Source organism: Panthera leo, chromosome B4 (assembly GCF_018350215.1).
Source record: "Panthera leo isolate Ple1 chromosome B4, P.leo_Ple1_pat1.1, whole genome shotgun sequence".
In the NCBI taxonomy this organism is placed as follows: Eukaryota; Metazoa; Chordata; class Mammalia; order Carnivora; family Felidae; genus Panthera; species Panthera leo.
Window position 1 is genome coordinate 129853931 of NC_056685.1, and position 244731 is coordinate 130098661.

A 244731-nucleotide genomic window follows, 5' to 3' on the forward strand; every position below is an offset into this window, starting at 1 on the left:
CACTGGAGAGGGAGTCCAGCGGCCATCTTTGTAAAGTCTGTATCTTTCTGAACTTCAGTCTCTTCCACATCCACACACCAGGATCACAGGCAGGGACGTGCCTGGTCTTCGCAGGCCACAAACTGTAACCAGTCGTATCCTTCCAGTGGGGGCAAAGCTCTGTCCTTTTTCCACCGCGTCCCAGCCCTCGGCACAGGGCCTGGTGCGTGTGAGGGGCCCAGTAAACGCCGGCTGGATTAACGAGTTGGCGAATGAATGAATGAATGAGAGTCTGGGTATGTCGTCTAGTTCAACCATTCAATCCAACGTGGTATCGCGAAGGGCCTACTATGTGCCAGGAGCTGGGCAGGCCACCGAGGAAACACAAATAGCAAGACGGGATTTCTTACCCTTCCGAGCTCATGGTGTAAGAGCAGAGCAACCTGTCGTCAGGGCCCGTGTGTGTATTCCTGAGTATCCTCTGTCTACTGAACTTGACTCTCAACCCTGGGCCGCTGCTCAGTGTCTGCGGCGGCTGAACTCTGAACTCTAGGGCAGCCCCACGATCCTTCCTCCTGGCGTTCACACCCTTGTGTGATCCCCTCCCCTGGAGTGCGGACAGGGCTACGATTTGCTTCTAACCAACCGACTGTGGCAAACGGGACGGGGTGTACATAGTCACGCGTATGTGACTCTGTTATATACCTCCTTCTCGTGAAGAGGCTCTGTCTCCCTTGCTGGCTTTGACGAGGCAGAGAGCCATGCTGGGGAAGGAACGGAGGGAGGCTCGCCCCCGACACCCAGCAGGGAAATGAGGCGCTTGGTCTGATCACAGCGAGGAACTGAATTCTGCCAGCAATTGTGGGAGCTTAGAAGTAGACTCTTCCCCGGTCAAGCCTCAGCTGAGACTACAGCTCCTGCCAACACTTTGTCACCTTGTGAGACCCGGGCTGGTATTTAAGCCGAGCCCATATTCCCGAGCCACAGAAACTGTAAGTTCATAAATACGTGTTTTTTTTTTTTAAGAATTGTTTTTCATTCTTTTTTTTTTAATGTTTATTTTAGAGAAAGAGACAGTGCGAGTGGGGGAGAGGCAGAGAGAGAGAGACAGACAGACAGACAGACAGAATCCAAAGCAGGTTCCAGGCTCCGAGCTGTCAGCACAGAGCCCGACATGGGGCTCGATCTCAGGAAGCGCGAGATCGTGACCTGAGCCGAGGTCGGCACTTAACCGACTGAGCCACCCAGGTGCCCCATAAATGTGCGTTGTCACTGTGCAGAAAAAAACCCACTTTGGAATGGAGCCAATGGGAGGAAAGCAGAGGTAGATGTGGACCGAGACAAAGCCTTCGTGATACTGCTCACTTGAGCACCTGGATCCAGCCATGCCTGAAACTGGTCATCTACCCCTGGACGTTCCACTCATGTGAGTCAATAAATTTTATCTTATTATTTCTCTAAGCCAATTGAGTCCCTTGCAAAAGAGAAAGTCTCGATTAATACACTCATCTTTACAGGTAAAATTCAGTAACTTCTCTCCTCAAGGAAGCCTTCCCTACCCACACCGGATGGCTTCTGCCTGCTACACCACTCTCCCAACTTACCCTTTGGTTTTATCCTCTTCCAGCGTTCTTTAGCATCTTGAGTGTGAGTTGTGATACTCGAGCACGATTTGACGCACTTTATTTATTTATAAAACGTTTAAGTTTATTTATTGAGAGAGAGAGAGAGAGAGAGAGGCAGAGACAGAAGGAGGGAGGGAGAATCCCAAGCCTGCTCTGCACTGTCAGTGACACGGGGCTCAAACTCACGAACCATGAGATCATGACCTGGGCCTGCGTGGGGCGCCCCAAGAGAAAGGTTTTTAAAAAGTGCTTCAGGGGTGCCTGGGTGGCTCAGTCGGTCAAGCATGAGTCTCTTGATTTCGGCTCAGGTCATGATATGGTGTGTGTGTTCGAGCCCCACATCGGGCTCTACGCTGCCAGTGCGGAGCCTGCTTGGAACTCTCTCTTCCTCTCTCTGCTCCTCATGCATTCTCTCTCTCTCTCTCTCTCTCTCTCTCTGTGTGTGTGTCTCAAAATAAGTAAATAAACTAAAAAATAAAAATAAAACAAAACACCTCTCTCTTGTTGGCACATAGTATACACTAAACAAAACTGATCCAAAAAAATGTTTTTGGATCAAAATGCAAGGTTGTCAAGACGCGGATAAAAGGAATGAGGTTCACGACCCTGTACTGGCCCCCACGGTACGCCAGGAACTTTCAAACAGGCTGTCCCAGTAATTCTCCAGAGCTTTACGGCTTCCGGGCACAGACACACAGAAAACCCAGAGAAAGTCTGCGAGGTCCAGGTATCCCAGGTGGCCTGTCTGGGCCTGGCCTGCCCGGTCTGTTTCCGTTTGTCTGGGCCTCTTTCTCGAACTCTCATACTTACTGTTCTGTCTCTGGGTGTCTGACTTGCTCTCCCTCTCCTGTTTCTCTGTCTCTTTTTCTCTTGCTTCTTTCTCTCTGCATCTGACCCTCTCGCTTCTGTTTCTTTCTGTCTCTGGCTCTCTCTCTCCTCTCCCTCTGCCTCGTCCTTCCTCCTCTCCCTGCCTCCCTCCTCCTTTCCCTGCCCTCTCTCCTCCGGGAGTTCAGGCAAGGACCCAGCTGGCCTCTAGGAGACACAAGACTCCCCGGGGGCCCAGCAGGAAGTGCAGTTTCCCCTCTGACCTGTCAGCTGGCCGCGGGGGACCCAGCTTCCCTCCCACTCTGTCCACTCACACAGCCTGTGCGGGGATAGAGTATCTCCCTTTTGAGGAGCTCTGAGGACAGCCTTTCCCGGGAGGGTAGAGGGTAGGGGGCTGGGCTGCGGCCTGGTGAGCAGGAAAGGAGAACCCCGTGTTCACTGTTCCTGGGTGTTAGCACTGCAAAGGTTGGGGGGCGATGGAGACAAGTGTCAAAGGCCACAGTCCAGTTCCCTTCCGGAAAGACAGAAGGACACAGGGCAAGGAGCTGGGGGATGGGGGTTGGCAAGAACTGAAGTTCGGGGGGGAAAGAGAGAGGTCTCTGCAGAGGCAGGGGCTTCTGGCCAGCCAGGGAGGATAAGAACCACCCCCGTGGATTTGCACAGCCATTAATATACTTTTACATCCCCTGGGCGACCCTTAGGAGAGGTCCTGTGGTGCGTCAGCATCCAGGGGCCAGAGTCAGAGGCCTGGTTTCTGATTCCATTTCCACCCTGCCGCACGCGTGACCTTGGACATGTCACGCGACCCCTCCCAGCCCGTCTCATCATGTATGAAATAGGGGTAAAAGGCCTGCTTATTGCAGGGGTGCAGAAAGGATGGGGGACTAAAGGCCCTGGAGACAGGAAAGGAGCCAGCACAGGACCAGGAGCCCGGCTTCAAACCGCACACGCGGATTATCTCACAGCCGCGGGGGCCAGAAGTCCAGCACTGACCTCACTGCACAACATCAAGGTGTCAGCAGGGCTCTGTTCCTTCCGGAGGCTCTGAGGGGGGGACGGCACTTTCCAGCTTCTGGAGGCTGCTCACACTCCTTGGTTCACGGCCCCTCCCTCCGCTTCTCCCTCTCCCCCTCCCTTAAGGGATTACACCGGGTAATCCAGGATAATCTCCCTGTTTTAAGGTCAACTAATGCGAAACCTTAACTACCTCTGCAACTTGAATGCCCCTTTGCAGGAAGCCTAACTATTTACAGGTTCCAGGGATTAGATCATCTGGATGACCATCTTTGGGGGGCCATTTTTCTGTTTACCATGGGCTTTAACATGCCCCATCTCATTTTAATCTCCCCAACAACCCAGGGCGGGGGGGGGGGGGAGTAGTGTTGTGAACCCATTTTACAGATAAAGAGATTGAGGTCAAGATCACACCAACATGAAGTTAGTGCTCTGGAGGGACATGCAGAGGGTTTAGATGTGAGCTCTACCTTCTTGGGGATTTTTAATCTAGGGGAGTGGAGGGGGCAGGGCGCACCGCACCCAAAAGCAGAGAAGGGAGTGCGGGAGAGACAGGGGAAGGGGTGGGAGGAATGGCTTCTTGGTGGCCGATTAGGATCTCGCCCCCCCTTGACCTGTCCTGCTCTCCCTCCCTCAACAATAAATTCATATGGAGAGCCTCCTCAGTGCCAGGCTGGGCTGGGCATCGGGCGGAGACTCACAGGAATTAGGCAGGGCCCTCCTCTGGGCAGCTCTGAAGACAGGAGCCCAGCCTCCAGGGCGGGAAGCCCCAGGAATTTGTTCTCCCACATTCCTGCCCCAGGGCCTAAGGACTGGGTCTCAGCTCACCAGCCCCCAGATGGCTCTGTGCGGACTTGAGTGGCTGTGGGACAGCACCTCAGCGGGCGCTGGCAGAAGGAGCTGGGAGCCCGGGAGGGGTGTCTGGGTTCAGACTTCATTTTGCTCCTCTGGGTCTGCCCCTGTGCTAAGGGAGAAGAATGGGCCCCGGCCTCTTGACTCAGGAATGCGGAGCATTTCTTAGCACCACTAAGAAGGAAGGGGTCAAGGCCTCCTACCCCAGGCTCTAGAAGGATCCAAATTGTTTGCTAAAACCACGGCCCAGGAGAGGTCTGAGGGGAAATGGAAGTCTGAACTGGGGGCAGATATCCTGGCTCTGATTACCCTATGGGGAGGAGGGGCCTGCTCTTAAAAAGGAAAGTTACCCAAGGGGGGTGGATGGAGGGAGGGAGGCAGGAACAGAACTCTCCCTCCCACGCCCCCCCCCCCCCCCCCCCCCCCGGCAGCGGCTCCCAAGGGGTGTGAACCAGGCGTGTGGGTGGGCTTCCCCCCTCCCGTTCTGTGTTCTCAGATGTTGTCAAATGCCTGTTGGCCAGGCCTGGTCTCCTCTGATTTGTTCAGTGACTATTAGGTGCCAGACAGCTCGCCAGCATCCCCAGGGAGGGACAGTGTGCCCCAGGAGGGGTGGGCCTCCTGCTGTGTCCCCAGGCCCGGGGTGTGATCTCACAGCCTGGCCTTTCTCTTCCAGCCCCTGTAGGCCTGCTTTCTCCCCATCCCCCGGGAAACCTCACCCTCCTCCCAGGCCTGTTCCAGGCCTTGTTCTTCCCCGCGGCCCCTCCCTAGCTCTGCCGCCCGCCCCCCAACTCCTGTGGGGACTGCACCCTATCTCCACCCATCCCTGGGGACCTGGGCCCGACAGACCCCAGCTGAGGGGCACCCGACCTTCTAGACGCTTCCTGAGCTGGCTCTCCTCTGCCCACCATGACCCCATTCTGAGTGGTCTCCCACATACAGACCCCAGAGGCCAATTTCCCTTGGGTCCTGTTGGCCTCGGGGCTCAACCAGAGGAAGGGAACCAGTAGGGCACATATATCCTGAACGATTGGTTGACTGTAAGGAACTTACGATTGATTAACTGACTGTAAGGCAAGGCAAGTCCGAAATCTGCAAGGCAGGCCTTCAGGAAGGGCAGGCGGAACTTCCCCCAGCTCCCCAGCCCGAACTCACCCACACCTGGAAAGTTCCTTTTGCCCATTTAAGGTAATGTATTCACAGGTGTCGGGGATTAGGATGTGGCCTTCACTGGGAGGCCAGTATTCTGCCCACAGCCCCTCCACACACACACACACACACACACACACACACACACACGGCCACCACCCTGCCCATTCCTTCATGAGCTGTTTTCTAGGTGGTCAACAGACTGGCCCGAGCCTGGGCTGGGGCCTGGGGGCCGCTGTCTAAGCTGAGGCAGTCACAGAAACAGATGGATGGGCTATAGTGACTTGATAGGGGTCAGATCTGAGAAGGGAGGAAGGGAAGGCGGTACTCAGGGATAAGAGTGTCCTGTGGGGGGCCATCCCCACAGGGATCGGTGGGGACACTGCTGGGCCATGGTTAGGAATGGCATGCTCTCTGCAGTCAGATTTACTGTGACCTTCATGGCAGGAAGAGAGGGAATCATGATTTTATACACATATATAAAATCCTCCCGGGGCGGGGGGGGGGGGGTGGAATCACGTTATATTAAAACAAACACAGATCTGCTAGGGAGTGGAATGCAAAATTCACAAGGTTTCTTAAGAAAACAATGGAGGCTTGAAGGAACCGTTGGGCGGGCCTCCGGTTCAGTGCTCGGAGCCGCCTTCCAGCTTCTCCCCGACCAGGCTGGCGCACACCTGAGCATGGGCGGAGCCAAGTGGAGGCCTAGGCCCCGCCTCCCCCCCTTCTCCCCCGCCCCCCCCTCCCCCAGCCTTCTCCAAGTGTCCCAGTCTCGGTCTCAAGGGAGAGCCAGGTGGCCTGGAAAAGCAGACCCTGGGGGCGAAGCCAGGCTCTGACCATTGAAGCTGAGTGGACCGGGGGCAACTCAGATTAGGGTAACTCTGTGCCCTGGTTCCTGGTCAAAGGGCATAGGCTTGGGGAAAATCCTGCCCTAAGTGACAAAGCCCCAGTTACTTAACCTCCTGCTGCAATTAACCACATCCGCAGCCCTTCGAGAAAGATCTCCAGGAAAGCAGCTACTGGGCCGGCCCATTCACCAGGGTCCCCAGTGTCGCCTACAGGGTCTAGCATACGGTGGGAACACCAGAAGTACCCCCTTTCTTCCTTCCTTCCAACGATGCATATTAATTAGTCTCCAGTGAGGTGGGCAGGCACCAGGCTGAGACTTAGACATGACTTCACTTTACAGCTGAGGAAAGGGAGACTCAGAGAGGTTAAGTGACTTGCCCAAGGTCACACAGCAGGTAACTACTTGTCCCTGGAGTCCCTAGTTCTTCCACCTGACTTTTTCCACTTGACCGCAGCGTCGAAGCGTGGAAGTTTGGAGGCAAGGAAGGGGAGGTGCCCAGAGGCAGGGGACAAGCCTGGAGAAACAGGCAGGGAAGACTCATGGCCATCATCAAAGGTCAAGGAAGGGACCAGTGAGAGTTTGGCCTTCATCCTGTGGACCACAGGGACCAGAAGTCTGTTCCCGCTTTGGGCCCTTGCAAAACCAAAGTGGGCTCAGGGAGAGGGCTTGTCACACGTACTCTGCTTTCTCACCTGAAAAAACTGGCACAAGTATATCGATAAGTGTTCATAATCCCGGTGCAAAGGATTTGAGCCTTAGCATCAGACACATCTGGGTTGGGGTGCCTGGGTGGCTCAGTCGGTTAAGCATCAGACTTCGACTCAGGTCATGATCTCACGGTTCGTGGGTTCAAGCCCCGCGTCGGGCTCTGTGCTGACAGCCCAGAGCCTGGAGCCTGTTTCAGATTCTGTGTCTCAGTCTCTCTCTGCCCCTCCCCCGCTCACACTCTGTCTCTTTCTCAAAAATAAATAAAACATTAAAAAAATTAAAAAACAAAAAACACAACAACAACAACAAAACATATCTGGGTTAAAACCCCAGCATTGTCACTTCACGGTTGGGGGATCTTGGCGAATGATGAAATTAGTTACCTTTTCCGGGCCTTAGTGTCCAGCTGTGGGGACAGGACTGCTCTGACTCATCATGCAGGACCACTATAGGACTCAAAAGGGACAAGTTGGTTGAACACCCAACACAGTGTAGGTACCCGACAGTGACAGCTATTATTATTATTATTATTATTGTTACCATTAGCCAGGTGTTGTGGGGATTGGACCCATACTGGAAACCCCCCTGCCAGGGAGTAGGGCTCCCCAGGGTTTTGTGGGCCCGCCTCTCCCCACAGAACTTGGAGCCCTTGGTTTCTGGCTTCCCAAGTGTCTGTGCACGTTCCAAAAGCTTAGGCTTACAACTCATGACCCCCGTGAGTATGTCACGCTAAGCAGCCTGAGAAAAAAACCGTCTGGAGACGGGAGACGGAAATGGCCTAGCCCCATTCTGCCCCGACTGGCTGTGTGATCTTGTGTGAGTCATTTCCCTCTCTGGGCCTCAGACAAGGGGAGGTGGATCAGATGACGCGGAGAGGCTTTCATTTCTCATCTTGGCAATGGGGGCCTGGAGATGGAAATCTAGTGCTGGACCTTCAAAGTCCAGGGGGTGGATGCCCACCAGGTCCCAGGTGTCTGATTCCTGAAGCTTCCAAAGACTTTAAAAAAAAAAATTTTTTTTTTTTTAACGTTTATTTGTTATTGAGAGACAGAGAGACACAGAGCGTGAGCAGTGGAGGGGCAGAGAGAAAGAGACACACAGAATTCAAAGCAGGCTCCAGGCTCTGAGCTGTCCGCACACAGCCCGACGCGGGGTTCGAACTCACGAACTGCGAGATCATGACCTGGGCCGGAGTCAGTCGCTTAACCAACTGAGCCACCCAGGTGCCCCCCAAAGACTTAGTTATAAGGAATCCCCATGAAATACTGCAAGATTGGACAAACGAAACCACGGGATGCCTGGTTAAATGTGAATTTCAGATTAGAAAACAAGTAGGGTTTTTGTTTTTGTTTTTTAGTGTAAGTATGTCCCAAATGTTGCATGAGACAAACTTCTACTGAAAAGTTAATTTTTCTTGATCGGAAGTTCAAATAATTCAAATTCAACCGAGAATCCTGTACTTTATCTGGCAACCCTAAACACAGACAAATTAAAAAAAAAAAAAAAAAAAAAAGAGGAAGCTCTTTAGGTGCCGATATGACATGCTGTCAAGGACACGTGAAGGGAAAAAGGAAAGTGAGGAAAAGTGTGGCTACTATGCGTCCCTGTATGAGAAAGAGAAGAAAAGAAAAGAATGCAGAAGCCCCTGGAAACACAGGCCTTCTGGGGAGAGGAACTGGATGGCAGGAAGGGGAAGAGGAAAGACTTTTCACTGTGTCCCCTTTGCACTTTTTGAATTTTGTGCCATGTGAATTTTTTATCCAGGAAAAAAAAAAAACCCACATAATAATAATAAATAAATAAGTAACATAAGCCGGCAGTTTTGCTCCGACCCTGCTCCCCGCACCCTTGACCTCCTGCATTCTAGAAATACTCCAGGGCTTGTGTTACCCTTATCAAAATTCCTTTAGGCCTTTGGACTCGTCTCAGCCTGTCGTCAGCATCCCCCAGCCTGCAGGGGTGGGGTGAGTCACAGCCACCCCCAGCCAGCTGTTTGCCATCTGCCTTCCTGAGGCAGAGCCCCTTCCAGATGTGTCTCCTCCCCCCCATCCCTGCAAAGACTGGCCTCTCTCTTCATCTCTCTCTCTCTCTTTCTTCTGTCTCTCCCCTTAGACCATAATCCCAGTGGATTCAACCCCGCCGTCCCCCACATTGGGTGTGCCAGTCACTGTTCTAAGAACGAATCTGAAAGGGAGGGATGGCTGGAGCCAGGGGAGAAGGGTGGGAGGACCAGTTGTAGGTGTGTTGCAAGGAGGTGGCGTCTGGGAAGGCTTCCTGGAGGAGATGGCACCTTGAAAGAAAAATACTCTCCTGGGGGCACCCGGGTGGCTCGGGTCGGTTAGGTGTCCGACTCTTGATTTCGGCTCAGGTCATCATCTCACGGCTCATGGGTTCGAGCCCCACGTGGGGTTCTGTGATGACAGTGCGGAGCCTGCTTGGGATTCTCTCTCTCCCTCTCTCCCTGCCCCTCCCCTGCTTGCTGTCTGTCTCTCTCTCTCGAAATAACCTGGGCAAAGCCAAGGTCGCTGGAAATGTATCAGCAGGTCTTTCTTGAGCACAACAGTACGTAGAGCTCAGTGCTTGGTGCAAGGCTGAAGGCAGGACGAGGAGGCACAAACACAGGGCCCTTCCCTCATGCAGGGGAGAACATGGCACATCTCATAGGCTGTGGGAACAAGTCAGCGGGATGCCTTCGCTGCCATATCCAGGAGGACAGGCAGGGCTGCCAAGGGATCCAGGGGAGGGTGACCAAGCTGGGGTGGGAAGGGCCTTTGCACATCTCACTCATCCTCCAGGCAAGGCCACAGGCCCAGAGAGGGACAGGGAATCGGGCAGGTCACACAGTAAGTCAGCTGCAAAGCCAGGACCAGACCCCGGGCCCCTGACTGCCAGTCCGGGGCTCTCTACACAACCAGAGCTCAGGGCTCAGGCTCGCATCAGAGAAGCCTTCCAGAAGCAGGGATGCTAGGCACTCTGACCCTGGCCATCCCCTCTGGCAGGTGGTCCCAGGAAGGGACCTGCCTACTTTGTAAGGTGGGGCGACTCTGCCCGGTTGGGCTCAGCTCACGGCAACCTGCCAGAACAATCTAGAGAGGAAAGGGCCACCTGCTCAAGGTTATCCCAGTGGAACCCTGTGCAGGCATCATCCCCGTTTCCAGGAAAGAAAATGATGGCTTAGGGAAATGAAATGATTTACCCGAGGTCGCTAGGCAGTGATGATCATGATCTAGCCGTAGCAGCGCCCCGTACTGTTTCCATACCATTCTGCCTGCATTTGGGAAGTCCGTAGCCCTCCCACCCAAACACGCACATGATGCCTCCAGACATGCCTGACCAGGTGAAATCCCACCGTGAACTCTCTTCCTTCCTGTTTACCACAGGCAGCCCCCGAAAAGGAGCACGTAACCCCCGACGGCGCTATCAGCCATTTCTACTCGAGTATAAGTTAGTTATCAGAGCCTCAGACTGGGGCTGAACGCAGGGCCCTGCCCAGAATGACACACGACAGGTGAAGAGAGAGAGGTCCCTGGGCTTGGGCTGTGCCCTGGGAGTGGCTGGGTAGAGCTTCCCCTGGAGCGCTTGGGCGCCGGGCCCCCGTGTCCAGGTGGCATTGTGGGGGCGGTGCCCAAGGGTGGAGGTGCACGGTGATGTAGAAAGAACACCAGCCCCGCTCAGGTTCCGACCTGCGCTCTACCTTCTCCTACCTGCACGGGCTGAGCCTCCCACTCACCTCCCTGAGCCTCACAACCACGCCCGTGCCTCAGGGCCCCCTTGTGTCCACCGGGCAGGTGAGGGTGCTTGAGATGCTCCATCCCAGGGTTCTCAAGCTTAAGGGGACATTGGCATCCTTTGCAGGGCCCCCGAAAACTCAGACTGCATGGCCCCACCCCAGACCTTCTGCTTTTGTTTGGGGGAAACTAACTACTAACTAACTAACTAACTAACTAACTACTAACTAACTACTAACTAACTAACTACTACTAACTAACTAACTACTAACCAACTAACTACTAACCACTAACTAACTACTTACTTACTAACTAACTACTAACTAGTAACTACTAACTAACTGCCCTGACAAGTTCCATGGTTCTGCTGCTGCTTGTGCTGGTACCGCTTCTCTATAAAAAGCAGGTGATCGTGGGGCGCCTGGGGGGCTCAGTTGGTTAAGCGGCCGACTTCGGCTCGGGTCACGATCTCGCGGTCCGTGAGTTCGAGCCCCGCGTCGGGCTCTGTGCTGACCGCTCGGAGCCTGGAGTCTGTTTCAGATTCTGTGTCTCCCTCTCTCTCTCTCTGACCCTCCCCTGTCCAGGCTCTGTCTCTCTCTGTCTCAAAAATAAATAAACGTTAAAAAAAAAAATTAAAAAAAAAAGCAGGTGATCGCTATGAAAGCCTAGAGGTGGGGGCTGGGGGCAGGGGGGCGGCGGTGATACAGAGCAGAGCCTCGGAAAGACAAGTACAAACTTGACATTTTGCAGGGATTTCACGCCCCCGTCGTCAGGGTTGGACAGAGGGTGCCCGGAAGGATGAGAAAAGGGGGGATATAGGGCCAAGGTCAGGGAGCGGGATGCTGGGCTCTCTCCAACGACTGCTTCTGGGAATGTCAAAGTCTTCCTCTAAGCGCCCGGGGGCAACTGCTGGGCACTGTGCCCAGCGCCTCTCACGAATTGTCTCACATAATAGGTCTCCCCACGGGTCTCTGAGGTGGGTTATCGATACCCCATGTTACGGGTACAGGAACCTGTGGCAGACAGAATAACGGCCCCCAGGGGTGTCCACATTCCAAGCCCCAGAAGCTATGACCATTCCCCAACATGGCAGGAGGGACTTTGTAGATGTGGTTTTGATATGGATCTCCAGGTGGGGACACTATCCTGGGTTACCCAAGTTAGCCTGGAGTAGTCACAAAGGCCCCAATAACAGAGAAGTAGAAGGTCAAGGTCGCCATCTAGTCAGGCTGTTAAAACCAAACCCCACACACTGCCTGGCTTGTAAACGACAGGAATTTTTTTTTTTTTTTTTTTTCCCTCACAGTTCTGAAGGCAGGAAGTCTAAGATCAAGGTGCTGGCACTTTCACTTTCTGCTACGGTTCCTCTTCCGGATCCACAGCTGACACTTTCTCCAGGTGTCCTCACCTGGTGGGAGGGACGGAGCCAGGGAGCTCTCCGGAGCCTCTTTTACAAGGGCTCTGATCCGGTTAGTGAGGGCTCTGCCTTCCTGACCCAAGCGCCTTGCAAAGGCCCCGCCTCCAGAAGCCCGTCATCTTTGGGGGTTGGCATTGCAACGTATGATTTTGAGGGGGACAGAAACTGCAGACCACAGCAGTCAGAGAGTCAGGAAGGAGGTGGGACAGAAGCAGAGATTTGGGGTGATGAGGGTGGGACTGCCAGCCAGGTGTGGGGATGGCCTCCAGGAGCCTGAAAAAGGCAAGGAAATTGATTCTCTCACTCGGAGCCTCCAGAGAGACTACAACTCCGCTGATGCTTTGATTTTCGCTTTTTTTTTCTTTAATGTTTATTTTTGAGAGCCAGAGAGAGAGAGGGAACGAGCAGGGGAGGGGCCGACAGACAGGGGACAGAGGATCCGAAGCGGGCTCTGGCTAACAGCCCACTGTTTGATGCGGGACTCGAACTCACGCACCATGAGATCATGACCTGAGCCGAAGTCAGACACAACGGGCCGAGCCACCCAGGTGCCCCCAACGCTTAGATGTTAGCTCCATCAGATTCATTGTGAATTTCTGACCTCCGTGAGTGCGAGATAACAAATTTGGCCTATTTTAGGCCACGAAATTTGTGGTCACTGGTTGTGGGAGTCATAGAAAATTCATCCCGAACCAGAGGCTCAGAAGGGTACAGTGATAAGATCCAAACGTAGTCTTTCTGTCTACAGGAACTGCGCTCAGACTCCTAACCACAAAGTTGACTCAACAGCCAACTGGGGTCGGGAACTGAGCACACCAATACCATTCTCTCCCCCTCCCACCCCACCCCCACCATGGCGAAGAAATGACCCTGGGAGTGAGCAGAGGGGAATTCTGCTGGTTTTAAATGTTGGAATTGTTATGGGAAAGGGGTGGGGTTGGGGCCGGGCACAGCAAAAGGTTTCCCTATCATGGGACTCCAGTTGATGAGAATTGGCTGCCCCGAGCTCTGTGCAGAGCATCCTGAGGCTGAGCCCAGGCTCCCGGGGAAAGTGTGCTGTGGTCGATTGGTAATGCCTGACTTGGCCTTGCCGTGGCTAATCAGCAGTGTATGCTGATCAGGATTAGATGGGTTCCCTAGGGCTGGCCCTGGGTCTGACTTATCTTTTAATTCCCAGGGCCTAGCAATGTGCCCGAAACAAAGCAAACACTCAATCAGTGTTTGAAGGAGGGAGGGAAAGCGGGAAGAAGCGGGGAGGGGAAGCAGGGGAAGAGGAATTTATTCTCAGGAGGCCAGGATGAGGGCCGGTGGGTAGAATCCAGGGTGGAGAGCTTCTGATTCCCCTCCTTGTTCTGTTCATAGCAATCCCTTCCTTTGGGGGGATCCACCCCTGCCTCGTTCCACCTGGTGATGGCAGAACGGCCAGTCACAAGGTCCTGCCCCTCCTCTCCAGGGGCAGGCCTGTGACTCAAACCAGGCAAGACAATCTGAACCCCAATGAGAAACACGGGGGCAGGGGCGCGGGGGAGAGAGCGTCTGATGGCCACATCCTGGAAAGGTGGTCCACGAACTCAACCCGTGGAGAGGAAGTGGGCCAGAACCCTGGTCTGAGACTCCCGGGGCTGAGCTCAGACGCTCCTAACCTTAAAGTCATCTCTTTCAGGACGGCCAGCCAGAAGGCCCAGAAGCCACCAGGCAAGAAGCACCCCCAGGAGATGCGGGCACCCAGCCTTTCCGGCTTTGCAGAGGCGTGGCCAACATGTCCCAATAACCACCTCCACCTCCATTTTTATTCTGCTGAGTTATGCAGAGTCAGTCTCTGTGGCTTGAAACTGAAGAATCCCAGCCTCCTCGTATGGTCTTTCTAGAAGGAGGAGCCGGCCAAGAACCATTGCTGTCCCGCTAGGGAAAGTCTCTTTAGTTGGAGACTTGAGAAAAGAGAGGTTGGTGTTCCCCCAGATTCCTGTGTTGAAGCCCGCATGGGATGGGATGGGATGGGACGGGATGGGAGGTGGGGCCTTCGGGAGGCGAGCCCCCATGATGGGATTAGTGTCCCCTGAACAAGAGGGGAAACGCTAATGATGATACGAGAAGACAGCCATGTGTAAACCAGGAAGAAGGCCTCAGCAAGGCCCCAACATTGCTGGCACCTTGATCTTGGACTTCCAGCCCTCCAGTCTGTGGAATTCTGTACAGCAGCCTGCCCTAAGGCACAGGGGCTGGGAGGCTGTCCGGTGGGGATGTTGTGGAGGCAGTTGGGGAATGAATGGGAGGGAGGGTCCAGAGACCTGTCACCTCAGTGAGCGTGAGTTAGATTCCTTCCCTTCTTGTGTGGTGCCTGACTGAGTCCCTTTGCTCCCTGAGCCTCAGGGAGGTCATGAATATTATTTATCTGATAGGGTCCCCATGGGGCACATAGAGATAATGCAGATGAAGCCCAAGGTTACCCAAGCAGGGCACTGGGGCTGGAACCCAGGCACTTTCCTTTGAGAACCCCAGATCTTACCCAGTACTCATGCTGCCTCCCCTAGGGAGAGAAGTCCAAATCCCTCCCACTGTAAACTCTCTTGATCGCAGATACAGGGTCTGAAATCCTGCCCTAAGAATCACGTGGGTCCAGTTAGGAGATGCCCACATGGAAAAGGAGAGTGAACTGAGAAGGCAAATCATGCGTATGCACGAGCCCAAGGAGCCAGCAAGCCCAGGGGGAGGAGGGCCCCTCTGCCTGGATTTCAGACCATATCCAATGTCTCCAGAAAGAAAGGACTAGAAGCCACTATCCTAATCCAGAGGCCCCCAGGGGGGAAACAGCAAGTTCCCGGAAGAAGACAGGTTCCCACAGGCTTTGTCCTCCCCTGTCACTGCTCCAGGCAACTCAGGCTTGGGGACAGGAGGGAGAGAGGGTGTTCTCTTATCTCATGCTGGGGGAGGGAGGGCCCTCCTCCAGCGCACGAGAGGAGAAGGCAGGCAGCTCAGGCTCAGAGCAGGAAGGGCTCTGAGACCTCCTGTGGTCCTGTCCCCTCCTTATAGGGCAGTGCCTCGGCCGGGGTCCACAGAAAGAGAGTGGCAGGATCACAGCAAGGACGCAGGTCCCCCGGGGGGGGGGGGGGGGGCTTGCAAGCACACAGCCCAGCTTCTCCCAGGCAGGACATTTCCCCCAAGCCCCTTCCCCAGCCCCCCTCCCCCTTCCACAGACTCTCCACCTGCAACAGTGAAAAGAAAGAGCCCTGGATTTGGAGCCGGGAGACCCGAATCTCAGTATTCACTCCGAGATGACTCCTGTGGAGGAAACTCAGCTGAGTCTCCTCCCCGCTCTGGGCCTCAGTTTCCAGAAAAATAAAACCAGAGGGTTGGACTCCATCTCGAAGGTCTCCTCTGGCTCCAGTGTCCTGAGGGCCAAGGATCTTGAGTTGGGGCCACGCCCCTGCCCCAGGGGAACTAGATGCCAAGTGGAGACTTCTTTTTTTTTAAAGTTTATTTTATTTATTTGGGGGGGGGGGGCATGAGTGGGGGAGGGGCAGCGAGAAGGGAGAGAGAGAATCCCAAGCAGGCTCCATGCTGTCAGCGCAGAGCCCCGATGCGGGGCTCGAACTCACACGCCGTGAGATCATGACCTGGGCTGAAACCACGAGTCGGACGCTTAACTGACTGAGTCACCCGGGGTGCCCTGCCAAGTGGAGACTTCTGAGGGTAGGGGTACGGGTCGGGGTTTGGGGGACCCACCCCACCCTCTTGGGCTGCTTTACAAGTGAAAAGAGCCATGTTGGGGCGCCTGGGTGGCTCCGTCGGTTAAGTGACTGACTTCAGCTCAGGTCATGATCTCGCGGTTCGTGAGTTCGAGCCCCGCATCGGGCCCTGTGCTGACGGCTCGGAACCTGGAGCCTGCTTCGCATTCTGTGTCTCCCTCTCTCTCTGCCCCTCCTCTGCTCTCACTCGCTCTCCAAAATAAATAAACATTTTTTTAAAAAAAAGGGAAGTAAGAACAAAGAAAGTGGCTGTGGAATGGACTCAGGATGCTGAGCGTTTAAATTCTTTGTGCATTAAAAAGGGCCTCCCAGCCACTACCAGACCCTTTGGAAGGACGCTTGGATCAATGGTTTTCAACGTGCAGGTCAAAGTGCAGGTAGCTCTTGAAATTAATTTGGTGAGTCAGACTCAGAATTTCATAATCAGGACGAGGATAAGAATGATGGGAAAAGAGCAGAGTGAGTCTCGGGTAGTAAACGGTCTCATGAAATGCTTGCTTGGATTTTGTGTTTTGTGCCAGGTCGTGATGTAATGTGTGCCTTCGTGCTGGTCGCAGTCAGAAAACCTTGAAAAGCCGCTGCCTCAGACGATGTACCCTTTGTTCACCAGCAGGGGCAAGACAGCTGGCACGGAAGGAGCTTCCTGTCTGCCTGGGCTCCCTGCTCACACACCCGGACCAAAGGCTCGGGCCACACCCAGCTGGGGGCCCCCACCCCGGCAACCGCACAGCGCCCGGCACACCTCTCCGTCCTCCAGGTTCCCTCTTCTCTCAGCCTCACACCCAACCCTGCCTTCACTCCGGGAGGCCCTGTCGAAATGACACTTCCTCTGGCCATCAACCCACAGGGGGCCAGGCAGGCTGTCCCCTTCCGCTGCTGGCCGTCCCACAGTCTGCTGGAGCGCAGCACTCTCACCCTGCAAGTCAAATGCTCCACCATCAGCGGCTTGGCACACTCTGATTTAGTGGGCCGGTGGAACTGTTCGCTTAAAATGAATGAACGAATGATCGATTGAAGGTTGACTTGCTCTGGGGCGGGGGTCCTGGTGCGGAGGCTCGCTGCTTGAATCGTCCGTCATCCAAGGATTGCTGTGTACCTACTAGGCACCACGCACGCAAGCGACCGGGGGACACTAGACCGACCAGAATAGGATGGCTTCCCTCGTGCAGCTCACAGTCCGGTGAAAGAGACAGGCGTGTGAATTACCACCCAGATAAAAGCCCCAGATGAAGACATTGGCCAGAGGACCCCACCTTGCTGGGAACACTGTATCACAACTCCCCCACTAGCCAGTGAACTCCAGGAGAGATGGCTGGACCCTGCCTGCATTGCACATCACCACTGTGGAGCTCTCTTTCTGGTGTCGCATACTAACGCATTCAATATTTACTTAATGAATATTCAGGAAGCTGCAAATGGTGCATGTTGACCTGAGAGGAAAGTGGGAGGAAAGTGCTAGGAAGAGGCGCTGAGCAGTCTGTGGGCCCCGGACCGTGGAAGGCTCGTCAGCCCTGCTAAGGTCTGGGTCTTTCTCCTGCAGGCACTGGGGAAGCCATGGAGGAGTTTCAGCGGTCTAGAAAATTCCTTTGGCTCTGGTGTGCCGGGTGGGTGCCTGTGGCCCAGGAGGGCAGCTGAGAAAGCAAATGCAGAAGTAACCCAGGCGAGGAGACTTGAGTCTAGAGGCAGCCGGCTGGGGTGCGCTGGCGTGAAGGCATTTGCGTGCTGTAGTTGCGTGCTACGACGCGAGGACGCTGGCCAGTCAGGCTCTGAGATCCCACCTCCTCCAGCCACACCGTCCCCTGCTGGGGCAGGGTCCAGTCTCCAGGAGGTTCCTGCCAAACGTCAGCCACTGCTAGCAAACTCAAGAGCTTTGCCTTGGCACTCTTTGTACCCTTATCTTATTCTTCTCATTAAAAATCAGCTCCCGTTTTGGGTGCCTGGGTGGCTCGGTTGGTTAGGCGACCGACTTCGGCTCAGGTCACGATCTCGCGGTTTGTGAGTTCGAGCCCCGCGTTGGGCTCTGTGCTGACAGCTCGGAGCCTGGAGCCTGTTTCAGATTCTGTGTCTCCCCCCCCCCCCCGCCCCCCCCCCCATCCTGCTGCTCACACTCTTATCTCTCAACGATAAATAAACGTTAAAAAAATTTATAAAAATTTTTTTTGAAAATCAGCTCCTGTTTTAACGCACTCATTTACGAACATTACATGAATCTATGAAGGATCTATGCCCTTGTGTGTATTTCTGCACATTTTCATACTAAAAAACATTAAAGTGAATATTATGTCACCACCATGTATGGAAAGCCAAGTGCCATAAACAGTAATTCTACACTCTCAATGGAAACTCTGAAGTCCCCAAAACAAAGCCATGTTATGAAACTTACCCAGCTCCTATCTCCTGCTCCTGTCTTCCAGTCTCAGGCCTGTCTCTCCTTTGCTAAGGGGTGTGAGAGACATTCTAACCAAAGGCATTCTCCTTGCCCCTAACCAGGATTCAGGAAATGTGAGAAATAAGAATCTCAGGGTTTGAGGTTTATCTATTCATTTTGGGACAGAGACAGCGTGTGTGAACAGAGGAGGGGAGAGAGAGAGACAGAGAGAGAGAGAAAGAGAAAGAGCCACGCAGGCTCAGTGCTGTCAGTGAAGAGCCCTACACAGGCCTGGATCCCACAAACCATGAGATCACGACCGGAGCTGAAATCAAGTCATAGGCGTGCCCAAATGACCCACCCAGACGCCCCAATACCTGCGTGTTTTTAAAAACTGCTCCTAAACCCCCTAACACTGGCGAAAGAAGACCAGGACCGAGGCTGAACTTCTGGCCGTTTGGGTCTCAACATCTGAGAAGCAGCCCTTTGGGGTGTTAGCAACTCCACCAAAACCTGCTGAAAACTGCTCACTTATATGAACACATTTGATGCTCAACCCCAACCCCGAGCAAGCAGCCATTATATATCCCCACTTTACAGATGAGAAAACCGAGGCACAGGAGAACCGCTGAACTTGCCCACAGCCCACCAAGGCCAGAATGCAACCTAGTAAATGGAATCTGAGTCGTGTGGTTGCTGAGTCTTGGCTCTTACTAAGCCACACCGCGCAGGTTGACTGGGCGGTTAACTTTGTCAGAGTTGAGTTCAAAGCCGGGTTTAGCAGGCACCCGGCGGGCTGGGGAGTCCCGAAGAGGGGCCGATTTTCCTCCCACCCCCACCCCGGCTTGCGCCCAGCCCAGCGCTACCTCCCCCCACCCCAACTTTCCGGGCCCCCCAACCCGCGGCGCCTCGCCGCGCGGGGACCCGGTTCCGGCACGGCTGGCTGGGAACCGCGCAGGTGCGCGGGCAGGGCGACGCTTCTGGGTACGAAGGCGCAGGCTGGCGCGGCCTTGGACTAGTGCCCCTGGCGGGCGGGCCTAGGCGCGGAGCGGGCGGACGCAGGTGACGACAAGCGGCCCAGACGAGAGCGCGGCGCCGCTCTCACCTTATAAGGCCAGGCTCCGCGCGGCGGGGCGGGGCCGGGCGCGGCAGGGGCGGGGCGTCCCATCCTGCCGGCCCCGCCCAGAGGCCCGACTACCTCGGGGTAGACTTTTCTTGCTCGGGCGAGGTCCCTCCAGGGGTGCCCCTAGGTCCCCCGAGGCCCTTTGGGGTTCCCCGCCGCGCACCTCTCGGCTGAGACCCGCCCTACAGGGGCTGAACTTGACCGCCTCGCTCTGTGGCTGTGGGCGGGTTTCCATCTTCCCTCCACTGGCGGCAGGTGTGCAGGAGGTAGGCAGCTGGGGGAGGAGGACCTTTAGCGACTGCGATTTGGAGCGCTCAGACCTTGCGCTCAGATGGTGAGCCCTCCTGGGCCCGGCCTGCGCTAATTGGGCGCCTTTTCCGACTGGCCCTAAACAGTCTCTGTAACCCCCGGCTCAGCCCAGGACCTGGCTAAACATTAGCCATTGATCATCGGCCGTGTATGGTTGACTGAACCCTTCCTGGAGGGACAAGACCTTAAAACTAATAGGAAGTGTCCAGGGGCGTCCGGGTGTCTCAGTGGGTCGAGCGTCCGACTCTTGATTTCGGCTCAGGTCATGATCTCACGGTTGGTTAGTGAGTTCGAGCGCCTGGTGGGGCTTTGTGCTGGCCGTGCAGAGTCTGCTTGAGAGTCTCTCTCCTTCTTTCTGCCCCTCCCAGCTCTCTCTCTCTCAAAATAAATAAATAAACTTTGAAAATTAAAAAAAAAAAAAGAAGTGTCCAGCATAAGTCAGCCCACTGGTCACCTGGCCTCCACTCTTGTCTCCATACAGACGTCCTCTCTACTCCACAGCCCCTGCAGGGTAAGTATGAACCCTTCACTCAATAAGCAGGCCTCGGTGAACTTGCAGGTACCTGGAGGCATCATGCTGGTCCCTGCTTCCCAACGTTTGCACCTGCTGCTCCCTCCCTCCTGGAAAGCTGTTTCCCTCCGCACACACACAGACATGAACCCTTCCTTCAAGAAGATTCCTCTTAATGTCCTCTCCCTGGCTTCTCTACTGATTATTTCACCTTCCCGAGCCTCAATTTCTTCACGTACAAAACGGGGATAGAATAATCTTCACCTCACCGGGTTATTGCGGGGGTCCAATGAGCTAATAATGTCCGCACAACGTTCAAGGCGATGCTTGGCACATAGTAGCTGCTCATGAAAAGTTGTTGCCGAACAAATTCCTCTTTCTGCGTTTCAATTAACGCCTGCATGCGCTCTGAGTTCCGTGAGGGCTGGGCTCTTCTTTTCCACCCTTGCACATCCAGGGCCTGGCACGTAGTAGGTGCTGATTAGCGTGGGGCAGGGAACGGGTGAATAATAGGCAGCGGGAGGTGGGGGGAGGGAGGAGGAGATCCCTCACCAGGGGGGGCCACCGCTAACAGTGAGAAAATAACTCCACATCTGCTGGGAGGTAACACATTCCACCTTTGCCTCCACAATCTTCTGGGAGCTTCATGAGAGGGATGTTGGTTGGCTATTGACCTCACTTTCCAGCTAAACTTCCGAGGCATGCAGAGGGGAAGTGACTTAGCCACGGTGACCCAATGAGTGGCAGAGTCGAGATGTGGCCCACTTTTAGCCCTCACAGCCCATGACTGCAGGCAACTCCCTTATGTGGCAGGCAAACCAGGATGGTTGGTCACTTCGGATCAAATTCCAAACCCAGGTCTCTGAGGACCACACCCCCCCCCCCCCCCTCTCGTGGGACATCCCATTGTCCCCAAGCTTTTTAGTGAATCTCCTGAGGAGACAACGCTCTCCAGCCAGAAGTTCCGGGCAGCTAAAAAAGAAAAAAAAAAAGAAATCAGTCTCTTTCTTACTTCCCAAAAGCCAGACTCCCAGCACAAGGGGGGTGGGGGACGAGAGCATCAGAAGGACACAGATCCAAGGCTAGGAGTTCAGTTCGCTTTGACACAGGCTCATGGCCACGCCTGTGCCCGGAGATGGAGAAGGCTGACCCCGCCCTCTAGGGCTCCTGCTCCTGGGGGATGACAGGATGCTCACACACAGCGACAGGCTGGTTGACGGACAGCTGGAGAAGGGAGGGATGACTCAGTGGGGGTTCTGAAGGACCTCCTCTTGATTCAGCCACTCCTCGCCGGCCCCTACCTCCTCCCCTTGCCGGGCCTGGCTTCCTCTCTAAACCCGGGGGTGGAAACTGGTCTCTGGGGGCTTCTAGCCCTGAGGTTCATGACATGGGGAGAGCAGAGTTCTGGGAAACGCGGCCTCCAGAGAGGAGGCAGCAGAGGCCAAGCCCGCCCGAGTGATGAGGGCGGGAGCCTGGGCCTCATGAAGCACAAATAGCTTCACCTTCCCAGGCTGCCCGGCCCTGCCGGCCTCATCCTCCTGGGCCGGTGTCCAGAGAAGCCAGTTCTCTGCCTGGTCCCCCGAGTCTGTGGGTGCTAAACCAGGAGAGGGGGTGCCCGGGCCTGCCCCCCACCCCCGGCGTCCCCCAGGCCTTTGCTGGGGAAGAGACTTGCTCTTGTGGCCTGAGCCCTGCAGCCCTGAATTTGGCCTGGCTGTGCCTCAGCGGTCAGGGCCAGCACTGAGCAAACACCGGGCCCTCTGGGCAGCCAGGCCCACCGCGGCCACTTGTTCTGTGTAGTTATTCCTGAGCTGGCCTTGGAAGGAAGGAGGGCCTTTCCTGGGTCCAGGGACTGAGCAGGGGGAAGGGACCCCTGGAGGACTATTTCCTGCCTTCATCACCTCTTTTAGAAATAGTTGACCCCCAGGCAAGGCCTCTGCCCTCTCTGGGCTTTCATTTTCCTCTCCTCATCCAGATGCGATGGCCCTTCCTCCCTTCTCTCAACACCACCGGGCCCCCATTAGATGGAAAAGCGAATATGGGAAAGAACACGGGAGTCATGAATATGCTTGCTTCATGGGGAGGGAGGGCACTGGTGGCTCAGAGACTCAGTGATGCCTCAGGTGACAGAGGTGCTGGGGCGCCGCCAGTCCTCCTTGGTGTGGAGAGGGGGACCCTGGCAATGGGGTCTGGGCCGTGGAATAAGGATGGGGACCAGACCAGGAACAGGGCCTGGCATAGAACAACTCCTTGGTAAGGTTATATACTTCATTCATTCATTCATTCATTCACGTTGCAGATTCCTGTGTTCCTCCTCTGTGCCTGGCCCCATGGGAAGGGGGACATGGAAGGGACATAGAAGGGACACGGAAGGGACATAGAAGGGACATGGAAGGGACATGGAAGGGACATGGAAGGCTGCTCAAGGAAGAGGTGCAGTAGAATGGGCTTGGAGAGGGCTCTGGTCACAGGAAGGACCTTCTCCTTTTTCTTTCTTTCTTCCTTCCTTTCTTTTTCTTTTATTTTTTTTAATGCTTCTTTTAGAGAGAGAGAGAGACAGAGTGTGAGCCAGGGAGGTGCAGAGAAAGAGAGACACACACACAGAATCCAGAAGCAGGCTCTAGGCTCTGAGCTGTCCACACGGAGCCCCACAAGGAGCTCGAACTCAGGGACCGTGACATCACGACCTGAGCCGAAGTCAGACACTTAACCGACTGAGCCAGCCAGGCGCCCAGCAAGGGCATTTTCTTAAAGTCCAGGATCGGCTGCATCCAAATCACTAGGGCTTTAAAAATGCACATCCCCAGGTCCCACCCCAGACCCAGGACCCGTCCTAGATGCATAACCACAACGTGATCCTCATATGAAGGGCTCAAGTTCTCAGGAACGCCAGAATTGGGGGTCTAGAAATTTCTGTATAATAATAATAATAATAATAATAAAATAATAATTATTATTATTTTACTTGGAGTATAACTGGTGGCAGAAACTTTCTAAGGCAGATGTGGCTGGACAAAAAGGGGGCTGGAGGTGGGGCAGGTCTGCTGACATTCCTGTGGCTCAGCCTCCCCTCCCCCAAAGTAAACCAGCAGTTAGGAGGTGCGGGTGCATGGAGGGAACCCGGCTCACGTTTCAGCCCTGGGGACACGCCTCCCAGGCCCTCAGCTACAGCAGGAGGCTCCCTCTGCCCTGGGGATCCCGCACCTATAAAATTGAAAACAAGAAAGAAGCTCTACGCTCAAACTCGTTCATTCCAGCCTCGTTAATAATGGACGGAAATTCTAGCCGGAAAATAGCTAAGTGTGGGACAGTGGGGGAAAGGCTAATGATGTGACCTTAGCTGAGGGACTTCCGGGGGTCTGGGTGGCAGGAATGCAGTGAGTTGCCGCTCTGAGGTCCTGGTAAGGATCTAGGGGACAGTGAAGAGTGGGGCGCCCAGACTGTGGGGTCTACATCCTGGCTCTGCACCCTCCTAGCTGTGTGACCTGGGATCGTAACTAAAGCCCTCTGTGCCTCAATTTCCCCACTCACAAACTGGAACCTACTCCCTAGGGTTATGTGAGCATTGAAGGAGTTAATAACTGTGTTTAGGACAGGGCCTGGAACCTCCATGCTGTCCATTATTATCAAACTATGTAATGGGCTTTTATGGGCTGAGTGTGTCCCCTCCAAACTTCACCTGTTGAAGCTCTAACCCCCAGGACCTTAGAATGTGACTATATTTGGAGATGGGTCTTTACAGAGGTGATAAACTTAAAATGAGGCCGTTAGGGCGGGCCGCAGCCCATTTGGACTGGTGTCCTTACAAGAAAGGGAAATTTGGACAAAGAGACCTGAGGAATCTATGGGCACAAAGACGATGTGAGGGCACAGCAGGAAGGTGGCCATCTGCAAGGCCCCACCCGGCCCCCTGCATCCCAGCCTCCCTCCTTGGACAGATCAGGTACCTTCCCACCTCCGTACCTTTGCACATGCTACCCACTCTGCTCCTCCCACTGCTTTCTCTTCAGGCTAACTTCTCTTCCATTCTTCCAGACAAAACCTGTCTGAATGTCCCCTCCTCCCCACGAGGATGTGCAGTCACTCCACACCTTGTCTTCCTGACATGCATGTTCTGGGGCATCCACACCAGGCCGAGCGAGGCGCTCACAGACACCAGCGGGCTGAGGTCGGAGCAGGGGAGGCTGCCCTGCTGGGACTGGAGAGACTATTCCGGCCTTAGGAGTAGATCCTGAGGAAAGGGAATCTTCTGCCTCTGGCCAGGGGTTGGTGGGGGGCGGGGGGGAGGAGGCAGATAAAAGAGAGAAGCTCAAAATCCCCACTCTTGGCATAAGACGAGGGATCCTTTGGTCCTCCTGGGGACAGCGGTGTGGCAGAGGGGGAGGATGGGGATTAGGCCAGGCCACCCCGGGGCCCATTTCCTAGGGTATGTCTCTGGGTCTCAGTTTCCTTCTATGTGAAATGGGAACAACAGTGGTGACCCCGGGTGGGCGTTGGGCAGGTTAGATTTGGGTGGCGCAAGGATCAATGCTGGACTGCCTCCTTGCTGGGAGGTTGAGGAAGGCTGCAGAGGAGAGAGAGCCAGCTCCTTGCCTGGGGCTACCCAGAAGGCAGGCGGCGGGGGACCAGCTCACCCCCAATTAGTAGTTGGCAGCCGCGTGCGGTGGGGGGTGGGGGTGGGGGGCCGGCTGGCTTAGAGGCAGGAGCCAGAGGGGAGGCCCGGAGCGCAGGGGACCAGACTCAGGGCGAATTCCAGTGGGCATTCTCCGAGGGTGAGGTCACCACCTCCAGCTCCTCGGGGCTGCCCGAGCCACAGGCACCGCTGAGCCAGCGCTGGAGCAGGAGGGGGGTGGCGGCAGGGTGGGGGCCAGGACAGGGAGCCAAATGCCCACAGCCTAAGGCGAGGACGGGCCCCACCCACGGTGAGGTGCTGGGTCCTTATCTCAGGAAACCTGGTGCTTCCTGTTTAAGATGGAACCGGGGGTGGGGAGTGGGGGGTGTGCGGCAGGGGTGGGGCAGGGGTGGGGCGGGGGGGAGTGGGAAGGCAAAGCCACGGACACTTTCTGGGCTCCAGCTAGGGACCGGAATGCTTCTACATGCCCCACCGTGACCTCATTCTGGAGTGGTGGTTACCGGCCCAGCTTGCAGATGGCGCCACTGAGGCTCAAAATGGTGCCGCACCTTGTCCCCAAGGGAAAGCAGTAGAGCCAATGGCTAAGGACCCAGAGACTTGGGGATCAGACACGCCCGAGTTCAGAGCCGAGCCCCGACACCTGTTGAGGCTCAAGTGCTCTGGGCCTCGCCTTCCTCGTCGGTAAAGTGGTGACAGAAGACCAGGCGTCCCGGGGTCGTGGAGAAGGCTCAGTGACGTGACGCACGCTAATGTGCCCTCAGAGAGAGCCAGCCACCGTCGCCTCACTGTACTGATGTCACAGCTGAGCATCAGAACAGGGGCGGCGATGCGCCCCAGGCCACGCGACTAGTAGGTGGGCAGGGTCAGGACTTGAACCCAGATCTGATTCTTCCTGCCCTCCTTACACCACTGCGGGGTGGCCGCTGCCAGCCCTCGGCTCCCAAGGTGGCTGGAGAGGTGAAGCTCCTTGGAACCACCCATGGTCCCAGCTTCCGGCAGAGCCACGGAAGCCAGCGCCGGCGCCCGGGGTTCAGGGTCAGGCCTGCGGCCGGTGTTCCAGGCCGCGGAGAGGAACCGGGGCAGCGTGCCTGGAGGTCCCGCTGGCCGCACAGCATCCTGCCGGCCACCAAGGCCCCAACATTGTTCTCTGGGCCCTCCCAGGTCAGGGCCCACACATCAGGGATTTCCGGCGGCCTGGCCAGAACTGCCTTCACCTTCCGGAGAAACTTTCCCCCGGGGGGTCTGGGGCAGGGGCTGAGCCCCTCGCCCTGGGCAGGGACTGCCGGGAAGGGCAGCGGCAGCACGGTCAACATCCCCTTGACCTGACTGGTCCCGGCTCCAGAGACTGGCCTCCTCAGAGCCACGGCGTGCTCCCCACCTCTCCCGAAGCCCAGGGAAGGAAAGGCTGTGACTCATTTTCATGTTAGGGCTGGCCGAGGTCAGGGCCCTTGGCCTCACGTCCCTATCGCAAATGGGCTGTGACCTGGGTAAGTCACCCTCCCGGTGCCCCTCCGAGGGAGACTTCCGGGGTGGCCCGCAGCCCCTTGCTCTGCGAGCTTCTGGAGGGCACGGTCGGTTTCCTTCCCCATCCAAATGCGCGCTCTGATGGCGCGCCCTCCTGCTGGCTCAGCCATTCCACGGCCATCACTCCGGCCTCAGTCTCCTCCTCTGAGAAATGGGGAGAACTCGGCCTGGCAGGGAGCGCAGGGGATTGTAGCGGAGAACACGCGGACAGCACGACAAACGAGCTTCCGTCCCTGACCTCAGGCATCGGGAGGATGCACGTATAGATGCCGCCCCTGGGACGTCTGGGGGGCCCCAAATGCACGTGGCCGTGCCCGCCTTCCCGGAGGGCGTGTGTGCTTCTGAGGGCGTGCTCCGGTCCCCCCTGCCCCGCAGCGGGACCACCGGGCCCTGTAGCTGCACCGCCAATCCCCGGAGCCCGGGAGCCCGATGAGGCACCCAGAAGGGCAAGAGCGGGGGCCATGATGCAGAGCCAGCAGCGTCCCGGTGAGGTCAGCGCTGTGGAATGAGTCAAATGGGATCACCCTGAGGGTTCTGTGCTCGCAGCCAGTGACTCATGGCCTGAACAGCCGCACCGGCACAGCCTGCCAGCCTGGGATGGCCGAGGCCACCGGCTCACCTCCCGCCGCGGCACACCTTTTAAGGAGAGGGAGCTCGGGGCAGTGCAGAGGCCTCGCCCCCCAGGCCCCGAGGCCTTCGCCAGCCTTTCACACCTGCTGGGGGTGGAGAGGCCGGACCCCCACCCGGGTTCACAAGTGGCATCATCACTTTTTTTTTTTTTTTTAACATTTTATTTATTTTTGAGACAGAGAGAGACAGAGCATGAACAGGGGAGGGGCAGAGAGAGAGGGAGACACAGAATCGGAAGCAGGCTCCAGGCTCTGAGCCATCAGCCCAGAGCCCGACGCGGGGCTCGAACTCACGGACCGCGAGATCATGACCTGAGCTGAAGTCGGACGCTTGACCGACCAAGCCACCCAGGTGCCCCAGCATAATCACTTTTTAGACATGACCTTGGGTAAGTCAATTTCTCCGAACTGGCTTTTGCACTTGTAATTTGGGAATAGTGCTTGCCTCACGAGAGAGGAATGGAGTGAGGTAATGAGTGTGGAAAGTGCTTGGCAGAGGGTGCCTTTTAAGGAGTGGCAGCGGGGCACGCGGGGAGGGGCCCGGGCGCGGGAGTCACGGCGCCCCGACCCTGAACTCCGAGCCCTGCCCGCCCCCACCTTACTCACCGGGCGTCTGTGCAAGTTATTCAATGTCTGCATCAGCGCCTCTTCTGTAAAGTGAGCCGCCGCCCGGCCCGTCTGCCCCGTGGGCTGTGGGACTCAGATCATACGCTACATTCTGGAGGATGACAGGAGAGGTACAGGTGCAGCCTGCCCCGCCTCGATCCCTGGCCCAGGGGCCCGTGGGCTTCGTGATCTTGGACAAGGGCCTCAACCTCTGAGTCGGTCCCACGTGTAAAAGGGAATGTTGACGAGGACGCTAACCCTGTGCAGCCACCGAGGGGTCAGGAGCCCAGAACGAGGCCCGGCGCCCCGTGAGCGCCCTCCGGGCACTGGCTGCTACTGCCCATTGCCCCGCGGCCCTTGGCCTCCTTCCGCTACTGCCAGGTGCTGGTTTATCTGGCCTCCGCACGCCTGTGACAGGTCCCGGTCTGTGGTTCTGGCCGCTCCCGGGGCGGCCCGGCTCTCCTGCCTCCACCACAGCGGCCTTCCCCAGGTGGTGCTCACACGGTTTCAATAGGCACACGAGAGCCATCGAGGACAAAGCACACAGGAGTGGTCACGGCACCCCACGGCCGAGGGCAAGGGTACCCCCGGTGTTGAGCGCCCACGGCTCCCAGGATGCCGGCGCCTTGGCTGGGCAACTGAGCCTAAGGGCTGTTTGGCCCCAGGAGGGAGATAGAGGGCGGGCGTTCTGGGCTGGCACCTTGCTCCGCGGGCCGAGGGGAGCCGGGAACAGGAAGGGGCGGAGAGGCTGGCCGAGGCGGAGGAGGTCCTGTGGCACACACAGGGAACAGCCAGTCCAGCTCCCTCAGGGGGCCAGGCTTGCCGCGGGAGTGGCCCTGTGCCTGTTGGCAGAGACGGAAGCGCTAGAAGCATCCAGGGGATCGGCTTTAAGAGCCCAGGCTCCAGGGGCAACCACGCCTGGGTACAAACCCGGGCTCTGCGCCCTATGAGCCCATGTCCTTATCTGCATAACGGGACAGGAAGCGCCCTCTTGCCTTGTGTGTGAAGGTGGCACCGGGACAGCGGCCACGACTGACAGCACTGTTAGTAACAGGAGAGGCTGGCCAAGGGCAAGAGGGTGGCGGAGAGTCAGAGGAAGCAGGGACAGCAGGCCAGCCTGGGAAGGGGACACAAGTGCTCCTGGAGCCCAGACAGAACAGAAGCTGTCGACAGAGCAAACCCTGGTTTTATTGGTCCCGTTTGTTCACAGTGAGGCTTCCAGAGGCAGGGGCCTGACTCCCCCCTCCCTCTGCCCAGTGCATGTTCTCCGCCCTCGTGCCTGGGAAGGAAGGAAGGTGGCTCTTTGGTGGGGGGTGGTGGCTACAGGGTAATTTAGTGTGGGGCCCAGGGTCTGTTCTTCACAGCAGGAGGTAGAAGGGATCACATAAAGTTCTTTATTACAGACCTACAAAAAATGAGAGAATTATATATTACTCTCACTTGTTTGGGTTTCTTCTTTCCTTCTTCTTTTTTACAAAACAGCAGCAGGGAAGAAAAACTGCAGGAGGCAGATGGGCCAGGCACCGGGGTGCAGATCGGAAGGGGCCAGGGACACGCGGCCGCCATTGGCCCGGCGCACCGCGGGCTGGCTGGCCTGGGGCTCTCTTCAGCATCCTGGGGGAACTGAGGCGAGCCCTGGTGGGAGCAGACAAGAGAGAGTGGGCGGGAAGACGGCTGTCCCCAGGTCAGTGGCAGTCAGCCGGCCCGGAAGCCCCGGAGGCTCCCAGGGTTTGGGGGCCTGGTCTCCAAAGCACGGGTCCACAGGGGCTGGACAGAAGGGAGGAGGCAGGAAGGGCCAGCACAGAAGGTCTGAGCTGTAGTGGGGATCCTCCTGGAACCCCGGGGCCCAGGTGGGCAAGGGCCACCAGGATTCTTCCCTGCGTGTCAGCCAATCAGCTTCTTCAGGAAGGCCTCCAGCTGGTCCTCGTCCTTGATGCCCACGAACTTGTCCACCACATCCCCGTTCTTGATGGCCAGCACGGTCGGCACGGCGGACACCTGGGTGCAGGAGACAAGGGGAGGTGAACTCTCGACCGCCACTCCCAAGCCTTTGTGGAGAAGGCCGGTGGCTCCCACGGGGCACTGACGGCCCAGGCGGCGGGCGCGGCCCCTCCTCTTGGTGCAGGGGTCCTGCGGGGCCCGGAGGTTCACCCGCCGGGGAGACTTTTCCACTGCAGGCTCCCCGCGGTCCCCTTCCTCCCCCAACCGCACGACTGACTCACTGGCCCAGTGGTTTGGCTGCAATGACAGGAGAGATGAAAATAACCCGTCCGTGCAGCTGCAGGCCGGGGCTGGGGGCGGGGCGTGGCTGAGGAGCCCGGAGAAGCTTCCCGAGGAGGGAAGACCCAGAGACTGGGGTCCGTGGCCTGGCTTGGCCCCTCGCGGGTAGGCCGCGCCACCTCCACGGCCCCGGTGCCCTCTTCTGTCAAACGGGGACCAAAGGATCTCCCTTGAAGGTTTAGGACAAACGATCCAGATGCAAAGCTGAGTGGTCAGGAGCTCAGGCTCTGGAAGCGGCCGCTCTGGGGGAGCCACTTCATCACTGTCTCCGTGTCCTCATCGGCAGAACGGAGCCACCGGCGGCACTCGTGCTGGGCTTGGGGGCTGCGTGGGATAATGCACATGGTGCCCTGCGCCTGGCAGGCACATCGAGTGTTAGGACCTGGCAGAGGGCCTGGTATGCAGTGGCGCTCAACAAATGGTGGCTGCAGAGAGCATGGCAGAAAAGTCTACCGCAGGAGCCACGTCGGCTCGCTGCCGTGGCCGGTTAGCAGGGTCCAGAAACTCACGGACTCCGACTGGACAGCGTGGGAGGAGGGGCTCGGCTACACACGATCCGATGTTTACTTATTAGGGGGGTCGGGGGCAACATTCTTGGCCTGTGAAGCATTTTCTCAAGTTCCCTCGGGGGACCTGTGCAGATTACACGGCATGTCAATGAGGCCCGCTGCACTCTGGCATCTAGCATTTTCTGCCGCCTGGGCTCCCTGCCTGACGTTTGTAGACATTTTTTTAAAAAATGGATACACAGAACAAGATAAACAGACTTTTCTTACACATGTTAACTACAAAGTAACAACAGCAATTTACACAAACACACCCCGTCTTCGGGATTCTGAGCGCATCCTGCCCGTGAGTCATCTCGGGAAACCAGACTTCGGGGTTAGAACGTTCACACCGTGCGCGGGTCACTTACAAGAGAACCGCAGGCCACAGCGGCCCGAGCTCATACCTCGGGCGGTGCTACCACTCGCTCCCGACTGTGTGGCAGACCCTGACCTCCGCTAACTGGCTCTGGGTGGACAAACGCGGCAGGTAATACGACAAAGTCCCTATTCCGGTTAGTCCCTCCCGGCCCTTTTGAGGGCTGTCCTGGGGCTGACGCGGTGGCAGCTGATATGCTCCTCAGACCCATCCGGCAGGGGGCTGACCACGCGTGCCACTGCCCGTGGCCCGACCACTGGCTCCCGTCCTTGTCGTTCACGACTGTGGCAGGGGAGGTGGCACGAAGTACAAAGGTCCGGAATGTGGCTCTTATGGTCTCCAGGCACAGGCAGGGCCCAGAGAAACTTGCTCCGGCCGGGCCGCACACCCAGTCGTTTGGGGTGCGCGTGTGCACGCGTGGAACACGTAGGCTCCATCCCCAGGCTGGAGCCCAACGCAGGGCCTCAAGTCACGACCCTGAGATCAACACCTGAGCGGAGATCAGGAGTCAGATGCTTAACCGACTGAGCCGCCCAGGTGCCCCAAACGATTTAATTTTAACTTAATTTAATTTAAAATATGTATTTCTAAACGTTTGCTTATTTTTGAGAGAGGGTGAGCAGGAGAGGGACAGACAGAGGGGGACAGAGGAGGATCTGAAGTGGGCTCCGTGCGGACAGCAGAGAGCCTGACGCGGGGCTCAAACTCACGAACTGCTGGATCGTGACCTGAGCTGAGGTCGGAGCCACCCAGGCGCCCCAAGGTTTTATCTTAAGTAATCTCTACACCCAACGCGGGGGCTTGAACTCACAACCCCAGAGATCAAAAGTTCCACACTTCGCTGACTGAGCCAGCCACGCACCCCCAGAGCTATGGTCTTATGCGCCCTCTAGTGGCCTGCGAGGGCAGCTAGGGCGCCTCAAATCCAGCCATTCAACGGAGGCACCAGGCTCAAGCCCTCACTAACTGCATCCCCTCCCCTCCCGTTTCTTCAACCAATATAAAAGCTGTGTGTCAGGGGCTAAGTGAGGCTCAGTGGGCTAAGCATCTGACTCCCAGTTTCGGCTTAGGTCATGATCTCTCTCGGTTTGAGCGTTCAAGCCCCGCATCGGGCTCTGTGCTGGCAGCTCAGAGCCTGCTTAGGATTCTGTCTCCTGCTCGCTGCCTCTCCCCTGCCCGCGTGTACTCTCTCACTCTCTAAATAAATAAATAAGCTGTGTGTCATCGTACGAGAAGTAGTCTGATTGCTTTCGCGTGTCCTCTCGGGACGACGCTCACTGTGGGGCCTGGAGGGGACTCAGTTTCCAAGAACTTCACGAGTCCCACCACGATCACACCTGTGTGTTCACATGCGTGCACGCACGCGCACAGCCACACTGCGGTCAGCTGTACCGCAGACACTCCGAGGCCTGGTCATTACTGACCAAGGGCATTCTTCCAAGCGTGAGTCCAAATCGCACAGGCGCACAGAGCAACGGGCTTGCGGGAAGCCGGTTTTTTCCGGGACACTGCTGTGGTACCTGGGGTGTGATGGGACTTCCCTCCCCTGAGGTGGCTTTGCGGATCCGGAGTTTGGCTCACAAATCAGGAGGGGCTGGTGCTTGTAAACCCGGCCTTAAATGGAAGTGCACAGGTCCTTGGCACACGCCTGCAGAATGTGATCCAAGTGCAAGAGGGGCCGTGGCGGACCAAGAATGCTGCTTCCCTCCCAACTCTGGCAGCTCTGAAGGGACCGAGGGGCCAGGAGAGAGATGAACAGATGTGCGAAGACGCACTGCTTCTCCTCCTGCTCTGTGACACCACCGGGAGCCTTCCAGGCTGGACCCGATGACCTGAGAATTCAGGGTAGGGTGGGGTGTGTGTGTGGTCCGTCCCCACCAAGCTGCAGCCCAGTGGCTCGCCCTGTGCGACTGAGCTCGGTGTCCCTGCTCAGTCTCCCCCTTCTCCCCCCCCAACCTCCTCCACCTGTGAGGACCTACTGAGGGACAGACACAGCGCTAGATGTCACAGGAGGCTGGCCACCTCCTCCTCAGCTAACTGCAGAACTGATGCAAAGGAAAAGACCACTGTCACCGAGGCTGCTACCTACTGGGGGCTCCTTTAAGGGTCAGGAATGACACCAACCGCTTGCGTAGGCTACCTCATAAATTCTTGCCTCGAGGTGGGGTCGCTCTGAAGAGAAGACAGAGGCACAAGCGCTGAATGAGGAAGGGCGGGAGCTGGGATCTGTCGCGGGATCCGTCTGACTTTGCTGTCTGTGATCAAGCTGAGCCATCCCTTGGCCTAAGAGCTACCGGGTCCCAGCAGGGCGAGGATGAACGGGCAGCTGGGCAGCCTCCAGCCTGGGAAGCTCCCGGTGGTGTCACACTCCACGTTTCAAATGAGAAGCCTTTGGACACGGGAGGGTTCTGGGACAAAGCTATTATTGAAAAACTCAAATCCAACTCTATGACGTTCTGGAAAAGGCAAAACTATGGGGACAGTAAAAAAGATCAGTGGTCGTCAGGGGCACCAGGGGAGGAGGCAAAAAAAGGAAAAGGTGGAACCCGGGGGGATTTGTAAGACGGTGACGCTATTCTGCACACAACTGTAATGGCGGATGCGTGTACATTGTCAAGACCCACGAGATGGACACCATCTGGTGGGACCCCTGCACGCCCCCAGAAGGTCAGCATAGGACTTTCCAACTTTTGCTTCTCGATGTTTGTTTCCACGCTGCTGGCAGTGCTCACCTAGAAGCTGGTCGGAAGAGCAGAATCTTGGGCTCTTCCTACACCTACTGAATCAGAATCTGCTTTTAAGCAACATCCCAGATCGTATTCATGTTTGCGAAGCACTGATTGAGAATACTTGCAGAGCGGGGAGATACGGTAACGATCGCTTCTAGCTACGTATTCATAATAATATGAAATAGTAATACTCAGTAAACTATGGGGTTATACGAAACATTAAAAGGAAAAATAATTCAAATGAAACCTTAAACGAGTTTAAAACACCACCCAAGATGGTGACAGTAGTTGTATCTGGGGCAGTAAGATGACAGCTGACTTTCCCCGATTAACTGCTTGGCTGTTTTCCTAATGCTTTTTAAAGGGCCTTCTCCATACGAGGAGAAAATAAAAGAGTAACAGCTCCAAGTGTGAAGCCAGAGGAAAGCATAAAGCTTCGAGGGTCCACATCTGGATCCACTCTCTGCCCCCAGTAGCTGGCAAGGTCTGTACGGAATGCCCAGCCAGGCAGCCGGGACGAGGAGACGGAGAGCAGAGAGCTTTTCGTCTGGCCAAGCCAGGGCAGTGCACGATCGGGTGGTGGGGGGGGGGGGGGTACCCTAAAACTACCGAAGCCCCGAGTCTTTCCCTTTCCTGTCCTTTGGGAGACCGTGGGGGTCCGGGGTGGTCAGCTGAGCGAAGCAGAAGTGTGGTGCCTGAGGGAGGAGACTTGCCCCGAGGGCATGTGCTGGGCACGAGGGGAGGTTCAGGAAAGCCTGGAGAGAGGGACCAAATTCCCTGAAAACAATTTTTTTTCCCTTTTTTTAAAGTAGGCTCCAAGCCCAACGTGGAACTTGAACTCAGGACCCTGAGATTAAGAGCCACATGCTCTGTGGACTGAGCAGCCAGGCGCCCCTCCCTGAACACCATTTAAAGTAGTTTCTACCACATGTTCATCCAACACTTGGAAAAGGAGGAAGCTGTCCCGGGAGGTACCCTGGATCTCTCAGCTGAAACGTCTTCGTCCTCTGGCTCTCCTCCAAAAGAACAGGTGTGAAGGAAGGAAGGAAAGGGGGTCAGGAAAGTCCCTGTTGGAGCTTCCTCAGCCCTGCAGTGACCTTGGCAAAACAGGGCTTGGCAAAACAAGGAGGCTGGGACCAGCTGATGTGACCCACGAGATCTGGACAGTGGACAGAGGGAGGAGCGAGAAGGTCCTACAAGAGGACCCAAGTCCACATACACTTTCCAGGCTTGACCACAGGACCTCAGTGCCCAGCCCTAACCACCAGGCTCCCTGGAATGCAGGTGGGGGTGGTCTTGGGAACCTCACCACCCGGGGGGCACCCTGTTGGCAGGAACCGGATTATTCTTCTTCACATCTGTACCGGTTAACCACGGTTCCTGGAACATGGCTGGCGCTGAGGGCATGTCTGCTAAAAAGTTCTACTGGCTGAGGCTGATTGGCATGGCGGCAGGAGTTAGCCGAAGACATCTTATGCCCGCCCCTCGCCCTGGGAATGTCCTGGGAGCTCCAGCCCTCAGCTCACCCCCACAGCTGCCGCGGGCCTTGGGGGAGGGACGGACAAGTAGGAGAAAGGTAGGGGCATCTGAATGGCCAGTAAGTACCCCCTTGACTGAACGCTCCGTGAGAGAGCTTTCAAACACAGCAACTTGGGATGCCTGGCTGGCTCGGTCAGTAGAGCATGCCACTCTTGATCTCAGGGTTGTGAGTTCGGGCCCCAAATAGGGACGTCGTTTACTTAAAAAAAAAAAAAAAAAAAAAAAAAAAAAAAGACAAAACAGAACATCAAAGTAGTAACTCATCCCTCTCCCCTGCGCCAGCCCTCGTAAGGCGCCCTCAGTCACTCAGCGCCACAGGCAGTCCTACACCCCCTCACTCATCTGCAGTGACCATCGGTGGCTTTGCCTGCCCGGCATCTATTTCCTTTCCCTCTGGTTGGGGCAGCCTGATTTCCTGGCGGGGGGATCACTGCCACCCCAGTGCAGCCGGCAGCCAGCCTATGCGCATCCCCGTCCCCTTGGGGACTGGCTGGAGGCGGCATCTCTACTTGAGCTGGGCTCGGGCGGGGGCGGGGGGGGGGCGCTGAGCCTGGACTTACAAACTCGATCAGCACCCCTTCCCGTCTGGCCACAGTCAACTCCCCCAGTGGCCTGTGCTCTCACTCTCTGCTCAGTTCCCCACGCTGGCCATCCAGCCGCAGTACATCTCTCCCCTTTCTCCAGCTGTTGTGGTCTCTGAGGCCCAGAAGATGCCCCCACACCCCACTCATTTCCTGCTCCCGGCACACAGGCACTGCTATTCTGTGAGCAAACTGTGCTCACCCTGACCCCAGGGCCTTTGCATTTGATGTCTGCTCTGCCTCAGATTACTCTTCCAAAGAGCTGCTTGCTTCATTTCCTTCCTCCCTCCAGGTCTTTGCTCGGATGTCAGCTTCTCAGAGACCTTCCCTAACCCACCCTTTTATTTTTTATTTACTTATTTCTATTTTTATTTATTTTTTAAAAAGTAAGCTCCACACCCGACATGGGGCTTGGACTCATGACCCTAGGATCAAGGGTCACATATTCTTTCGAGCCAGGTGCCCCCACACCCTTTCCAAAATGAAACCCTCCCATGGGGCGCCTGGGTGGCTCAGTCGGTTAAGCGTCCGACTTCAGCTCAGGTCATGATCTCACAGCTTGTGGGTTCGAGCCCCACGCTGGGCTCTGTGCTGATAGATGGCAGCCTGGAGCCTGCTTTGGATTTCGTGTCTCCCTCTCTCCCTGCCCCTCCCCCACTCACACTCTGTCTCAGATGAGTAAACATTAAAAAAAAGAGAAACCCTCCCCAGCCCCATGTTCAGCCCCACCTCATTTTCTTGATTTGTTTCCACAGCACTTATTACCTAAAGCAGGGATCCCATAGGCCAGACCCAGCCTGCTGCCTGTTTGTGTAAATAAAGTTTTACTGGCATACAAGTATGCCCATTTGTTTCTGCACTGTCCCTGGCTGCTTTCAATGGCAGTTGAGTTTTTGCAATAGAGACCAATGCCCTATAGAGCTTCGAGTATGTTCCACCTGGTCCTTTAGAGAAAAAGTGTGCTGATCCCCTTTTTTGGGGGCGGGGAGGGGGTTAGCTTTGTTCATTGTCATATCGACAACCAAGTAACAGCACCTGGCATTTAAGAGACTCTGAACACACATCTGTTAAATGCACACAGAGACCAACCAAATGCATTAGACTACCCTGTCTCCGTGTGTGCTGTGCTCTTGGCCTTTCTTCTCTGCGCATCCTTCATGGCCCCAGTCAGAGGTCCCCCAAAACGGAAGCATTCCCTCCCCCGACCCCAACAATCAGTCCCTTCTTCCTTTGTGCACCTCTGCTGTCAGCACCTCTCACCGTACGCTGAAATGACCTGTCTACCTGTTGTTCTCTTGCTAGGCTAGACTAGGGGTGCTGGACACAAGGTGTTCATCTTCTTTGTGCCAGAATCACGGATGCCTGGCTCACTGCGCGGCTCCCGAACGACGGCTGACGGAATATGTGCGTGGATGAAAACATGAACGAAGGAGTGCGTCAGTGCCCCAGGACTCAGACAATAACCTGGTGTTTTGGATCATACACTCCACTTCCTAAAGGTGGGTAGACAGACAAGCGGCTCAGAGGGTCAACAGAGTCACATCTGCAAAGGGCTCTGAATTCCTGAGAGCTCTAGGAAAAACCGAGACACTTCTTCCTGGCTGCCTGGTGGTCCCCAAGATGTGTCCCGCACCTGCTATCCTAGGGCCCAAACACCCCTCACACCAGCTGCACTGTGGCAATCCCCTGCCGATTCATACCTCATATTCTAGGGCGAGGTCTGTGTGGTCGTCAATGTCCACCTTGGCCATCACCACTTTTCCATGCTGCTTGGCCACCACCTTCTCTAACCTTGGCCCCAGGATCTTGCACGGGCCACACCACCTCAGAAGGGGAGAAAGGAAGCATCCAGTCACAAGAGTGCTCAGCAATCGATTTACTGCCTCCCCAGAAACTTCCCTTGACCCACATCTTTCTGAGGGGCCTTTTGCCCTTATTAGCTCCGTTTACAGTGTTTGAATATTAACTTGTAATGTCAACAGGTCAAATGATAAAGCCGGAACTCTGCAGCGGGGGAATTTCCAGGGGTCCCGGGCTTCTAAATCACAGTCTTCATCAGAAGACTCTTATAAGGGTTATTTCAATAGATATAAGAGAATTGCACTGTCACAGAAAAAAATATGAGATGTGAAGTTAAAAGGTTTGGGTTCCAACAAAGACTCCTCACCTATCAGCTCACTGTTCTGGGGCCTCAGTTTCCTCTTTTGAGAAAGAGAGACCATGTCTCTCCAAGCAGCGACGAGAAATCTACTAAGGCAACATGAATAAACATACTCTGTAAGCTGCAGGGTTACTCTAGATGCTTCATGGACCCACAACTACAGGGAGGACAGACCTGTGGCTAGGGAGCTTCTACGACATGCTAGTCACTGCGCCAGGGCCTTCTCAGCGTTTACCACCTAGAACCCTCAGCCCCACAAAGGAAAAGAACACGCCTTCCTAAGAAACTGAGGAGCACACAAGCTAAGGAACATGTGCGTGGTCCCAGATCTGGCGAGCGGCGCACGGGAATTGCAACCCGAGGTTGTGTTCCAAATGTCTTCCTCCAGCCCTGGTTATCCTGGGACCCCTCAGGCCCCGCGTCAAGTGCTAGCACGGTACCGATCACAGCTGTTCCCCTTCGGGTGGTGAGCTCTTTGGGAACAGGCTGTCATCTCCGGAGCACTAGGGACAGTGCCAGGCGCTGAATGAACAAGCTCACTGTCTTACTTCCTCGTCGAAGGAAATGAGGCATCATCCCATTTATCACTCATTTGGGAAGTCCTCTCTGGAGTGCTCACTATACAGGGGAGGTAGAAAGCTCCGCCTTCCACGAACCCCTGGCTGATGACCCCTATTTTATGCTCAGCCTTGAAAACGCTTTCCCTTCGGAGATTTCAATTAAGGAACTCACAACACCTAAAAACCCAGTCTGCAAGAGCTTATCTCCTATTGTGAGAAGAAAGGGAGGCACAAGGAGGTCACACGGCCTGACCAAGGCAATGTGGTGAGTCAGAGAGAGTGGGAAAGAAGGCAAAACAATCTGCCTGACGTTTGTCCGGAAGGCCTCCCAGCTTGTAACTCAGGCTATGTCAGGTCTGTCCAGTTCTTTGGTAGCCAGGTGGCTGCTTAGGACCCAAAGTCTGGAAATGAGAAGGCCAAGCTAACAATTAGAAGGCTAGAGGCATTTAAGTCTCCCTAAAACACACTTGTACAGCACTGGAAAGAAAACCCTGCCCGTCCCCTGCGTGCTGGGATATCACTGTGGGGACCCTGATAACTTTTTGCCAGCCCTTCCCAGTTTGGGCGGCAAGATGTTAAACATCAACCTATCCGCAGGGCCAGGAATTGATATACACCCCACAAACCAGATGATGGGATGGTCCCTATTTTTCCTGCTTTGGTCCAAGCTGAAGGGGACTCAGCCATTTGGGCAGCGAGATACAGAACGTGAGTGTTTCTCAGCACCAATGACAGGGAGCTTTGAGGACTGTTTACTAGTGTGTGTCTTACCAGACTGCACTCAATCTTTGATGGCAGGGACTGGGTCTTACCAGCCTTTGTAAGGAGACTACATCTGAGAAGCATCGAACATGGTACGAGACACAGCAGGTACTCAGTAAATACCTGACCGAGCAACACCCCAGTCTTCTGCTGACCCCTGGGACTCACTGTGCGTGAAAATCCACAACCACTGGTGTTTCACTGTTGACAACTCGGTCTTGAAAGTCAGGTCCATCCTGGATATTAAAGGTCGTTGTGCAGACTCTGGTGGTGTATATTGACCGGGCTTGGTTGGGTGTTACTGTGAGGTCACCAGGACTGCACCGCACGGCCCTGGAGGTGAGGGGTGCCCACCGACCCTGAGGCGGTTTCCTGGAGATGATGGAGGCCAGGAACCTCCTCAGGAGAAGTCGCTGAGCCATCTGTGAGGGAAAGAGGCAGGAACAGTTCGAGAAGTCAACACTGCAGGAAAAGAAAGGTATTTGGGGAGAACTGGGGGGCTCCACATTCAGGGCCGGAAGAATTCCAGGAAATGATATGTAAGATTTCTAGAGGAGGGGGCGCCTGGGTGGCTCAGTGTTTAAGTGACCAACTCTCTTGGTTGCCGCTCAGGTCATGATCTCACGGTTCATGGGTTCAAGTTCTGACAGGTTCGAGGCTGACAGTGCTGAGCCTGCTTGGGATTCTTTTTCTCTGCCCCTTCCCCGCTCGCGGGCGCATGCTCTCTCTCTCTCTGTCTCTCTCCTTCTCAAAATAAATAAACCTAAAAAAAAAAACGATTTCTAGAATAGAGGTAAGTGAAGAATGAAAATCAAAAAGCAGGAGTCATATAACACGACTCGGAAATTGGGCTGATGACAAAAGAGAAATCAGGATATTCAGAATTATAACAGAAGGGAGGGAGGAACATATATTCATGGAGAACCTGCCAAGGGCCAAGGGGGCCTTAGTTCTCCCAGATCACCCAGGAGGAAGTTTCTACAGTACTGCTCACACTACAGATAGGGAGTCCGAAGCTCAGGTAAATTGTGACACGCCCAAAGTAACCTATTAAATGAGAGTCAACACTGGAACCCAAGGCCGTCTGCAGATTCTTTATTACTCATTTTAATGAGTGTTCTAACGGGAAATTAAGGCACAAGGGAGTTATCAAAGGATCAGAAAAGAGGAATCGCAACAATTCAAGGTGGGGGGAACCAAGAGGTTCCGGACCCGGAGTGTGTGGGGGGGAATAAAAAAGAAGGGACATGCGTTGAGGGACTCTGGGGAATCGGACGCCGCCGGGGATCCCGGCCCTCCGGAGGACAGGTCCCCCCGCCCGGGGCCTTCGCCCGGTCGGCCGCCGGCCAGCGCAGGAACAGACCCGGAGCTTGCCTCCGCCGCGACACCACCTAGAGCCACCCCCACGAGCCTCCTACCTCCCTGCAGCGCGAGCGGAGGGATGCACAGCCCGGCCCTCCCCGTCAGTCAAGGGCACTCCTGCCGTCACTTCCTCGGGGGAGGGCCTTTCGAGCATCACTTCCGGGGACAGACAACCTGGAGGACGGCTCTCCGCAACTCGAGGGCGGCTTGGATTTTCCACCAATGGGGATGACGGACGACGGCACAGCGGAAGGGGTGGAGCCTCAGTTAGGGACCGGAAGAGAGGTGTTCTCGGGAAGTGACAACGGAAGAGGGGGCTGGTCCTTGGGAGGGAAAACCGGGGGAAGGGGCGGGCCCTCGGGGGGGGGGGGAGTGACCGGAAGAGGGGGCGGGTCCTTGAGGAAAGACCGGAAGAGGGGCGGCCCTCGGGGAGGGGCCGGAAAAAGGCAGGCGGGCCTTCGAGGAGGGTCCGGAAGAAGAGGAGGAGGAAGGAGGTGGGAGCTTGAGGGAGTTACCCGAGGGCGAAAGGGCGGGAGGGAGGCGTGGTTCCGGGTTTTGCAGACTCCTCCACCCGCCACCCCTTTGCCTCAGTGTCTTCCGAAAATTACAGGTGCGGGAGATTCTTTTCCTCCTTTTTACAGATGAGGCAGCTAAACTCTTTGAAGGCGGAAGTGCCGGTTAGGGGCAAAAGACCCCGACTGGGAGTAAAGAGGACGCTTTGTGGCCCTTGTCTTTCACACGCAACTGTACCCGCTTGTGGTTTTGGACAAGTCACCCTGGCCCGGGGGGCTTCGGTTTCCCAATACGTGACATGAAAGGCTGGCGTGGTTCAAGCCTGTCTCCGGAGTTGCTGGGGAACTGGGCTTGGACAAGATGTCAGGTGGTGGTGGTACTCGGCCTGCTTTTGAGGCCCCGGGTAAGGTGTGGGGACCCGTGAACTTGTTTGAGCCTGGGCCTTCCTTTCGCACCCACCGTCGCTGGCCTGGACAACAGGGGCTAAGTATCTGTGTGGCCCAGGCTGGAGTCACAGCCATCTCTTGTCTCTCCCCCTCGTACCCTGTACCTTACATTACAACCACTCGTGGCCTGGCGGGTCTATGAATACATCACTGCCTTTTCCCTCCTCCTTGCCTTATGCTTAATTTAAATGATCTTTTCTCTCTCCCCTTGGCGGAACACCTACTCATCACTTCTCCGAGCAGCAGTAATTGTTTCCTTCTCTGTAGTGCTTTGTTCGAAACTCTTATGTAACACATTGTGGGTGTCTGCCTCTCCCCCTAGACTTTATGCTTCCTGAGAGTAGGAATTTGTAGCTTTTGTTTGACTCCATCTGCCCACCAATCTGATACAGTGCCTGACTCCGAGGATGTTCGATAGATGTTTATTAAACACTGTCTTTGGATATCTCAGGGAGCGGTTTATAGAAAGGTTACGTGACTTGCTCAAGGTCACAAGGCAGGTAAATTGGCACAGCCCCTTCTTACACCTCCGTTTCAGTCTAGTCCAGCCACTGGGAATCCCATACAGCTCCAGAGTGTGCTTAAATGTCGCTCCCGTCCCTGGATTTTGTAGTTGCTCTATGACTGGAAGGCGCTGTCCTCTACTCTCCAAGGGAGAGACTAGGCATCATCTCTGGAGACCCTTTCCTGAGCTTTCTCTAGCGGGGGAGATGCCCTTCTTCGACCTTCCACAGCCCCTGTGCCTCTGTACATCAGCCACCACACTCAGCACTCTGTATTGTTACTGTCTGTTTTGTCTCCACTGCATTTATTACTAATACAGAAAGATGTTAAAAAGAAAAAAAAATTCGGGACACCCTGCTGGCTCAGCTGGAGGAGCAGGTGACTCTAGATCACAGGGTTGTGAGATAGAGATGGGTATAGAGATTACTTAAAAATAAAAAATCGAAAACAAAATTCATTCTTAGTCTTCCAATGGCTCTCAGCCTTCCCTCTTGCCCACACAACTCCTGACCCATTTCCTCAGGGCCAGTTCAAAGCCGAACGTGTTCACTCCCAGTTTCACAGAAAACAGCCAGTGCCCGGGATGTGGGGGGAGATGACAGGAGGGTGACAGTACCGTCCAGGTTCCACCCACAGGCAGGCCGGGTGGAGATTCACAGAATTCAGACGAAAGGGCTGGTGGCCTCACAGTGATGCAGTCTAACTAAAGTGGGCTGGAGAGGAGATGGGTAGACCGTCAGAGGCTTTGGAGGACATCTCGTGGGCTTGTGTCAAACCCAGAAAAACCAACACCAGAAGGATGGAGAGGCCAGGGAAGCAGTCTTGTGGAAAGTTTCACAATCCTCCCACGTTGGGAGGTGTGGAAAGTCTAGAAGGCACCAAGAACCTCTCATTTTGGCAGAAAAACTTACTCTGGGGTTGGGAAGTCCGCAAAGATACCACGGACACTGAGCAAAGCTACGAGGGGGATGCACAGTTCCCCAAAGTGCAGCGATCACAGACCAGAGCGGTGGGGATCGGGCTACTGGTGCGGAAACTACAAAATATTGTCTGTTCTTTGTTCCTCACTCCTCACTGTACTGTCAGCTCCCAAAGGGTCCATCTGTCTCTCCATGGCTTATCTCCGGGCCTGGTGCATGATAGCAGGTGCTCCGTGATTATTTGTCCCATGAACAGATAGCAGGAGTACAAATCACACCTTCTTACCCCAAATCCCATTGTCTCCACCATATCACGTGGCTCCATTATACCCTTCCCAAATCGCTGCCATGTTTTTTGTTGTTTGTTTGTTTCCCCTTCGTCTTGGCCATAGTACGCTGTTTGTTCTCTGTGCGGTTGACAGGTTCGCTCCCTCACTCCCCTGGCGTGCACGTCCTCTGGGGTGGGTGAGGGAATCTTTGGAAGAGACCCACAACCCCTGGCCATCACCAGCTGTGTCAGCCTTCCACTTTCAATAGATTGTCCACCACAGGCAGGGGGCCAGGTGAGAGCCACGGGCAGGTGTGGCCCTCCCTGCCCTGTCTGATCTCTCGCTTTTGCCTCTGCCCGTGCCCAGGGCTGGAGCCAACAGTGGTAATCCACGGTGGGAGCACCTGAGGTCAGCATCCCTTGGTCCAGCTGTGTTGCTAGTTCCAGATGCCGTCTGGCTGGGGAGCTTCCCCCTCGTCCGTTTTCACTTCTGTTGTTTCTGAAGCTCCAGCACTTTCTCTTCCAGTCGCCTCCTAATCCTATCCCTCCTTTGCACTGCATTTTCTGAAAGGCCAATGTCCCTGCTCAGTTCACATTTTGAATTCCGAAGGAGGACCAGTCCTGTTTATCCTCATCCCACAGTTACTTCACCTCTTGGCCTCAGGCTTCTCATCTGAGAAATGGGAAGAATTATGCCTTCCCCATAGGGGGCCGGGAGATTGCAGGAAAGACTGGAACAGTTGTTGGTGTTATGTCTAGGTCTGTGTGTCCTAGGTTGTGATATACAATGTGTTTCTTACTGTGGGTCGTGGTCAGAGGGTTTGAAAGCTGTTGATATACTGAAGAGTTACGCAACACCTGATGCTGTTCTAAGCACCTTACACGTATCCACTCAATCCTACAACCCTGTGAGTCCCCGTCTGTGCCCCCTAATGAGGCACATGGGGGCTAAGTGGTTTGTCCAGGGTCCCCCAAACAATAGGAGATAGATAGAAGCTTACAAGTGCTATATTGCCCCTAGCAAGGATCTGATCTGACTCAAGTCTGCTTCTTCTTCCCACCCACCAATCCCTACAGACCAGCCAGTTAGTCTAGGCCATCGAAATGCAACATGGGGCTCTAACCCAGCTGGTGGCCGAGCGGGGCAGCAACGGTTCTCAGCAGCCGTTGTCAGCAGAAGTGTCCACACGGTGGCAGTGTGGTTCACACGGTCTCCTCAGCGGACCAGGCAAGCTGGGCACGGCCCTGACGCACCAGCTCCCTCGGGTCCACTGGGCAGGGGACAGGTGTGGGAGACAGGTGCATCTCAGTGACCACATGTCCGAGGATTTCATAGCTGGAGGGAGGCACTTAAGAAAAAAGTCAACGAAGAGAGAGGTAGCGGGCCACGGTCTAAGCTCATAGAGTTTTCAAGAGGTGTTTCTCCTCGAGTACCTTTGTTTTCAGTTTCCATCTTGAGGATAATTTGTGTGTTTTTTATTCAAGAAATTTTTAAACGTTTATTCATTTTTGAGACACAGACAGAGCATGAGCGGGGGAGGGGCAGAGAGAGAGAGGGAGACACAGAATCCAAAGCAGGTTCCAGGCTCTGAGCTGTCAGCACAGAGCCTGACGTGGGGCTCGAACTCATGAACCATGAAATCATGAACTTAGCAGAAGCCGTATGCCTAACCGACTGAGCCACCCAGGTGCCCCCATTTTACAGGTATTCTAGAGTCCAGGGCCTGGTACAGTTGTTCTCAGCCACCACAAAAGTCCACTGATGTGTATGTAAAGCAGAGAGCCCACCGTTGTGGGCTGAACGTTTGTGTCCTCCCCGAATTCATATGTTGAAGCCTTAACCCCCAGTGCGATGGTGTTTGGAGGTGGGGCCTTTGAGGGATAATTAAATTTAGATCAGTCATGAGAGTCGGGTCCCCATGATGGCACCAGTGTCCTTACACTTACAAGAAGAGGAAGAGAGACCGGAGCTCGCTCTCTCTCTCTCTCTCTGCCATGTGAGAACATGAGAAGGTAGCAAGAAGGTGGCCATGTACAAGTCAGAAAGAGGGCTTCCCCCAGGAACTGAATCCACCAGCCCCTTGATCTTGGATTTCCAGCCTCCATAACTATGAGGCCTAAATGTCTGTTGTGCAAGCCACTCAGTCTGTGGTATTTTGTTAATGGCACCAGAGCTGACTGAGACACCCGCCAAGAGTAAGAAGATACATATTTTTTTCTTCTTTTGAGCCAGGATACGATGCTGTAAAAATAGCCTTTGGATTTAATAAAAATCCTAACTCTATGATACCTATATATATATTTTTTAAATTTTTAAACGTTTATTTTTTTTGAGAGAGACAAAGACAGTGAGTGGGGGAGGGGCAGAGAGAGGGAGACACAGAATCGGAAGCAGGCTCCAGGCTCTGAGCTGTCAGCACAGAGCCTGACATGGGGCTCAAACCCACGGACCACGAGATCATAATAACGTGAGCTGAAGTCGGGCGCTTAACCAACTGAGCCACCCAGGCGCCCCTAGACCTTGTTTCTTTAAATGTGTAGAATGAGTATAAAATTGAAATCTTATGCAATTGTAAGCATTAAAATGCCAACATTGTTGGGGCGCCTGGGTGGCTCAGTTGAGTGTCTAACTTCAGCTCAGGTCATGATCTTGCGGTTCGTGGGTTTCAGCCTGCGTGGGGCTCTATGCTGACAGCTTGGAGCCTGGAGGCTGCTTCAGATTCTGTGTCTCCCTCTCCTTCCACCCCTCACTCGCTTACACACTCTCTCTCTCTCTCTCTCTCTCTCAAAAATAAACAAACGTTAAAAAAACCCTGAACCATTGTTTTAAAAAAATGCCAATATTCTTGGCACATAGTAGGCCCACACTGTGTGCATAGTAGGCATGCACGCTAAAGGACATTTCAGAGAGGGTGCGTTTGGCTGTAAGAAACAGAATGCTTACCCAAAAGTGGCTTAAATGGTAGAGATTTATTACCCTATAAAATGAGAAGTCTGAACGTAGGTAGTTTCAGGTGATGAATTCAGGATTCAGTGATGTTAGGGCACCGGGTCAGCTTTTCTGCAACTTTCTTGGCCTTCTCCCACCTCCAGCGTGGCTCTCCTGGCTGCAAGCGTCCTACCCTTCCATCAAATCCTCCCAAAGCAAGTGGGTTTCTCATCCCCCGTGATGTGGCTTTTAAAAATCAGGCAGGACAATCTTTCCCTGAAACCCTCCTTACTTCTGCCTGACCAGTAGTGGATGACACGGCCTCTTCTAAACCAGTAACTGGCCAAGGGATATGGATTAGACCCATGGCAGGGTTCGCTCTCTGGAGCTGGGCCCACCTTCCCTGAGCCCCTCTAGCTGTATACACTCTGAACAAAATCAGGAAGCTGCTAGCCTGCAAGCAGTGAGGGAATGGCTACTGGGAAGGTAGCTGGTGTTATCAGAATTAGCTGAAGTTGCTGGAAACTTCTAGAAAGCAGTAAAATAAAGTACACCTAGTATCAGCAAATGAGTTCAGACCACTCAGTGGTTCAGGTGATGGGAAGGTCAGGAGAGAGGAAAGCCAGGGGCAGAACTTTATGCGTAGATGAATAAGCATGTCTGGGTCTCAATAAAACTTTATTTACACAAACAGGCAGTAGGCCAGATTTGGCCCATGGGTTACCACCAACCTCTGCTTTGCCAGCCTCTGCTTTAAAAGGATGGGGCATGGGGCCACCCGGCTGGCTCAGCCAGGGGAGTGTGTGACTCTTGATTTGGGGGTCGTGAGTTCGAGCTCCATGTTGGGTGTAGAGATTACTTAAAATAAATAAGTAATTAAAAAACAGTAAATAAAAGGATGGGGGCACGCCATCCCTTTCTCTCTAGTTGGAATGTGGGTGTGTCGGCTGGAGCTGGAGTAACTACTTTGGACCACGGTGTTCAGGTCCTTTGTTGAAAATGGTGGAGAAAAATGGTAGGAGTTTGAGTCCCTCACTCTGCGGAGCCACGTACCCGCTCTGCACTGCTCATCGTGACTGTTGCGTTTGGGGAGGACTAAGCGCATCTTCTGTCCATCACTCGTGGTTTGGGTCTTGCAATGGCCACCATGTTAATAGCTTAGCTCCCTTATTTCAGAGACCCTAAGGGGCCATCAGATACACATTGCGCAATCATTTCACGTGTCACTAAGAAACAAGACCACCGCTGTGCTTCTTATTAAGCTTTGTTTCTCCACTCCAGATCCACTCTGCCATATTGTGCTTTGTGATGACAGCACTGGAGACCTGTGAGCTACACCGTGCCTTTGCCTGCTGGCCAGCTTCCGCCACTCAGGGCCATTGGAGGGAAACAAGAAGGCGGGAGGAGGGAGAAGGGACTTGCTCCTTCCTCTTTGCTTCCCGTTCTCACTACTGTCCGGAGCACTGGCTCCTCTCCCAGGCGGCAGCCGTTGGTTCCAGCCTCCAGCTTTCCTCGGGACCTCAGAACTGGATTCATCATATGCCTCGAGAGGTACCGACACTAGGCAAGTCGTGCCTCCTTTTCAGAGGTCTGGGTTCCGGCCCGAGGTGGCAGGGATGCTGCTGGGTTTGCACATATTGTCCCTGAGTTATCTCTGTGTTCCCTTTGCCTTTTTGGTCCTCAATGCCTATATTATAAATTATCTCTCTCTCTCCATATATATATATATATATATATATATATATATATATACACACACATATATGTATATATATAAAGTTTTATTTATTTTTGAGAGAGAGAGCAAGCATGAGCAGGGGAGGGGCAGAGAGAGAGGGAGACACAGAATCCGAAAATCCGAAGCAGGCTCTAGGCTCTGAAGCTGTCAGCACAGAGCCCGACGCAGGGCTCGAACCCATGAACTGTGAGATCTTGACCTGAGCCAAAGCCGGATGCTTAACCAACTGAGCCACCCAGGTGCCCCCAACAAATTCTCTATATTAATTGTCCTCATCTGAAATGCGTTGTGTAGCTTGTGTTTCTGATTGACCCCGGAATAATGAAACCATTTTTCTCATCACTTACAGTTCTTATTTTATGCTTATTGAAAGAGTTCTTTTTGACTGATTGATTGATTTTTAAAGATCTTATTTATTTTTTTAAGTTTACTTATCGATTTCAAGAGAAAGAGAGAGAGTGCACAGAAGGGGCAGAGAGAGGGAGAGAAAGAGAATCTCAAGCAGGCTCCGTGCTGTCAACGCAGAGCCCGATGCGGGGACTCTAACCCACAAACTGTGGGATAATGCCCTGAGCCAAAGTTAGATGCTTAACTGACTGAGCCACCCAGGTGCCCCTTTAAAGATTTTATTTTTGGGGTGCCTGGGTGGCTTGGTCAGTTAAGCGTCCGACTTCGGCTCAGGTCATAGTCTCGCGGTCCGTGAGTTCGAGCCCCGCGTCGGGCTCTGGGCTGACAGCTCAGAGCCTGGAGCCTGTTTCGGATTCTGTGTCTCCCTCTCTCTGACCCTCCCCCGTTCATGCTCTGTCTCTCTCTGTCTCAAAAATAAATAAACGTTAAAAAAAAATTAAAAAAAAAAAGATTTTATTTTTAAGTAATCTCCACATGCAACATGGGACATGAACTTACTACCCCAAGATCAAGAGTCCCATGCTTTACCTACTGAGCCAGCCAGATGATGCCCCTCCTTTTGATTTATTTAAAGAAAATTTAATATATGTCTTGTGTACATATAAAAAAAATACTAGTGAGTATATTTGATAAGAAATTTCTTTTTAAAAAATGTTTGTTTGTTTTTTTATTTATGAGAGAGAGAGAGAGAGAGAGAGTGAGTGCATGAGAAGGGCAGGGAGAGGGAGACAAAGAGTCCCAAGCAGGCTCCACTCGCTGTCACGAACTGTGAGATCATGACCTGGGCCGAGATCAAGAGTCTGGCCGCTCAACTGACTGAGCCATCCAGGCGCCCCAATGGAACTTTCAGTACAAAGATATGATGGATGAAATCACTGGTTATTGGTGGTTGTACTCAATCTCCAGCCCCTCACTCCTTCCCCGGAGGTGAGAGGGTGGGGCTAAAAGTTCCAGTCCTCCGATCACCTGGATGGTTCCCCCAGCAACCAGCTCCCATCCTTAGGGGTTTTCCAAAAGTCCCCACATAAACAGAAACTCCAGGGTGGCTCATAGGGCCTTGGTTTGAATAGCAAAAGACACCTTTATTGCTCTTGTCACTTAGGAAATTCCAAGGGTTTTAGGAGCTCTGTGCCAGAAATGGAGATGAAAACCAAATATATTTTTCTTATTTTAAGTCACAGTATCACAGGTGGAAATGGAAGTAGATCAGGGCAAGGAGTTTATGTAATCCCTCAGCCCCGCTCTACTTTCTGTATCCTGAGGACTCTTACTGCTTAAGTGTATGGTCTGTTTTCTCTGTTGGACTATGAACTCCATGAGGAAAGGGATTCTGATTCTTTTATTCTCCATTTTAGCCCTAGATGCCCAGTAAAAGTTTTTTTTTTTAAAGATTTTATTACTTTATTGCTTAAAAAAAATATTTTATTTATAAGTAATCCCTACACCCAATATGGGGCTGGAACTCACAACCCTGAGATCAAGAGTTGCATGCTCTGCTTAGCCCTGAGCCTGAACATGGTTGGCATTCAGCAAATGTGTGTTAAAAGACAGAGAAAGAAGAATGGAGTGAGAGGTCCTTCAGTTTTGGTGTATGAATGGAAGTCCCTTAACCCTGTCTCCAAGAATGGCCCTCTTTGAGGCTTGGGTTAGTCAGGATTCTTCTGCGTTACAGTAGGCAGTTAGGTTCAAACAAGATACCTGGAGGCCAGCAAGGAGGAAGTTGTGGCCAGCTGTCAGGGCCCTGTCCTGGCAGCATGCCACAAGAAGCCAGATCAAACCAGACAGGCTCAAGATGGCAGGCGTGTGCCGTAACAGGAAACCTCTGACCATATTAGGAAGAAAAAGTGCGAAACCCTGTTTCTCTGCTGCAAGTAATGAATATTTTACCCCCTAGTTCCCAACTGCCGATAAAAGATAGGAACCCAAACCCCAGGGACACAGCTGTCTTTCTCTCTCTTGAGCTTGCTGGAGCTCACATCTCAATAGCGTACTTTTCCTTTTAATAAACCTTCCTGCTTGTGTTGCATGTCCGTTGTGCTGCATGTCTGTCTTTGAATTCTTCTTGTGACAAGACCAAGAACCTTTGGCGACTTTTGGGAGGGGCTCAGTGATCTCAGTGGAATACTGGGTTGTCTTGCTGATGCGCACAAATGTACGATAGTTAGCAGGCTACCTGTGGTTTTACTGAGGCAAAGACGGACATCAGACTCCTGAGTTTCCACCAGTTAGTTTCAGGCAAGCACATAACAAGGGCTGAGTCTCCATGGACTCGCTTCCTTTATTTAACTGGCTCGTGCTTCTCTTTCCTTCACTTTTATTTATTTTCTTACAATTATTTTTTAAAGTATTTATTTATTTATTTACTTATTTTTATTTATTTAATCTCTACACCCAACGTGGGGCTCGAACTCATGACCTTGTGATCAAGAGTTGCATGCTCTTCTGCCTGAGCCAGCCGGGCGCCCTCCACTTTTCTTTTTCATCGATCCCTCAGCATATGCATATTAAATGGTGCAATACCATAGCTATATTTTACCAAGAGTTTTTCGATGAGTGTGCTTTGTAATTATCTTTGTAATTACAAAAAGCTTATTAACACTTGCTATTACAGGGGCGCCTGGGTGGCTCAGTCGGTTGAGCGTCCGACTTCGGCTCAGGTCGTGATCTCACAGCTCGTGAGTTGGAGCCCTGCGTCGGGCTCTGTGCTGACGGCTCGGAGCCTGGAGCCCGCTTCAGATTCCGTGTCTCCCTCTCTCTCTGCCCCAAACCCACTCGCATTCTGTCTCTGTCTCTCTCAAAAATAAATAAACATAAACAAACCAAAGTTGCTATTACAAATATTGTATCTGCTCTTATAAGTGTACCTTCACTGGAGCCACCTCATAGCCACCCTGGGGTGACTATCCCTGTTATCTATTGCTGTGTAACAAACCACCCCAAAACTTAGTGGCGTAGCACAGGGATCATTTTCCTCCCAAGTATGACATTTGGGTGGGGCTCGGCAGGGATAGCTCATCTCCACTCCACATGGGGAGCCCAGCTGGGACTGGAGGATCTATTTCCAAGATGGCGCACCCATATGGCGCAAGTTGGTCCTGGCTATTAGCTGGAAGCTCGGCTAGATGCTTCAATTCGTCTTTACGTGGGCCTCTCTCAGTATGCTGGCTGGGTTCCTAGAGAAGTAGTGGAGGTTGCCAGTCTCCAAGGGCCTGTGCCCAGAAATTGGTGGGGCATCACTGCCACCATGTTCTTTTGGTCCAAAAAGTCCCAGAAGCCACCCTAGTTCAAGGGGAGGGAGCAGAGACCTCACATCTTGATAGGAATTGTCATAAAGTCTTTGGCCATCTTTAACCTACCACAGTGCTTCATAGCACAGGCTTCTGGGCACCTTTTCCTTTCCTGATAGACTGACTTATTTAAAACTTAAACATGGCTGGTGTTAAGGAGCTCATCTCATACATTTTTGTAGTTGCTTGCTTTCTTTCTTTCTTTCTTTCTTTCTTTCTTTCTTTCTTTCTTTCTTTTTCTTTTTAATGTTTATTCATTTTTGAGAGAGAGAGAGAAAGAGCAGGGCAGGGGGAACAGACAGGAGAGGGGGACAGAGGATCCGAAGCGGGCTCTGCGCTGACAGCAGAGACCCTGGTAAGGGACTTGAACTCAAGAACCGCGACATTATGACTGAAGTCGGAAGCCTAACCAACTGAGCCACCCAGGTGCCTCCGTCGTTGCTTTATTTTTAAACTACAACAACAGACTACCACACACTGAAATTTCAAGATAGATTGCATTGCCATTAATTTTTTTCTGGTGGCGAGACTCTTCTGCATCTAATGAATTTATAATAATTTGGAACGACCCGAGAGACTGGTCTGAGACGGTGACATCTCAAAGAGAATGAAAAAACAGGTGACAGACTTCTGAAACATTTTGCACAGAGCACTAAACTTGGGGCCTTCTCCAGAAGAGCAGGCGAATCAGTTTTACTTATGCAGAACTGAGAAAGGAGCGAGACAGGATATTCTGCTGGTCTTTTCTTCCCTGCTTAAATACATCTGTTACATGCTGTTTTTTTATTTCAGGGTTGATGGATTGGTCGTGTGATGTACTTGGATTAAATACTTGGGCTAAAGCATCTCATATATTTGCCCATCAGCTTCACTCTGTGGCAGATTTACATTCCGTCTGGGGTGCCAGATTGAATTAAATGCTTCTTTAAAGCCTGCAGTCTGACAAAAGCCTTGCCCCACTCAGCATTTTTACTGTATTAAAAAAATAAGCATCTGCAGGGAAATGATGCAGCCTACGGTTTCTTTTCTCGGGAAGAATCCAATTTGGCTCTTGGGGATGATGTTGTAATTGGTCAGAGAACTGAGGATCCTAACTGAGGCTGAAGCCTGGAGAAAGGTGGACAGTCCAGACTCCAGGTCCCCATCTGAACCATCCCGCCCCGCCTGTATCACAGGACGTCTGGTTGATGGAGTGGCTGAATACTGTTTCCGAGGGTATGTTTTGTGTAACCGGCACTTTGACACTTCTCTGCCATCCTGTGGGACCACACACACTTCACCGTGTCTTAGGTTTGAGGATTGTTTGCTCTCTTAATATCTTGTCACTCAGTGTTCATGAGAAGGAAGCCCACAGGTGATGAGATGGCTGTTTTCACGACTTAATATTTAGAGGATGGCTGGAAGGAGGTGGATTTTCGAAGCAAATCACCTGTGTAATTGTTCTCAGCCTGAGAATGGAGGCTAGGATAGGAATATCTACCCCTTAGGGTTGTGGCAACAGTTAACGCAGGTAAAAGCTGGTTAGTGCATGTGTTAGTTATCTATCGCTGTGTAACAAAATGCCCCCCTCACAAAACCCCCCACAGAAACTTAGCAGCTTAAAACGACAGGCATTACGTCAAAGTTTCTGTGGGTCAGGAATCTGGGAGCGGTTTAGGTGGGGGGTTCTGACTCAGGGTGTCTCATGAGGCTGCGTTCAAGGTGGTGGCCATCACTGTAGTCATCCAAGGGCTGGGTGGGAGTAGGTCTGCTTCTAGGCTTACGCACATGGCTCTTGGCAGATCTCAGTTCCTTACATGGACCTCTCCATCCGTGCCTGGATGGCCTGAGCCAGCGACTCGAGAGGGAGAGAGAGAGAGAGAACAGCCTCTTGGTGGGTGAATGCTCTAGTCTTTTCATAACCTGAGCAAGTGATGGAACAGAGAGAGAGAGAGAGAGAGAGAGAGAGAGAAAGAAAACAGTCTCTTGGTGGGTGAATGCTACAGTCTTTTTATAACATAACCTTGAAAATTACATCCTGTCACTTCTTTTTCTAAATGTATTTATTTTGAGAGAGAGAGAGAGAAAGAGCGAGCGCGCAAGCAGGGGAGGGGCAGAGAGAGAATCCCAAGCAGGCCCCGAGCTATCATTGCAGAGTCCGATGCTGGGCTCGGCCTCACGAACCCAGAGATCATGACCTGAGCCAAGATCAAGAGTCGGAGGCTTAACCGACTGAGCCACCCAGGTGTCCCAACGTCCTGTCACCTCTGCTCTATTTGCTGGAAGCGAATCACTCAGTTCCACTCACACTCGGCAGGAGGGGAATTAGTCCATCTCTCTGAGGATGTATCAAAGAGTTTGTGACCCTGTCTTTAAAACCACCACGACACAGTTTTGGGGACGCAGTCAGTACTCAATAAATGACTAGAAGTTGGAATTGGTTTAGCAGACAAAGTCACGTCTTGGTGACTCAATTGGCTACGCCCTCACTTTCATCAGACCAAAGGACTTGGGGGCTCCACAGTGGGTTGGAGATTACACCCAGGGAACCTCCACAAGAAAACGAGGATTTTTCTCTTTCCTTTTCTACCACTTGGGGAGGGGGGATGCTTCCAGAGATCTCCTCTCTTGTGCTGGGTCAGTCAGTCCAAACACTGCAGGGCAGGAATACACATCACTTAAAATTCCCTTCTCTAGACTGGCCATGTCTAGTCCCTTGACACTGGGTGCAGGGGTTTCCCAACTTGGGAGAGGGATAAAACCATGGGCACCCCCGGGACCAGGGGCAGAGCATGTCCCCTGGGAGGGTCACCCCCCGCCCCCCCCCGCCATCCTCTCACTCCTAGCAATTTTAAATCCCAAAAGCAGAGATGATTTTTTATTTTTTAAAAAACGAGAGGGAGAGCGTGAGAGAGAATCCCAGGCAGGCTCTGCATTGCCAGCTCAGAACCCAACTCGGGGCTCAATCCCGTGACCTGTGAAATTGCGACCTGTGCTGAAATCGAGAGCCGGCTGCTTAACCAACTGAGCCACTCAGTCATCCCCCCCAGAGATGATTAAAAAGAAAGAAAGTATTTATTTCACTATAGAGTGTAACCACAAATTTGGACAAAAGAGAAAGGAAAAAAAAAAAAAAGCCTCCACAAGCCTAATACCACTACTGTTGACATTTTGCGATCTGTCCTTGCCAGAGTCTCCCCTGTGGGTGGCTTTCTAGTTTTATATAGTTCTAAGTAGTTCACAACTATAATTTCATGTCCTGCTTCTTTCCACTGGACTTTGTCACACGTGTATCTTTACCGCACGGTCTTCACCTCTGGGCGTTTTTGAGAGCCGCGTAGTATTTTGTTGGGTGAATGTCCATAGTTTGCTTGGCTAGTCCTTTTTCTCACTGGCACAGAGCCCAACGCGGGGCTTGAACTCACGAACTGTGAGATCAGGATGTGAGCCGAGATCAGGAGTCAGGATGCTTAACTGACTGGAGCCACTTAGGCGCCTCTACCCCTTTAAGAGTCCCATTAATGAAATATGGCTGGGGTGGGGGTGGCTGGCTGTCCTGGTTGGTGGAGAGGAGGACGCTTGATCTCGGGGTTGTGAGTTCGAGCCCCCCATTGGGTGTAGGGATTACTTAAGGAAAAAAAAAAAAGGAAAAAAGAAATTTCACCTGAAACCAATATTACACTATATGTTAACTAAGTGGAATTTAAGAAACTTAACTATGGGCTGGAAATGTAAAACCTTTTCCTCTGGGGAATCATTTCATGGCTTCTAAACTTGGGACAGTCCTTTCTTTTGTCATAGCACCGCTTCTCCACCTCCAGTTTTTGTGTGGCTTTTTTTTTTCTTTTGTCTTTATTTTTGAGAGAGAGAAACAGTATGTGAGTGGGGTAGGGGCAGAGGGAGACAGAGGCAGAATCTGAAGCAGGCTCCAGGCTCTGAGCCGTCAGCACAGAGCCCGATGCGGGGCTCGAACCCACGAACCATGAGATCATGACCTGAGCCGGACTTGGATACTTAACCAAATGAGCCACGCAGGTGCCCCCAATTTCTGTATGGCTTTTAAAAAACTCCTCAGGAATTAATTTCGAAGTATAGCATGAACTAGGGGTTTGAAATGAGATTTCTTTTTGAATTTTTTTTTTTAACATTTATTTTTGAGACAGAGACAGCATGAACGGGGGAGGGTCAGAGAGAGAGGGAGACATAGAATCCGAAGCAGGCTCCAGGCTCCGAGCTGTCAGCACAGAGCCCGACGCGGGGCTAGAACTCACGAACTGCGAGATCATGACCGGAGCCGAAGTCAGACACTTAACCGACTGAGCCACCCAGGCGCCCCTATTTTCTTTTCCAAATTACTTATCAGTTTTACAAGGAAAATACCAGGGAAGGCATCTCTAATCAGCTAACCCATGAAACCATGTCTTATGAAACACAAACAAGGCTGGCTGAAATTCTGATGGAATTCACGATCTGGCAGATGATGGGAGCAGATGTCACACAGGCATCAGTGAATTATTTGTTGAAGCACCTTGAACTTTTATTGGCACAAGGAGCTTACCGCCGTTGGTAACTGGTTAGGTGTGTGATGTGTGTGACCTTACGGGACAGTCTGAATTCAAGGATTTGTTTTACAAAACGTTTTGGAAAAGGGCGGCCAGGCTGACGGGCCCCATATCTGGTTTACATGTAATTTGTATGAACTATGGCGAACCCAGCCCCCTGGGGTTAGAGAGGGATCCTTAGATGGCTCAGCCCTGGACAAATGATGCCAAGTATCGTCCCAGGGAAGTACTCCCCTCCAGGCTCAGACTGCCGAGTGTCACTACTGTAACTGCACGACTGGAGGGAGAGGGGTCTGCAGACAAGCAGTGGGCCTGGGGGCGGAGGCTGAAAGAGGAAGAGGATGTTCCCAGAAAAGGGCCCTGGATCCAGAAAGCCTGTGTCCCTTGAATTCTGAACACATACGTGGACAGTAAGAACCAGTGAAGAAGCAATCATTTAGGGTCCTGAGCTTTGAAAGATCACCATGATTATTTTATGTACAAATGCTTTCCTTTCCATGATCTACTCCTAAATGGGACGAAAATGCCTGACAGGAGTGTAGGAAGGGAGCAGATCTCTGGGGAGGAAGAAGAGCGAGAAGAGGTAAGAGAACCAGAAAGTAATCGCATTGTTTATTGTACAAATGCAGTTGGAAATGCCTCCTTGCTGAGCCAGGCTCCGTACAAACAGCAGGTGAATCACCTCAGAAAGAATCCTCTCTGAAAGATAGCATGGTGACAGTTTTACAAAACGTGCTCGGGCAGGCCAGAGGCAGAGTGTTGTTCGGGATGCCAGAGGGCAAGGGCACGGTGCCGAGCAGGAGGGAAGAGAAGAGAACGCAGAGGTTGAAGATTAAGTCGGGGAGTGCAGTCTTGGGGCGGGCGCAGCTCTTGAGTACAGCTGCTCAGGGAGAAACCTGTTTAGATAAGGTGGCTTGGCAGGAGCTGTCCTGTCTCTGCCTGGTGACAGCGGCTGGGCCTAAGATGATAAACTGGGCTGGCCCCCTGGGTTCTGGGAACAGAGGCCGTGCTGAGGTGGGCAGGGTGGAGGCCTCAGGGCCACCCCAGACAGGGGCTCGTGGGAGTCACCTACCCTCTCTGGGCTGATATCTTCATCAAGGGTGACAGTCCCACCTGCCTGAGATGGTTGAGGACAATAGAGCGTCTGCTTTATAAAGTGCCTGCCACAAACCCTTAGGAAGATGAGGACAGTTCCGCCTGTGACACGATCTGCAGGCGGGATCCTGGTTCATCTGAAGAGAAGACCAGAAGGAAATGGAACCGCTGGGTGCTTGACGGGGACAGAACTGAGCCAGCCTGGTGCTCAAGGACAGTCCACTTGCGGATGGGCCTGGCTGTGGGAGGCGACCCCCACTGGGAGAGGATGCTGTTTTCTGGACCCCGCCTCCCAGGCACCAGACCGGAGGGGAGACCACTGGCTGGCCTCCCTCAGCCTTGACATGCCCCCTGCGTGTTCTCTTGGTCACTGTGACAACCTGAGTGGTCTTCGGCAACCACAATGGTGGGACAGAGGCGCAGCTGTGGGCCTGGGTGGGAGAAGGCTGGCTGTCACAACTCTTCCTTGTTGCTGTCGTGGGGCTGGAGCAGCGGAGGCCCTGGGGCCAGGGGGCCACCCTCGGGCCCCTGGGCCCTGTCCTCGCGGCGCCTGCCCATGGTGGCATAGTCCTGCGGGAACCTGCGCTCCGCTCCGTGCCGCCGGAGGCTCTCAGTTCCCACAAGCCCCTGCGTTCTCAGGTACCCCTGCTGGCAGAAGGGAGGCAGCTTCTGGTGTGTTAGGGCAAACAGGAAGCAGGACTCTACACAGAAGCGAAAGGAGATAAATGAGTAAGATGGAAGATGAGGAGGGGCTGCCGACGTCCCGGGGCCTCACCCAGGCCTTGAGCTGGGAGCTCACTTTTGTGGGTACCTCCCATCCGATCTGAGTAGCCACGGATCTCGTCCCTCCCTGAGGTTCCAAGAATAGGAGGCTTCCCGGACATTCTGGAAGAATAAGGCTCCAAATGGAAAGCAAAAACCACAGATATGACTCAGCCCCTAGGGGTCTGGGCCCAACATGGTGCTCTGCAGGGAGCCAGCCCCAGCTGGGAGCTCGGCCACCCTGAAGCAGACCCCTCAGCCTTTTCTTCTAGAAGCTGGCCTGGCTGGGGCCAGGAGCTGGGTGGTCGGTCAGTCCTATTCTGAGCTCAGAGCTGCCTGCGAGGATTTATCCACCTCAGCAATATCTGGGTTGCACATACCGTGTGTAAAGCACTGTGCGAAGCACGGTGTTCTAAGCACCATGCGGGGCGGGCAGAGGAAACTGGCAAACCCTCGTCTGTACCACAGCAGAGAGTTGGCACACAGATCCAGTCTGCTCTATCAGGAAACAGCTGTGGATGTTTATGATCCAGAGATATGAAGAAACCACCAGAAGAGCGAGAAGTAGTTCCTTCTGGGGAACGAGGGTGTAAGTGAGAAGTCTTTTAGCTAAGCGCTTATGTAACTTTCACTTACAAAACAGAAAAGACGAAACAGATAGGGGCTCAGTCTTCTCAGGGATTTAGAGACAAGATGAGAAGGAGCAAATGTCCAAAACTGTCTTGAGGCTTAGATCTCAAAAACAAAAAACAACCCCCTCCCTCCCCCCTCCCCCGCCCACCCCAAACAGGCACATTACAAAGGACGTTGTGAGGCTTGCATGGGTGAACAGGCTGTAGGGAGCTACACGGATAGTATTTCCTATTTTATTTCTGACTTATGCACGGACGGCCCATGGGAGAACGGCCCTGAGCAGGGAAGACCGCAGGTGCAGGGGAGGACGGCGGAGCGGCAGACTTTTGGCAAGCACCACCTTCCGGTGACATACGTCACCCCTTCTGCAGGGGCCAGGGGGCGGAGGAGCCCAGCAGAATCTGGGGCCAAAGCTAGCAGCTGCACATCAGCTAAGGGGGTCGAGGAGAGCCCGCTTCCCTGCCAGCTGGCCCCGAGGCGGGAGGACTCTTCCAAGGTAAAGGCAGTGAGGCTCAGTGGCTTGCAGTGCTGAGCGGGATCTGGGGGGTGGGAGCCAGGAGGCTGCAGGGCCCGGATGAGGCACTGTGGTGGCCGTGTCCCAGGGTGGGATACACTCCCTAACAGGCACGGTCGTCTTCGTGTACTCCCGAAACCTCGAGAAACAGGCAGGGATTTTGTCGCTGAGATCTTTAGACCTGTATCACGTAATTTCCTGTGCAAGCGCGTGGTCACGGTTGATAGTCTGCGGATGCCAGCCCTTCAAAGCTGCTTAGCCCTGCGTTACTAATTACCTCTGAGCATCTACGTATATTTAGACTATGAATTTAAACTATTGTTTCAAGCCATCCCTCTCTTTAAAAAAAGTGTTTTTTAATGTTTATTTTTGAGAGAGAGAGAGAGAGAGAGACAGACAGACAGACTGTGAGTGGGGGGTGGACAGACAGAGAGGGAGATACAGAATCTGAAACAGGCTCTAGGCTCTGAGCTGTCAGCACAGAGCCCAATGCGGGGCTGGAACTCATGAACTGTGAGATCATGACCTGAGCTGAAGTTGGATGCTTAACCGACTAAGCCACCCAGGCGCCCCAAGCCATCTCTCTTAATATACGCATTTTGATGTCAAAGTTGACTGAGGCTGTTGAGAGGACACCGAGCATCTCTAACCTGATTTGATAGCAATAGTGCCTGATATACAACTGATGTTCAAAAGATGTTTGCTGAACACAAAAGAGTGGATGTCCTAGGCATTCAGGGGGGGTTAAAAAAAGACAAAAATTTGGCTTGTTTCAATCAGTTCTCCCTCTGGATCGTCAGACTTCTGTCAATGCTATCTTCCAGTTCACCAATTCTCTCTTCACCTCTGTCTAAAGTGCTACTTTAGGTTGAGTTTCTAATTACACATTTTTTTTTCACTTCCAGAAGTCTTACTTGGATCTTTCTGAAAGCTGACCAGTCAATTATATTTTTAAGAATCTGTTTGTTTCCTTATATGTTTAATTTTTTAAAATTTATCTTAAAGTTTATCTATTTTGAGAGAGTGAGAGTGAGTGCACATGCATGAGCAGGGGAGGGGCAGAGAGAGACAGAGAGAGTCCCAAGCAGGCTCCATGCTGCCAGTGCAGAGTCTGACTTGGGGCTCAAACTCCCCAACCGTGAGATCACGACCTGAGCTGAAATCAAGAGTCAGATGCTTAACTGACTGAGCCACCCAGGCGCTCCATTTTTCTTACATATTTTAGACAGACTTTGTCTCCTCTGTTTGTAACTGTTCCAATTCCCACAGTTTTTTTTGGTTTGATCCCACAGTTTGATTTTTCTACTGACGCTCCCTCATGGCTATTTGTGTCCTTATATGTTAAGTGCTTTTTGCTTGGTGGGGGAGGGACACGGGTTCACCTTAACCTGGAGCTTCATCTGTGGGAATGTTTTTTTGAGTCCTAGTTTTAAAGTGTGTTTCTTGGGGCGCCTGGGTGGCGCAGTCGGTTAAGCGTCCGACTTCAGCCAGGTCACGATCTCGCGGTTCGTGAGTTCGAGCCCCGCGTCAGGCTCTGGGCTGATGGCTCGGAGCCTGGAGCCTGTTTCCGATTCTGTGTCTCCCTCTCTCTCTGCCCCTCCCCCGTTCATGCTCTGTCTCTCTCTGTCCCAAAAATAAAAAAAAAAAAAAAAAAAAAAAAAAAACGTTGAAAAAAATAAAGTGTGTTTCTTCACAGAAGACTTGCATTTACTTCTGTGATTTTTGCACACCGATGGTGTGAAGTTTGGCCCCAAACTCACATGAGCGAGGCTTAGTGGTTAGAAACTCTCAGGAGAGGGGCGCCTGGGTGGCTCAGTCAGTTGAGCGTCCGACTTCAGCTCAGGTCATGATCTCGCGGTCTGTGACTTCGAGCCCCGCATCAGGCTCTGTGCTGACGGCTCAGAGCCTGGAGCCTGCTTCGGATTCTGTGTCTCCCTCTCTCTCTGACCCTCCCCCGCTCATGCTCCTGTCTCTCTCTCTCTGTCAAAAATAAATAAAACATTAAAAAAAAAATTAAAAAAAAAAAAAAGAAATTCTCAGGAGAGATTCTCCCTTACTCTACCCAGAGCCCAAAAGCATGAGTCTCCATCATCTTCTCTTGGGAGTGTTTTGTGCCTCCTAGTGGATCCACTGAGATCCAAGCTTATGTGAGAGTCTCTAAACAGACCTCCTACCCTGCTGCTTTACCTTCCCACCCGCAAGTGCTGTCAGTTACCCGGGCTCTAGACTACTGATGATTGGTGACAGACCATGTCCAGCAATGGCCTTATGCTTTTCTTAGCATCCGGCCTCTGGAGAGTTCCCTTTTTTTCCTGCCGGTTCTTTAAAAGTGACATTTGGGGCTCAGTCAGTTGAGTGTCTCTTGATTTCAGCTCAGGTCATGATCCCAAGGTCATGGGATCGAGCCCCGCATCGGGTTCCACGCTGAGCACAGAGCCTGCTTGGGATTCTCTCTCTTTCTCCCTCCCTCTGCCCCTCTCCCCAGCTTTCTCTCTAAAATAAATAAAATGAAAAAAAATTAAAAAATGACATTCAATTCAGCAACTTCAGGTGTGCTGTCCTGGGAGAGATTTCTGCGGACATCTAGTCTACGCCGTGGATAACCGAATTCTCAAGTTTAGATTTCTAGATGTGAATCCTGAAACCTCAGGGGAAACGGATCTACCTGGTCTTCTTTCAACCTCCAGCTCACCGACTCTGTCCTTCTAGGAACTGAAGTTACCTGCATAGAAGCTTCGCAGATCGGTGTCCAAACAGTTCTCCAGGAAGCGCCTCAGAGGTAAGATGTGCCCCACCGGGGCGGTCCAGTCCGTCAAGAAATCTTCCACGATGTGGTGGATGGCTGTGGGCCGAGGCAGGGCCCAGTCGGCAGGGCGGAACCTCACCTCCTGCTCTGTGGGGACGAGAGGGGAGATGCGTCAGGGCCCGGCGGGCTCCCATCCTGGAGCTGACAGCGTGGTTCCCACACATCCCAGGTGCTTCCCGCGCTCCCTCACGCTCGGCTCGCCGGCCACACTCTGCGCTGGGCAGCGGCTGGCCTGTCCAACGGCCATCTCTGTGTTTGCAAGGTTGGCACGAGGGAGGGACTGGATCTGTTCCCTGTGGTATCGGAAAGCGGAACCAAGACTAATTACTTGCACTTGGTGTTTTTCTAAGACGCGCATGGACTGAGGGCCACGGTGATTGCTTCAGAACTGTTCTTTCTCTGAGGAGACTCGGAGGCCCCGCGAGAAGGGTCTGGGGGCTCATCTAGTCCAGCCTCCTACCTGGTGTGGACTCCCTTCAGTGGTGTCCCGGACAGACGGCCATTAAATCGCGACTCGACCATCCTCGTACTGGGAAACTCGATGTCCGGGGGCGACCCGTTCCACTGCTGGACAGCTTTGAGTATGAGTCACTCCTGATTCTGAATAGAAGCCTGCGCTCCTGTCACTTTGACCTGCTGATACTACCTCTGCCTGTTTTTAGAACACGTCTTCCCAGGGACAGCTCTTTAGTTTCTGGAGCAGGAATCGCGTTCCCTAGCGGGGAGGGGGGTTTCATCTGTTGGTAGCTACTCTGTGCCAAGCACCGTGCTGACATTCTGTGTTTTCAGTTTTTGTTTTAAAGACCTTATCTTATTAAAAAAAATTTTTTTTTTTACATTTACTTGTTTTTGAGAGAGACAGAGAGACAAAGCATGAGCAGGGGAGGGGCAGGCAGAGAGACACACACACACACCCACAGAATCGGAAGCAGGCTCCAGGCTTTGAGCTGTCAGCACAGAGCCCGATGCAGGGACTGAACCCATGAACTATGGGATCATGACCTGACCTGAAGTCGGATGCTTAACTGACTGAGCCACTTGGGTGCCCCAAGACTTTGTTTAAAAAAATTTTTTTTTAATGTTTGTTTTTGAGAGAGAGACAAAGCGTGGGGAGGGGAGGGGCAGAGAGAGTGAGAGAGCAAGAGAGAGCGAGAGATTGAGACAGACACAGAATCTGAAACAGGCTCCAGGCTCTGTGCTGACAGCTCAGACACAGGGCTCGAACTCATGAGCTGTGAGATCACTGGCCTGAACCGAAGTCGGACGCTTAACCGACTGAGACACCCAAGCACCCCTATTTTATTTTTAAGTAATCTCTACGCTCAGTGTGGGGGCTTGAACTCAAAACCTCAAGATCAAGAGTCGGATGCTCTACTGAGTGAGCCAGCCGGGTGCCCCACGTTCTGTGTTTTGTTTTTTTTTAATCTCGTTTATCTTCACACAATTCTACTGTTAGCCCCACTTTACAAATGAGGAAGCGGAGGCTCAGAGAGTGTAGGTAACGGTCCAAGGCCACACAGCAAGGAAAAGGGCAGCCTGGGAACGCTGCCTGGCTTTTCCGCGCTTTTTATGCTGCACGCCTGTGTTAATCACGTCCAGCTCCTTTCCCTGCGCCCTCTGAGAGTCAGTCTCCAGGTCCCCTCCCCCTCCACGCTCAGCCTCCCTTGGAGACACAGAGCAAGACCGTGGCGCCTGGAGGAGATCACGACACTCCACGTGTGGCCTGCCCAGGTCACGGTACGCGCCAGAACCTGGGAACGTCGTTTCTCACTCGTGGACCCTGTGCCTCGTTTGCTCTGTGGGCGGAGTCCCCAGTGCCCTCCCCGCCCCGTGTCCTCCTGTCGGCTGAAAGCGCTGTGTCAGGGCTTAGCGGTGACGAGGTAACGGGCAGCGGGGGCCGAGCGGTGTCGGGGGACAGCAGAGGCCTGGCTCACCGGTGGGGAGGTGCCTGTAGTAGTAGATGACGGGGTGGAGGAAGTTGGACTGCCACGCGTCTTCCGTGTGCCCCACGGACCGGTCATGAAAGAAGACGTCCTTGTCGGGCCCAGAGAAATTTCTGCCATACTCCATGTTGATGACGAAGAGCCCGTGCCTGGCCCTCCTTCCTGTGATGGTCTCCAGCTGGGCCAGCATCTGCACGGGGAGCTCCTCCAGGTACTCAAATGCCGTGGCGTTCCTGGGGATAAGGGCAGCGCGGGCCGCCAAGACCCTCAGTGCCGCGGCAGAGGTGGGGCGGGCGCGCGCGTGCCTCTCGTGCAATTGCCTACGGGCTCCGATTGTTCTGCACACACCTCACTTGAGCCTTACTGTCACAGCTGAACCCCGACTTACACAGGAGACAGATTCCAGAAAACTCTGAGTAACCTGAAAGGTATCTGGGGAAAGGGTGACCCGGGCTGAGAGGCCAGTCACGGAAAAGCCCCGGGAGGGAGCCTGGGTGTCTTCGAGGGACGGGAGGCAGGCCGGCCTCGAGCGGAGGGGCAGGAGAAGGGCTGGGGGCAGGTCGAGGAGGGCTTGTGGGTGCCATGATGGGAACACTCGGTTTCACGTGGGTTCTCCCACTCGCTTTCTCCCTGAGAAGTAAAGGCCACCGGCCCCTGGAGAGTGCTGCGCAGAGACAAACGTGTGTGACTCAGGTTTTAAGAGGACCGCCCGGCCGCTGTGTTGAAAGCAGACCACGGGCAGAGGTGCGAGGCTGTAGGTGGTTCAGGTGAGAGATGCTGGGGGGCTGGACCAAGGCGGCGCCACCGGGGCGGGTGAGGGGTGGTCAGATTCTTGACAGAATTTGAAGGCAGCGCTTACGGGGTGTGGGGCGAGTCGGAGTGTGGAGAGTGGGTATGGAAGAGAGGAGTCAGGGTGCGGGGTATCTTGTGCTGAGCACAGGCGAATTCCTCGCGTGTCCTTGAACTTGGCGAGCTGTCACCCTCCCTGGCTCTGGGTCGGGCTGCTCCCTCTGAGAGATGCCCCCTGCGTCTGACCTGTCCTCTGAGCACCCTTCTCCGTCCCTGCTCTGCCGTGTGTCGTCTGTGATCTGCCACCTGTCACTTAACTGATAAGGAGACAACACGGTCCTGGCCTGAGGGAGACCCTTCATCCACATCGCTGCGGTTTACTGCTCATCCGCTCAGTGCCAAGTGCGGTCTACCAGTTACCTTTACTCCTGCCTGCAACGTAAGGGTTGTTATCCCCATTCCGCAGATGCGAGAAAGGCTCAGAGAGGCTAAGTGACTTGCCCAAGGTCACACAGGCAGACGGCGGCAGAGCTGGGAGGCACACCCAGGTCCGTCTGTCTGTCGAGCTTGTGGTGTTGATTTCATTGATTTCCACCCCCCCCCCCCGCCCCTGCCCCCGCCCCCTGAAGGCTTCACTTAGGAGGGAACCACTGGGCCACTCCATGCCAGGGATAGGCAGAGAAGAGCTCCGACCCGTGAATGGTGGAGCTGGGCTACTCACTCCTTCAGCAGGACGACATCGGCCAGCACGCCGAACATCTGGTAGAGCCCAGAAGCCTCGTTGATGCGCCGGACGATGGAGCTCGTCAGCTGTGAGACGGGGTGCTCGGTGGAGGGCCAGGCGACGCCGTGGTGGCGATGCTCCAGCAGGCGGTGGACGGCACGCGCTGAAACGGCCAGGGGGAGGAACAGCATGCCACACTTCAGATTTCATCTTTCACCACCCAGAGGGACGCACGGCCCCTGCCAACTTCTTGGGGCTCAATAACGCTTGTGTGCGGGGCTCCAAAATGCCTCCGGCGGGGCGCCTGGGAGGCTCAGTCGGTTAAGCATCCGACTGTTGACTTCGGCTCACGTCAGGATCCCACAGTTTGTGAGTCCGAAGGCCGTGCTGGGCTCCGTGCTGGCAACTTGGAGCCTGCTTGGGATTCTCTCCATCTCCTCTCTTGCTGGCCCTCCCCAGCTCTTACTCTGTCTCTCAAAATAAATAAACTTAAAAAAAAAAAGAAAAAAAAGAACATGCCTTTGGAGCAGAGTCAGTCAAGGTTTCCCACCAAGGGCCAGATGGGCCGTATTTTGGGCTCTACAGCCCGGTCGGCTGCACTACTCAGTTCTGCTTCCGGCGTGAAAACAGCCCGAGTGGGTCCCTGAATGGATGGGAGTGGCTGGATCCGGCTCCAGGCCAGAGTGGGCCCGGCCCCGCTTTAGGCCCCCTGCACGTGGATGTCCCACGCTACCCCTCACAGGTGCTAGGTCAACCCCGGACCCTGAGCCTCCCTCTGACCCCGCTCCCCTTCCCGGGGTTTTGTTCCCCTCAGAGACTCCCAGCTGGGAAACCTTTCAGTGCCTCCCGTCCTCCAGAGTCTAAATCCAAGCTGTCCCTAAATTCTACTGATGGAAGGACAGCACAGTGACAGCTGTCTGAAATGACAGGGAGATGTTCTGCCGCATATCTGGGGCTGCCGTGCACAGTTGTGGAATTGGGCTTGCTCTTCCAAAACAAATCAACACGATATCCAAATCTGAGAAAGGCAAGAACACAGACAGACCACGCGCGTGACGGGAGACTCAGCTGGCCAACAGTCACGGGAGAAGCTGTTCGGCCTCCCCAGACACCCGGCTCTGGAGGAAACGATGGCTAAGCTGAGTTTTGCACAAGGTCGAGGAACCGCGCAGCCAGTGGGGTCTGGGGAGGGTGCCCTGACAAAAGGGGCCACAATCTTGGGAGAGCCTGGCACGTTCTGAAAAGCAGGCAAGGGACCAGGCTGGAAAGGTGAGCTGGCAGGGGCCTGGCAAAGCTTGGAACGGCACGCCAAGGAGCTGGAGCCTTCCCCGGGGGAGGAGGGGAGCCACTAAGAGCGGCTTAAGCTGTAAGCAGGGGAAAGAGAAGATTTTTTGTTTATTTCTAGAAAGGGTGTTTTGGCAGGCAGCTGGAAGAGATACAGGAGGGGGCCGGGCTGGGCGTCTGGCCTGTCCTTCCGTGTGGTATTGGTCTGTGCCGTTCACATTTTATCTTCTGTTGCTTTCCTCTGCCTTACTGTTTGCTTCTGGTCTCCCGTGGGACCTGTTTCTCGGGTCTGAGCAGGATGTGTGGGCCACGTCACCCCTCCCCCAGCAGGATCCTCAGCCGGTAGTAGTGACCACACAGCAACCCAGGACTGCTTCCCATTTGCCTGGAGCTTCGTGGTCGGCTGTGAGCTTTAGAATCAGACACGTGTGCATTCGTATTACCCTTCTTCCAACTGGCTCGGTGACTCTGGGCAAGTTACTTAAGTTCTCTGTGCCCCAGTTTCCTTATCTGGAAAAATGGTGCAGAAATAACAGGGGTGCCGTGAGGATTAAGTATGTGAGCTGGGGAAAGGTCAGGGGACCGAAGGAAGGAGGTGGGGGGGGGGGGGCAGGATCTGTCAGGAGAGCAGGTGCAGGGAGGGTAACGTGCATGGGAACAATGATGAAGGTTTTTTTTTTCCTGTAAGAAAATTTTTTTTAACGTTTATTTTTGACACAGAGAAAGAAAGCGAGCAGGGGAGGGGAAGAGAGAGAGGGAGACACAGAATCTGAAGCAGGCTTCAGGATCTGAACTACCAGCACCGAGCCCGACGTAGGGCTCGAACCCACAGACCGTGAGATCAGGACCTGAGCCAAAGTGAGATTATGACCTGAGCCGAAGTCGGACACTTAACTGACTGAGCCACCCAGGCGCCCCAAGGATTTCTTATCGGGGAGACACAGCTAAAGGGACAGATGCTTCTCCTTCTGGGTGTGTGTGTTTGTATTCGATCTGCGGATATTTTGGCTTATAGACGGCAAACACTCTCTCTGGTTTCCTTCTCCGACAGCACCCATCACCCGTGGGCCATAAAATACATTGTCTGGAAATCAAACATGGTTATTTTTCCCTGTCAAACAGGAAGGATAGTCAAATGCAAAAATGAACATTAAGCCACGGGGAGTCATCAAATTAAACACGGAAATGCCAGGATGCGGGAAGCCTCGTGGTGTCTATGGCAGAGTCAACTGGTCCACATAACACTCACCATGCAACCAAGTACCCATCCAATAGCCCGCCTGAGGTGCAGAGAATTTATACGCTCACGACTGATTTAATTCGACCGCAATTTTGACTGAAATTTGTTGGTACCCAGAGAATCTGTGTGTAATGCTTCATAGCTACAGGTCCCCGGGTATTGCCTTATTTAGTCCTTACAACAGCCCCGAGGGCGGAAAGTTCACCTCGATTACATCTCTGATGTCAGGCCGTCCAGATGAGGCTTCTAGAGAGGTCATAAAGCCTCACCTCTCAGACCACCCAGCGGGGGAGGAACCCACATCAGCACCCCCCAAGCTTGGCCTTCTTGCCAATACCTGGTACCTCGCTGGCACGGGACTCAAGCATGTAACTTGCCAACTCCCAATGTACTTAACTTTCATACCTCATCTGACACTTTCCTAGACAAATTACTCAGACCACAAAAACATGCTGCCATCTGTCCCGGACAGATCGACCTATCGACTACTGATAAGCAATCTCATCGAGGCTGCTGGAAATCAGGAGTATGTTTATAAACCCTGGGGTTTATTCTCTCTGCCGGGCTCACCTGTGTATCGGAATCCATGAATGAAGCCCCGGCCGATTTCCGGTAATCCACCGAGTGGCTGGCGGTACCCAGGACAAAGAGACCCCGGCTTCCTTTGGACTCATAGCTAGCTTTCACCAGCGGATACTTCTTGCTGAACTCACCCCCAGAAGACAGTCGGAGGGACCTGTGAGCGGAAAGTGTGGTTAACAGAAATCACTGCTGTGTATGAAACACGTATGCTGCGCTCAGCCCTGAGCTAAGTCTAAGTGCTTTATATCCCTTGTTGCATTTAAACCACACCATGACCTTGGAAGGTGGGTATGATTATCTCCATGTAACAGACGAGGATAACCGAGGCTCAGGTTGAAGTTGGGGCGGGTCAGGGATGGGGCCAGGATTCAAGCCTGACTGGAGGCTTAGGCTCTGGGCTCTGACTTAATGGGATGGCAGTCTGGTTGAGGCCTTCCAGCTTCTCCTTGTCCGCCCGTGCTCTGGCCAGAGAAAAGTGAGACACTGGACAGATTCTTTAATACCAAAACTTGCCAAGGTACTGGGGCAGCGATGTCTAAAGCAAGGTAGTTCACAATCGTAAGTGACGTTGGCAGCCACCATTCTGTTAAGCATAGAACACGTGCCGAGTACTTTCTGGATTAATCCTCACAGTGGCCCTGTGAGAAAGTATGATCCCCGTTTTAGTGATGAAGAGACCGGACACAGCACGGTTAAGTAACTGTCCCAGAGCCCGCAGATTTGCTAAGTGGAGAATCTCAGGCCGACACCAGTGCCTGTGTCCTTAGCCACCTTGCAGCAAATTCACCATTTTATTCTGCCTCGGCTCATCTTCCCCTCTCTCCGGTGGAAGCTCACAACGCAGAAAAAGACCCACTGTTGCTGCTGCTACCCGATGGAGGGCCTCAGGGCCATCGGTCCCTGTGAGGGCAGAGAGCTCATGTCCTGGGTGGGAGATGAGGCAGCAGCTACATCCACTGTGACGGCGCAGTCCTGAAAGCCGTTGCTGGCCCACTGGACGGTGACTCTCCACCCCTCCCCCCCCCGCCCAAGGGGAGATATCAGAAGGGATTTGCTAAGTGATCCCAGCTCCTCCCCCGTTTGGACTCACTTGTCGAAAATGGAGAAGTCGAAGTTCCAGCCCAGGCAGCGGATGACCCGGTCGTAGGCCACGCGCATGGCGAAGTTGTCATTGTCGTCCTGGGGGAGGGTGATGGCGTCGGCACTCTGGTTGCCTTCCTCCAGGAAGAACTTCAGGGTGACGCGGAACTTGCCCTCACGGTCCTTCACGATGGCCAGATCCGTCAGGTCGGACTCCAGCAACCCGTCCAAGGACTTCAGCTGGTAGGTGTCCAGCAGGCCGTTGTTGATGGCCCTGGGGCCCAAGGGAAATGCCAAGAGAGAGAAAGGAGTCTGTATGGGGGACAAGGAGGCTCAGAGGAAGGGGTGGTTGGTCCGGTGGGGTCAGGAAGGGCTTTCGATCCACAAGCAGCCGCGCAACATACCTGAGGTCTCCAACATAGTGGGTGGCCCAGGACAGCCGGACGCGGGAGCGACTCAGCATGTGGATGAAGTTGGTGACACCCAAGATGTTCTCTGCTGTCTCAAAGGCAGAGTTCCCCCGCCCCAGGATCAGCACATTCTGACCCTCAAAGTCCTTGGGGTCCACGGACACAGACTCGTATCCCTCCGTGTATTCGGAGCCCGGGAAGTCAACCTGGTTGGGGACCGACAAACCGGTGGCTACCAGAAGGACGCTGCAGGGAGGGGACAGAGGGAAGATGGCTTAGTCTCTCAGCTGTAAGACTACTACGTGAAAAGCATTCCTTGGATTAGCTGCCTGGCTCACCCGCCTCGCGCAGACTGCTGGCTCCTAAAAGAACACAGGAGAACGTCCATTCCTTCATCCATTTAGGGACCCATCCCCAAGTATCTGAGAGACGTGACCCCCACCCTCACTGAGCCCACCCTAGCGGACAGTCTCCTTTCCATGTTCCTGGGATGATCCCAGACATGAGAATCAACCTGACTCCCTGAGGTGACACGTGAGAAATCGAATCGTTCACCTAATTTTGGACACAGCCGTTAGGGCCACTGTCACCCTCAGGGGTGACAATGAAACTCGGTGGTCTACTTTCTCTTTTCTGACCAGCCTGGCAGATGCAGTAGTTTCCAGGAACTAAGTGTTCCGTGCATCAACTTACTGCCTAAAGCAACCGTGAGTTGGGGTCATCTGGCTTGCTTTCCAGGTGAGGAGACACAAGCCCTGCAGGCCCACGACAGCGGAGCCAGAACCTGAAACCGGATCAGCCTGATTCCCGAGTCTGGCCCTTCATACTGGTGGGCATTACAGTCCAGTAGGGGCACAGCCGGGAGCGGGATCCTGCGGGGCCTGCAGGTTGGTTTGGTAACAGGTGGTTTCAAAAACAGAACTTCTGACCCTTGTTCACGCAGCTCGGATCCGACGCCCCCATGGTGTCGCTGGGTTGTCTAAGTGCAAGGGTCCAAGCTGGCACTACCCTTCTTTCCCCGGGGCTGTAACAAGCAAGGAGCAAGGCTGGGCCTCCGGCAAAAGGCATGAGAATTTGAACTCTGGGCACCTGACTGGAGCCGGGTGTCAGGCTAATGGCCAGGAAGGGAGGGAGCAGTCTGGTACAGCAGAAAGAACACAGGTTTTGGGGTCAGGAAGACACAGCCTGGGTCAGACTGCAGCTGGATCACTTATAAACTGTGTGACACAGCGCCGGTTAATCAACTTCTCTGGGCCTCAATTCTTCATCTGTAAAACTGGGACCAGAGAACTCCCCGCCAGGGTCCTTGCGGGGATTAAATAAGGGCAGTGCGGTGCGTGACTCCGAGTTTGGGCTGTCTACACAATATTGGGCTTTGTCCCAAGCCAAAGCCAGCCAACACCGAATGCTGGTGGCACTGCCTGTTGGACCTCTCACTCTTGTTCAGTCCTGAAATCCCACCGGGCCCATCCAACACTTGCTGGATGTTTTTCCCACAATGTATTTTGGGGAACACCAGTTCTAGGAGATGCTCTGCCAAAAGAGCTTTGCGGGTACATACGTTTAGGCAATGCTGAATGCCCAGTGCCAGAGTGCCACAGTGAACACGAAGGTCTTAAACACTGACAAATGCTGCAGGAAAGAGCTGGTAAGTATCTTCCATGCACATTTGGTCATAATTTTTTTGGACACATTTGGGTAACGTTGGGTGAGCTGAACCTCTTAGCACTGGATTTCAGTGGGAGCAAGGAGTGGCAGAAATGCGCGTATTCTCTCATTTCTTCCAAACTTACCCGCCAACCAAGGGGTGGCAGCAGATCGGCTCCGGGGCCAGGTTCCTTACCTGCACCGGTGTGCGTGGCCCATCTGGTCCGTCAGGATGAAGTAATGGCCGTTCCAGGCCTGCCGATCCTTGTTCAGAGTGACGTGGGCAATGGTCGTGTTGTACAGCACGTGGAGCCCCAGCCTGTCTGCGAAGTCATCCAGGTAGCGCACCATGTCGCCCGCATCGGGGAAGTAGGCGCTGGAGTAGTGTCTGAAGAGCAGCCGCGGGTCGTGGCTGAGCAGAGAGTTCCAGTCGTGGCGGAGGTTGAACTCGGCGTTGGCCTTGCCCGTGTGCCGCTTGTTGATGCTGATGAGCTTGCGGTGGCGTGGGTAGCGCGTGAAGAAGCTGCCGGGCCGCGGGGCGCGCTCAAACACCGCGTAGTCCCTCCCGGCCCGCTGCAGGAAGTAGGCCATCTGCAGGCCCGCGGGCCCGGCGCCCAGGACGCAGTAGTCCCGGTGCGGGGGCCCGGAGGTCGGGGCTGGGCGCAAGCACAGAGCCGGGTGCAGGGCGAAGGTCAGGAGCAGCCCGGGCGGGCCCCACAGCCTGGCTGCGGCCAAGAGGCTCATCCTGTGGCAGACCAGGGATGTGGGGCCTTGCACCCTGGTTGGTCCCTCCAGGACCGGGGAGATGGGAGAAGGGCTGGGGACCGAGAGAGGGGCAGGGGCTCGCCCACCGCAATCTGAAGTCGGGCCAGGACCACACCCAAAGACCCTCTGAGCTCATTTGCCTGCCTTCATCCTTTCAAGCTCGAATCTGGGGCTCCCCCCAGGCATCCCTAACGCCTCCATCTCCTCCAGGGCCTCGGTTCCCAGGGGCGCCACCCTCCTTCTTATTGCCATAGTAGTACGAGGACGGGTGTTCCCCCATTCCTCCCCTAATTTGAGGGTGCCCAGCACCCTTCCCGGGCCCTCCCCAGCTGAGACCCTCGAGGTACGCTTCTTTGGCCACGCCCCCGTCCTCAGGTCCTGGACCGGAGGAGGTGTGGCCTGCACGAGCCCCGCCCCCTCCAGGTGCCGGGCGCGCCGGGCTCCCCGGTCACGTGACAGGGATGCCCCAGAACACCTGTCTCCACGCGGCGCTAGGCCGCAGTCCTGCCGGCGCGGGCTCCCCGGGGGCCGCTCCCCACGCGTGCGCGGTGCCCACGTCTGCAGCACCCACTTCCCTGCACGGAGCGCGAACGTCCCAGCCGCACGGGAGGCAGCCCGCAGTCGACTGGGGCCGCGCTCTGCCCGCGGGTGCCCCGGCGGCCCCGCCCCTCCCGCCCGGCCAATGGCAGAGGGCGGGGGTCACGTGCGCGGCGCGCAGCACGCCGGGACGGGCGGGGGGGCCGCGGGCTCCCGGCGGCGCGGGACGGGCGCGCACGTGCTGCCAGCGGGCTGGAGCCGCCAGAGGCTGGTGGCGCTGGGGATCGCGGCGCTCTTGGGGCGCCGGGCTCTCGTTTTAAAGCTGTACGTCTCCACGTGTAGGTGAGGCACAGGGGCAGGTGACTTTTGGAGATAAACCCAGTTCTTACACTCTGCTATTAACGTCGCCAAAGACTTGTTGGCTACCCAGTTTGGGGAGCCTGGAAGCCAGGTTAGTGAAGTCAGGACAGAAAAAAAGAAATTAACAGGTGTTTGCTACAGGGTTTCAGTCCGTTGTTTGCAAAGTAACATCCGTGATTGGCTGACTGTCCCACCAACCCGGAGAAGCAGGCGATTCTGTTTCCTACATTGTGTAGCCACTGGCCAAAATGGAAGTTTGGGAGCGATTTGCTTGAGACCACCCAGTTCGGTGGAACCTGGAATTCACCCCTCCCCTTTTACTCCAAATTATGAGCTCTTTCCAAGAAGTTTCTAATTCATGAGTCACGTGTTGTGTTCTTGGTAATGTTGTAAACAAAGGGGCCTGTGATAGGCCAGTATAGACGCAAATCCACTGCTAATTCACAGCAACTGGGTGTGGCTGAAGCACGCAACGTGGATGGATGGCCGGATGACGGAGAACCGCTTTTCAGGTGAACTGGCTGATGGAGGTTGGCTTTGCAGAGGTGGAATGTGGATTCTGCATTAGATTTACAGGGCAGAACATATGCAGTTTTGAGAATACAGGAACCTTCAAGGGGGCGTTAAGCAGTTCGGTGAGACGGGGCCAAGAGTGCTCCTGGTTAGGGCAGTCATGCCTAGTGTGGAAAGAACTCTGCGGTCTAGCTTCGCATGGCTGGAGCCTCTAGTTAAAAATTGGCCCTGGGTCCTCTAGAGAAGTCTCCCTCCATCTCTCAGAACAACGTATCCACTAAGGAATGCCACTCATCTATTTATAGGTTGTGTCCACATCAGAGAAAAGTTCCATAGAGCAGAAATGATCTTATTCACTCTGGTGACCTCGGTGCTTTCTCCAGTATCTGGCAAATAGGGAGCCATCAGTAAGCATTTGTTGACTAAACACCAAAACCAGACGGGCTATGCCAAGTACCTAACCAAAACTAAGGTAGGAAGGTCTGCTTCCTAGTGGTTGTGAAGACTTGAGAATATGTGCTGGCAAGTAACGAAGTACCTGAAATAGTTACTGGTCTTATTTGGGGAGTGGTGGGAAATCTGGCCCGATAAAGCAGGGCAGGGCCTTGAGAGTAGGCTGACCCTGAATTACAGGCAGCAGTGGAAGGTTTCGGAGTCGGGACTGAAGCAGTGCAGCTTGATGGCCCCAAGCAGGATGGACAGAGGTAGGGGATAGAGAAAATAAATGAAGCGTGTGGAAGCCAGTGCCAAGGTTTCAGAGACCAGGGCTGGAACGAACTTCCACCTGCCCCCCTCCCCCAGTGAATCCCGCTGGACTGCATCATGGGGTTGCAAGAGGCAGTTTGGGGGAGTACCAGGCCCAGGTCTGAACGCCCATGGCACTTGTCACACCACTTTTAACAATCTGCCTATTTCACAGACTCCCCAGGAAGCATGTTTCATGCACTAGCTAACGTGAACAGGAATAAATGTTTCATTGCCTTCTGAGGCTCAATTACTTTGGTTAAATGGTAACTTTAGGAAGGTTACTCAAAAGCTGAGCCTGTTTCCTCATCAGTACACTGATGTCACTTCAACCAGCATTACAGTTTGGGCTCAGGCTCAGAGGATGTATTTATAGAAAGCTTAGTATACCTGGCAAGGTAATTACTTCCTAGTGTCCAGAACAGAACACTATTCATTTATAAAAACTTTACAGGGACGCCCGGGTGGCTCAGTTGGTTAAGCGTCTGACTCCTGACTCTTCATTTCAGCTCAGGTCATCTCATGTTCGTGGGACTGAGTCCTGTGTCGGGCTCTGCACTGACAGGGCAGAACCTGCTTGGGATTCTCTGTCCCTCCCCAGCTCGCATGCTCTTGCTGTCAAAATAAACATTAAAAAAAAAAAAAAAAAAAGTTTGCATACCCTAAGCATCTGTGGCAGATTTATGACACATTGCTTTGAGGGTGCCAGCTTGAGACTGTCACCTGCCCGAACCAAACTTGAAAATAATTTACAAACCACTGAGCATCACCCACTGGAACATCCATCAGAATCTTGTGGGGCAGTCTTCTTCATAAACAGCACACCCACCTCGACCTTCCAAGACCGTGCCCTGCTTTACCTTTCACTAGGGAGTTATGTCTCCCAGGGGCAACAGACGGGTCTGGCGCACAGCTAGCAGGCACCCACGTCTGTGGAAATGGACCTCCTACGGGGGGACCTCCAGGAGGCCCCTCACAACTGACGACACTCCCCAGCAACGGTTTGTGTCAGGGGGGGTCCAGGAATGAAAATACCTAGGGTGCTCACCCTTTAACAGCGGTGTGACACGAATATCTCTCAAGAACAAATGAAGGAGCTGTGATTATGAACTCCAGGTAGAAAACTGCTGTATCTCACCTATTCTTCCAAGGGCTATGGGGGGAGGGGGGTGGAATGGCTGCCGGTCACAATGTCAGCACGTGATGAAGGTAAGAGACTGAACAGTTACGCTTTATTCTCCCTGTTCAACTGCACAGAGCAAGCAAGCAAACAAGCATCCTGCTAGGCATCCAAGGCCCTTCTAGGCTCAGTGGGACAAACTCCAGCTCCGCGTCACCGTCTGGTTTAAGTTTCTTCCTCTGAAAGACACAAAAAGGTTAGAGAAATGAGCCGTGCCGTACTGGTGAGCTGCTTAGGATTGTCACCACCTCCACTCCGAAGCCTTTTGGTTCCTCGTGGGGCCAACGCGTTTCTGGTGAAGCAGGGAGAGGCGGCTCTGGGCCCACGTGACTAGCCCAGAGCCCATCTCTCCTCCTCAGACCCCTGGGATCTAAAGGCTCCTGAAAGCAGCTCCCGGTGCCAGACTGGAGGCTGCCCCAAAGTCCGGTCTCGGAACCGTCAGCAAGTTTTACATCAAGGCTACAGAGAGAGATTGGTGGCCACGAGGCTCGGGCCCTAGCCAGCCTACAGCTCACTCTAGGCTTCAGAACGAGGCCTGCCACACACCTTCTTCCTCCTCCTCCTCCTCCTCCTCTTCCTCCTCGTCCTCGTCAGAGCTGAACGTGCCGTCGGGCAGGCTGTAGACGCGGATGACCTGCTTGTTGGGGTCCTTCAGGATGAGGTACTTGCCCTCCTCCAGCTTCATGCAGATGTCAATGACACAGCGCAGGATGCCCCAGGCGTTCTCGACGCTCAGGTTGATCTGGCTGGCAAACTCATTGGGCTTGAACTGCTGGGTGCCCAAGATGACGTGGCGTGAGGAGTCTTTCACGTGGTACCGGGACACGTAACTAGCGGGGTGGGGGGGGGGGGGGGGGGGGGGGGTGTTAGTGCCGTGGGGGCGGGGCCGCACTGAGACACAGCAATGCCTGGGGCCAAGTGCCAGTTCTTCCCAAGGGAGGGGGAAAGGCAGGCACGGGTCTCTCCGCGCGCACCCCTCCTCTTGGCAGACTTCACGGCCCCCAGACAGAGTCTCACCCAAGCTTGAGATACTCCGACCCGGCCAGCAAGGCGCAGCAGGTCCATCGGGCCAACTTGTAGCTGTTGTTCTTTAGCTCGGTGGCAATGACAGCCCCTCGCTGGGAGTCCAGCTTCTGACGCCAGTCTACGCCGTTACAGTGCTGCAGGAGGAGAGCCCGGGCACAAGAATGAGGGTGGGCTCCTACCGCCCAAGGCCTGGAACCTCCTCCGGCCGAGAAGGGACTCCCCGGGGGGCTTGACTTGCAAGTGGGGGAGTCTGCACGTAAATCACTGGTAGGACTGTCATCACCGTAAAGGCAGAGACATGCCACCCGGCAGACGGCAACTCCTCTCTCCACAAGAGCTTGTCTAGACAAGGACACAACGCGTGCACAAGCCGACCGAGTGTCAGATGAACGGCGGGGACAAGGGTTCACCGTGCGTTGTGTGGTAAGAAGGGCTTCGTGGGGGGAACGCGCTAGCTGACCAAGGGGAGGCCAGTGACAGAGGCTGGGCGAGGCGTGACCTGAGAGACACAGAGGGAAAGACAGGCCGGGTCAGCCCTGGGTGGGGGGTGGAGGCTGCAGAGGGGGAGGAGGTCAGTCTGGCCTTGTGGATATACATGTGCCCACGAAGGAGGGACCATCTTCCCCAGCCACCTCTTTCTGAGACGTGGGAACTCGAGGCCCAGAGTGAAGTGACTGCTGGAAGTTCGCGTGGCACAACGTGCTCAGCCTGTCTCGGTTCATGGCAACCACAGGCGAAAAAAAAAAACAACTACTAGAGTTCAAGTAGTTAGACCAAAACCATTCAGGAGCAGTATTTGGACACATGTGTTTCTTCAAAATTACCCTTGCGAGTTTGCTGGGGCATTTTAAGGGCCTCTCCACAAATCTGTGCTGCTCGACGGAATTAGTTGGCAGAGATCAACCGGGTGGGGTGGGGTGGGATGGAGGAGGGCACGAGGGTCAGTTAGGAGACGAGTCAATGCACAGTAACAGGCATAATCAACAGCGTCGGAAACCAGGGTGACTGAAGAGTCTGTGTGGGGGAGGGGGACGCGGCGGGGACCATTCGAGGCCGAGCCTGAGGGAGCAGGAGAGACCCAAAGCTGGTACACAGCCGAGCCAGAGATGTGAGGAATCACTGTTAAGAGTTCAAGGCTGAGGCCTGGGGTAGGCCGAGTTCTACGGTGGCCCCCTACGGCGCCTACCCGAGTGCGGGTGGAGGCCGTATGGATGAGGAAACCCTGCTCCGGTGCTTACGCTCCCTCTACGTCAGGGATTCTGCACGCGTAATTAAGGTCCCTTAAGGAGACTATGGGTGGGCCTCACCTAACCCCGAATCTCTTAAATCTGGGCATAAGCCAGACACAGAGAAGTCGAAGACTGGAAGAACCTGCCGTGCTGTTTCTGCCTGGAAGACGGAGGGGACCCATGGCGCGGGATGTGGATGACCCCCAGGGCACGGGGTGTGGTGACCTCTAGGAGCCGAGAGGCCCCAGCTGACGGTGGCAGGAGAACGGGGACCCCAGTCCCACAACTGCAAGGAACTCCGAACTCTGCCAACTAGAATGAGCTTGGAAGTTTCTTCCAGAACCTTCAGATTCACTTTAAGCCTCTAGGTTGCTGTCATCTGTTATGGAGCAAATGGAAACTAATACAAGGCTGTATGAGGAAGTCATTATGGCAAAAACAGCCGCGTCGGGAACTGACCCTGAAAGAAGGCTCCACTGGTGTCAAAACAAGTGAAGGGAACCAAGAAATGTACGGGACTAGAGTGAGGGAACAGCACAGAGGGCAAGGCCACACGGCTACAGCGATGCTGAACGCTACAGGGAGGCCTGGAGGACAGTCGGAGAAGAGGCCACTGGCCTCAGAGCTAGGTCTGCAGAAATGCTTCTGGAGTGCTCTTCCGTCAGCTGACGGAGGCGAAGGAACACCCAGGGAGTGGGAATCAGCAGCAGTTAATGTTAATCCCGTGCCTCTAACGAAGTCAGAAGGAAATGGCCCACAGGCTCCATCTCATCAGACCCTTGTTCAACACTGGCTTAGCCCGAGCCGTCCTTCCTTCTGAGGACCCTTTGTTCTATAGCAGCACCCAGGAGCACTGCCACCCACTGCCAGTTCAGGCACAGAAGCCTGGGCAACTTTAGAAAGGGAAGCAGCCCAAAACTCACGGAGCACCAGCATGAGAGGGAAGTAGAGAGTGGAAAAATGAAGGAAGCGCATTTCTTTCAAGATGCCTCCCGAAGAGCCAAATCTTAGCTAACCTAACAGTCTCTGAGTTCAGTAAGTGAAGGAGTTGGAAAAAGGAATCAGAAGGCTGAAGAAGGTAGTGGCTGCAGTAAATGAAAGAACAGCTCAAAGAGCTCTCAGGCTTAGAGGAAACCCGCCAGCCCAGATGAGAGGTCAAAACCAGACGCCTGCAGGGAGCAGACGCCAACGGGAGGTCAGCGTGGAATAGAGAAGGAGAGAGTCCTGTCAGAAGGTAGTTCCTACTGGCTCCCATGTGCAAAGTAAGCAGAAAAGTTCTTCAACCATAAGCATGTTCTGTTCTACACACACACACACACACACGTTCTCTTTCTCAATGAGGAACTAGGTGGAGAAAAACTCTGAAGACAAAAAAAATCTTGGAAGCTCTGTAAGTAACGCACGCGGAAACGAAACCGAGGTTCGCAAACACCAGCCGGGGACAACACGCTCGCAGGAACTACAGACAGGGTGACGAAGCATGCCTCACCCGGGAATCCCACTCGTTGAGGGTCTTGATGTTGATGAAGGACACTTCCCCGTTGGCTCCGGTCATGACACCATCATGCTCACAACGGACAATAAGGTCGATATCGTCCCCAAGCTTCCACCTGCGGTAACTGCAACGCAAAGGAGCTTATCTGGTCACTGGAGACCCCCCGTTTCAGAGAAGCCACCCCACGCAGGTGGGTTGACATACCGGTATGCGACGGAGGCGACTTCATTCTTGTCCATGTCGTCCTCCACGAACGGGTTTGGGTTGGGGAAGTTGTATCTCTCCTTTCCCTGTCAACAGACAAAGGCGTCACCAGACAGCAAGTACTTGCTTCCAAGCCCATCGGCCAGACCGTGCGCTCTGCTTAGTTACAGCCGTGGCCGGCTCCCCGGGCCCTCGAGGGGGCTGTGGGCTCCCTGCGTGGCGGGTGGCTATTTACCCCTCCTGACCTTAAGCACGAACCCCGATGGATTTTGAATGCTTATACGTGTTGCCGGCGAGCTTCGAGTATCTCATTTAATTAGCGGCCACGCCCCTCCTGTTTCATTTTGCCCCACAGCACACGTCACCGTTTGTCACGACCTAGGTTTACGGTCATTCCTCCTCCACGATAACACAGCCTCCTAAGGGCAGGAATTTTGTGTACCGCTATATCCTCAACACCTAAACGCTGTATTTGTATAGATCAGCGTTATCTGTCCGACACTGAAGGTATCTATACGGCCTATCAGTGGAAGGTAAGTATTATTAGTATCCTGACTTTCCAGACAAGAAACCTACCCCACACCCCAAAGCTCCAAAGCACTGCATCTAAGGTTCGGTCAGGCAGCCTGACCTCAAAGCCCCAGCCTGGAGCTCCTCTGTGACAGGCGGGGACCCTGTCTGTCCTGCTCGGTCCCACACCCCCGGAGCCTACCACAAAGCAGACGTTCAGTAAGCCGACGCCCAGACGCTCTCACCGCCTCACCATTCTCAAGCACTGCTGGGAGAAGTTGTGGTTGATGTAGGTCGCTTCCATGGCCAAGTTGCGGGGCGAGTTGAAGGAGTTGCCTTCATCTTGTGGGGGCTCGTTGGCGGTCTCACTCACCGTCAGGAGGTCTGCAAAAGCGGCGGCGTGTCACGCCCCCGTGAAACCGGGTCGCCCACGGTGTGCCGGGCACTGCAGGGAGGGGCCAGCGACGCAGGCCTGTCCTTCCAAGACCCGCCACCTACTCACATGGCTCCGTCAAGTGCGGGCAGGCTGGGGAGGGAGCGGGGAGTGCTGCCGGGTAGCTTTAGATCCCCTCTAATGTCACAGTCGAGCGAGCTGTAAGAAGCCTACCCCATTTCAATCTGTTTGGATTCTTCAAGAGCCTGTCTGATTTTGTTAGCTTTTTAACAAAGAGAGGGCCCCAAGGCTCAGGCGTACAATGTAATTGTATCATTCTGTCTCACTGCCGTTAGTTCTCAGCGACCTGGTTTCCCCCCATGGCGCGCGCGCACACGTCTGTGTCGTGTGAAATACAGGCAAATGTATTTTTCCTTGTATAAACACACCGAAGTGAAGAAAAAAAGCATTAAAAAAAAGTGAAGGTAACGTTAAAGGTGCTACGGAGAGCTGAAAGTCAGGAAAGTGCCATTCAAACGGGTAACGCTTGCCAGCACAGCGCTGGGGTCTCGGGAGGACTCAGGAAGCTGGCACCTCGAGCTGGGACAGCAGGGACCGTCCTTCCCTCCGCCAGGCCTCTCAGGGGGCCGGGAGGGCTTTGGCCATAGCTGTCACTGCCCGTGGGGAGACAGGCCACCTCCCAGCCCTGCTCCAGGACCAGGGACTTGCTCTGAGCCCTCAGAACACCCAACCCCGTCACCTCGCTCCCAGACAGGCTTCTTACCAAAGTCAGAGTTGTCCCTCTTGTCGAAGAAGAGCTTGGACCCGACTCTCTGCACAACGATGTCCCAGGAGTACACAGAGCGGGTGCAGCTCATCAGTGTGGCCAGAATGGCATCGGTGGCAAACACGTTCCCCTGAGTTTTTGCCAGCTGCAAAGAGGGCAGAGGGCAAGATGCGAAGACACTTCGGTCTCACTGCCCATTCGCACAGAGGACTCGTTTGCAAGGGGCCCTCACACCCTCCCGCGTGCACGCGCCCTCTAGCCGTGTGAGGAGAGTGTGTGCGGCAGGTCTGCCTGCTGGCGGTCCCCATCCTAAGGTACGAGGGACCCCGCGGCTCTCTGAGCGCCCGCAGTGTTCCGGGATGGCACCTCACACCCCTCACCCCGATGGTGTGCGGTAAGTGCCTCCGACCCACTTCAGAGGTAGGAGATGCGAGGGGGTGGTGCCAGGAAGCGCGGCAGGGCTGGGAAGCGGGCCCGGCTCTGCTCTATTACCAGCATCAGGGGCTAACCAGCAAGGGGCCCGTACTTCCACCTAATCCTGTCTGATTCAGGAGCGTCGCATCTAAAGGGCTTTCGGAGGGGCGCCCGGGTGGCTCAGTCGGTTAAGCGGCCGACTTCGGCTCAGGTCATGATCTCACGGTCCGTGAGTTCAAGCCCCACGTCAGGCTCTGTGCTGACAGTTCAGAGCCTGGAGCCTATTCCAGATTCTGTGTCGCCCTCTCTCTCTGCCCCTAACCCACTCGCATTCTGTCTCTGTCTCTCTCAAAAATAAATAAACATTAAATAAATAAATAAATAAATAAATAAATAAATAAATAAATAAATAAAAGCAGAACTAAAAACATGGAAACTGGGGGTGCCTGGGTGGCTCAGTCGGTTAAGCGTCTCATTTCGGCTCAGGTCATGATCTCACGGTTCGTGGGTTCGAGCCCCACGTCAGGCTCTGTGCTGACAGCTCAAGGCCTGGAGCCTGATTCAGATTCTGTGTCTCCCTCTCTCTCTGACCCTCCCCCGTTCATGCTGTCTCTGTCTCAAAAATAAATAAACGTTAAAAAAAATAAATAAATAAAATAAAAGTAAATAAAAAATAAAATAAAGGGCTTTCCAAGGCTCAGATGATTCACGTAGGTCCCCGCGGGCTCTGTTCCTCCCGAGGCCTCAGCTGTAGGGGCCGGCGGCACTCCCCACACAGGGGGGTGGCGAGCGGCAGAAGGGGGCGCCCACCTTTCGGATGACCGGGTCGTCCGTGGTGGTGACGGTGTGGAAGATGCGCTTGATGCTCCGCAGCGGCTTCTCACTCCTCGTGGTGATGCGGTCAAAGGCCTTGTCGTAGTATTCCAGGGCCCCACAGCACTCACTGAGGGCAGGCGGGGAAGACACGCAAAGCAAATGGGAAGGAGATCAGCTGTTTGTTTGAATCTGCTTCAGGTAAGCAGCTCTTTGAAACATCGGGAAAAGCTTTCCTGCGGACGACCTGTGGTCTTTCTCGTCCTGCGGAAAGAGCTTTGCTCGTGAGGTCAGGAAGCGGAAAGAAATCTCAAGTTTAACTTCAGGGAACTCTCTGCTGGTCCCCTCTTGGCCCTGAGTTTTAAAAAATGTATCTGTTGGGCGCCTGGCGTCTGACTCTCGATTTCGGCTCAGGTCATGATCTGGGCTCAGGTCGTGATCTCACTGTTCATGAGTTCGAGCCTCGCATCGGGCTCCACGCTGGCAGTGTGGAACCTGCTTGGGTTTCTCTCTCTCTCTCTCTCTCTCTCTCTGCCCTTTCCCTGCTTGTGCTCTCTCTCAAAATAAAATAAACTTAAAAAAAAAATAAAAAAGTGTCTGTTAATCTTATACAACGTATTTAAGCGCCTGCCAATCCTTTCTGGAAACACTAAGGCTTGAGAAAACATTCACTGCAGCCGGTCCACGCGAGTGCATGGCGGAAGGTAGCGAAAGGCGCCACTTACATGTCCTGAGGCTCTGACACTTCCAAGTAGCGCATCTTCATTAACTGAGGAAAGTCCATTTCCTCTTTCACCTCCCAGTCACTACGGACTTCCACTGAAGAGTCTCGGGGTTTCTGCGGTGCAAAACCAGGGGAGGGAAGAGAGTTACAGCCGGTGCGAGGCATAAGCAAAAGGCAGCTTAGCAGCACGAAGGGCTTTTAGCCAATAAACGTGTCCAGAACGTTTACCACGTGCTGGGTGCTGTAGGAGCCGGAATCCCTGACCCCGAATTCAGAGTTTACAATCTCGAAGGGTACCGAAGAAGTCAAGGGGTCAAAAACAACCCGGAACTTGACTCCCACGTAATGCCGGCGCCCAGGGAATGTACGTATGTATGGGTTCTTCCTAAAGAAGCCGTGGCAGCTTCTTTTATTTCTCTCTGGACGTCAGCTATTTACCCTTAACATAGAAACATCACATCCGGCAAAATCTAACCGCTGCAATCTGGAGCTCCTCACTTGCCCTCACGTGTTCTTCCATTATCACAGTGTCCACACGAGCATTTGTATGCGAACGTTCACGGCAGCGTTTTTCATAATAGCAACAGGTGGAAACCACCCGGACGGCCATGTACTGGTGAACGCGTACACAAAATGCAGCGTGGGGGCACCCGGGTGGCTCAGTCGGTTAAGCTTCCGACTTTAGTTCAGGTCATGATCTTGCCTTTTGTGGGTCCAAGCCCGGCATCGGGCTCTGTGCTGACAGCTCAGAGCCTGGAGCCTGCTTCAAGTTGTGTCTCCTTGTCTCTCTCAAAAATAAATAACGTTAAAAAAAAAAAAAAAAACAACAACCAAAAAACCAGCCACAAAAACGCAGTGTGTCCACACAACAAATTCAGCAATGTGCCGACACACGCCATGACAGGGATGAACTGTGAAAGGAGCTACACAGAAGACCACACGTCGTAGGATTCTATTTATGTGAAATGTCCAGAAGAGGCACATCCAGAGACAGAAAAGACCGGTGGCAGCCAAGGGCTGGGGAGAACCAGGGCCGGCTGCCCAAGGGTATGTGTTGTTTTCACAATGATTCAAACGTTCTGAAACTGGCGTGTATGTGTGAATATACCAAGAGCCACTGACTTGTACACTTTCAATGAGTGGATGGTGTGATATGTGAATTATGTTTCAATAAAGCAGTTACAAAACCAAACACATAAGCGAAACTGAATTTCTAGACAGAACTCTGGTGTGGATACACTACCTGTGACTTCTGGTCCCATTTCTGCCTCACTCCGAACTGTTTCTGAAATTTTTTCTGCAGTCGTATGCGTTCTCTAGAAAGACAAGAAGACTGTGCTGTTGGTGCAGATCTGTGAGTCACTGGCTTTTCAAAAGGCAGAAAAGGTGCCATTCTCTTCGGCTGAACCTCAGCATCATTAGTGACTTCTCTGAACTAAGAAAACAGGGACTTCGTGAAAAAGAGGAGACCTTAAGAGTGCTACAGGAGGCATACTGCCCCCCAGCACCCACCAGCTGGGTTTTACTCGCCCTATGGACGGTCCGATGGCAGCACCAGCCTGGGTGTGGCCGCCGCACCGCACAGCTCACAGGGCCCAGCGTGACCTGTGCCACAGCAGAGCTGAGCCTAGCTGGGCCCCACAGCTCATCTCACCTACCCTCGCTTCCGGCCAGTGACACGCCCACTGCCAGGGACCTTCCCACCATGCTGTCTGCCAAGAACTGGCCCTTGGAGAATGAGGCCAGGCTACACCAGTGGCTTAACGGCCTTCAGGAAGGAATTTTTGCTTGTTTGGCAGTGACGGGGAAGACCACCGTTGGCCTAGTGATTTCAGAGCACGGTCGGTCCCGGAAGAACAACTCAATCCAGGAGGATGTGGGAAATCTCACCTCTCCTTCTGCTTGGCGCTCTTAGGCAGGGTCTGCAGGTTGAATTGCAACATGTTCCGTCGATCTTTGTCTCTGCGGAGGTTCCGCTGGGAATCAAGAAAAAACAGCCACGCTAAAACCTTGGGGATCTGACCAACAGCAGGGAGTGCCCAGGGGTAAGTCTGTACTTGGAATTGGCTTAGACGTTCACACATTTTTTATTGAAGTAGGTTTATGGGCCCTTGTCAGAGTTGTAGTTTTCCTCTTTATACATAGGAAGATGCAGCCCGACCGGACCATCTACTTAATAAAGCCTGCACACAGCAATTAAATGAGGCATCAGGCATCTTTTTACCTGGCACAAACACCCCACTCTCAGCACAGAGGCATGAGGTCCTGGCCACTGGTCAGCAGAAAGCTAAACTATTTAGACCATCTCTGGACCCAGCCCACGTTTACTTTAGCGCAACGTGTCACCGGTTAGCTACTTGGGAGTCACTGGAAGACCTAGGAGAACACACTTTCTTCCCGTCACTATGTGCAAGGAAGCACTTTTAGCAGGTGGCAGCCACGGGTGCCATGGCCCCAAGACGGTCAGATTGCCGGCTCTTGGCCTACCTGGGCAAATCGCATCCGATTCCGCTGGTAGGCAGTTTTCTGTGTGCGTGCTGTGTCCACCAGCTGGAAACTGGTTTCATCCTCCTCGTGGAAATAAGCATACTGACTTCCACCACCGAACTGAGAGGAGTACTTATCTGCAGGCAAAGGGGATGACGTGTAACAGATATTACCTACAGACTGCACGCCTGCTCTTCTAAAGCCCTGCTAGTTCTTTTAAAACTTTTTTTTTTTTTTTTAAACGTTTTTAGTTATTTTTGAGAGACAGAGCACAACTGGGAAAGGGGCAGAGAGAGACAGAGACACAGAATCCGAAGCAGGCTCTGAGCTGTCAGCACTGAGCCCGACGTGGGGCTTGAACTCACGCACCATGAGATCATGACCGGAGCTGAAGTTGGATGCTTAACCGACTGGGCCACCCAGGCGCCCCTAAAGCCCTGCTATTTCGAGTGTGCTCTCAGGACCCTTAACGGAAGTGCACATTGATGGACTCCGCCCAGCCCCACTATGTCAGAATCAATGTTTTCAGAAGATCCCCAGGTGATTTTTGTGCACATTCCAGTCTGAAAAGCTCTGGTCTAAAGAACTTTCTAAGTCAAGACAGAGTTTGAGTTCCTTAAGCCCATTTCACACCCTGCCTTACTCTATGAGGAACGGGATTAAGGTTTACTACTCCAGAAAGGGCAAATATGGGGCACGCGTTATGCAAATATGCAACCACTTACATCATTTGGTACCCCAAGCAGACAGGTCTAATGGGTTATGATATACTTTACTGTTGGCCCTAGCCTCAGATCATCCTAACTGGGTACTCACTGCAACTAAGCCACTTCCAACAATCTCAACTGGCACAGGAAAAAAACGAGACGACAACACCAACACCACCAACCCATCTACTGTAACAAGATCTTAAAATCAGGGGTTGTAGACCTGGAGTCCACCGATGGGCTTCACAGGTTCGGTAAATCCCAGGCACTAGGGTACCAAATGGGAAGCAGTTCAACAGATCTGCGAAAGGGTGTATGGCTCCCTAAACGTGGAAGGAAAAAGAATCCCACTGTAACAGGTTAAACCTCCTTAATGACCAGTCTTTAGTTTTGGGACCGTTTCAAAAAAATGTATGTGGTTATTGTCTACAGTTCAGATCCTGCCCCTAAAAACTATGTGTTATCGTTAGCATTTTGTTCCCATCCTGGAATGTTTTTGGATGGAGGTCACTGGAAAAAGTAACAATCCTCCCAAGGCCTTGATCTGGGCGGTCAGTTGAACACTTACTCGTGTACCTCTTATCTTGATATGTGGCACCTGTCCAGTCTGCAACCTGTGAGGCAACAAGAGAAGACAGAGCACGCAGGTCAATCAGGCAAGTTTCTGCTGACCCAGAAGCCCCTGTACGCGAAGACGCAGTCTGGGAAAGTGTAAGGACTGGCTCACGATGCCTCTGCCAAGTGCCCAGCTCTCCCGTGACTACTGGAAGGACCCAGACACTATAGCTGTTCCCAGCCAGCGTCTCCGTGAGGAGCACAGGAGTTAAAATTCTTTTGAGAGAATAAAATCGAAACGATAACGGACGACAGCGGTCATGGCTCGAAAGAGTCACCGTCACTGACGGGCCAAGTACCTTTCCTAGTCGATCTCCTTTGCTGAACGGCTGGTAGGGCATATCCCGAAACTGCTCAGGAACCGCACAGGGACCCCAACCCGAGGGGTTGTCCTGGATCACAGGTGTCATGAACTTTGCCATCTTCTAGAACCTTAAAGATACAAATAATGTGAGGAGCTTTGTGAAGAAAGGCCTCCAAGCACAAAAAGACTTCCATTCGAGGTAAGCTAAGACAGAATGATAAAATTAGAAAAGCGACACACAAAATGGAACAGTCACAGATAATACTGTGAGTACTTCAAACTCAGAGGACAAATACGAAGACTCATATACCGTATTGTGCTGCTTGTGACACCCACTTTTTCCACTATAATATCTTTGAAATAAGGCTGCATCTTCCGCTTGATGGACTGTCTCACCTTAATGGCAGTTTTTCTTTCTTAGTCTACATACGACAGTGGTGCTTCTTAAACTCAGCGGGGTTTTAGATTTGATGGAATGCAGTAACCTTTTCTCAAGCGTAATAACCACGATCTAGTTTCCAGAAACACCTTCACCAAGGCAAACAATCCGTAGTGTCCCGAAGCCTCAGTCTTTTCATCTGTAAAGTGAGTGAGACCCTTGTCTAATTCATACCACAAGACCAGGGTCAAAGACTTAATAGTTACGCATATGAAAATGCCTTCGCTGTAAAATGCCACACCATTACTACTTAGACTTGCAAAAATACATTTACAGAGAGTGCCGGGAAAGAGTCTGTAAGTATATCCCGCTATTCAACTTTTCTTTCTCGTTCTCCCAATTTTCTGCCATCAATGCAAACCCTCACGCAGAGCAAGTGGACAGAGCCTGTCAGAAAGCTGACGTTACCATGAACCTTAGGTCGTAGAAGTGGCCAATCATCACATGTTCATAATGTTATGAGTACCAGGTACTGTTCTTAGTGTTTACTCTGCACCAATTCCGTAAATCCTCCCAACGATCCTGGCGTAGCGGCTAGATCATCCCCACTCTTCAGGTAAGAAAATTGAGGCACAGAGAAGCTAAGAAGTTGTTCAAATCTGCAATGCTAGTTGACGAAAAAATCTGAACCGAAGCAGTCTGGCTGGAATTCACACTCTGTGTGAGGCTACAGCTCCTCTCGAGAGAGAAAAAGCCAGGGGCTACAGAGCACATCTCTGCCTGACGGTTTCTATCAAAAACCTCATCATCCATCATAATCCTCAGGTGAGCTCCCAGAGGAACATTCACCACACGAGTATTTCTGGAGGCAGCCATCAAAGCACACAGGCACAGTGCCCTTAGTAAGTTCTCAGTGTCCCATGACGGGGAGAGATTCAGGCTTCCTCCAGAAGTGACACCTGGGTGACAGCAACAGGGACCTTCGTCCTTCAACTCTAAGCTTAAGCTACACTACAGAAAGGGGACTGAGGGCAGGCGTGGCAGTTTCGAGACAATTCACGCTAAAATACGTATTTATGGAGCTCCTACAATGTCAGACACTATGCTAAATTAAAAATTTGCAGCTCAGCTGTCGATCCGTCCATCGTTTCAAAAACAGACTTGATTTCCAGGGTTGTCTGCACCAAGTCCAACATTCTTGCCATTACGTTATAGCTGGGCAGCAGGCTGAGAAAACATGGGGTGTTACTTTTTACTATGTTTTATTTTTGAGAGAGAGAGAGCATGAGTGGGGCAGGAGCAGAGAGAGAGGGAGACACAGAATCTGAAGCAGGCTCCAGGCTCCGAGCTGTCAGCACAGAGCCCGACGCAGGGCTCGAACTCACGGGGTGTGAGATCATGACCTGAGCGGAAGTTCGATGTTCAACCAACTGAGCCACCCAGGCACCCCGAAAAAATGGGGATTTAGACTATACCTAGTAACCCAGTAATGATGTCTCAAAACGTTTAAGAAATCGAGTCCTCTCTCACAGCTCAAGAAGGAAACAGATCCAAGGCTTGGCATACATTTCTCCAGGGGGAGGAAGTCCCCTGGCTTCAACCCATTCAAAATAAGAGCGAGCAGAACAGAACCAGAAGCAGGAAGAGCCACTCTGTTATATCGAAGTGACAGCTGTACTGGCTACAGGGACAGGGTGGGGAGGCCACCACAGGGCAGTCAGAAGGGGCCCATGGCTGGCAGGGCACGGTATTGTGCAGATTACCGTGGCCACCACAGATCATATGCCATCAGTCCCTGGGGGGAGAGTTTCAAATCAGAGATCACACCTGCTCCACCACAGCCTTCCATTTCACAGAAAAGGAAAGAAAACCTTCGGACTGCGGACTCCTCAGAGCAGGATCGAACACTGCTCAGCTTGGTACAGTCAGTACCTCCTTCCACGGCAGCTCAGAGAGCCTCTGATCGCTTTGAAAAGACCCTGAGACCCAAAGGGGTTACGTGGTATTATCAAAGTCGCTCAGCCCGTGGCCGCAAAGCGGAGCCCAAGGTCAGAGAACCTTACCCATAAGGCCGTGCCCCGCATCCCTAAGTGTGTCGGGCCTGGGGTCCCCGAAAGGCGGATTCGTGCCCCGCCCAGCTGAGCAGAAGTGGCCAGAGACGTACGAGAGGCCTCTTCCGGAAGGCCCCCGAAGGCTGCGCCCAGCCCAAACCGGCTCCAGAGATACGGAGAACCTTAAGGGACACTCCACTCACCTGTAAAGGCCTCGGGCGGCCCCGATGGCAAGAGATGGTCCAGGCCGAAGACCACACACCCAGCAGCCCTCGGAAGAACAGAGAGGGAAAAGGAGAGAAGATGCGCGCGCAGCGGCCGGCGCCGTAAACACAATCGACGCTGTCGTAAACTGCGTTCTTGCTTCCTCCGGACTCAAGGGCGGAACGCACGAGTCGTAAAGCGACGGCAGACCCGGAAGTTCGTCACAACTCTCTGCTAGGTGGCCCGATGGGTCTCTGAGGAGCCGAGACGCCGGAGGTGTGTTTACAATTACGTCACGGGCGCCTCCGGCGAGGCCCCGAGAGGGCGTTGCGAATTATTGAAACGTGGCTGCCCGGCAGTGGAGGCTGGGGGCGGGCAGCGGTGACCGCCCTTCTGTGTTCCCCCGTGTTTCGCGGACGCTTCGGCCCCTCTGTATCGCACCGTGACCGGGGCTCCGGTCGTCTCCAGCTAGTCGTGTGGCTCGAGTCTCACAGCTGGGGGCAGGTCGAGAGTCGGGGTAGAGGTTATAGTTACCATCCCCTACCCCCGCCCCCTGTACCACCCCCGCCCCCCGCCTTTTAGTCTCGGTAACAGGCCCAGAGGGGGAGGTTATATTGCTAGTGTAGAGGGCGGCCGCCAGGATTCAAGCCACACTCCACGGTTCTCAAATTTTGTAGGGCAAAGATTTCTGGGGCGCCGAAGTGTAGGATGGAGACTGCGGGTCTCACTTCCCTGGACGGGTTATTTAACTATGTCTAAGCTGGAGGCCGGGAATCAGCAGCTTAGCGATTGTGATTCTGAAGTGGCGACCGCTTTGCTACGAAGGGCAACCGTGCTGTCCTTTCAATGACAATCGGGTCTCCGGAGTTTGTCCTGAAATCTTATTGGGGGATTTCAAAGCATTGAAAGAGGATCCGAGGACGTGCTTTTATTCAAACCTCACGTCCTTTTCTACCTGGTCTGGGATTCCTCCCAGCGTGTCTCTTCTGTCGGAAAATGTATCTATTGTTAGATCTGATATCTGCTTGGCTCTGCTGCTACTTGCAAGCTGTGTAGGCTTCTCATCTCTGGGCTCAGTTTCCTTATCTGTAAGTTAGAGGTAATAAAATTATATTGGGTGCAATGAGGGTAAAAATACATTCATGTGAGAACAGTAATTCCACTTACGTGAACTTGGGACAGGCTCTTCGATCTCTCTCTGAAGCTGCTTACTCATCTGTGAACTGAAAATACTAACAGCTGTTGGGGCACATGGGTGGCTCAGTTGGTTAAGCGTCCCACTCTAGTTTTTTGCTCAGGTCATGATCTCAACGGTTTGTGGGATCGAGCCCCCAGTCAGGCTCCTCGCTGACAGCGGGGAGCCTACTTGTGATTCTCTCCATCTCTGTTTCTGCCCCTTTTCTCTCTCATGTGCACGCATGCGCTCTCTCTCTCTCTCTCTCTCAAAATAGTAAAAAATATTAATAGCCTTGTTTGTTTCTATAACTTTTCTCCCAATCTGCTCCTGTTCCAGTTTTCCTAATTTTTATTGATGGCACCCAGGTAATGGTGTTCAGCCGAAACCTTGTAGTCCTCATTGGTAATTCCTTTTCCATTTCCCACCACATTCCCACATTTGGTCCTTTACCAAGTCCTCTTGATTCTGTTTTCAAAATCCAGCATGAGTGCTACCACTTTGCCCCAATGTATCCAGGCTCATGCTCAGACTCCCAGCGTCCACTTCCTGCTCCTCTGGGCTCCTTCTCCACATGGTGCCCAAAGCAATCGCTCAGTCTTCTAGCAGCTTCCCATGTTTTTTTTTTTTTTTTTTAATTTTTAATGTTTATTTATTTTTGAGGGAGAGAGAGAGAGAGAATGAGCAGGGCAGGGGCAGAGAGAGAGGGAGACACAGAATCTGAAGCAGGCTCCAGGCTCTGAGCTGTCAGCCCAGAGCCCGATGCGGGGCTTGAACCCACGAACTGTGAGATCATGACCTGAACTGAAGTCGGACGCTCAACCAACTGAGCCACCCAGGCACCCCTTCCCATATGTGCTTAGAGTTGAAACATGAATGTCTTCCTGTGGCCTGTCTGGTCCCTGCTAACCTTCCAACTTTACATCCTGCCTTCTATACTGACTCGGCTATAGGTACCATGATCTTTCTGTGCCTTAAGTACATCCACCTCTTATCTATCCCAGCAGGGCCTCTGCACTTTCTGTGCCTCCCGCCTGGAACAGTCTTTCCCGGATTTGCCTGTGGCTGGCTCATCATTCGCGTCTCCGTTCAGACTTCTCTCTTCAAGGAGATCTCTGACCACCATTCCTAAAGAGGCTTCTCCTCCCTCCTCCCTCCTCACCCTCTTACTCTGCTTCTTTGTAGTTCTTATCATGCCCTGAAGTATTTTTTTGTTTCCTCGTTTGGGTTCTGTCTCTGCCTCTAGCGTATAAGCTCCATAAGAGTAGAGGTTTTGTCTGTCTTACCTAGAGCAGTGCCAGTAAGACATATTGGTTGAATTGTTGAATGAATGGATAGGGGTTTTATGAGAATTGAATGAAAAAATAAATTCAGTAGATTATCCTGGGCACATAAGTAAGTACTCAGTGTCAGTGTAGGGAAGATCAATATTAATTGTAATACGTTCTAAAATGTAAAGGGTGGGGCGCCTGGGTGGCTCAGTTGGTTAAGTGTCCGACTTTGGCTCAGGTCATGAGCTCACGGTTTGTGAGTTCGAGCCCCGCATGAGGCTCTGTGCTGACAACTCAGAGCCTGGAGCCTGCTTTAGATTCTGTGTCTCCCTCTCTCTCTGCCCCTTCCCTGCTCATTCTCTCTCTCTCTCTCTCAAAAATAACATTAAAACATTTTTAAATGTAAAGGGAGATGTATTTTTTTAAGTTTATTTATTTAGAGAGGGCACAAGCAAGGGAGGGGCAGAGAGAGAGAGAGAGAGAGAGAGAGAGAGAGAGATTGAGGCTCACAAGCAGGTTCCACACTGTCAGTGCAGAGCCTGATGCGGGATTCGAACCCGCAACCCATGAGATCATGACCTGAGCCAAAATCAAGAGTGGGATGCTTAAGTCACTGAGCAATCCAGGTGCCCCAAGGAGATGTATTTTTGCTCAATTGCTTAATTTCATTTCATTTCTTTTCTTTCTTCCTCTTTCTTTCTTTCTTTCTTTCTTTCTTTCTTTCTTTCTTTCTTTCACTTGGGTTCACAGGCCATCTACTGCAGTCTCTTCCTCGTGTCAGAGTTTAATCATCTTTCCCATATTTTGGCCTCAACATGTCCCCAGATGGAGGAGGGTTTGGAGAGTCCTGCCTCATTGTGCACAGTGGGTCTCTGGCCTTGGGTGGCAGATCTTGCCTTCATTCCTTCTTTCAACGGACACCCTTGCTGCCTCTCTTTCTCTCCACCCCGCTGTCCACACGCAGCTGGAATGACCCTCCTTTACATTAATTCGGAGCATGCCTGGCCTCCCCCTCCCCAACTGTTTAGTAGCTTACCTCTAGCCCGAGGAGAAAAATCCCACTCTCTGTTCTGTGGGCTGCAAGTTTCTAATGCGTCTTCTCATTGGCAGCATTCTCTTTCTGCGTCATACCCAGGTTCATTACTGCCTGGAGACCTTTTTACCTGCGGTTCTCTGGGGCTTGGAATGCATCTCCCCTAGATCTTAATGCCCTTGTGTCTTCATCAGACAGACGTTTCCTGATCGCCCCTCTGTGTTGCCTCACCCTGTCCTCATTGACTTGCTCAGTGGCCCCGTGCCTGGCACTATTCCAAGTATTTGCATTACCTCACCGAATTCTCACCACAGCCGTGTGAGGTCAAGCCTACTGTCCTTCCCGTTTTAGAAATGAAGATATCGAGGAATGCTCTAGGCTCAACAGTGCATAGTGAAACTGGGGTTTCGAACTCAGGAGGCTGACTGGCTCCTGCTTCCTTTGCTTCTGCTCTGGTGTTTTGCTGGATGACTAACATTTGCCTCGTTTATCTAGTTGTTTGGGTTTTTGTTGCTGTTTGTTTGCTTACTTACTGTCTCCTTTAGAATGTAAGCCTCGTGACAGGTGGGATCTTACATGTCTCGTTCACTGTCGTATCCCAGCACCTCGAATTACCACATAGTTGGTGCTTGGAAAAGGTTGGGGGCACGAAGGACCTCTGCAGACGGGTCCTTCCCTTTACGTGTCTGCAGCACTTGGTGGAACCCTCCGTGGCTGTGCTTACAACATGTGTGGTCTGTTACCAGTGTCCCCCACCTCTGGTACTCCAGACCCCGCGTTCCTCTAACGTGGGGTCGCGTTATTTCTGAGGAGGCCTCATGGCCCAGCGCAGTGCCAGGTACACAGAGTGTACCCAGGAAATGTTTATTGTATTCATGGCCTCTGGATACTGCTTTTAGAGGCTGTAAAATAAAAACCTTAACATTCTTGCCGGAAAAATGTAGGTTTGGGGGCAGATGCCCACTTCTCAAAAGATTTCACAGCTTCTTCACACTTTAAAGAGAAACAGACACTGTCTTTGGGCAATTGAGTGACTAATTTTTCATTATTACTAACAATGGCTAACATTAGCACCGCAGTTTGTAAGTGACAAGGTCCGTAATTTCATTTGAAGATGAAATGTATATTCATGACTCACGACTATGGTCTTTTAACACGAAATTTGCCATTGGTAGAATGAAGAAGCTCAGAGAGGTTAAGGCACTAACACAGGTCACACAGCTAGTGGGAGACAAAGCTGGGATTTTATTTACTCATTCAGCAGACATTTGTGGAGCACCCTCCATGTGCCTTGGATAGGCCAGGTGTGGAGGATGCGGCAGGGAGCAAAGTGACCGAGGGTCTTGCTTTCAGGGAGGGTACCTTTTAAGCAGGGGAAGGTAGACGCTGGGCAGGTGTATGGAGAAGTGACAAGTAGGTGAAGACACCGCACCAGGGATCTGTGTTAGAGAATGATCTGGGGTGCAGCACTTACAAGGCGGGAGTTCGGGGAGGCCCCTCTGGGGAGGTGACATTTGAGCAGAGGCTGGAGGATGAGAGGGAGCAGGCAGGGGAGAGGCAGGGGAACAGCTTTCTGGCAGAGAGAACAGGCCCTTTCTGTTCCCTTATGTGACCTTCCGAGGAGGAAGGACCCATTCTTGTGTGCTGGGGCGTCAAGGGAACCTCTTAGTCATTCATCTGCTACAGCCTTCACTCCAGACCAGGTGTCTCCTTGTCTGGCTGATTGCCGTTCTCTCTGCTTGGATGTGCCCTGTGACGGGGAGCTCATTCCTCTGCCGATGCCACTTTACCCTCTATGGACTTCTGTGTGGTAAACATTTTCAGCTCCTTTGTCTATTTCTTGGCGTCACCTCAAGTGCCACTTGGTCCTCGTTTCCCCATTGTCAGCATTCTAACAAAACGGCCACTTCGGAATCGCTCTTCTCCTCTCCTCTGGGACCTCTCTGATTCCTGCTTGGTTTCCACCCTCCTTTTTGGGGATTTCTTGACCTCCTTCTGTTCACACCCACCCTTCACGCGAACACATTCTCTCTCCTCTAACCTCTCTGGCAGCCCCATCTTCTTGGAGCCAGGACGGATGAGCTACTTCTCAGCTGCTGGCTGGGGCATCTTCTTTGAGTCGACCAGCCCACATTCTTTCCAGGGTCTGGATTCTGGAAATTCTGGATTCTGCCCTTCCTTCTTCCTCAGAGCCTCCCCTCAGGGCCTGCTTGGAAGGCATGTATGTTCTTTGCTGAGTTTTCAGCTGTGGGTCAAATGTCACTTCTTCGGGGGCATCTTTCTTCCTCTTCCTACCCTGTGCTTCCCCTTAACACTTGTAGCAATGATAATTAAGTGATTATGTATGTACCTATTTGATCCACGTGTCTCTTCCATCACATGGAGCACCCCGAGAAGATGGAGAGAGGACTCATATCCCCAGTTGCTAGAACAGGGCTTGACATGGAGTAGGTGCCCATAAGTATTTGTTGACTAAGTCAGTGGATAAGAGGGTCAAAATTGGTATGAGACCATTCATTCAATGGGTGTCACTGAGAGCTACCCCTTTGCAGCAAGATCCTGTGTATGTAACGATTGGTAGTGAGATTCTTGTCTCCTGGTCTGAGTCAGTGACTGCAAAACAGTTTCTAGACTGGAGAAAGGGAAAGCTGTAGGTGACTGCTGGACCCTCCATATACCTGCCCCCATGTCATGTCTAGAAGTGAGAGGCGCCCTTGTTACTGTTTTCTGATCAGCCTTTTGTGCTATCCTGCCCTGTCCCTTCCAGATAAAGCAAAGGCATTTTCTTTCTTTCTTTTTTTTTCATTTGAAAGAGGGAAAGAGAGGGAGAGAGAGAGAGAGAGAGAGAGAGAGAGAGAGAGAATCTTAAGCAGGCTCCATGCTCAGTGTGGAGACAGACACGGGACTCAATCCCGTAATCCTGAGATCATGACCTGAGCTGGAATTGAGTCAGATGCCCAACTGACTGAGCCACCCAGGGGCCCCACAAAGGCATTTTCTAATAGGAACCTCTAATATCTTAAAGAGGAAAGTAGTATTTTTGACTGTTGACTGTATATGCCAGGCGCTGTGTTAGTGCTTTACGTAATTAATTAACATGATTTTTATTTAAGATTAAAAAATTTTTTAATATCCATTTATTTTTGAGAGGGAGAGAGACAGAGCGCAAGTGGGGGAGGGGCAGAGAGAGAGAGACACAGAATCCAAAGCAGGCTCCAGGCTCCGAGGCAGCTGTCAGCACAGAGCCCGATGCAGGGCTCGAACCCACAAACCATGAGATCATGCCCTGAGCCAAAGTCGGACACTGAACCGACTGAGCCACGCAGGCACCCGTGATTAACTACATAATTAATCATCTCTTTGATTCTTTCCAAGAGTTCAACCCTCCCATCAATGTGGGTAGGGAGAAGCAGGCTCCGCCCAGTTGGATACTTGGTCCGAGGAGTAACAGCCACTGTTTGAGAGCAGTTTTGTGGCTTCAAAAGCTCCCATCCCTGGGGCACCTGAGTGGCTCAGTCAGTTAAGCATCCGACTCTTGATTTCAGCTCAGGTCATGATCTCAACAGTTTGCGGGTTCAAACCCCGCATCGGGCTCTGCACTGACAGTGCAGAGCCTGCTGGGGATTCTTTTCCTCTGCTCTGTCTGCCCCCCTCCCACTCACACTGCCTCTGTCTCTCTCAAAAATAAATAAACATTAAAACAACAACCACCACCACTTCCCATCCCTTACAGGGTAGTGGGGAAGACCTTCCCTGAGGTTTGGGAGGTTCTCTTTCTCGCTCCCTCCCACTGTCTCTTGCCTCTGCGATCTCTAATTTACTCAGACCCTTCCTATGCTGAAGATCAGTGAGGGCTCCAGAAGTTCCCCACAGGAGGGGCTGCGCAACAGGGATCTGGTCTGGAAGCTGTGTTTGTACCATAGAGGCCCCGTTTTCACTGAGGCACACTTACCGGGGGAAGGCACCCCGGAGCTTGTGAAGGGGCTTCCCCCTAAGACATCTCTTTGGCAAAACTGCTGAGCACCCAGACGGAACGAAATTGGAAGGAGAGGAAGGGACGAGTGAACAACCATCGATTTCTTGAATGCTGCCTCCGCGCGAGCGTCTTGTGTGTTTCGATCATTCTAGACTGTGAGGGAAAGAGTTGTCAGGGATCCGTGGTGTGCTCCGGGATCTCGACTAGATGTAGGGTGACCATGTAATTTACCATCCATGTTGGGGCCCTCTGGGGAGACCAAGGGGCCACTATCGAAAATTGCACCAGACCGAAGGTATAAATTGGGACCGCCCTATGCCAACTGGGAGGTCTGGTCACCCTCGGCAGGAGGGAAATCAGATGCCCTCTGTTCCGGTTATCTATTACTGGGTGACACCTCCCTCCAAAATTTGGCAGCTAAAAGCCACAATAATCCTTTTGTTTTCTCTGTTGGCTTCTGTAGGCCAGGAATTTGGGGAGGGGTTGTCTAGTTCTAGCCTGGGGCCTCCCGGGCCGTATTAGTTAGGTGCAGGTGGGGCTGGAGTAGCTGGAGGCTAGCTAGAACCTTCTCTCTCTCTCTCTCTCTGTGTCTGTGTCTCCATTTAGCCTTAGAGCCTCGCTATATGGTGAGTCCACACAGAGAGCTGAGCTTTCTCACAACATGGCGGCCCCGGGGCAGTCAGACGACATACAAGGGGGCCGAAGATGTCCGGAACAGGTATTCTGACTAACAAGCTGGCAGCTGCATGGCCCTCTACAACCCGGTCTCAGAAGTCAGGCAGCCCTTCTGTTGGTTACCAGCGAGTCACAGGCGCCAGGTTCTAGAAGAGCGTGTGGAGTGAGACGTTGTCGTGACCGTCTGAGGAGCCTAAAATCTGCTACAGATGCACCTGGCCTTTTCTAAGAGTAACCAGTTGGTTGTCTGCAAAGGTGTGACTGAAGAGTTTAGGACAGAGCAAAAGCCAGAGTTTCGGAGGAAGTCTGGTCGGGAGGAGGCCTGGGCTGTGATCGTGGTTTCTCAAGGGAAATCTGCTCAGAGGGGTGAATGAACTTGTGGGAAGGGGAGAGTCACAGAGCCAGAGCCCTGGTGTTGTCCAGGGCGCGGGCTCTTGGCCGCACTGGCCGGGGCAGCAGCCACCGCCGCCCGCCATGTCCCTGGGCAAGGCCGTCCCCTCGAGCCGCCTCTGCTGAGAAGTGCTTCTTCTGAATATCGTTATTTGTTCCCACTCCCTCCCACCAAGCAGCCCCGCAAGACCATGGACCCGTACGGAGCTTTCGCTGCCGGGAAGCATAGGCTGGTCAGGCTAACATTTCTTGTGCTCTCCGTTAGTAGACGGATCGTCCGGTGATGCGTCAGCCTCACAAGATTGGCTAAGGGGAGTCTGGCCCTGCCTGGCGCGCGGGCGTATCCCAGACCGTTCTGACGGATTCACCAAGGTCGGCTGGTGGCGATCTGTCCGCGTGGCCGGCGCTTTTTCCGGCGCGCATCCACCTGCACCTCCTCGTGTGCCTTCTGTGAACCACCACGGGCAGTTATCACCCCACTTTCTAGATGAGCAGGCCGAGGCGCAGTGAGGAGGCACGTTTTGCCCGCGGTCAGGCCGCCGGTAAAGGTGCAGTTGGCACAGCGGTCCAGGTGGACGTGCAAACCGCAAACCCTCTTCACGAAGGTCGGGGCACGCACCTGATGGCAGACCTGTCGGACGGTGTGCTGGGAGGAAGGGAAGCCTTGAGTCACCAGCTCGCGCCAGCCTCCTAAGAGCCCTGCGGCCCTGACAAATTCGTAAAAATAGAAAACCTGGAGGGATTAAAGCCCCAAAGGACGCTTCAAGTCCCCCGCGGGAAAGGGAGGCTTGCCGTATGTTCTGATGGTCTGCATTCAAATTTATTTATTTTTTTTTATCTCGGCTGGATGTACACTCACCCATCACAGGATCAGCTCTCAGAATAGAGAGGTACCTGTTGAATCATCCACCCCACTTCCTGCCTCATGCGGGCATCTCTCCAAGTGCTGAGCCATCCGCTTCTCTGCTGGGGCCTGAGATATATCAGGATTTGCAGCCCTGGTGACAGGAGACAAAATAGACTCCCATTTCCTTTGGAACCATTTAGCTAGTTGAGAGAGTGCTTGATTGTTTCAATGGGATGAGCAATGAGCGATAACCAGGTCTCTCCTTGGCTCCTTCTCTCTGCCCTGTGCTTGCTCTTCTTCCGGAAGCTGGGAGGTGGTGGGGACAAAGGCACACACTGGTTTTGGCTCAGTCTGGCTCTTGAGCTACTAGGCGCCCCTCCTGGGACCTCAGGCCCACTTTCTGCAACACGGACGTCGTTCTCTTTCCTTCTGCCCGCCCTGGCTCCCTCTGGCCTTAGGACTAGAAACTGTGCCTGGTGGGTGCCTGCAGAGACTTGTTGGGGCTAAGTGACTGCAGGTGATATTTAAGGAGGTCTCATGGGAGATATGGCTTCAAGGCAATGAAAAACAGACATCCGTGGGGACAGACTGTCTGAATTTGAATCCAGGTCACCCCTAGCTTCATGGCCTTGGGCAAGTCAGGCAACTGAGTCTCGGCTTCCTCGTCTGTTAAATGGGTGGAATCAGAGGAAGTAGGTAGAGAGAATTAAGTCAGACAATACGTACAGTGCTTGAGAGAGTGCCTGGTGTGCAGTAAGCCCTTAATCCAGGCCAGCTGAATTAGCATGGTCACCAGAAGCCTGTGGGGCTTTGACTGGAGCGATCGATGGCCACTTGTGGGGACCCAGGCCCTGAGTTGGCCACTCAGAGTTCAGAGAGAGAACCAGTCATGAGCTCAAGTAGCTCAAAGTCTAGTGGGAAAGCAGATGTGGCTGATGCAGGGGTGCTTAACGAAATATGTTTTGAGTAGACTTTTAAAAAGCAGATTTCACATGGAAATCCAGATTTGTGGCTTCTCTTATGATCTAGCAACACTGGGTTGGCTTTCCTGCACGGTGATAAGAAGCCGGAGCAGAATAAGTGTTGTAGCCTAGGCCAGGGTTTCTCTACTTTGCCCCAGTCCCCACTCTTCCCTCCTGCATCCTGTCCGCCCGTATTCGTGTTCAAGTGTGCTTGCTGCCTGGCCCTTTGGGAATTTGCAGACAGATTACAATGCAATGCTGTGAATGCACCGGGAGCACGATGAGGGATAATAACTCATCCGTGGGCAGTCGGGAAGAGCTTCCCAAAGGAGCCGAAGTCCCAGTTGCCTCTCTGTAATACCCGCCAGTGCTGCAGAACATCCTTGTCTTTATGGCTCAAGGATGTGAAGAGAGGACACAAAGTCCTCCGAGCTGGCGGGATCTCTGCCATAAAGCAACCAAGGCTCAGTGGCTTGTGTGGTCATACAGCCACCTCGTGGCACATCCAGGCTGTCAATCAGAAGCAGCCGTGGGCCTCGGGAGTCTGCCATTTGTACTCTGGGATCTTGATTCCCTCTCTCTGCCACCCTCCTGCGGCGTGGCCATGGGTAACTCATTTCATCTTCAACCTCGGTTTCTTCATCTGTAGGGTAGGGCTGGGGATTCTGACCTCAAGGGAGTGCTCTGGGGCCAGATAGTGAGAAAATGGGTAGGGGACACTCATAAGCTCCGAAGCGCTCTAGGCCTGTGAGAGGCATCACGATGGTGGAGAAATAGCCACCTTCTTCGAACAGATTTGGCGCATCTTTTCGATGTTACGGGGACCTTGTCCCCCACCTGCTTTGGCCATTCTCTCTCCTTTGCATGTAGGAGCGTGCACAGCCTTCCTCCAGGCGTGGACCCAGAAAGGGAACGTTTTGGGATTCTCTGGCCTTGGCTGTGAACAGGACTCCAGGCGCAGAGCCCAAGGGCTCCCCTCTTTCACGAGGCTCCCACATCAAAAGGAGATGCTGAGATAGAGCTGGGAAGGAAGCAGACCTCCCTGGGAAAAAGAGGAGAAATGTCGGTAGTTACTTTGTTTCCTTTAAGACACCTGCCACTGCGCATCAGGGGCTACCTTCAAATCCCCGTTTAGTGCCTGGAACTATTGAGACAACATGGCATTGTGGTCGACTACTGGATTTGGGAGTCCCGCTGTCCTGAGTGCAAATATTGACTCCTCCTTATTAGCTGAGTGTGCCTTTGGACCAAACTTTAAACTTCTCTAAACCTCAATGTCTTCATCTGCAAAATGGGCTTCTTAAAAGTACCTGTTTTTTTAGAGCTTTGTAGGAGTTAAATGACATTACGTGGTGAAGGGTTTAGCATATAGTGAATAGCTTAATAAATGCCGGATATGAATTGCTGTTATTGGAAATGGTAATAAGAAACGTACATCATGTTTGTACAGCGTTTTACCGCTTAGGAACTGGTCGTGTTTTCCTTAGCCCATTTGACATTCCCAACAACTCTTTGAGGTGGTCAGGGCAGGGATTATGACCTCGCACAGGTGAGAAAACCGGAGCCCAGGGAGGGCAGAAGTCTGCTCAAGGTCACACAGCTTGTGAGTGGTAGAGCCAAGCTCAAGTCTCCTTGGATGAAGGATGAGCAGTGTCATTCGCAGGGCCAGGCCAGACCACCTGCACGTGCCGTCGGGCTGCTCCTTGGGCACTCTGGTTCTTCCAAAGACCCGTTTATAGAGAAATAATCCAGTGGGTTTACCTATTTAAACCCTTGTCGTACCCATTTATACGCTGAGCCTATACCAGCTCCGGGGGCGAAGAAACTTGTCCTTGTGCCCTGGTGTCAGACTGACTTTCTTGGCGTCTGTCCCCAAATGACCTCCGCGGGGGTTTCCAGCTGCCCCCTCGCACCCTGATCCGTTTACCAGAATAGCCATGTGTTCTGAGTTCTGGCCACAGGATGGCGCTGCTCCCCAAGGCATGAAACGGCCAGCCCCTCACCAGGACTGCATTTCCAGGTATGAAATATCTAAACAGCTCCTATGTGCAAGTCACTAGGTTGCCGAGGAGAGGGCTTCGCTTATCCATTATTGTTATATAAACGACGGCAGCAAAACCAATAACACCCGTACGGGTTGTCACAGTTTCTTGAGCAGTTTACAGAGATCACCCGGTTCCATTTGCTAAATAATCCTGGTACGTGAGATGAGGCGAGCCTTCCCACCCACGTCTGAGGAGGAAACTGAAGCTCAGCGAGGTGACAGGGCTTGTGTAAAGGCCCCGAGCAGAGTGGCCGGCGGCAGATTGAATGGGGGAGACCAGGCGTCTGCTTCCTCCGTGCCCGTACTTGTCGGTGAGGACAGGGGCTATCTTAGTTGCCTTTCTGCCCCCATTCCTTCCTGTCCCCCTCACTGAGGGCTTCAGCTGACGTCTGTGGCGGGCAGGGGAGAGGCAGGCGGGCTCCCTCAGGCCACTCACCCTCTAGAAGCCGCAGTGCCGAATAGCTCACCAGCGCTCTCCGGACGCACTCAGGCTGAGAGGTGCCTGAGTTGGAGCGTCTGGGTTGGAGCCTGTGAAGAGACTTCAAAGAGAGGCCACTGCTTTCACTCCGAGGCCCGGGCAGGGTGTGAGTGACTCACCGTGATTTGGCCCCCGAAGGCTGCCGGGTGACCAAGTGGCCAGGAATGATTCATTCATTCGTTCACTCATGTATTCGTTCAACAAACGCTTCCTAAGTGCCCACCATGTGCTAAATACTAGGGACGCAGAGACCAAAAGCACAGCCCGTGTCCTCCTGGGACTTTCAGAGCAGCGGGGGAGACAGAGGGCAGAGAGCGAACAATACAGTTTGGCAGGCGTTTCTCGGAGGTCTAAGTGTCATGGGGTTGAGTGAGTCTACCAAAGGCAGGGGAGCAGGCCACACGGAGGAGGAAGCCTTTGGCGTGATCTTGAAGGATGAGACAAGTTTGCAGATGACCAGGCAAAAGGAGCCTGGAGGTGGGGTGGGGTGGGGTGGGGGCGGGGGGGAGAGTCGGGGGCGATGTGCGTACAGAAGCAAGAGCTGTCAAAAGTCATCACGCACTTGATGGGACAGGGAGGCAGCCGGAAAGATGGGGGGCAGCCAGAGACGGGCCTTGAAAGCCATCGTGGGGACAGTGAATTTGTGTGTCATAGATGGAAGAAAACACATCAAGACTTTGAGTGATCACTCCAGGAGCTGCGCTAGGCTTGAGATCCGGAGTTGAACACTGTGGTTCTTGCCATCAGAGTTCAGAATTTCAAGGAGAACATGGCCACAGAGAAGACCCGCAGTCGCATTTGTTGAGCGCTGACCCTTTGCCGAGCATCGTGCCAACCGCTTCCTGAGCGTTGGCTGGTTACCTACTTTGCAAGGCAGGTGCTGTTATCATCCCCACTTTTTAGCTGAAAAGCCTGAGACTTGAGGTGCTTAAGTAGGTTGTCCAAGGTCATAGAACTAGTGGTAGTAAGAGTCAGGACGTGTCTTTTTTTTTTGCTTTTTGTTTTGTTTTGTTTTTTAAAGCTTATTTATGTCGAGGGAGATGGAGGCAGTGCCAGTGGGGAGAAGGGCAGAGAGAGAGGGAGAGAGAGAATTCTAAGCAGGCTCCGTGCTGTCGGTGCAGAGCCCGATGTGGGTCTTGAACCCATGAAACTGTGAGATCACCACCTGAGCCGAAACCAAGAGTCAGACACTTAACCGACTAAGCCACCCAGGCGCCCCGTCTTTTTTACTTTTTAATGCTCAGCTTTGCTAAAACTAATTCATTAATTTTATGTAGATTTTTTTATGCATGTGGTACAAAATTCAGAAGGTGCCCAGTGAAGGCGCTTGTGGTCACATCCCTGCTTCCAGCCCTCCCTCCCCAGAAGCGAACACTCTTACTGGTTTCTGGTGTTTTCTTCTAGAGAGGTTCTATGCAGACCCAAGTCCAAAAGGTAAGAAAAGACAAGTGCGTGGCTAATCACAAGCATGGGCTTTGGGAACAGCCTGCGGGGAATTGAGTCCTGACTCTTTTGGGTGATCTTGAAGAGTGTTACCACTAAATTGTGGTTTGAGCAAGGGTCAGGAGGTCTTGGAGGGAGCGGGGGACATGCCAGAGGGCTGGACTTGGTGGGGGAGGATGCGGTGACAGGATGGAGATGAGAGAATGAGGACCAGTGGGGCCTGGAGAGAGACTTGGGTGGGGGCCAGGCTGTGGGGTGGGGGGGCCGCCACGACAGGTAGGTGTTTGGCAGGACTGGAGGTGCGCTGAGAGGGAGACAGGTGGCCCGTGGGTCTGGGACAGTCCCTGTCTGAGGTCTCAGGCTGACACCTGGAGGAGTTCCAGCTCATCTGGTGCACCCCGGAGCTGGGCCTCGGTCCCTGGGCTGACAGCAAGGCCGTGGACTCAGGAGTCCGGGAGGTCCGGCCTGAGTGGCCAGCAGGGAATTCTGGGCAAGCCACTTCCCTCCCCAAGCTTCAGTGCCAGTGAGCGCTTCCCAGAGGTTCATCGCCCCGTTGTTCTTCACTGTGGAAGTAAAGGCAGAGTCGGTGGCGGGGGATGCGGGGGGTGGGGGGAGCAGAAGTGCCCTGGCTGGAATGGGCTGGGGGCACAGGATCCTTCTCCAGAGGTTTCCAGGCTGCATCTGAACAAGCATTCACAGTGTGCAGAGTTCTCCCAGGCAGGTGGGAGCCTGTACGTAGATACAGTCTTACATGTTCAATCTAATATGTGTATAATGCATGTAATAACATGTAATACATACATTATTTTGTTTGTCCCCTGCTTCTGTTTTGAAACCAGTTTTCAAAATAACAAGCAGGTTCTCTGGTGTCCTCCCTTTTTCAGTGCTGAGATGGTCTCATCTCTGGCCCTGGGAGCCCCTTCAAGTCGACCACTGGGCCCTGTGACCCAGCCTGAGTAGTCTTTGATAACTTCCTGGCTTTCTGGAAGAACAAATGTTCCAGATTCATCTTGTACTTTCCCTTTCCAAGTCCTGGAATCCGCCATTTCTCCGAGGAGCCCTGGCCCTGGTTCCCTTCCATGAGAAATGCCATTTGGAGGCCCCAGTCTGGGCCGGGGGGATGTGGGAAGCAGCAAGCTCGGGGCCAGGAGCCTACAGTCTGGCAGCTCCCTCCTCCTCCCCTGGGGATGGGGGATTAGAGGTCCAGTTATGTCTTTCCAGACTCATCCGAGGCCAAGAACAAGACATGGGAAATATTCATGCCGGGCACCCCTGGGCTGCGATGGCATGGTGGGAGCCCACGGACCTGGATTCCGCCCCAGCTCGGCTGCTGTGTGTCTGAGTGACTCTGGGCAAGTGACTTAACCTCTCTGAGCTACGGCATCCTCATCTGTCAGATGGGGACAGTAGCACTCACCTCATGTCAGCTTGAGGATGATGTGAGACAACGCGTTTAGGTTTCTGACATACGTCGCCTAGAGCAGGTACTCAGTAAATGTGAATTCCCTTCTTATCCGTCCTCGGCCATGTAACTTCAGCATCCCCGGAGGTGAGAACTGGATTACTGGATGATTTGGGAAAGGGACAAGGGAAGAGGAAGAAATTGGGAAATAGAAGTTTGTGGACAAATAAATGGGAGGGGAGGTTCATTCAAAACAGGGAAGGTGATTTTAGTGGTCAGATCTGTCCAACAAAGGAAGGTTCTGTCTGCTTGGGGAAGGTGGGGAGCCTCCTGTTGCCGGAGGTATACAAGTAGAGGGAGAGGGACCATTGCCAGAGAAGTGTTCTTTTGAGGACTCCTGCATTGGCCGGGAGGTTGGTCCATTCACTCGGCACACTTTTGGAGTCCTACCGGTCCTTGCCCAGCCCTGTGATGGGACAGGGGATGCCAAGGTGAACGGGATACCATTCCTAGCCCAAGGAACTCCCAGTCCAGGGAATGAACTGATCTCCAAGGTCCCTCCTACTCTGCGGTTCTGGGCTTTAGAGTGTCCAAGCCTTGGAGGGAGTTGGCTGAGGATTTTCAGTGTGTGCCTTTTGGTATTGATCCACTGGAGCCGGAGCTGGCAGGAGAGGACTCCGCAGTGTTATTAGTGCGGAGGACACGCTGTAATCTGTCAGTGTCACCCTGGTCGCAGCTGGCGGGGGAGCCATCCCGCTGTTAACTCCTCCGTCCCCAGCAGCCACTGAGCACACGACTTGTATAGCATCCCCCACCCCCGCCCAGCACCCCCATCTATCCCTTTAGGAGGGAGAATTTCTTTTTCCATTTCTCCTGGTATGAGTCCTCTGCCCCCACCAAGGACATTCCTCTGTACCTTTAGTTACCAGATTTCCCTACCAGGAGCCCGTGGGAAGAATCCTCCTCTTTCATGGCCAGCTTTGAGTCTTACCTCCGTGAGCCCTTTGCCAGTCTCTCAGGCAGAGCAATAGACTCTAAAGGACTGTCCTTGGGGAAAAAGTTTAGCCTGGTTTTCCAGCTAAGACAAGGAGAGAGACAGAGCATGGGAAGGAGGTGTGAGGTGAGCGAATGGGTCAGGGATTTGGTTCTATGGTAAGTGCTCCTTTTCAGCTGTGAGCACTCTAGCAGACTGAGTGGGTATGTACTGGGGGCTGAAGATGAAGTGAAGGGGGCCAAGAGACTACTGTTAGAGAAGTGGATTAGAATGGGGGTTCGAATCGCGGTGCCAACAGACTGCCCGGCTTACTGTCCCAGCTCCACCATATTCCTGCTGTGTGACTTTGGGCATTGATCTTAATCTCTCTGATCCTCATTTCCTCTTTTGTAAAATGGGGCTAATAAATAGGACTTACCTCACAACGTTGCTGTTAGCATTAGAATGTAAAGTGTCTACATTAATGCCTGGCGCGAAGAGGGGGGCTGGATAGATTTCAGTCGTGATTATTATTACTCTTCATTGAGCACCACCTACATCCAGGCATGACACTGGGAGCTTTCACGTTCAAGGTCTCCTTGGAGCATTCCAGCTGCTAATCCCGTGTAGGGATTATTAAACCCATTTTGCAGATGAAGAAACGAAGGCTCTGCGAGGCTATCTCTTGCTTGCATCACCCAGCTGGTAAAGGGTAGGGCTGGGCTTCAAACACAGGCCTTTGTAACTCTCCTGTCCGTGCTCTCCCACCTGCCCTTTTCTGCTGCCCTCAAGGGACGTCCGCCCTGAGAGGCAAGGATGCTGAGACTTCCATGTCGGCTCTGGCTGGGGTGCTCTTTCGGCTTTCTCTACTTTTATTTTTTTATTTTTTATTTTTTTTAACGTTTTTTATTTTTGAGAGAGAGAGAGAGAATGAGCAGGGGAGGGGCAGAGAGAGAGGGAGACACAGAATCCAAAGCAGGCTCCAGGCTCTGAGCTCTGAGCTGTCAGCACAGGGCCCGATGCGGGGCTTGGAGCCACGAGCTGTGAGATCATGACCTGAGCCAAAGTCAGACACTTAACCAATTAAGCCACCCAGGCGCCCCAACTACTTTTTTTTTTTTTAATATATTCTTTTAATTGTAATTTTTTTTTATTTTAGAGAGAAAGAGAGCTCGTGAGCAGGGAGAAGCGCAAGGGTCGGCAGGGGGAGAGAGAGAGAGAGAGAGAGAGAGAGAGAGAGAGAGAGAGAGAGAGAATATCTTAAGCAGAATCCACATGGGGCTCTATCCCATGACCCTGGGATCATGGCCTGAGCCGAAATCAAGAGTCAACCGACTGGGCCACCCAGGCTCCCCTGGAGTTCTCTACTTGTAGCCTCGAGTTGTTAATTATTAATTTCATGAGTGTTTTCTCTCTTCTTCAGAGAGCGTGAGATCGAGAAACATTTTTTCTTCTCTCTAGCAACTGAAGTGTTGACTTGGACCATGAAAGCTACAGAGTTGACGGTGTTTCCCTTCTTGCCTTGCTTGCCAGGAAGCTTGTACTTTTTGTCATGCTGTTTCTTTCTCCCTTCCAGGGTTTTCATTTTGTACCTTTACTATTGTCTTTACTTACGGGTTTTTTACCAAAAGCTGTTCCACTCATAGAAGGAGCTGTGTAAATAGAGCTTAACTGAATGGAAAAGGGCAGATTGCAAATCCCAAGTACATAATTCGAGTAAAACTATGAGCTTTAGGAAAGGGACGTACCTTCTTTTTTTTTTTTTAATTTATGTTTCATTAAAAAATGCTTAAAATTCACATCCAAGTTAGTTAGCATGTGGTGCAATAATGACTTCAGGAGTGGATTCCGCTGATTCGTCGCCTACGTATAACACCCAGTGCTCCTCCCAGCAAGTGTCCTCCTTAGTGCCCCTTGCCCATTTAGCCCATCCTCCCACCCACAACCACTCCAGCAGCCCTCAGTGCGTTCTCTATATCTAAGAGTCTCTTTTGTTTTGTCCCTCTCCCTGTTTTTATAGTATTTTTGCTTCCCTTCCCTTATAAACATAAGGGAACATTTGTATCTTAAATTCCACATATAAGCAACGCCCTATGATATTCGTCTGTCTCTGAGTAACTAATTTTGCTTAGCATAATACCCACTAGTTCTATCCATGTTGTTGTAGATGCAAGATTTCATTCTTTTTGATTGCCGAGTAATACTCCATTCTATCTATGTACCACATCTTCTTTATCCATTCATCCTTCGATGGACATTCGGGCCCTTTCCGTACTTTGGCTATTGTCGATAGTGCTGCTATAAACGTGGGGGTGCATGTGTCCCTTCGAAACAGCACACCTGTATCCCTTGGATAAATGCCTAGTAGTGCAATTGCTGGGCCATAGGGTAGTTCTATTTTTAGTTTTTTGAGGCACCTCCATAGTGTTTTCCAGAGTGGCTGCACCAGCTTGCGTTCCCACCAGCAGTGCAGAAGGGTTCCTCTTTCTTCGCATCCTCACCAGCATCTGTCATTGCCTGACCTGTTCATTTTAGCCATTCTGACGGGACATACCTTACTTCTATTCGCCCTGGCTCTGGCATGGTAAATTTTGCACAGAAAGCTCAGTGGTGATTTTCCCTGGCATGTGTGGGTCAGCAGCTCTCCTTGCACTAGAATAAAATCCAAAGCCCCGTCCCCCGGGGACTGACCCCTGCCCACCTCTTCCCACTCATCTCATGTCACTTGTCCCTTGTTTATCAGAGATAACCATCTTTTAGTTATCTCTAAGACCATCTTTTAGGTGTACTCACAGGCCAAATTCTTTTCTGTGAATTTCTGTGAAAGGAGATTTGCACATTCTGTTCCCTCTGCTTGGGACGTTCCCTCTTCTCCCATCCCCTGTGTTTGCCGGGCTCACCCTCCTTATGCTGCAAATTTCAGCTGAAAGTATCAGTGAGAGGCCTTCACTGACCGCTCTATTTAAAGGGGTTGCGGTTTCTGAAACCACAATTACACTATATGTTAACTAACTTGGATTTAAGTAAAATTAAAAAAAAAATATGAAAGCACTGCTTTCAAAATTAAAAAAAAGGGGGGGGAGTGGTTTGCAGTATCTAACCTTCAAAGATGGTGCCTAATGTTTCTTCACCTCTCAGCTACATTCTACTAATCCCATCAGGAGGTGGACTCAGTTTCTCTTCCCCCTGGAACTAACCTTGGGGATTTGCTTTTTGTTTTGTTAAAATTTTTTTAAACATGTTTATTCATTTTTGAGAGATGGGGAGAGACAGAGCATGAGTGGGGGAGGGGCAGAGAGAGAGGGAGACACAGAATCCAAAGCAGCTCCAGGCTCTGAGCTGCCAGCACGGAGCCCCACGTGGGGCTTGAACTCATGATCTGCAGATCATGACCTGAGTTGAAGTCTGACGCTGAACCGACTGAGCCAGCCAGGTGGCCCCGCTCTGATCACCAGACTATAGCAGAGGGACCTGCTGAGGCTTCTGAGTCTAGGCCCTCAGATGGGGAGCAGCTTCCAGTTTCTGCCACTTGGAATCCAGCTGCCATGCTGGGAGAGGCCCAAGACACCTGGAGGGGCCGCAGGGGGCAGAGATGAGGGGTTCGGGTCGACAGCTTCCCTGAGCTCCGAGCCAACAGTCAGCATCCACAACAGTATTGTGCGTGAGCCCGTTTGTTCGTCCCAGCCCAATCAAGCCCTCGGATGATTGCATCTCCAGCCGTCATCCTGTGGAGCAGAACAACCACCCGGCTGAGCCCTCCGAATTTTGAGGGATAATAAAATAGTTATTATTTTAAGCCACTAAGTTTTAGATGACTGAAGGAGAGGTCAACTCCTGTTTTGTTTTGTTTTTTATATCCTTGCCCCACTTGGGTGGCTCGGTTGGCTGAGCATCTAACACTTGATTTCAGTTCAGGTCATGATCTTAGGGTCATGGGATCGGGCCTCCGTCAGACTCTGCACTGACAGCACGGAGCCTGCTTGGGATTCTCTCTCTCTTTCTCTCGCTCTCTCTCTCTCTCCCCCTCTCTTTCTCCCCCTCTCTGCTTGTTTCCTGCTCACACATGCATGCGTGCACACACACTCTCTCTAAAAAATAGATAAATAAACTTGGAAAAAAGAAATCATTGCCCCAATGCATTTACTTCATAGCCCTCATGAAAATTTGTGATTATGTAATTATTTGATTCTTGCTAATTTTCCTGCTTCCCTTCTGGAACAGGAGTTACAGGAGGTTGGGACCGCGTCTGTCTTGATTACCACCGTCTCCAGCATCGAGCACAGAACAGCACGTAATGGGAGCTGAATGAATGAATGACTGGAAAGCATCAGGATGGTCCTCTAATGCCTCTGGGAATCAGGCTGGGGCATCACCAGGAAGGAGGTGGGTATGACTCAAGCCTTAGCTCTGGAGGGCTTTCGCAACTCAGAACTGCGAAGCCTTTCCTGACACGACCCTGGCACCCCAGACCCCCTGGTCCCTGCCAGCGAGAACTGCCCCTCCCTCCTCCTTGCTCTTCTGTGCCCTGTGGGGCCGTCCATTAAGGCACCTGTGACTCTGTGTGCTTTTGTGTGTGTAGACGATGCAGACAGGACAGAGTAGTCGGTGTGGTGTGGGACTCTGGACCCGGAGACCCCGATGTTTGACCCCGTGCTCTGTCACGCTGTGGTATCTCTTTGTGCCATGGGTACATTTTTTTGAGTGTTCACTTACGTGTTTATGGGTATCAGGCACTGTTCTAATGCTTTTAATTCATTTATGCCACCTAGCAATCTTATCAGATAGGTGCTGTTATTATTATTTTCCTTTTACAGATGAGGAAACGGACTCATAGGTAATTTGCCCGAGGTTAGGCTGCGAGTAAGTGTCCAGAGCCTGGCAGTGGATTGAACCTGGCAGTGAGAATCCAGGACCTACCCTCTTAACCCGCATATGTTTCTGCCTCTCTGGGCCTCAGTTTCCATATCTGTAAAGGGGGTAGTAACACCTGCTTCACAGGACTGTGACGATACATGATTTGATAGTGCCAGGCGTACTGTAGGCTCTCTATAAATGCCAGTTTGCTGTGGTAAGACAGACAACTTAAGCTTCCTGCAGGAAAGTACCTGTCCTTGTCTTGTCTGTACGCTGGGGACCAAGATCAAGGACTGGTAGAGTGGACGTGGTCAATAAACCTGACAGACCGAACGAATATGTTTGTGTGAGTCGTTCTAATTCCAGAAGCGCGTGCCGTGTGTGTGCACACGCCCATAAAAATACGTATGTGGACACACATAGGCTCACGTGCTGTGTGTGGCGGGGGGGTGGGGTTGTGTCTTGAAGGTGTGCATGAGTGAACCTATACGCACACACCATATCTACATATTTGTGGAATGATGCGCCGGCAAATGTTTGATAATCAGCTCTTTGTTAAAAAAAAGAAAAAAATCCCTGGGGCGCCCGGGTGGCTCAGTTGATTAAGCGTCCTGCTGTTGACTTCAGCTTTTAGGTCATGATCTCGCGGGTCGTGGCTTTGAGCCCCGTGCCGGGCTCCATGCTGACAGTGCAGAGCCTGCTTGGGATTCTCTCTCCCTCTTTCTCTGCCCCTTCCCGGCTCATGCTCTCTCTCTCATGATAAATGAACTGAAAAAAAAAAATCCCCCACTTACAGCATTTGCCCACTCCCTTTTCAAGGTGCCAGGGTGGCCTCCTGGAGAGCTGAGAGGGGATACGCGTTGCCCACCTGTAGAAGGCAGTCCCAGCACACCACTGGCTGCTGGCTGTCCGTCTGTGACAGCCTGTGGCTGGGAAGGCAGCTGGCAAAGTTCCTCGGGCCTGGGAGAAGTCTCCGCACGTGGCCCAGAGAGGCCTCTTTCCAGAGCCCGTGCACCAGGGGAGCCGGTGGTCGTTGGCACCCAGCCAGCTCTCTCTGTGATTGGCCTGGAAGCCAGTCCAAACTGACCCTCCTGGTTAGTCAGGTCTCCTGAGACAGCAGCCTTCCCTCCCCTGCCTCCACTGCCCTCAGAGTTCAGTGAGGTCAGCACTCTAAGCCTGGAGCGCGAATGGAGAAGGGAGGAGAAGGGAGGAGAAGGAGCCCTTCAAACCTCCGTCAGGAGGGGTGGCTGGGGACTGCGGAGGTCAGGAGACCAGGGCCTGGAGCCTGCGGGAAGCGAGTTCCCTGTGCAGGTGTGGACACGTTGCTTGCCCTCTCTGGGCTTCAGCAGTGCCCTTTTGCACGAAAGGATAGGTCTTCTGAGCTCTGTGACCTCTTGCCTTGAGGGCTGGACCTGAGGATTTGAAATCTACATTGAAAAGCCAGAGAGAGTCTGTGCTGACCTCAGACTTGGGCAAGAGGGGCCCCTGTTTTGGGCATTGGGCTTCGGGGAAGCTAGCTGTGGCCCTCTAGGCCATGCCCCCCTCCGTAGGGGGAAGAGTCCATAATCCAAGGGCATGTGCTTACCCTGAGCCCACGCCCCTCTCTCAGAACTCTCTCTCTGGGGCCTGCTACTCTAGAACTTCTGCCCAAAGGATCCTAAGCCAACCTCCAGGGTTGGCTGCCATCTGTCTTGAGGTTGGGTTGGTGTGAGGGATGGTCAAGGAGTTGTTGTTTGGGTGTCTGTAGCTGGAACTCGGGCGTGCAGGCTGGGATGGACACCGGCTTTGTGCTGAGCAGAGCTGGAGGTGGGAAGGGAAGGGGGCCAGGCTTGGGCTAGGAGCCAGGCTGGGTTTGCCCCTTGCCACTTTTGGGTATAGCATCCAGACCAGGCTGAGAATTCCAAATTCCAATCTAGTATTTTAGGTCACCACGAAGAGATGTTTGTCAGGATGAAAGGATGGAACATATTTTAAACTTTGTTGGTTTGATTTGTAGCCTTTAAATATTCAAGTTTATGCTTTGGGGGCTCTGTATCTACTCCTACCCTGGGGCTTGCAGATGTTAGGGGTGATCTTGGGGGAAGAGATGTTTGGGGAGGGGGTGGCTTGGTGGCGTGGCCGGACGGGACCTGAGCTGAATGGAGCAGGGAGTTCTGAACATGGGCCAATTCCAGAGTGGAGTTTTCTGGGGCCTCATGGTGTGGGGATGGGCTTCTCTTAGGTCTGGGTCACTTGGGTCTCCTTTGTGTACATCTCCTTTCTCTTGGACCCCAAGGAGACCTGTACAATGACTATGCTTCCTCCCCACGTCTTATGCACTGTCTCCCCTCCCAGGGACCCTGCCTTCCAGAGCTCATGAAGAATCCTTGATCTATGTCAGGACTGGGGTCGTGACATCTGGGACATCGTGACATCTGGGATCCTCCCCAGTTCCCATCCCTGTGTATTATCATGGCTGTGTCGAAGATCACATATAGGTGACTCTTCTGGCTTTCCAAATGAAAATATTCAAATAACCAGGCCAGTGAATCCCAGCTATTGTAACGAATGAGATTTCCGTGGGGTTTTGTTTGTTCGTTTTGTTTGTTTTTTGGTCTGCAATGTGGGATATCAGTAGGACAGAATGAAGCTCTTTTCTCCTTTCAGAACAATGTGTTATAATGTTTTCATTTTAAACAAGCTTTGGTTAGCTTTCCCTTTTCCTGTTTGTCACACATTTGGTTGTGAGTTTGTACCTGACCTTCCTCATTAAGGATAATAAATTCAGCAAGGTGGTGATGGGCAAGTGGGCCCAGAGAAGCAATAGAAGGAGGAGGAAGGAAGCGGTTTACAACTTGCCAACGGATGAGTTCCTTTTTGTTTGCTTTTTAAATCTTGATTTGATTTTGGAAGACCTTCTTTCCTCCCCTCCTATTCAGTATGACAGTTTTTCTCAAAGTTAAAAGGAACTAAATGAAATGTGTTTAATGGATTTTAAGAGGTGTTTACAGTGCTCTTTCAAATAGCTGATGTTGGCAGTTTGACCAGACCAGGGCTAGACATCGGCAGGCTGGCTCTTTAGCTGCCTGCAAATGGGGCCTTTCTTCAATGTCAAGGGTCAAATTCTCCTGTTGGCATCTTGTTATGGGCTGAATGTTTGTGGCCTCCTGAAATACATGTATTGAAGCCCTAACCTCCAGTGTGAGGCTATTTGGAGGTGGGGGTCTTTAGGAGATAATGGGTTAGATGAGGTCAGGAGGGCGGGGCTTCCATGATGGGATTAGTGATCTTTAAAAAAAAGATTTTTTTTAACGTTTGTTTATTTTTGAGATAGAGAGAGACAGAGCATGAATGCAGGAGGGTCAGAGAGAGAAGGAGACACAGAATCTGAAACAGGCTCCAGGCTCTGAGCTGTCAGCACAGAGCCCGACGCGGGGCTCGAACCCACAAACTGCGAGATCATGACCTGAGCCAAAGTTGGACGCTCAACCGACTGAGCCACCCAGGCACCCCAATGGGATTGGTGATCTTATAGGAAGAGAAAGAGAGACCAGAGCTTGGTGCCCTGTAAGCACACAGAGAGAAGGTGACCATCTGCAAGCCAGCAAGAGGGTTCTTACCGGGAAGAGAACCTGCCAGCACCTAGATCTTGGACCTCCTAGCCTCCAGAACCTGGAGAAGTAAATGTCTGTTGTTTAAACTTCCCAGTCTTGGCCTTGTGATAGCAGCCTGAGCAGACTAGGACACTCCCCATTTTGTCTCTCCTGTTAGGAGAGACCCAGGGCTTCCTGCTAGACCCTCCTCATTTGCCTCCCAATCCACAGTCCCCTCGGAGGAGCAGTTCCATGCAGGGAGCCCTCTGAGTTCACCTGCAGGGTCACGTTCATTCCAGGCTATACACCTTCATGGGGAAAAATTGAAACCCTGGAGTGTCACTGGGATGTTGAGTGGGGCTGGTTTGTTCTAAAACAAAGAACTCAAGGACATCATGCTTGCCATCTTCAGATATCCAAAAGGACGATTGTGTTCGAAAGGGAAGGCACTTGTTCATTGTTGCTGGATTCAAAGGAAGAAGTGGATTGAAATTCATCTTGCAGAGGAGACTTTGACCAATGAACGCTGCCCAGCCCAGGCTAGGCTGCCCATGGAGGGGATGAGCTCCCTGTCGCCAGAGGTGTGCAAGTATCCCTAAAGGATACTTACGAGGAGACTCATGACCTGTGGAGTGGGGACATTCTACTGCATGGCTTCGAAGCCTCCCATCCCCCAGCTCTGAGACTGCACAGCTTCAGGATTGTTTAGTTGGGAAAGCAATTAAAGAAATCCACTGACGTGAGGACCAAGCTATAAAAAAAAATCTTTATTTCATGTACCAGGATTTTTTTCTTTTTTTTTTTCTTTTTTAAGTTTTCTGCTTTTTAAAATTTTTTTTTCTGTTAACAGTCTGAAAAAAAAAAAAAAAAAGGACCCACCAAGAAAATAAATCGGAGGTTGGTTTCTTGAACTGGTTTGAGCTGGGCATGAGCAATCAGCTGCCCTGGCGAGCAGTGCCCTTGACAGCCCCCCTCCCCGCTCCCTCCCTTCGGGCCCCCTAGCCCTTTCTCCGCAGTGCTGGCTTCACCCTGCACCCAGATGGCCTTCTTCAAGCGGACCCAGGCCCCAGGCCCCAGCCTGGAAAGAAGCGCCAGTTGCTATCCCACAAACACTCTGCCAGAACCCAGAGAACTAGGGCCAATTTTCCTCTTCCGACAGCACCCGTTTGTCTGCTGTTTTCCTGGGGCCTCTCCTTCTCTCTAGTCCTTCATCTTTTTCAGGTTTGGAAGCTGGTGGGGTGAGGGAGGGAGAGAGGCTGCGATTTCTGCCCAGACCGAGAAGCGCTGTGTTGCCACCGCGCTAACCTTGGCCGCCTTGGCTCTGCCCCCGGGGGGGCGTGGCCTTCTGTGCGCTCGGGGACGGCAGATGTTCTGCCTTGTGGCTCAGGCTGAGTTTAGGGTTCCAGCTGCAGCTGACTTGAAAAAAGGGCTTTCCTTTCTTACTCCCCGCAACTCTCCAGAGCTCAACTTTAGGAACTTCAGGCCAGGCCAGTGCGAAGCAAACCAAGTGGGGGCCAGCAGGGGCCCCCCACTTTGAGCAGAGTGGCTGGCAGGCTGGGCTGAAATCCACACTTGACAAAGCTGTTGGGTTTCCGTTAGTCGGAACTGGCCTTTGATGGTCTGGGAAGAAGGCGGGGGAGCAACACGGGACGCCCCAGACTTTAGTCCATGGTGTCAGCTTAATTTGGGGGGTTGGTCCTCAACCTGCGATCCCCTCCGTCCCTGCAACCTTAACCCCTCCCAGCAAACCTCAGAGGATCCTCTTTTTCTCTGACCCCCAAAGGCAGTGGGGAAGGCCTGGCGGTTGTTAATCTCTTCTCTCAGAGAAGCCCCCTTCACTCTCTGTGACTGGGTTATGGCACTAAAGAAAGGGGACACCAAATGAAGAGTGACTTTAGGGACCTCTGGTGCCTTTTCCCTCTCTGTCTGAATGGCAGGATATGTTTGCTCACATGTGTGTATTTTTGCTCTGACATTGGATGTGGGGGCAGGGGCTTGGGAGCACAGTGAGGAGGCATATGGGGTGTGTGTGTGTGTGTGTGTGTGTGTGTGTGTGTGTCTGAGAGGCTGACTGATGATTTGGGAATGTTCTCAATGTCTGGGGGCTGGATGGCAGCTATTTTGGTCATCCCTGGCATCTTCCTCTGGGCAGGTGGCACATCTTAAAAGTCATCGACACCAAGAATAAGAATGGGCCTTTGAAACTCATGTAGGTCAATCCTTATGCTTACATAGGGGAAAACTGAGGCCCAGAGAGGCCCTAGCAGCAAGGTATTCCAAAATCCAGAGCTAGATTTTAGACTGGGGCCCTTTCCATGCATGTGAGTGTGAGTGTGTGTGTGTGTGTGTGTGTGTGTGTGTGTGTGTGTGTGTGGTTGTTGTCAATGGCTTTGGAGGGCATGAGTCAGTGTTCTCTGAGCCCTGCCTCTGGCTATGTATGGGAAGGAAAGGGTTTAGGCTGAGAGTGTATCCCAGTGTGTGATTGGAGCACAGGGCCCGGAGGAGTGTGTACGTGTGCGTATGTGAGTGTGTGTGAGTGGGTATTCGATCTCCTTCGTGTAGACCGGGTTCTCCGTCGCGATTCTCTCTCTCTTCCACATTAGCAGCACCTTCCTGGTATAAGGAAGAGATCTTTCCTCACAGAACCCCCCTGTCTCTCCCCCTAGGGCCCCCCTCCTCTCCCTCCCCCTGAGCCCAGCCCTTATCTCTTGCAGCAGTTTGGTTTTGTTTTGTTTTTTAATGGATTTGTATATTTGTTTTCTGTTTTCTCTTTACGAGTTCCCTGCTAAATTTTAAGTCCCCCACCCCACCCCATTGTTTTGTTTTCACAGTTTAAAGCTGGAAAAGAATTAAAAGAAAAATACTATCTGATTTTCTTGCAAGTAAATCCACTTATTATATATTTACATTTATTTATAGTCTGTGGTTTTTTTATTAAAAAAAATCACCACTTGTTTTTCCTTTTTCTTTTGTAAAAAGAAACCTTTTTGCAGTGTCGTTGTTGGACTCGCTGGGCCCCCGGGAGGGGGGCTTCAGTGAGTCCAAGGACCCCCAAAGGGTCAATGAGCCCCCCCTTCCCAGGGGGCCGGGGGCCTATGAGTCTGGGGGTCCACCATCGCCCCAGGGTCATCAAGTGGCCCTGAGGTGAGAGGTGAGGAGGGAGAGCTGCTTTATAACCCCCCGGGGGGTGAGCATCTCCCGCTCCTAGGGACAGGAGCTTGGGGTGGTGACCCCAAAAGCTCACCCTGAGGATTCCAGGGTTTCTGGGCATCTTGCAAGCCAAAGGCAGCCATCCCCTCTCCTTCCCCTCCCTCAAGGCCTAGGAAGTCATCACAGTGGGTTAAGGACCATTAAGGACTGGGAACTTGGGCGCTACGCAAGCCCCAAGTGCACCCCCCTCCAGGCACCTTTCGGACAGGAGGGACCAAGGACTCTAGGGTCACCTGGAGGCCTACAATTGCCCCATCGATGCTGGGTGGAGCCGGCTCGCAAGCCTCGCGAGCCTCGGAGCTTGCCCAGCGTTCCTGGGGCAACCATCCAGAGGCTCCAGGGACCTGGCAGTGACCGAGGGGCTCACCCGGCCCCGGGGCCCCTGAGTCTCCACCCCCCCACTCGCCCAGGGAGGCAGAGCCCGCTTGGGGTTAAAGAGAACAGAAAAGTTAACTCTCCCGCATTAAAACAAAAAGTAACATAAACCCCTGATAAATGCAGAGAACATCCCCCTTCCTTTCCGCTCCTTCTCATTTTTTTTGCTTTAATGTTATCTTGGTTCCCTTTTATTTTTTCGTTTAAATTGGTTTTTATTAAATGTTAAAATAATGGTACATGGGAAATCATGCATTTTCTTTTAGATTTATTTTCTATTTTAAATTTTTTATCCTCTCTCGCTTTTTTTTTAAAGTTTGTTTTTCTTTCCCTCGGTTAATATTTTTTCACATTTCCTGTCGTCTTGCTTCTGTGTTCCTCTTATATTTTGTTCTTTTTTTTTTTTCAAATTTACTTGTTATGTTTTTCTCTTTTTTTGTTTTTTTTTTTCGTTTTTTTTGTTTTTTTATTTTTTTGTTTTTTTGTTTTTGTTTTTGTTTTGTTTTGTTTTGTTTTGTTTTTTTGCTCTCGGAAGGTTTCCCCTTCCCCTTGGATGGTCGGGTTCCCGCCCCCTCCCCTGCTCGCCCCACCTCCCGGCGCACGCGCCCCTCCTGCGGCGCTGCCAGGCCCCTCCCCCACCCCCTCCCGCGGGCTTCATACGGGGGTGGTCCGGCGGTTGGCTGTGTTGGAGTGGAGAGAGTCTTTGTTCTCCTTCTGGATACAGTTGTGGACTTGGAGGAAGCTGTTATCCCTGTCGGAGTTGTAGGTGGCGGTGGGCGTGGTGGCGGCCTTCAGGGGGTCCCTGCTGAGGGTGTACATGGAGATCTCCGTGGACGGCAGGGTGTTGAAACCCTTGATGCCCACGGGGGAGGCGTCCCTGGAGTGTGAGGGCTCGGTGGAACGGGAGCTGGAGCGGCTTCGGCGCTGGTAGCGGTAGCGGTAGCTGGGGATGCGGGTGATGGCGGAGGCCTGGAGGTAGTCCGTGGCGCGGGCGGTGGCCCGCAGCTGTTTGTGCCGGTCGATAAACATGTGCACCGCCAGCACCCCAACCATCTCGGCGATGATGAAGGACAGGGCCCCGAAGTAGAAGGACCAGCCGTACGAGTAACTATTCTTTTTGGAGTCGCTCTTGGAGGGGTCTCCGGCATTGGCAGATATATACACGATGATGCCAATGATGTTACTCAGACCTGCGGGGCACGGGGACGGGCGCGGAGGGGTGGGAGTCAGAGAGGGGGGGGGGCGGTTAGTTTCCAGCAGGATATCAGGCCCTGGGGAGTGGGGGGGGGAACCGAAGGGCAGGGGCAGCTGGGCGGGCTCTCCCTGATCCGGAGTTTTCAGGGTCAGTGCTCTACAGTGACATGGGCAAGCATCACCTTAATATTTTTGTCACGCCACCGAAGAGAGCCACAAAGGGGAGGGCAGTTGGAGACAAAGATGCGGGAGTGGAGGGGGAGAAGAGAGAGGCATTCTACAGCGCGTTGAGTCATGATAATGGACACTGTTTATTGAGCGTCTGCTACCTGCCTTCACTATTGAGCGCTTTTCAAGGGGGTTGCAAACTGAGGAAAGGGATCACAGAGAGGTTAGGTAACTTGCTCCAGGCCGCACAGAGATTTGAAGCTGGGATTGCAGGAGGTTCAGACTGGCTCCTGGAGCCAAGACTGCCTGGAATCAAAGCCCTTGGCAAGGTAACCTTAGAGTTTCCAGATCTGTAAAATGGGGAGAAGGACAGGACTGGCTCTTGTGGGAGTGATTGACTAAATGACTTAATACCTGTGAAGCTCTTGGGGGCCGCGGTGTGGTAAGGACTACTTAAGTGTTCCTCATTCTTGTTAAATGGCTCATCCCACAGCCGTGTTCTTTCTCTGGCATCTGTAGCAATGTGACTAGTCCTGTAATGGGGCTGAGGGACGTGGTTTTAGGTGCCTGCCTGCACCCAAGTGGGACAGTGAGGGGACAGGGCAGTGAGGACAGGCCCAGTATTCTGAGAGGGACCCGGGATTTGGGCCCTTTTCTAAAAGGTAGGAGGAAGATGGGCCATTTGGGCTGAGAGACGGGGTCTGGGGATGTTCCTGGGGGACTCCGTGGCGGCGGGGGGCTTGGACGTTGTTATGGGGCGGGAGCCCCAGCACAACCCACCTGCCCTATGACATGACCTGTTGCCAGTCCTGGAGATCCCTCTTCCCCCTCCCCCCTCCCTGTCGAGTCCTCCCTCCCGGTCGCTGAGCACCCCAGCCTCAGCCTTTTCCCCCCAGGCGGGCCTGGGCTCTGGCCCGCGCAGCTCCGTGGCCATTACCTGCAGACACGAAGAAGATGCCGGCACTCAGGATGATGTTGTGTCGAGTCTTGTAGAACTCGCTGGCTGCGATGCAGAGTCCACCCATGAAAAGCAGAATCACACTCAGGATTGGGAAAATGCTTGAGGCCCTCACGGCCCCTGCAGAACACAGAGGGTCAGGGAGAGAGAGAGAAGGGCACAGCTGTGAGCCAGAGGGACGCTAGGGGGAGAGAGGGGCCCAAGGGAGTGGGAGTGGGGTAGGGGAGCGGGCGCAAGCCACTGCCCAGCTCGTGGCCCTTCAGGGGCTCCTCTCTGCCTACAGGACCAAACCAGGGCCTCATGAGGCCCACAGGGCCCTGTGTGACTTGACCTCTGCCCCCCTCAGGCTTCATGCCTCCTGGTCCCCATGTCTCCTCTTGTCAAGCCACAGCACCCTTCCCATGTCATGTAATTGCATGCTTCTGACTTTTGACGCACTGACTTTTCTTACTAGAATGTTTCTCCTGTTCCTTTTGACTCAGCAAATTCTATTCATCCATTAAAACTCAACTCAGGGGCACCTGGGTGGCTCAGTCGGTTAAGCCTCCGACTTCGGCTCAGGTCGTGATCTCATAGTTCGTGAGTTCGAGCCCCGCGTCGGGCTCTGTGCTGACAGCTCAGAGCCTGGAGCCTCCTTCAGATTCTGTGTCTTCCTCTCTCTCTCTCTCTCTCTCTCTCTCTCTCTCTCTCAAAAATAAATAAACATTAAAAAAATTAAAAAAAAAAAACCCTCAACTCAAATTCGCCTCTTCTGTCAAGCCTTCCCTGACTTCCTTAGGCAAAGTTATTTGTCCCTTCCTCTGTGCTTTGGGGCACAAGGAGAGGCAGCGTGTTATAGTGGTGAAGGAGCCGCACAGCCTGGATCTGGATCCGGCTTTACCATGTGTTAGCTGTGTAAATTTGGGTAAGCTGTCGCTTTGCGCCTCAACTCTCTCATCTATAAAATGGGGACGGCAATAGTGCCTACCTTGCAAGACTGCTGTGAGGATTAGATGAGTTGATTCTGATAACGCACTGGGATGAAACTCGGAGCGTATGTGGTAAACACTGGTTAAATGATAGTTATTACAGGAAAAATTCGTTTCTACATATGCTGCTACCATAAGCCGTGGGGTCCCATGAAGGCAAGGACTGTGGCCTTTTTTTTTTTTTTTTTTTTATTTCTTTTTATTCTCTCTGTCCCCACCGCACCTCTGTGCCAAAGACCCAGTAGGTCCCCAATAAAGGCTCACTGAGTGAGTAAGTGTGGGGAGGGTTTCCAGAAAGAAGCAGCAGCAGACATGTTACCAAGAAAAGAAAAAGTAAAAACAAAGAACAACAACAACAACAACAAAATGCCTTCAGGATAAGATAAGAAGCAAGGACTGATAAACAGGCAAGAGAAAAGAGTATCTTCAGGAACATTTGCCACCTGCAGGTGAGAGGAAGGAGGACAGAGGGACGCAGGGTGGCTGAGGGCAGGGGAAGGCAGCTGGGGGAGAGGCAGGCCAGGCAGGCAGGCTGTGTATGTGGGGGACGGTGTCCGGATGAGGTCCTCCCTAAAGGCTCTCTGGAGAGGAAAAGAGCTTTTCTCTCCAGATTCAAATAGGCAGCGAGTGACCTCAGAACCCTGATTGCTCATCCCCGGAGCTGTGGGCCAGGCAGAGCCATCTGGAAGCTTGTGTGAAGAAAAGGAAGTTTTCTTTACGTGTTTGGGCTGTTTAAATGGCTTCTGAGGAAGTTGGATCCTATTAGAGGGCCTGTTGGCTCAGCCCTGGGGTGGGGGTAAGGGTTGGCTGGGGATGTGCATCTTGGAGAGGAAGGTGCCGGGGGTCGAGCCTCCCCTGGCTCCCCACCCCTTTGGGGGGCAGTGTGGCGAAGAGAGTTTTTCTGTATAGAACTCAGGGCATTTTTCTAAGAGGATTTTAGGCAGTATGCTGTGATGTGTGGCATAAAACCCCTCTTCTCTCTTCCCCATGGATCTTTAGGAAGTCTACACTGCTTACTGGTGCTGTTGGGTGAGTCGATTATTTTAGGGGGACTTGAAGAAAGGTGAACCTGAGCCGGGGCCAGAGGAGGAGGCACACAGAGGGTGCAGTTGGGTTCCTGGGCAATCGGGCTTCCCTTCTCCCGCTGACGGATGGGCCACCTCCCCCCAGACCTGAGCGTTCTCCCCCAGCAAGTCATTTCAAGAGAACTGTTATGTCCCCAACCTGGTCGCCCTTCCCGCACATCCCTACACACGCGCACACATGATTGCAAGGTGCCTGGACTTGCACAGTCAATGCTGCCTGAATCCTCATCGTCACAAGCACAAGGGGAGAGGGGAGAGAATCTGTGATAAGCACCATTCTGTGTCGAGCCTTGAACGAGTACATGACATACATTCTGTGATTTAATCCTCATAACAGCCCCATGGGCTGTGTTTTTTAGCCCCTGTCTGTAGACAAGAAAACTAAAGCTCAGAAAGGCATAGTAACTTGCCCAAGGCAGCCCAGCTAGTGAGTCAGGATTCAAGTCCGGATCGGCCCAACTTTTGGGCCATCCTGTACTCTCCCTCTGGGGCTTCCAAGGAGCCTGGGAGGGATGCTGCAGAGTCCAGAGATCTGGGCGTAGGGTCCCAACTATGCCACTCACTTGCTGTGTGGCTGAGACAGGTGCCTCGTCCTCTCTGGTTTGCCCATGTGCAAAGTGGGTGTGGACCATCAGATGATTTCTCACGCTTCTGCCCTCCCTGTGTGGATACGATTCCTAACCAGCTGGGAATGGGGGGGGGGGGCGGTGACGGCAAGAAGGAAGAAGGAGAGGTTGGTGTGACTTCCAAGGGGGCAGTGGCAGTGGCTCAGATGAGCAGAGCGAGACCCAGATGGAGGCTGGGCAAGGAAGCTGCTTTAGAGCAAGCAGGGACTCTTACATTGGAGAAGTTTCTCGAAAGAGTTCTTTCCCGCTAAGCAGTGTCATAGGCTGAGTGGGGATTTGGGAGTTCGTCACATCTGAGCTCAGACGCGGGCCTTGTCCCTAACAATGTGTCCTTGGGCCAAGGGTCTTTACCTGGCTGAGTCTGTTTCTGCATCCTGGAGAATGGGAAAAATAACCCTAATACCCAGCTCCCAGGAATGTAAGGTTTGCTGTTCACAGGGCAGTCGGAAGGTCGGGGGCCTGGGCATCGCGGGGGAGCTGGTTAGAGCCTGCAGATTCTTGGGTGTTACACTGCCAGCTACTGAGTTAGATTCTACATTTTTGCAAAAGCACGTAACACAAGTCACGTGCACGCAAAAGTTCGAGAGGCACTGTTGTCAAGGTTACATTGGACCATGGCTGTCCTGTTTCTACCCTAGAAAGGGTACAGTAAATGGTACAATCATTATTTCTATCATCCTGCCCCCTCCATCCAGACACTTCTTCCCCACGAATTGCCTTGATTCCCACTGAAGCTGGGGTGGTTTTAGTGCTAAAGTCTATCGCGAGGAGCAGAAAGTATCTGGTTTATTCAATGAACAAATATTTATCGATCTCCTATGAGTAAGCATATGGAACTCTGCAGTCCCTACCAACAATTCTGGAGCTCTCCCTACACCATCGTAAGTGCCTTACATGGATAAACCCATTTAAACCTTACACCAGCCCCATGAAGCCATGGCCATGGCTTCAAGGAGGTTACAAATACCTAATGCAGGTATTGGCAGACTTTTTCTGTAGAGGGACAGGTAGTAAATATAATCATTTCTGGCTTTGCTGGCCATATGTTCTCTGTTGCAACTACCTAATTTAGCTGTTGTAGCTTGAAAACAGCCACAGGCAATACGTAAACAAATGAGTGCGCTTCTATTTCAATAATAACTTTATTTACAAAAACAGTGGTGGTGGTGGGGGGGGCAGATTTGGCCTGCGAGCTGCAGTTTGGACATTTCCTGGCTGAGAACGTAATATGCTGTACTGGGGAAGGGCCTCATGGTCCCGGAGTGGGGAGATGCTTCACTTTTAACTAGCTGTGGGTCCAATGAATAAACACAGGTCGAGTGCCCGCCGCTGTACCAACTTCCAGGCTGGGCATGGAAGACACAGGGGTTCAAAAACAGGCCCGGGCCATGTCTTTATGGGGCTTACATTCTCATGAAAGAGATACATGTCATCAGGTAATAACACAGATATTATGTAATTATGAACCAGGATAAAGTGCTATGGAAGAAAGGTACCCATATGGCACCATGAAGGTATGTGACAGGCTGATGTCACATATAGATGGCCAATGTTCATCGAGTGGTTCGTGTACCCCAGGGCTGTTCTAAGCACTGTGTATCTATTAACTCATTAGTTCTCATTACAGCTCCGTGAAAGAAGTGCTTTGGTTAGCCCCCATCAAGCGGCAGCTAAAACTTGAGGCACAGAGAGGTTAAGCCATTTGTCCGAGTCCGCCCAGCGAGGAAGTGGGGAAACTGGGTTGTGAACCCAGGAGGTCAGCCTCGAGGGCCTGTGTGTCTTGACCACGGCCCTCCCCTGCTTTCAGACATGCACGTCTTGCCCCTCAGAGCATCCTCTGCGCTCACGTGGGCATCAAGGAGGGCTTCCCCCAGGGAGTGATGCTGGGGCTGGCATCTGAAGGATAAGGAGAAGCTAACAGGGCACAAGAGAGGTGGGATGTGGAGTGTTCCAGGGAGAGGAAGCAGCGTGTGTGCTCCAGGGCTGGAGAAGCATCCTTGCTCAGGGAACTGGAAGATTCTGGATCGCAGAGAGCCACGGGAGAGCTTGGGGAGCCCTAAAGGGAACGAGGCAGGCCAGGGTGGGGGGCTCACGAGGTACAGGCTTGGGGCACAGAGCTGCGGTGGGCTGAAGCTGTAATGGGGGGGGGGTTGTAGACACAGAGGTGGGGCACAGATGCACCTGCCTGTGGAAGAGTAGAGGGCTTAACTTTGAGGCTCCGGGCACCCTGATGTGAAGTGATGTCTCAGCAGGGGCTCGTGCAAATCACGTGGTATGCCTGGCTTCCGCTTCCTTGTCTGGATTAGGTGATCTCTAGGGTCTTGCCTGTCTCTGATGGCCCTGTGTCCCCCAGACCTCCCCGCAGGGTCCACTCAGCCAGCCAGGCCACAGTCTCACCTGTTCCCTGTGCCAGTTGTGGCCTTTGATTAAAACGATAGTCTTACCAGGTATATGGAGGGCGGGCTCCCTATTTTCCGGGCGCAGTGCTCAACTCTTTATGTCTGTTATCCCACCTGGTTTTTTTTTCCCCTTCTAAGCGGAGAGGATCAGCGAGGAGCTGGCTCGGGAGGGGTTGCTGGGCTCTTGGGCTTTTCTCCCTCACTCCCCTCCCCGCTGTGCTGGATGGGGTGGCCAGGACCACAAGTGTGTGTGTGAGCGTGGGTGTGAGAGAGGTGGGGAAGGGGAGAGAGAGGAGGAAGGACAGAGCGAGGGAGAAGGAAGGAGGAAGCGGATGACAATGGATGAGGGGAGAGAGAGAAGCTGAGAGCGGTGGCTTGGGAGCCCGGGCTCCACACGGGGCCTCCTTGGAGCCCCGTCCCAGCCTTCCCACCGGCAGTGTGGCCTCCGTGCCTCCAGTTTCTTGCCTGTGTAACGGGGACACCAACAGCACCTACCTCCCGGGGTGTTGTGAAGGGGAACACAGGTAACATATAAAGTTGTCAGGTGTGTTCTATCTAATGACATAAGAAAAGAGTTCCAGAAGCCCCGGAGCTTCCTTGGGGAGTGCCATCTGTGCGGTGCCAGATGCCGTCCCATTCCCTGTTGTCTCCGGGGCTGGTGATCAGCTGCACCAACCCAGGAGAGAGGCGCCCTGCGTGCCTCCGCCGGCCATGCCCCCTGCCCTTCTGAGCCTCAGTTGTCCCCCCTGCCAGAGGGAGGTCACGAGCACACCCAGCTCATAGCCTGCGATGAAGAGTAAGGAGTAAAGATGTTTCAGGCAGTTAGAAGAGCGCCCGGTACGCGCCAAGCACCAGGAAATGTTAGTTTTCTCATCTTGACAGAAGGCACCGTTGCTGCTTCTCACGGGCCCCGGGTTGGTGTTGATCACAGTGTGGGTTGTGAGTCAGGACTAGGTGGGGAAGTCAGCGTGCTGGGTGCCACCAGCACTTAGAGAAATGAAGGGGGACAGAATTCAAAGTGTCAGCGTGCGTGGAATGCACGAGGTCGGAGCCGTTTTGAGAAATGTTTGCTCTGGCTGCATGGATGTGAGCGACTAGGGGTGGTGGCTTGGGATGTGCCCCAATCACACTGCGACCAGTGGGAAATACCAACTCCCATCTCCTGGACACAACACACACACACACACACACACACACACACACACACACACACAGCCTGCAGGGACCCGTAGACACGCAGCAGACACGAGCAAACACACATTCAGATAGACGCTCAGATGCGCGGACACACGGGCACCGAAAGACACAGAACACAGCAGACTCACACACTTGTGCACAAAGACCGACACACTGACAGTCACAGGAAGTCACACCTGGGCCACCTCTGCCTCTTCCTCACCCGCTCGCAAGCTTTGGTAAGGGTAAGGATGGGCGGGGGCTGGGGCACCGTGGCAGACACATCGATGGCCCCCCAGAGCTGGCTGGGCAAAACAGGTCTGGCCATCATTTGTTCCTGGGCAAGCTAGTGACAGGTGGGCTAGAGCCACACTAACCACACCTTCGTGGGGCCCAGATGTCAGGAGGCTCAGGGTGGTGGCCAGGGCCTGTCACCAGAAAGTCCCTGGACTCTGTGTTCAGGAGAAGCTTTGGAACTCCTTAAATACCCATGGGGGTTGGGGGTAAAAATGTTCATTCATTCATTCATTCATTCGTCCCATTAGATATCTATGGGGTGCCTTCCTTCTGCTGGGCCCCCCAGGAGGCCTGAAGCTTGGTCTGATGGCTTGAGAGCAAGTGAGCCCCACTTTCTTGCCATCCCAGGAGATGAGCTCTGCGTTCCTGTCCAGCCCTTCTGGCATGCTCTCTCCTCCTCCTCTGTTCTAGGTCCTCCATCCAGCTGGTGGAGCAGGGATGGTAGGGGTGACCCGGGCCACCCACTTGCCACCCCCTCAGCCCCCTTCCCTGGGGCCTCCTCCTCTTCCTGGCCTCTAAACCTTGGCATCCTGGGGCTCAGACTCTGCACCTCTTCTCTGCACCACCACCTCGGGCCATTCATCGGCTCGTGGCTGTAAATGTCATCCACCAGCTGACAACTGGCAAACTCCTGTCTGGGCCAGAGCCTGTCCCATGAGCCCCAGACCCCAAGGCATCTCCCCAGGGAGTCCCATAGGTTTCTCTAACTTAATGTGGCCGACACTGAGCTCCCGATTCTTCCCAATCCCAGCCTTGGACTCAAACCTTGACACCTTCCTTTCCTGCGAAATCCACAGGTAGGCTCTCAGGAAAGCTTACATGTAATCCCTTGGGAATATTTTCAGGCTCCGACCCCTTCCCACCTCCTTCACTGCTATTACTTGGGTTCAGGACGCTGTCTCTTGTCTGGATTTATTGCAGTAGGTTCCTAACTGTTCTGCCCGCTTCTGTCCTTACCCTATTTCAGTCTCTTGTGAACGGAGCAACCAGAGGGTCTTGTAAAATGTGAGATAGTGAGACTCCTCTGCTCAGACCCTCTGATGGCTTCCTGCCTCAATCAGAGCAACACCCAAGCCCTTTCTAGGACCCACAGGGGCCCCCGGGCCTCTCTTCACTGGCTCTTCCTTGGCTTCCCCTTGCTCACTCCACTCTTGTCTTTCTGGCCTCACTCCTGCGGCTCAAACATTCCAGGCTCCAGTCTCAGGGCCTTTTCACTTGCTGTTCCCTCTGCCTGGAACATTCTCCCCTCACATTTCCGCATGGCTCCCTCTCACCTCCTTCAGGTCTTTGCTCCGATTTCACAACAAGGATTTTATGGACAACCCCCTCTCCCCGGAATCTCCTATCCCCCTTTCCTGCTGGATTTTTCTCCATATCACTCCTCATAGTTTAACAGACCATATAATTAACTTGTGAATTTCGTTTGTTGTAGCTTGCAAGCACAATGAAGGCCCGTCTTAATTTTGTCTGCAGGCAAAAAGGACCCACGGCCCATGGGTAGCTCAGATCTTTCCTGGCCTCCCAAGTACTGGGACCTCAGGCCCAAAGAGCCAAGGAGAAGATACTCAATGGGTTTCTCGAGAGCTATAGCTCTGCCAGGAGAGGCCCACAGCCCCATGCTTACACATGGTCAGGCCTCTTTCCGTCCATGCCAGCAATGTGCTGGCCCTGTGTCAGCCTCTGAACAGATCCTGCCCTTAGGTTGAGCAGAGTCCAGTAGACTGTGCCCCTGACCTTGGTAATAGCAGGAGCTCCTGCCACCTTTCTGGAGCCCACCCTGCCCGCCCCGCTGCCCTCCGAGTGTGAGGCAGGCCGGGCACGAACAGTCAAAGCCAGAATGTTTGGCTGAGCCCCTTTCCACCCTCCTAGGTCTCCTGCCCCCCACCCTGCCCCTCCTGCCAGTCCTCTGCTGTCCTCTGGAAACCCCTTGGGGTCCGGCCCCAGGACCCACCCCCAAGCGCCTGCGCTCCCCTCCCCCCCACCAGCCATGTCTCCCAAACAGCCCCTCACTTCTGGCTGCCACCACAGCTATCGCTCTGGTCCAGGCGCCATAGCCTCTCACCAGGATGCCAGCAGCAGCGGCCAACTGGCCTCCCTGCCCCCGCCCCGGCCGGCGGCCAGAACGGACCTTCCACATCAGTGTCCCCTGCTCACGGTTCCCGTCACACTTAGAATGACACCCGATTGGGCTCCTCCGCCGCCTCTCGGACCTCGTGCTGTGGAATGTCTTTTATTCCTGCACTGTGCTCAGCCAGCCGGGCCTCCCCTCTGACCCCCCACACCCCCTGCCCACCCACCCCCCCGCCTTAATAAGGCCCTTGCTCTCTCACCAGTCCCCCCTCGGGCACGCACTTCCCCCAAGTCCTCTCGGCTCTGTCCTTTTCCTCATTTAGAGAAGCTGTCCCGACTACCTGTCCTCAGTAACACCCCCCACCTGCCCTCCACCCACCGCCTCACTCTCCACCCCCTCACAGCCAGATCGGTCTCAGGTCTCAGGGGACTATTGTGGTCTTGCCCATTGCTTCTTTCCTCCGCGAGAATGTCACCTTCACAGAGGCACCGGTTTTGTTCTGTTCACCCTTGGATCCCCTGTACTGACAACAGGGCTCTGCACGGAGTGAGTGCTCAGTGAATGTCTCAAGAGTAAATGAGCGAATGCTTCTAGAGGCCCAGTCTCAGCCTTGGTGCCGCTTTCTCAAGGGGACCCTTCTGGAATCATCTCCGGTTTGGGGGTTAGGGGCCAGGCTCCCTCAGCACCACACACTCCATTTTATCCCTGCCTGCGTCTTGGCATTCATGCTACCTTCACTGGCCTGTTTCTATACAGTGAGCCCTCAGGGACAAGGGCGGCGTCAGCCCCTCTCACGGCCTCCCACGTGGCAGGTGCGCTGTGAGAACGGGTGTAACTGACCTGAACTGGAAGCCGGCTGAAGCCCCGCCCACCTCCAGACACAGCCCCGCCCCCCTCCCCACTTCAGGGGGGCTGGGGATCCGAATAGAAGAACAATCGATCCCTGGCTTCTAGCGTCTCTAGAGCTTATTAAGAATGAGACCATCTAGTTAGAATGTATTAGGATTTAGAATCTATTGATAAGGATAGGAACTCCCGTCTTCCGGCTTTCCAGAATTACTTTTGTTGCCTAGCCCAAGATTAGCGTAGTCTAGATCAGGGGTCAGCAAACTATGCCAAGTGCAGCCTGCTGCCTGTTTTTGTAAATGAAGTTAAGTTTCCTGGGAGCACAGCCACACTCATTGGCTTCCATTATGTCTAGACTCCACGGGCAGCATTGAGTAGTTGGGACAGAGGCTGTATGGCCCACAAAGCCTGGTATATTTGCTGTCTGACCCTTTATAGAAAAAGTTTGCCGACTGTTGTTACAATGCTCAAAAAATACTGTTGGGTTAAGTAAGTTTAAATCAGACCCTTGGAATCCTGCCCTGTTAACAGCAGTTACCCGATTCAGGTCTTTTGTCCGGGGACACCCCAGTGAACCAAACACGTTATGTGATTCTCTCTTAAACAATGAGGCTATGGAGGTATGGAGTAGGTAGAAACAGCCACTGAAGACTCCTATATCTGCCCTTTATGTAACAGACAACATTTATGGAGTATCTGCTCTATTCCAGAAGCTGTTCTAGGCACAGCAATGAAGGAGACAAAGTTCCTCCTTTGAGCCCTCTAGCTGATTATCACATCCTTACTGTGCTCAACCAGGGTGGCTCCTGGCACGAGGCTTAGGCTGTGGTCCCCCCGCTCCCACCGCCACCAGCAGGCCACATCCGTCCCGCGCCGCGTCTCCCGAGGCCAGCTGTTTCTCTGAGGGGCCTCCCGGCCAGGCTGGGCGCTGCCTGGGGCCACGAGCTGCGCCTGTTTTTCTCACCTTGATCTCCCCAGCACCGAGCGCAGGGTCTGGCCTAGGTCTCAGCCCGCTTTTATGCCACCGCACTGCTCCTGCAAGAGCCCCGGACGTGGTAGTGGGGAACGATAGCCCAACCCGTCTTTTAGGACTTCCATTTAAGAGCAGTGCCTTTTGGGAGTTCATAAACGGAAATGATGAGCATTGTAAGATATTTTTCTCCCTTTCAAAAGAAATCTATAAATTACATCGTGTTCCCTTCCTTTCTCTTCCTCACCACTGGGCTGACTTCATGTTCCATGGGCTTTTCAATGAAACCAGGTTGATTCTAAGGCTGACCCGAGAGTTGGCTTTGATGTGAAGAGTAGTTACTGAAAGAGACAGGGTGATCCATGTAATGAAATGCCTCCTATATTTTCCATAAAAGTGATCAGAGAGTGATGCTAGCCATTCTGCTGGGGGCGGGGGGAGGCGGATGGGAGGGAGGCTTTAGCGGCCTCCGTGCGGCTGGGAAGGTCACCGGGGACAGAAGGTGGGGACGCTCCTGGTGGAGAGCAAACCTCTTCTAGAAGAGCCTCTTGAGAGCGTGGAGCACAGCTTTCACCCACTTCTGCTTGGGTGGCTTTGCTGTCCCAGGTGTCAAGGACCCTCAGCCCCTCTCCTGGAAATCCCTTTCTCAGGGAGCATTTTACCTTGTTAGTTTTTGTTGGTTCTTGAGAAGTTTTCTTTGGGACTCAAAATGCTTTCTCTTGACAATATGCCTCAGGTGGATTTAAGGTCACAGCATGTACCTCAGGATTTAACCGTGACTTGATTGTGGAGGAAGAAAACAAAAATCTCATGTATTGTTCTCGAAGTTCCAATTTGAAACTGCCTGATGAGTTTCTTCATTGAGTTAGTCAAGAAATATTTACTGAGCGCTTATTATGTGAAGGGCATTGGGCTGGGAATATGAACACATGAACGAGATAGGGTGGGTCCCTGGCCTAACATAATTGGTGGGACTGCCAGGGAGATGTTTACTCAAATAGATCAGGACCCCACAGCATGATAAATGTGCTGTGCTCTGGGAACCCGTTAGGGGCACAGAGGACTTCCTGGAGGAGGTGATGTTTCAGGCTGGGACCTGGAGGATGAATAGGAGTTTATCAGACAAAGGGGATGGAAGAGGGTTACAGGCAGAGGGAACAGCATGCATGAAGGTTTGGCCTCCAGATAGGAGGAAAGGAGCGAGGCTCAGCTTTTTCCTGCCCTCTGCTGATACAGGGATCTCTGGATAGTCCTGGCCTTTGGTGCTCTGGAGGTTAGAAGGACTGGACCCACCACCAGAAGGGAGAAAAAATTGCATGCACTCACGGAGGAAATATTCTGCTGTGTCAGCTTCGTAATCTGCATCCTCTGGGAAGTGATCGATTTGCTTGCAGAGACCTTTGAAGTTCCCTGGAAAACAAGAGGAGAAAGGACACGTGAAACATCAGAGTTTCCAGGGGCTCAGCACCCACTGGCCTCTTGCTGACTTCTGGCTCTTCTGAAGCTGGCTCAGCCCTCTCCCCGGCCCCTGAAGGAAGGTATCACTTTGTCTGTTTGGACATCTGCCTGGTGAATCAAAACACACACACCCGCGGTGCAACGGAAAGGATCTAAGGCCTAAGACTTCAAAACCCAGCCTTCCGTCCCTGCATCGAGGCTTCTGGGGATTAGCTGAAGCTTGGCGGGCAGCAGCGGTTTGGCTCGGGGCTGGGGACTGCCGAGGAGGAGGCTGATGAACCCGTCAGTACACCCGCCTCTGTGCCCCAGCTCCGCTGGGAGTCACCTCGCATTTTGCATGCCAGAGAGCAGATCGCTTTGCAAAGAAGACAGACCCCACACGGATGCCGACAAACGTTCTCACAGCCCTTAAATGAGCTTGCAAAGTGCCTTCCCATCTGCAGGGCCTGGAATCCACTGTGCCCAGCCCCTAGCTGCTCTGGGCAGGGGAGGAGGATAATTGGGGGGATGATGGGAAGGGGTTGAGCCCCCAGTGGGGGCTGAGCCCCACTGCCAGGCTCTTGAACTACAACTCATTCTGGCTCTACCGTAGGCCTGTGAGAGGGCTATTATCTCTTCCATTGCACAGATGAAGAAACTGAGGCTCAGGGAGGCTAAATGATCCGAGTAAGTACTTGTGGTCAGGAAACGATAGATCCAGGGCTCCAACGAAGGCCTTTTGACTCAATCTTTTCTGGCAGATGGCCGAGAAGGTGAACACAGGCTCAGATGAAAACCCAAGGTCCCAGCCGGCTCCACCAACGACTGTGAAGTGAATGTGGTCTTCGTGAAGGACTGATGCGTGGGCTGGAGCTTGCCAAGCGTGTCTGCTCCGCCACAGTAGAAACCTCGGTCAGTTTCACACACGGTCGTACCCCCCCCCCCGCCCCCCCCCCCCCCCCACCGCACCAGCAGACGAACTTTCTCTGAATGAATAAATAGGCAAACCCATGCTGGCAGCTCCTGTGGCCTGGGTCCAGCCTGGCATTCCTCACCTGAGAGGTGGAGATCAAAGGAGTTTTTCCTTCGCGGATTAAATGAGCTGACACATATAAAGTGCTCAGAGCGAGTGCCTGGCACGTCGGTAAAAGTGCTTGGGGGCATCGCTGTGAGGGAGAATTGGATGCTGACTATATTCAGCCACTGACATTTGGGATTTTTCTGTGACAGTAGCTAATATAACCTAATTAATACAGTTCTCAGTCCGTGTTAGCAATCTGTTTTCCTATGGGGTGCTGAACCTTCATGTTCCATAAAGTAGGTTTTATCATGTACTACGGATATGATTTAGGAATTTTAGGGCATTCTTACATAGACCTGTGTATATATCATGTACACCTGCTTCTATACGATACAGGTGTACTTCTATAAAGGGAAGCGTTTTAGGCATTTCTAAGGCTATTATTTTATGCGACATATTGCAGAGAAGATGGTTGGTCGCCCCAATCACTGTCTCTGTACCATATTCACCCCCTTTCCTGACTTCTGCAAGAAAAACGATTCCCCAGAGGATATGGAGGCTTCTGGTAACTTCACTGAAGCTCTGTGGGGACTCAGGAGCACAGCATTTCGCTTGAAATGCTCCCCTGGGGCAGAACCCTTCTTGCCCACCCACCCTGCTTCTCCGCCCTCTCCTCAAGCATCCCCAGGAGGCCTCAACTCCCTCTAGGACCTGAGAAGAGTCTACTGCTGAGAGTCTAGCTGCTAAGAGGATAAAATCTCCTCCCTATTGGTAAAATTACAGATCAGTGCATTTGAAAAGTGCTCTGCAAAGTGCTTTCATTTGCTTTCAATTCAAGCTGGCAAATATCTCATCAGTGCCAATCTGGTGCCGGGCATCTTTGTAAGCAATCCGTGCAGGAGGTGAGATGTGGGCCCCGAGACTCCTAACAAACTGGGGACACGGGGCGGCTGGGGGGCTCTGTCAGGTAAGGGGCTGACGTTGGCTCAGGTCATGATCTCACGGTTCATGAGTTCAAGCCCCGCATCGGGCTCTGTGCTGATGGCTCGGAACCTGGAGCCTGCTTCGGATTCTGTGTCTCCCTCTCTCTCTGCCCCTGGCCTGCTCACTCTCTCTCTCTCTCTCAAAACTAAAATAAACATTAAACAACAACAACAACAACAACAACAAACTGGGGACACTGCTCAATCCCAGACTAAGGGCTTGTGTCTGGTGCCTCTACCCTGTCTTCTAAGGGCCCCACATTTCATGCTAGCAGCCCGCACCCATATCTGCTTCCCTTGCAACCTGGCTGTTTCTCTGCATGGGCCGTGCCCCAGTGATCTTTAGACCATGAGCTCCTAGTGCGGTGCCTGGCACACAGGAAGGGCTCAAGAGATGCTGTATAGAGGCTGTGTGAGGTCACCGGCAACCCAGACTCTCCTGTGAGGGCCAGACCTGGTATCCACCTGCCGATCTGATGTCTCCTGGTGGATGTTTTAAAGGCACTGTGTATTCAGAAGGAACTAACCTGAACTCATGATCATTTCCCCTCAAACCTGGTCTTCTGCAGGCACCAACCAGCTCAGTGAATGCCTCTCCATCACTGCCGATGCAAGCCTGAGCCCAGTTGTCACTGCCTACATTTCTTCTTCCTGACTGCAGGTCCCTTCCCTTAGGATGTCCTGCCTGCATTCACTCGCAGTGTCTCTCAAAACTGTCAAGTTCTCTCCATTGGCAGCAACACCCACAGCCAGGCCACCATCCTGGCTTCTCTGCATGACAGCCTCCCCACTGGTCATTTTGCACTCACTCTCATCCTTGTCTACAGAGTAATCATGGTGATCCTTTGAAAATGCAAATCTGATCAAACCACTTCTAGCTTGAAATGCTCAATAGCTTCCCAGTCCTGTAAGGAAAGCTCAGCATCTTAAAGCGGCCTGATCCCAACCTCTGTCTGGCCTTATTTCCTGCCCACTTCCCTCTCTGTGCACATGCCATCTCAGCCTTCTGTCACGCATGCTCCCTCCTACCACAGGACCTTTGCACATGCTGGTCTGGCTGCCCCAGCCTCCAACATATCGTTTGTTGTCTCTTTCCCTCAACCCCCCTCTGCCCCCCTGTACTGTGCTGGTGGGGTGTCTGCTGCTCTGCTGTCCATTCTGTGTTGGGGAGATGTTAAGGCATGAGTGATCCTGCTGGGAATGTTCCAGAAGAGAGGGAAGGCATGATAGCTGGAGAGACGAGGGAGCAATGCAGGAGCAGCGTGAGAGGGGATGAGGCCCAGGACACAAGTGCAAGGGTGGCCCAGCTACATTTAGGGTGTGGCTGAGTCTGGCTGGAGGGTTGCCTTTAACCAGGGTGGGGGTCTGTGGAATGAGTCCAAGAGCAGGGGTGGGGGAGGCAGTGATTATGAAGATGGGTCAGACTCTAAGCTGGGGAAGGAGGCAGTGAAGAGGTGATGGGGTCAATGCATTGGAAGCCTAGGGTGGGGTGGGGGTCAAAGAACTGCCAGAGCCGAGGGCTCCTGGGAGTAAGTTGGAAGACTGGGGCATGAGAGTCAGAAAGTGGGGGCCAGTGATTGAGATCATTGAGGGGACGTGGCTATTGGTCATGTCACGGTCAAGGATGAGACCATGAACTGGGTGGCTCGGGTCGGGTGGAGGTAGGGATGACATTCAAAGTCTCTAGGAATCGGAAAGGTCATACCAATAACTATAGAAGACAAAACTAAACGTTCACTTTTATTTTCTATACATAGTTAAGTATGTATTAGGAAGCTGCCTACCAAGTTAAGGATGATATGCAAAGCATTCATCACATTATTCTGGTAAACCCCAAATCATTGGTTGTTTTTAGAAACTATTGGTGTGAGGCTCTTTCTAGCTAAATGATGGTCCTGTCTGGACCACGATTTGACGCAGGGAACCATACCAGCTGCTTCCAACATGTCTCTGTTAGAGTAAGACTTACTTTGTCTCAGTAAATACAGAATTTTCTCCTACCCTGTCCCATGCCATTGTGTTGGAGGCCTTCTCCAAGCAGGTAGCCCTCCTGCTGGGCGACCTAGGAGGCCCGGAGGGATGCCCCTGTGGGTGGTGGAGTGGGGGGCGGGGAGGAGAAGAGCAGAAACCTCAGAGGTAGTGCTCTCATGGGTGATGGTGTGTGCCCAGCCTGGCCCAGCCACTCCGGCTGTAGGAAGATTCTGTTCTTTTGGGGCCCTCGCTGGGCCCAGGGCTTGGAGAGCTGCCAGGCCCGGGGCACAGAGCTCAACCCTCCACCAATTCTTGGTGAATGGGGAGAGGAGATGGGGCCTCAGTCCCAGCTGCTCCTTGCCCTATCTGTCACAGCCGGGAGCCACCCCTGTACAGCCCTCTTCCTGTACTTAGCGGGGCTGCTTGAAATCCTGGGTACACAGGATTTCAGCAGTTAACAACCAGCAAGCTGGGACTGGGATGTGCTCGCCAAGCAAGGTGTTCAAGGCCAGGTACTGGGAAGGCTGTCTGACTGCTTGTGAAATCCAAGATGGCTGCAGGGTGGCCTGGGAGAATGAGGTGGGCCCGTGCTTACCTCCTCAAAGAATGGGGAGGATGCCAAGTTGGGACTGGGCAGGAGTGAGTCGGGGAAGAGAAGACTGGATGAGTTTTAGACAGGGCTTTAGGGAAGAGGCAATAAAACGCCCCTGTGCATTATCAGCCCTGTGTGTCATGTCCTCAAGGGACAGCCAGGTTTCTATGAGTGAGCACAAAAGAGGTTAGGAGCGGGGGTTCCTGACCTCTGGACCAAATGCCGAGGAGCCCTGGGCAGGGATTTGAAAGGCTGGGGGGGTGGGGTGAGGTGGGAGATTGGGGCAGATTGGGAGGTGAACAGAGTGAGGGACAAATGATTGGTAGTGAGGACTAATGGAGGTAAACTGAGACGCGGGCCATGACGGGATGGGTCCCAATAGTCCAGAGGCTGATGGTAGCAGTGAGGCGGTGAGGGTGGGCTGGAGGCATAAAGGGTCTCCAGGAGCACTTGAAGCTCTGTGGCCACGGGTTCAGTCCGAACGAAGAGGTGCTGAGGTTCATGAAAGGGAGGTGGCATCAGCAGCACTCAGCCACCTCTGTTTGGAGTTGAAATGTGGTAGAACATCTTCGAGACGTCACAACAGTCAGTGCAGAGTGGCGCAGTCTGGCTTTCCTGTTGCCAGCCTAGGGTCCTGCTGTATTTTTTTCAGGTTGGTGCTCATCAAGCCCAGGGACTGAGACGGCTTCAGGCACAGATGGATCCAGGTGCTCAAAAATCTGGGGTCTCTCTCCCCATCTCTGGTTTTCCTCTCAGTTGGCTTCGTCCTTAGGCAGGCTCTCTCCCCAAGGTAGGGACTAAGGGCTGACCATGTGCCTGGCACTGGGGTGGTGGAGGGAAATCTAACCTGATTCCCTGCCTTTCGGGGGCTCTCAGTCTGGGGGGGGGGAAGACAGACAGCACGGAATTTACTAGAATGTAATGTCCCACATACTCTATAGCAAAATGTATGAGGCCTTATGGCAGCAGAGTTAGTTGTTCAGCTAGGATTTGTGTAGCGCCGACCGTATCCCATGCTCGGTGTAACCTGCTGGGGACACAGAGGAAAACATATACTTTCCGTCCCCACGGAACTTGTAGTGTGCGGTGGGAGATGGATGCCAGACGCTGTGGTGTAGCAGGGTCTGTGCGGCGACAAAGCAGAGCGTGTCTCGGGGCGCACAGGAGGGGCACATGTGACTGTGAGTGTGTGAGTGAGAGTGAGCATGTGTGTGTCGGAGGGTGATGAAGAAGTCGGGGGGGGGGCAGTGAGAAGAGATTTCTAGGACAGGGATCAGCAAGAGCAAAGGCAGGGAGGTGCGGGGCGCACAAGAGGGGACAGACTGTCTCGGGGGGTCGGGGAAGGTCCCCTGGACCAGAGTTGGGGGTACAAGGGAGCCCGGAGGCAGAGGTGTGCGGGAGCAGGCTTGCACTAGCTTCCGGTGGCTGCTCGTTAGAGTCTCTTGGTCACTCACACGGGCAGCCACGGTGGGAGGATTTGCACCCCGAGAATGGGCACATACAATAGATCGAGGTCCCCTTTCCCTGCCCGGAGAGCCAGTTGCTAGACATTTACCAGCACACCTGCTGGATGAAGGGCAACCCGTGTGAGGGGTCGGCCGGGGCGAACGCGTGACATCAGAGCGGGACTGGAGACTTACAAGAAGATGGGTCCCATGTAGAGGGCTGGCTGGGTGGGGGTGAGGGCAGAAGAGGGGACAGGGGCCACGTCCCCAGGGGTGCTGGGGGTCCAGGCTGAACTGAGGGGGGGAGCATCTCACTCCCCACTCCCCAGAAAGGCATTGACTTCGAGCTCTTAGAGCAGGAGGATGTGGGAGAGACTCTCCCACTGTGAACTAGAAAGGATTATTCTGCCAAGGCCCCCAACAATCACGAAATCTCTACTGGACCCCCACCCCAAAGGGCAGCAGCGCCCCACCGACCCCAGAGCCGAATGACTGGCCGCCCAGCTGAGACAGAAAGGCCAAGGGCTGTGCCTGAGGCTCTGCCTCAGCTCTGCCTCCAGGAATTTACTCTCAGACTGGAAATTTCAGCTTGCAGGTATTAAGTAGTTTAAAGGAGGTTTCATCAGCTTTTGTAAAAAGCACATTAATATCTCACAACACCAACTGCTGTCTCATTTCTTTGAGATACAATAAGCTCTTCATAAACCTGGTCATTAGGGGCTGAACAGACGCCGTTTTATTTCCCACATATTCATGAGAAGCTGAAGGAGAGCGGGGCCGGTGCTCGGAGGGACGGGGGGGAGGCACCGGCAGGAGGCTGGCTAAGTAATTTTTTAAGTGAAGCAAATGAAGGGTTTGGTGGGAGCTGCTTTCTCTGTGTTTTCAACCTTTTCTGCTCCTGGCTTTTCGCTTTGCTGGCTGGGCCCTCCCTGCTGGCAGGGATTCAGGAGACCTTGGGGTGGGTGGGCAGTGCCGGGCTCCTCCCTGGCTGGGACCCCCACCCGCCAGCACAGTGCCAGCGGCAACGGGCGCCGGAGGGTTTGAAGCAGCCTGTGTGGCTGTCTGTGAGCTCGCTCATTCGTTCATGCCTTCATTGGATTATTTCAGGCACCCACTATGGGCTAGGTCCCGTTCAGGTTCCCCTGGGGCGGGATGAGAAGGCGGTAAGGTGTCTGGCCCACCGACCGCCAGCTCACCTCCCAGAGGTCCTGAGCACAGCAGGGAGTACTTGCTTCTGTAGCCTCCAGTTGAATCCTGTCCTGATTCTTGTCTCTACAGCTACTTCCCTAAGTTCTTTCCCTGTGATGCGGGAGAAGAGACTGGACTCCAGACTCTGACAGATCTGCTTTCTAAGCCTGGTTCTGGTAGCTATTAGCTGTGTGGCCTGGAGCTCATTATGTGACCGCTCTGTGCCTCTGTTTCCTTAGCTGTAAAACAGATATGAATCCCTGCCCCATGGGGCGATTCTGAGGACTCAAGGAGAGAGCAGAAGTGAGGTTCCTGGTGCGGTTTCTCACCCAGAGCAGGCTCTCAACGGATGTAGTTTTTCCTCTTCAGATGATGCCTCTTTCAGGAAGCCTTTCTTGATTGCCCTCAACTGGAAAGACTCTTTCTCTTCCCTATGGGTCTCTGCCTGCTTCTGAGATTTTAATGGGCATGGGAATTGCCCGGGTTCATGTTAAGCCAGATTCTGACTCAGTGGTTCTGAGGCGGGGCCTGAGACTCCATTTCTCACAAGCTCCCAAGTGGACCACAGTTGGCATTGGGTAGCAAGGCTTTCAAGCACTTTGTGTCTGCTTTGACCATGACCTCTGTTAGGGTATTGTTGGGAACAAGTAGCTTCAAGTCTGTAAGCTCCTAAGGGCGGAATTTCCTCTAGAGAATTGCCTGAAGGTACCATATTTCCCTTGACTCTAAGATGCTTTCACACGCACATTTCAGTGTTGCTGAAATTAGAATGTGTCTTATAATTGATGGATTCATTTACTGCGCTGTGTTTCTTTCCTCCTGAAGAATCATCATTACACTGATGGTGTGGCTTATAATTGATGAGAATGGCTACATGACAAATGTTTATTGAACAAACGGACAATAAATGAATGAGTCTGTGTGTGCGTATGTGTGCCCACCCAGGTCTGCGGGCAGGCAGTGTATTACACATTTCCATCCTCCTAAATGGATGAACACTTGTCTCAAACCATTAGAGCCCCTGGGGCATCGCCACCACCTTTTGCACCTGTCTTATTAAAAACCTATTTGACAATATGAAAATATGTGTATCCCCCCACGACCCAGCAGTTTCTCTTAGAAATTTGCCTCGGAGAAATTGTTGCATGTAGGCATGAGGAAATGTACGTGCGAATGTTCCTCCCAGCCCTGCTTGTAAGGGCAAAACACTGGGAAGAGCCCACGGTTCGGTTGCGGGAAGAATGCTAACTCCTTGGAGTCTGTTGATAAAACGGGATACTACACAGCAGTGAAAACGAATGGATTACAGCTACCCGTGTCAACACCGGTGAATCCCACACCCATAATACTGAACAGAAAATCAAGCTGCAGAAATATATATATATATATATATATATATATATATATATATTTATATATAACATATATATACATATGACATATGTATAACATATAGATGTTATATATAAATATATATATTTATGGTATGATTCTATTTTCACAAAGGTAAAAACTTGTACAACTAGGCTGACGATCGTTTACAAGCGGTGAACCGGCAACGCCAGGCAAGGCAACCCCGACCACGGAATTCAAGAGGGTGTGGACCGGAGGTGGGGGAGTTGGGGGGGGAGGTGGCAGCAGGGAGGGCCCAGGACCGGCTTCGACGCACTGGATGTTCTAGTTCCTAGTCTGGTGCTGAGTGCACAGGGGCTCTTTTTACAGTTCCTCTCGACACCTCGCGGTGGCGCAGCCAGGGTTCCCTAGCCCAGCGTTTGCCTTGCCTTGCCATATTTTGCCCGCGCAGACGTTTCCCCGCGGGTTTGCGGGCTGTCCCAGCCACGGGTGGCCACGTGACCGAGTTCTGGCCAATGGGATGGCAGCGGCAGTGGGGGTGGGAGTCACTTCTGAGAAAGAACCCTCAGCGGGTGGGACGCGCCGTCTGTGGGCCCCTGGCTTGGGCAGCTCCGGTGCGGTCTTGAACCACGGGGCCACCCTGCGGATGGAGAGCGGCATTGATGGTAGAATAGGCTCAAGGCATGGGGGCAATGCCGCCACGGAACTGCAGCAGCCCTGGGCCTCTTACCTCCAAGGTTGTGTGATGAGGAGGGAGTAAACCATCCTTTACATTGGAGTTCAAAGGGTGCCTGGGTGGCCCAGTCGTTAAGCATCCAGCTCTTGGTTTCGGCTCAGATCATGATCTCACGGGTTGTGAATTCGAGCCCCACATCGGGCTCAGTGCTGACCGTGCGGAGCCTGCTTAGGATTCTCTCTCTTCTCTCTCTGCCCCTCCCCTGCGCTCTCTCTCTGTCTCTCTTTCAAAAATAAATTTAAAAACCTAAAAAAAAAAAAAAAGCCTCGGGAGCCAAGACTATTCCTAATGAACATAATCATACATGTTAAAATAGTCTTTTGTGTGGATTTAATGCTAACCACAGTCGGTTGAACTCTCAGTGCTTACATATAGCAAGTGCTCACTAAATATCACTAAGTAGAGTTACTGAAGGAATGAATGAATGAAGGGGCGTCTCAGTGTTTCTTACAACGTCTTTGTTCAGGATGCCAGCTGTGGCGGGGGATGAGGGGAGTCGGGGCCTTGTGGGGAAGTCGGCCTTGGACAAAGGGAGCAGGGAAGGAGGGGCAAGAATGGGGGTTCGACCTCAGGCAGGAAGAATGTAATGGATCCAGGCGAAGACCAGCGGGCCGAGGTGCTTACGGACTGGGCAGGGGTGGGGAAGCTGGAGATGGTGGTCAGGACCCTACACTGGACGGAAATGGGCTTGACTTCTGAGGAGGTGGAAGGATCTGGGTCCTGAACGTCAAGCGCCCTCACTGCAACTTTGTCCCCCGTCCCCCACCATTGTTGACACTGGAGGCGGCCCTGGAGACAGGAAAAGCTCAGACACACTTCATGCCACGTTGTGATGGAAAGCCTGCTCCCGATGAGGTTAAGGACCCTCTGCTCAGGTAACGAGCCAACCTAAAAGCACCCTGTGACATCGACCTGTAGGCCTGGGTGTTGTCATAGGCCGTGAAGGAATCTTCCTGAACTACAGATCCATTAGTGCAGCTCCTACTATTAGGGAGGCCGTGAAGGTCAGTGGTTAGCCCAAGTCTGGAGGCAAGCTGGGTTTGTATCACCGTTACACCGCTGAAGCCCTCTGAACCTCAGTCTCTTCATCTGTAAAATGGGGAGGCAGTGGGACCTGACTCATAGAGTTGTGGGAATTTCCCAGAGCGCTGTATTGAGAGGCCTCGGTTCAGTGCCTGGTACCTAGTAGGGGCTATTGTCTTTGCTGGGGTCCATTGGGGGTGGGGCTGGGGGACACGGATGGAGCACACACAGCTCCTGCGCTTGAGAAGCTCACAGACTCATTGAAGAGAATGGGGATTACTCTGCTTTGTCAAGAGAGCTCCCTGGGGGAGGCATGCCCAGGGAGCATAGGGAGCGGATACGCATAGATCCTACAAAACAGGATTGTTCAAATGACTCTGTCAACCCCGGGGCCCCAGGAGCAGGTGGGTGATGAATAAATACCATCATGTGTCAGCAGCTCTGCCTCATCTTGAGAGGCCTTACGGTGTAGTGGAAAGGTGGCCTTGCCACTGAGAGCACTCGCATTTGGTCCCTCTTTCTGTCATCCGTTAGCCATGTGATCTTGGGCAAGTTGTACGCTTTTTGACGCATTCAGTATTTCCGCCAGTCCTCAACTTTTACTGAGAGCCTCCGAGGTGTGGTGGTTTGAACTGGGCACCGCAATAGAGGGGACATTGATACAGCAGGATTCTCTGTCCCCAACAACTGAGTCCAAGAGGCACCGGGACAAATAATTAACTTGTATGACTCAAGGGTGGTGATCACTGGCCTCTGGGAGAAGCCGCCATGAGCCAGGCGCCAGGCTTAGCACTTTATATTTAATCCTCAAAAAACCCCTTTTGTTACGTTCTCCACTTAAAAAAAATTTTTTTTAACGTTTTATTTATTTTTGAGACAGGGAGAGACAGAGCGTGAACGGGGGAGGGTCAGAGAGAGGGAGACGCAGAATCTGAAACAGGCTTCAGGCTCTGAGCTGTCAGCACAGAGCCCGACGCGGGGCTCGAACTCACGGACCGCGAGATCATGACCTGAGCCGAAGTCGGCTACCTAACCGACTGAGCCACCCAGGCGCCCCATGTTCTCCACTTTTTAAAGGCATGGGAAGGGAGGCACAGAGGTAAAGGAATGCATCTAAGGATTTACTGCCAGTGTGATCAAAAGAGCTGAGACTTGACTCCAGGCAGTGGATTTCTAGGTGATCCCTGTGTGATATTGTCACAGCAGAGCGTGCACAGAAGCGTGCATAGCTCAGTCTGGGTGGTGGTGGGTTGTCAGGAAGGCTTCCTGGAAGAAGCCTCATCTCAGAGGAGCCCTGAAGGGTAAGTAGAAGGTGGCAGATGACAGAGGGGAGGGAAGAAAGGTGCTAGGGAGAGGAGCAAGGGTTAACCAGAGACAGAGGACGGGATCCTGAGGCCAAGAGCCTTTGTCTGTCTGAAGGACAGATGGTTGTGCTGGATATAGTGTGTGTGTGTGTGTGTGTGTGTGTGTGTGTGTGTGTGTGTGTGCGCGCGCGCGCGCGTATAATCAGTTGGGAGAGTTAGTGGCTGCAGTCAGATTATTCAAGGCCTAATAAGCCATTTAAGGTATGAATTTAGGAGCAGTGGGGAGCCAATGAAGGGTTTTAAGCAAGGGGGACATGTGACCAGACTTGTATGTTAGGATGTTGGTACTGGTGGCCAAGTGGGGAATGTGAGGGAAGGGTGAGACTGGAAGCCACCAGCCCCATTGGAGCCACCAGGACCCCTTGCCTGGATGGCTGTGGCAGGCGTCCAGGGGAGAGATGGTGGCGGCCCCGGCGGGGTGGGGGCGGTGGGGATGGAGAGAAGGGATGGTCGTGAAGTCAGCGGAGGTCTGTTGATCTGCCAGGTGGGAACAGGGGGCAGTCCTGCTTCCCTGATGGTAGAAGTGAATAGATGAAATGACAACTAATAAGCCCACCCGGGAAATTGCAAACCCCGTGCAGAGGTGCAGGCTAGTGAGCACGGGCATCCTGTAGTGAACGAGACTGGGCATGACGCACGTGGCTCCGTCCCACTCCCCCCACCCCCCAAGCTCCTATCTCCTTCTGTGAAAAATGGGGTAAGGTTGTTGTAAACACCAACAAGACGTCAAAAAGGGCTGGACGCCGTGCCTGCCGCATAATAAATGCTAGGGAAATAAAAATTCCCGCAGAGATAGCATCCCTTCCCCTACCTCGTGCACAAAGATCATGGGGCCAGGCCCCGTGGACGTTGCCATCTGAGGGATGCTCCTTCCCTTTTTTTATTTCTGAGAGAGAGAGAGAGAGTGTGAGCAGGCGGGTGGGCAGTGGGGGGAGCAGTGAGAGGGAGACACAGAATCCGAAGCAGGCTCTGGGCTCTGAGCTGTCAGCACAGAGCCCGACGCGGGGCTTGAACTCATGGACCGTGAGATCATGACCTGAGCCAAAGTCAGGCACTTAACCGACTGAGCCCCCAGGTGCCCCGGGACGCTCCTTCCTGATAGCATCTCACGAAGATCTCCGGTATGTTGTTCAGATCCCTCCTTGGAGAGAAAATGCCAGTGGCCTTTTCTGCTTTGCATAATCCACCTTCATTTTCTGACAACTGCTTTGTCCGAACCCCCTATGGTTCATTTTCCCTGCTTTGGCACATTCGATTTCATGGCAGAGATCCAGGCCAAAGTGGTCAAATGCCATCTAAACCACTGACCCAAGAGGACAGAAACGTTTCACGTGATGAGGATCCACAGGACCGGGGATGCCGCTCATGCGAGCACACTCTTGTTTTCAAGCCAAACACACTCCCTGACTTGGAAATCTTCAAGACCCCCAGCGCCTGTCGCAAAAAGGGCAGACATCTGGACAACCAGACATCCCAGCTATGTTCAGTGGGACCCAAAGCTTTTCACCTTCTCTGCCCTGACTCTCCTCTCCCTGCTGTGCCTTTGCATCTTGCCCTTGCCCCGGTGCCCACCTTTGCTTACAACTCCCCTCCCTGATGAATCAAACTCTTTCCTCCCCTTCACTAAAACAGTGTCTGGTTTACTCCAGAGGGACAGCTGGGAGCCATGGGTGGGGATGTTCTGGCAGGGCCAGGAGTAGATGAGGTGCCTAGGGTCCAAATCAAAGAGGCACTCGCTCTCAGGGTCGTGCAGGCGCAACGAGCATCTTCTTCAGTTTTGCACCTCAACCTTGCCTGGTCCTGTGTAGGGCAGGGGATGTCAGGTGGGTACCCGAGCCAGTGTGGTAGTTTTCAGCATTGCCTCCTAAGGTAGTGAGCTACCCGTCACTGGAGGCATTCAAGCTGAAAGTGGTCAGCTGCGTCTTAGGGATGCTGAAGAGAGCACTTCTTTAATGGCTGGGAGGTGGACTAGATGATTCTGCCTTCCACCCCTGGAAGCTAGGATCTAAGGAGCTTTCCTGATGGTGCATCTCAGAACTGCGTCTCTTTCCTTCCAGCTCTGTTTTTACCTCCAAGACCACTCATCCGGCCGTCCACCGCAGGCTGCCTCGTGACAGCTCTCGTACAGCTGGCCTGTCTTGTTATTTCCGATTTCATGAGTTTCTGTGTCATTGTCCTAACGGCGTTCCACATGCATCAAGGACAGGGATCGAACTGCACACTTTCTGTTCTCTCGGTGGGTGCGGGAGACTCTCTAAAATTCACTAGAAATCCTGCTCCAGCATTTTCCATATCATGCGATTCAACGATCGTGTCAACTGGTTGAGTGGGTTCTATTCACGAGCCCGTTCTACTAGAGGCTCGCAAGGCTTGCTAAATAGTAACTATTGGGTAAATGTTACCTAGTTTCCTAGAAACTCAGGACCGAGGCCGTCAGAATGCCTGGGTGTGTATGTAGCCTTGGGCAAGTTGCTTAACCACTTTGGGCCTCAGTTTCCTTTCTGTAAAATGGGGTAAGGAACATTACCTATTCCAGAGTTCCTTGTATGGGCTCCATAAGTCTAATGCACATGTAAGGCTCTTAGAACAGTGTGTGCTATGAGCTGTCGGTACACATGATCTGTAATTCTTTTTGTCACAGGACTGGTGGGTCTTGTCATGCCCAGAGAAAGGAACGATCGCAACTCGAGCCTTAGTATTCCCGGGTGTTTAAAAAGACTTGGACTGGTCACCCAGGTGGGAGCTTCTCATTGCTCAGAAGTGTCTACTCCCCAGAAGAGAGTCATGCCCAGGAGACACTTGTAGACGAGGGAAAGGTGAGTCTCCCAGGAGTCTGACTGGCAGGGATCAGTCTGCTAGAATTCGATCACCTTTGGGGAACGTCCAAAGAGAGTTCTCCAAACGACAAAGCTGAGGACAACACTTGGTCTTTAACTATTGAGTCACTGATCAATGAAGACACCTTGCCAGCCTTCTCTGTGCTAGGCACTCTGCTAGGGAAGCAGGGAAGGATGAAAACACTAGAATCTGTTCCGAAGCCTTCAGAGTCTGGGAGCGGGGTGGAGGGAGGCCAGGGGTGGGACCCCGTGAGCTCTGCCCCCCAGAGCCAGCCTGTGCTCAGAGAGGAGCAGCCGAGACAGCCAGGCCGCCTTCCGTCTCTCCAGCGCAATCCCCAGGAGGAAAGGGGTTCTGGAAGGCTGAGGAAAATGACTGAGAGAAGTTGCAGCTGATCCAGACAGCTCATCGAGGCTGGAGATCAGGAGGGAGGCGGGTGTGTCGAGGAACCAGAGGCAAGCTCGGGGCAGGGGGACCGCCAAGGACCCCGCGCAGGTGGAGGAAGAGAGGGCTCTGGAAAGACCTGGCTGTCGCTCGCGGGCTGCTGAGAACAGGACTTTGGTCGCTGTGGGAAAGGCAAACGCTGTTTTCCTTTCTGTCACTTAAGACAATGGGGTGTTGTGACACACTCCGGAATCTGAAGATAAATGTTTAATAAAAGGATTCAATTTGAGATGATGTCAGAACTTAATTAGATCCACACCGCACAGAGGGCTTTCGGTTAGGAGCTCCTTCGGGGTCTGGCGTATGTGTGTGTGTCTGGGGCCGCCGAGGGGCCGCGTGGGCTGGGTGGGATAGCATCTCCCAGCCTCCAGGCCTGCAGTCTGCAGCTTCTGGTTCAGAGGCACTGCTTTTGACATCTCTGGAAGAGGTGCTGCAGAGTCCCGGCCATTCGGGGCCCGGGAATCTGCATTTGCAGGATTGGGGCTGCAGCATGCGACTGTAGAAAGGTGCAGATGAACTTGACCTACTTCAGGTTTAAGGCCATGACTCCAGGTCAAAGGAGGGAGGACTCCTCAGAGGAGGCCAAACTTGCACAGGGGAACTGTCTGTGAGCCTGCTTGGCCATTGAAGGTCAAGGCTGCTGGAAATTGGTAAACAGTCATGGTTTTGGTCCCAGCCTGGGCTGACGTTCCTCAGGTATGTCCTGACATAGCCACGCTGGCTGTCAAATACCGGTGGGTAAAATGACTTCAGTCCAAGCACTGCCGAATTCCCCTTCTCCCTCTGCCCTGGCCATGCTGGCCCCTCCTCTGGGACCTCCTGGACACCGCCCTCCCCGCCCCCCCAACAAATAAGGGGTTGGAGCCCGACACGGGGTTGTGTCCAGGAGGCCGTCTCATCATAGCCACTGTCCATTCTGCCTTGTCAGGCCGCCAGGCCTCCGTAGATGCGAAATATGCTATCACCTCAATTCCAACCTGTAAAAATGACAGCAGTCTGGGCAGCAGGACGTGATGGACCTAGGAGCGTGAGCTTTGGAGTCAGACCCCCGCCCCTGAGTTCAAGAGCCTCAGCGCTGCCTGCCACGAGCTGTGTGAAAGTTGGAGCCTCCTCTGTGAATGAGGTTTCTAACACGTGCGGCAAAATGTCGTGAAGATCAAAGAACGTCAATAATGTGGGTGGTTCCAGGGTATAACGGTTGGCACTTCAGATTCAGACTCTAGCAACCCAAGTTCAAGTATCAGCGGGATGTTTCCAAAGGGTGTAGAATGTAGAGTTGAAGAGTATAATATCTGGGGCAGACTGTCTAGGCTCAGATCCCTGCTCTGACACTGCTAACCTTGGCCTTGGGTGAGAAATGTCACGTCTGTCTGTCTCAGTGGCCTTATCTGGTGAAGGAGATAATAAATATCTCCCGGGTGGTTGGAAGGATAAATACGCTGATGGACTTAGGAGACTATCTAGTGCAGAGTAGGAATCCAATAAATGTTAGCCGCTCGTTCATTATTATGGAGTGTGCCTGGCACATAGTAGGTGCTTAATAAATGATAGTGGTGGTGTTCCTTCCCTCATCCTGCCACGCTGGCTGGCCAGCGTCTGCCTGGTTATTTGGCTGGCCGTATCCTCTACCAAGAACGTGCACATCCAAAGAACGCCTGCCTCGTGTCTCCTCAATCTTCGTCTCCCCAAATGTGCCAGCCCTTCTGGCTACGCCACCACCTACTAGGTGTCCAGTACATTTTCTTTATTTTTATTTTAAAAAAAAAATTTATCTTGAGAGAGTGAGAGAGAGCGCAGTGCACGCACAAGTTCTTTCGAGAGCAGGGGAGGGACAGAGAGAAAGGGAGAGAATCCCAAGCAGGCTCCGGGCTGTGAGCACAGAGCCCGATGCGTGAGATCATGACCTGAGCTGAAATTAAGAGTCGGATGCGTAACCGACTGAGCCACCCAGGCGTCCCTACCCAATACGTTTTAAATCAGTGAATGAATGAGGGGGACCCAGACCAAGGACGCCTTTCATCCCAAGCTTGGGAGAGGATGCTTTTCGCCAGGGGGTTACCAGCTGTAGACATTTCATCAGTTAGACATGCCCTTTTCCATCAATGCTGCCATTTCCAGCCCAAGAGATGTTAGTAGGTAATGGGGTAATGGGGTTCCATTGCCAAAGAGGTTTGGGAAATGCTGGATCAAACGAAGTTAAACAGGTTTCTTCGCCACTGGGCTGTTCAGAGGGTTTGCTCTCCTAATTGCATCATCGGACCCTGATGTGAGACTGTGGTGCACGACCTTCTAAACATTCGGTCACTACAGACAGCATGTGTACATGGATGTGTGTGTGTATTTCATCTCACGGGGCCGGGTTCCTCAGACCATCCTTTGGGAAACACTGCACTAAACGGATCTGGGATTTTTCTACCCGTCCTTTCACGGAGAGCAGAGGGTAATGAAAAAGTAGGGTGCAGAGGTTTCCAGTACCTTTTTCTCCCCTTGGGCGCTAGCCTGGGAGGATTTTTACACATGTCTGCGTGCCTCTGCCGTGCCCTGTGGGCATCATGTGATCCAGCCCAGCACTCGGGCCTCCTGATGTGCCCTTTCCCCTTGGCACCTGGGACAGCCCTGTTGCTCTCTTCTTTCTTCTCATTTTCAGACTCCTTTGCAAACCCCTCTTCTTCTGCGTGTCTTGTAAATTTGGTGTCTTTGGGGCTCTCCCCTTGGCCTCTTCATGTTTCATTCTGTGGGAATTCCTTGCAGAACCTCACCTGTGGCTGTAGTTTTCATCCTTGCAGGGGAGGACCCGAGAATCTTAACTCTATCCCAGACCTGTCTCTTACCCCTGACTTCATGGTGCACTGGGTCCCCTAAATATCCCACAGATACGTGGACTTCAGGCTGAACTTAGCTGTTTTCCCCACAGACCCTTTTCCCAGCTGCTCTCCCTTCACACGCCAGGCCTTCATCCAACTGGTTTCCTAAGCTGCAAATCTGGGAGTCGTCCTTGATTTTGACCTCTCCATTCCCAGTCTGGTCTAATTGCCAATTCTTTAACAAATCTGGAGTCACCCACGTCTTAGTCTGGCCCACTGCTAACTTCCCCTGCATTATCAGAACACCTCCAAGCCCCAGCCGACTTCCCTGACTCCCTCTTACCCAGTTCCAAACTATTCCCCACTCTGTAGCCACTGTGATTTGCAAAAGGCAAAAATCTGGGCTTCCCCTTCTCTGCTCCAGGACCCTCAGTGCCTCCCCATTCCTCCAGGATGGGATCGGGGCTCTGTGGCAAGGCCTGCTGTGGGATCCACTGGATTTGCTGCCCCTTAGCTCATGGCTCTTCAGACTCTACTCATCAGCCATCCTGAGCTGCCCAGACTGCCACCCCCACCATGCTCACTCCTATCTCGGACTTTCTTTCTTTTCCTTTCCTCTTCTTTTTTTAAATGCTTATTTATTTTTGAGGGGGGGGGTGGGAGGGGCAGAGAGAGAGGGAGACACAGAATCCCAAGCAGACTCCGAGTTGTCAGCGCAGAGCCCGACGCAGGGCTCGAACCCGTGAACCGCTAGATCATGACCCGAGCCAGAGTTGGATGCTTAACCGACTGAGCCACCCAGGGGCCCCCTGTCTTGGACTGTCTAACTCACCTTCTGCCTGGCCTTCCTTTGCCACTTCCCTACTCTCCCTCCTCTCTGTCTACCTCCCTGGATGCCTCCCATTCATGCTTCAGCTCTCGGCTGACACATAATTTCCTCTAGGAAGGCTTCCTTGAAGTCTGCTCTTTCTCCCAGGCCCGTCTTCCCTTCTGTCCAGCCCAGCCCAGCACTCCACCCTGGCCCACACCACCCTGAGACGGCGCATTGGCCTGTGTCCTTGCCCACCCCCTCCAGGGCAGTGCAGGCTGCTGCGTTTATCATCATGTCCATAGGCAAAAGATAGCCTGTCCGCCTTCTGTGTCTCCAGATGTGCATATGTACCGCCGCCCCCCCCGCCCCTTGCCAGAAAGCAAGGGGTGGAGAGCTACAGGTAGTGTGACCTCAGGTGCCCAGGCGTTTTTGCCGGGCTAGAGGAGCTTGTGAAAGCTTGCAGAGGACAGTGATTCCAACTATGGACTCAGTAAGGTTTGGGGATTTTCTGTGGTTGGCAGTGGTTCCGTTTGCCCATCACCGGCTGTGAAGGAGCCTGGGGGCAGAACCGGTTCCCCCTTCTCCAGCTTCTCTCACCTCTTGGGCAGGGCCAGACTCGTGGCAAGGGCCTTTGTCCCCAGGCAAGGTGACTCAGTTTACTTCCAGTCTTCCTCACTAGAGGATGCCTGGCTTCAGAGCAGGGACTCTGCATGTTTTATTCATGATGTATCCCTGCCACCCAGCAAGGGCCTTGGCTTACAGCAGGTGCTCAGCGAATGTCTGAGGAATGAATGAATAGAACGCATGTGCTCACAGCCATATGCCCACTACAGCACGTAAGTCCCGCCTGACTGTTCAGGAGGGGAAGTGCATGCACAGGGTTGGCAGTGACTGGCTGGAGTCTCACACACAGAGAAGGCCGGTGAGCAAACGGCGTGAATTCCTGCCCGCTGTATACATTTTGTGTATCTCATGGGTACCCTGCCCACAGGACCCCAGCTGGTTTAGTCTGGATTGCCTGCTGCCCTCCGCTGCCTCTCCGCCCCATTCACTTGACTCCAGCCAGCCCGGCTGCCAGTTGGTCTCTAACCACACCAAGCAGGCTCCCCGCTCAGGGCCCTTGCACTCGGGGCTCCCTGCCTGCAGCGCCCTTGCCCTCTGTCCACATGGCTGCCTCTCTTACTTCACTCAGATCTCTGAACAAAAACCGCGACCATCACCTTCTACTCCCTTAGCTGGATTGATTTCCCTTCTTGTTTAATCACTAGCTGAAGTCTGATTGCATTTTTATGGATTATGCATTTACTCCTTGACTCTCTCGTTGGAGTGGAAGATCCACGAGGGCAGGGCCTTACTTTGTTCATTTTGTAAGCAGGTGCTCAGTAAATACTTGTGGATTGTGGGAATAAGTCTTTCACATGCTCGGATTTAACCTTCTACTTTCTCTCTTTTTAAGTTTTTTTAAATGTTTATTTATTTTTGAGAGAGATGGAGAGACAGAGTGTGGCAGGGCAGGGGCAGAGAGAGAGGGAGACACAGAATCGGAAGCAGGCTCCAGGCTCTGAACTGCCAGCACAGAGCCCGAGCTCTGTGCGGGGCTCGAACTCATGAACCGCAAGATCACAACCTGAGGCAAAATCGGGCGCTTGAACAGACTGAGCCACCCAGGCGCCCCTAGCCTTCTATGTTCTAAAGAAACAATGTCATAGTAGAAATCAGTTAAAAAACAACAACCACAACAAAAAGACTTGGGGCACCTGGTTGGCTCAGTCAGTTGAGCGCCCAGCTTCAGCTCAGGTCGTGATCTCGCGTGAGTTCAAGCCCTGCATCTGGCTCACTGCTGTCGGCCTGTCAGTACTGAGCCCGTTTCCAATTCTCTGTCTCCCTCTCTCTGCCCCTCCTCTGCTTACACTCTCCCCAAAATAAATAAATATTAAAAAAAAAAAAAGGCTCTACTGGCACACTGCATTTAAAAGTAAGAAGGTGTGTTTATGTTCGTTCTCCTATTCATTCCACACAGCTACCAAGGTGGCTGATAGAATTTTCATTTCCCGTTGCCCCCACCCAGGGCTCAGAAAAATAGTCCTCTGCTCTGGCTCCAAAGCTGCTACCCCTTGAATGGCAATGTCCTTGAATCACTTAAATGCGTGTTACCTTGGTTTCCCCGTCTCTGATAGGGAGATGGGAAAAGTACATGCCTCTCGGATTGCCGGGGAGAAGCTAATTTGGTTAAGTGCTCAGAGAAGAGCCTGGCACATACTAAGAACTCTTTAAATGCAGTTATTATTGTTGGGTCATTCTAATACTGAATTTTTATTGAAATTCCCCCATAGGAGAATTCCATCCTTGAATTTTTAATGTCTTTTTCATGCAGTTGCATTGGAGATTTACATTAAATAGCTGTCTTTTACCGTTGAATTTTATCCCGGTGAGGCTGCACCATAGAAAGTAGGGCCTTAGGATTCACTAGATATTACTGTCTCCAGTGGTTCATGTCACTCTGTCTTCCCAGTGAGTCCCCGAAGGGGAGAGAGAGGTATCACTACTAGAAGTCTGGATGAAGCCTTGTGGCCTTCCCTTTCTCCTTTAGATCTGTAATCTATCAGGGATTGATTTTATCTGTATGGTGTGAGGTAGGGGTTGACACATACATTGTCCCCATAGGGATATCCAGTTGACACAGCCCCATTTGCCCTGCTAGTTTGGCTCCCTCCCTGGCTTATCATCTCCCCTCTCATGACCCATTTGAGCCTTCCCTGATCTTCAAGGTGCAACTAAAATCCCTCCTCCTTCATGAAGTCTTTCCCGACCAATTTCATTATTCAGTTATTGCACCATGATTTACTTATTTTCTACTCTTCTTTCTACTCTATATATTTATTTTATACTCCTTTCAGGCATGGTGCCAGGCATCGGGGATGCTAAGTACTGGGGAGGGAGTGCATGAATTAGGGGCCACCCCTGCACTCAAGACATTCACAGGCTGGTGGGGGATGCAGACATTGGACAGGTTATGGTGCATGTGTAGGGTCCTGGGAAGGAAAGTTTCTGAGAATCCTGGAGATGTGTTACTAGAAGCTAAACCAAGGTGAGCTTTCAGTGAAGTCCTCCCTAAGGAAGCTGCATTGAGGTGGAGATCTGCAGGATGACCAGGAACTAGCTAGGCAGAGGACAGGGAAGTGATGAGACTGATGTTTCCCCATCGTCTAGTCCTTGAGAACACTGGCATATTTACTACTCTCTCTTCGTGTTTTCATGCCTTATCTGCCCATCTGGATGGGTGTTTCTGGGGGGCTAGGAGTAGAAACTATTTAAAAAAATGATTACAGAGCCTAGCACAAGGCTGGAAGCAACATAGGTACTCAATGTGAGTTCCTTGATGGTGGGTAGAGTTATTATACTATGTTTTATGTTGAAAATGCTTTAATCTGGCTAGTTGCTCAGAGGAGGGACTTGAGGGAGGGGGAGTGCATGGGCTTTGGAAAGCAGACAGACCTACCCTGAACCTTGGCTTTGTCACTTACCAACTAGTTCATGTTGAGCCTCTTACCCCATCCATTTAAGTCTTAGTTTCCTCATCCAAAAAAAAGATGTATAGTGACATCTATCTCATAGACTTATTATGGAGCTAAAAGGAAGAAATCCATGTAAAATCCCAAACCCTGGCACTGAGTAGGTGTTTAATAAAACACCATGGGGTGCCTGGGTGGCTCAGTCTGTTAAGCATCCAACTTCGGCTCAGGTCATGATCTCAACAGTTCGTGTGTTCGAGCCCTGAGTCTGGCTCTGTGCTGACAGCTCAGAGCCTGGAGCCTGCTTCAGATTCTGCGCCTCCCTCTCTCTCTTCCCCTCCCCTGCTCATGCTCTCTCTCTCTCTCTCTGTCAAAAATAAATAAAAACATTAAAAAAAAAACCCACCAGTCTCTTTTCCCCTCTTAAATGCAAATGGTGATACGATGGTGCGGCGGGAGGCATATGGGCTTGGGAATCAGACAGTCCAAGGACTGAGCTGAGCCTTCATCACCTCTCTCAGTCTGTTCGTTCACCTGTCGAATGGGATAATAGCTGCTGCTTTTGAGGATTTCTGAAATTCGTTGAGATAACTTATGTTGAACACCTGCCGCATTGTAGGGTCTGGTAACGCTGTTAGCCATCAATCTGAAATTTAGAAGCCCTGTATGTTTCGGCTGCTTGCCACGGGTATAAGCGTGAGAGCCTCGCGAGGTCTCTCTGGCCACAGCAGCCGACCAATACACATGCACCGAATGACTGTCTCTGATTTTATGTGGCTGGAAGCCATCCTCTGTGGAGGTGGAGGGCACAGGGGAGGGACAGGTAGTGAAATCCGAGCTGTGTGCCAGTGACATCTTGTGGCCCTTGGATGGGTTCCGGGACTCCGGGCCCGGGACACTGCCAGCCTCTCCTCTGTGACTTTGTTCCCTTGGGTTTTGGAAGGGCCGGCCTCCCTTTTCTTCCCAAAGAGCTTGCTGCCATATGGCCGTGTCTTCAGCTGGGCTGGAACCCGGGCGGAACCCAGAGGAGAGCGGCCAAGTGTGCCTGCAGGGGCCCCTCGGAGGCAGCTGCTCCTGTGTCACATCCCAGGCTGCAGAGGCTGCCCCAATTCACTGCCAGGTCTGCTCACCGCCCTCTCACCAGTGACCGGCTTTCCCCTTCCTGGGGAGACAGGTGGCAGCTATATGTGCTTGGTCTTCCTCCACCTCTCTGCCTCCCTGATGGCCACCAGGGCCTGCCTGCCCCTGGTCCTAACAAACAAGACCTGTCCCTGACAGTGGGTATGCTTCCTACCCCCGGCCCAGCCTCTATTTTTCAGAGGGGAGAAGCAACAGAATGGCATGCGGATGGGATGAAAACTTAAGAGAAAAGGGCAGGGAATTCACTCCTAGTGTCAGCTACATGCCTGGCATTTTCCACAAAACATCCTTTAAAATTCTCACGGCCCGCTTGGGAGGCCAGTGTTACTCTTCCCATTCGGATGAGGAAACCGAGTCCCAGAAAGGTGAATAAGGGATCGCCCAGGACACAGTGGCTTCGCGGCCTAGCCAGGATTTACCCTCTATTTGGTCAGGCCCCCCGTTCGGTGCTCATTCCGTTAAGGTTTCTCAGACTTGACTAGTGTAGGGGTTGTGTTAAGTGAATAGAATTCCCAAGGCTCTGCGGGATGTCAGATTTTTAAAAATTCTGATGTTTAAAATGAAAAAGCACACTGCTAGGTTGCATGTTTTTTATGCGCACGGCATAAGAGTTTACAGGTCTCATACCATTTGTGAAATAGAGACAGCATTACCAGGGAAATACAGAATTGCCGTTACTAATCGAATTCGAATCAACAGCCCTGATTTAGTGTGATGGGTGACGTTGTTTTGCTCGAGCCTCTTTTGAGTTCATTATGCCTTGGCCGGTGTGTGCCAAGTGATCACTCTGCCTACCAATGAGTTCACTGTGACTTATCTCAAGGACCTGAGACACAAAGACCACCACAGTGTCACCGGACCTCGGTTGCCCATCAACCACGTCTGCTTTTATTCTTTTCCCACTAGTCTGTGACAACGAAGGCAGTGAATTTCCTGCCCAATGATACCGCTCTTGTGACGTAAACGCAACGTCTCCATTTCTCAGATAATTTAAGTGAAAGCGATTTTCTGCGAACAGAATATTTCCACTGAACAGATGGCAAGAGAGAAGTTTGCAACGCAGAAGATTTCAAGCTGAGGACCGAAATCACTTGAAAGTGATTTCACTTGAAGTTGTCACTTCAGTGTTGGACATAGTTGCCACTGTAGTGGCAGCTGGATGTGTTTATCAGCCTGTTACAAGTTAAATGCTATCACTCGGGTCATTGCTTTTTTTTTTTAATGTTTATTTATTTTGAGAGAGAGAAAGACAGAGACAGAGAGAGACAGAGACAGAGAGAGACAGAGCAAGTGCATGAGCGAGCTGGGGAGGGTCAGAGAGAGAGGGAAAGAGAATCCCAAGCAGACCCCATGCTATCAGCATGGAGCCAGACGCGGGGCTCGATCTCACGAAGGGTGAGATCACGACCTGAGCCGAAATCAAGAGTCTGCCGCTTAACCAACTGAGCCACCCAGGTGCCCTTCAGGGTCATTGCTTTGTATAAAGGCAAGCCCCAGCGCCGAAGTGGTGTTCAGAGGGGCCTCTACAGATCCACATAAGCCAGTTATGCATAAGTGGATTTAAAAATATTATTATCCCCTGGAAGACACATCCCAGTGTGTGCATACGCGCGCACGGTGCCTGGACCGTGAGTCTAGGAAGACCGCCACTCTGGGAAACCCTCCCCTGCCTTCTGTGACTTTGCTCAGATTAGCGCCGCAAAGACAAGTAATTGGACACTCCGCTTTCAGCACAAGCCTTCCAGATCTGTTTGCAGAGGACGAGCAGCTCAGAGAAGCATTCCCTTCCTGGCATGATAACTTAAGGCAGGTGGTCCTCTGGGACGCAACTAAATGACTCTCAACCGAGTGATAGCAAAATCCTCAGTCCGGAGTGAGGCTCACGGTGTAGGGAGAAATGTGTTCACAATGGATACACTCCAAGAGAAAGGATACTGTATTTTTCTCCTTTTCCTTTAAATAGCCAATCCCACCTAGAAAACCTCTCTGGCCTCTTCTGCCAGTTCATTTGTTCTGTGGGGTGGAGCGTTAAAGAGCATAGATTTAGGAGCGAGGCTCCCCAAATTCGAACGTCAGCAACACCGCTTACTGGCTGTGTGACCTTGGGCAGGTACTTCACCTCTGCGATAGTGCGATAGATAAGAAATATATATTTGGTCGCTGAAATGACCACAATATAGTTCTCCTGTGTATTTGGTCTTGTCCAGGGTTTCTGGCTTTGGGCTCCTGATACCCTGGGAATTGCCCAAGGTAAGGGTGAGGGAAAAAAAAAAAAAGTCTTTTGTTATGTTAATGAGGTGACCTTTGGAAAGCCCTAAGGTAAGGGTGGGAGTGACTGCCCAGAGAACCAACCATGTGATTGGAGGGTTGGAACCTATGGTCCCACCTCCCGGACCTCTGGGAAGATGAGAGTGGCTGGAGGTTGAATCAGCCAAAGACCAGGGACTTGGTCTTGACTGTGCAAGGAACCCTCCAGAAAAACCCAAAAGGACTAGGTTCTGGAGCTCCCTGGTTGGTGAACACATAGGGGAGCGGGGACAGTGTTGTCCCTGGAGAGGGGATGGAAGCACCACACCCTTTCCCCAGACCTCGCCCTATGCATCCCTTCATCTGGCTGTTGTCCTTATCCTTCAAGAAAGCCCACTTGGGTCGTGGCTCCTCTGGGAAGCCTTCCCCACTCCTAGGAGCTCAGAGTGAGAACTGCCTGTACCAAGCCCACTCCTGGCTGCTGGATGGGCCTCCCAGCCCAAGCCTGTCTTTTCCGGTCGTATATTTTGTCTTGAAGAATTTCGTATCTTCTGCGATGGGAGTGATTTGAGGACAAAGATGACTTTTGTTTTTGGATTAAACGTGGCTTGTGAATGAATGACTAATAATGATATTGCATAGGTATTGAGCTCATCCCTGAAACTGATAAAAAGGAAGTCAGGAGAACAGAATGAATTCCATCCCTGATGCCCATATGTGCTGCATATTAAAAAAAAAAATAAATCAGTGATTAAGTAGAGTCTGTGTGTGTGCACGCACACACACGCATTCTCTCCAGGAGCCTTTCCTTTCTACTCCATGCACACACAGGTACTGTGACACAGGCCTGTTCCCCACCCCTCCCCACTTGTCTGCTGGGACACGGTCTTACTCATCCTGGCATCACAGACTCGACAAGGCCCTGGCGAATAATAGCTGCTCCGTGAATATTTCTTGAATAGCTGAGTTAAAAAGACAACTTTGTGGCTTTGCAAGGCAAGCCACACGGTTTTCCGTGTTAAGTATGCACGTTGGCTCATGTCTTTGCGTATGACAACAGTCAAGCAGCAGGTGACATTTACTGGGTACTCGCTATCTGCTGTTCACCCTCCTCAGTGCTTTACATCTGTGATCTCGTTTAACCCTCCAGACGTGATTACAAAACAGGCACCGTCCTCCTTGTTTAGAAACCGGGAAACTGAATCACAGAGAGGTTAAGTGACTTGCCCAAGGCTGCTTAGCTGTGGAGGGGCAGGATTCAGACCTGGCCAGTTGGCTCCGCCTACTTTTCCAGAGTCCCCCCACGAAGCCCTGGGCCCAGACCAGGTGCTGCATGAATCACTCTGTCGGTAGTTCCTCCTTGTTAGCATACCCCAGAATGTCTTGGAGGGCTTGTTGAAACACAGACTGTTGGACCCCGGTGCCAGTTTCTGATTGACAGAGTGTTGAGTGAAGCCAGAGAGTCTGCCTTTCTAAAGCTAGGTGCCGACGGTCTGGGGACACAGTCTGAGAGCCGTTGGCCCATGTCTGACTTCCTTACCCTTAGAATAGGAAAAGCGAGTTCAGTAAGGTATGTAGACACAAGCCATCTATGAGTGGGGCTGGGTGCCCAAGAAATGCTCCGTGAAAGCAGAAATTCAGCTCTGAAGTTCCAGAGGGAAGAAGGAACACGTTTTAGGCCCCTACTATATGCCAGCCTTGCCCTGGCACTAAATTACTTAACAGGCAAGGCAAGACATCTTCCGCACTCAGTCTTCAAAAGTTGGAGAAGTAACAGAGGCTCACTCCTGGAGAAGGTTTTGAGGTGTTAAGAGTATAGCATTTGGCATTCATATGCTGGGACCAGATTGTCAGTAAGAGTTACAGTTCTGCCCCTTCCTGGGGGTGTGATCTCGGGCATGTGACTTAATTGCCTTGTGCTTAGTTTCCCAATTTGGGAAATGGGGTAACAGGAGTATCTACCTTATCACTTTCATTGTGAGGGTCAAGTGAGTTAGAATAGCACTGTCTGGCCCAGAGCTTGTCAATGACTTTGTCAACTGTTAGTTAACGCAGAAAGGGCGAGATTCAGGCCAATGAAAGGGAGCTGGACTGAGAGTCTAGGGAACTGTTTATAAACTGATTTAATAATAATATCAATGATGATGATGATGGTAGTAATAATAATAATTGCTATTAGTATTATTCATTGAGACATTTGTGGGTCAGTCACTATGCAAAATTCTACTGAGTTCTCTTAGTAATCTCAGTTGTTACTTCTGCTGTCTGGATGGGGAGACTGAAGGTCTGTGGGGTTAATTCCCGTAACACTCTGTGTGACCTTGGGCAGGTTGCCTACCCTCTCTGGGCCTCCAAGATGGGATTGACCTTGATGTTCTCTAAGGGGTATGCTGCTCCTGTGACTGCTCACCCCAATCATTAGGACACATCAGTTCTTAAAGCCTTGGCAATCCCCGGAGTGGGGAGCTCCTCTCCTTTGCGTCTTGGTTATCAAAGGAACAAAGTCCCTGGAATTTGTGATTTGGAATTCTAGACACCTCACGAATCGTATCTGCCGTACAGCTCCTTCCAACGCTGGGCGTCCGTATGGGAGGTGGCAGGGATGGCCCAAGGTGAAGCTGTGAACCAGGAGGAGGCTTCTTGGCACCTTGTCAGCTCCCCCCCACCCCACCCCCTCCAGTGGTGGGGGCAACCGCTGTCCTTTATGCAGCACTGACTGCGGGCCCGGTGCCACGTGTCCTCCCCTTGAGCTTCCTGAGCCCGGTAGCAAGCCCGGGAGGTGCAGAGTTTCCCTTTCACAGAGGAGAAAACAGGCCCAGAGAGGTCAGGCTGCTCACCCAAAGTCACCCAGCTCAAGGGTCAGGGTCAGGATTGGAATCCAGACCTATCTGCCTCCCAAGCACATTACCAGTGACCACCACCCTAAACTGTCTCTCTGGCCTCTTTCTTCCTCTTTCCCCTGATTCCTAGTCCTTCCTTCCTTCTGCAACTCACCCCCCCCCCCCGCCCCCAACCTGCTCCTAGTGTCCCTGGAAAGGTCTGATAAGTGCCTTCTAGGTACTAAGAAGCAGTAAAGACATCCAACCCTCACACTCTGATTTGGTAGATCTGGGGTGATGTGCCCTCTTGATTGTAAACCACAGTCCCTTCTGGATCTAACCTTCTTTGAGGCTAGGATCCTAAATGTGTTCAGAAGGGACTCCTGCAGCCCCACTAGCTGGAGGAAGTCCCGGGTGTGATGCTGCAGCACATTTCAACCACGCAGCTCCAATCTGTTCTTTATACAGAAGAAAGAGCACTGGATATGGAGTCTGAAAACGCATTCTGGCTCTCCCAATTACTCACTGTGTGACCTTGGGCAAGCCCTGTCCTCTCTCCGCACCTCATGGATGAGAGGATTCTGGGCTCTATAGTTTGGAGGTCACATTCTGCCTTCACGCTGCCTGGAGGGCAGGATCCTTCAGGGCAGGGCACTGGCACCCCTCATTTGCCTCGGTCGGTGTCCCTAAGGTCTAGAGAGCACCTCTCACAAGCTCTGTGCTCCGTAAATACGGTAGGATGGGTGAATGGCGCTCCTAAGCATTGAGTGGGCTGCTCCATTCTGCAAACTGTAACATATTAGATCCAGATAATCACCAAGATCGTAGCTAATCTCGGTTCCTAAAAGAAACCGTATTATGTTTTGTCTGATTTGATAACATAGCTCAGCCTTGGGGAAATTTTTGTTGATCTTTAACCACAGTTAAGGAAAAAATTTTTTAAGCAAAACCTTCTGAAAGCAATTTGACTACAGGGGTTTTTCTACCTCTAGTCGTTTTCTTGGAGAAAAGCAAAAAAGGCAAACAAGCGGCTACTTAGTAATAGGCAATGCTGTTTGGGAATTTAAAGGGACAGACATGAAAAATTTAGCAGAGTGAGCTAGCTGCCCCTGAAAACCTGGTTATAAATTTGCGCTGACAGCTTTACAATTGGTGACAACTGTAGACCAACCAAGAGCTCCAAATTCTAATCCTATTTCTGATCTTGACTTGTTTTGGTCTCTGAAATGAGTCACTAAAATGCTAGAACCAAGCTTGCTCCTCTGGCAAAGGATGACAACATCGACCTACTTCATTCTTGCCTCTTGTTTGTTTCTCTTTTCCTTTATTTGTCTTTTTATGGAATCATCTGAGCCATATCACTCTTGCCCATTTTTATTCTCTTCTTCCACCTTTTCCATCTTTACCCGCGATTCCTCTTATTTTTTTTTAATTGGATGAAATGTGGAGTTGGAAGATAGAAACCATCAGGCTTTTGTTAGTGTGTTTCCTTCTTCATCAATGAGGACAATGTGTACAGAAGATCTTGTGGATTTCACTGCAAAGGCGAGCTGAGAACTGTAACCAATCAGGAGAGAGCTTTCTCAAGAGCTCCAGAAATATTTGGGTTTTCATCTACTCACTATTTTGCTTTTGAAACCAGATTCCCAGCCCTTTGCCAGAGTTCCTGGCTCCAGTGTTAAAAGGTGCCCCTTTGTGCAAGCAGAAAAGTTACAGTTGATTAAGAGTCTGCAGCTACAGCTAAGACATCTCAGCCTCGGCCTTGGCCAGAGGGAGGACTGGCCCCAAAGATGGTCCGTGAGTGTGTGAGGAAGGCATTTATTTGGTGCAAGCTTTTGTCAGAGATGACTTCATTTAATTATGGTATAATTCTGCAAGCTGGTGTCCTTTTACAGATGGGGAAACTGAGGTTCAGAGAGGGTAGACGACCTGGCCAGGGCCGCATAGATAGGAAGTGACCCAGCCCTTCTGACATCCTAAGCCTGTTTCCATCAGTTAGTCTCCTTTCGGCTCAGTGGTGCTGCCTCCTGGCATCAGGCTTGAGATGAGCTGATTGCCGCAGGATGGGAAGGGACTGGGAATCGGGTGAAAGCCCCTCACACCCACTGCTGCCTTCCCGGGGACTGGGGCCGGTGGGTGGGGGTGGGGTGGGTAGGTATGAGTGGGGGTGGAGGCTGTGCCCCTGGAAAAGTGGAAGGGGCAACGGGCTCAGGGTGGGGCTCCTGTGGGGTGTATGTGTGTGGAGAGAGAGAGAGAGAGAGAGAGGGAGAATGATAGAACCAGGATAAATATGTAACTAGGTGTTTGCTTCCAAAATGAAAATAGCGTTATGATTTATTTCTGATTTTAAAAGCAAGGCATGCTGGTGGTAACAAATTTAGTCTGCACAGAAAGGAAGAGTAAAGGAAGTGAAACCAGCCTATAATTCCACAGACTAGAAAGAACCATGACCCGAAGCTAGGCTTTGAGTTCTGCATTCCAGGGCTTAGCTACCTTAAATTCACCTCAGTCTTGCCCGTTGGCGAGTTTCCATGGAGACCACCAAAAAACGGCTAATATGAATAACTCTGATTTTTGAATTTTGGACTCACTTAGGGGTAGCTGGGTTGATGTCACCTGATAATTCCTTTAGGGTTTATTTTCTCTAAGATGAATTTTAAAACTCGCAAAATATGGTTAGCTCATTAAAAGTCATGCTTTCAAAAACGAACCATATGAGAAAAATTTCGATATGATGTTTAGACAAAAGGGGACGTAAAATTGGGCATCCAACATGATCTGAGCCTGGATTAAGTTGTGTATCTAGGGGCACCTGAGTGGCTTAGTTAAGCGTCTGACTTCAGCTCAGGGCATGATCTCACCGTTCAAGGGTTCAACGCCCCCCCAGCAGGCTCCGGGGCTCTGTGCTGACAGCTCAGAGCCCCGGAGCCTGCTTCAGACTCTCTCTCTCTCCCTCTCTCTCTGCTCCTCCCCTGCTCACACTCTGTGCCTCTCTCTCAAAAATTAATAAGCATAAAAATGAAAAAAAAAAGACGTACATCTATATTCACAGAAAAAACAAAAGAATTTGCAGTTCTCTTAAAATGTTACCTCCTAAAATGTTATCAATGTGAATTATTTTAATTGTTTTCTTTATATTTTTCTGTATTCCTGAAGTTTAAAAAAATTTTTTTGAATGTTTATTTTTGAGAGAGAGAGAGAGAGAGAGAGAGAGCGAGCTCAAGCAGGGGAGGGGCAGAGAGAGAGGGAGGCAAAGAATCGGAAGCAGGCTCCAGGCTCTGAGCTGTCAGCATAGAGCCTGATGTGGGGGTGGAACTCTGGAGGTGGAACTCACGAGCTGTGAGATCAGGACCTGAGCCGAAGTCAGATGTTTAACTGACTGAGCCACCCAGGCGCCCCATGTATTACTTTAGTTTTTATAAGGGGCATGTTTTGCTTATACAGTCAAAGAATAATATGCTATTTTTAAAAAAGGATAGATGTTTGGGGACAAGATGTTTTTGAAATACACAGTGACTAGTATGTGCAGAGACAAAATAAAGCAGGGTATTAAGCAATTTCCTGTTGACCTTAATCAACATTCTAGCCTGGATGGATGTTGGAGAAAGAGGTGGGAGTAACTGGCTGAGGGAATGTTCATCTGAGTTTCTGAAATATTCATTTCCTGCAAATCCTCTCCTTGCAGCCATCTCCAATGGAAATGCCAGTTTCTGTCTGTAGGAGCCCTGAAAGCCCTCATTTAGAGTTAGGGTTCTGCTTTCCCAGGGAGACTGGTGGTTTTACCCCTGGACATCTGCCAGAAATCAAACAAAAGGGACAGGTAGGAGAAAATAGTCTGTAATTTCGGCTCTATGGATGTATGTCATGTACAGCTTGGTGTATGTTTCTGGTATGAAACTATCAAAAACTCCCACGATAGCGCCCACTGTTTGGGTCCACCAGCAGGGACACTGTGAGCCCAAAGATCCCTCCTGGGTGGAGCTAACAAGCTTCTCCAGCCTCCCATTGCTCTGTCCTTTCCAAATGAGTGGTAAAGACAACAATAAAAACCAAGAATCCTTAAATCTCAGGGGAGAGTGGAGAGGTGAAGGGAGGTCTGTTTTATGGCACACCTTCAGTAAAAAAGATTTACAGGTAAGTCATTTTCTCTTCTTTCTAGGTGTTATATTGAGAGGGTCCAGTAAACTAAACCCCAGAGAGAGCTTGGTATAAATAAAAAAATCCGACAACTGTCAAAACAAATAGCAACCAATCAGAAATACAACGTTGAGGGAAGCTCCAGTTCTCAAATAATTTAGAGAAGTGTTAGTCTGTTACAGCAAGAGTAAAGACTTAAAGGGACCTTGGGAGGCAATTTAGGATGTCTCCTGAATCTCAAACTTGGAGATTTGATTGAGAGAAATGGGTAATACAGGTCTAGTTTTATTTCTAAGGAATAATCAAAGCTCTAAGTATCAGTGAAGAATACAGTCTTTCATTCGTTCATCTGGCAGTCACCGAGTGCCTTCTCTGGACAGGCTGTGAACTGGGTGATGGAGAAGCAGAGTGGAAGGACACAGACCCATCCCCATGGACCCCAGAACATGGAGGGAGGAGCCATAGCTATCGTGCAGGGTGTTCTATACAGGGATAGAGGTAAATGCTGGCTGTTATTGTGGGAGAGAGAGGAGAAGCAACACTGTGTGGTGTGTGTGTGTGTGTGTGTGTGTGTGTGTGTGTGTGTGTGTGTGTGAGCTGATGATTGGCAGAACTGAATTTGAAAGACACAAAAAGTTAGGCAGGTAAAGGGAGCCGGGTGATAAGTATATAAGCCAAGAAAGATACAATAGTCATTTGTTCATTCATTCATTTGACACATATTGAGCTCCTACTGTGTTCCAGGCACTTTCCCAAGAACTGAGTGAACAAGACAGACAATGCCCTTGCCTTCAGAGTGCTTATAATCTAGGGACCAGGCAAAGAACTGCTTATAATCTAGGGACCAGAGTGCTTATAATCTAGGGACCAGGTAAGCAACAAATCCACAAAGAAGAGCCTTTCAAAGAGTAACGTGTTGTGAAAATATAAGAAAGTATAATGTGATCTGAGGGTGTGGTGGGCCTGAAGGTGGCCAAGGACCATCTCAGAGAGATTGCCTTCCATGCTGTGCCTTGAGTCATCAGTCCAAAGCTCCAGGGAAGAATATCCAAGGAGGCAGGAACAGCAAATGTAAGGGTTAGAACTTGGTGTCTTCAAGGATCAGAAGAAGGGCATGAATGAGGGGGACAGTGGAAGGGGAAGGGGGTATTGTGGTCAGAGAGGTAAGCAGGGGCCAGACCATGTAGTGCCTGTGGGCCCTTGTGAGGACTTTGAGAATTGTTTGTAAGGGGTGTGAGTGGGTAGGTAGACCAGTTGGTCAGCTATGGTGATAGACCCTGGTGGGAAGCCATGGTGGCCTGGGTGGAGGTCGTAGTTGTGAACTTGGTCAGAAGATGACAGTTTGGGATTATGTTCTGGAGGTAGAAGCAACAGTTTCTATGGAAGGATTAGAAAAGTGAGGGGAGAAGGAAAGAGGAATAAAGGATACCTTCTGGGATGCTTTTACCTGAGCAGTGGGTAGATGGTGGCCATTTATAGAGGTGGGGAAGAGGAAGTTTGTTTGTTTTGTTTGAGGGGGGGGGCAGCAGGCATGGCATAAACCCACGTTTATGGACAGGGATGAGAGATGACAGGAAGGGCAGGCAGAGGTCTTGAAGGATCCCATTGGCCCCATGAGAGCACCACATGAACACCAAAGCCTCAGGTAGTCAATGAAGACTTTTGCAACCGGGGCAGTGGGGAGGAGGGTGGGTTTAACACTGTCTGGTTTCATCGTTTGAAAGATGATGAGCTTCCAGTGTAGGTGTTTGCTTGGGGGGAGGTGGCAGGAAGCAGAGATTAGTCAAGATGCTGTCGTAATAGCGCAGGCAGAGCTGGCGGTAGGTGAAGTAAGGGGGGACGGAGAGAAGGGACAGGTTCTTGAGCTATTCAGCGCATAGAAGATGCGGGACACAGTGTCTCATTAGACGTGCGAGGTAGATTGTGAACATTCATTTTATGGGTTCCATGGAGTTCATGGATGGTTTCTGTTCACTGCAATGCAGCACAGAGCGTGGGGAGGGTTGAGGAGGTGAGGAGTTAAGTTATAGACTCGCAGATGTATGTTATAGTCAAGTTATAGACTCGCAGATGTGTGTTATAGTCAAGTTATAGACTCTCAGATGTCTGTTGCTTCCCTCATAGCCATTTGGCTCCTCCTTCTTCCCTGCCCCTCCTTCAGCACAGTCCTGTCCTTTAGGGGAAGCTGACCCAGCGCCCAGCTCCAGGGGTGGTCCCCCTGTGTAGGCAGGTAACTCACCCCCGGCCAATGAGTAGTATGAAAGTGGTCATGTGACTCACTTGGGCCAATGGGATGGGGGGACAGGTTTCGGAGGGCTTTTGGGAAAGCAGCTTCATTGCTTTTACCTGAGAGTGTCTGGAAGCAGCCCAGCCTGGTCGCCTGGATGTGCAGTCCCAAATCACTGCAGCTGTCTAGCCACCTCTCTGAGGATATTGAGACCCAGGCAGACAGGCTGGAGCTGCCCAGTTATGTGAGGAAGCTGTTTGCATGTCGTGCAGCCCGTTTGCATTTCCCTTACTGGCAGCTCGGAGCATCTGGACAGATACAAGGGCCAGTGGGACATCCGGTGGAGATTTCCAGCAGGCACGTGGGCATTCTGTGTGGGCCTGGAGCTCAGGGTAGAGTCTGAGGTGGAAAAAGAACTCTAGCTCGCACTCCTGAGGGTTGGTGTGAATAGGGTTGTTTTCCTATTCAAATAAGACTTAAAAAAAAAATTTTTTTTTTTTTTTAACGGGGAGAGAAGTGGAGTAGTGGAAGGAAAAACTTCCTTGAAGAGTGCTCCGCGGTGTGGTAGTGTAGGGGTGGCTTATGGAACCTCTTTAATTAAAAATCTGAAGGAGAGATGCTAATCATTAGAATGATTCAGACACTGTTCAAAGAGAAGCTGAATGACCTATTTTCTGAGATTTTTTTAAAAGTGGAAATTCATTTTGTGTTCGTTGCCCCAGACGACCTCTAAGAGATGGAGACTAGCCCAGAGGAAAGAAGATGGGAGCTTTGGGGTCTGGCACCCACAAAGGCCATGTCCAGATTTCACACTTAGGAGCTGAATTCTTTCTCTCCCTGAGCCTCTTTGTGAAGTGCAGAAAACCAGTCCCCTCCCTCCCCCAAGGTGGTCCTGTGAATTAAATTGGAAGCTCCTATAACGAGCTTGTACTGTGCCTGGAAAATAGTAGTGGGGCGGGGAAGGGGGAGAGGGAGGAGGGGGAGGTGCCCCTTCTTTCCATTCTCTCTCCATCTGTCTCCCATAAGGCTTTTTTAAAAAAGTATTCTATTATAACTTTTAAAAATGTTTATTTATTTTTGAGAGAGAGAGAGAGCGCCTGTATGAGCGGGGAGGGGCAGAGAGAGAGGGAGAAAGTATCCCAAGCATTCTCCAAGATGTCAGCACAGAGCCCGTCTTAGGGCTCAAACTCATGGGACCGTGAGATCATGACCTGAGCTGAAACCAAGAGTTGATCACTTAACCGACTGAGCCACCCAGGTGCCCCGCTCTCCTAAGGAGAGCTCCTTATTTCCAGCATCCTCCGCTGACGGACGTGGTTACCAGTGAGCTCTCCTTGTCAGATCTGACAGTTTGTTCACATCTTCCTCGACCAATCACTGGGCACTTGAACTGGCCCATCACTCTCCTTGAATTTCCTCACTTGCCTTTGGCATCCCCGACCCCGAGTTTGGTTCTCTTCCTGCCCCTGTGGCTACTCCTTTCTGTCCTTGTTGGCTCCTCATCATCTTCTAGATGCTAAGAGGTAGAGCGCCCTGGGACTCAATCCTCAAGCCCCCAACTCTAGCATCTCACCCCTCAAGTGGTCTCATCTCAGCCGAAGCAGAAAGCCCAACGCCCTTACCATGGGCCATCAGCCTCTGCCAATCTGCCCCTCCCAGTTTCCTCTGCTGCCTCCTACCATTGTCCCCCGGCTCACCAGAACTCCTTGCCGTTTCAGGAAAATGCCATGCACCCTCTCTGTTCAAGCCTCCTCACTTACTGTCCCCTCTGGCATGGCGTCTCCCTACCTTACTTGTCTCAGGTCCTTGTTCCAATGTCACTGTTTCAGAGAAACCCTCCCCAGCACCCTGGATAACCTACCGTCAGGCTTCATCCTCTCCCCTGAACCTGCTGTCACAGCGCTCAGCACTGCTTAATGCATTATATATTTATTCGTACATCTCCCCCATTAGAATGTCACCTCCTTGAGGTCAGAGATCTTGTTTTAGGCACAGAATCTCCAGCTTCTGAAATGGTGTGTGGCACAAAATGGGCTCTCAGTAAATCTTTGTTGAGTGAACGCGTTCACTGAGGATTATGGCTATAGCCATTACCAATGTCATTATTTTCCCCAACTTTAAGATTCTACTATATATGCGTGCAAAGAGGGAGGCGCCAGTTGACTTCCCGACATCCCTCTTGGTTTTCCAAGTCCAGTGGATGCTCTGTAAATGGCTTACATGGGAACAGATCCAAACAGAATTACTGACGCTCAGGGGCCTCAGATCACCGCACTGCTGGGCATCCTGTACTTCCTAAAAAGCCATCCTGAGTGATATGGTTAGAAAGCCACTTAGACATGTCTGTTTTGGAAGCAGTCGTCTGACCTATGGTGGGAACGTCAAATGAAACAGAAACATTCTGACGTTTTAAGAGCTTTAATTTACTCACGATAAAAGCCATGGCATCCGAATATGTCAAGTTTATAAGGCATAGACTTCAGAACAGGAATGTGCCTACCTAATGTGAGGGCATGTCAGCGAATTGATTGACTTGTTGAAGGAGGACACTGGGAGCATCTTTGGAAGACACAGAAGATGTATCTGGAAAATATATCTGAAAGTCGGTTTTAGGGTGAACCTGTCATGCTCGCTAGCAGTATGAAGTTAGGTTATAAGTGGAATCGAACAATTGCCAAGGTGATTCAGGCAGATGCATCTCAGAGGCCCCGAAGGACAGCACCCCCATGATCGTTGCCGATCAGTGGGGTGTAGTGGAGAAAGCATGGACTTTGGAGTGACACAGACCAGAGTATGTATCCTAGCTCTGCTGTGTGACATCAGGTAAGTTACTTAACATCTCTGGGCTCTGGTTTCTCCTGTCACGTGGCAAAGACTGCTATGAACCACCCCATCTGTTTTCCCGGGAGCCCAGCACTCAGCCCGACTGCATTTCTGAGCCTTCCTTGCAGCTGGGTATGATCGCGTGCCTGAGCTCTGGGCCGAGGAACGTGATGAATGCCATTTGTGTTGCTTCTGAGCGTAGCCCGTAAGAACCTCTCAAGGGCTCTCTGTCATGCTCTTTGCCCTTCTGGCCTGAGGCAGAGGAGCCTGGGAACTCCAGAAGCCATGTGCCAGGGATGGTGGAGCCACAAGACCAGGAGGCATAGGTCCCTGCATCAGTGCCTCTAGGAGAGCCGCCTGTTTGGGACTTTGAGTGACCGAGAAACCAGGTGTCAACGAGAAAGACAGTTCTGTTTCCTGCCCCTGGGATTTGGGGGTTCAGTTGTCCTCTCAGATACTACTTCCCTAATAAATGAGGAGAAACATTTTTGTTTTTGGAGACTTGAAATACGTCTTGTGTTTGAAGCTCCCAGAACACGTCTTGATGTGCAGCAAGGGATCGATACTGGTTCTTACGATCCTCTTGCCTAGTTAATCTATCGTGGCCATCCCACGTTGGCCCTCAGAGGGTTTTGTTGGCCCTTATGCGCGGTTTTGCTCTCTGCGGTTTCTGTGACCCGCTGTCGACCTCGGTCTGGATGCACACGGACGGCATGTCAGGTCAGTGATAGCCTAACGCTGTGTCACATGCCTGCGTCCTTCACCGCACTTCACCTCATCAAGTAGGCAATTTATCATCTCATATCATCACAAAAAGAAGGGCGACTACAGGACAATAAGATGTTTTGAGAGAGAGAGAGACCACATTCGTGTAACTTACTGTCCTATATATTGTAGATTGCTATGACTGTTCTATATTATTAGTCATTGCTGTTAATCTCTTATGGTGCCTAATTTATTTATTTACATTTAAAAAAGATTTTAATATATATATTTATTTATTGTGAGCAACCTCTGTGCCCAGCGTGGGGCTCGAGCTCACCACCCCAAGATCAAGAGTCTCACGCTCCACCGACTGAGCCAGCCGGGTGTCCCTTAGGTGCCTAATTTATAAGTTGAACTTTATCATAGGTATGTAGGGACAGGAAAAAACATAGTATATAGAGGGTTCGGTACTGTCTGCAGTTTCAGGCATCTACTGAGTGTCTCGGAACGTGTCCCCACAGGGAAGGGGGACTACATAGATCCTAAAATATCAGACCTCTGAAGGACAAGAATGGAGCGTCTCTAGGATCAGCCATTAGAATTCAGAGGAAGAAGTTCCCTTTGGTTGGGCTCGTTAGGGAAGACTTAACAAATCAGCACGTATCAGGAGAGATTGGTTACATGGGCCACCACAAATTGTGGTCGACTAAAAAATTTCTGTTTCATTTCAGACACATGAGATATTCAGTCTTTTAACACTTATCCGTTGCTAGCCATGTTAGCAAGGTAGGCTATTAGAAAAGTAACCTAGAATATGGAAAAGCTGTAAATTAGGACAAGGGTGTTCATTACTGGGACACTTAAAATGTCAAATGATCAGAAGCGACCCAGATGTGAAGTAGTGGGAAACGGCTGAGGCAGATCAGGGCTCCTCCTTTTGATGTACTCTGTCCCTGTGAAACTTCATCGTTTCTGCCTGCATAGGTGGCTACTCCATCTATGACTTTGGACCTGACTGCTCCCAACTCCACTCCCATATCTCTAGCTGCCCACAGGGTGTCTCCGTTTGGGTGTCTCCAAGACATCTCAGATTCAGTGTCTCCAGCCAAAGCTTAGGAGTCACACACTGTCCCCACCCCTCTGCCAGGCCCCTCCGCCGTCCGGCATCTCCTGCCTTGTCATCTTTGTGATGAAGAAGTTGTGAGAATCAGGATTCTAGACATCTCTTTTAAAGCCATCCTCTTCTCTTTATCTCTGCCACTGCCCCCCCGCCCCCGCCCGGACTGAGCTGTCATTTCTATGTGCCTGGACTGTGGCTCACCTGTCCTCTTGCAGGCAGCCTCAGCTCTTCTCCAGTCTTTTCCACCTCATCTCTGAGCATTCGCCCCAGCTATTTCCTCACCCTGAAACTCCTCAGTGGCTTCCCACTGCTTTTATTTTTTGGAGTTTATTTATTTATTTTGAGAGAGAGGGAAGGAGGTGGGGCAGAGAGACAGAGAATCCCAAGCAGGCTCCGCACTGTCAGTGCAGAGCCTGATGCAGGGCTCAAACTCAAGAACTGGGAGATCATGACCTGAGCTGAAAAAATCAAGAGTCAGTTGCTTAACTGACTGAGCCACCCAGGTGGCCCCCCACCCTCACCACTGCTTTTAGAACAAAGACCCAAATCCCTCACTTGGGCCGCCCGTACCTCCTTGTCTGAGCCTTGCCTGTCTCTCCGCCTTCTTGTCCTGCTGTTCCTCTCAATTCCTTCCCCACAATCCAGCCACGGGCCATTGCTCAGCTCTTCTCTCTGCTCCGAATACACTGTCCAAACCCACTCCCCCGCCTCCGAACACACAATTGCCAGGCTTGCCTTTGGTATATCCTCCAGATGCCCTGGACCCATCACCTCAAGGTAGCTGTCCATGGTTCTGCATCTAGGTCAGGTTCCTCTCGGACCTGCTTTGTAGCTTACACACAGCCCGGGCCAAGGAAAAGATGGCTCAGGGGCCTTCTGGATGGTGAGAAGCCAGGTGTTAAAAAACATTTGTCACTGATGATGCAGCGTGGGTATCTCCCTTTCTACAACTGAGTGTGAGACCATGGAACGTAGTTCTGATACCGAGTTTGAACCAGGGCTAGTCATTTCGTGCCAAAAATATTTACCACGTGCTGGACACTGTGCTGTTTCCTCTGCTCCCCGGGAGCTTGCCATTTGTTGAACACATTTCAGAAATCTGGGTATCAGGAGAGCAAATCTGTCTTCAGGGAACTCCCGCAAACGTGTTTTATTTCCTTGAGTAAGACATTTCATTTTCTGGGTCTCACTTTTAATAACAGTCCTTGCTGACTGCCCCGTGGTGACGGGGGCTGGCGTTCATGCTGCTAACATACTTGGACACCTTCAGGCCTTGGGTGTGATGCAGAGGAGAAGTCGGGCTTTGAATCTGAGCAGTTGAAAGTGTGACTTTCCCAAGACCCTTCCTTCATCCCTGCCGCCCACCCCCCCCCCCCTCCAGAGGACCTGTGCTATTCAACCAGAGAGCAGAGCAGGTCCTGGCTGGCAAGGACCCAGGGATTAATGTCCAGGGCGTTAACATCATAATTGGCCCGGCTTTGAAGGCGGCAACATCTGCTGTGTGAGGCCCTGATGCCAGAGCCCACGTGGCACCTCCCGGCTGGCCAGGACCCCCTGTCTTGGGAGGTTGGGAGGCAGCCGGGGTGGCCTGACGGCTGTACTTAGCACACGCTCCATGGTTACTGTCAGGTGTTGAAAAGCTCTCATTAGGGCCAAGGAATTGACTTGTGTCCAGGGCTTCTCAGGAAGGCAATGGGGACCCACGGGAAAGGCTTTGTGCTGGGAGGCGCCCAGGGACTGGTAATTGAGTTACTGGTAAAGTACTGAGGCACCGTGGCCATGATAAGTATTAGTGGCGTGAGGCTGGCAGACTGTTGCAAGGCTATTCTGCACTTTTCCTTTGGCATGGAATACTTGGAGATTAATTCTTTCTTGAAAAATGTTTACTGGGGCAGTAGAGCCCGGTATTCAGGAGGGCAGTGGGGAAGTCAGATCACCAGTATCTGGAGGTGGCAAAGGGAGAAGATCACCATGCCCCACACCGTGGCATGCATTGTCTCAGCAACAACATTCCTGGGACGCCTCGTTTTCCGTATGAGGAAACTGAGGCTCCAGCAGATTGGATGGCCTGAAGACACAGTCATAAAAGATACATTATGGATTAGAATCTTATCTGTTTTCAGGCCCCCACTGCCCTGACTACATCATGGGTGCATTTATGGACACGGCCCAGTTAGGTCCATATAGTTTCCTTTGCTCAGTTTCCTGCTTCCAAAAGAGCTCTCAAATGCATCCACTTCCTAACACTTCTGGCCCAAGCAGCTCTTATCTGCATGACTGCAGCCTCCTAACCAGCTTCTCTGCTCCTCCTCTGCTCCCCTTTGCCTACCGAGTGGGAACAGATCTCAGGATGTCACTTGCATGCTTCCCATCCCTCGAAGGGTTGCCATTGCCATGAGGCTGGATTCCAAAATACTTAACAAGGCCTGAAAGGCCTCCCCACCCCCACCCCGCCCCATGTCTCCTTCCATCTCTGGACCCTTGGCTCTACCCACATAGTCTTCCTGTACTTTCTGGAAGGCTCTAGGCACTTAATCCTGCCTTTGGGCCCTCACATATGCCACTCATTCTGCCCGAAACTCTTCCCCGACTTTTTCCTGGGTGACTTCTAGTCACCCTTGGACGTTTCTTCCTCAGAGGACGTTCCTGTCTCCCAAAGCCCTCTCCTTAGTGTCCCCACTCTCCCTTCTTCACTTGTTAATTATTTGCAAACATTTTTTTCTTCTGTGACTTTGCTGGCTGCTTGCTTTGGTCTTGGTCTTTTCTCTCCCTCTGTTTTATGAGCTCCTGGAGGTTAGGGACCAGGATGGCTCTGTTCCGACAATCTCCCTGCATCAAGCACATTGCCCGGCACTCAGTGCATTTCCAATAAACACATTTTGTATTTGTTGAATGAATAAATGGTTCTCAAAAACTGTTGGCATTGTCTCTGACAATGTAAGTGCATGTGGCATATTTATATCAGCCAGTTCATTCTAAGGCAGTTTTCATCCATTTATTCATCCATGTGTCATTTCCATCAATATTTACTTAGTACCAACTGGATGCTGGGGATGCAAAACTGAACAAGAAAAGTTGCCAGCCCTCTAGTAACTTAGTAACTTGGGGGTGGGGCGGGGCGGTGGAGACAGAGCCTGAGCTGAGTCAGGTGTGGGTGACTGGTCCTCCAGTTACTCAGTGTGTGACCTTGGGCAAGTCACTTGTCACTTCACTTCTCTGAGCTCTGTGCGGGCGGCTCCTCTGTAAAATGGAGATAAGCAGACACATCTCGCAGGGCTATTCTCTTGCGAACACGAATGAGCTAAAGTGCGTAAAAGCAGAGCTCAATAAAGAGAAGATGTTATTTTTATTTTTATTAGCTGGGTGGGGCATAAAGGGGGAGCCAGGTTATCTACCTGGTGGGGGGGGAGGGGAATTAGAGAGGCTCTAATACATGATGAAGTGCCTTTGAGGCAGGGTGGGTAGAGGTGGGGGCTTGTTGTGTGACAACAGAGGGACTTTTGGGGGGGATCTGGATTGCGGTGTTTTGAAAATGAGCATCTCCTCATGTCTCTCTCCCGGGGGTGGGGGGGTGGGGCGCACACCACCTTCCCTTCTTCTGAGAATAGTTCAGTTTGTCTTTGGAAAGCCCGAATGCACCACGCCTCCCCCACTCTCGTCCCTGTTCCCATGCTGTCCCCTTTCCCCCCCCACCCCAACCCAGCTGCCAAACCTATACCTCTGTTTCCCCTTTCCTCTCAAAACTCGGAAGAAAGGAGGATTGGAAGCGTCTCTGTCTTCCATCCAATGAAATTAGGAGTTGGCAGCTGTGGTTCTATTGATCACTACTCTCCCCTCCCAACCTCCTGGAGACTTGTACCCAGGATGGACAAGGCAGAGATACGAGACTTAGCAACGACTTGGAGATGGATGGGGACCCGGAGGCCACCTCATGTGGCCTCCATCCTGGCAGTGCCCTTGAGGAGGGGCCTTGGTGGACACTCTCTCCAATGTGCCCCAAGGTCATGTCAGTGGGGGCCAGTTTCAACGTGTATCAGTGGTGTGAACTTCAGTCTCTAAGTCCACAATTCAGTAGAAAAACACTGCAAAGTAAACATCTCTTCAAGGAAGAAGTGGCAGGATATTGAAGGGTTGGGGCTCTGGGAACCTCACCGCCGGGATCTACATTCCAGCTCTGTCATCTTGGACTGATGAATACAGCTCAGCCTCAGTTTCCCGATCTGTAAAATGGGAATGATAATGGTACTTCCTTCCTTCCTGGGAGCTATTATGGGGATCGCTGCAATAACAAGGGGGGAGCCCTTAGAACACTGCCACGTCCAGAGTGCTAACATGATACGTGTTGACCGTTATGATTAAGACTTGGTGGAACCCCGCCGAAGCAAGGGCTGGAGTGAGATGACAAGGGCCCAGAAAAATCTCCAACCTCCCTAAATCCCTCTTTCTGCTCTCTGAGGACTCAAATGCCTTCGCCAGGGAGCAGTACCTTTCACTGCGTGGCAACAGAGAAGCTTGTGGCAGAGTAAAGAGAGCCAGGCCTCTGCAATGGGCAGACTGTGGGACTCTCAGCAATCACCCGGCCATGGGTAATTACCTACCCTCGCTGTACTTCTGTTTCCTCACTTGCCGGACCGGGACCCCCGTCTCCACAAGAGAGGGTAGGACCTGACATCTCAGCATCACGCCCCCTGGTTCGCTCTTGTCCAGGCCACCTCAGTGACTGGTTACTGCTGCTGTCTCCTGACGGGCCTCTGTCTCCCTGTTTGTCCCCATATAGGCACCATATAGCTTTCCCCATATAGTTTGTCCCCATATAGCTTTCAGAAGCTTGCTCTGAAAACCCAGGTCAACGAACTTCCAATGTCGCTGCTTTCCTTAGACCCTCCAGTGGCTTCCAATATCCCCGAGTGGGTAACTCTCATCCTGGCCTACAAAGCATGTCTCTCCCATTCACTCGGCTCCCTCACATGTGCCTCCTGCTGGGAACACCCCAGGGCCTTTGCTCATGCTGTTCCTGGGCCCTCAACCTGGAATGTGTTTCCCCCAGATAGCAGCATAGCTCATTCATTCTGCCCAACTGTCCCCTCCTCTGAGAGTCCCCGCGCGGCCACCCTATCTCTCACGGCATTTCCTTTTGGGCGCTCCCTGTCCCCTTCCCCTGCTGGATATTTCTGCACAGCACTTATCAGGGCTTGACAAACGTTTATGTATTTGTTAGTCTATTGCTTTTTTTTCTTCTCATCAGGCTGCAGAGCCCAGAGAGGGGAGGATCCGACTCTTTGATCTCTGCTGGATCTCCGGCACCCGGCACAGTGCCTGGCTGGGTGTAGATAGTAGTTTTTGAATGAACAAGTGCAGAGTGTGTCCAGGGATTAACGTTGTGAAAATGGGCCTGGTCCATTGTAGGTGTTTGATAAAGGTGAGTTTTTTTAATCCCTTCATTATCAAGCTAGAAAGAACACTGAAAAAGCAAATACCCTTGGGAGGGGCAACACGTTGATTTCAATTCACCCGGGATTCCTGCAGAGGGGAGGACTAAGCTGGGGGGTGGGGAGGAAGGCAGGCTGAGGGCCCCAGCCACTCTTCCCTTGCTAAGCAGTTTTGCCTCTGGCCAGCTTTGTTTATGCCTGTGTAGGATGATTCTCCAGGCAATTGAATTGAATTACCCTTTTCATTCTAATAATCTGAACAGAATTCAGATGTGGTATTTGATGATGTCTTGTCTATTGAACGACCGCAGGACTGCCTGGCACGTTGCAGCAAACGACCATCAACTTGAGGGCCGCCATGCCTCCACCAAAGTGCCAATATTTCCGTGGAAAATCCCGGTCATTTACAGTTTATGTCTCAAAAATGAATTTTTATTTCATTGGCTTAATCTTTAGAGTTATCAGAAACGTGTGTTTATTCCCAGGGAGACTTCAAATGCAGGATTCTTGTAACAAGACCAGAGCTGGAAGATTTCCTGAAGTGGGGGAAAGAAAAGCGCTCCCTGCCTGGCTAGAATTGCTGTGTGTATGATGCCCTGCAGAGAGAGAGAAGAGAGCAGGCTGGATGCCGTCCAAAAATCAGAAGGGAAGCTGATTCCTACTTGGGAGGGTGTTAAAATCTTAAGAGCAAGGCCAACAGACCGAGGGGAGAAAGTGAAGGAGAGAGAGAAATGTGTGAGCATCTTTTCCATTTTTTTTTTTTTTTCTGTTTTCTTACAGCCAAATGCCTGGAAACCTGCGGCATCCGGCAATTTCCTGGCCGCAGCGTATAGTAAGCACTCAGGAAATGTAAGTTAAATTGGAGTTGAATTTGGCTGATGAGGGTTTGGAGGCAGTGTGAGCTGCTGTGATCTGATTCGACCAAGTCTCTCCCCGCACTCCCATCCCCCTGGTGCATTCATATTGTCTAATAATCTGTCACAAATAGCAACAGCACTGAAGCCTTTCACTGTGTCACAGGGAAGGATCCAGCCCTTCCCAGGGGATCTCCCCCGGCACAGGAGCCGGCCCAGCTCTGCCCACACACTGGGTCTCTGAGTCAGAAGGGCATGTTTTCGCAACTAATTTTACTACTCTTGTTTCTATCCCATTGGTCAAACCCTGCTAGCTTTTTTTGGGAAGGGGTCTGCACCAGCTGAGATCCCAAGATTAGTTATATTGATAAGGAGAAATCTCTCTGACCAGCCTCCCATCCCGCTTCCTCATTTTCTGCCCTTAGACAACTCGAGAAAGATAGACTGCACTGTAAACAGCATCATCACTGAAACATTTCCTGGCAAGAGCTCTTGGAATCATAGATAATTAGTGAACTTGTAGCAGCCAGCTAACTCAGCGCCGATGCAAAGCTACTCGGTTAGTCACCGTAGTATCTCCAAGTAAAGGGATTACTCCAAGCATCAGTTATGGACAGATGCGACTGACTTGTACTGTCCCAGTCTTTTGTGGGTATAGCAACAAACAAACCAGACCAAACTCTTTGCTCACTTGTGACTTATATTCTAACGATCCACATTTGTCTATCTATCTTATGCAGTGACCTGAAATGACACAGACAATAAAATTACAAAAAGAAAAAAATATCAGGATCAAATAATATGTCAATGAGAAGGGAAGGTCAGCATCAGAGGAGAAGAAATACCACTAGGCAATTCATAGGGTCCTATCGAGCTGCTAATGCCAAGTGGGAGCTTTGGTCTGAAGCTCCCTGACGACCAAGGTAGAGAGGGAAAGTATATGCATCACACGAGTCTCATTTGTTCAGAAAGGGATATCGGTACTTTCCCTATTTCTTCTTATAATAAAATCCATTATCTAATCATATGACCTTATTTAAGCCTTAGAACGATCCTTTGACTCAACTATCATTCATCTTAACCCCATTGTACAGATGGAAAAAACTGGGACTTAAAAAGCTGTGTACCTTTCGCAAGGTCTTATCTGGGAAGTGGCAGAGGTGAGGTGAATTTTCAGGCAGTCTAACTTCAGAACCAGTGCCCTTAACCACGTACGGTTGGCCCTTGAACCACGCAGTCAAAAATCTGAGTATACCTTTTGACTCCCCCGAAACTTAACGACTAATAGTCTGTTGAGTGGAAGCCTCACTGATAACATAAACAGTTGATTAACACAGTTTGTATGTCATATGTATTATATACTGTATTCCTAGAAGAGGAATATGTTAGAGAAATGAAAATGTTAAAGAAAAGAAAATGTTAAGAAAATCCTAAGGAAGAGAAAATACACTTACAATGCTGTACTGTGTAAGTGTGTATACATACATGTACTGTGTGTGTGTGTGTGTGTGTGTACGTAAGTGGACCCACACAGTTCAAACCTGTGTTATTCAGGGTCGACCACTTCACTGTCTCTCCCTCAGGGCAAACTGAAAAAGTACATGAATGGCCCTTGAGCAAAAGCCTAATTGCCCTGGGAGATGGTCTCCTGCCAGAGATCTGGGAGGAAAAAAAGAGAGAGGCACATCCGTGTGAAGTGGGAAAATAACAGTGGGTATGAAATTTATCAGCTTCTAGGCCCAAGACATCCCAAGAATGGGAAAACCAGAGCTGTTAGGTCCCAGGTTCGGGACGGCCCGGGCTAAACTAACCTGATAATCTTGTACCCATTTCCTGTTGTCATAAAGGCAGAAATAAGTGAAAAGCAATCCCCGCTAGGTTGGCTCTGCCTGTTCTCAGGCTCCAGCCTTGCGAGAGAGCCTCAGTAGGTCTGAAAGAGGGGCTGTAGTGCTGGGGTAAGCAGTTGGGGGCGCTCTCCAAGGTGCTGAAGCAAGAGGCTCTTCCTTTTCTTTCCAGATTGGCTGCTTGCCTTCTGAGTCACTACTCCTGGTAACCACAGGAGTGGAAAAAACAAACAAACAAACAAACAAACAAACAAAAATCAACCCTTCCTCAAAATAGGAGACAAACTACATGACCAAGTTGAGGAAATGTGCCAATTTGTAAACGTTCAAGTTTATTTACAGGCGATGCCTATGTAGAGGTAGCATAGGGTAAAGGTACAGCATGCGTTCTGGAACCAGACTGCATTGGCTCAGCAACTCACTAGCTGAGGGACGTGGGGCCAATTTGTTAAACCTTCTATGCCTCACTTCCTCACCTGTAAAATGGTGGTAGTACTAATAATAATAATACCCCAGGAAGATTTGCTGTGAGGACCAAATAAGTTATAAGTCACTAAGCATTGTAAAAAGTGCCTGGAAAATAATAAGATCGATATGTGTGTTTGTTAAGAAACATCTCTTACAGCAAAATTGCTTGGTAATGGGGTCATTTCTGGGATGATGAACCCAGCAGAGTCACTTCATGCCGTTGGGTGAATCCAGCCTTAGGGGATGCGGTGATGGCAGATGACATAGAAAATGGTATCTTGCTCTCATCCCTCTCTATCACATTTACATGAAACACGAAAGGCCTGTGCACCAGATGCAACTGCCTCTTGCATCTTGGACTTCTGAGTCCAATGATTTTCTAAAATGTTGAATTCTGTTTGCTCTACAGTTTTTAAACAACAGCTGTTCATCCACCCCAGAGGTGGCAGTGAGTCTGTGTTGGGGGATGTTCAGCGCGTACCCACCTCCCTCGGCTCCTCACGGGGTTGTTAGGGGGTCTAATTAATTACTGTTTGTAGAACATTGAGAAATTCTCTAGTGAAAGTTGCTATAGAAATGCAAGTTGCTGTATTATGATTACATGTACTTGTAATTGTTTGCAAAGTTTACTTATTGGGCAGGGAGAGAGGGAGAATATAGGGTTTTTTTTTCCTTGATGATAGTAGATAATGCTTTGTAAATTGGCATTTATGGATGTCAAATCACTTTATGGAGATGTATCTTCAGAGCTACAGGAATCTCATAATGGGAAATGTACATTGAGGATTTCTTCTTTTGCTTTTGTGCCTCTCTCTCTTGTAACTCCTTATTTCCACAGTGAAACTAATGTGAAAAGAAAGAAACATTGTAAGAAGCAATCATGTGTATCCAAACTTAAAAAACCCCAGTACATATTTCTATACAAAATTTCCTACATAGAGCCAGGTGAGTTTTTTTTTTTTTTTTTTGCCTAGAACACTCCTCCCATTAATTTATGCTAAAGGTTGAGCAACATTAGGTTGAAATAAAATTTTGAAGGAGAAACGAAGAAAGTTAGGGATACATGTAAACTCCAACAATTAAAATTTTGTGTTGGGCGCCTCTAAGTCTTGGCTTGGCTTTATTTTGTTACATTGTGTGAAATGACTAATAGCAAGCTCACATCTGAGAAATGTCTTTCCATGGTTATACATGCACTTGTTTTTTCTTTATTATCTACTTTCCCCGAGTTTATAGGGAAATACCTATTTTATGGGTATGATTGACCACTATATGAAACCTACCCACCTTCCTCTAATGTATCTGTTTCCTAACTCAGGTGTGAGATTAGTGATACCAATCTTGACGTACTAAAAAGAAAAAGCTGACTGGAATTAAAAGTTAGCATTATATAGAGGCAGCGCCCAAGACCTTGTTTGCGAGCTGTTTACATGGTGATGAAATCTGCATCAGATAAGAATGCTATCAATGCTGCCATTAGCGACTCCTCAGCCAAGTTTTATCTATAGCCTCACAAAAATTGATTTGCAATCAGTTATATTTGTTTTTTAAAATCCCATAAAATCTAAGAAGCCTATTTTAGTCTGTAAAATGGAGCAAATAATTGCCTCTTTTACATGAATAAAGTGTAAAATCCATACCTGGACTAATGGCCATTTTCTTATTCCTCAGAAGGCCCTTTGATCTCCAGCCACACCATACACCCCGTGGATGTTCTACTTTTCTGCTCGTTTGCGAATTTCTAAACTGAGTTTGGAATTCTCATCGACAATCCCTGCCATGTTCTGCTACCTTGCCAGCTGCAGACACTGACTTTCTCTGCTCCAGGGTCCCCTAGTATCTTGTAGGTGATGAGATTTCTCACACACTAATCCATAAAGAAAAGAATGAATGAATGACCTGGGGCTTACTTCTTGAGGGCAGGGACTCTAATTTTATATTTGCTCGTAGCCCTTGGTATGGTGGGCTGATGGCAGGGGGCAGATAATGACACTACTTATCCAAACCGTCCCGTGCACGTCCGCTCACGATGGCTTTTGTTCCTAGAGGATTAGCCATGTTGCAAATGATCAATAAGTCAAATAATCCTGGCAGATCTTCATTTAAAATTCTTAGAGATGCCATCACTTACTTAACTGCATTCAGTCCTATTGATTTACCTCTCACATCCTTCTACTTTTCTCCCTCCCTACTGACCATCCTAGCCTGGGCCACCACCGTCTCTCACCTGCACAGCTGCGGTGGCCCCCTCAGGTCTGCCCGCAGTCATTCTTGCTCCTTCTTACCTCTTCATCTTCATTGTAGCAGAGGGGTCATTTAAAATGCAAGTCTTATCATCTTGATTATGGGATCCTTAAGACCCTTCAGTGGCTCTCATTGCTTTAAGGAATGAAATAACCATCTGCCTTTGTCTCTCCCTCCACAAGTCTTGCTTCACTGTCTTTAGCCTTCCTGGTTCTTAATTATCTCAATTTGTCCCCCCACCCCCACCCTGCCTCAGGACCCTTGCACATGCAGTTGCCATTGCCTGGAATACTCTTTTCTTCCTCACTTTTCACCTGATTACCATGTCATCCCTTAAAGCCCAGCTTCCCCGGGCTAGCTAAAGTTTTGCTTACACACTCTTTCTAACTCCCAGGCCTTTTACCTTCCTCCCAACATAGTTTGTAGGGGTGTGTGCGTGGGGGTGTATGTCTAAGCTCCATGGGAGCAAGAGCTGGGTCTGCTGTTTGCTCCCCACTCTATTCCCAGAGCTTAGAATCCCCTGGGACAACATAAGGATTTAGAAAAAAAAATGTTGAATGAATGAGTAACTCTAGAATAAATTTAAGATCTTTGTCTAATAAAGTAGGAGTCAAGGAAGAAATTTATACGCTCAAATGTCTGCTTCCCAGCTGCTGGGAAGGTGTGCATCACCCAGCTCTACTCTCGGCGAATCCTTGGTATCAACCTCAGAAATGATGCGATATTTTTCCCAGTATAAGTTCAGCCCTTTATAAAATAATTCCAGCACACCGTGGCAGGTGTCCAAGAGGTCCATAATTGAATGCAAATAATTTAAAAAGAGCACATGATTTCCAAATTAAGCAACAGAAAAAACAGTACCGTACAATTGTACAGTGATGATTCTGTATCGGTGAAATAAATAGCCCAGAAACCATCTATGTGGAAATGTCCTAGGGCCCAGCGCTCTTGGGAATGTGAAACAAGCATCCTCCCTCACTAGGTTCCCGCTGGCGTCTCTGGTTTGTCTTGCCGTCCACCCCTCACACCTTCTGTCCAACACAACCTTGCTCAGAGCGCCCCCCGCAAGTCCATGCCGGGAACGTGGTTCCTTCTGCTCAAACTGCCTCCCTTTCCCATCACCTTCTTTGCGTTTCCATTTCTGGGATCCCGGGGCAAACATCCATTCATCACTTCCCTGTCCAACTAACCCCTTATCCAACAACATTTCCTTATCCAGTTGAAATTTTAATGTTTCCTTCGTTGTCTGGGTAAATGGCCCGTCCACACCGTCCATCAGCTCATGGCAGAATCCAGGGGATTGTCCTTGCTCCTTTCTCCTCCCTTCAATCCCAGGCACATCCCATCCATCAGCAAGTCCTGACGCAAGTCTGGTCCTTTCCTCCTACCACATCCTCCTGATCTTAACCACCATTTTCCCTGCAAAGATTTCCCAATGGGCCCTCTCTCCTTTGCTTGCTTCATTTCAGCCACACTGGCCTCCTGCTGTTCCTCAACACAGCGGGCACACTCCTGCCTCAGGACCTTTGCACTAGCTGTTTCCTCTACCAAAAACACCTTCCCTAGATAGTTATTATTTATGTATTTATTATTTCCTAGATATTATTTGGTCTCTCGTCTCCTTCAGGTAGTTTTTCAAACATTCCTTCCCACTAAGACCTTCCCTGTCTATTCTATGAAATATTGCAAATTCCCTTCCCCAGAAACACTCTAGCCCATGTCCCCAGTGTACTTTTCTCCTTAGAACTTGTCTCTGCAATGTGTAGGGCTCGCTTCATGGGTGTCCACCCTGTGCTTAGAAGGAGTCTGTGCTTGGCTTAGTGCTCCGTGTTGCCGACTCTGATTCCATTAGTATCTTTCTAATTTTTTAAATTAAGTAGGCTTCATGTCCTGCATGGACCCCCAGCATGGGACTTGAGCTCACCACCCTCAGATCCAGCCCTGAGCTGAGATGATGAGTCGGACGCTTAACCAACTGAGCCACCAGGCACCCCAAGATATCTATTTTTAAACAAGGGACCCTGCAAGTTCATTTTGACCTTGGTCCCACAAATTATGTAGCTGGTCTTAGCAACATGCTATATCTTTGACTTCTTTTGTTGCATCAATCCCCACTGGGGACTGAGCCACAAGGGCAGGGGTCCTCACCCCTTTTGTCCATCACTGTAACCTTAGACCTAGAACAGAGCTATGTATAGGACAGATGCTCAAGAAATATTTGTGGGACGCCTGGGTGGCTCGGTCGGTTGAGCGTCCGACTTCGGCTCAGGTCATGATCTCACAGTTCATGGGTTCAAGCCCCCTGTCGGGCTCTGTGCTGACAGCTCAGAGCCTGGAGCCTGTTTCGGATTCTGTGTCTTCCTCTCTCTCTGCCCCTCCCCTGCTCGTGCTTTGTCTCTCTCTCCTTCAGAAAGAAATAAAAAGAACATTAAAAAAAGAGAGAAATATTTGTGAGTAAATGAGTCCTGGTTACACCAGCCAGAAATCAAGGGAGTCACCCTTGACACTTACCAACTTCCTTGGACTCCCACGTGCAAGTTCCATCCGTTTTGTTCCTTAAATATATTTTAGATCTGTCTACTCCTCTCCATTTTCTCAGTACCACCCTCAGCCAAACTACCTGGGTGCTTCCTTGTAATGTGCTTCTTAACTGGTCTCCATCGTCCCCATATGTCCCCTCCAACCACTCCCCATAGTTGCTACCTTCTACCCGTAGAGCCCAGGATAAAGGTCAAAGTCCCTGGCATGACCTCAAGGGCCTGCTCAAGCTCGCCCTGTCTGCCTCTTCTGCCATATCCTGCCCTCCGTCTTGGCAATGCAGCCTCTTGGGCCTCCTTTTGGCCCTGCAAATACACTGTTGTTTGCATGCAAACCCTTCTGTCCCCTGTTTCCAGAACACCTTTCACTCCCTCTAGCTCTTGCTCACTCTCATCCCTTTCCTGAACCCCTGAGTTAAATCTCCCCATTATTCGCTACCACAGAGGCACCCTCCACACACTCCTTCTCTGTAAGTCTTACGATAGCAGCAACTGGACAATGATTGGTGTGCTTTCTTTTCTTTTCTTTTCTTTTCTAGAGAGCGTGAGCATGGGAGAGGAGCAAAGGGAGGGAGAGAGAATCTCAAGCAAGCCCTGTGCTCAGCGTGGAGCCCAATTCGGGGCTCCATTCATGACCCTGAGATCCTGACCTGAGCCAATATCAAGAGTTGGAAGCTCAACCAACTGAACCACCCAGGCGCCCGGATGTGTTTTCTTGATTGTTTTTTTTTTTTCTCTCTCTCTCTCTTTTTAAAATTTATTGTCAAGTTGGCTAACATACTGTGTAGTGTGCTCTTGGTTTTGGGGGTAGATTCCCATGATCCATTGCTTACGTACAACACCCAGTCCTCGTCCCAGCAAGTGCCTTCCTCAATGCCCATCACCCATTTCCCCCTCTCCCCTCCTTCGACCACAGGATTGTAGGGTTACAAGGGCAGGGACTGCACCTCTGAGGTCTCTGCCCAGCGGGTAGTCAGCAAGCACACGACAGGTGCTCAGTAATGCTGCTCAAGTGAGTGAATGTGGGGAAGATGCCCTGCTGAGCAATTAATTTAGGTCGGGTCTTCAATGGCTAGTTAACTTTCACTCGAGTCCTGAGGAGGCAGACAAGCCTCAGGCCATGTTCCTGGCGTTAAGTTAAGCAAGCGGTAGGGCCAGGAGGCAAAGTTGCCCCCTTGCAGGGCAGGGGGGCTGGGCTGTCTGCAGAAATCTTTTGTTATGCAAACACAAAGTTGGTCCCCATGGTATTTCTTTCCTTTTTTTTTTTTCTTTTCTTTTAAAAATGTGGATGAGTTGCTAACATGGATAAATTGGGAGGTTTCACATGAAAAACTGAATATTTGGCTTCTTTTGAAAAGTTGAAAGACCCAGCCTTTGCCAGACTGGCCTGTGGATCCTTACTGTGCAGGACGAGGAAACAGTTGAGAGGAGCGGAGAGGCAGGCAGAAAGTGGGGGGAGGAATAGCGAGGGAACCTGAGTGCATCACGACTTAAGGCAGCTGTGGCTGGGGAGAGGAGAGGCCAGAATGCTGGGGCCTGGGCCAGAGACTTCTGGGGTCTGGTGTAGGAGGCAAAAGAAGTGAGAGCTGTTTCTGTGGGTTAGGAATTGGGTCGTCTCTAGGGATTCGTGTTCTTTAGGGATCAGGAGTAGACATTGGATTAGAATTCTTTTAATTACTCCTTGACTAAGATGTGACTTTTTTTTTTTTTTTTTTTTTTTTTTTTTTTTGCAGAGTTGAGCCACTTGGAGCTTTATGATGTTTTAGGACTCCTCAAGTGCATGCGTTTATGACAGAATAGTTCCTGTAAGGACAATTTTGGTGCTCCTACCCGAGGTCTTGGTTAAGTAATTCAAGTCTGGACCAAGTGAAGCTTTCCTCCACCCCTTCAGCAATTGCTAGCTTCTTGACGTCCTGGCCATCAGTTTGGTTAGGTCCTATTTTGGTACCCCACTCCCCTCGACGTGGTAATTCACAGTTTACATTTTGTCTCCCTTCCTTGGCCAGAAGACTCTGGAGGATAGGGACCAGCTATGTTTTATTGTTCTTTATAGATTCAGCCCAGAGCGAAGACCATACCTGCTGGCACATAATCAGTACATGTTTTTTGAACAAATGAAGGAGGCTTACCAATGGCCGTGATTTACTTAAGACTTCCAGATCTCTCTTTAGCTAGGTCCACACCAAGGGCTACCGGAAACATTCAAGCAGCATAGGATGGAACAGTCTGACAGATAGACTCTTAACTTGTTACCTCTGGGAACTAATTTAACTTAGGAGCTGAACGTACCCAGGAAATGGTGCTGGGCTCTTGCAATTGACTTTCTTATAAATGATTCAGGGACTGGAAAGGCTGCGTACTGGTGTGTGTGCTCATGATTCTAAGCTGGCCCCCAAATTTAGACTCATCCTTGACTCGTGTTATTCTCATAACCCACATTCAATCCACAGCAAATCTTGTTGGTTTTACCTTAAACACACAGCCCAAATCCAACCACTTCTCATCACCCTCCCCATCCCCCAGTGTAAGCCGCGTCCTCGCTCATTGGGACTGGTATAATGGCCTCCTGACTGGCCTTCCTACTTCCACTCTGGCCCCTGTGGTCTGTTCCCCACCCACCAACCAGATCACTACCCTCCTCCACTCAAAGCCCTCCAAAGGCTTCCACTGTGCTCAAGGCAAAAGTCAAAGAAAGTCCTTTCAGTCCGGCCCCTGCTGCCTCCCTAGCCTCCCCTAACTCCGGGAACTCTGGCCTGTTTGCGCTTCCTCAAATGCATAGAGCACATTCCTGTTTCTCCTGCCACACGAGGCTCTGCCCCAGATATGTGGCTCTTCTCCTCACTTCCTTGATGTTCTTCCCACTGAGGCCTCCCTTCTCCGGCCTTCCCTACTCAGATTGCTCCTCCCCTGGCTGCCCGTCCCCGGCCTCCTTCCCTATTGAATTCTCCAGAGCACTTACCTCCATCTGACCTATATTCTGCTTTTTTGTTTGTTTCTTGTCTATCTCCTGTAGCATGAGGGCGCGTCACGAGGGGGAGGACGTTCGTTTGCTCTGCCCACCATTGCAGCCCAGCGCGGGGCACAGCGCCTGGCACAGAGAAGTGCCGGACAGCGACTGTGGATAATGGGGGCCGCACCGTGTGGCACGAACCTCGTGGCGAGATGACCGTGTATGTGTATGTGTGTGGAACGTCTGTGGCTTAGTCGTGGAGGATTAGTGCTGAATTCTTGCCTTGGTGCCTTCTTTAAGGGAGATCAAGTAGCTTTGGGCAAAGAGAACCCAGGCGTCCATGTCTAGGGTCCCAACAGCGTGCGGAAAGGAGATTATGCTTTGCGGTTAGACCTTGGGATACACAGAACCTCAAAGCAAAAGACTCTGGTCCCGGAGAACACGTTTGGCTCATGTGTCAAGGACAGAGGAGCATAGTCTGGGTTCAGGAAGCCTCCGCTGGGGGGCGGGGGGGGGGGGATGGGGGTGGGGAGAGGGGTGTGGAGGCTGCTCCAGAAGTCAGGCTGGGGGACGCTGGGCTGGAATTGCCTGCAGTTGTATGAATGGTCCCTGGGTTGAGGAGCTTATGGGACTAGACATTGGATTTATAGTCTGTGCCTAGAATGTTTTTTCAACTTGTACAGTGTTTTTCATTTTCATAATCTTAGACCTTTTTTTTTTTTTTTTTACTGGATGATAAGATTGGCCTGGGGATGGGCAGTGCTGTAACAAGGAAGAATGTCCTAAAGTTTGTGTATTTCTTCTGCCCTGACCCAGGGAGCCGAGGCTTCTGGTTCCAGAATATCAAGCTGGCGCAGAGATCTCTGGGACCCTAATGAAGCAGGCAGATGGTGAAATCCTGGTATGGTTCTGGTGCCCGGGGGCACAAAGCAATTCTCAAATTCTTGTCCTCTTCCAACTGCTCTCAGTGCCCACGGCCCTACAGAGATTCAGTGAGACCAGGGACTGGCATGGACTTTGTGCCTGCGGGGAATGAGCCCATAGACTTGTCATTTCTAGGGGGCCGTCCAGATGTCCCGCTTGGGCTGTCATATGTAAGTGTATTATGATGGAGTATTACAGCATGTCCTGGTTTGCAGTAGGGTGCCAGCACGGTCCCTGGGAATCCTTACAGAACAAACGCAGCAAATAAGAACAAAGACTTCACAAAGCCACAGGAGCGAACCAAAAAAAATGTCCCATGAAGTTGAGTGCGGGCAGGTGTAAAGGGAAAATACTCTGACATTTACTGGGAGGAAGACGGGCCCCGGGCTGTGGATTTCAAACCAGGACAAGAACCACGGTCAGGGAAGGTCCCTCCCGTAACATGAGGGGACATGCTGTCCTTGCCAAAAAAGTGGGGGAGGGGTGGGCACTACTGGGCAGACTGTTAATGAGGCGGGGGGAGGTAAGCCAAGCAGAAAGAAACACTCACCACGTACTGAGCATTTCATGTCTGAGAGCACAAGAAAGATACTTGGAATGGTTATTACTGTTCCCATTTTACAGATGAGGACAATGAAGCTCAGAAGCTAGATAATTTACTATCTTGCAGCTTCCGAGTGTCGGGACGGAGTTCAGACTGAAGCCTGTCCTCATCAACCATCTCTCATCTGGTCCCTTCCTTCTTCTAGCACATTCATACCCAGGGCCTATCGTGTGCCAGACCCTGCCCGGGTACTGGGTACCCGGCCAGTGGCCAAAGCAGGAATGTTCTGCCCTCATGGAGCTTCCCGATCCACGGCGGACGTTGACAGTGAACAAAGCAGAGCTGATAATCACAGCTGGGATAGTGCCACAGAGGAAGCGGTCAAGGTGCAGTGATGGGGAGAGAATTGGGGGTGGGCTCTCCTTGGGCTGGAGGGGGGGCGGTCAGGGACAGAGATAAGATAGAGCCCAGCGTGGGAAGGGCTGAGTGGGGGATGCATCTGGGCTGGGGGAGCAGCAGTGACTGCCAGGGAGGGAAGGGGTCTGCATGTCACAGGAGTGAGCAGAGGGGAGAATGAGTCGCAAGGTGTTTCTCCAAAATGCACGCCCTTTCTGCCCTAGCGCGTGGCTTTGCCAGAGAGGAGCTCCTGTCGGAAGAGGAAATACCACCCTGCCCGGTGGGTAGGAAACTTCGGGCCTTTGGGAGTGAAAGAGATGATGGGGGACGGAAAATACCCACAGCTTCCCAGTAGGTGTAGACAGAGTCCCACTGAGAGACTCCTAACGCATTGTTAAGGCAAACGGGAAGGCAGGGTCCCATCCTTTCGATGGGGAGGTCCTAGACAGCAACCTGACTTTTCTCGGAAAAGAGGCCGGGGTGGGGCCGTGTGGGAGAGGGCGTGGGCAGAAGCCCATCTACCACGGAGATCCCGCTGGCATTTCTCGAGGAGGAGAAAAGGAGAGGAGGAAGGGAGTTAACGCTGGTCAGATGGCCTCTCTGCGGAGAACTGTATGCTGACGTTCCACAAGCCTCGCTTCCTAGAGGCCCCCCAGGTCTTCATCTTACAAGGGAGAAACTGAGGCTCAGAAAGGTTAAAGTAACTTGCCCAAGGTCACTCAGCTAGTAAGGGTGTGCTGTGCCTTCCTGACTCAAAAAGCTACACTCTTTCCTATGGAGCAGCAGACCAGTCAGGCGAGGGAGGGAGTGAGACCAGAGAGGCAGGACCCAGGGGCCACTGTAGGGAGGGGGTCGATGGCAGGGTCGGGGGAGAGAGACGGGGAGGGGACAAGGGGACACAGGTGGAACTCTGATGGACTGGGCTGGGCTTTGCTTTCTGCGCCAGACTGACTTGGGTTCAAATCCCCCCTGTGCCGGTTTGCTAATACCTAGCAGGTAGAGGGAAAACCTTGACTATCCCAATTCCCCGTGCTGCCCCTCCCCCAGCCTGCCGCCCCGAGAGGAGGCCCCCACGGCTCCTCTTGCCTCGGCCGCCTGAGTAAGCAGTCCTCCAGAAGAGCCTGACTCATTCGCCTTGGCTCCCTTCCACCAGAGCTCCAGGGAGGACAGTGGCCCAGTGGCCCTGTACCTTCTAGCGTGGTCTGACTACCCAGCCTCCTCTGGGAGCCAGAAGGGGACAATCCCCTCGGGACTCTGCGGCTGGTACCTGCGGAAGCCTCAGCCTCCCAAGTTGCTTCTCATCACCCAGCACACAGCTGTGCTGCCTTATTGTATGTGCTTGTGTGTTAATGTGTCACTGTTCCTCATCAGACGGTGAGCTCTTGCAGGGCAGGGATGAGCCTGAGTCATCTCCCGTCCCTGGTGCCCACGACAGGATCTGGCATAACATGCGGGCCGCTCAGCAAATATTTGTCGAATTCCCTTCCTAATCGAACAGGAAATTTCCCTGCCCTTGCCTGGGGACAATCACCGTGGGGGGAGACAGAGTCCTGTGGCCTCGGCTTCTGTTTGCTACATTTACCCTGCAGCCGCGGCCCTTGGATGCGAGGGGCACAAGGCATCTGCCACGTTCCGGCATTGTTTCCTCCTAGTGCTTTCGTTCCAGCCCATTCTCACTCTCTGTCTGGGAAAATCACAAGGAAACTCCACGTTTTGCTCCTGGAATTCTTGCCAGCGTGATTCAAGCCGAACGGAGCACATGGCACCGAATTCCCACACAAACAAAGACGTTGCCACTTTCAGCGTGGTGGCTTCCTTCCTTCTGCCGGCCCGGGCCCCCCATCTTGCCCAGGCAAGAGGGGCAGAGTGCATGCGGCCCGGTTCTCACCTACAAGGCCCCCCATGGTGGGTGCACCTACAGTTGGGCAGTGGGTGGTGAAATAAACACAGAGGCCATCTGCCCAGGGAATGCATCCCGAGCCCTATCCACTCCCCACTCACCCAGGGTTTCCTGGATCAGATGTCTTACCAGTGTTTAACTGAGCTGTGCGCCTTGGAGTCAATTACCTACTCTTTCTGTGCCTCAGTGTTCTCATCTGGAAAATGGAGATGGTCACAGCACAAGATGATTAGAGGATTAAGGGAGATACAGTGAAAGTGCCGTGCAGCGCTCGGTAGACAGTGGGCACTCAATAGCTGCTGGCCACGATGCTGATGCCCTGTGTCAGCGTTAGCACATGTTCTCGGAGCTCAGGCCTTCGCGGGGCCGTGCGTTCCTCGGCTATAAGCCCCGTGACCGTGAAATCAATCGCTTTCGTGCTCGGCGCTCCCAGGCGCTGCGTGTGAGAGCAGGATTGCGTGGAGGCTCCCGTCCAAATCCAGTGTCGAGAAATGGAACAGGGAGCTGGGTGGACACATCGATTAGGCCCATTCCTGGCTCGAGTGTGGCTCTCTCCAGTCCCCTCCCTGCAGGCTGCTGAGCAAAATTCAGGTGCTGACCTCCTGAGAACACCCCTTAGGCTGAAACCTATCGCCCCCTTTGTCAGAGATCATGTGATCTCCAGGGAAGAAGAGGTGTGGCATCTCACCTCTGCCACTTCTGAACTGAGTGACTTGGGACAGAGGACTCTCCCGTGCCTATGATGCCCTCGTCTACGAATGGGGTTGATAACTGCCCTCCACGAAGGATGTCGGGTGGGGGGGCTCGGCACCGACTCGAGTGTCAGGGGCTTGGCCGGGGTCTGTGCTTAAGAGCAGCTGCCCCTTCACCAGTGATGCTGCTGTCCCCAAATCTCTAAATTTTAACTAGGGTCCCCCTTGTGAAGGCCTGGGTTATCCCCACTGGAAACCTGTTTTGGGAACTAGCCCCCCTGCATGTCACCGAGGGAAATGGGCGTCAAAACTGATGGCCCCCTAGGTGGGGGGGAGACCTGGCCCAGAACTTGTCACAGGATGAGCACCTCTGGGATGAGAGGCCAAGTGGCCTAATGGGCCGGGGACTCAGACTGGCTGGATTTGAGCAGTGTTTCCACGCTCACTCCCAGTGGGGCCTTGACAAGTTCCTTAACTGTTCTGAGCCTTGGTTTCTTCACCTGAAAAATGGGTGTGATGATATCCCTCTTTGTGAGACCAGAGAATTAATGGCAGCTTATTAATTATATTCTAAGGCACTATTCTAAGCCACCCTGTGATGTCATCACATCTATAAATAGCCTCACCTGACAGTTGGAGAAACTGAGGCACAGAGTGGTCACTAACTTGCTCAGGGCTACTCGTTCATCCCATTTCCTGGCGCGGTCCCTGCTCCTTCCTCTACTCTCCTCACATTTCCCCAAACTCGCCGGGCGAACCCACGCCTCTTGGCCTCTGTGTTCCTTCTGCCTGCAGTGACTGTTTCCCCACCTCTGCCTGACTCAATCTGGTGTGTCCTTCAAGGCCCAGCTCAAGTGTCTCCTCCTCCAGGAAGCCCTCCTGCCAAGGCACTAGAGGTAGGTGCTCCTGTAGCCTGGCATCCCCTCGACGCAGGCTCACACCCCCTGCACAGTTACAATGGATTCAATCTCCAGAGCACTTTCTTTCTCCCGGGCACGTGCAAGGCCGTTCGTGCCCCCTCTGCAGTGGGGTTGGTCTTTTCTCCACCTCGTGGCTGGGGAGACGGGAGCTGAACTCAGGTTTGCTCTCCAGAAGGCAGCTGGGAACGCATCCCTTTTAAGTCGCATCCTTTTTAACTCGGCTCTGTTCTGCGACCCTGGCCTAGGTGTGTCTATGGCCCCAGGGCCCTACACCACGTGGGCCCTCAGGATGTGTCTCGAGAATAATAATGGCTAAAAACCAAAAAGACCTCAATCAAGGACCCCAGGTTCCCATCCCCCCTGGCTGGTTCAGGCAAGTCCTGATCGGAACAGAAGCCCCGGGAGAGCAGACCCCTGGGTGCATCTGTCAACACGTGCCTATTCCCAGGGTCTGGCTGGAGGAAGTGCTCAGAACGTCCGAAGTGACAGGGAGATGTATTTCCCCCTCGCGGGTGACATCTTGGACGGCCCTGCTCTCTGTGGACCCAGTCTGCTTTGGGGCCCCTAAATCTGAAGGTCTTTGGTTTCGGCCAAGGGGTACGTAGAGGAAAGAGTGATCCCTGCACGCCCCCAAATCAGAGAAACTGGAGGTTTGATGAGTGCTTCACGCACACAGAGAAATGACAAAGCGATATAAGGGTGAGAGCCTTCAGAATACCATCTTCTCCAGCATCCTGCGTTTTTTTCTTTTTAGAGCAAAGCCCTGTAATATTAATAAACGGCGACGAGAAGGGAAAAGTGACTGTTTCCTTTTGACATGGCGAAGATCACAGGGCCTGGAGGACCTTTAATCTTTATTAATGTGTCTCAGGGGGGCCTCTCCCACAAGCTGTGGGAAGCAGACATGCAACGAGTTTGCTTGCTCGCGGTCCTCAGCATCCCTGGGCGCCTCAGATGACTGCCTGATACTGTTCAGAGTGCAGCAAAGCCACGTCACGGGGACCCGCTGTGTCCCAGGCAAGAACAAGGCAGCCCTAACCCAGCTCCCCATCTGTGGGGGGCTGGATGACAAGGGAAATTCAGGACACGGGCCTCAGTCACATGGGCCCGCTTCTCACCAAGGGCACCGATGCCCTGAAGAGGCTCAGAAGGAACCAGGCTGTCAGTCGCAGGGACGAGCACAAATCATGCCTAGGAGGGGCCACACCTGAGTCCATTAAGGAGCACGTCCAATAACCAACACCCTCATCTCCAAGGGCTCTCCTCCGCACTGCCTGGCCAACCGCTTCTTTCCCACCCCTCCTTCCCTCTGGCTGGGCTGTGCACCAGGGGGCCAAAAAGGTCTGTAACTTGACACGGTGCAGACCTAATTCCACAGACCTAGTGAGTCAGGAATCGCAAGGCGGGTTCAGAGCGCACAACAGAATTGAAAAGTGTTATAGTAAGGATAGAAGAGCCAAGAAAGTTGCAGGGTCTCTCTGTCTCTCTCTCTCTCCTCTTTCTCTCTCACTCTCTCTCTCTTTCTCTCTCTCTCTCACACACACACACGTGTGCGCATGCTGAGAAACCGAGAGGCTTATTTTGACATTCATTCATTCAAAAATTCCGAAAACCACTCGGTGCTAAGCACTGTTCTGGGCACTGGGGATCCAGTGATGGGAAGGACCGCCAAAGTTCCTGTTCCCCCAGAGCTTATGTTCATCCCAGTGTTCTTGGGCGAGTTTCTCCAGTGGCCAGGATGGTGCAGGTTAATCTCAAAAGCCACGTTACAAGACAGAGGGGGCGGGCACCATTTGCACCCTCACTTTCCGGACACGGGATCTAAGCTCAGGTCAGAGGTCAGCCTGTCTGAGGCCACCCGCTAGGGTGGGGGACCAGGATGGGAGCTTGGTTTCCAGGCCTTTTCTCTTTCTACTCACTGCTCAGAGGCCACGAGGAAGCCCGAGCTGAGAGGCCGGTGCTATCTGGGAGGAAGAACCCGGTGAAGTGTGCTCAAATAAAGCATCACCTAATTCGATTATGTTTGCTAGACTGCAGTGTAATAAAACAGAGTTCCTCATAAGCATCATCTCCTAATGTTTACAGAACAAGAAAGCAGAATTAAGATAGGAATTTCCAGGGAGAAAAGCATGTGTTTTAGGCTGAAACGTAAAGGGAATAGACCCGGAAGAAATCGATTCCTGATTTTACAACTCAGCTCGGATGAGGGGGTACACTGGGCGGCTGGCTCCTTGGGGAGGGCCTGGCGGATGCCCCCAGGTGGCTGCTGGGGGTGGAGGTCCCACCGGAAGGACCCCGGGACGGGGCAGAGGGGCCAGTGGGAGGAGACGCCTTATCGGGAAGAAGTGTTGGCCAAGAGAAGCCTTGGGGACCTGCTGGGTTTGTTCCAAACGCCTCCTCGCTCCTGTCCTCCCAGCGCCCACCGTCACATGCAGACAGAGTGATTTTTCTAGTAAGAGTAGAGCCTGGTGATGAGCATGTGGGTCCTGGGGCTGCCTACGTTCGAAGCCTGGTGTGCCCCTTCCCACGCTGTGTGACCCCAGGCAGATTGCTTGCCCATTCTGGACATCCATTTCCTCACCCACAAGTCATGAAGCTAGAATGAGCCCGTGTGCATGAAGCACTTAGAGCGGCACCTGGCACCTAGTAGATGCTGAATTAACAAGAGCTGCTCTCATTATTTTAAAGCTGCATATACCCCTCCCTTTTCTAAAACGTTCGTTCGTTGCCCTCAGGGGAAAGCCACACTTCCCAGCCTGGCAGTCAAGGCTTTTGGTGATCTGGCCTCTGCTTAGGACCCCTTTGTCCACCCTGGAACTCACGACTCCCTCTTTTGTGCCTCTGCTGAGCCCCCTGTAGAGTTTGGTCCCTCGAACTGATTTCATTGTTCTGCTCCCGTGGCCCTTGACCTCACTCGACAGTTAGGGCCTGGCCCTCGTTTCTAAGCTCTGGGTCCTGTCCAGGACGTAGCACTGCGCCTCAGGCAGTGGCTGCTGGGTGAATTTGGCCATTTAACGGGGAGAAAGTGCAGGCCAGAAGGAGCGCTTGCGACCAGTTATTATTATGAAATAAGCACATGCCTGGTGATGGGGGAAATGTTAAGTCCACGCAGAAGCTTGAGAGGCTGTTCAGATGATTTCCCTGGTTCAAAACCCTTTGAGAGGAAGAGCCTGGGGAGGGAATACTGTGTTTTGCCATCACATCGCCTCTGGATCAGGGAGGAATAAAGCGAGGGTTCATGTTTCTCCTTCGAGAAATTAGGTCACTGGGTGTTGTTAAAGTGTGCCTTACAGAGCTATGCTAATCAGTTCTCTTCTGGCCTAAATATCTGGTAATTATCTTGGTTTTTTTGCTTTGCCAGACTCGGCCTCCTAAAGCAGTTCATCTACGTGGCTACTTGTCAAGATCTTCAAGGGTAATGTTAACCACGGCCACCAAGTGGCAAAGCCCGCCCAGCGCCTGCCTGGTGCCGGGCACTGTTCTAAGCGGTTCGGGCGCACGGACGTCTCAGGTCTCTGCACAATCAGGAGGAAGATGGTACTATTGCTCGCTGCTTCCGGGGCCTTTGCTACCTCTGCTGAGTTCCCGGCCCTCTCTTCTTCCTCGCCCCTGGCTCCCCCTGCCCACTCCACAAATTGTCCTGGCTACGCGGGGGCACGTGGCTTCCTCGGTATAAGCCAGAGCTCCACGGGGATCCAGCTCCCTGCCTCCCCACCCACCCCGTGACGTCGGCCTGCCTCGGGTCCTTACCCCGCCGCCCCCCCATGCACCCTCTGAGGCCTGGCTGGAGTCTCGACTCTGCCAGAAAGTTCTGTCTGAACTCTCGTGGCACTCGGAGTCCAAACCACCTGCTTTACTCTGTGGCGGACCAATGGTCGCCAGCATGCGTGTGCGTGTGCACGTATGAGCACGTGTGTGTGCATGAGTGTACGTGTGCGTGCACGCTCCTGTGATCACGTTCTTTCCATACTTAGATTATAAGCCATTTGAATACAGGGATCAGGTCTCCCTCTGCCTCTCAGCCTCCATAGAACACTGATCTAACTATAAGATTCTCCTTACACACTTCGTTCATCCAAAAAAAAAAAAAATCAATAATAAGCCTATATTAAACACAGTCCACCGTGTGCCAGGTACTGTGACCAGCACCGGGGTGTTGGCCTAGACGGTGATTAACTATCGATGGGAGGGCAAACGTGGAAAAAGAATTTAAGGAAAAACCCAGTCGATCCGGGGCAGTTCATCATTTGACGCTCAAAACTCCACAACCCAACTTTTGACCTAACATACGAGGTTACATCAATTACAAATAACTATTCACCTTGACATGTAAATACAGGTTCTATAGGCGTAACATCTTCTGACTAGTGGGTGTGTTTGGAGGGATCTATTTTTAAGTTTGTACTTCACAACCTGATAATCGAAAAGAATGATGATCATAGTGGCCAAATTATTGAGCTTTTAAAATAGGCTCTACCTACAACGAGTTCAGGGTCCGGAACACTCTCAGGGTAGGCCCTCTCATACCGACTTCTCTGAAGGAGAAACAGAGGCTCAAAGTTTAAGTCAGCTGTGAAAAGGGCAGGCCGGGCAGCCGGAATCGCCAGCCAGGTCCAAAAAGTGTCCGTTCTTTACAGGTTTCTATGTCTATGCTTCTGACGTTCTCAAATTATAGAGAAAGAAAGAAATGTTTTGACCTTGTGCTAATACGTTTTCCGTAAGGTCAGAAATAAATAAGTGAAAATTAATCTGACAATCTGCAAGCAGGCTGAAAAATACCACTTCACTTTCCCCTTGGACTCGACCCCCGTAATTGTTGCGCTTATTGACAGCTGATTGGTTTAAATAATTCATACCCTTTCGTGAGGCCTGTTGCTTGCAATTGGCATTTGCTTGATGAGGGCTGTGAGTGACGGGCGATTACAGGCTGACATGTTCCAGAGACAGGCTCAGAGCTGCCACCCCCACCCCCCAACCCCGGCGTCTTAAGGCAAATCTGTGTATCAGGACCTCACTGCTCTGTAAAGTGCAGACTGGTCAACAGACAGCTTTTTTTTTTGGATATTCTGACCACATGTACATTCCCAGCCTTCCTGTGGGCCGAAGGGAAAGGGCTGGCCGTGTGTCCTGGGACACTTGTGCTCTAAGTTGCAGACGTGACTGGAGCCTGTGTGCTCCAAGGGTCTGCCTGGAGTCCCTGCCTCCACGTCCTGCAAGACAAAGCTCTTGTCTCTTTTCCAGGCCGTCAGGAACCCAGAGCTTCTGCTGTGGAGGGTGGGGGGACTCCAGTTTCTTCCAGCCCCTCACCCAGGAAAGAAGCTTCCACTAGTGGGAAAAGTGACCAGCCTTTTTGAAGAGAAGAGAGGTATATGCGGAGATAAGAGGGTACGGACGGGGCTCAGAGGGGCAAGACAGCCGTAACCCCAACAAAAGGCAAGAAAGAAGGGCACTAAGGAATCATGGGAAGAAGGACGCAGATGAAATTCGCAGAAAAGCTAGAAACCTTTCCTCGATAGGAGAGGCAAGGGGACACGGACCTTACTTAGAGCCACACTGGGAACATGTGGAGGGGAGACCAGGAAGGGGCCCGGGAGGGGCAACCTTTTGCACAGATGGGAAGGGGCCAGGCAGCTGGAGGAGGCCGAGAAACCACACGCATAGAGGCGGCTCCCACCAGGCCGTCTTCAGTGCCGCTCTGTGCGGATAAGAGAGCAGTGGCTCCCATTAGCTGGGTCTCAGGATGTCAGATTTCCCCCAGCTTGTTGGGGTGACCTTGAACCCGGGAGCAGTTTTGGTTGCCTTCTAGCTCTTAGGTCACATGGTCAGTCCTCCTTCCCCACGCGTCCAGCAGACATGGTACCTCCCATATCGTCACTGCCATCAGACATCACTGGACCCCTGCATAGCAGAGGCCCGCCCGCGACCCCCTGAACCTGAGTCTGTATTTCAACCAGACCCTGGGTGACTTGTGCACATTGATGTCTGAGAAGCAGACCCCAGGACCGTAGGCTTCGTGGGCGGAGGATGGCATCTCCCTTGCTGACTGCTTTGATCCCCGAGCATGGGGCCGGACACATCCTGGGACCTTAACAGACACGTGTTGAAGGAGTGAAGTAATGAATCTCTGCAGACACCAAGACAGTGGGGTGAAGGGGGCCCAGTGATGGGAAAGAAGGCGATCGATCAGCCCGAGTGGGCAGCAAGGGTTCGGAGAAGGTCGAAAAGACCGGAAGTGGCATTCTCTGAACTCCACTGACGGCAATGATTGGTAAAACTTTCACGTGGAAAGCAGTCCGCCTATGAAGAAAACGTCTTGCAGCACACACACGGATCCCTTTTATGGATTCTCGAATGCCGTGGAACAGGCATCTCCACGTGGAAACAAGAGGCAAGAGCACTGTGTGCGGAAGAAGAGGCGGGCGAGGGAAGAAGCGAAGGAGGAGGTTTGATCCCAAGAGCCGGGGGGAGAGCAGAGAGGGCTGGAACCCTTCTGCCGCGCGGCGCTGGAGAAAGCCGAGTAGGTGAGCTCCGATAGGGGACCAAGGGCTTTGGACTCTACCCAGAGGTTCCAGTCTCCATGCCAAGCCCTCACCTGAGCAGTGTGCTTTATGGTTTACTGCACTGGAGTTTCAGCAGATGTCGTCTCTACCTGTCACTTCCAGGAGCTGACAACACCCAGGCGAGAGGGAGAGGGCAGTGTGCATCGGGAGGGGAGGGGAGGGGATGTGCCGGGGAGTGAGGCAAATGCACTTGACTGCTGGTGGGTTGTGGGGCTTGGGCAGCTGGTGGCTGTCCCTCCCTCAGGATCAAGAAAGGCCTGGTGGTGCCCATGCTTGGCCAGGTCAGCCCTGGCGACTGAGGAGCTCGGGGTGGCTGGGCCCCTCCCGGAGGCTGATAGCTGCGGGCTGGCGTCGGTTCTGGCGGATGGTGCCATGGGGCCAGGCCGCCATCTTGGTTCTAGCATCTCTGAGCAGGGGGAGGGGCGACCTCGGGAAAGTTCCTTCACCTCTTCCCTCACCTTGGACCCAGGACGAACTCATTTTACTCTTAATGCTCAAACCACACCTGAGATAGGGACCCTCTTCATTCCCATTTTGCAGATGAGGAAGCCCAGGCCGAGGGCGGGCCCCTGAGAGAGCTGGATCGAACGCGGGCAGTTTGAGTCCCTACACCACGTGCTGACCCACTGTGCCCTGCGCTGCAGGGGAGAGGCAGGGAGAGGCTCCAGGTGGGCACTCCGGAGCCAGACTTGCATCCCAGCTCACTACCGATGGGCTCTGTGAGTCTCCCTCAGCCTGTTTCCTCATCTGTATGACAAGTTTAATTATAGGAACATCTCAAAGGGTTGTTGCGAGTGAGGGTCAAGGTAAAGTGATAGCAGCTGGTCATCTAAAACAGTGCCCGGCATAAAGTACTTCTTGCTTTTGGTATTTGTCAGCTTGGGGGTGGGGGGGATAAAATACAGTGACTTAGGAGGTGAGTGATCGGAAAGTCTCAGTCCTTTCCCCTCCTCTCCTCCTGGGACCCAACAGGTAGGCTCCGGTCAGTTTCTGAAGCCGGGTGGGAGTGAATTCCATCCTGTGACACGGGCGTCTTTTTATGTTGACTTTTTTTTCAAAGAGCTGGGAGTACGTCCAAGGTGGCAAGTCTCATTTGTATGGATAACGGCTCTAGGAATTACGTCCCATCAAACAACCCCCGGGGCCTGCTGGGTTACATTAAGTTCCTGATGTCACCCTACCAGTTGAAGACACGGCTGTCGCTGGAGTGTCAGGGCTCCCGAGTGCCCCGCTCACTGCTCCCTCCTTTTCCGTAGGGAGAGGTTTGAGAAAGAGAGAGAGGGAGGAAGAGAAGGACTGGCTTGAAGTTTCTGTGACCGCTGCCGACCACAGTGACGGTCAACAGGCGTGACGATGGTAGCGGCAGTCACCGTCCTTACTGAGAGCGCTGTCTGCGCCATCGGGCTGGATCCTCACGGCGACCCTCGGAGTCACCTGTAACCGCTGACGGTGCACCTGCCGTGTGTCAGTCACAGCCCCCCCGCCCAGGTCAGGAGCTCGCCGGAATAACGATTTCACTCGTTTTGCCAATGAGAACCTTGAGGCCCAGAGAGGCTGAACCACTGGCCTCAGGTCACCAGCTGACTCCTATTTTAAGTCACCGGAGTCTCAGATCCACCCTGGAAGCCCAGGTCTTGTCAGCACCCTTTTCCTGGGAGACTGCTCGGAGGAGGCATGAAGTGAGCCGATCTGCCAGAAGTCCTTTGTCTGCCATGGCTCACCACCGAGGAGGCAGGAATTACCCGCCCTCTGTTTCACAGAGGGACGCACAGCCTCAGAGGGTGAAGAAAGGGCCTCGGTCAAGGTCACACCGCCCAGAAGTGGAAGAGCAGACCGCCGCCAGCCCAGATCCTCTGCCCCCACATCTGGTGCCATTTCCTCTACCCCACGGTGTGGGAACATCTGCCGGCCAGCCTCAGCGAGGGCCCTAGAAAAACGGCGGGGGCCTCGTTTCCCTCAGCTGCCGGTCGGAAGACTTGTCTCCCTTTCTGCCTCTTGTAATATGAAGTGTGCGCGCGCGCACGCGTGTGTATTTTAAAAATCTTTTGTCAGCACCAAATTCATCTGAAATTGCAGCAGGCATAATACTTCAGTGTCCTCTTTACGCTCTTCGGGTCTAACAATCTTGCAGGTATCAACCGGCCTCCGCTTCAGAGGAAAAATAATAATGAATGACTTAAAATAACTCTGCGGAGGAAAACGAAGGTTTGATTTGAATTGCAGAGGGAACGGCTCGCTTTCAGTCCCTCTCCCTCTCTTCGTCTCCTGGCGAAGGCTTTCAGACTCTGCAAGATCCTTCTACATTCAGAGATTCCAAGGCTCCGGGAAAAACCAGAGTCACGTTGTTCAATCCATGAGGGTATTTGTCAGGCATCTTTCCCCGTCATTCCAAAATACTACCAGTATCACCTTAAGGATAGGAAGCATTTAGTTCTTTGGTCTGTCCTTTCTTAAACATCGTCCAGGGCATAGGGAGTGATACGGTTTCCCTACCACTGTGCTGCCTACACGAGCATCTTCCTCGGGGCTGCATCAGAGTGGCCCATAGGCCACAGAAGCCTGTCTCATTAATCACGGTGATCCGTATCAATAGAAGGGAATTCTCAGAAGGAGGTGAAATGCAGATTTAACCAATGAGGCCCTATCTGAGGAGGCTCATTATAACTCCTTACGTCGGTCCCAAGAGGACATGGCCGGTCACGGGTGTGCTGAACGCTTTAATAGAAACCCTCCTTAACCCACATGGGCATAAATGAAGCTGAAATTACTGGAGAAGTATGTGCTGGCGTGTGCTGACCCTGTGGCTCGATTCAATCGTAATAAAGTTCTGTGGATTTAATACATTTTCTCCGTAGAGTGTCACAGCCGACGGAGTTGTGAATAGCACGTTCTGTTTTTGCCTTGAGAACAGGTCTCGTCAACCAAGTAGCCAATGGGAACTCAGTTAATTAATAAAAGTACATCCCTTTTAAGTACTGCTGTGGCTTGACTGGCCCTTGATCGCATGGATTTGAACAAAGCCAGTTTGGAGGTCGCTAATAGGAACCTGTTACTGAGCTGTCATTTACAAAATGTACTTTGAGGCTCTGAGTCATCAGGTCACGCAGTGATGCCAGGGGTGGGGACGGAGGGAGGCTTAGGGTTGAACCTATTGATGTGCTGGAACCCAGAGGGGAGGGCAGCTGCTCCCCAGGCTTAGACCCCAGGTCAAATGGGGCCACATCAAGTGATGGGATTGTTACCTCCCCAGGTGCCAATTGGGGTTGGCTTGCAAAGCGCTGAAGAATGAATCACACCCTGTCCTGGCTGAGGTTTATGACACGCGATTTGGGGGGGGGGGGTAGGAGCAGGAAAGCCTGACTTTGTCCCATGTCACATGACTTTGTCCCATGTCACATGACAGGGGCCAGCAAGTCACCAGAACTGGGAGAAGATGGCCATCAGTCAGAATCTCAGTTTCTAACCCTTGTGTGAACCAAAGGTGCCCCCTCATCCCCCTTCCCCTCTGATCTTAGAGAATCAGCCCACTCTCTCTATCACCTTCTACTACCCTCTTTCCACACACGTTCACGTTTGACCCAATTCCCCCTTCTATCCAAAGACGCGACCCAATTCTCGAGCCTTCTCCCCCACAGTTCTGACCCAGTTCTCTCGTCATTTCCACAAAGACGTGACCCAATTTGGCTGCATCCTTCCCCATGCACATGCGATAACATTCCCCCTACGCCTCCCCACACTACAGATCTGACCCAATTTCCACCTCCATGCTAGTCATTCACACCTGTTCCCCTCCCCCGCCCCACTGGACCGGAGCCAGACGGCTACCTTCCCTCTCTACAGGTGACACCAGCCCCTTCTTTTAATACCCAAGACAGAGCTGCACCTCCGACAGCAACCTCTTCTCTCCCCAGGTACGTCCCCAGGCATTTGACCTGATTCTCCCACTCCTCAAACCCTGCTGGGGACGTCATCACACCCCCTCTTCCCAAGGACATGTGGTTCGTGTCATTGCCGGAATGTCCAGCCCTCCGACACAGCCAACATCCCCAAAGTTTTCGGCGCAACCAGAGCAGGCAATTATTTTGGCACCTGGCATGGCCAGAGGAAACCGTACAGCTGCCCGTGCCTTAATCTGATATTCAGTTATTAGGTTATTTTTGAAGAAATCATTTTGTTGGCAGTGTATCCGTCAGCATTTTAAATTTTCTTAAAAAAAAAAAAAGGATGTGGGAACAGTTCCGGTGAACTGTGGTGGGCAGTCAGGGCTAAAGGCCTTTACAGGAAGATGTGGAAAACAGCCAAGGCACCAGCCACGGACCGCCCCCCCTTGCTATGTCCGTGGGACTCCTTAAGAGGTTACAGAAGATTGCTCTCCATGGATTCCTCATTCTCGGCCGCTACCTAGTTAAAAAGTAAATACGTTTCAGTGATCACAAATGATTTTTACTTAGCCACCAGGAATCAGACCACAATCATTTTTGCATTTTGTAAAAGCCCCTACACAGCTGTCACATGACAAGGGTATTAGGTAGTATCAATTTTGGGGACTGATTTGAGTGAATGACCTTGGGCTGGGGGCGGGTGGTTGAGGGAAGGGGGGAAAGGGCTTTTGCAGCCTCACCCTGGCTTCTGTAACTGTTCCTTTGTCCCTGTCCAGTGGTCCGCTTGTGTTTGAGGCAGGAAGAGCCCGTGGCTCTCCTCCCTTTTCTCTGAACTCTGAGCTGAGGTGACACTCGTGGTGGAACTAGAATTAGAAATAGTTGTTGTTTTGACAAATCCAGCATATTGCTGTGAATAGGGTTTCTCTTCTAAAATGAAGCACCATGAGTTCAAAGCCTTTGGGCACTGTAAAGAATGTTCCGAACGTTCTTATCATGATGACAATCCCTATGATCATCACTGTTGTCACCATCTCCATCACCACCACCTTCATCACTACGTCTTCATCACCATCACCACTAGACCCCCACTGGCACCACCACCACCACCACCACCATCATGACCATCAACATCACTAACATCATCACCACCACCACCATCACCACCATCACTGCTGCTTCCACCATTAGCATCACCATCGCCACCACCATCACCGTCATCATTGTCATCACTAACATCATCATCACCACCACCATTACCGTCATCACCACCATCACCACCACCACCATCCCCACAACCACCACCATCACCGCCATCATCATCGTCATCACTAACATCATCACCACCACCACTGATGCCACCATCATTAACATAATCACCACCATTACCATCATCATCATTGCTACCATCATGATCATCACCACCACCATCACCACTACGGCCACCATCATCGTGATCATCTCATCACCACCACCATCAGCACCACCTTCCTTCACCACTATCTTCATTGTTACCACCATCACCACCACACCTAATAACTCTGATTCTGTCCTGCACCATTCCATTCTTTGTCTCCTGTCAACCTTTATTTTATTTATTTATTTATTTATTTATTTATTTATTTATTTATCTAGAGAAAGAAGCTTTAATTAATTAATTAATTTATTTATTTATCTAGAGAGAGAGGGAGAAGGAGAAGTAGAGAGAGAGGGAGAGAGACAATCTTAAGCAGGTTCCATGCCAAGCATGGAGCCCCACATGGGGCTCAGTATCACAACTGGGAGATCACGAGCTGATTCAAAATCAAGAGTCAGATGCTTCACCACCTGAGCCACCCAGGTACCTCACTCCTGTCAACCTCTTTATATATTTATTTATATTTTTATTAATAGGGATGAACATGGAAAAATCACTTTCTATGTTTTTTATTTACAAATTTTTATCTGCTTTATTCATAAATAAGTTAGAAGCTCAAGATCTGCCGATGTATATCTCATTATTGATTGATTGATCAATCTATCCATCCATCCATCAGTCTATCCACCCACCCATCTAACTGTCCATCCATCCATCATCCATCTATTATCTATCTATCATCTATCTATCTATCTATCTATCTATCTATCTATCTATCTTTCATCTATCATCATCATCTTTTTCTTTCTCTTTTTGGTTGTATTTCTAGGACTTTCTCCTTTTTCTTCAGACCTCCACGCTCACCTGCAGCTTATTTGGAGCTCAAAACCTAAAGCGAACCAGTACGGCAACTTAGCACATAGAGAATGCTTCCAAACACCCTAGTACAGAGACCAGAACTTTCTTATTTAGAAAGAGAATGATGAAGAGAAACTAAACTATTTTATCTTTCTGTGGGAAAAAAGAGTGCATGTCTTTATTCAGCATCAAAAGTTTCTAAAATGGAAGAAGTCAGCAAATCCAAACCTTTGGTTCGTAGCCAGTGCGTTAGGGCCATGATGTGCACATTGTTGACATCCGGTGAGTGCTTGTTGAATTGGAGTCGAGTGTCAGCTTTTGGACCAAAAAGGAATTAAACCCATAGTCCCTTGGGCCACCACCTTTATTCTCAGTCTCTTTTTGGGTCACATCCCTAATCTTTCCCAGTCTTTCCTTTTGTCCCTTATCAAAATTCATGACCCTGATGCTGAAGTAAAATCGATTATTAATGTCTGGAATCCATTGGGTATACAGGATTTAAGTCCCAACTCTTCCAACAACTAGCCTGAAAAGGTCATTTTTCTTTTGGCCTCAGTTCTCTCATCTGTGCAATGGGAATCAATGCCATATAAGAAACACAGTAGGGATTGAATGAAAGAAGGTCCATACGGTTGTAGCTCCCAAAGCACCCAGCTCATGGTAGGCATGTGCATGGTACATGTACATTTCCTGTGGAATATCACGTCCTCCTCTCTGTCCATTTCTGGTACAGCCAAAGGATGCCTGGGCTGCATGCTCTTAGGGATCAGCTCTCCTTCTGCCATCAGCTTGTCCTTACAATCCTCAGCCCTTAGGAGAACCTGATCGTTGAATTAGGGAAGTGTAACATAGGCAGACCAGGGGGCAGGATTTCCCTGTGAACTCACTGCCTTTTTACCCCCCGCAGGAACACTCTGAGACAGCCCATCACCATGGACAGGAATGGTTCCCACAGCGTGGTGATGCTTGAGAAGGAGCTGCAGGGTGGGAAGCCCCCCTGTTGGAGTGAAGAGGGTGAGGAGGGAACCCTGAACCTGACTCCCACCAGTGCACCTGTTAGCTGTGTGACTTAATCTCTCAGCTCCTTAATCTCTCCTTCCTGCTACGGGGGCTCCTAAAACAGATGCTGTGTATTGTTCTGAGGGAACGATAAAAACACTTGGCACCTAGGAGTGTCCTCAGTAGATGTTGTTTTCCTCTCTTCCTTCTCTCTCTATCCTCCCTTTCTTTTCGAAGACATTCTTTTGTTTGCGTTTCCTTTTCATCCGAGGTTTTGTGATACCAGATTTTGAGAAATGCTGACTGCTCACCGGTGGCTTGTACGGAACCCTACAGTTATTAGGAGGGTGGACACTAAGAAATCGAATAAACAATAAATATTTGTTTGTATAAATAAGAATGGCAACAACATAATTATTTGGGATCATTATTAAATTGTGAAATCAAATGAAGCCAAAGTGATAATAATTGCACTGAAAGTCAGTGGACAGCTACACCCTCTAATTTGTTTGAAAATACTACCCTACTTTGTTATTGATGCTTAATCACGCAATTATTAAAAAGAAGACCTCCAAGCTGACAATACTAATAATGGTGATAAATCTTCCTGACGTGGAGGGCTCTCACTTTGTTTTAATTGAAGGGAAGCTATGGAAGTGTTTTCCCTCATTTGAAAAAAATCTTCCTTTTTTTCTCAGGCCATCTGTCTGGCTATTAAAATCCCATCAGCTTCATTGCGAGAACGCTTACTTCCCCCACGCCTGCCATCCCAAAGGGGGCTCTTAGAGCCAACTAGTTCACGACAGCTCAGGCCCCTCCAAAGGAAAAGCATGCTGCTCTCAACTCGTCCTTTGAGGCATCCTTTCTTCCCTGGCCTCTCCGTACACGGCTGCATAGACGGTGATTTATTTCCAGGCCCCCACAGTAATACCCAGCAATCAGTTTATACCTTCGATAATGTGTTGATTTGTTCAACTGTTTAAGAAGTAACTGTCTCTTCTCAGCAGGCTAGGCTGTAACGAGACAGTGCTGGATGTTCAGGATAAACACGCTTGGGGTGAAGTTCAACGCTACGATTTCAAGACCATGCTCTATAGATGAGCCTGTGAAACTAAGTGGTTGAGTCAGGATCAAAGGTAGGGAAGGAAATACCTGTGTCCCTCTGCTCTGATCCAACACCTGGTGTCCTAACCGACATTATTCCCAACCTGTCCTATGTCCCTCTAAATCCTTTCTCCTGTGATGGTCATGCAAGACGGTCATTACCATTATTACAAGGCTGGCCTCAGCGCCCCCCCCCCCCGGCCCCCACCAAGGGCAATCATTACTGAGAAATCTCACAGCACCTCTTCACACTAGGGGCAAATCCCTCAATGTTGGAGAGACTCTAGAAAGAAATCCCTTCACTTCTGGGAGATGCAGAGGAAAGGGCTAATTCCTCTCACCCAGGTGGTCCTGGGAGGGACAGCTCCTCAAGACCCTGCAGGAAAACAGAGGGAAGGTTCTCCAGCTCAAGCCAGTGTGTCAACAAGGGAGTTAGGCTCACGACCTCTCTCTGGGCGATAGTCCGCATCATTGTCCTTCTATATATATATTTTTTTAACGTTTATTTATTTTTGAGACAGAGAGAGACAGAGCATGAACGGGGGAGGGTCAGAAAGAGGGAGACACAGAATCTGAAACAGGCTTCAGGCTCTGAGCTGTCAGCAAAGAGCCCGACGCGGGGCTCGAACTCACAGACCGCGAGATCATGACCTGAGCTGAAGTCGGCCACCCAACCGACTGAGCCACCCAGGCGCCCCTGTCCTTCTATAGATGTAAGAATGGGTCACATCTTAACTAAGAGCTGAGTGTTCCTGACGCCATAGAAAGGCTCTTGGAGTCCAAGCAATTTCTGTGGATTGACCCTCTGACCTTCTCTTCACTTTCCGCCCCTTTATCACTAAAGAAAAAAAAAGCTGTGAGTAATGGGGGTAAAGGGACACCCGTCTCTCCATCTTTTTCAAACCTGGGGGAAGGTTTATAGGTCAGAATGGTGCGTTTGCAAAGTGAATGATGGGCTATTGTGGTATCTGAGATGAATTTAGTTGGTAGAGGGGTGAACATTTAAGCAGACTTAAGTGGAGTATTTTTAATATGTGTTAAAATTTTAACTAGTGCATTAAGCCAGTGATTCCTTGGCTATTATTGCTTAGGATGAGGCGGAAACAGGGCCAATTAAAGGTAAGTGTTAAGTTAATAACAATACAGGTGGCAGCTGGACACGGCAGACATAATGAAGGCGGAACCCAAATGGCTGAAGGGTGGGAAATCTTGATTTACAACATCACCGATCTTTTGAGCGCCTTCTCTGTGTACAAGCCCTTTATAGAGATTATTTTACAATTTATAACCCACTGCATGACAGGCATCATCATTCCAGTGTCCTGTGGCAGATAAGAAACAGCAGAGATGACCCCCCTCTCCCTGAGGTTACACAAGTGGGGGGGACTCAAACCCACGCCCGTCTGATGCCCCAGCGGGGCTCTTTCTGTTGGATGGCGCTTAGTCAATCAGTCAGGGAAAACTAGGGTAGGATGTGGTTGGGTTCTAGGGAGGATCTACGGTCCCAGGCTGCTCGGGTGTGCGGTCCTGTCTCCCGGTCTGTAATTTTAGCCCGAGTCCGGGCCACAGGCTTTGCGGCTTCATCGCTCAGTCCACAAATACACCTCTCCTGCCTGGTTGTTCGCTGCGATCTCTGGGTCTCGGTGAGTTCTCCTCCCGCAGTGTTTTCGGGGCTGGAAGGGGGTGTCTGTCCCTGCCTGGGGTGAGGCGGGCCGCTTCTCTTCCCTCCGACCAACTGTCACGGACCCTCCAACCGACTGTCGTGGACCCTCCGGCTCCAAGGTTGCGGCTGCTCCGAGAGGGGATGGCCCCCTCCCGTGCTCAGCCGTCTTCTCTCCCTCCCAGCGGCCTCTGCCCACCCTTTCCACGTCCCCCTCCCCCAACACCAACCTCGTTTTGCTGAGCTTCTGGTCCCGCCTCCTGCTCTCCCCAGCTCTCCCTTTTTAAGCCACTGTCTTAGCCTTGGCATGGGGTGCGGTGGGGGGGGGGGGTGCGGCTTCCTATCCCTGCGTTAGTGTTCCCTGTTCCCTCCCATCAGCCACCCCACCCATTCTGCCTCAGGCCATGTCCTTGTAACCCTGGTGCCATGTACCGAGGCCCACGGGGAAGCCTGAAAGGCACAGTGTTCTCAAGCTAGAGGGGAGGCCCTTTGAAACAGACCTTCCCGGCCAGGTTCTTGTGTTCTCCTGTGAACTCAGTCCTGGGGGAGGGATTCTGCTATTCCAGGGCTGAGGCCGGGAGAGCGGCCTGTTCTCTGAGCTGCTGCTTCCATGGCAAGCCACGACTCAAACCAATGTATCCCTCCCTTCCTCCTTCTGTCTTTCCATCCTTCTTTCCTTTCCTCCTTTTCCCCCCTTCTTTCCTTAAAAAATTTTTTTTTTGCTGAGAGTCGACTATGTGCCAGACCCTGGCTTAGCTATTTCATCAGACCGAATGGCCGATTTCCCACTTATTGACCAAATGCCCATCGTGTGCCAAGCACCCTGCCAGGCAATGAGACACACAGGCAAATCTGACAGCCCCCTGTCTCAAGAGCCTTCCTGCCTGGCCGAGGAGACAGAGACTTGAAAACAGAGAAGTCTGGGAAAGTAGAAAATCTTTGTGCACGTCGGAACTGGCAAGGACAGGAAACGCCACACCTCTGGCTTTTGCAGCCCGTGGGGAAAAGGCTTCGCGTTTCGATCAGCCTCCATCCCCCGCTTCGCTGTGTCAGCGTGAACACCACCACTGTGAATGCCAGACATAACACCCCATCTCCAAGTAGACGTCCCCGTCCCTCTGTTTCTCATTGCCATCTGAAGGCTCTCGTTGGCCAGATCCTACCGCCCTCCCATGTGACTTTGTGGGACAGGTGGAGAAGCCCGGAGCTCACCCAAGGGTATGCAGGGGTGTAAGCGGGAGGAGGGGGCTAAAGTGATCCATGAGTGCTGGTGGTCCTGCCCAGAGAGAGGTGGAGCACGTGGTCCCCAGGGAATTGTCCCTCTGGTTCCACCGAGCATTACTGAGCTCCTGCTGTGTGCTAAGCGCCCTACTGGGTGCGTGAGGTTCTGCACTGATGCTGGGATGGGACCGGGGTCACATGGATGCTGGTCCCAGCACCATTGCTGGCTGGTTCCACGCCGCTGGCGGAATCCCCTCCCTCTCTGGGCCTCAAGTTCTTGGGGCCCAAAGTGAGGGTCTGGACCAGATGAGCTCCCTGGATGCACTGCTAGATACCCTCCTTCAATCTGGAATAAAGATTATGTTTTCCAGACTTCCTTACAGCCAGTGTATGGTCAGGTGACAAACTTGTGGCCAATGAGACCAAAACAAAAATGTTGTGTGATATCTTTTAGGACACTTCCTTAAGAACCATGGGACAGGTGCCCTTTTGCCTTTGTCTCTTCGTGCCATTCTCTGCCTTGAAGCCTGGAATCTGAAGACAGTGGCTGGAGCTCTGGCAGCCATTATAGACTGTGGGGTTGAAGGCCACACCACAGGGATGGTGAGCAGGTAGGCACCTGCGTCGCTAACCTGCTTGTGGTGACTCCAGACCAAACTTGTCTCCAGATTGGTTTACTTAAGAGAGGAAAAACTTTTGTCTCATTTAAGCCTCTGTTAATTTTCTGTTTCTGTTACTTGTCAAATCTGATCCCTCCTGGTACAAGCCCTAAAATCCCTTCCAGGAGTACCATTCTGAGGCTGTGACGTTAGGGCATCTTTAAACACTTGCTTCCCGTGCTAGGCAGAATAAGGGCCGGCTGCAGATGCCCCCCATCCCAATTCCTGTAACCTGTGAATATGCTATGTTGCATGCCAAAGGGGAATTAAGGTTGTAGATGGAATTAAGTTTGCTAATCAGTTGATCTTAAGAGAGGGAGATTATCCTGGATTATCCAGGCAGGCCGAGTGTAATCACGAGGGTCCTTACATGTGGAGGAGAGAGGCAGGAGAGCCAGATTCAGACAGATGCAGCACGAGAAGGACTTTGTCTGGCACCTGCTGGGCTTTGAAAATGGAGGAAATCTTTCTGCCCCACTGGAACGCGGCCAGTCTCTAGAAGCCGGAAAAGGCCAGGAGACAGAGTCACGCCCCCCCCCCCCCCGAGCCTCCAGAAGGAACATGGCCCCGTTGACAACCTTGATTTTAACCCAGTGAGACCAATTTCAGACTCCCGACCTCCAGAGCTGTAAGGTGATAAGTTGGTGTTATCTTAAGCCATTGAGTTTGTAGTGATTGGTCACAGCAGGCCGTAGGAAACTAATACACTCTCTCTGTTTCCTCCTGGGAAGATAAGATCATAACCCCCTCGCTAGAAAGTGCTGTGTGGCCTAAGGAAGATGGGTCCATAGGACGCGACCCAACACACAGGAGACCCTCAAACACCGTCCACTCTCAGGGAACACCAACCATTCCCATCACACCTGTGGACACCACCTTCGACCATCAATAACAACATTAGCGGCAAAGGACCCTGGTCTCCCAGAGTTTCTATTCTTGTTGGGAGAGAAATAATATGCCCTCCAAACAAATTCAGAGAGCAGGAGGCTCGATGGAGAAAATAAAACAGGCAGGGGGAGGTTGGGAGGAGGATGGGTGATGCCGGCAGGGGGGTCAGGGCAGACCCCCTTCCCCCGGAGCTGACTTGTTTCTGAGCCCCGCTCATGAGCACAGAGCCTGGCATGCCAAACACCCAACACGTGTCACGGTGGACCATGTGACCATCCTCCCAGATCAAACTGCACGTCTAGAAGTTCATATCCTTTCTGAGCAATTGCCAGGCACCTCCTGTCCACCCTCCCCACCCTGCAAAAAAAAAAAAAAAAAACCCTCTAGAAATTTCCCTCTTCTCTCCGAAGCTCGCTGGGCAAAAAAAGAAGAGAACCCCCCCGTGCTCCAGCAACGCCCCCTCCCCTCCCTCCTCGGCCAGGCCGACAACATGGGTTGTGTCCCTGGTGCCTGCCATTTAGTTATTGAATAAGGCAGACCACATGGCCTGCACGACAGGGTGCGCTTCCCGAACCGGGGTCAAGGTCAGAAAATGTCAGCCTCTGAAAGAGACCCTGTGGGGGTGGCGGCATATGGGTGAGAGGCTCTCTTTAAAGGCGGCAGCGTTTAGCACACGGATGGGATGCCGTGTGGAGGGAGCCGGCCCGGCTGGCCCTCCACCTGGATCTCATCAGCAAGCGCTGCCCTGGGGATGGGAGATATTCACGCATCTGTTCACGGAGGCGCCGCCTGCTTCGTCCTGTGAGTGGCTCTGCCCTGCCCGGGCTGCTGTTTTGCTTACATTCTCAGCATTTTTGGCCACCAGGAGACAGAGACGCTGCCTGCAATTTGCCGTTGGCCTTAGAGGAGCGGCTGCAAATTCAGATGCGCTGTGGAGGGAGGCTGGAGGGAGGCCACAGGGGCGAAGCGGCCACGGAAGACACGTGGGAGCGGCAGGGACCCCGGGGGACTTCAGAGCACCTGCCACGCCTGAAGGGGCCACCTACTGTCCGCCCGGCCCCTGCCATCGGTGGCCAAACAGGAATGGGGTCCCGGGGTCACAAAAAAACCGATTTGTTTTGTTTTGTTTTTCTCCCAAGTGAAGCCACGACTAGGAATTTTTATAGGAAAGTTCTTCGTTTGTGGAAGATTCGAGGGCTAAACACAACTCGCTGGCAGGCCACCGTCTGCAACTGCTAGGGTGACCACAATCGCCACACTACGGATAAGGACAGTGGCACTTACTATGTATCAGCATCTCGCCGAGCACTTTACACGAGCATTTTACTAAAATCTCATGACCAACTCAAGAGTGAGATACAACTTTTCCCACTGACACATGAGAAAATCGAGTCAGAGAGGTGACACTCCTCATCCAAGGTCACCTCGCTGATAAGTGATAGGTTTGGGGCTTGAACACAGGCCAGCAAATGCCAGAGCTGACTGGAGCTCCAGGCCTGGCTGGAATATCCTGGGATTACTATGGTGCTGGGAGAAAAATCTGAGATTAAATATGTATCCTAATCTCAGACGCGAAGCTACGTTCTATGTGCTTTTTCTATAGTCATTCATCCATCCATCTATCCATCCATCCATTCATTCATTCATTGAACAAACACTGACTGAACTCCTACTATATGCCCGGCACTGGGCGAGGCCAAGGGGACACAGGTGGGAATCACTCTATCCAAGACGAAAGGCCTCGTCTTCTCCCTGCAGATGTCTCCTGTTTGCTCGCACCGACTCAGACAAGGTCACTCACTGTCACACCTTACTTGACACAACGACAGTCCCCAGGTCCTGTGGATCCTCTAGGGTCAGTCCCCTGCCCTGGGCCAGCTGCTTCATCACTTCCCAGACCATGCAGTCCCCTCCTTCCTGGAGTCTCCGCTCTGCCCTTCCCGTCCTGTCCCCATCTTTACTTCCCGAACAATCCTTCCAAAGTGCGAGTTTGACCATGTCCCTTCCCTTCCCGACATTCTCCTCTCTGGGCTCTTTGCACAGCACAGCCATCCCTCCACGATGTGGGCTCTGTCCAATCTTGTCCCCCGGGTACTAATACCTTCCCCTACCTCCCCGCCCACACCTGGCCCCCAGCAATACCAGAAACCTCTTGTGCTCCCCTGAACACTCCGTGCTGTCTCACGCCTCTTCCTGGAGCAGGGTCCCCACCCGGAGCGTGGCTGCTTGTGTCCCTCTATCCCCCACTAGAGCAGAAGCTCCTGGAGGGCAGGGGCCCCGTCTTTTCACCTTTTTAAAATCTGGAGCCTGGGATGGAACTTGGCACATAGTGACCGGGTGAATTTTGTCGATGAAAAGGATTAGGGAACTCACGGTCTAGAAGCGGAGACAGAACTGGGAACAAGCAACGGGAAGAGGGAAGGTGTGTTAGAGACACATGTGGATGCTGTGGAAGGAAAGAGGGAGGGGTTGTAACCTAGTGGGAGGCAGCTGAGGTGTCGGGGAAGTGACAAGTTAGCTGAATCCTGGAGACAGGTGGAATGTGGTAGGGAACAGGCCCTTTTGGCAGAGGGTGGGGGAGAGGGAATAAATAAATATATATATATATATATACATATATATATATATTTTTTCACCCCTTTTCCCCTCCAGAAACTGTAGCTAGCACGATGTCCATGCGTTTTGAGGCGTTCTTCTGTCGTCAAAGCAACGAAAGAAACTGGCAGTCCCTCCACGTCCCCCCACTCTGCCCTGTGTAAGGAGCATATTCCTAATGTAAGCTTCAAAGTTCTGAAGACTGCATCATGCATGGAGTTCTCCAAGAGATTTATGTATAAACTTGGGGGCTAGGGGATGATGGGAAATATAACAGTGCACTAGGAAGGCTGTGCACTGGTTTGGGGAACGGACAGACTTGGGCTGGAATCCCAGCTCTGCGACTTGCTGTGTGCCCTCGGGCGAGTTACTTAACTTCTCTGAGCCTCTTCAGATGGAGATAACGGGCATCACCGCATGTACCTTCAGAATTGTGAAAGTTACGCAAGAGCTAGCCTCTGAAAAGCATCTAAAGAGTGCTTAGCGCGAAGGAGGCACTCCACGAATGATCAGCTATTATTATTTATGTTATGATTACTGTTGACGTGATGTCAGGGCTACCTTCTTTGCCAAACACGTTGGAGGAAAACCTGGGGAGAAGAGTTTCCACCCTTAGGGAGACTTCAAGAAGGATGAGGGATAAGACTCGTACAGACAGAGGGCTGGGGGCAGAGAAGTGACAGAAAAGAGTGAATGATCCTTTAGGCAGAGAAAGCGACAGAGGAAAGCCACGGGGGCTTGGCTGGAAGAAAGGCTAGAGCCAGTCACCAGTGGATTGTGCCCCACAGCCAGGGCAGAGAGAGGCTGGCACCGAAACTGCACGGTGGATGCTGTAGAGCAAAGCAAGGTTCTGATTCCCCATACAACGAGGCCACAGCAACCGTGCACCTGGGATCTCAGAGCTAATCCTTGGCACTCTTGTTAGCAGCTGGAAGACTACCCAAGGTCAAGGAAGTTCAGGGAAGAGTGAATAAATACAGCGTCAGGAAGGGAAAGGAGTGGTGACTCTTCAGAGGCAGGCTCAGGGCTGCTAAGTCAGTACCTCTGGGCCGGGTGATAAGGACCAGGATTTAGATTAAGAGAAAAGGCTGGCGGTGGCCTTATCGGCTTCCTGAAGCTCATTTATGGCAAAGCTGTTGCCCTGGGGGTGGGGTGGGGTGGGGGTGGGGGGTGCAGGGTGCCAGGGAGACACCCGCCTCTTCTCGGGTCTTTCACCAAGTGGTTCCAGCCGAGCCTAGGAGAAAAGCGCGGTCTAGAGGATGCTCCGGGTTTTTCTTTGGAAGCCAGGTCCCTCCCTCCGTGGGAGCTGCTGGAGGGCAGGTGCTGCTTAGCGGTTCACCCAACGCTGGCTCCTCAGCATTGTCTCCGTGCCGAGGCAGACACGGCCCCGCCGGCACGGAGCATACAGCCCCTAAAGGGGCACACGGATCACAGGCAAGTGAACGCTAAAAAGGAAAAAGTCAACGTGAAAGGCGGAAAAGGGAAAGGAAAGAGGCTCACGGGACTGGGGGCTCCAGGGGAAATACACCCGGAAGTCAAAAGAGAAGGGGGGCAGATCTCGATGCACCTGTTTTGTGCATTCCCTAGGATCTTCTCTCTTCTCTCTGTTTACTACAACCAGCTCCGCGCAACTTACGTGCTCACTCCCTTTCCCGGGAGAGAGCTCACCACCTCTGGCCCCTGATGCCTGCCACCCCCCTGCCCCCCCCACCCCCCCCCACCGCCCCCCCTGTGAGAGACTCAGCCTCCGGGGAGCTCACTGGGGGGCCAAGCCGGTTGCTGCCCTTGCTTCCGCCTTTCTGGGCCTCCCTTTCTCCCAGGGGGAAACACACACTGCCCCTTGAGCCATTTCTGTCCCTCTGGAAGGCGGTCCCGTCGCCTCCCAGACTCACCCCTCCTTGCCATCTACCTTCCAGCCGCGTGGGACCCTCTGCACGGTGGCTCGGGCGTCTGTTTCTGCACACGGCCCTTCCCTCGGTCTGAGGTGCTCACCCTCTCCCCAGCTTGCTCACCCCTACGCATCCTTCAGAACCCGGTCTCCCCCGGCATCCACCCCTCCCCGGTCTCTGCGCTCCCAGAATCCCCTGTGCTTATGCTTCCTGCTGTGCCGTCATCTTCGTGTGTTCACCGTTGTGTCTCCCCTGCCAGATGAGAAGTCCCTCTGCCCCGAGGGCAGAGACTGAGCCTTTGACTCTGTCCTCAAAGCTCATACCCGCTAGTGCTCCGGGAACAGCTACTGAACAGAGATCAACTATCGCCCTCTCCCTTGTCGAGAAAGGTGTCGGTAGGACCACACTGTTCCGCCCTCTGCTGCTCCCGGAGTCACGGGACAGGCACCAGCTGCCTGCGGGCAGAATCCCTTGGGCTCTCTCGGCACCCTGCCCGCAGGCCAGAAAGCTCACCACCTTCCTTTGGTTCGAAGGCACGTAATTCAGGTTGCAAGGTTTCTGAAATTAGAGCGCGTTTGACAATTGATGTGTCCATCAAATTTGTCCTCCCCGCCCCCCGCCCCCAAAAGCTATTTTTAAGAGGATGGTCCACTTTGTAAACTAACAGTGCCCGGGGAAGTGAGGGAAGACGGGACCAGGAGAATACAGCACCTTTCGTAGCCGGGAGAGAGGACCGGGATGCCGTGAGGTCATGCGACTCAGCGACGACCGCACAATGGTCGACCTGCATTTGTGGGGGGTCGGGGAACACACTTAACGTCCCTCTTCTCTCTCGTTCCTCTTTTCCAAAAGTCTGCTGCATAGGACTGAGCTGCATTCAAACTCCAGCTCAAATTCTCCATGGTCCTAACTGATTGTAAGGGGCGCCAGGAATCCCTCTGAACTTGCGGGAGGGTGACGAAGGCAGCAACAGGGCCATGTCACATAGCTTGTACGGAGCGGGCCACCCTGTGACATGCCTGTTCCTCAGGATCCCCCACGGGGCCTCACCGGGATGGCCCTCAGGCAGGTGGGGGCTTGCTCACCACTGCTTTCTTTTCTTTTTTTAATCTTTTAAAATGTTTTTTTAATTTATTTTTGAGAGAGAAAGAGAGAGAGGCAGAGAGAGAGAGATTGAGAGCAAGCAGGGGAGGGGCAGAGAGAGAGGGAGACACAGAATCCGAAGCAGGCTCCAGGCTCTGAGCTGTCAGCACAGAGCCCGACGCGGGGCTCGAACTCACAAACCGCAAGATTGTGACCTGAGCCGAAGCCGGCCGCCCAACCGACTGAGCCACCCAGGCACCAGGCACCCCGCCACTGCCTTCTTATGTTGGCACAGGGCTGGCACCTGCCGTCAACACCTCCACTGAGTGTATTTTGAATTTACTCGATTGGAGTGGAGTATTATCTATTCCCGGCCTTCTCTGCGCTGTCACGGGAAGTTTGGAGGCCTTGATGGCATTGGGATGGAGACGGGGAGGGGAACACACCGAGAAGAGAGGAGAACGGCGCCCGAAACCTCGCAGCAACCTTAGGGGCAGGCACTGTCACCTCCACCACATGGATGGCACAAGGGAGGCACAGAGACAGAATTCACTAGCTCAGCGTCACACAGCTTATAAGCAAGAAGCCAGAAGGCAGAGAGCAAAACTCCGCAAGACTAACAAGGCCTCGCACCTTTGAGTCTTAACTACCTCTGAAGCCCTCTCCCCGCACCGTCCAGCACTGCCCCCCCCCCCAAACTCTCTACCTGCCCCCCCTCCCCCAGCCACCGGCCTCACCCAGGCCCCTGTCTCGTTCTTCCTCACTGATCTCTGCACTTGCTGCCCTCTGAACTGGAATGATCCTTTTTCCTCTCTTCACCCCATGAACCCCTACTCCTCCTTCAGATAATCGTTCTCACCTCACCTCCTCAGGGAAGCCTTCCCGGATTAGATACCACCTCAATATTGCGAACTCACAGCCCCATGTGACCTCCCTGGAGAGCACTGTCTTAGTTGTAATGTACATATATATTTTTTTAATTTTTTTTAACTTTTATTTATTTTTGAGACAGAGAGAGACAGAGCATGAATGGGGGAGGGTCAGAGAGAGAGGGAGACACAGAATCTGAAACAGGCTCCAGGCTTTGAGCTGTCAGCACAGAGCCCGACGCGGGGCTCGAGCTCACATACCGCAAGATCGTGACCCGAGTGGAAGTCGGACGCCCAACTGACTGAGCCACCCAGGCGCCCCTGTACATATATTCTTTGAATTAGGGTCTCTGAGGACCGGGGGCCGTGACCCTGAAGGCACCACCTCAACCCCTGGCCCAACCCCTGGCCCTTTGCCGAACTTCACCAAAGGTTTAACAAATAAATGAGTGAAGGAGTTGCCTGACCCGTGACTGTCAACCAACCCAGAAGCTTTAAATGCGTATTTCACTTGAATACGGGTATTTTGGCCAAAATACTCATACCTGAGGCGAAAGGGAACCATTGGATTTTGCACAGTCTAAAACATCTCTTGCGTTATTAGTTTGGATTTGTGCCTTCTCCTCCCCACTGACCTGAAAGCAAACGCTCGTGGGAAGCCCTCCCCAAGGATCTCGGTGACAGCCGCTGTGGGTGATGTGGAGGCAGGAAAACACAGCCACCGTCTATTTACAGGACGCTCACCGCCCGGCACTTCCTTCCCAGGCATTCGGTTGTTCTCCCAACTCTTTTTTATTACCTTTCCTTATTCTCGTCCCTTGCGTGTGGAACACCACCCTCCCTTGTCTCTCTCCCCCTCGCTCCCTGTCGCCCTCCTCTGTGTTGAGTTCTCCATTTTCTGGAACGTCAGAAAGAGGATGCTTTTGCCACCACCGCTCACCGTAGATCAGTTCGAGAACGATCCTTCGCCGGTATGAAGGGACCACGGGCTCGAATCCCCGCCCCGCTAAGCAGGCAGTCGCGGTTTGCTCATTCACCAGCGAAGGTGGGTTGACGTCGGGCACGTCGTAACCGCTGTGGCTGCAGCAACGAGCAAACCAGACAGAAATCCCTGCCCTCGTGGAGCTGACTGGCCGGCGGGGGAGACAGACGGCAACTATCCCGAGTAAACTATGGACTGTGCTAGAAGGTGGTAAGGACTCCGTAAAGGAAAAGAAGGCGGAGTAAGGAGGATTGTAGGAGGGGTACAGGTTGGGCTTGTCGATCTTGACCGCCAATAAGATGGTCAGGGAAGCCGCCCTGTGAGAAAGCTGTTTTGCTTTCCTTTTACAGAAAAGGAAACTGAGGCTCGGAGAGGTTAAATGCCGTGCCCCGAGTCTCGCCGGCTGCAGGGCTTGGAACGAACCCAGGCCCGAGTGGCTGCAAAAGTCTTTCAGCTACGCGACATGCCACAAAGCTCCATCTGAAAATGTACAGGGGACATACGTTTGCTATTTTCTGAAAGATGCTTGCAACTATAAAGCTGAGGACATTTCCAGGCTTCCAAACTGGAAGGACAAACCCAGAGAGGCGCGTGGCGGGTCTGGCCTGAAGCTCAGGGTCGCGTTCCCTCAGCCTCACGGGACTGAGGGAATTACGGCAGAACCGTCACGCTGCGAGGTGCAGGTCCAGTGGGCCAGAACAGGCTCAGGCTGGGCCCTGGCTGGGGGACACTTCAAGGGACACAGACAGAATAAAACCCAGGGCTGGCAGTGAATATGAGCATAGGGCCACAGTAGGCCAGGGTATGTGCATAGAGCCCTCTGGAGGCTTGCGGGGTGGAAACGGGGCCCTGGATTCAAGTTCTGGCTCTGTCCACGTGGCCTTGGTGGGTGGTGTCACCCCTGTGTGCCTGGTTCTGCTCAGCTGTAGAGGGACACGGGTGCGGGAAGGGCAGCACGGGTGGGCAAGGGCTCCAGAGTTTGTGCCTCAGTAAAGCACTCAGGTTTGCCTTCCCGGGTGAGGATGCTTAGGTCTTGGCCCTGTGGAAAACTGGTCAGCACCTAAGACCTCGAGGACTGTTCTCAGGATCCTGGGGACTGGGTGGGGAGGTTTGCTAAAGCATAGAAGATTCCGGGGTAACTAAATGGGGACGGTCCCTAAAGCCTGCTCTCTACCCACAGTGTCTCTTCTGGTGCCTCTTACAACCCACCTGGGCTTGGATGTACTTTAAAAGCAGGAAAGGGAAGAAAACCAACGGGTTATTTATTTATTTTTCCCTTGCTTGCAGAGACTGAGTTTACTGACAATTTTCCGTTGGCCAGTTAGGAGCGGCACGACCCTAAACACGGACTCCTTCTGAATCCTCTTAGTTTGTGATGATGAGTTCCATGACTCATTACTATTCTTGTAAAAAAGAAGCACCAGGAAGAACAAACAGACCATCCTGACTTCCTCGCCTCCTTCTTTCTCGATTACTCGACTGTCACACGTCCTTATGGTGTTTGAGTTAAGTTAAATAATCTTAAGGATTTCGGAATCAATGCACCCATCACTATGTTTATGCCCCCCCCCCCCCCCCCCCCCCCCCCCATTGCACGCAAAGCGCCCAAGGAGAGTCGAACGGGGAATCTGACTTGGGAATTCTGGAGTGATGGGTCCAGGGTGCGAAGCGACTTCCACAATCAGCTCGCCCGACACACGAAAGTAAGATGATCTGGGAAAGGCTGTTGGCCTTCCTAAAATAAAAGATACATACTTTCCTTCTGGAGAAGCAAGGCAGCCATGGCTGAACCCAGCCTGGAGCCCTCACCACCTCTCAGGCCGGGCAAAGGGTACGCGACCGGGAGGTGGGCAAAGCCAGTTCGGGCAAAGCGAGACACTTCTTGCTCAAAGAGAGCAGGGACGTAGAACGAGTGGCAGAGTCACCGTGAGCAGGCAGCACGTGGAAGCAAAGACAGGAGGAGCCGTGGATGGAAGAGGAGCTCAGAGATTCAGCAGAGGGAATGTTAACAGTCCAGACAGAAAGACTTCTGTGCTGCCTCACAGCAAGGAAAGGGACGCACGCGAGAGAAGGGAGGGCGGTCTCTGCTCTAGACCACGTTGCCCCGCTGTTGGTTCCTCCTCTGCAGGGCCGGAAATCCTCTGGGGGAGACGCGGGGGGGCCCCCGCACAGAGGGGAGGAAGGCGAGGAAAGCGCAGGGGAGGATAAACACAGAGTGAATTTCTTGCTGCCCCTGGAGACCATGATTCCTTTCGGTGACAGCAGAGGTTAATATCCTGAGCAGCAAGCCACCGCTCGGCCCAGAGACACCTCGCTCGGAGCAGCTGTTTTAGTGTCCTGTCATGGGTTTTATTGAACTATATTCCCTGAAAGGGCCAATCCCTCTCTCCATCTGGAGGCTCTTAGCGCAGCTTTCCTGAAAAGTTCAAGGACTTCTCCTATCACGCTCCACCTGTCTGTATCCACGCACAGACTGTCCCACCCCCTCGATCCCAGTAAAGACCCCAGTCTCCTAGGAATTTCAAGTTCGCACAGACGCTCCTATTTACCCTGCACAAGGGGAAAAAAAAATTAAAAGGTTGTAACTTCTTGATTTCCCTTGTCTCCCGCTGTGTGTCTACCCCTAACAGGTGGCCCTGTCCCTCCTCATTCTTCAGCAGACTGATTCACTTCAAAAGCAGCAATGGAGGCAGGCAAATATTTGCTGATTCTTATTTTCATCAAGAAGGGAACGGGGGTGGGGGAATGGCGGGGGGAAAGCACGTCAGGAGACAAAAAGCCCGAGTGAAAACCCAAAAAGCCGCAGAGATCAGAAGCAGACGGGGTTGTCTTTCCCTCTGGAGTCATCAGAGCATCTTGGGGAGATTTGAAGTCTGTTCACAGACTTTTGGGGTATGGGCAGGAAACACGATAAAGAGGCGACGGGGGAATCTTTCCTGAAGGTCCAAGTTTCCACACACAAAAAAACATAGATTGGGGGAAATGTAAAGTGCCGACAACTGGATCCCCATAAAGGCTGACCCTATTTTGAATGCTCCAAAAAGCAAGCACAGAAACACCTCACAAGAGCCGTCTGTGCTAACCTGCAGAGACAAGTGCTTTTCCAGTCTGTGGAAATCAGTGCATTCTTCCAAAATAAGTGGCTTCAAATCTTCCAGCCACTTCCTAAGTGGCCAAGGCCCGACTTCCTGGGGGCAGTCCCAGGTCCGCGAAGCCCCATACGGATGGATGCGTTGGAAAATGCAGGCGAGGTTGCACGCCCCCCGCCCCCGCCACCCCGAGCACCCACCCTTCCCGCCTGGGCCTTGGCCACAAGTGGAAAAGGAATAGCATCCTGGAGGGAGCCTGGCCCAGCCCCCCCTCACTGCCCGGAGGCCCCAGGCCTGGGAGAAGGGCCAAACCCACAGCTCTGGTGCGCACCACACAACCCTTGGGAGATGTTGTAATCCTAACCCTTTCTGGGAGATGTTTCGGGGGTGGGGGGGTGGGGTGCCGTGTGGCGAGAAAGCGAGGGGGGGTGGGCGGCACATTTGGGGACGCAGACACCAAACAGATGGAATTTAAATGAAAATACTTAAGCCTTTTAATGCACAAGTGATCCAAAGCCACCTCTAGTCCCCTTGCCTTCTGGGAATTATAAAATGTTTCAAAGATCCCAGTACATGAAGAATTTGCAAGTAAAGCCCTGATAAGAAAGTATGTTTATACCAACTTACCAATTTCTGAGTATATTTCTCCTAAAATAACGTTCCGTCTTTCCTCTAATTTCTTGGCTGCCTGTCTCCATCCGACTAACATCCAAGGAAGGCAAATTGCTCCTATGATCATTTCCCTAAAGCAACTCTCATTCACTTTGCTTTTCTTCCCTTTTGGAATAAAAGTCTGCCATAAATGTTTAATTAAATGGAAGCCTTTCCACTGTTAATGACAAGCTGCTCGAAAGGCTTTTCATTCTTTAAGGACGGGTGTGTTTAAAACGGTCCCTATTAATTTCCTGATATTGATTCTCTGGCTGGGGAAGAGCATAGAGTATTCAGCCTACAGCTCTCCTGCAGACTATGTTCAAGGCAGCGGTTTGGATTGAGAAAGGGCACCAAATGCAGTATGCGTCAAATAGACCATCGCTCAATGAAGTCACTTAGCTATTCAAAACATGTTCAGCCATCACTCAACCGCTTGCACCAAGAATGTTGGGAGGGGGGCACGAAACTGGTGCTCTTTCCCAGACATAATCGTTTCCCAAAGAGCGGCTTTGGCTCAGTTTGGGTTAGACCCTGGGGCCACATCAGTTTCTCCCTCTGCTGTCTGTTTCCCTCTCTTCTCCCCCATCTCCTGGCTTCAAGTCCTTGCATCACCATCCCATGGTGAGCTTAACAAACAATTCTGCAGTCCCCGCTTCCCAGCGCTGCCTCAAACGGCCTCCGGTATTGGTTCATGTCAGAAGCAGAGCACATAAGCCTTTCTCTCCACGCAGAAATACGTATCTCTCTGTGCACATCCTTCTACGGGTAGCTGTAGCTTGTACATACGGATATCTCTATGTATGTATATATACACACATGGCCATTCAAATGCGGTCCCTCGTATTAAAGTCTGTTGCTAAATGCAGGTTTTATGACCTGCAGGAGTTTTTTTCTGTGCTTATGAACGTGGCTCAGAAGCACATGCCTTTAGCGGTACCCCGAGCTCCCAGGCTTCTCACGGTGGGGACCCTTTTGGCCACAGCACATGCACAGGCACACACGTCTCAGTGACCCTGCAAGATCAAGGCAAACAGCTGACACCCCCAGTCCACTGCCCCCCCTCCACTCCCTCCCTCAAGCTCCCCAAGCCCTCGCCTCTCTCTCCCGGCCTCCCTGCACAATGTCTGATGCTCAAGCTGGCTGCATTGCTGACCGTACTCGCTTCTGGATAACAGACATGTCACTGCGTGGAAGGGAACCGGTTCTCAGCCTAACCCGCAAGTGAACTGCTGTTTATCAGAACTTGGGCTTGTTTCCTGTGAGAGACGTATGTATTTTTGGACTTTGTAAACGTTAAAACACACACATACACACACGCAGCCAGTCGCCCCGAAAGATATGTGTGGGTTCGTAGACATTACGAAATGCTCTTGAACTCAGCTTGCGATCCTGGAATAATTAGGATTTACCAAATAAGGATTCTTAGAAACAACAGATTTTTTTTTTTTAAAAAAAGGAGATTTGCAGATGATGATGTGTCTGGGACTTTTGGGGAGTAAGGGGAGGAGGAGGGGGGAAAGGAAGCACATTTTTGAATTCTTCATTGCGAAAAGAGGAGCAGTGTTGACAGAAACAGCTATTTCCCCCCCTTGTAGATGGCAATGCTACACCAAATGGCAAATCCTAATGATTCCAAAGCAGACAGAGCTCATTTGACTTTAAAAGACAATCTCTTGTTGTTTTCATCACATCACAGATCATTCCAATGAAGAGGTTTAGGGGAGGGGGGGGTGGTGGTGGAGGCTTGAGAGTTGAGTATGGCTTTTGCTTATTGATTTTCTTTCCTCTGAAACTAACCCAACCAACCTTGATCTGTGGTAGGAAGGAGTGAAGTAAGAAAATGGTGGAATGTGAAGGGGACTTCTTTGGAGGAGGGTGGGGAGGGGGAGTGAAAAGGGGAGGGGTGAGGTGGAGAGGGGGAGGAGATGGGAAATCAAATACCTTCTAGACAGCAGGTTCTCCATAATCCAGAATGGGTCATAACTTCCTCGTTCTTTTTGCTGGTTTCATTCTCACTGACACTTTTGGTCTTGCAAACCCCTCTGGAGTAGAGCCAATAGTCGGTTCCCACAGCTATGGTCATCAGACTGAAGGCAGCGAAAGCACCAACGGTGGTTAAAAGCATTTGAACTCCTCGATCAAACAGCCCCATAATTCTTCATTATATAAACACCCAACCGACTTCTGGTTCTCGGGAGAGTGTGTGTGAGGGTGCGAGTACTAAAGCAAAAAAATAAAAATAATTCCACTACTAATATAATGGATCTGTGTGTGAATAGAGAATATGGAGAGATATAAAACCAGGGAGGTAAGAAAAGCTCACGGAAAAGAGTGTAAATTATAAAGATCACACGGGAAGAGAGGCTTGCCTTTTGAGATCAGAAACTGTTCCAGTTGCAGTAAATTTTTTTTTTTAAAAAAAGGAGGAAAAAAAAAATAAAAAGACACCCCCCACCCCCCCAAGTGAGATGCCTTAATCTCTTTTCCTAAAATTCTGGTCTCCAGTTTCCATATGTGATAGCTAATTTGGAGATGGCTTCCACAGTGAACCAGGGAACAGCCGCATTCTCAACACAATCTCTCATGGTCGGGACCTAGACAGTTAGAGATTGTAAAAGCCGGGATGCAACCTTCCGTCTTCGTTCTCGGCTCTGCGGCCTGCGCCATGAAAATCCTTTGCTTCGCCAGTTCTCTTCCTTGGGGGGGGTCTCGGGCGCTTTCTTTTCAGACCAGACTTCCCAGTATTCTGTAAGCCCTTGATCTCAGCTGAACAGGTGCGGGGGTCTCGCCTTCCATGGTTTTGCCCCGGCAGCGGCAGCGGCGGCGGCAGCAGGGCGGGCAGGCACGGCGGCGGCGGCGGCGGCGGCGGCAGGACGAGCAGCGGCGGCGGTTATTGTTGTTGGTGGCGGGGGTAGTGTTGGCGAAGTGGGGGAGGGAGGGGGTTTCTCCCGGAGAATCGAGGCGGGTTTCCCTCCCCCTATCTGCAAAGCTCCTGGAAACAAGGGAGCCGGCGTCTTGCTGCAGGATGGGCCGCCCGCCTGCCCCCCCACTCGCTGCCGGCTCGGCCCCCGGCGGAGGCGCTCCCACCTACTGCATTACCGGGTGGTGCTGAACTGGACAGCTCCCTGCGCCGCCCGCTCCGCGCGCGCCCCGGCTCGCTGGGCGGCCCGCCAGGAGGGGGGCGCGGGCCGGAGTCCTCCCTCCCTCCGGGGGCGGCAGGGCCGGGGCAGAGCCGGGGGCTGCCTTCCCTCTTTTTACCCCTCTCCCCAAATCCTAAAATGAGCGCTCTTCTAGGCTCCCGGAGCTCGGAGGAAGGCGTAGCTAGAGATAGCTTGCTCCCTCTCCCTCTCCCTCTCTCTCTCTCTCTCTCTCTCTCACTCTCTCTCCCCTGCCCTCCCCCCTTGGTGTTTCTTCCAGCTCAGCCTCCTTCTCATTCCATCTCTACGTGCCCAGAGCTTCAAATACAACCCTCCCATCGCAATCAGATGGGCACAAAACTTCAAGCAGCCGTTTCTCTGCCTGGAAGCGGTGAAAATATAGCCTGGATGGGTAATTACAAACACGGTCTATCTGTGTTTTTCCAATCGTCGTTTTCACTTTGCTGTCTTGGGGGGATTTGTTTTGTGTTCTGTTACTGGCACGTTAGCCGCGTCTCCTTTTAGTCGTTCCTCTCTCCGTCTCTTTGTCTCTCTTTCCGGCTAACGGGGTGTGCAGTGCACCGTGTGTGTTTCTCTGTAGTTTTCCGTGAAATTCCGACTCTGCTCCCACAAGCAGACATTTTGGAAAGATTATTCATGGAAAAGGGTGCGAAAGGGTGGCTGGTAGCTGGGGCTTGGGCAGTGATTTTCATCTCAAGGATAAACCTGTTTGCAGGGGAAGTGGGTGAAATGGAATCCTTCTAAGTTTCCGTGTCATTCATAAACTGGATTGGAAGAGATAAAAAATCTCCCTGCTGTGAACACTGAAACACATCACAGCCCTCCCCTCTTCCTCAGCAGAATCGTTATGCTGGGTTAATTACAGCGTTACCTCTCATTCCTATATGTGCAACTTTTCCTTAATGTGACTCCTGGAGAAAGGAGCCCATCAGATTCCTGCTGATATTGATTACATTTTTCTCTGATCAGTTTCGGAGTTAAGTGAGAGCGCATGAGGCATGATGTAGGTGCCCTGTTTTTCATTTTTGGGGGGAGCGCCCTAGAGAGAGGGGTGAGTCTGGTGGGTCCGTTGGGGGTTAGAGGTGTTTGAATTTCCTAACTCGGTTATTCCGTACATTCTTCTCTTTCCCTCCGTTTTTGTGTTGAGATAGTTTGTCTCACAATTTCTCGGTGATTTGGTGATTACCAAAGAGTATATGATAGATGACTAGATTAAAAACAGACTTTTTTTTTTTTTGGTGTTGTCTAACTTCTTTCCCTTAGCTGAGAGCTGGTCTGTAGGGGTAATCGGTGCGTACTTTTTGATGTAGAAAAATGACCTGTTTCTCCACCCTGCATAAAACTTCCTTTTCTCACTCTCTGTTCCTTTCTCAGAAGGGAAGGACCCTTACGAGGGGCGATTGCTGTGCTCCTGGCACCCGGGAGAGGGTCCTGGTGTCCAGAGAACAGAACCACAGTTTCGGCAACCTCTGCTAAGGTACCTTGAGGGTATAGCAAGACATTTGCAGACTGAGGATTTCTCCAGTGTTGTGTCTTGTCCTGTGAGGACGGGGATGGGAATTGAGGTGGGAGGGGGGCTGAAGTGCTGATGCACTGGGCAGGGAGCTTAGCAAGTTCCGCCAGGGGTTCAGGTGCGTGATTTTCTTGGCTCCGGCCCATAAGGCAAAAGTGAAGGGCAGACGAGAAGGCCTCTTAGATGGGCTGGGTCTTTTGGGGGGAGTGGAGACAGGCTTGTCTGAAGCCACATGAGACTGAGAAGCTTGCCCTCACTCCTGCCTGTCCCCTTGGTCGCCTCTGACCTATCCAAGAAGTCCCTTCACACTGGAGGTAGAGCCCTCCTTCTCCCCTCCCATCACATTTCAGACCGACCCCGGAATCTTTTGCTCAAATGGAATCGGTAACAGAGGCTCAGAAACTTCTGTTTGTCCACGGAGGCTGCTAACATCTTAGCCACTGACCGTAGCTGCAGATCTGCAGCATTTGATTAATCTCCTGGCCAGATAATCATGGAGAAAAGGAAAGGGGGCTTAGGGGAATGTAACAGCTTTGGCCTATCAGTGTGGACGGAGCGGACTTCTGGGGACAGAACAGGCCTGGGACCACGGGTTGCCTCTGCTGCAAACACGCTCCAGACAAGTGGGTTTCCTAGAACCCTGGTTTTACCGTATGTAAAATGAGCACAAGGGTACCTGCCTCTTCCTTTTCTGAACTTGTTCCTGGCTTCTCCCTGCTTCTCACCGCTGCCACCGCCACCGGGCCCGGGCTTCTTCATCCCATTTCTAGCGCTTACTTGTGCCTGCATCGTCGCCCTCACTCACTGGTGAGCCCTTGAGGTCAGCGCCCGTATCTGGTTCACCATGATGTCCTGGGACCTCGCGTGCAGGCCTTGGTACGTGGCCGGTGCTTGATAACAACGGCTGAGTGATTACGGTGAGGGTTAAATGGTAGGAGACAGGTGATGTGCCTGGCACACAGTAGGCCCTCAGTGAACGTGGCTTTCCTCCCTCTCCTCCCCACTTTTACATCCAGTTTGGTCTCTGGCTTCCTTGATCTAACTCCGGTTCTGCTCCCCGCCCCCCTCGCCGACCGAACCCACCCCTGCGGCCCAGATGAGGCTGCCTGGGAAGAACTGGCTTGGTTGAGTCCCATTCGATGGCTTGGACCCACCAGGCACACATACTTAGCAGCTGCTGAATGGGTGCTCTGAGGGGAACAGCTTTGTGTGCCTGCAGTTGGTTACTTGGGAAGGGCTTAGAGGAAATTAGCTGAAATGCCACAGGCCTATTTTGAGCTCCTTCTTTGATGGAGTGGAAATCACATGGGATTTGGGCACAGCAGACCTGGCCTGGAGGCACAAAGCTGCCTTCTCCTCAGTTTTGACCTTGGGCAGTCTCTTAACCTTTCTGGAAGCCTCTCTTCATCTGTCAAGGAGGATCGTGGCAGAACCTTATAGTGTGGCTGTCACTATTACACGTTAATAGCAGGAACAAAAGCCAACGGGCCAGACAGCGGTCGAGGCCGAATCCCACAATAACGCTGCGGGATACGGACGATCCTTGTTCCCATTTTACAGATGAGGACACGTAGCAGGTTAAGTATCCGGCCTAAGGCTGCCCAGTTAGTGAGTGGCAGAGCTGGGAGTCAAGTCCAGCGGCCGAGCTTCAGAACCACTGTGCCTTGACCCGAGATACGGACTTCCTGAATAAGGGTATTACACCCAAGTGTGTTGACTTCTCATCCGACTTGGTGAGCATTTAAGGGAGTGACTTCTAGGTGCTTGCTGTTTTCACAGACATTCTTACACTTACCTTCCCAACAACCCTACAAATACGTATTACTACCTTATCCTACGGGCGAGTAAGAAGAGGCCCAGAGAGGTCACATATCAAGTCCCAAGGTCATATAGCCAGTTGACCGGAACAGCAGAGGCTTGAATACTTCGCACTGCTTCAAGCTCTGCTGGCTCCACATCCCAAAGTTTATTCGCCTGTTCATTTATTCGTTCAAAACACCAAGCACCTACTAGGCGTCAGGCACTGTATTACTTCCTGAGGATGTTGGGCAGGCAGACACGGTCCCTTCCTCCAAGGACCTGAAGATATGCGGGAGGAGCAGACAGGTAAGGAATAGCCACATCAAAGGTGAGGAGGACGGTAGGAGATGGAGACTACCGGGCCTTGGAGTAGGGAGACGGAACCCAACCTGGGGGGTACAGGACATCCTCCCAGAGGACAAGGCATTTAAGCTGAGATGTAGGAATCAGAGTTAGCTAGGCCAGGACGGGGGTGGCTGAGAAGGTGAAGAGCCTTCTAGGCTGAAGGGGAACAGGCATGTGCTGAGGTTTGAAAGTACACACGGGTGGGAAAAGACGATTGGCGAGTTTTAGGGAACTCAGGCTAAGTATGGCCGATCTAAAGACAGGGGCGGGGAAACGTTTTAGGCTAAGAACCTGGAGGCCTCAGAAAGGAGGTTGGAGCGTAAGGAGCCTCCCGGAGGAGGCTGGTGGGGCAGGGAGACAGCAGGGCAGTTGTGGGGGGGCTCCAAGCAATAGACAGGGGTGGCCTGGATCCGTGGTGACATTGGGCATGGAAAGAAGTGGAGATTCTTGGGGGTATCGGGGAGAAAATTGATGAATATTAGTGCGCGTTATAGAGACAGCCGCTCTGAAGGAGAAGCAGGCTGGAGGGGGGTGGGGGGGCAAAGCGTGGGGAAACTGAGACTCCTGCTTCGGTCACGGGTGGGATTTTGCTACATTCTATTGCCTCTGCACTCCCTGCCCCTATCCTTTCTCTTCTCCTCCTGGCCATTAATTAATTAGGACTGTAAATCATTCATTCAATTACGTTCTACCCCGCCCCCCACCCCGCCGCCTCCTGGAAGTAAGCCTCACAAAGGCAGAGATTTTGTGTTCACGTTGTATTTCCAATACTTAGAACAGTGCCCGGCACACAGTAGGTGCTCTATAAAGAACAAGTTCCTTTATTGGTCTAAAAATCTAAATGCATGCATCCAGATGCATAGTTTCTCTGTTTCAGGCCATGAGCTGAGGTGCTGGGGAGGCAGATGAGATGGAAAATACCCAAACCAGGGAGACTGGCAAGCAGACAGCTAATTCCAAGAGACTGGGCAGTGTGGTCCAGCCCAGGGAAGATCTGGGGTGTGTGGCATCCCCTACTGTGTGCTCCCACAGCCTCCCGGTGCTTCTCCTCTTGTGGTTTGGAATTTCTGTTTAATGGCCAGCACACAGTAGGTCCATGAGGCCCGTCTGATGAAGGAAGGAGGGGACAAAATGAAGACACGCGCTATGGAAGCCCAGGGAAGGCACTCTGTGTGACATCGGCCCGTTTTGTTTATATCATAGCGCTTGCTGCAACTTGACATTTCTTGTTTATTATCTGAAGTCTCTCCCCCACCCCCTCTGGCTGCCCCCCCAGGCCACCAGACCTCATCGGTCTTGTTCATTCCAGTCTCCCCAGTGCCTAGAAAGTGCCTGAAGTGCTCAGAGAATTTTTTTTTTTTTTGAATGAGTGAATAAGGTTCAGGCTATGGGGGATAAGCAACAGGGACCAGATATAAGAATTTGGGAGACAGTCGGAGCAGGCCTCTGGAAGGCCCTGACACTCGGCAGGTGGGGGTGGGTGGGAAAGGTAAAGGTGTCCCCGAGGTGCGATGGGAAGACTGAGAGCACGTGGTGGGGAGGCAGTACCTCCCCGGGTCAGACTTGGGGAGGCAGCACTGGCCTGGCTTGTCCACACTGCTCCTCCCGGGCCTGCTCTGCTCTATTGGTCCCACACAGGCCATCACGGTGACCAGAGACTTCTAGCCTGGACAGCTGTTGAGCCCCATGCTGGAGCAGGTGCTCCAGAGAGGCCCCGATGGGGCCGGGAGGAATCGAGATGCTAGGAGACTTGGGGTTTCTTACCTTGCAGCACTGAGAACAGTTGAGAAAGCCTCAGGGAACCCCAAGAGTCTGCTGCCAGAGGGGGCTGGCAGAGTGGAGTCAGCCCGGCTCGTCGTGGGGGGATGTGGTTCCTTCTGAGCCTGGTGAGAACCAGGAGCTGAAAATCCACACGTGGAGGTGTCCACGGCCACAATTCCCCCAGACAAGTGGCTTGCCCACACCCGGGACTCGCAGCCCCATTCTGCGCTCTGAATCACCAAAGCTCTGCCCCACCCCACCCCCAACCCCCGGCTGGTGTGGGATTTCACCAGGAACTGAGTCACAGTAAAGAATATTATGATAGAAAATCAATAAGAAAGTTACAGAGTAGAACAAAAAATAATACAATAAAGAGGACACATAAAGATGCAGAGGCGAAGCAAGAAATCGAATGTTAAAGGACAGAAGGGCAGGCAGAAGAGGTGACTTCCAGTGACTTTTCAGGGAGAAGGAATCCAGGGGTGGATGAGCGAGTTTGGGAGGGGACCGAGAAGGGATCCTGGGTGTCCTTCATGACCAAGTTCGGCCACCCTGCGGCCCCTCGTCTTCCATTTCCCTCCCAACCTCCCCTCCTCCAGTCAAACCAGACTCCCGTGCCTGGATCCCACGGCCCCAGGCCTACCCCAGGGCCTTTGCGTCACAGTTTTGGTGTCTGGGATGCCGGTCTCCTGGCGGCTGATTCAATCCCTCCTTCCCGCAGCTGTCTGCTCAGAGGCCCAACTGACCACCCGATAGAGATGCCCGCCTGCCCTTCCTCCGTCACTGTCCATTCTTTGCCTGCTGAATTTTCTCCTTAACCCTTAACAGCCACCCCCACCCCCCACCTTGGCAAAGTTCACCCTGCCATTTATTTTCTGGGTTATAGTGTAAGGGTCGGGGTCTGGTCACGTTATTATTATTCCCCCTGCCTCTCTCACAGCGTCCGGCACATAGCAGGTGTTCACCAAAAATGACCCCCCTGGGCCAGTAGGGAGAGAAGCAGAAACCCCAGCCCGCAAGAGGAGGCAGGAAATGGGAATATCCCGGAAGAGCTGGCCTGGAACTGTGCGCGGGGAAGCCAACTGTGTCTTCAGGAGAAGATGCTGGAGGTTTCTGGGAGGCGGGGGTGGGGGTAGGGGTGGTCTTCCAAGGTTCCGGGGCAAAGTAGAATTTGGAGAGGTGACTGAAGCCGCAAGGGCAAGGGAGGGCACTCCTCTCCATGCAGATTTCAGGCAGGTCAAGAAGGAGGGGCTGCAGAGACTGAGAGTCAGGGCAGGACAGACACGGGCCGGTCAGCAGGGAGCTGGGGGCCCAGGTTCAGGCTTCCCGGCAGCGTGGCCTCGAGCGAGCGATCAGACGCTCCCGAGTCTCAGCCGGCCGGTCTGGAAAATGGGGCAGCGTTGCCTGCCTCGAGGTGCTAGTCTGATAATGAAATGAAATAAAAAAGTACTTCCAGCCCCGCCTCCACAGTAAGCCCTAAATAAATATTAGCTCCACGTTGAGCTTCTGTTGGGTGTTACGTGCTTTGACTCGAACACAAAAATGAAAAAGACGTGGTCCCTGCTCAGTCGAGTGGAGCGGGGGGGGGGAGAGAGGCCTGCCGGTGGCAGTTTGGTGTGGATGGAAGGTGGAGGTGGCCACGCGGGCACCACCAAGAGGGCAAGGACATTCAGCGTGGACATCAGAAGTTGGTGGTTGCTGGGCTGGGTCTTGAAGGGTGAGTAGAAGGTCAGGAGCAGAGAGGGCCAGGCAAAGTTTTCGGAAGGTCCAAAGACAGGGGATGTGAAACGCCCACTCAACACCAATGTGTTGAAAAAATACAAACTTTAAAAAAAAAATTTAAAAAGTTTATTTAGTTAGTTAGTTTTGAGAGGGTGGGGGAGGGAGGGACAGAGAGAGAGGGAGAGAGAGTCCCGAGCAAGCTCCCTGAAGGGCTTGAACCCACGAACTGTGAGACCCTGTGAGACCGTGACCTGAGACCATGACCTGAGCCAAAGTCAGAGGCTTAACCCACTGAGCCGCGCAGGCGCCCCTTAATTATTTTTAACGGAAGAGGTTTTCGTGATTTTTGCAAACTACGTGTTAAAAACTATGTTGTCTAAGAAAACAATGGGTTGAACCCCTACTGGGTGTCAAGACTGGCCTGGTCCCCGTCCCCAGGATCACACACGCCCAGGAGGCCGACACTATGTAATTGATTATAAATTGGTTAATTGCAATCAGGCGCGTTTGCGGGCGCTGCAGGTCATTCTGTTTTGCCAAAGTGCCTGGAGGAACTGGCAGAGATCAGGCTGGAAGGGGAGGTGGGCCAGGTCAGCGAGGGCCTTGAATCACCCACAGCACTTACTAAGTGACAGCTCTGTGAGATGGATACAAAGGGGAACAAGACTGGGTCCTTCGTTGGCAGGAACCAATGACCGAATGTGGAGTGCTGGAGGGAAGTCCGTGGTGTGACAGGAGCACAGCATGGGAAGCGACAGCGAGGGAAGGCTTCATAGAGGAGGTGACATTTGCCTCTTTTTCCAACTGAATGGCAGTCCCAAAGCTAACTGTCCTGCCTTTCCAGCGGGACTTCTGAACCTGCAGGCTTAGAGGGGCACTAATCACACCCAAGAATGACTCAAGAGCAACGCGTTCTGCGCCTGGCAGAGTTCCTTCTCTAGGCCTTGGATGTAAGGGAAGGAGGAGTTGGCATCATACTGAGACATCGACCCAAAGACCAGAATGTGGGGAGCACCGATGGGCTGCTGCTACGCCCTGGTGGCTCGAGGGCCAAGGGCTAGGAGTCCCAGCTCCACCCTCCCTCATGCGCTATGTGAGCTTGAGGCAGGTTATTCTACCTCTCCGCCTCTGTGTGCTTATCTGTAAAATGGGCATCATGGTGGCTTTATGGAGCTGTTGCCATCACGATGATTGAGTGTGTGTCTCCCCCTGGGTAAGTTTTAATTACGAACGATTTGCTATTATACCCTGCCAAATGTGCCACCGATTCTCTAAGTGTGGCTGACCTGGCTCCTTGTAGGGATGGTCAGAATGTGGGCAGCCTGTTATCTGAGCCAGGTAACTCACTGCGTGATAACACCCCAGCTCACTCCAAGGGCCCGTTTGGATAGAGGGACTGTCTCCCAGAGGGACATGGGACTGCATCCGGAAGCTGGGCTGTAGCCGTGCCCCCAGACCAGGCTAGGCTCAGTGTCCTGGGCAGGCTCTTCTGAGCCACCTGCCCTGGCGCCTCATGTCCTTGTGCTGCAAATGCTGTTTCTCGTCTTTTCCTGAGAAGTCCTGAGTCCCGAGAGGCTGGATCCTTGTCCCTCGTGCCCACCACTGTGTCCTTTGCATTGCGCACAGAGTTTGGCACGAAACAGGCTCTCCATATGTGTTTGTTGATAAACGGGGTGGGTGGGAGGAGAGAGGAGAGGGGCAGGAGTGATAATAGCGTATGTTTTTCCATGGCAGGGGAGTCCCGTTGACCACCCAGCCCCCACCTTTGTTGAGTGTGGCCTGTGTGCCGGGTGGGGCTTCACATCGTGTGAACTCGCGTGATCCTCACAGCAAGGCCTCCAGAGAAGTTCAGTTATGGTTCTCATTTTGCAGATGGGGAATCTGGGGCACAGAGAGGTCAAGCTGCTTGCCCAAGGTTACTCAGCCAATAAGTGATAGAAGCAAGATTCCAGCCCTCAGGCTCTCGTGCGGAAGAGCCTCCTATTTGCCGATTGCCTGCTGTGTGCCCGCCTCTTTGTCCTTTAATATTGCGGGAACCTTGGGGACACTGAGGCTCAGGGAGGTGAACGTGTCAGGCCAAACTGCCAGCAAATGGGCAGATTCACCATGGTTTGCACACGGCGCTCTGCCTGTCTGTAAAGTTTCTGCCCATAGTAATGAGGGCCCCAGAGTGGGGAGAGGTCCTGCGGGTCGACTATCCCTCCCCTGCCCTGTGTCAGTGACGGGAAGGCCTTCTTTCTGGCCTCTCACCTAGGCCTGCCCCTGCCTCCACTCAGCTGTGGAGGCCACACTGAATGGGGTAGTGGAAAGAACCCGGAGTCTGGAGCTGGAAGACTGGGTTGAATCCCAGGGACCTTGGGGAAGGTGCTTCCTCACTCAGAGCCTCAATGTCTTTAGCTTGGAAATGGGAAAAATAACATAACTCCCCCAGTACAGTATAGTATGAGTTAATTTAGATCGCACACCTAGGACCGCATGCTACACAGACGGTGCTTGGGAAACGTGTGGAGACGGTAGCATCTCCCTGGTTAGAAACTTCGGTGAAGTCTGCACACTGGAAGGTCGGACCCCGTCTCCTCCAATCTCGTCCGTCTTATTCCCTCCGTCACCCCTGATCCCCACGTCTACACTGAGCTCCGGCCCCGCTCCCCTTCCTTCTCTGGACAAGCCAGGCTCTTTGGTGCTACCCGTTCTCCCCTATCTGCTTTCATGTGTCCACCTGCATCCCCGTGGAGGTAATCCGCGGAAGGGCATAACCGGGACAAGGACATACCTGCCAGCTCCTTCTCGGTCTTTCCTTTTCTCTTTTGCTCGTCTCCCTCGTCCTTACACATTCCTCTCTCCCATTCTGTTCACCCCCGTATCAAAAACCTGTGTATTTCTTTTCTTTTTAAATGTGTATTCATTCCTTCCTTCATTCATTCAGAGCGCGCACTAGTCAGGGAGGGGCAGACAGAGAGGGAGAGACAGAATGCCAAGCAGGCTCCGTGCTGTCAGTGCCCAGCTCGATGTGGGGCTCGATCTCACGAACCGTGAGATCACGACCTGACTCAAGATCAGGAGTCGGATGCCCAACCGACTGAGCCACCCAGGCGCCCCAACAACCTGTGTGTTTCTACATGTTCACACAACCGTGAACAGAATATACCTATGGCTAATGTTCACACACAAACACATGCCTTCGTCTAGTCCTGTGCACGCGGACTTGTGGGGCTTGGCCACCTTGTCGCAAAGTGGGGCCATAGGAGGCACCCCTTCCGCATCTTGCTTTATCAGCCAAACAACAACCCCTGTGAGGCTCTGTCTGCGTCAGCTGCAACAGCCCTAATTCATTCTTTTCATGGTACTGTTGTATGCCACAGTGAGGAATCGCGATCATTTCTTCATCCAGTCTTTTACTGGCACGCATTCTCCTTATTTCCTGTCCTCTCCCCGCACCCTGAGCCTGTAAGCGGTCCTGAAGCACACACCCTTCTACATACATCCGCTCACCCGGTGCTTTTATTTTGATGGACTAGATCCCCAGGGGCGGGATTGCTCAGCGGAAGGGTATCTATTTTTTATTTCAGGCCGATGTTGCCAGATCGCTTTCCAACAGTGCTGTAACTTGTCGCCTTTCCTCCAACAACTTCATGAGTCTCTTTCCCCGCATCCACTCCAGCCATAGGTGCTAGTATTATTTTTCGATTCGGTATTTGTATACATTGCAAAATGGCAAGTGGTTTTAGACTTGCATTCCTCATTTTCATATTGACTTTGTGAGGGGGCTCTGTGGCTACCAAGTAATGTTGGGGGGGGGGGTAGGATGTCTTTTTATGTACAACTTTCTTGTTTTCTTATGCACTGAGACTGACCCTGTCATCTTCCACATTTTCTCCCAAGATATTTATTGTTGTAGTGTATTTTTGGATGTTAACTCTTCAATCCATCCAGCGGCTATTCATATATGTGATGTCAGATGAGGTTTCAACTTTTTTGCAAAAGAGAGCTTTTCAAGTTTCATTAATTGAACAATTCTTCATTTTCCAACTGAACTGAAATACTATCTCTGCGCCATATTGGATTCCTGTGAATATGTTGACCTAGTCCTGCTCTCTTGGGCTGTTCCGCTGATCTGTGCCTCACTTCCCTGCCAGCATCACCTGAATTTGGTAACAGGGGCCTCAATATGGTCTCACCTCTAGTAAAGCCACATTTCTCCCCGATGTTTTCTCTTTTGTAGGATCTGGTTGTGATTAGGTCTCCCTTCTTCTATGTGAACTTTGAATTATTCTATTCAATGGCGTGTTGGTCACCACTGGATCCCAGTGACTTACCTGGGGTCAAGCATTCAATTGGGGAAACAGAAGATATTTGTTGAATGTTTTGAGGCTCTTCTCCTTCCCCAATTGGCCCCATCCCTCTACCTCTAGGTCTACAAAAGGTATTAAAGAGCAATATTCAAGCCAAAAGTAAGTTAACATGAAAACGTGTGCAGAGTAGACGGCTCGAACCAGAGAAAGCTTCCGAGATGCTGAAACTCTCAGTGCATTGTTTTGTTTGAGACACTGGAAGCAAAGAGAGAGAAGCATTGATTTTTTTCCCGCCTCTGTTTATTAGACACCTACTGTATGCCAGTACACTTATTCTAGGTCTGGGGATATAGTGGTAGCCAAGGCCAAGGCAAAAGTTTGATTCTTGGGGTGTGACGATGCTACCGTGTTCATTATTTTCATTATTTTCCAGTGTGATGACGATATTGTGGTTATATTTAAAACAGAGGGTCCCTGTATTTTAGGGACACATACAGAAATATTTACAGATCCAATTACATGAAGTCTGGAATCTGTTTTTAAATAAGCTGCGGGTGGGAGAACTGAATGGAAGTACAGGTGAAACGAGATTGAACTGATCATTATGGGAGCTTGGTGATGATTTCATGGGGTAATATTTATTATACGATTCTCTCTACTTTTGTCTATGTTTGAAATATTCCATAATGAAAAAGTTTTAAAAATGCATACAGAGGTTATTATGTTTCAGGCATCATTCCAATTGCCTTAACACAGAAGCCCTGTCTTAGTCACCTGGGGCTCCTATGACAGAATACCATAGACGGGGGTGCTTACACAGCACACATTTATTTCTCAAAGCACTGGAGGCCGGGAAGTCCAAGATTAAGGTGCCAGCTGACTTGGTTCCCGGTGGGAGCTTTCTTCCCGGCTTGCATACGGCCACCTTCGTGCTGTGTCCTCACCATGCAGAGAGCGAGTGAGCGAGCGAGCAAGCGAGCTCTCTGACATCTTCTTATAAGGGCAGTGATCTCATCATGAGAGCCCCTCCAAATACTGTCACCTCCAAATACTGTCACATATGGGGGTTAGGGCTTCAACCCACAGATTTGGTGGTGGTGGTGATGGTTGGGGACACAGTTCAGTCCATAGTAAGGTCTGCCCAGTGGCTATTGTCATCCCAGTTGAAAAAAACAAGTCCCCCCAAGATTCAGGGGGGACTTGCCCAGGATCACAGCTGGTAGGAGCAGCGCTGTCTGGCCCCGAGGTCCTGTTGTCAAGCACTGTTTCTACTTTGACGCCTATTTGTTCCAACGAACCTACACACAAAGAGCGATATGTGTAATCTGGAATAATCTGTGCTATAATTTGTATACAATGAAATAATTTCGTATGGCAGGATGGCAGGAAAGGCTACGAAAGATGAAAAAAAATAGGATTGTGAGAGAGAGAGAAAAAGAAAACCCGTCATGGGAGGAGGGACTGAGGCTGAGGGGGTTGGGGGGTCGGGGTGGGCAGGGTCCTCGTTCAGCAAGTGTGACCAGAGAAGGACCCCCTGAGGAACTAAGACCTGAGTGAAGATGGGGAGGCTGTGTGGAGGTCTGGGAAAGACGTTCAAGCAGAGGACTGATAGGTGCAAAGACCCCGAGATAGAAACAGGAGGCTGCGTGGGGCTGGAGCATGGCCGGCTGAGAGGGATGATGGCCATGTAAGCCAAATGGATCATTTAAATACATTTTCCTACATCTTGCTGTGCTAAACTCATCTGTAACAGAGGAATAATTTAATTCCGAAGCCAAATTAACTGCTCTTCGCCTTCTTGCAAGGTCACCTGCCTTAATTTTTTTTTTTAATAACTCGATTCAATTTTTCCGCTCTTGCCCCATTTTCTCCATCTCCTACACGCTTTTTGAGGTGGTTATAACGTTATTATCTTATTATTAGTCCCTAGCAGGGATAATTCACTTTCCAATTGATCTCTGCTGCTTATAAAACGCCAAATCAACTGGAAGCATAGGAAGCAAGTGGTTAGTGAATCCTGAAAGCCGGTGTAGACAGAAAGTGGTGCGTGAGAGGCTGGGGGCCAGGCATGGCCGACCTCTGATGAGTTGAACTGACCTGTGGTTGAGCCGTCCAAGCGTCAGAGGAGCGTCCACGAGGCAGGTTGTCAAAGGTGCAGGTGGAGGTTCCTGCTTGCATCAGACTCACCTTGCTTGTGCTTTAATATTTCACACGGTCCTTGCTAGTTTGTGTTTGTTCTAAGTAAGCATCCGACAATGTCCAGTTCAATGGATTCTGTAGGTAAAATGTGTCCAAGCACAATGTTTCCCTTGAAAAAAAAATGGCTGGCGATACACAGATGTTTGTCGTGTAGCCTTCACACTGCCATTTTAACTCGAGCCTGGAGAGTGTCAACCGTGGACGAGCGAGGTTCAGGGCATAGATGGTGGGATCACCTGTGATGTTGCCAGTTGGAAGAAAAGAGGCCAAGGACGGACCATTAAATGGACAAAAAGGAGAGGCTATAAAATAAAACTTATTCTTGGGGTAACAGGATGCCATTGAAAAGAATAATTTTCAATTGTCCTTGAGAGAGAGAGAGAGAGAGAGAGAGAGAGAGAGAGAGAGAGAGAGAGAGAATCCCAAGCAGGCTCCGCACTGACAGCCCAGAGCCCAACACGGAGCTCAAATTCACGAACGGTGGGATCACGACCTGAGCTGAAATCAAGAGTCTGATGCTTAACCAACTGAGCCACCCAGGTGCCCCCCACCTTTTTTTTTTTTTTTTGCTGATTCTTGACTAGTTTATTTGGAGGGGGCAGTTAGGGGGATACAGAATCAAGAGGACAGGGGTGGAAGGAAATGGACAAAAAGGCTTCCACTGAAGGCTCGGGGGGAATTTTTGGGGTGTTGGAGGGAACCCTGGAGAAGCAGCTGTAGGGGAGATGAGACAGGCGTTGGGAATGAATGGAAAAGTGGACTTTAAGAAATTTGGCAGGGGTGCCTGGGTGGCTCAGTCGGTTAGGCGTCCGACTTCAGCTCGGGTCACAATCTCACAGTCCATGAGTTCGAGCCCCGCGTCAGGCTCTGTGCTGACGGCTCGGAGCCTGGAGCCCGCCTCAGATTCTGTGTCTCCCTCTCTCTCTGTTCCTCCCCCACTCATGCTCTCTCTCTCTCTCTCTCTCTCAAAAATAAACAAAGATTTAAAAAATTAAAAAAAAAAAGAAATTTGGCTGCAGTCTGTCTCTTTGTGGTGTTGGAACAACATAATTAGGGAGCTTGCATGATCGTGAGTGTTTCGGTGGTTGGATAGATTCTTTGACTATTACAGCTCCTTGTGGACTGGACCACGTGGGCCATGGGGCCATGTGCAAGGCTACAGCGAGCCAAGGCCAGGATGTAAGGGAAGCTTCTCAGGTAAAATGGTAGATTGGCTACCGATTTGGTGAAAGTTCATGCCAAACTATACAGCTTAGACGTTAGACATGTGTCTTTTGGTTTCAGGCGCTAGGTAAAAAAAGCCAAAAGAAATAAACAGCTCTAGATACGGGGTCAAGAGACCTACATATTCGTCCTTGCTTCACCAGATGGGCCCTTCCTGCATTCCGTAGATTACTGGGTGAGCAGTTCTATAATACCAGCCTCTAGTTAGGTGCTGGGCATGTAAAGGTCCAGTGTTCATCTTTCTGGGTAATTTTGTGCTCCGTTGTGAAGGGTGGGCGAGAGTTTACAGACAGACAGTGGAGGGAAGGGAATTTGAGGCAGAGGGATGTGCATGTGCAAAGACATGAAGGTTTACAAAGGCATATCTTCCAAAAGCAGAGAGAAGTTTAATGGACCTCAGATCTAGAGTATGTGCGGTTGGGAAAATATGTGATTGATTTCCCTACTGTTGGCGTTAAAGATGTTTCTATTTTTCATGATTATAAATAATGCTGAGATGAACATCTTTTTTTAAATGTTTGTTTATTTTTGCAAGAGAGAGGGACAGAGACAGAGAGACAGAGCACAAGCAGGGGAAGGGCAGAGAGAGAGGGAGACACAGAATCCGAAGCAGGCTCCAGGCTCCGAGCCATCAGCACAGAGTCCGACGCGGGGCTCGAACTCATGAACCATGAGATCATGACCCGAGCCCAAGTTGGACGCTTAACCAACTGAGCCACTCAGGCTCCCTGAGATGAACATCTTAATGCATTAAATGGTTTCTGCAGTCGGCTGTAGGGTAGATTCCTACAAGTAGGGATCACGGGGAGTTTCAGTGGGAGAGTAACCCGGCAGGTCTTGCCCTGTGACTTTGTCCAAATCACTGGCCCTTCTGGGTTTCCATTTCCCCACCTCAGAACGTGGATCCCAGGAATGAAAAGAACCTTTCTGGCTCTCACATTCACACATCTAGTGGCATCTTCAAACCATGCTTTGTCCAGGACTTGCGAGAGAGATCCAGATTCCTACCGACTGAGAAAACTACTCACTATTTCATCTCAAGCAAGTCACATCCCTCCTGTGTGCCTCAATCACTCTGTTGGCTCAGCAAGGAGACTAAAAGAGACTTAGGGGGCCACAAAGTGATGCTCGTGAAGCTTTTTTAATAAAAGAATTCTATGGTCCGGAGCATGGAGTCTCCTTCCACACCATCCCTTGTACACAGACTTCTCCTTTTCTTGCTCTCCTGTCCCCTCTGGCCTATTGGTTCCCTCCCTCCTCCTCAGGGGGGGCTGGAGGAGGATCCACCCTGTGAGTGACATCCTCCCTGGGGGTGGCCGCTAACTTCATCAATGTTCAGCGACTGTTAACACCGATATGCCCCGAGCTCCTGTCCATGGAACCCACTGGCCAGAGCCAGCACCCCTTCTCTGGGAGGAGCCCCCGAGGCTCTAATAAGGGCAAAACTCCCCTCCTTCATGTCTCTTTAGTCTTGGGGTGCCCCTGCCGTGTTCAGACTCTTGCCTGGAGGTGCTACCTTCTGTTGACTCTGCATTGAAAGCTAGTGGTCACTTACCTCTCTGGGTTTATTTGGTGAACGAGCTTTGGGAACTCACCCTTCAAGATTCCCACGCCCTCCTCTGTGCTCATAGGGCTCTGAAACCAGACTCCCTGGGTTTAAATTTTCGGCTCTCTCATTGACTAGCTATGTGAACACATCTGAGTTACTGAATCTCCCGGTACCCCCGTTTTTCCATATGTAGCACAGAGCCCAGTGCGGGGCTCAGACTCACAAAGAACCATGAGATCATGACCTGAGCCGAAATCCGGTTGGACGCTTGACCGACAGAACCACGCAGGCACCCGTAAAAGGGATAATAACTTTTAAGTGCTTACAACAACGCTTGGCATGTAAATGTGTTCAATGACAATTACACTGCCGTGAATTTCAATACGAGGGGTGATATTAATATCGGGGTGTGGGTTAGTATCAGATACTCTTCCAAATACACATTCATACTACAGTGTAAATGTCTGATACGATAGCGTGACACAGACCTCAAATGTTTATCTCGAACAGCAGATGTTTAAGCCAAAGGGGCGAATGCCTAGACAGGGACTTTTGACGGTCGGTAAGATCGAGCAGCTCAGAAAAAGGGGTTCCAGAATTAGTCAAATTTGGGTCATAGTTCCTGCTTGGCCACTTTTTTGTTGAGTGGCCGTGGACCGGTTTCTTACCTTCTCAGTGACTCATAGGGTTGTTGTGTGAACATGAGAAGATATTGTAAGTAAAGCATGTGATGATAAGGTGCCTGGCACATAGTAAGGTCAATAAATGCCCATGGTGGAAAAGTTCTGGAGTGGAGGAGAGGGTGGTGGCAGGAAGTCTCCCACGGAGCCCTGACCCTTGCCAGCCTGTGGGCTCTGCTTCAGCTGTGTCCGCTGGTCCACCCCTAAAACATTCGTTAAGTACCTACAGTGTGCCAGGAGTTCCTCGGCTCGATCAGTCCGTTCCCACAATTCGCTTCGTCATTGTAAATTCTAC

The 244731-nt window shown here is 52.1% G+C and overlaps 4 protein-coding genes and 4 long non-coding RNA genes across 18 annotated transcripts in view; 4 read left to right on the plus strand and 4 right to left on the minus strand.

Annotated features, from left to right (window-relative positions):
- Nucleotides 1-17883, plus strand: part of LOC122223738 — an 18045-nt gene extending 162 nt beyond the window's left edge. Inside the window, exons 1-3 of the long non-coding RNA XR_006204447.1 lie at nt 1-971; nt 13808-14087; nt 16412-17883. The exon at nt 1-971 is cut by the window's left edge and continues 162 nt beyond it. This is a non-coding gene — a long non-coding RNA (uncharacterized LOC122223738). The remainder of the gene's footprint in view (nt 972-13807; nt 14088-16411) is intronic.
- Nucleotides 17884-28758: 10875 nt separating this feature from the next.
- On the minus strand, nt 28759-40675 carry TXN2 (thioredoxin 2). 2 transcript variants are annotated; one of them, XM_042947692.1, is made up of 5 exons: nt 40545-40675; nt 39295-39548; nt 37344-37467; nt 29468-29588; nt 28759-28995 (listed from the first exon to the last, which is right to left on the minus strand). In XM_042947692.1, the coding sequence occupies exons 2-4, from the start codon at nt 39546-39548 to the stop codon at nt 29475-29477; spliced, it is 492 nt and encodes a 163-aa protein (XP_042803626.1). In that variant the 5' UTR covers nt 40545-40675; the 3' UTR covers nt 28759-28995; nt 29468-29474. The 2 variants fall into 2 exon arrangements, with proteins under 2 accessions (XP_042803626.1, XP_042803625.1); XM_042947691.1 differs by having other exon boundaries at nt 28759-29588.
- An 11864-nt stretch (nt 40676-52539) lies between these two features.
- LOC122225075 lies at nt 52540-62648 on the plus strand. 2 transcript variants are annotated; one of them, XR_006205105.1, is made up of 3 exons: nt 52540-52716; nt 61756-61825; nt 62203-62648. It is a non-coding gene; the product is annotated as an uncharacterized LOC122225075 (long non-coding RNA). The 2 variants fall into 2 exon arrangements; XR_006205104.1 differs by lacking the exon at nt 52540-52716 and adding an exon at nt 58957-59028.
- Nucleotides 55775-72961, minus strand: FOXRED2 (FAD dependent oxidoreductase domain containing 2). Its single transcript, XM_042947693.1, is given in 9 exon segments — nt 55775-57838; nt 61769-61939; nt 63787-64028; nt 65306-65471; nt 68403-68432; nt 68435-68568; nt 69505-69768; nt 69899-70150; nt 71748-72961. Coding segments are annotated over 9 exon segments (2055 nt in total). The 5' UTR covers nt 72296-72961; the 3' UTR covers nt 55775-57590.
- On the plus strand, nt 63917-65394 carry LOC122225077. 4 transcript variants are annotated; one of them, XR_006205107.1, is made up of 5 exons: nt 63917-64006; nt 64168-64223; nt 64434-64562; nt 64910-65029; nt 65317-65394. It is a non-coding gene; the product is annotated as an uncharacterized LOC122225077 (long non-coding RNA). The 4 variants fall into 4 exon arrangements; XR_006205106.1 differs by having other exon boundaries at nt 65314-65383; XR_006205108.1 differs by lacking the exon at nt 64910-65029 and having other exon boundaries at nt 65317-65386.
- A 2713-nt stretch (nt 72962-75674) lies between the features above and the next one.
- On the minus strand, nt 75675-90082 carry EIF3D (eukaryotic translation initiation factor 3 subunit D). 3 transcript variants are annotated; one of them, XM_042947694.1, is made up of 15 exons: nt 89972-90082; nt 87334-87466; nt 86988-87033; nt 85713-85849; nt 85116-85201; nt 84469-84541; nt 83227-83339; nt 82499-82631; nt 81272-81419; nt 80368-80498; nt 79605-79690; nt 79395-79524; nt 76668-76810; nt 76197-76480; nt 75675-75829 (listed from the first exon to the last, which is right to left on the minus strand). In XM_042947694.1, the coding sequence occupies exons 2-15, from the start codon at nt 87454-87456 to the stop codon at nt 75816-75818; spliced, it is 1647 nt and encodes a 548-aa protein (XP_042803628.1). In that variant the 5' UTR covers nt 87457-87466; nt 89972-90082; the 3' UTR covers nt 75675-75815. The 3 variants fall into 3 exon arrangements, with proteins under 3 accessions (XP_042803628.1, XP_042803630.1, XP_042803629.1); XM_042947696.1 differs by lacking the exon at nt 89972-90082 and adding an exon at nt 89781-89857; XM_042947695.1 differs by lacking the exon at nt 89972-90082 and adding an exon at nt 87735-87869.
- A 4-nt stretch (nt 90083-90086) lies between these two features.
- Nucleotides 90087-177517, plus strand: LOC122225080. 3 transcript variants are annotated; one of them, XR_006205112.1, is made up of 4 exons: nt 90170-90248; nt 110862-111023; nt 176603-176732; nt 177392-177517. It is a non-coding gene; the product is annotated as an uncharacterized LOC122225080 (long non-coding RNA). The 3 variants fall into 3 exon arrangements; XR_006205111.1 differs by lacking the exons at nt 176603-176732; nt 177392-177517 and adding an exon at nt 113829-114093 and having other exon boundaries at nt 90087-90248; XR_006205110.1 differs by lacking the exons at nt 176603-176732; nt 177392-177517 and adding an exon at nt 111455-111894 and having other exon boundaries at nt 90088-90248.
- CACNG2 (calcium voltage-gated channel auxiliary subunit gamma 2) lies at nt 119306-227317 on the minus strand. 2 transcript variants are annotated; one of them, XM_042947698.1, is made up of 5 exons: nt 226563-227317; nt 226135-226280; nt 132736-132819; nt 120951-121091; nt 119306-119841 (listed from the first exon to the last, which is right to left on the minus strand). In XM_042947698.1, the coding sequence occupies exons 2-5, from the start codon at nt 226274-226276 to the stop codon at nt 119306-119308; spliced, it is 903 nt and encodes a 300-aa protein (XP_042803632.1). In that variant the 5' UTR covers nt 226277-226280; nt 226563-227317. The 2 variants fall into 2 exon arrangements, with proteins under 2 accessions (XP_042803632.1, XP_042803631.1); XM_042947697.1 differs by having other exon boundaries at nt 226135-227317.
- Between the last annotated feature and the right edge of the window lie 17414 nt (nt 227318-244731).

Coding starts and splice junctions, on each gene's coding strand:
- TXN2 (XM_042947692.1), bottom strand. CDS start 39,548: ATGGCTCAGCGACTTCTCCTGAGGAGGTTCCTGGCCTCCATCATCTCC. Junction 37,468..39,294: donor GTTGTGGATTTTCACGCACA/GTGAGTCCCAGG, acceptor TCCCCTTCTGAG/GTGGTGTGGCCCGTGCAAGA. Junction 29,589..37,343: donor ACCTCGCCCTAGAATATGAG/GTATGAATCGGC, acceptor TCCTGCACCCAG/GTGTCCGCCGTGCCGACCGT.
- EIF3D (XM_042947694.1), bottom strand. CDS start 87,456: ATGGCAAAGTTCATGACACCTGTGATCCAGGACAACCCCTCGGGTTGG. Junction 85,850..86,987: donor TCAAGATAAGAGGTACACGA/GTAAGTGTTCAA, acceptor CTTTGCCTGCAG/ATAAGTACTCCTCTCAGTTC. Junction 80,499..81,271: donor GAGGGACAACTCTGACTTTG/GTAAGAAGCCTG, acceptor CCGCTTTTGCAG/ACCTCCTGACGGTGAGTGAG.
- CACNG2 (XM_042947697.1), bottom strand. CDS start 226,345: ATGGGGCTGTTTGATCGAGGAGTTCAAATGCTTTTAACCACCGTTGGT. Junction 121,092..132,735: donor CACAGCAGAATATTTCCTCC/GTGAGTGCATGC, acceptor TGTGTTCTGCAG/GGGCCGTGAGGGCCTCAAGC. Junction 119,842..120,950: donor CATCTTCTTCGTGTCTGCAG/GTAATGGCCACG, acceptor CGTGCCCCGCAG/GTCTGAGTAACATCATTGGC.